This window comes from Cnephaeus nilssonii (genome assembly GCF_951640355.1).
Source record: "Cnephaeus nilssonii genome assembly, chromosome: 9".
Classification (NCBI taxonomy): Eukaryota; Metazoa; Chordata; class Mammalia; order Chiroptera; family Vespertilionidae; genus Cnephaeus; species Cnephaeus nilssonii.
Genome location: NC_137080.1, coordinates 17,980,877 through 18,261,352, shown reverse-complemented (window position 1 = coordinate 18,261,352; position 280,476 = coordinate 17,980,877). Strand labels below are relative to the sequence as shown.

At 39.1% G+C, this 280,476-nt stretch overlaps 4 protein-coding genes and 2 pseudogenes across 6 annotated transcripts; 5 read left to right on the top strand and 1 right to left on the bottom strand.

Moving 5' to 3' along the window:
* Positions 1–37,314: 37,314 nt before the first annotated feature.
* Positions 37,315–160,617, top strand: THEMIS (thymocyte selection associated; the record flags this gene model as incomplete). The annotated part of the gene is made up of 5 exons (XM_079781161.1): positions 37,315–37,405; positions 66,565–66,723; positions 83,802–84,260; positions 99,744–100,792; positions 160,456–160,617. 5 exons carry the CDS (start codon positions 37,315–37,317, stop codon positions 160,615–160,617), a joined length of 1,920 nt encoding a protein of 639 aa, XP_079637287.1.
* Positions 160,618–196,679: 36,062 nt separating this feature from the next.
* On the top strand, positions 196,680–207,825 carry LOC307105409 (protein LEG1 homolog; the record flags this gene model as incomplete). The annotated part of the gene is made up of 7 exons (XM_079781160.1): positions 196,680–196,995; positions 198,246–198,332; positions 201,104–201,288; positions 201,774–201,910; positions 204,719–204,793; positions 206,786–207,024; positions 207,722–207,825. 7 exons carry the CDS (start codon positions 196,680–196,682, stop codon positions 207,823–207,825), a joined length of 1,143 nt encoding a protein of 380 aa, XP_079637286.1.
* LOC307105439 (large ribosomal subunit protein eL19-like) lies at positions 199,864–200,529 on the top strand (annotated as a pseudogene). The gene has a single exon. The product of its transcript is annotated as a large ribosomal subunit protein eL19-like (transcript).
* Positions 207,826–215,753: 7,928 nt separating the features above from the next.
* LOC307105408 (protein LEG1 homolog) lies at positions 215,754–234,683 on the top strand (the record flags this gene model as incomplete). Its single annotated transcript, XM_079781159.1, has 9 exons — positions 215,754–215,894; positions 216,824–216,972; positions 218,633–218,816; positions 225,139–225,448; positions 228,386–228,472; positions 229,001–229,185; positions 230,327–230,427; positions 234,193–234,431; positions 234,583–234,683. 9 exons carry the CDS (start codon positions 215,754–215,756, stop codon positions 234,681–234,683), a joined length of 1,497 nt encoding a protein of 498 aa, XP_079637285.1.
* Positions 234,684–247,157: 12,474 nt separating this feature from the next.
* Positions 247,158–261,352, bottom strand: LOC307105407 (protein LEG1 homolog; the record flags this gene model as incomplete). The annotated part of the gene is made up of 6 exons (XM_079781158.1): positions 247,158–247,282; positions 252,680–252,918; positions 254,830–254,930; positions 256,164–256,348; positions 258,804–258,890; positions 261,052–261,352. The coding sequence occupies 6 exons, from the start codon at positions 261,350–261,352 to the stop codon at positions 247,158–247,160; spliced, it is 1,038 nt and encodes a 345-aa protein (XP_079637284.1).
* Positions 257,146–257,700, top strand: LOC307105366 (large ribosomal subunit protein uL6-like; annotated as a pseudogene). Its single transcript has one exon. The product of its transcript is annotated as a large ribosomal subunit protein uL6-like (transcript).
* Positions 261,353–280,476: the final 19,124 nt, after the last annotated feature.

Genomic DNA, 280,476 nt, shown 5'->3' with positions numbered 1-280,476 from the left:
TAACAGAGACCGACAGCCGAGAAGCATGTCCTTTACCCTAAGAATCCTGAGGTTGTACTAGAGTCTTAGGGTTGCTACAACAAATTGCCACAAACAGGGACTTACAACAGAAATGTGTGGTCTCGGTTCTCGAGGCCAGAAGTTCAAAATCAAGGTGTCATACGCTCTCTGACACCTCTAGGGAACCCTTCCTTGCTCCTGGTGGGTGGCCAGCGATCCTCGGCATTCCTGGTCTTGCAGCTGCTTTGCTCCAGTCGCTGCCTCCATCTTCACCTGGTTTTCCTCCCTTGTCTCTTTTCCTCTTATGGTACCCGTCGTAACAGATCAAGGGCTTGTCCTTATTTTCACTTAACTAATTTCATCTGCAATGATACTATTTCCAAATAAGTTCACATTCTGAGGTCATGGGGGTTAGGACTTCAATGTATTTTTTCCACACAGCAGTAGAAAGCTAGCCCTGTCAGCCAAATTATTCAAGGGTGAGGGTAGAATGAAGAGATTTTCAGCCCTAGGCAGTTTTGCTCGGTGGATAGTGTCGGCCTAGAGACTGAAGAGTCCCCGGTTCAATTCCAATCAAGGGCACATGCCTGGGTTGTGGGCTCATTCCCCAGTAAGGGGACATGCAGGAGGCAGCCGATCAATGATTCTCTCATCATTGATGTTTCTATCCCTTTCCCTTCCTCTCTGAAATCAATAAAAATATATTTTTTAAAAGAGATTTTCAGACATTTACAACCTGTGACAGCAATGTATACAGAGCTGCATCCCCACTGATTACTGCTAGAACATCTTTTCCCACACATTCATGCATTCTTAAGATACAGGTTTATTGGATTTTAAATGTTACATAAATGTTATACTGTGGGAATCCTGCTACTCCTTTCTGTTTTTCACTGACTATGTTTTTGAGTTTATTTACATTAGAAAGCTGATTCGCTTTTATTGTTCTTTTAAAAATATATTTTTATTGATTTTGGGGAGAGAGGAAGGGAAAGGGATAGAGAGACAGAAACATCGATGAGAGAGAATCATTGATTGGCTGCCTCCTGCCCAGCCTGCTGGGGATCAAGCCCACAACCCAGGCATGTGCCCTGACCAGGAATCAAACCAGTGACCGCTTAGTTCATGGGTTAACAACGCTCAAACACTGAGCCACACCAGTGAAGCTAGCTAGTTCATTTTTAAATTGCTCTGTGGTATTTTATTGTAGAGTTAAAAGCTAATTCATCAAAATTTTCTCTTGTGGATGAATGTATGCTATTCTCTATTTGCCTTTCTCTATTGGTCTCTTAAGAGCTACTCAGCCTTTCTCTGCTTGTCTGTGTGTCATGGGAGGCTCATACCTAGAGGCTGACTGCATCACCTGAAGTCTTGATCAGACCTAGAGTTGGGCTTCATCAAGACAGGACACCAATGGGAGAGGAGCTGGCAGGAGGGAAGGGAAGTGGCGCTCTTTGCTGGTGCACATTTTTGATACTGGCTGCATTTCTCCACCAACCTGACCTCATGACTTTAGCGCTCCAGATTCCGATAACACTGCTTCGTCCTCTTATGCCTTCAGGTCTAGGGATGACAATGAATTTTAGCTCTTGATACTTCCTGGGTGCTTTGCTAACTTTTACAATCCCCAAACCTCCTAGTTTCGTTGTAAATTAATTTTTTTAATTCTTCAATTTATCATTTGAAGATGTTGTCAATTTTTTGCCAAAATTTTAACTGATACAATAATTGATTCCAGAAGTGGCCCTAAAGACACAGTTCATCAGATTGGGTTATGGGATTGGGTCAGCCCGAGATTTGATGAATGCCAGAATAAACTCTTTGCCAGAGGAAAATGAGACCCATGTAATCAGAGGCAAGTAATAACTGATACCTTTTCTAAAACAAATCTGCCTCTGGCATATGATATACATCTACTGCCCTAGCAAATGCTTTCCTTTTAGTTTCCATCAGTAAATATAACCCGCAACATCTCATCCTTGCCCAGCATTCTGCAGTGCACCATTGCTATCTTTTATCCAAGTTATGTATGATCTCTGTCATGTTAAAGTCTAGACTGGAGCAGTGATCCTCAAAGTGTCATCTGTGAACTGGGTTTTGGTTCATGCTTCTTACTTGTCCCCCATGAATTAAGGATCTAGCACCAGAAGGTGAACTATGTCACTAAGTGCAATGTTTAATTGAGCTGATGATTTTTTTCTTAGCAGGACTTTTACTGAGGGAACAGTGTAGTGATTTACATTCTCTTGCAAGCTCTTTTACCTTATTGTTGGAGACAGGTACCTTGAATAGCTGGTATTCTTGTCTAGAGGAAACTTGATCATCTTGATATACAACAGAATATCATGTTGGGACATAATAATTTGACCCTGTCATCAAGAAGCAGCTCACAACCAGCTGCCTCAGGAAGACAAAGTATGAGTGAGGGGGGAAAAACAACATGAAAGTCCAGTGACTGCTGATATTATGAAGTTTCTAGTAGGACAATGGTGTGAAAATGTCAAACATTTCCTCTTACATGAGGGACAAGTTACCTCACTTTGCAAAGCCCATGGCAGAAAGAGCCCTCACACTTGGTGTATTTAAGGCCTTAGGTTTGGGTATACTGCTCTGGTCCACCTACCAGGTGGCCTGAAAGGTGTCCTGTTCCAAGAGGCATGTGGATCAAGAGGGGGTCTGCAGCAGATCTAGGCTGCTCTATAAGCTGATCTGCCACTGAGGCCTATGACTGAGTGGTACTTGGAAGAACTTATAGCAGAAAGGGATGAATATGTAGCAATAGTAATATCACAAGGCAGAGTCCTGAGGTTTGGGAGGAAAGCTATGTCCTTTTCCACCAACTACTATATTTGTGCTTTGGGTTTGCTACTTGGCCCCAGCAGAAAATGAACAGCCCAGCATAATATGGAACACCAAGTGACTATGAAAATGGACCCTAAGAATGGATACCATCAGAAATTGTGTGTTACCTGAACCAGGAAATTATGTAGTTGGATGTGTGTGGTCACATTCCATTATAAGATGTGATTGGTATGTGTAAGACTGAGACTGAGCAGAAGATGAAATCACAAATAGATCTCAGGCATGGTGGCTCAGTCTCCCCTGACAGCGGTTCCCACCCTTCACTTCCTCTCCTCTCACTCACACCTATAGTCTCATCAAGATGCCAAAATCATCTTGGTTTTATTAGTTAGGCACCAGATTGTCTGTTGGCATGATAGCACTCTTTCCACTCCAACAACTGCCTGTGGGACACATTCAGCCCACCACCTGTTCATACTGCTCCTGAGTTCAGAAGGTGTTTTATACTTGTAAATAATTGGGGGGAAATGTCAAAAGAAAAACAAGAGTTTGTAGCATATAAACATTATCTGAGATTCAAAATTCAGTGTCTCTGGTGCCTACCATGCCACAGTGACAAGGCCTAAAACATCAACTATCTGGACCTTCATAGAAAAACGTTTTCGACTCTGATCTAGAAGCCCAGGATCTATATTGCCCCAAATTCCTAGTAGATTAGCTTCCACTTTTGGCAGTACTCACAGAAGATTTAGAAGGAAGCACATAAGCAGAGGGTAGTATTCCTTTCCGGCTGTAAGGAAATTTCATGGACTTTGGCAAGCCACTAATAGGGGGTTTTGACAAAAACTTCTAGGCATCCTCTTGTCAATTAGCCACAAACACCAAACAGAGATCATAAAGGATGCCTGCATTTTATGATTTCCTGAATTCTGGTATTTAATCCCTTCTTCCTGGAAATACCTAACAGTGGGTATTTCTGACCTTCTACTCAAACCTTGCTTGAGTCAATATGAAAAACACTGAATAAGCGCAGCCGGCGTGGCTCAGTGGTTTAGCATCGGCCTATGAATCAGGAGGTCACAGTTCCATTCCTGGTCAGGGCACATGCCCGGGTTGCGGGCTCGATCCCCAGTGTGGGGCATGCAGGAGGCAGGTGACCAATGATTCACTGTCATCATTGATGTTTCTGTCTCTCTCTCCCTCTCTCTTCCTCTCTGAAATCAATATATATTGAGGAAAACAGGGTAAATGGCACATAACTACAACTACAACTGGAATTATGTGTTCTGTGAGAGTTTATAATAAAGGAATACTAACTATTCTAGGGAATCAGGAAATGTTTCCCTGAGGAAGTGAAGGCTGATCTTAGATCTGAAAAAAATAATTAACCAGGCAAAAGCCTGAAATTTTCAGGCTAGAGAAAGTATTACAGGAATAAGGACTGGTATACAAATAACGCTTTGTGAGGAAGAATATGGTGTAAGGAGAAAAATGCCAGTCCAGGGGGGACTTAGCAAGGTGCAAGATACAGCTGGACAAGGAGAGAGCCATGGGATGCAGGTCCTTCTAGGCTGTGGTAAGGATTAAGGTTTTTCTCCTTACCACAGACTAGAAACATTTTCATGACCTCTATTGGTCATGAGAACTTTATGAAAGAGATGACAGGAGATATGGGGCTTGATAATGGTTGGGAGAGTGGTAAGAGGATGGGCACTCCAAAAAAAGGGACAAGATATGTTAGCGTATATCAGCCAGTTTAGCTGGAGTAGAATATAGTGGAGATTAATTTAAAGACAAAGTGGCAGAGATTTAGACTTTATTTTGTTGTCAATGAAAAATTATCCAGGTAACCATAACTGCATTCTTCTGGAGATGTTTCTTGTGGTAAAAATAAACTGAAATATCAAATTTGAATTTAGGTTGAGAAATACTGTTGGCTTTTGTTAATGACTGTGTTTTGTGGTTCTTGAAATGAGACAAGGAGGCTTAAAGATGCAGGAAATTCGTGGCTTTGGTAAAGCGTTTGAGTTTTTTATATTAAAAGAAGCTGTTGCAGAGTTTTTCTTTAAGCCAGAACTGTAGAAGTAGAGGAAATGAATTATGGCACTTTTGAATATTAGGCTGTGACTTAGTTACCCAGCTTTTGCAATCTTATCTTATGAAGGAGGCATGGAAAAAAAGGACTCTAGTTGAAATTTCATACAGAGGCTTTCAATATACATGAAAAATTAATTTAAATCTATATTTAAAAGTACTATGCCTTGTCTTAGAAAGAGAAACATCAAGAAAACCATTTAGTATACATTTACAACAGCTGGGCAAGAAAAAAGACAAGTCATTTTAACAGAGTTAGGGAATGTTGCAGGTCAGTTTCCCTAAAAAGAGACCCTGAAGTGGAGATCAGCATGCAAACAGTTTATGGGGAAGTGATTTTGAGAACAATGCATATTGAGGAAAGCAGGATTGGGCAGCTGGAGAAGGTTAACCACAATGCAGTTACAGCAGAGCTGGGATGGTCCTTCAGAGTTGCAGGTTGCCCCAATTAAGGTAAAGAGGCCCGTCCTTGTTTCCCTGCATCGACCAATCAATCCTTGGCTGCAGGTTGCCCAGAGGGAAGGTGCACAACTTTGGATTGAGGAAGCTTCCATAAACCAAAGGTAATTCCTGGAGAAGGGCTCAGCTAAGAGCTGTCCATAATCAACACTTAGATCCGAGGAAGGATCTACGTGGTATAGCGCAGCTTTCATTACCAATGTCGCCATGTGTTTCTTGGATCCATTTGTGGTCCTCTTTCCTGATAGGGATGGAAAGAACTAACTTTCCAGATCAATGGCTACATACCACATTCCCAAGGCCATGTTAATTTGCTCTACTAAAAATAACATATATGATAATATAACTATAATTGAAGTTACTACTTAATTGAGTTATTGGTAACCACTGTTACCTAGAGAATCCACCAGGTTTTTCTAGGTGCCAGATTGGTGAATTCAATAGGGATATGATAAGGACAACCACTGCTGATTCCATAGGCGCTTAAAAGTGGCACTAAGGTCTGCTATTTCTCAAAATTGCAATATTTTCAACAATTTTTATTGAGAATAATTAACAAACCATATAATTTACTCATTTAAACTTCCCAGCTCAATAGTTTTAGTATTCTCACAGACTTGGGCAACATTGTTTTTATAATTTACTTCTTGTGAGAAAGTTTCAGGGGGATCCCCTTAGTTTTCTCTCAACAAAAGCTCTTACTTCACAGATCAAGGGACCAACATAGAGATTCTGCCAAATCACAGGATATCCATTTGAATTGGACATTTGGAATCTAGAGAAATGGATGTAGGGAGCTCACCATGAGTTGGATTGGGACCAGGACTATTTTGATCACCTGACCCTCATTAGCCACCAATCTATTGGGTGTAAAAAATGAGGATGCTTCCAATAGTCCTCTAAATGTTTGAATATTCCCCTTTTTAAAAATATATATATATATATATTTTATTGATTTTTTACAGAGAGGAAGGGAGAGGGATAGAGAGTTAGAAACATCGATGAGAGAGAAACATCGATCAGCTGCCTCTTGCACACCCCCGACTGGGGATATGCCCGCAACCAAGGTACATGGTTGACCGGAATCGAACCTGGGACCCTTGAGTCCACAGGCCGACGCTCTATCCACTGAGCCAAACCGGTTAGGGCTTCCTCTTTTTTTCAATATATAGTAACAAACGTCATGGTTCCCTTTGGGGAAGAACTGGGGGAATTATTATGCATATATCTGTTATCACGATACAGGTTCCTTTCTGATGGTTAACTATTAACCAGCCTCTCCCAGATCTAAGAACTAGCACAGGTCTGGAAATTGGGTAGTGAATCATGACTTGTTATTGGAGTTGCCTTCTGATAGTGAACCATTGATTTATTTTAGTTTCATAGATTGAATACCCATGTAGAAAGCCCATTTATCTTGATCTGGTAACACTATATTTTATTTTATTTTATTTTTAAATATATTTTAATTGATTTCAGAGAGGAAGGAAGAGGGAGAGAGAGATAGAAATATCAATGATGAGAGAGAATCACTGATCGCCTGCCTCCTGCATACCCACACTGGGGATTGAGCCTGCAACCCAAACCGGGCATGTGACCTGACCGAGACTCGAACTGTGAGTTCCTGTTTCATAGGTTGACACTCAACCACTGAGCTATGCCAGCCGAGAAACAGCATATTTTACTACCTTCCTTGTTCTCTGTGTGCCATTAGTTCCAACATGTCCTGCCATTAGCTCTAGTCTACAGAGGGCAGCCTCTAGTAATCTCGTAAAATGCCATTGCCCTGCTCCCAATCACATTCTTTAGTAAGTAAGGTGTCCTCTGAGACCTCAAATAGAATATGGTCATCTGGTGATTTTCTTGGATTTATGTAGACTCTAGTATGGATTTATGTAGACTCTAGTATCAACTCTAGTATGCCCATTTTTGAACCCTTTAATTCTTTTCTTTACTATTTGTCCTGACAGTCTTATATTTCCACTTCACCTAATATGGATAATCACTTTTCCAAGCATTTGGGACCCAATCTAGCAGTATAATAGCACCCTCTACCTAGTTCTTGCCAATATATTAAGTCCTGGAGTGACTTATAGTGGCCCTGTACTGATAAAAATGTCCTCATCCAACTTTGCATTCCATCCCCTTGTTACAGCACTCTCAAGATCCAGTCTCATATGCACTCTCACAACTCCTCTATGTACATATTGCTTAAGGCCTTCAGTGCCTTTAGTATCTAGTGGCTTTCTTCTCTTAACAGGCCTAGCACTTTGCTGACCTGGTTATACTATGACCCAATTCTAGCTGTTTTTCTCATAGCCAGGAGAGAAAGTGGGGCTGTATATTAAACAAGGAATTTATTGTTCTTAAGTCAGAAACATATGTTTTGTCTTCAAAGAAAAGGAGAATAATAATCATTAAGGAGAATAAGATATTTCTGAAGCCCAGGGGTTCAGAGCGTTCCAACGTATTTAGGATATGTTTGTATCCCAGATGTCCCCATTCAAGTCTCAGAGTCCTACTCCTTTTGAATCAGTGCCCTAATCTTGGCATATCAGGAATGCCAGGGTTAAAAATTCAACCTGTTCTGGAGCAGGTTCTCTTATAAGTAAGTCCTCAGTCTAATCCTTAGGATTTCTGCTCTCTAGATGTAGGAAATAAGAGTATATCTTGTCAGGGAAAGTCACTGATATTACTGCTCTACCTTATGTTGGTGACTAATCACCTTCAGCTTTTCACTGCTTTTTTTCAAAGTCTATTGTCCCAACAATAATCATTTGATAACATCATTCTTATAATTACTATTTCCCCAGTATATTCCACTTCACCAGTATCTCATCCCAGTACACCACTGGTCGGAATTCTAAGAATTGCACTGAAAGTGATGGGGTCCTTATTGCCATATGGCCAGTGGGGGATCTATCTCCAAAATCACATTTCTGAGTTTGCTTCTTAGGTGAACTCCCAGCATCAACATTCCAGTACCAACTTTCTTAAGTTGGATTCCCCAGGAAATAGATGCTAAGATTCTGGGATTTGCATGCAGGTTTATTGGAGACTTCCTTTCCTGGAGAACAACACAAGTCAGGGATGAAACAGGCAAATAGGATAGAGGTTGAAATTGAACTGTGATGAGTTGCAACAGAGGCCTCACCTAATCCCGTGGAGGTTTCAGAAACTGGGATAGCCCCTCAGGATTGGCTCCATTTAATCATGGGGACCTTTGACTACTCATTCAATTCAAACAGTCCTCAAGGAAGTGTTTCAATATTTAGTGAGGCTACTTCTTTCAGCCAAGGACAGATCCCGGATATCAACTTAATTGGGAGCCTTTGGTGGCAACACTCCTGGTGGCTGAAGGAATAAATGCATTCGATCTGAACACTTTTTAAAAAAATCTTTATTTTTGAAAGTATTACATATGTCCCCCCTTTTCTCCTATTGATCCCTTCTAGACTGCCCCCACCCCCTGTCCCATCTATTGTCTGTGTCCATGGTTTACGCATATATGAATACAAGTTCTTTGGTTTACTTCAACTGGAGTGTCACTACTAAACTGGTCAAATGTCTGAAACCAATATATATTTAGGTTTTAAAACCATGCAGAAATATATGAACATACTAGGGGCCCAGTGCACGAAATCATGCACCTTGAAAGGAACTGTGGGCCATGAGGCTGCGGTGGGCACAGGGGCAGGTCTCGGCCCATCCTCTGTGCCCACACCTGGGCCCTCTCCCCAGTTTCCAGTCTGCTGGCACCCCTGCTCCTGCTGCCACTGCTCCCAAGCACTGACGCGCTGGCCCCGCTCACACCTGCTGAGGGCATGGAGCGATTGGGGCCGGTGCCAGCAGCAGGTGCAAGCAGGGCTGGCGCCAGCAGCAGGTGCAAGCACTGGTGGGACCATGGTGTGTGGGAACAAAGAATTTTCAGTAACCACCAGAGGCTCACCCCGATGACAGCGACCGGCACCCCACTTTGGTCTGGCGCCCCTGCTCACCTGCTCCACCATCTCGCCGCAGCCAATGCCCACCATCTTCTGTGCTCTGCCGCCTGCTGCCGATGCTCACCATGTTCTGTGTGCACCCCCGGGTGATCAGTGCACGTCATAGTGACCAGTTGTTTGGTTGTTCAGTGGTTTGGTTCTTCCACCGTTCAGTCTATTTGCATATTAGGGTTTTATATATATAGATAATATTTGTATTACAAGAAATAAATGTAAAGATAAAAGAACAGAAAAACTAAACCTTTGGGGCACCTTTAATGATTAATATTTCCCCTCTAGCAAATTTGAATTCATGACCACTATACTACGTTTGAAGACCCAGAAGAGACAAGCACTGAGAATTTTATAATAATGCTATAAACAACTTTGCGCAGACAAAATTCTTCAAAACTGACACCTCTGGTATTAAGAGTTCTTGGTTCTTAAAGAAACACTGGAGAATAACTTTCTTAGAATTTCATAACTACTTTTAAAGAATTTTGACTAGCTCTGTTTTGCAATTTGAGGCATTATTTTTACATAAATATTAGAGGAAGCATAGATTGAATCCAGACTGGTTGGGTTCAAGTACTACCTGCCACCTCTTAGCTGGGTGGCAAATTAGTTTACTTGTTCTGTGACTCAGTTTCCTCATATGTAAAATATATGGGAATAATAACGAACTTACATCATGAATTGAAAAATTAGTTAAGTATTTTGTGCAGTGATTGGCATCAATCAGTGATCGTGGTTATTATTTTGTTATCTAAGAAGTTGTTTTACTATTTCTTCATACATAATTTTGATCATCTCTATGGCCTCTTAGCAGATTGTATATGCCACTATATCTTCTCTACTGTGTTGGTCGTGACTGCATATTTTAGATTTCACATATGGCTATTGGAGGAGATGCAAAATGGTTGAGAGAATGAATTCTGTGTCAAAAATAATTCACTTATGCCAAAACTAACACTACAAACACTGCAAACTTTTTATTTACTTATGTTTACTTCTTTGGTCCTGAAATGTTATCTTTGTTGGTTACCACGTATAGGCTGTCAATGTGCTACATTTTGTTCTATGGAGAACTTGTGCAGACTTTTGCCTTGCACTGCATGGTTTCCTAATACCAATAATGCCCTCTGTGGCTGACACGTGGCCATGCCCAACTTACATCCTATACACTGTCTCTCACTGCTGAGCTTTCCCTGCCCCAGCACTCTACCTGCATAAATGGGGATCTTCAGCATAGATTCATCCCAGCTCTGTCATGACAAACTCGTGGAAGTGATGGCTGTATTTGGCTTCCTGCCATTAGGAACTTCTTTGATTATCAATTTAATTTCAACGTTATACATGTGAGAGGCAGATATCTGATTCTATGTTCATGTATGTTCCTAAATTCCAAAGATACAGGTTAAGCTATTGAGAAGTCTCTCATTGCACCACACCTTGGTGCAGTGAGCTGAGGACAGTCTGTGGGTTTCTGATGTTCAGTAAGTATGGGAGTGAGATCATCATCTCTGGATAATTTCTTGGGCAGCATAGCTCTTGAGGGGGAAGGGTTGAGGGAAGGAAAAAGATGAGAAAAACCACAGCCCTTTCCCTCAATCTGATAATGAATATTCAAAAAGATAAGGACTTTACATCTACAATACTCTTTACAAATTCTTAGTCTTTCCTTTATATATTTTGACATGGATGATGGTTTGATGATGGTAGGATTGTTTGCTATACCTTCTAAAAAGTCCTACAGAGTTGTGCATATTGGTTCTTTTTAGACTGGGAGGTTCCTATCATGTATGGCTTATAATGTTGCTAATTTACTAAAAATTCTGAGATAAAAAAATTCCAATTTATCTGTAGGAAATGTTGCATAATTTGCTTAATCTCTTCGTTCTTTAGTATTCTCAATTGCAAAAGGGAAAAGACAATAATACCTACATATAGAGTTGTGAAAATTAAATAAGATAATCCATGTAATTCCCATAGCTATTTAGCATAGTTGTTAGTAATAGTAAGAATTCAATCAATGTTAACTACGATAATATAATATATTTATTTAACTATAAATAAATGTTGATGGAATGTATATTTACTCATTTATCTGGTGTAGGCACTTTGGAAGGTATAATGAATAAAACAGACAGTTCTCATGAAGCTTACATTTCAGTGAGGGGAGGCAAATAATAAACAACCGAGTAAGATATATAACAAGTCAGTCAAAGATTAGTGCTGTGAGGAGAAACAAACAGGGAGAACGGCTCGAGAGTTCGGAGAAGTGCTGCATTTTCAAATGATGGAAAGACTCACTGATGAGGTGACATTTGAGCAGAGATCTGAGGTAGGGAATATTATTCATCTTGTTAGTAGAAAAAGTGTTAATTAAATTTAGTATTACAATTTCCAAGAGTTTGGTATAATTTATAACTCAAACTGGTAACTACGTCTCAAACCCAATGAAGAAAAATTACCTTAAACTGAGTGGATTAATTCAATTTTTCAGAAGACAAATTTAAAATTATACTATTTATAAAAAATATGTATTGGTCCAGCCTGGAGAACTTCCTTTTTTTTTTTTTTTTTTTGCCTTTTAGCATGTCTTGTGATTTTGTTGTTGAAAGTCAGACATGTGGCAATAGGAACCGAGGTAAACAGGCCTTTATTGTGAGGTGCTATGTTAGTCTGGCTAGCAGCTGGGCTATGTGTAAAGCTTGTCATAGCAGTAGTGCCATCAGCTTCAGAATCCTCTAGTCTCCTTTTTGTCTCCTTATTGTCCTGGGAGCGTCCCTAAGAACTTCTTAGGTAGAGTCTGCACACTGCAGCTCTTTCAGTTGTAGTCTGTTATTATACTAGAGACCTATTAGCGTGGTAGGAAGTGGTGAAGGAGGGAAAGTGATCTATGATCTTATGATTAAAACTCAGCCACTTAGTAGGCCCGTGTCTTTTATAAGTGTTTTGACTTTCCTAAGGGCTTGTTTGCTTTCCTTCGCCCCTTAGGTGAGACAGGAAGTCTAAATGGAGCTGCAGTTGAGGAAGGTTAGAGTAAAGCCTTTTCCCTGGAGACGAGGCCTATGTTATGGAGAATGCTCTAGGTGTATTTCAAAATAGCTATCTGCCCTCCTGCCCCCACTTTGAAAGCCAGGAGGGGATATCTCTTAGCTCTCCATAGTAAAAACCAGGGGTTCCCAAGGTAAAACCCATGAAAGCATAGGGACAAGATATTATTTTTAAAAACAATTAATTTTTGAAGTATAGCTTACATACAGACATGCACCAATCAGAAGTGTGCAGCTTGATACATTTTCACCAAGAGAAAATACCCACATAACGAGAAACGTGATCAAGAAATAGGACATTGTCAGCATCCTAGAGCCCCACTCACAACCACTTTCAGCTACTATCCTTTCCAAGGTAACTGTTTTCCTAACTTCCCAAAGCATAGGCTAGTTTTGCCTGTATTTGAGCTTTATATAAATGAAATCAGACAGAAGGAATTCTTTTGTGTCTGGCTTTATTTTAATTAGCATGATGTTTGTAAGATTAAGCTGTGCTGTTACATGTAGAAGTAATGCATTCATCCTCATTATGAATGGTTGTTCATTGTGTAAATAGAACATCATTTATTTGTCCATTCTACTGTAATGAACATTTGAATTGTTTCCAGTTTTTCTCAATTAAGGACAGGACTGCTATGCACCAGCACACAAGTCTTTTCATGAGCATATGTATTAATTTCTGCTAAGTGTGTATCTAAGAATATATCTAATATATCCAATATACACGTTTGGTACTGAGTGCCAAACAGATTTGCAAAGTGGCTGTAACACCTCAAACTCTCCTGAACAGAATTTGAGTTTGAGTCACTACACATTCTCACCAATACTTGTTAGTATCAGTCTTTTTCAATTTAGCCTCTTTTTTTTTTGGTAGGTGTGATGTGGAAAAACCTGTTGATAAAATTTAAAACTTGCCCATTAATTATAAATATTGGCTGTTTGGCTGTCTGGAGCTCCAAGTTTTGTCTCTGTGGCACCTTGATATTTTCAGAATTTCTCTGCCTCTTTTCTACTGCCCCTGACTAAATGCCATGTCCAGATTTTGGTCTCTCACTGTGCTCCAAAAATTGTGGTGTGTGTGTGTGTGTGTGTGTGTTTTAAAACAACAATCATAGTTTTATTATCTTCTTACAGTGTCTGTAGGTAAAATTTTTGAAAAGGTCTCAGCTCAGGGTATTCCATGAAGTTGCAGTCAGAAGGTGATGTGGAGCCTAGCCTGTGTTGCTCAGTGGCTGAGCATCAACCTATGAGCCAGGAGGTCATGGTTCGATTCCCGGTCAGGACACATGCCTGGGTTGCAGGTGATCCCCAGTGTGGGCCGTGCAGGAGGCAGCGATCAATGATTCCCTCTCACCATTGATGTTTCAATCTCTCTCTCCCTCTCCTTTCCTCTCTGAAATCAATCAGTATACGTCTATAGAAGGTGATGTGGAGCTGGGACAGTGGAAGCTGGAATAGCTGGGTCCTGGCTGTTCATGTAATCTTGCAGCCTTTCTCCTCGTGTAGTCTTGAGTCTCTCTATATGAATTCTACAAGTCGTCTAATTTGGCCTTTCTTCCAGCATGGTAGCCTAAGGTCATTTGGGATTGCTTACATAGTGGTTAAATAACAGGGATCCCCAAGTTCTGTGTGCTTCAGCAGTTTCCCAAGGCCTTCAAAGTTTTATATCTAGGTATCCACACATATCACAGAAGTTGAAATAGAAGTCCAACTTGATGACTTCTTGCTTGTTTGTGAGAGGGAAAAATTGCAAGGGCTTCTCAGAAGGAAAAGGGTTTTTACCATTTTGTTTATGTGCTTTGTTTTTTCTTTTAGAAAGAAAATTCTACCCAACATAATCTCCGAGATTATATATCTTCCGTAGGAGAATCAATATGGAATAAGCTATTCTGAGATTTGTAGATTTCCAATTCTGAATAAAGTATCATGAATCACGCTTATAGCTTTCGGTATAAACCATTTTCAGAAGTGTTGAGGACAGCACTTAGAAACCACGGTATATATCACACACCCTGCATTGATCTACAATTTAGTAGAAAGGCAGATGGATAAATGTGTTGGCATCATTTTGCCATCCACAAACATGCCACTAATGTATTTCTGAAAGTGTTGAAAAGAGCAGTGCATACTATCATTTTATGAATTGCAAGTACTGTATTTGCATTGAGAAGTGGTAGAAGAAAAGAAGAAAATAAATAGCTGTAAACGCGATTTAACAGGAGAATATATATGGGTTTTTTTAAAAAGCAAAAACATTAAAAGAGTTAGTTGCTTTGGGGTCAAAACACTCAAAGAAATAGTGAGCTAGCAAAACAAAAATAAGAAGAATCATCAGGAGGAAGAAAATGTTGAAAAACAGATACAGAATTAGTTTTTGTTGTTCTAATTTTGCATTTTTTCAAATACATTCATTGGATTTGAAACAAATAAAGACTACTCAAAGGGTACAGAAATGTTCTATAATTTTTAAAAACAATCAAATGTCGCACACTGCTGTCATCAAAACTTTAAACCCAACCACATCCAGGAGCTACTAACAATTTAAAACAGGCTATACTGCATGAATGAAGAAATTAAAATATTCTATTTTTAGTTTCTAGAACAGAAGAAAAAATGGATTGGGTGCTGAGAAAGGAGATACAGGAATTGTGTCATTTTTTTCCTTGATCAAAATGGAAAATATCGGAGGTATTCATACCAATGATCTACAGGAGAATACATATTATTCTCTTCACTTTACCCCCAAGATGCACATCTCTTTCACCTTCACCCAAAGTACCTGTGCTCCTACAGAAAAGAAAAGAAAAAAAAAAATTCGATGCTACAACTGTAGTCCCTCATTATTTGCAGTGTCACTTTCCTAAGTTTCAATTACCAATGGTTAGCCAGGGTTTAAAAGTATTATTCTGGCCCTAGCCGGTTTTGCTCAGTGGATAGAACATCAGCCTGTGGACCAAAGAGTCCCAGGTTTAATCCAGTCAAGGGCACGTACCTTGGTTTCCGGCTCCCCCCCATCCAGGCCCTGGTCAGGGGATGTGTTTCTCTCACATCGATGTTGCTCTTTGTCTTTCCCTCTCTCTTCCACTCTCCCTAAAAATCAATGGAAAAATATCCTCAGGTGAGGGTTAACAAAATGTGTGTGTGTATGTATGTATGTGTGTATATATATATATATATATATATATATATATATATATATATTAATATGTGTATATATATATATTAGTCTGACTGGCGTGGCTCAGTGGTTGAGCAGCGACCCATGAACCAGGATGTCAAGGTTCGATTCCTGGGTGGCAGGCTCCACCCCCAGTGGGAGGGGGGTGTGTGTTCAGGAGGCAGCTGATCATTGATGTTTCTCTCTCTCCCTCTCCCTCCCTCTCTATATTTTAAAAATATTAAATGGGAAATTCCAGAAACAAACAATATATTTTTAAAATATTAAATGGGAAATTCCAGAAACAAACAATGTATAAGCTTTAAATTGCCTGTCCTCGTTCGGAGTAGTGGTGAAATCTCGCGAGTCCGCTCTGTTCTCGCGAGGACATGGATCGTGCCTCTGTGCGGTCCCGCCTCCCCTTGATCACATAGCGGCCTCCATCCTGGTTATCCAATCGCCCGGGTGCTTGTGCAGTAACCCTTATTTTACTTAATAATGGCCCCAAAGTGCAAGAGTAGTGAGGCTGGCAATTCCGGGATGCCGGAGAGAACCCGTAAAGGGCTTCCTTTAAGTACAAAGGTGAGTACAGTAAAATGAGATATTTTGAGAGAGAAAACATTCACATAACTTTTGTTACAGTATATTGTTTTAAGTGTTCTCTTTTACTAATAGTTATTGTTCTTCATTTCTTATGTGCCCAATTTATAAATTACACTTAACGCTTAACCATAGGTATGATATATGCAAAGAAAACTTAGTATATCTAGTGTTAACGAACCTTCCCAGGTTTCAGGCGTTCGGGCGGCTTTGAAATGTAACCTCCTAGAACAGCGGGGGATTACTGTATTTTCCTCTCTCTGCCTGTCTGCTTGGGTGAGGAGTATCCTAGTTTGAAGTGGTGGCCTAAAGGGCTAAGATCAAATAGATGTGGGCCCTCGCCAGGGAGGAATCCCTGTGTGTTTAGCGTGGGCCAGGTTTGCCAGACCTCAGAGCTAGTATTGGCCCCCAGTGCACACCCTGAGATTGGAGAACGAGCTGCACCCCTCCCTATTGTTATTATTATTATTATTATTTTTTTTTTTGGAGGTGCTCTGGCACCCTGCTGAACCATTAGGCCTGAGAATTGGTGTCAGAATTATAGGGAAGGCTGGATGAGTTCTAATATTTAGAATAGATGGGCCTCCAAATTGGGTGACTGGTCTTGCTCCCTCAGTATAGTGTCAGAGGAGTTCAAGGTCAAAACTATTTTGGGCTCCCAAGGCTATAGCTTCTTTTGTTGTAGTAAAGCACGGTCACTGCAAAATATAGTTTCTACAGTGAAAAATAGGTAAGAGTAACAATGAGCTTTTATTATATTATTGAACCGTAATTTGTGTAACAGACCTGGCATAGGTTATTAGCTCCATTTTACAGATGAGAAAATAGAGGTACTGAGGTGTTAAGTAAATTACACAAGAGCATTTAAGGCAGAATTGTCCACAGTAAATAAGTACGATCATTTATGGTCAAATGCTCAAAGATGTGGTTGGATTATTCTGCTACTGTTGTAACTGACGGCTGCTAAGTGCAGATTTTTGGCCGGGGCAGGCAGAATAACCCCCCTCTCCTGTGTTAAGAGCCCCCCATGCAAACGCTGGCCAGGGCTGTCAGGCTACAGTTCTTCAGATGAATTTACTTCCCCGGAGTGCTAGTCTGTTCTCTGTCAGATCTCCTTCCAGTTTTTCCAGCTCAAAGATCAAAAACATTATTTTGTCCTTTTTCTCCATTCCAACCCACCGCTTTTGTCTCTTGTGGTTATTTTATTTCATGGTTTCCATTGTCCTTCCCTGTGACTAAACCTTAGTCAGGGTTTCTCTTACTCTCTCCAAAAAGTTTCCTTAGTCTTATGATTTTCTCACTGAGTGGAATACTGAGGATGATGCAGTGTGCAAATAGGCATGACACGGTGATGATGATGATAATGAAGAAGATACTTTTCTGCTATAATACAGCTTTGATTGGAACTTTGGTCCATAGTATTTAACATTCCAGATAGGCTGGTATCATTTGATTCTGTCTGTTCAGAGCTTCTACATGAATAACTGAGTAATCACAATATTTACCTAAGGTTTGAACGAATGGATTTGATGTTTTTTTCTGGTTGTAGAAGAAGAAAAAAGTGTTAATTTCTAAGTTGCCAAACAGCTAAACAAAGTTTGTCCTGCTTCATATTTGCTGCACATGTTATTTGCTGAATATTTTCGCACCACACAAATCTTCTCTCTGAAAGACTTCCAAGAGCCTTTAATGGCTGTTTGCATTCTACAAACATTTTTTGAGCGCCCATATACGGTATATATATATAGTGTTGGGAGACACAAACAAGAGTGAGACAAAATTCCTTTTTCCAAGGAGCACTTTTGATCTGTTTGGGTAATAATCTGTGAGTCTAAGGGTGGGATATATCTAATACAAGAATATGTTTCTTCTCTCAACTAAATTTCATCTAACAAATAAAGACATAGTGGCAAAAGGGAAGATCTCTGAGTTTGAGTGGTTAGGGAAAAAAGCAAAAATGCTTTAGGTTTAACAGCTGAAAAGATCTAAGGACATTGTGATATAAAATAATTACAAGATACCCAGTTAAATTTGAATTTCAGATAAACAATATTTTTTATTTTTACTTTAAATCTGGCAATCCTAATAAAGTGAGAATGTGTGTTAATTCCTGTTTCTGATAAATGTTATTGTGTGTGTTTTTCCCCAAAAAACAAATGACATAGAAAAGGAATGAGGTTTTGAATCAACCAGACGTGGATTAAAGTGTGACTTTATTAGTTTCTTGCTAGGTGGCAGAGGGAAAGTAATTTGTCTCTGAACCTCAGTTTTCTCATAGAAATGGTAATAATTATGATCAAAGGTTAAGATCATTAATAATATATGAAAATAACAAGCATGTAGTAGGAACTGTATTGTTTTTACTTGCCAGTGGTAAGAATAAGAATAACAACAACAACCAACATTTATTCAACACTATGTGCTAAGGACTTTACATGAATTATCCCATTTCATCCTCACTACAACTTCTTGAGGTAAATAATTAAATTTAGTTTTACAGATGAGACAACTAATATCCAGAAAGTTGTACAGCTAGTATATGTTTGAAATGAAATTTGAACCCACTCTTAACCATTATGCCATAATGTTTTCCTGCTATATATTAGTTAGAAACAATGACTTTCGACAGACTAGTATGACTTGCAGTAACACAGCTACTTCATGGCTGTTGAATATCAAAACTGCTCAGAAGATCATTAGTATGAGAGGCAGAAGCACAACTATGGACTCCTCTCCTGCCAAAAGTCAGCAGATTAATTTGGAGTTATCGGTCTTTTCAGTTACATCTTGGGATGGAGGTGTTTACCACTGCTACTGCTGCTGGTAACAATAGTGATGACAATAACAATCATAATAATAATTAACAGTAACTGATTATAAATATATATACATATATTTATATTTATAATCAGTTATTGCAGACCAGATCATATTTTCAATATTTTAAGTGATAAAACTGTTTAATTTTTTACAAAATTTACAGGTAAAGAAATTGAGAGTCAGAGAATTTGTTATGCACACAGTCCAATTCACCTCTTACTTCAACAATGAACCTTTTATGAGACAGGATCCTACCCATAATTAATCCTTATTCCTCTGTGTTCCTATAGAATTAGTTGCTTTTTAGCTATTTATCATGTTAATTAAAACTATTTTCTACTTTTTTTTAAAGGAGGGGTTCTTGTTTTACTTTTCATGGCATCTTCCCAGCACTCAATGTTGGGTATGATTGTACAATTGTTTAATTCTATGTAACCATCTACTCTTAAACTTAGCTGCTTAAAATAAAAATATGTATTTTTATCTCTCCTGGGTGTTGACAAGCTCAGTTGGTTGGTTGTTTCTTACGGTCACTCATATGGCTGCAGTCAGACAACCTGTGACTGGAGTCATCAAAAAGCTTTCTCACTGGCATGTCTGTCACCAGGGCTAGTTGGACATCTCTCTTCACATGGCCTCTTCATGTGGCTACCAGAGGTTTTTCATACAATGGTAGACTCAGAGGTGTCAAACTTCTTGCATGGTGACACAATTCTGCCAGGACAAACATTTCAAGAAATAAGAAGTAGAATTTCCCAGTTTCTTAAGATCTGGCTCAAAATACAGAACAATATTAATTCTGGGTGATAAATTATTCTAATTAGCCAGAGGAGTTGCAGAGTCCACCTAGATTCATAAGAGGGGGAGAAGACCTAACCACTTCTGCCTGCCAGCCTGATCAACCTCTAACCACTCCCCTGCCAGCCTGATTGATGCCTAACTGCTCCCCTGCCAGCCTGTTTGCCCCTAACTGCCCTCCCCTGCAGGCCTGGTCCCCCCAACTGCTCTCCCCGGAAGGCCTGGGTCCCCCCCGCAACTGCCCTTCCCTGCAGGCCCAATCGCCCCCAACTTCCCTCCTCTGCTGGCCTGGTCACCCCTAACTGCCATCCCCTGCAGGCTTGATCGCCCACAACTGCCCTCCCTTGCAGGCCTGGTCCCTCCCAACTGCCCTCCCCTGCTGGCCATCTTGTGGCAGCCATCTTGTGTCCACATGGGGGCGGCCATCTTTGACCACATGGGGGCAGCCATCTTGTGTGTTGGAGTGATGGTCAATTTGCATATTACTCTTTAATTAGATAGAGTGATGTTTATCTACAAGCCACAACTTAGTCAGAGTGAGCATTTACAGAAACAGTGTCAAAAGAATGATGAGGTTGGTTACAATTTCCCACTGTTAACATTTCTTTTCATACTAATACACTGGAATGGAGGTATCTTGAAAATGTTAACAGACATAATGGCTCTTGGCATTGACTTTTGGTCAGATTGGCTTATTCTTTTCTGTTTTCATTCAAATGTTTTCTCTCTACTTAATAAGTTACTTTTGAAAAATCAAAGTCTTTGTCATTTTCCCCCATGCTTTTCTTATTCTTTTACATAAGAAAATTTAAATAATATGATGGTCTTATAATTTTATTTTTTGTTTCCTTAAATGCTAAATTTAATTCTAGTCCTCAATTTCCATTTTATTTTGGAGACTTCTATTTAGTAGATAGAATAATTCAATTATAATATCATCATAGCCCTTATAACCAGAAAAAAAACTTACTGATTCCTGATATCTTTATCAATTTATAGGACTTGAATACACATTTCTGTCTCAAACTTTTATCAGTTTCCATCTCAGAAAAATGGCTTCTTAAACTCACACAAATCATTTCAACCTTTCACTGCTTCCTGGAGAAGAGTAGAGGGAATTATGGGACATGAACAGGGACATAATGAGAGAGTAAAAACCACCAGGACTTTAAATGTTAAAATCAACAAAATATGCAAAATGCCTGGAGGCAGTGTAACATTACTGTCTCACAGAAGGCAGAAAATTGCTAGGAGAAATTTAAATGATGAGCTAGAGAATGTCAACTGCATTCAGAATGGAGCTTTGAATTTTTATAGGAATTGAATACACATTTCAGTCATTAAAATGAAATGCTTTGAAATTGTTTCAGATTGAACTTTACATAGGCTGAGGAAAAAATTGCAATTAAATATATTATGCCATGTTTTTAATTTATGAAATGAGACACAGGATTTTCTAAGAAAGGAAGTAAAATGAAATGTGTGGCTAGAGAACCCCTTCTATCCCTAGAGTGTCAAAGTTGAAGACCACAATTGCACCTACATATCCCCCCATTAAAACCCTGTGAGGAATGATGTCAGAATGACTTTCAGGGGCTTCTAGAGAATGAGTTATAAGCAGAAGCAAACAGAAATTTAATCCTTTTTGTAGTCATTTGTTTTGGAGTATTCCTTCGTAAATAGCAATCTTCCCTCTGTTTCGTTATACTCTCACTGTTGGGGTTATGGACTTTACTTGGTTACCACATTCTGCTTCCCTATTTCTAATATCGTTGTGTTTCTACTCTTCAAATACAAGTATCTGGGTTTCTAACCTAAATCCAATTTCTCTTTGCTCCTTTAATTGATGAAGTGGATGAGGCATCCTTGACCTTGAACAATAACTTTGAACCACTCAAACAGTTAATAAGAGCAGCCCCTACCCTTTCTGAGGAGTCTCATGAGACATTCACTCGGGAAATGGGCAAATGCACAAAATCTCCAAAGACAAGGGACTGCCAGATTTATCACCTCCTTTGCCCTGCAGATGGTAGGGACGGCCAAACTGAATGGTTCTCTGAGGACCACAGGTAATGCCAGGGATTCTTGACTATGCTAATATGACCTTTTATGTCCAACTATCCTCCTTCCACACCAGTTATTGAAAATTCCTCACAAATACTCCATCAGCATTGGTCTTCCCCCTTATCCCCTCAAACTCCATTTGCTGCCTTGGGTTGTCTTTAGATTCTTCTCACTATGTTTTCTCAATATTCTTGCCATGAGTACCTAAGCTAATGGTCCTCCTTCTGAAAGAACTTAGTCTTTTCTTTTCTCAGAGGCGCTGCCATTCTCTCAGGCCTCTGAGACCCAGTCTACCCACTTATCATTGCTTTTGCTCTCCTGGGGAGGATTAGGAAATTATATCTGGAGTAACTTAACAACATGGACATTTTCTTGATGTAGTAAGAAAAGCAGCAATAGATCTTCCAAAATGGTATTGCAACTCTGTGATGCTCTTCGGATGATCCAATTCTTTCCACAATTTCTTTTTTCAAATAAACTTTTTATTTTAAAAGAATTTCCAATTTATAGAAAATTTACAAAAATTATACAAAAAATTCTCACTTGTGCCCAATTTCCCATTATTAACATTTTACTTTGCTACATACACTTGTTACAATTAACAAATCAATATTGATACAATATTACTAACTAAATTTGGTATTGTTTTTAGATTTCCTTGGTTGTTTCCTAATGTTCTTTCAATGTGTTTTTTCAATTCCATCAAGGATACCATCCATATTAATTTATTTATGTCTTCTTAGGCTCCTCTTCACCACAGCAAATTCTCAGACTTGCTTGTTTGTAATGACCTTTACAGTTTTGAGGGGTACTGGTCAGCTATTATTTTAAAAGCCCCTCAATTATGATTTGTCTGGTTTTCTCATTATTAGGCTGGAGTTATGGGTTTTGAGGGGGGGGGGAACCTGTAAAGATGAAGTGCTATTCATATTACATTATATCAAGTTCCACACTATCAACATGACTTAGTGTGATGTTGACGTTTATTACCTAGTTAAGGTAGTGTTTGTTGTTGTTTTCTCACTTGTAAAGTTAACCTTTTGCCCATTTCCAAACTGTACCCTTTGAAAGGAAGTCATTAAACCATGTCATCAGTTTGGTTCAATTAAACTCTTATAAGTAAACTAGAGGCCTGGTGCACAAAATTTGTGCACTGGGGAGTAGGGGGCGTCCCTCAGCCCGGCCTGTGCCCTCTCGCAGTCTGGGACCCCTCACTCCTTATCGCCCGCCTGCTTGCTGCTCCCTACCGCTTGGCTTGTTGCTCCTTAGTGCTGCTGCAGAGGCTCCTGCCACCACTGCTGCACTCGCCAGCCATGATCCCGGCTTCTGGCTGAGCAGCGCTCTCCCTGTGGGAGCGCACTGACCCTGTGGGATCGGGCCTAAACCGGCTGTCGGACATCCCTCTTGCAATCCAGGACTGCTGTCTCCTAACTTCCCACCTACCTGCCTGCCTGATTACCCCTAACCACTCTGCCTGCCAGCCTTCTCGCCCCTAACTGCCCCCCCCAGCCTTCTCGCCCCCAACTGCCCCCCCTTGCCAGCCTGATTGCCCCCAATTGCCCCCCCCCCGCCGGCCTGATCGCCCCCAACTGGCCCCCCTGCTGGCCTGATCGCCCCCAACTGGCCCCCCTGCTGGCCTGATCACCCCCAACTGCCCTCCCCTCCTGGCTTGATCGCCCCTAACCGCCTCTGCCTCGGCCCTGCCACCATGGCTTTGTCCGGAAGGTCTCCTGGTCTAATTAGCATATCACCCTTTTATTAGTATAGATAACAATAGATTAGCATTTAAGACATCACTATGAACTCAGGTTTAGCTTAATATAAATACAGATATATATCTGTGTGTGTGTGTGTGTGTGTGTGTGTACTACTACACACACATGTGTTTCTTTGCTTAGTTAGCTGAGAAGGCCTAGAAGCGATGACACCCCAGTAGCAATAAATACACCTAGTACTCAGGTCTTGATTTCTAGCACCTTCCTATCTAATAAAGAGGGACTATGCTAATTGACTGTCACACCCTCACAAAGATGGCGGTGCCCACAGACACAAGATGGTGGCGCCCAGTTCCCTCAGCCCCGCCGGGGCGGCAGGCGTGCGGCACAGCCGGGCCCACCCCCAGGCAAGTCCAGCCGCTCTATGTGCCTGCCTCCAGAGTCACCTAGCCCCCCAGCCATTCAGAGCTGGCCCGAGGTGCAGGCAAGCCTCGGATGGCGGCTGCCTGGCCGCCCAAGGCTCAGTTAACCAGGGCTGGCTGAGGCTTGGGCTGCTGGCAGTGGCAGCAGCAGAGGTGTGATGGGGGCATTGCCTTCCCCTGATCGCCGGGTCGCCTCCCACCCCTGAGGGCTCCCAGACTGTGAGAGGGGGCAGGCCGGGCTGAGGGACCCCCCGCTCCAGTGTATGAATTTTCATCCATTGGGTCTCTTGTCCTTCAATAAAAGAGGCTAGGACTTTTTGGAGAAGGACTGATTTTAACACTGTGGCAGGAAACATGCAAGATGATCCTGGAGCCTTTATTTTCATTTGATTAGTTTTATCATTGGGCTTTTGCCTTTGGACATTTTCAGTGTCCTTGAATATAATCCTTTTCAAATGGTACAGGCTTCCTATGTATTAATTTCCAATCTGCCTCATTAGTTGAAAGCCACAACCACAGATCTCTTTACGATAATCTCTTTTCTCGCCTGGGTATACCTGAGCAGCTGCTGAGGGACGATGGCCTTAAGATTCTTAGAAACCCTACTATTTAACTGAAAGTCTTGCTCTAATGTCTTTTGAGGCCATTTTGTCTGAAATTTACCATGAGGCACTGCCTTAGGGCTTTTGGATAACACTATAGTCATGTTTTAGATTTGATCTTTGGCCTGAGACCTTTCTTATTTTGAGAGGCTTTTGTAAGCTGAAAAGACCATTTGGGGCCATTAGCATACTCTTAAATCCAATTCAAAACCTGAATAATTTGTCTTTTAGTTCATCTCTTCCCTCATTTAATAATTGGCAGCTAGAAGAAACCAGGCAGCACTCTCAACACTGGGCCTGGAAATCTCCTTAGCTAGATTTCTAAATTCATTGATTACATTTCCTATTTTCCAAGTTACCTCATATGACAGCTTCGCTCAACTTTCTGTCACTACATGAAAGGATTTCCTTTCCTTAACATTCTTACTAGAGGCCCAATGCATGAAATTCGTGCAAGAGTAGGCCTTCCTTCCCCCGGCTGCCTGCACCGGCTTCCCTCTGGCACCTGGGAGCCAGACTTCCCTCGCAGCCCCGGCTTCGTCTGGAAGGTTGTCTGGAAGGATGTCTGGTCTAATTAGCATATTATGCTTTTATTATTATTGATATGTCTCTCACACTCTTTTAAGCTTTCACAGATAGCCTTTTTTAGTTCTTTTAAGATTCTGCTAAATTCTTCTCCATGATCTTTAGACTTTTCTTAATAGTCTCTTCAATGCTCTGCCAACTTCTGCCTGATCCTAGGCCCAATATCACATTTTTGTTTTTGTTTTTTATTATGTCACCCCCTTTCAGTTACCAGTTCTGTTCCATTTCTTTCTTTTTATTTATTTATTTATTTATTTATTTTAAGTATAAATTTATTTATTTATATTGATTTCAGAGAGGAAGGGAGAGAGAGAGATAGAAACATCAATGATGATAAAGAATCATTTGTCAGCTGCCTCCTGATGCCCACACTGGGGATAAAGTGCAATCTGGGCATGTGCTCTGACCAGGAATTGAACCATGACCTCCTGGTTCGCTCAATCACTGAGCCACACAAGCCAGGTACATTTGATTGGTTTCAAGAAGGTCATAAACCCACAAAGATTCAAGGGGAGATAAGTTATACTGCATCTCTTGAAGGAGAAGGTAAAGAGTATAAACACAGTTTTATTTTGTATACTTGTAATTTGTACAAAATGCCTTTGCTTTTGCTATGCCAAGATATTGAAAACTTCTGCTTTCAAATAGCCAATTACGGCAGACCTAAGAGGAAAAAAAAAGTTTAGCACCCCCTGGGAAGCAAGCCCATCTACTACCTAGAAATAAAATTTAGAGTTAAATACTTGCTTTGTGTAATAAAATGTATGCAACATTAACCATTTTTTAGGTATGCAATTCACAATGTTGTGCATTAAGTGCATTCATAATGTTGTATAGCCACCACTACTCTTCAACAGAGATCATTGCTTTTGAAAGAGGATCAGGTTCAGAAGCAAGTTCATTGACAAGACAGAAACCACAGCTTCTACATAAAAACAGTGCTAAGATAGAGAGGATATTGGGGGCTGGTGACTTAGGCTGAGTGCAAGGGTTGGTGAGAGCTTCATCACATGTGCACGCACTGCATTGCTGAGAAACCCTGCTGTTAACAGCCAGGTGGCAGGTTCCAGGCTGTAGAGAAGAGTAGAAAAGGAGTAGAAAAATAAAGCAACTATGATTATATTTCCCTCTAATTTTTTATAACTCATTGTACTGGTTACTTAGAGTTAATGAGTGTACTAATTTTTAAAAATTAGAGAAAGTTGGCTTTGAATTTAACTTTTGGTTTTATATTTTCTTAGCAACTGTATTCACTAGAATGGGGGATATTTCATTTCTGACTCCCAGTAACTCAGACATTAGAAGAGGTAAGAAAAATGACAAACCAGTTTTCATTCTAGTATTATTATAGCTCTTTGCTGTCAGGAAAGCCAGGCTGTTTTGCTTCCCTCTATAGGAAATTGTCAGTTGATAGGCAAAACTTCAAGAATAATTAAAGAAATAGGATATGTACACTCTCCCATGGGAAAATCAATCTTTTGCAAATGTATTTAAATGAATTCAGTTTCCTTTCCTTTTAATAGTGCTTATCTGGGTGAAAACACTTATTTTAGATTTTATATGGCACCCAGAAAACTATGATGCCTCTTTAAAAATAAATTATAATGCAAAAGTCATAGAGGAAGCTTATTGAAAAGAAAAAAAAATCTCAGGAACATTCCCTGTGTATCTCCTACTGTCTCCTGTGTACTTAAAGCATGCCAGATAAATCTCAAAACACGTCCTGTTATCTGAGACTATCTTGAAATGTCTCAGTAAATGTTTAATGCATCCCTATCTCTTATTCAGCATGCCAGGACAAGAGACATTTGTTTTTGGCAGAAGTTGGCTTTGGCAAATGCCACAGGTTAATTCAGCAGGTGCTGTGGCACCTGTGTAAATTGAAGGTTCCACAGCTGCACAGAGATTTGACCTTTCTCTTTTGGAAATCAGACTTTGACACTTGGATCAGATCATCAATGAATCTGCTTACCTCACCTCTTCCTCCACAACAAACACTGAAAAATTGTTTTTATCAATATCCTTGCCTTGAGAATGCTCAAGGCTTTGGGATTCGTGTTTAGAATGGGATGGCAGAGGTGTCTGGAGAACTGCCATGGAAATATTGCTACTAATAGCTCTCGCACCATCAAAAGGTTTACCATGTCCTGGTGCACTAATGGGTGTCATGTGCCAACTCTCATGTCTGTCTCACAGCAATGCTCTGTGGTTGATAAAATTACTATCTTATTTTAAAGATGAGAAAGCTAAGGCTTTGAGAGTTTAAGTGACTTTCTTATGGCCTGCCTAGCGAGGTGCAGAATCAGGACTAAGTAACATCATGCTCTGTGACTCCATCTACTACACTATTTAGGAAAAGAAGCAGTCGGAAGGGCGGTTGGAAATATCTAGGCCTTCAAGCAACTATTCATCAACCTCATGTAATATGTACTCAGTTGATGCAATTTACCAATTAGTAAAACATGGGAGGAATTAGATTTGAATAGCTGATTTTAGTTGCTCAGAAGACAGAAAGTAAAGTGAAGTAGAAATTGCTCAAAACCAGAGGTCAGAAGATTTGGATTTCAATTTCACCTCTATTACAAACTAGCTAAATGAATGTGGAAGTGCTACTTGGACTCTTGAGGCTTGCAGAGAAAATAAAAATGAAAGATGAGGAGAGAACACTTTAAGTTCCAGATGTCTTCTTGATTTGTGGTTCTAGTTTATAACTGATCCCCAGCTGCAAGCTTGCCTTTAAACAATTCTGAAAACATATAATTATTTTACTCTTGAGATTAATCTAACTGGAATTAGCTGCTGTTACTTTCAGCTAATACTGTAGGAAATACCAAGTCTGGTCCAAACTGGGTTTAACCACATCAAGATTTAAGAGCTCCACCCCATTTGTAGACACACCAGGTTCACAAATAGATCATTCTGAAGACTCAATGTTTATATTTGCATTTACAAGGTTTATATTTACACTTACCTTTTTTTGCTGGTGGTGGGGGTGAGGGGTCCTTTATAGCTTCCTGCAGGAAGCTATAAAGGGAAGACCTGGGTTGTTCAATGCCCTTATATAGATGTTGATCCTTAGTATCAGTCTCTGTGGTTAGAGGTACAGCTCTTTGCAAGGTCGTTTTTCTTGTATAAGACTTCCAAGGGCCACAGTTATCACTGCTACTCTCAGGGTTTTCTGCTTTCAAGTAGCCAATTATGGAGACTTAGATCAAATAACAATTCCTTTAAAAAATATTACTGTTAACTGCAGAATAAGGTTGATAATCCTCCTCTCACCTTAAGATTAAATGCTAACCATGGGACATATGTTATACATGGGTTTATTTATTTATTCTGAATGGTGGGAGTCTGTGCTTTGGAACCTTCTGTGCCAGTTTGGGGTTAACAATGAGGCAATTTATACTGAATTAGGAACTAATCCAAGAAAATGGCTTCTAAGGTTAGTCCAGCTATGAACAATCTTAAAGACTGAGTCTTGAGAGGGGACCTTAACTAGAAAACGTAGTGATCAGGGTTCTCTCAGATACCAATGAGATAAGCTGACTCATGCTAATTTACACAGTGATAAATATATCACAGAAAAGATATATTTATTAGAAACATATCTTATATTATCCAAGGAAATGTTGAACTATTAGGCCTTTGGAATATGAAAACCAGGAAAAACAGGTTTTAGAAACAGGGGTTCATGGTTAGCTCCTTAAAAGTTCTCATTTTGAAGATAGTTAATTTATAATTTCCAGAATGTCTTTTAGTTCAAATTCTAAATTTTGAGGGAAGATAATTTGTTTTGTTCATCTTATTTTCAGTGTTGGTCCCTGTTCAATCAACTATGGTCCACAAAGTGATCAGAAAATCCAGATATGGCGGAGAGGGTATTCCCTGCTAATTGTGAGAGAAAGAAAAGTATGAGCAGGGGCGGGCAAATGGATCAACCGTATATTAAACAATTGAAGTACTTATAACTGCTGATTTGGGAGTTAATGTGAAAGACTAGGTACAGTGCCCATATATTCCAGGTCCTGCTGTCCTGGATCCTGTCCTGTTTTCAGCATGCTATCAATTCTATATACAGTTGGCCCTCTGAATCCACAGGTTGCACATCTGCAGAGTCAACCAAATATTTCATAGTCATTCTTAATTAAGAATTAGCATAATTATATTTCTAGTTGGAGATGGAAGAGTGAGGTCATTAAGGTACTACAAATAGGAATCATGCAATGCTGTGAACACTTATAGCAGGCATACTATGATTTTGTCTATAAAACACCAACTTCTCCTCCTTTGGGTTTTATAGTACATGATGAGGAAGGAGATTTTAAAAGCTTATAGTTTAAGAACTGTTACCCTAGTATAGACAGAGATGGTAGTGGCCTTCATACATAGGCACAGTAGGCATGGGGAGAGATAAGAGATGTCTCAGCAATAGACCCAGATTTCCTCAGTGATTATTTGGCAGAGGGGGCGATAGCAGAAGGAAAAGTGTGAGAAGACCCAGGATTCTGGCGTGGAGAGTTGTATGGAGGGTGGTGGTATTTACTGAGAAACAGATTATAGGAAGAGAGAAAGCAGAAAGAATGAAATACTGAACTTGAGGCAAGTTGAATTTAGCTTGAAAAGTATCCAAACAGTTTTAAACAACTCTGGATCTCAGAAGAGTCTGGACCAGAGAAACAGATTTAGAAGACATCACCATACAGGTACAGATCAGGGGTCAGAATGCACAGCCCTTTGATTTACTTATTTTTGGCCAGCATTTCTTTTCCCTGAGAATAAATGGTAACCATTTAATAAAGATTAGGTAAAAATTATATTTCACATAAAAGTTGTTATTTTCCCCCATGAGAATTAGTTGCAAAAGTATAAAGATGATTTCACATGAAAAACACCATTTTAATTTTTTTCTTGAAAATTTGAAAAACCAGCACCATTAGACTTATATTCTTTCCTGACAACAACTGGCTGGATATGCAACAACCTTGTTTCCTTGAACTCAACCCTTTTAGAGCTTATTATTGCTGTTTACATTACTTTTAAGGTAGAAATTATCTTTAGATACCCAAGACAAATGTTTTGAGTGAAAACACAATATTCAAAAGGTAGGAAATAAAGAGTTTTCAAATTTGACTGAGAAAGAGAAAGTAGAAAGATAGAATAAAAATTAGGGAAGCCAAGTAAAGATATTATTTCAAAGAAAAAGTGTGACCATGGATATAAAGGTAAGATAAGGAATAAAGATTGTCCACAGATATAATAAAGAGAATTAGGTCAATATGTGGTTTGAGTGAAAATGGTGCAAAGAAGATGCTAGAAGTGACAAAATTAAAAAGAAGTAATCTCTGTTTGAGGAAAAAAAATATTTCATTGACTAACAATATTCTAATTTTTTAAAGTAAAGCAAACGCAAGTACATTAAAAATACAAAGTTTGTTACCCATTCTAAATTTTGTTTTCTGCGATGCTTCCTTGCCATCTTCAATCTTTAACATTTTCTCCTGTCAACAATTTTTTTTGACAACATGCATTTTAGTGGCAGCATAATATACAATCATGTGAATAATTAATGTAACTAATCTTCATTTTTGTACTTTAGGTTCCTTTTCTTTTTTTGCCATTAAAGATAATAAATGCTTTAATTAAAGGTATCGATATATCTTTGTGTATCTGATTATGTTTAAAAGTAAAATTACTATATCAAATTCATTGTTAGTTAGATCACACCAGTTTGCAGTATATTGAGTGACTAAATACTGTACCCTCAACAGTATGGATTTTATGAACAAAACATTTGGTTGTTCTATCAGCTGTTGAGTATATGTGTAAATGTTTCTTACGCTGATAGTAAATTCTATGTCCTTTTTTTAATTTGGTTCATCTATGTTATTGGGTGCATACAGATTTAGAGCTGTCATAGCTTCCTTGTAAATTAATCACTTTTTCATTATTAAATATACCTTTTTATCTCTAATAATGCCTCTTGTATTTAAATCAACTTTATCTGATATTAGTATAGTTTCATGAACCTTCTTTTGCTTAATGTTTCCTTGGTGTATCTTTTTCCAACCTTTATTTTAATGTATTTTTGATTGATTTCAGAGAGGAAGGGAGAGGGAGAGACAGATAAAAATATCAATGATGAGAGAGAATCATTTTTCAGCTGCCTTCTGCAGGCCTCACACTGAGGATCAAGCTTGAAATCTGGGCATGTGCCCTGACTGGGAATCAAACTGAGACCTCCTGGTCAACGCTCAACTACTGAGCCATGCTGGGGGACTCTTTTTCCAACCTTTAACTTTTAGATTTCCTATGTACTTACAATTAAGGTGTACCTTTTTAAAGTAACATATATGTATACATATATTTTTTTATTTGTTTTTTGTTATTGCTGTTAATCCTTACCCGAGGATATTTTTCCATTAATTTTTAGAGAGAGTGGCAGAGAGAGGGAAAGACAGAGAGAAATATTGGTGTCAGAGAAACACATCGATTGGTTGCCTCCTGCACACCCCCAACCAGGGCCTGGGCCAAGGAGGAGCCTGCAATGGAGGTACGTGCCCTTGTATGGAATGAAATCTGGGACTCTTTGGTCCACAGGCTGATCGATGCTCTATCCACTGAGCCAAACTGGCTAGGGCTATACATATATATATATATATATATATATATATATATATATATATATATATATGTATGTATTTTTAAATGCAATTTGTCAATATTAGGTTATTGGACTATTATTTAAAATTTATTTGTATATTTATTTAATATAAATTAATTCAAAAAAGAATATATTTTTCTTTGTCTACCATCCTACTCTCTGCTACTATTTTTCTTTCCTTGTCTTTATTTTTGATTAATCTAAAAGTAATTTTATTATTTTACTAGAGGCCCGGTGCACGAAATTCTTGCATGGGGGGAGGGGTTTCCCTCAGCCCAGCCTGCACCCTCTCCTATCTGGGACCCCTTGGGGGATGTCCTGCAGGATTGGGCCTAAACCGGCAGTCGGACACCCCTCTCACAATTCGGGACTGCTGGCTCCTAACCACTCGCCTACCTGCCTGCCTGATTGCCGCTAACCACTCTGCCTGCCAGCCTGATCGCCCCCAACTGCCTTCCCCTGCGAGGCTGAGGAGACTGGGGACTCTGGCTGGATGAGGCAGGGCTGAGGGGACTGGGGGACTGAGGCTGGATGAGGCGGGGCTGAGGGGACTGGAGGACTGAGGCTGGATGAGGTGGGACTGAGGGGACTGGGCGCCACCATCTGTGGCTGTGGGTGCTGTCATCTTTGTGAGGGAATGATGGTCAATTAGCATATTCCCTCTTTATTAGATAGGATTTACTATATTTAGCAATTTGCAGGGAAATTATAGAATGCATTTTTATTTCAGTCTAATGTAAATGATTATTTGTATAGCTTCTCAAGGCTAGAACCATAGAATATTTTAATTTATTTACTAGCTTTTTCTTCTGCATTCATTATTGCATTTTCAGTATATTGTTTGAACTATATAGAATTTACATATATTTTAAACTCCTTAAATCATTGCAATTATTGTTTTGTACAGTCCATATTTATTCAATTTATCTTCCTCATTCCTCAGCATTGTTGTCTTTCTGTCTAGTACCACTTTCCTTTGGCCTGAAAAACATCCTTTTGAGGACAAATATCCTTAGTTTTTGTTTGTCAGAAAATATAGTTACTTTACCCTTCCTTTTATTGTGTGTTTTTTTTCTAAATGTAGAATTTTGAGTCAGTAGTTATTACATTTTAGCATTTTCATAATGCTAGTTCATTGTATTCTGGCTGGGTTATTTTTTTGTGTTTTTTTTTTGTTGTTGTTGTTGTTGTTGTTAATAAGTCAGCTATACGATAGTCTTATTTTCATTCTTTGAAGTTGATCTTTTCCCCCTCAGATTGAATTTGAGATCTTCTCTTTGACTTTGGTTCTTAAAAGTTTTAATATGATGTTACTTGGTATGTTTTACTTTGTATTTACCCTTCTTGATTTTCTTGGCAGTTGTTGAATCTATGGATTGATGTCTTTTTCAGCCATTCTCTCTTGAAATATTGGTTCCCCCTCTATTCTCTTTCTCCTTTTTTGTCAGGACTCAATGTACACATAAGCAAAGACCATTTCACTATGACTGAAATGTCCCTTATATTCTTTTCTTAATGCTGAGTACTTTTTATCTCTCTAGGTAGTAGATATTTTCTACTCTCCTATTTCCAGTTCAACAGTCCTCTCTTACTATATGGCCAAATCAGCTGTTAAATCCAATTATTAAAATTTTAATTTCAGTTGTATTTTTTCTTTTTTCTTCTTATTAAAATAACTAAATTATATTTTACATTCAATGTTATTTTATATTAGTTTAAGTTGTACATTGCAGTGGTCAGACAATCATATATTTTACAAAGTGAGTCCTCTGATATTTCCAGTACCCAATGGGCATCATGCATAGTTTTTAAAATATTAATGACTATATTCCTATGCTGTATTTTACATCCATGTGCCTATTTTGTAACTACCAATTAGTACTTATTAATCCCATAACCTTTTTTTATGCCACTCTCCTAAAAGCCCTCATCTCTGGCATCTATCAGTCTGTTACCTATATTTATAAGTCTGTTTTTATTTTATTTTGTTCTTTAGATTCCACATGTAAGTGATATCATATAGTATTTGATATCTGTTTTGTGTGTGTGTTTTCACTTAGCATAATACCCTCTAGGGCCATTCACCTTGCCACAAATGGTAAGATTTCATTTTTTTTAGAGGCCAAGTAATATTCCATTGTATATATGTACCACAGCTTTTTTATCCCCCGTCTACTGACGGGCACTGGGGTTGCTTCCATAGCTAGGCTATTGTAAATAATGCTGTAATGAATATAGACATGCATATACTCTTTCAAATTAGTGTGTTGGGTTTCTTTGCACATAAACCCTCAGTTTTATTTTCAATTGTATTTTTTAACTTGAGAATTTTGATTGGTACTTTTATAAATGGCAGTTCTCTTCTGAAATTCTCCTTCTAGTTTTGAGCATGTTAAATCTATTTTAAATTTCATGCCTAATAATTTCATATCTGATTTTTTTAAATTATTAAAGCCTAGACATTGTATTTAAAAAGGAATAGAAGTTCTGGTTGATTTTCCCCAAGGGCAGGATTTACTATTGCTATTGTCTGACAGCTAAAATGGAGCAAATCACCTTAATCCAATCAGGGATTGAGCTAATTTTAGTCTGGGGAAGGCTTGTCCTACTTATAGTCAATATTTTCTTTGAAAAAGTAGCCTTTAGGGGCCCCAACTGGAAGCAAGGTACATTTATCTGAGCTCCCTCCTCCTTGGCAGGCCCTACCTTCCCAGGAATAGGAGACTGTTGGAAAGCACTTCTTGCCCGGCCGTGTGGCTCTGTGGTTCAGGGCCAGCCTATGAACCAGGAGGTCATGTTTGATTCCCAGTCAAGGCACAGGCCCAGGTTGTGGGCTCTATCCCCAGTGTGGAGTCCTACTGATGACTTTCTAACTTGTGTCTAATACAATCAACCCTATTCTCCTTTTGAATGGGCAAAATTCTGAAAGGCGCTGAACAACACATTTTTCTGAGTTTTCCTGGATGCTTGATAGCCCCAAATTCTAATTTTTTATCTCTCTAGCTATGTGAAACTGCTAACAACTCAACTCGGCTTCTCTCCTCCTGAACCACCACTTTTGCTCTGCTTCTCAGCCTCTCTCTTGATGCCAATTACTAACCCATAAATGCCTTGACAGGAAAAGAAGTGCAGAACACTGGGTTTCCTCATTGTGTTTTCATACCTTTCAGCATACATATTAACCTCTCAAGTCCCAGCTGCCCTAATAATTCTCCTGTTCCTTAAAACAGACATTTTAAAAAGCATCCAATTTTCACATTGCCCTTGGTAGGAGCATTGGTTAAATTTACTGAATAAAATAGTCTTTCCTACTGATATGGAATTCTGCCTCTTTCAAACAGTGATTGTTTTATCCTCTGGTTTGTTTCTGAGCTCTTATTAGTCTATTATAACTGCAATCTGCTGTTTCAGTTATTGAACTTTAATTATTAATTTTACTACCTGGTGGTTCATTATTGCTATTCGTCAATTTTATCTTGGTGTTCCCATCAAGATTTCTTTGCCTCCAGGGTCAGAAGTGATTACGATCTGGACTTACATGGTAATGGCGGGGATACAGAGCAAGAACAGAGAGAGGGATATGGAGCGTTGCCATTGAGAGTGCCTGAGGCATGTGGAGGCTGGAGATGGCATATCTTGCCATGCAGCCTTCTGGCTTGGGAAACTAAGAGAATGGTAGTGTCGTTAGCTAATACTGGGAATATAAGAGAAGCAGATTGTAACAGAAAGGAAGGATCATCTGTTGAAAGAGCAAAAGGCTGGTGATATTTTAAAATGACTTATTTAGCTAATAGGATAGAAAGTTGACTTGGAAATATTAAGAAAAAAAAAGATCAAGTGAAGTCCCATTTGGATTTGATATCCAATCAAATTTGCTGTGGCACTGATTCTCACAGATGTGTGCTTTTTAAGGAGCAATGCACAGCAGCTTTTCCATATATTCAACCATGTGAAGTGTGCTGTTAGGCTGTAAGCAATGTTTGTAGTCAATTAAGGAGCCTGTGCTTAGAGAGGTGCAGAAGGCAAAGTAATCAATCTTGGGGGATTTGTGGGGCGGGGGGTGGGGGGGGGGAATTACAGTGAGGAAGTAGAAGCTACTGGTGAAAAAACAAGTGAAATGACCCCATAAATTCTAGTCTTGTAAAGAAAGAAATGAATCCAGGCAGATTATTGCAAGTATCAAATATGTTAATAAGAGCTGAAAGAGTTTTTTAAGCTCTATACCAAAGTAAGGTTGCATTTTATTGCTAGGTCACTTATGTGAACGATATGGTGGAGCTGTGATGAGCCCTGGCCCTCTCTATCTGGCTATGCTCTTTGCAGCCTAAAGCCAAGACAGTTTCTAGACAGGGAGCCTGTCTGGATGCAGTTTCTTGGCATTTTTCACTTGTATCTATACCAAGCAGCCTTCCTTTATGCACCTTTAAAGAGACTTAGGACATATCGCCTTGAGTTGTATACTGTAGCTTTAAAACATTGTTTCAGCTAATACAAAGAATAGAGAGGGGGGAGCGTTTCTAAGATTTGTTTTTACAAGGCTTCTCTTGCTCCCTCTGACTTTGGGAATTTTCCTGCCTAAATTTGAACCACAAGATCAGAATTGTGGAATTTTAGCTTTGAAAGAAATTGTACAATTTATTTGACTCCTTCTATGTTTTCTCCATTTAATAAATGAGACAAATAAGGAACAGCAAAGACAAGGCTGAAGTAATGTGTGAATCAGAAGCAGATCTAAACCCAGGAAACCCAGGTGTGCTAATGACGGATTTAGATACTTTCACTATAGTGTGGAGATTAGAAAATGCATATTAACTTTCCGAATTAATTTACTGTATCACTTTGCATATTGCTCCCCTGCCCGACTCTCCTTTAAGATTCAGCAAAAATTTTAATGTGGAAGAATAAAAAGTGGTTTCGATCCTCTCTCTCTAGAGTATCAGATTTCTGAAAATTGCTGACAAAAAGCACTTTCAGAACCAAATTTAATATAAAAGCACAGAGTATGCAAATAAGGCACAAAGCCAAACTTTAGAAATGAACTAAAAAGATAAAGAATTGACATGGTGCCTTGTTTAAGATGAGACTTTTAGTCCTGCATTCCTGTTCTTTCCTGGTCAACAAGCAACTCTGCCCCCGATCTGTAGATGCACACCTGGACTGGCAACAGACAATGAGCTACTTACCAAATCTCACTTTTTGGGCAATGTCTGTTTAGACGTGCTCACCCCACCCCCATCCTGTTCTACTGCGGTGTCAGAAGGAAATGAAGCCACAACTAGAACAAAAAGAGCTCTCACACCTTTCGTCTCCTTCCTCCCTCCTCACCACCCGCTCCACATAGAGATACTCCACCCCAGTTGGGCTCTATGTGACATTCCTGCCAGCCCGCCTGTGGGAGGAATGATGAGCAGGGCCTGCAATTACAGGCAAGTGACACCCAGAAGCCCCAAGCTTCCGTAAGTTCCAGGTCTCTACACGGCACAAGTCAGAGCAATGGCATTGTCACTGGAAGAATTTGTCCACTCCCTTGACCTCCGGACCCTTCCCAGGGTCCTAGAAATCCAGTCAGGCATCTACTTTGAAGGTAAGCACCCTCCAATCTCTTGGCTGGTGAGACATGCTTATATAGTATATACTCTTGGGAATTGGAGGGAGAAATTTTAATAGAACATATATGAGTTCCGTTAAAGGAAAAGAGATCGTGAAAGGGAGAACGTAATTAACTCACCAATGGTCAAGACCCAATGGTGTTGGAGAAGAGAGAAACTAGATAGATAGGACTATGGGGTGAAGAGGCGCAAGGAACTGAGTGAAGCTTCTTGAGCTTTTCGGAGGCCTCCAAATAGTTCAACATAAGTGGCTAATTATTTCTGCCTTTTCTTTGAAATTGGTTGTAATGAAAGAGTGAAAGGTATCCATATTTATGTTTCTAGAAAATAAAAAAATAAAATTTAGTTTTTCTAAAACAGAAGTAGCTATTAAAAGTGCATAGAAAGAAAAATTTACCAAACTCTTAACCACTTCTTAATGTTGCCTCTGTCAATGCTTCTTGCACTCTTTCTGTAGGGGCCTAATTCCTAAATCTTTGAATAATGACATTTTTATTTGAAGGTATAGAAAATAATGTTTTCTAACCTCAAGATAATTTTTAAGAATTTCTGTTCAAAAGCCAGAGTTCAATTGGGATTATTGATTAATAAGTTAATGTGTTTTGATGTAACTTACTATGTTAATTCAGCGAAAGAATGTTAAAGCCTAGCGATTCTATCTACCCTAGAATTTTTAAGCAGTTAGCTTGAATTCATGCAAGAAAAAGGGCATTTTCTAGGAAAATATATATTTCTTGTCATAACAGTGGTAGAATTAAGGCAGTAATGAAATTAAGTACAAAAAAACTACTGGGAAAATAGCTATAAGAAGTGTTGGTAGGCAAATCTTTCCTGTTCATAGACAAAATAATGTTTTAGATATTATAAAATAAAATAAGATTGACAAATGTCAGATCCAATACATACACATACACACACACACACACACACACACACACACACCTATTGGTGTAGGCTATCATGAGCTTAATACTGGGTTTTATTGAATTCATTTGTAAATTGATTATTTGAAATCAAGCCATATTTTCCCATGTATACAATATTATGAAATATATCCTTGTTCATAAGTCAGCCCCAAATATTTTTTGTTTGTTTGTTTCGTGATTTGAGGCTTTGCATAGAAAGTTGATCGTCATGTCTAAATTACAAAGATATGTTCCTATGTTATTTTATATTGCCTTTTCCACATTACATTTCACATTTAGTTTTTAATCCATTTGGAGGACACTTTGTTCTGAGGTGCAGAAGGATCCCATTTTAGTTTTTTCCATATAATAAACCTGACTTCCCAGTGCCATTTACTAAGCTAGCCATCCTCGCCTCATTGATTTGTGTTGCTGCTTTTAAGTTACTGGATTAATCTGTCTCTGAAATATCACTTCTATTGCAATCATCTATTTTTTTTCTGAATTATACCAAAATCATCCTATTTTTGTAACTATTGCTTTGAAATAAGTATTAAAATGTAACTTATGTATAAGACCAATCCCTGTTTTTGCTCCTTTTTTTCTAAATTGATTTAACTATTTATAGACTTTTCAAATATGTTTTTAAAGAAACCAATTACTTAAGAAATTCAACTAGAATTTGTATTGGACTAAACTGATTTTATAGATTAATTTAGGAAGAATTGACATTTTTATATTAAGTTTTACAAAAGAACAAAGTATGTCTCTCCATGTGTTCAGAACCTCTTCATGCTTTAATACTTTACTACTATGCTATATTTCAATTAAGAAAAAAATGCACACAGTATTCAGGTGAATTTTTACAAAGTATTCACATTTATGTAACCACCGCTCTGGTCAAGAAATAAAAAATTATAAGTATTCTAGAAAACTCACTTTGTGCCTTTAATCAATCATTATCAATCACCCTCCCCAAAGATAGTAATTATTATTTTGTTTAATTTCTTTATTGATTAAGGTGTTACATATGTGTACTTATTCCCCCATTACCCCTCCACCCCCTACTCATGCCCTCACCCCCTATTGTCTGTGTCCATTGGTTAGGCTTATATGCATGTTACAAGTCCTTTGGTTGATCTCTCCTTCAAGATAATTATTATTATTATGACTTTTGTTGATTTATAAACTTACAGCATGTATCCTTTTCTGATTGGCATATATGATCAGCATCATCTTTTAAAATTAATTTATGATATTCTATCTAGTTTATTCATTTCAATGTTTATACTATTCCATTTAGTGAATATACCACAATTTTCTATGCATTCTATTTATAATGGACATTTGAATTATTCCCAGTTTGGAGTTGTTACCAGTAATGTCATCATGAATATTTTTGTACATGTGTGTTCACATGTATATGTATTCAGTTGAAAATATAAATAAGTGAAATTGCCATGTCATGTTATGCGTATGTTCTGCTTTGGTGAAGAATGAAAACAAGTTTCCCTAGTAGTTATACCAATTTACATTCCCACCAGCAGTATATGAAAGATGCAGTTAATCTATGTCCCTGGCAACACTTGATGTTATCAATCTTCATAATTTTAGTTATTCTGGAGAACGTTAGTTGTAGTTTGCACCTCCCGGCGACTAATGAGATTGAGCACCTTTTCATATGTTTAAAGGCCTTTGGGAGATGTTGTTTTCTGAAAACATTGTTCATGTTTCTTGGCCATTTCTCTATTGGATTTTATAAACTCTTTTTTATCAGTGTTCACACACACAGTATTGCGATTCTTGACCCTTAGTTACCTGTTTTGCAAATGTCCATCTCACTCAATAGCTTACATTTTTAAATGGTGTCTTTTGATGGAAGTCTTAATTTCAGAGGTAGTATAATCGGTTTATAATTGCTTTCTTTTATATGTGTTGTCAAAGAAATTTTCATTACCCTAAGTTCATGAAGATATGTTCTTTCTCTTTTTAAGTTTCTACTTTTCTTTTCCAATTACAGTTTACATTCGATATTATTTTGTATTAGTTTCAGGTATACAGCACAGTGGTTAAAATAATATACATTATATAGTATCCCCCTCCCCCCAATATTTCAAGTACACACCTGGCACCATACTAGTTACAATATTGTTGACTACATTTCATGTCCTGTAATTTATATCCCATGACTATTTTGTGGCTACCAATTTGTGCTTCTCAATGCCTTCATCTTTTTCATCCAGTCCCCCAACCCTCCTCCCCTCTGGCAATCATCAGTCTGCTCTCTGTATCTATAAGTCTGTTTCTATTTTGCTTGTTCATTTATTTTGCTCTTTAGATTCCACATATAGGTATTTGTCTTTCTCTGTCTGACTTAATTCATTTGGCATTATAACCGCTAGGTCCATTCATGCTGTTGCAAATGGTAAGATTTCATACTTTCATTATGGCCAACTAATAATCTATTGTATATATGTACCCCCACTTTTTTTTATCCACTCGTCTTTTGATGGGCACTTGGATGACTTTCATAAATTAAGCTATTGTAAATAATGCTGCAATGAACATAGGGGTGCATATAGTCTTTCAAATTAGTGTTTTGGGGTTTCTTCAGATATATTCCAAGAAGTGGAATCACTGAGTCCTAAGGCAGTTCCATTTCTAATTCTTTGAGGAACGTCCATACTGTTATTCATAGTGGTTGCATCAATCTGCATTTCTATGGGCAATGCCCAAAGGTTCCCTTTTCTCCACATCCTCACCAACATTTGTCGTTTGTTGATTTATTATAACCATTCTGACAGGTGTGAGGTGTTATCTCATTGTGGTTTTAATTTGCATTTCTCTGATGACATTGAACATCTTTTCTTACTAGTATGTCTGTGCCATCTGTATGTCCTCTTTGGAGAAGTGTCTATTCCGGTCCTCTGCCCATGTGTTCATTGTATTAGTTTTTCGGTGTTGAGTGGTATGATTTCTTTATATATCTTGGATATTAGCCCTTTATCTGATATATCATTGGCAAATATTAAGTATGTTGCCTTTTCATTTTGTTGATGGTTTCCTTTGCTCTATAGTCCATGTGAGAAGAAATTCCAGTGTCTCAAAGACCAACATGGAAGGTCTGAATAGAGGAGAAGCCTGTCCACAAAGGCCTGCCTCTGCTGGAGGAGAACTAGGAGAAAGTGGGGTAGTTCGTTGATGAAAAGAAATGACTTAGAGCACTAGGTTGTAAAAGTGTCAAGGGCAAATGTTTGTTTTAAGCACATAGTTTTTGATGGATTATTAATTATGATTATAGCCCTGTATATTGAGGGCTTATTATGGACCAGGAACTATGCCAAGGCCTTTATATATAAATGTAGGCATATAAGCATACATTTGTATTATCCTATCTAATAAAAGAGTAATATGCAAATTAACCATCACTCCACGACAAAAATGGCGGCGCCCATAGACACAAGATGGCAGTGCCCAGTCCTCTCAGGCCTACAGGAGTCCCCCAGTCCCAGGGAAGGCTGCCGCTGAGAGCAGGCAGTGAGCAGCCCAGCCTGTTGGCCTAGGAGGCGGCTTTGCCCTCCGGCCAGATCCTCTCCTAGCCCTGAACCTGGCCGTGGGTCTGGGAGGCGCCCGCGCATGGCCACCTCCATCAGCTGCCCGCCGCGACCCGGGCCGTGTGTCTGGGAGGTGATCGCGCAAGGCCGCCTCCATCAGCTGCCTGCCTTGACCCGGGCTGTGGGTCTGGGAGGCGCCTGCCCTCAGCCGCCTCCATCAGCTGCCTGCCCCGACCTGGGCCATGTGTCTGGGAGGCACCCGCGCACGGCTGCCTCCATCAGCTGCCTGCCCCGACCCGGGTCATGGGTCTGGGAGGTGCCCGCGCACGGCCGCCTCGGTCAGCTGCCCGCCCCGACCCGGGCCGTGGGTCTGGGAGGCGCCTGCCCTCGGCCGCCTCCATCAGCTGCCCTCCGCGACCAGGGCGTGGGTCTGGGAGGCGCCCGCGCATGGCCGCCTGGATCCGCTGCCTGCCCGGACACAGGCCGTGGGTCTGGTCTGGACATTGCAGTTACATTGTGCAGCTGCCTGCCGAGGCCCGGACTGTGGGTCTTGGAGGCGACTGCACAAGGCCGGCGCGATCAGCTGCCCACAGCGGCCTGGGCATTGAGCCTACGAGGTGCCCGTGCAGGGCAGGAGCCATCTGCTGCCTGTCCCAGCCTGGGCTGTGGGCCTGGGAGACCCAGGAGCTGCCTATACACCTCCCTCCCCATCCCCCACCCTGTCCCCTCTGAGATCAGCTCCCATCTGCAGCTGGGGGGTGTAGGCCTGGGAGGCAGCCGTGCCCCCCAGAGCTATTCCCTCCAAGAGGCAGCCTGGGGTGTCAGGCTGCACCCCCATGGAGTGATCCCCCACACACACTATAGCCTTGGAACTTCCCTTGCTGCTAGCCGAGTGATTGGAGATGGGCAGTGATATCTGGGCAATGCTGCCCAGCAAACCTCTCCCATTGGGTAGAAAGTTCTGACCAGGTTAGGGAGGTAAATGGGTTTTGTTTAAAATCTTTAGGAACCACATGGAAATGTCTGAGGTAGGGTTTCACATTGGAAGTAACTTACAACTAATTTCTGAAGGCAAGCCTGGACATTGCAGTTACATTACTGGAGAGTACCCTGAGGTCCGGAGGTTGGCTCTTGCAGCGGCGGTGCAGAGTGCTCCCCACCCTGGTTCCTCAGCACCTTGGGCAGGGCTTGAGCCCACCCAGGAAGGCCTTTTCCCCTACAGTTTTCACCAAGGCAGGGAGGTTTTGTAGACATGAATAAGAAGTGCCCATGCACAAGTCCTGAAGATGCCGGGGCCGGCAGAAATGACAATCAAACTGGGAAAAGAGCAAAACCAGAAACACCACCAATCCCATCATAGATCATCTTTTTCTTCAGATGACTGTGTGTTTCCCTCTTCTTTGTCTTCTGGAAGTAAGACAGATTCAAGTACTGACAATTCTAGCAATGGAAAAGTTAAGAGAAAGAGAGGACAGAAAAGGAATAAAAGGAAAAAAGAAAGAAAGGACAAAAGTTGAAACATCAAGAAAAAGAAAGAAAGAAAAAAGGAAGAAACAACCACATCATATCACCTTTCTAAGGTCTCATGAAATTCCTGTTTAAGTTTATTTTATGACACTTTTAGTTTGGGTTTACATTTTTACTGGTTTGTGAAGACCACGGCAGGTACACTGTCCAATATGTTAAAGAAAAAAACCCTATCTACTAAAGAGGTAATATGGAGGGGAGAGCATTTGGGGGTGACCGGGCTGTCAGGGGAAGGCAGTTGGGGATGACTGGGCCGGCAGGGGAACAGTTAGGCATTGATCAGGCTGGCAGGACAGTGGTTAGGGGGTAATCAGGCTGGCAGGCAGAAGTGGTTAGGGGCAATCAGGCAGGCAAGCAGTTCGGAGCCAGCAATCCTGGATTGTGAGAGGGATGTCCGACTGCCCGTTTAGGCCCGATCCTACCAGTAGAATCGGGCAGTCGGACATCCCTTGAGGGATCCCAGATTAGAGAGGGTGCAGGCTGGGCTGAGGGACGCCCCACCCCCGTGCACGAATTTCGTGCACCGGGCCTCTAGTACTTATATAATGTGTATAGCTATAGATAAATATAGGTGAATATATCTAATATAACATATGTAACTAAATAACACTTTATATATGCTCATCTATATATAAATTTATTATTTCACATATATTTAATCTTCTTTAAATTACTTAACTTATTATATTCATAGAGAAATTTAATCCCTGGCAATATCTTGTGAGGTTATTATTATTTCCACTTTTTAGGTCACCTATTTGCCATATCACTTACCTATGTCCCATGTTTAAAACTTATAGTAAAGTTTATCTTTGCTCACCTGAAGGGTTTATAAAATTCTATAGTAAATCCTATCATTATAGACTCATCAATGTTTTTAAGAAATATTATATCAATTTACTGATGGTAATTTGACTATACAAATTGGGTTGCTAAAGTAAACATGAAAAAGAAATAACTAGTACTAGTTACACATTTTTTTTGTCTTTTAATAACATTACTGATTACAATTGCAATTTGACAAGTATGATATGGAAGTATTAACTTTGAAGCTGGTTGAATAAGTATATTGCATAATGATACTTAGTGAATTATGTATTATATGAACATGATTTTTAAGGATTTGTTGCATCTATGAAAGTTCATATGGCAACAAATAATGCCTATTTTGATGGCAACATAATTATTTTATGGCCAATTGAATTTAATTTTCTTCAGGATTAATTTAATCAGTTAGGAACATGGTAGTAAAATTAGGGCAATTTTAAAATTTACAACATTGTATTCAATGTATGTTTACTCATATTTTATAGGCTTTAAATATTAAGACAAAGCAAAAACATTTTTTTACTTTTTTATATATATTTACAATATTGATACTTGTTCATTATAGACTCAAGAGGAATGAAATTATGTAAAAGTCTAATGAAATATGACCTGTCACACTTTTTAAAAAGTAATTTCAGCTAAAAGAAAACAGAAGCAATATTTCTCTATGTGAACATATGTTTGTAAAGATTTATTAAAGATAAGCATTAATTTCTATAGCAGAATCTTTTACATGTTTATGACATGTTCTGTTGAGCTTCACAGATTGAAATTCAGGACAACTTAAGTTCACAGATGTTAAAATTTGAAAACTTTATATATAAGCTCTAAAATTAAGTAAAACTTGTTATATTCCTAGCTTAAAACTAATAATCCTACCTTATAAAAGAGAAACACGCAAATTGACCGCATCTTCGCTACACCCACAGCCAATCAGAGCGAACAAGATGGCGGTTAATTTGCATATGCGGGCGCTGAGCGGCCTGGGTCCAGAAAACATCCTCCGGACCCAGGCCGCTCCTAGCCTGTAGGCCTGTGCTTAGGTCCTGAGCGGCAGGGGTCCCAGAACACCCCCTGGCCACTTGAAGCCTATGGGTGTAGGCGCCAAGCTACCTGGCAGGGCGGGAACATCCCCACCCCCAGCGGCTTGCAAAGGCTCCCACCCGAAGCGGCGGTTTGGGGCCAAGTCCCCAGCCAGGCGCCCAGGACCAGGGGCTGCTGCTGGCCTCCTGGGTTTGCCGAGACCCTGGCGGCCACCGCTGCGTGCTGCCCAGGGTCCCTGCATGCCCCGAGCCTGAGGCCCATGGTCAGGCTGGCTCCTGGCTTTGGGGCGTTTGGAGACGGGGATGTTCCCGCCCCGCCCCAGAGGCTTTCCAAGCTCCAGCACCAAGTGGCAGATTGTGTCCACGCCCCCAGCCTAGCGCCCTCCACAGGGGGATGGCTGCTGGCCTCTGGGGTGTGCGGAGACCCTGGCAGCCACCACCAGATGGCAGGAACACGCCCCTAGCCCAGTGGACACAACCCAGGGGCTGCATGAGCTGCAGAGGATACAAATTTATTGATTTTTTTTACAGAGAAGAGGAGAGAGGGATAGACAGTCGGAAATATCAATGAGAGAGAAACATCCATTAGCTGCCTCCTGCACACTCCCCACTGGGGATATGCCTCCAACCAAGGTACATGCCCTTAACAGGAATCAAACCTGGGACCCTTCAGTCTGCAGGCCCACGGTCTATCCACTGAGCCAAACCAATTTGAGAGTAAATACCTTTTCTGACAGCGCATTGGCTAAGCTCCCTGTAGGCCACCACTTGCAGTGTTCTTGGTAATTTGGGTTATAAGAATCCAAGAAGGTGATCTAGGGTTTTTCCACCACACTCTTGAAGGAAAAAAGTGAAGGTCCCTTGAGGGGTCCCAGATTGGAGAGACTGCAGGCTGGGCTGAGGGACAACATCCTCCCTGCCCCCCTTCCCGCTGTGCATGAATTTCATGTACTGGGCCTCTAGTGTTTTATTAAATAAATCTAAATTTGCTCTGTGTCAGTGGCATATGGTTGGGCACTAAAATGACTATCAGAATAAAATCTGGAAAACTTAAATATCCATTTTAGAAATATATATTGGAATCATACTGATTTGGTAATATGTAAAAATTACACTCATGACTACATTTTAAGGCATAAACTTGTTTTAAATGATGTTGAATTTTTTTGAACCATTTATCTAAGACTTGTTACTTCAGCTAATGTATAATTTGACTCCTAGAATGCCTTTAGACCATACACTACAGATCAATAAGTTACTTTTTCAATGTAATTAAATACTATATTTTAGAAATAAGAATAAAAATAGTTCAAGTTTTAAAACATACGATCATTTTAAAAATTTAGAGCATTTTGTGTGTATTTGAATGAAATAGTTTGTTTCCCTAAAATTTAGTTCAAACAGGCCTTATTTTAGGAAAATGCCCGAAATAGGTACATTAAGAACAAGCAAAAAAAGTTTAACTAAGAGTAATTTCAGCTATATTATTTTCAAAAACTGTAGGAGACAATAACTGCCAGAAAAATTTTGTGTTATTTACTGCAGTGCAGATGTTCTATAATGGGGACATTTTTGTACAATGGAGTACATTATGTATTTCTATAGTAGAGGATTTACACTTAATCATTTCTAACTCATTTGATGTTAAGTACCAAACTTGACTATTCAATACAAAGTTAAAAAATGGAGGGCAGCATATTTTTTGCATATAATCATATAAACATAGATTATTCATATATCTTTTTCATTAAATAAGTATACAGAAAAGATGGAGCAAGAGTTTAAATTAAAATTCTATTTTTTATTGGCTGCTAGATTTCCAGTGCTGTGAAATAGACATTTTGGTTAGGGCACTTAATTACCTAAATTCATTTTAATAGATACAAATTATTGGTCACTTATTTAATATGGAACAGCATTTATTAAAGGAAAGAAAATTAAAACTTTTGCCTTACATATATTATTTATATGTTTGTATGTTATGATATTAATACATTTTGTTAGGCATAACTAAATGAGTAAGTCTTGAAAATAGAAATGAAAGTAACTTCAAATAATGTGTAAAAAGTATGAAAAATTATTTTAAGAAATGTATATCTTTGATGCAATATTCAAACTCTTGAATTGAAAAACATTACATTTTAATTGGGTCATCTACTTAATTTTATTCCTAATAGAATTTATAATCATTGCACTTTTTAAAAACTAAGATTCTAGCAAAAACCGTGAGTTGAAATTTACTTAAATGAAATATACATTTTTCACATGAAATAATACTTTGTAAATGGGAATAGACAGTCATACATTAACAAGATGTTGTTATTTTAAATAAAAATAATTTATTAGAAATTGAGGCAAGTTTTCTCTTAATTTATATAATGAAATTAACTCTCCAATATTCTGATTCTTATAGAGACAAATTAGATCTCAAGAGCTTTACTCTAAGTTAGAAAGGTTGGTTTTAATGAGTCAGCATTTGTATCAGTTAAGGGAAGAACACCTGCCCCATAAAAGTGTGAATTTGAAACCACAGACCAAATAACATTTTTTTTTTTACTTTTCTATTGTCATCAGAAAAAGCTTAAAGCACATTTAAAACAATTTTTTCCAGAACTCCTGAAATAAAATCATGTGTTTTGAATTAACTCTTTATTGACAGAAACCCCTTTGATTTTGAACATTAGTAACATAGTTATTAATTTAAATATGTTCCTATGTAAATAGAGTGTATGTATTTATTACAGTAATTTTAAATCAGCAATGATATAGCATGCTCAAAGAGTTTATAAAAACTTGACAATTATGAAAATGTTCCAATTTCTCCCCCCCACACACATAATTTGTCCATTGTTTTAAAAAGTAATTTTCTACATTTCTAGTCAATCTACTCATTTTAGAATGAGACAACATTCTAGATAAATAAAACTAACCTCATTTTATAGAGGCAGAGACCTATTTAAAATCATGTTTTTATGCAATTATTCGATTCACTGATTATTAATAAAGAGAACACTTACTTGTTCTAATAACAGAATCAAAAATTATCTTTCTTGATATTTAATATAAGGAAGTAGATAAAAAATACAATGAACAAATAAATTTCTGAGTATATCCATTTATTCTGCTAACAGTGAGTGGCTGCCTAATACCTGGCAGTATGCTGAATTTGCATCAACCAAGATCATTAAGTCAATAGGGCCTTCTCAAAGAAGTCAAGGCTTCATCATGAAGTCAGACATAACGCAAAGATGTCATGTCCTGCTCTACATAAACACGTTATGTACCCACTCCTGGATTGATATAGTTTTCGTCAACTATAAATTTTCAGATAATGTACCTAAGGGAACACTTTTTTTTTAATCAATACAGAAATAACATTATTTTGAAGAAGACTTTTTTTGGACATTTAATAAACTACTTCCTATTGTAACACATGCTTTAAAGCTTAAATGAGTGCTTTAAACTACAGAAGACCGAAGAATGAAATTTTAATTTCTGCGGTCTCTTACTTGGAACAATAAGCCATTCAGTAGCAAGTTCTCATTAAAAATTTGACAGTGAAATTAACAACGGATAGGTGCCATTCATCTGACAAGTGACCTGTAGTTTTGCTTTTTTTATTGTTGGGCTTCATGCTGGTTGCTTTTCTAAACAGGTTCCTTTGAAAAACAAAGCTGAGTTATTCAAGTCAGCACCATGTTTTTTAAAAAAACCACAGGCTTGCTGCACAGTAAAGCTCAGCAGCTCCTATTTATTAATGTAACCCATTGATGAACATTAATTTCATCCTACTTATTAAGAAAAGCTACAAAAAATCATGCCAAACTTTCTGGAGAAAATGACTTTTATTGCAAACTGACCAGAACTAATTAGGTCTTTCACCATTGTTATTTTTTGTTTGTTTGTTTGTTTGTTTGTTTTGGTAGACATTAATAGCCTTCATTCCGTGGAAGCACGTGATCTTATGGAATGAAAGAAAACCTTAGATCAAAAGTTGCCAGGTGTAAAACATTAATTTGTAAGCAGGCAGGAATAGTTATATGCCCTGGGTGTCAACTTGACTTCATCCCAGCTGTTTGTCTGTTTAGATGCTCTGACAGCACATTGCATGGGAGGCTCATTAGAGACTTCTGCAGTAATATCCCAGCAGCAGGATCCAGTTACCCTTCTAGTTAAACAACAAAATTGCTTTGAATCAGCAGCTGAACCAGGGCTGTAAAGCATGGGATTTGTATTGGACTCACTAGATTCTATACCTCTTTGCAAAAACAGGAGCACCTATGTAATATTTGGAACTAATCAACAAATCAACAACACCATTCACTTCACCAATGGAGTCGTCATATTAATATCCATTATGGTAATAACACTTTTGTGTTAATAGGAAATAAATGTAGGTGATAACTGTGGTAGTTGTTTTAAGAGTATATATGGACCAGCCAACATGGCGCAGTGGATAAACGTCAACCTATGAACCAGGAGGTTGCAGGTTGACTTCCCAGTCAGGGCACATGCCTGGGTTTCGATCCCCAGTGTGGGGTGTGCAGGAAGCAGCTCATCAATGATTCTCTTCATCATTGATATTTCTATCTCTCTCTCCCTTCCTCTTTGAAATCAATAAAAATATCCTATATAATAAAAGGCTAATATTCAAATTGTCCCTATGGGCGGGAGTTTGAGCAACCGTTAGATGTGTGCTGACCACTGGTGGAGAACATGGTGGGCGTCGGCGACGTGGCGCTGGCAGCGGGCGGCAGTGGAAATGAGAGCGGGACCGCAGCAGGATGGTGGAGCAGGTGAGCAGGCGATGCCAGGCCAAGGTGGGTGTGAAGGGAGGCCCCAGCCAACAGACAGGGAAGGAAGGCCCCAGCCAGTGGCAGGGGCAGGTGGCAGGCAGCCGTCAGCCGCTAGGGACCCTACCTGTGCATGAATTTCATGCACTGGGCCTCTAATCCTACCTAATAATAGACAAATATGCAAATTGGCCATGCCTCCGCTACACCCAAGCCACGCCCACCAGGTCAAGCCACGCCCACCAGCCAATCAGGGCGAGTATACAAATAAACCAAACCAAGATGGCTACAGCCACTGAGAACAAGGTTTCCCAGGCAACAGAGGGAAACAAGCTTTCCGCCTGCCCTTGACAGGCCTAAGCCTCCACTCAAGCTACAAAGTTTCAATTATAGAAGGTAAACAAATTCAAACAGAATGGCGGCAGCCACAGAGCTGGAGAGACCAGGCCAGGGTTGCCCGTGGTAACAGAGAAAGCAAAGCTTTCCGCACACCCTGGCCGGGCTCAGGCCTCTGCTTAAGGCTACAAAGTTTCAATTATAGAAGGTGAATTAACTCAAACAGAAATGGCTGCCGGTGGAGCATGCAGGAGGCTTGGCTCCGCTACAGGCTACAAAGTTTCAATTGTAGAAGATAAATAAATTCCAGATACCAGTGCCTCCGCTTGGGTCGCCAGGGGGCGTGGCTGGCCTGAAAACCACCACAGGCCCTTTGCTCAGGCTGCCCCATGCCCCAAGGGAACCCCCACCCTGATCTGGGACACCCTTCAGGGCAAACCAGCTGGCCCCCACTCCTGCACCAGGCCTCTATCCTATCTAATAAAAGAGTAATATACAGATTGATCATCACTCCAAAACACAATATGTCTGCCCCCATGTGGTCAAAGATCCTGCCCCCATGTGGACACAAGATGGCCACCACAAGATGGCCAGCAGGGGAGGGCAGTTGGGAGGCACCAGGCCTGCAAGGGAGGGAAGTTGGAGGCGATCAACCCTGCAGGGGAGGGCAGTTAGGGGTGACCAGGCTGGCAGAGGAGGGAAGTTGGGGGCAAACAAGCTGGCAGGGGAGCAATTAGGCATCAATCAGGCTGGCAGCAGAGTGGTTAGGGGGTGATCAGGCTGGCAGGCAGAAGCGGTTAGGGCAATCAGGAAGGCAGGCAGGCAAGCAGTTGGGAGCCAGCAGTCCTGGATTGTGAGAGGGATAACCACTGGGATCGGGCCTAAATGGGCAGTCGGACATCCCTCAAGGAGTCCCAGATTGGAGAGGGTACAGGCTGGGCTGAGGGACACCCCCCCCTTCCATGCACGAATTTCGTGCACCGGGCCTCTAGTATTTTAATAAAAGAGTATATACACACTTCTAAATAACCTTTTGTGTGTTAACTCGTCATCTGGGTTTATATTTCTGATTAGTGTACTGCAAATGTTGGCATTTTCTTCATCTCTTTCCCAGGGCTATATGTTAAAATAATTGAACAACCTACTTATGTATCTCACTGTCTGCTGAAGTATTTTAAGTAAATGACATGCATATTATAATATTAAACATTTATCTTCACATGTGTCACAGATGCTCTATTTTTCTCACTTTTAGTGGAGCTGATTTATCCATAGAGTTGCTTTTCTTTTGTTTTTACTCTTATAGTTTTAACTAATCCTAAATTTGTGTGATTTTCCAGGTTGATACATATTGTCCTGACTTCTCTACCTATTTAGTGATTTGTAAACAGTAGTTCTCAAAGCTAAGTAAACTTTGGAATCTACTGGGGAGCTTTAAAAAAATACCCATTCCTGGGTTGTACCCTGGTGAATCTGATTTAAAGTCTCTGGAGTATAGCCCAAGAATCTTTATTTTTAAATAGTGCCCAATTAATTCTGATGCAGGTTGTTGGCAAATCGTTGTTTAAGAGAAACTGGATAGGACCATCTCTGCTTCCGGGTGGCCAATTGATTTTAGAAACGATATATCAAGACCTGAGCATGGTGTTGTCTTCTCAATATTTCCACATCTGAGTAAGCCATCATTCCCTGGGTCTCTCACTGTAGCTTATGGCAGCACATTTTAATTCCCCTAGTGTCCTTTGTTACCCTGTAAACTGCTCTTAGAACTTTCTTAAAACAATAGCACTATACTGCCTTAGGTTTGAATCCACTTTCCTTAAATTCTCTCCAACCACTGACTTTTTATTTTGTAATCAGATCATCTTGGAAAAACACTTGATGTCAGATAATCCTTTAACACATGTTAATTTGTTTACATCTGAAAAGTGATGTTTGTACTTTCTGGAATGCCCTTTTCATTAATATTAATAACCAGCCATCCAGATTGACCCTGTTGGGCCACAATCACACATCAACTACTACATATGTAAGACATTATACTTTAAGTTGTTTGTCACCGACTTCATTAGCATGAGAGGACAATCAAGGTGATACAAGGATGCTAAAATTACCCAAGCTCTGAAGCACATTGAATAGCAAAACCTAGGCTCTCATCTAAGTTTCCATTTTTTCCTTCTAGTAGATAAAAAGAAATGCTGTTCAATATAGTAGCCACTAGCCTTATGTGGCTATTTAAATTAATTAAAATAAGTACATTTAGAATTGAGTTCCTCAGTTAAATTAGTTACATTTCAAATGTGTTTGTTAGGTCACATTTTAATTATAATTATAATATGTCCATCATTGCATAACATTCTAAAGGACATTGCTGCTCTGGAGTTTTTCTGGAAGTCCCAAAGTTGGAAAGTGGCTCACAGCTTCTCTGGTATCAGTATAATCCACTGCCTCTACCTCTGTCTCTGCTGTCCTGACTCTCCTAAGGACTTACTGCAGTGTGGTGGTTATGAATTTTCCTCAGGATGTTTCTACTTTACCTTGTCTGCAAATGTTGCTGTGTTTGTCTCTGACTTTCTCAGTATGTCACTAGTGTGGAAAATTGCACTGTAGCACATACACACTTATGTATTTAAATTAAATTTTTGTTTTGAGATGATTGCAGATTCACACAAAATTGTAAACAATAATACAAGGAGATACCATGTAGCTTTCACCCAGTTTGCCTCCGTCTGTAATTATGATTAATTTTCTCAATAGTTCTAGTACTGAACCAGTTATTCATTTTATATTTGGTGAGTTGTGATATATTGTGGGTGTTTTTTGTGGGTGTTTGTTGTTTTTTCTTGAAGGAATTGGTTCATTTCACTAAAATTGTGAAATTACATATTCATATCCTCTGGATTTTTCCCCTCTTATTGGTATTTTGTGTCTTTTTCTTCTTCAGAGTTGCTAGTGGCTTGTTAATTTCATTGATCTTTTCAAAGAATCTTCTCTTTGCTTCATTGGTTTTTCTCTTTTTTTCTGTTTTTCTTTTCAAGTACTTGAAAAGGGATCTTAAATTATTGATTTGAGACTTCTGCTCTTCTTTTTAAATGCAAACATTTAGTACTATACAGTTTCTCCTCAGTATTTTTGTATCTATGTTCTACAACTTTGATATATTGTTCTTTATTTTCATTCAGTTCATATATATCTCATTAAATTATATATATACACACACACACACACACACACACACATATATATATATATATATATATATATATATATATATATATACAATTTATTTTTTTGTAAATATATTTTATTGATTTTTTACAGAGAGGAGGGGAGAGGGATAGACAGTTAGAAACATCGATGAGAGAGAAACATCAATCAGCTGCCTCCTGCACACTCCCTATTGGGGATGAGCCCGCAACCAAGGTACATGCCCTTGACTGGAATCGAACCTGGGACCCTTCAGTCTGCAGGCCGACACTCTATCCACTGAGCCAAACCAGTTCAGGCTATAATTTATTCTTTAAGTTATCTTTCAACCACAGATTATTTGGTTTGGAGAATTTTGTTACCTTTATGGTAACAATTTTTAGTTTAATTCATTGTAGTCAGAGAATACTATGATTTAATTCTTCAAATCTGGTGAGGTTTGTTTTATGGCACAAGATATCTCAGTATATGTTCTGGTGAACACTTGTATATTTGTTGTTAGGTATAGTGTTCTATAAATGTAGATTAGATTTCACTGTTTAATGGTGTTATAGTTCTATATACTACAGTCTAGTATGTTTATCAGTTGAGAGATGAATGTTGACATCTTCAACTATGATTGTTAATTTATCTAATTCTTCTTTCAGTTATATCAGGTTTTGCTTTACATATTTTCTACCTCTTGTTTAGTAAATACACAGTTAGGATTATACCACATCTTCTTGGTAAATTTACCCTCTTATCATTATGTAAAGCATCTCTGTTTCTAGTAATTTTTTTTTTACTCTGAAGTTTACAGTATCTGACATTAATATAGCTACTCCTGCTTTCCTTTGATGAATATTTGTCTGATATAACTTTTTTCTATCCTATTCCTTTCAATCTTCCTTTGTTATTATATTGAAAGTGAGTTTTATGTAGATAGCATATGTTTGGTTCTTTTTTTTTTTTTAAATCCTCACCAGAAGATAGATTTTCCATTGATTTTAGAGAGAGTGGAAGGGAGGTGGGAAAGGGAAGGATAGAGGGAGCGGGAGATGGTGATGGGAGAGGGAAGAGGGGGGAGGGGAGAGGGGAGAGGGGAGAGGGGAGAGGGAAGAGGGGGGAGGGGAGAGGGGAGAGGGGAGAGGGGAGAGGGAAGAGGGGCGAGGGGAGAGGGGAGAGGGGAGAAGGGAGAGGGGAGAGGGGAGAGGGAAGAGGGGAGAGGGAAGAGGGGGGAGGGGAGAGGGAAGAGGGGCGAGGGGAGAGGGGAGAGGGGAGAAGGGAGAGGGGAGAGGGGAGAGGGAAGAGGGGAGAGGGAAGAGGGGGGAGGGGAGAGGGAAGAGGGGCGAGGGGAGAGGGGAGAGGGGAGAAGGGAGAGGGGAGAGGGGAGAGGGGAGAGGGGAGAGGGGAGAGGGGAGAGGGGAGAGGGGAGAGGGGAGAGGGGAGAGGGAGATGAGAGAGCCACATCAATTGGTTGTCTCCTACATGCAGCCCCACCTGGGGCCAGGGAAGCTGCAACCCATTAGACTATTTACACTGAATATTACTACTGGTATGTCAAGGCTTAAATCTGCCATTAAGTCTTTTGTTTTCTGCTTGGTTTTTGTTTTTTATTTCTCTGGGAGGGGGGGTGCATTGCCTCATTATTGCCAGGTGGGGTTAGAAGTCCAGGTTCCCCCTTCAGCCTTTGTTGACACCTAAAGGGGAGGGGATGCCCTGTTGATTAGAGCGTGAGTACTGGTTCCTCACTAGCCCTCCTTTCATACCAGCCTTGTTTGGAGGACAGGAGTGCCTCATTACTGGCCTTCACTAACACCTAGTGCTAAAAGTACTAATATTTTACTAGACATCCTCTGATTTCACCCCAGTGTGGGGAGGAGAAAAGGCACCTCAGTACTTCTGAGTAGGGGTAGAAGTCCAGACTCCTCACTGGGTTTTCCTGATGGGGGTGGGAGCTTATTACTGGCTTACAAAGATGCAAGTCTTGCCCTAGCCAGTTTGGCTCAGTGAATAGAGTAACAGCCTTCAGACTGAAGGGTCCCAGACTCCATTCCAGTCAAGGGCACATACTTTGGTTGCAAGCTTAATCCTTAGTGTGTGTAGGAGGCAACCAATCGATATGTCTTTCCCACATTGATCTCTCTCTCTCTCTCTCTCTCTCTCTCTCTCTCTCTCTCTCCCCGTCCCTCCCTCCCTCCCTCCCTCCCTCCCTCCCTCCCTCCCTCTCTTCCTCCCTCCCTCCCTCTCTCTCTCTCTCTCTCTCTCTCTTCCCAACTGCCTTCCACTCTCTATAAAATTTAAAGAGAAAATATTCTAAGATGAAAATTAACAAAAACAAAACAAAGCAAAAAACAATCAAACAAACAAAAAAACCAAAACACAAAAAATGCACGTCTCATCTCTCAACTCTACCTTTTCTGACACCACCCCAGCAAGGGGTGGGTGAGTATTTTATTACACACATCAAGGGTGGAATTCTAAGGGCTCTCACTCAGCCTTTCCTGGTGTGGGTGGTTGTGGAACCAGGTTTTTTTTTCTGTGGTTTTGGCTCAAGTAGAGTGATTACTGATAAAAAGTTTTCTGTCCTACTAGACCAGTGGTTCTCAACCTTTCTAATGCCGCGACCCTTTAATACAGTTCCTCATGTTGTGGAGACCCCCAACCATAAAATTATTTTCGTTGCTACTTCATAACTATAATTTTGCTACTGTTATGAATCATAATGTAAATATCTGTGTTTTCCGATGGTCTCAGGCGACCCTGCTAGCAGTTCTCAACCTGTTGGTTGCGACCCACAGGTTGAGAACCACTGCACAGATATTTATATTACGATTCATAACAGTAGCAAAATTACAGTTATGAAGTAGCAACGAAAATAATTTTATGGTTGGGGGTCACCACAGCATGAGGAACTGTATTAAAGGGTCGCAGCGTTAGAAAGGTTGAGAGACACTGTACTAGACTGTTCCTTTCCTGCTCCTTTGGCTAGAGAGAACAACATTTTAATAAGACTTCTCTGGAAGCTTGAGATTAATAGACTGGAACTCAATAAATATTTGTTAAATGGTTTAATAAATAAATATTATACAAAGGTACTATTCATGGGCACCAGAAGACCAGGTCCTTTCTCCTAATATCATGCAATTTTCTTTCATAGTAATTATCATTTTGTAATCACATATTGGTATGGTTTTTTTATTAATATCTTTTATTCCAATATATTAAAATTTTCATGAAGGTAAAATTATGTCAATAGACTTCTCATAGTTCTGTTGTTTGGCACAAAGTATATATTCAGTTAATTTGTTGAATAGATAAAAAATGAGTAAGTCAATAAACAAACAAATAAATAATGTGACTTTCAAGGCTTCTTTCTAGATGACTATAGAGCTGTATCCTTGCCTGGTATAATGGTTACTTCTCAGCTATCCTCCATATGAAAGAATGCAGCTGATCTTTTCTATTAGGGATGCTCCTGGACCACTCATCCTAACTCTTTAAATTATGTCAGACAAAGACACACAATAGAAATATTTGTTTGGCACGTGGAGTAAACAGACAAGGCAGCTTGCCACCATAGGTCACGGGCCAAGGCCAGAAGTCATCCCAGACCCACCTGAACTAATCACTTAAAGGAACGAGAAGTTAAATATGTTGACAAACTTATAACCCACATGTGGCTAATATTTATTAAGCCCTAAATACATGTCAGGTGCTGGTCTAATCACTTAAAATATGATTATTTTCTTTGATCCTCAAAATAACTATTTGAGGTAATATTACTATCCTCATTTTAAAGAAAAGGAATTACTATTTTACAAATAAAGTAATTGCCTGAGGTCACATCTATTAAATGTAAATCCTGAATTTGAACCTGACACTAGAGAAGGCATTCTTACCTGTGATTTATACTTCATTAAATGCCTAGGAATGAATGTAGAGAAGAAGTGTGTGTTTATGCATGTGCCTGTGTGTGCAGTATGTTTAACGGTTTTGTCTCTTCAATGGAGATAAAGATCAGCCCTGAAATCCCATCCTATGATCTCAACCTTAGCAACAGACCTCCTATCTTTGGTGTTTCAAATAAAATATATATATTTCCCCCATAAGAGAATGTAAGACTTATAGGCACAGTGTAACCTAATTTAAATCATGAAATATACATCCATTCCCTCAACTTTTGAATCAGTGTCTATTAGCTGCCCCTCTATGTCTGTTCTCTCTCTCTTCTGTAATAACAGGTGATCCAGCTGTGAACACAGCTGCCTAGCTAAAGATGATATCACACAGCTCTCTTAAAGCTTAATGTGAACACTTGATTAAGTTTTGGACAATGGGTCGTGAAAGTATTTGAAGTGGGAAATTTCTATTGCGTGCTGCTAAAACAAAAGGAGTGTTTCCTCCTCTTCTGCATCTCTCTTTCTTACTAGCTGAAATTCAGACGTGATGGTAGGAGTTGCAACAGCCACCCTAGAACATAAGACAAGGTCTCGTGTTGAAGAGGCCAGAATAGCAACATAGAAAAAAGCTGGCTGCTGTGAAGATTTCATATAAACTCTGACAAGCTACCACTGAGTTGTTACTTGAGAGAGAAATAAACGTATTTTTGTTTAAGCAACAATTGTTTTGGTATTTGTTTCAGCAGCTGAATTGGGGTTCTTGGGATGGGTTCACAACCATTCATTATTTTGTTTCTCAAAACAGAGAAAGAGTTGTGACTCAAACATACCAATTAATATTACAGAGACATTGCTTGGCTAAGCACAGCTGCATTCAACCCAATGGTTGTGTCTAAGTTTACCCAAGAACAACAATCCTATCTAATAAAGAGGGAATATGCTAATTGACTGCCACACCCCCACAAAGATGGCGGCATCCACAGCCGATAAGGAGGGAATATGCTAATTGACTGCCATGCCCTCAAAGATGGCGGCGCCCAGTCCCCTCAGCCCCGCCGGGGCAGCAGGCGTGCGGCGCGGCCCAGCCTCCCCTGTGCGCCTGCCTCCAGAGTCTCCCAGTCTCCTCAGCGCCCTAGCCGCCCAGGGCCGGCCCAAGGTGCAGGCAAACCTCGGATGGTGGCTGCTCAGCCACCCAGGGCCGTTCGAGGCTCAGGTAACCAGGGCCAGCCAAGCCTCGCGCTGCTGGCAGTGGCAGCAGCAGAGGTGTGATGGGGGCATCGCCTTCCCCTGATCACCAGGTCGCCTCCCACCCCGGAGGGCTCCCGGACTGTGAGAGGGGGCAGGCCAGGCTGAGGGACCCCCCCTCCAGTGCATGAATTTTCATGCACTGGGCCTCTAGTGGTTTATATAACTAAAAGAACTCTTCAAGTCCCTCATCCCACAAAATGAAAGAAACAGTATTTAGAAAGGAATAGTGAAATCTTTTTTCATTTAATACAGAAAACCTTTTTTTTAATTACCATCAGTTCTATCAATGATCACAAAAACGTAGGTAGGCTTAGCTATAATTCTTTGTGCCTGGTATTGATGGCCACTAGTTTACTTATTTTTAGATAGCTGCCCTGGAAAAAGAGTGATGGATTAAGAGAGTCTGTATTCTGCCAGATTTCTTTTAATTAAGACTTTTGGAGTAAATTAGCCCAATCTGAGGATTAAAATATTTAAAAATAAATATCAATCAAAGGGGCTTTAAAAATGCAAGATAAGTCATAGTGTAGGATTAGACGGGAAATAATTTATACCTGCCATGCCCTCTTCAACCAATGGATAGTCACCTGGAACTTTATGTTGAAGAGGATTAATAGGTCTCATCTGGATTCGGCTGGAAATGTCCATGGATGATTAGTGATGGGAAGGAAAAATGGTAGAATATACTCTCTGTCATGGAAAATAACTGATGCACTAGTTAGATAGAACTCATTGAATTCATTTCCTAGGGGATTCTACCTGTTTGTGGTTTGGACTTCAGTTTGTGTAGGTCTAACAATTCAAAGCATCCGGGGCCAATTAGGCTCAAGCACTGCCTCATACAACTTAGAAGAACAAAATGTACAAATCAGAATGCTAATGAAATAATTTGCAATTAGAACTATTACTGTCAAGTCGATTAAAATTCCTGTCTTTTAGCCAGGGCACCTAAGGTGCTGGTGACACTGAGATAGATGATTTAATAATATTGATTAAGACTTTGTGTATAAAGTTATAACTTTCCTTTTTTCAGAGTGTTCAAATGTTACTCTAATCTCTAACTCCCTCAAACTAGGTCCCATTTCCCTGCACTGACTGGGGTCATTCATTTGTAATGAATGCTTTAGGGAGGCCCTTCTCCAGCTATCGATGGTGAAGGTCCAGTTTATTTTCTTTTCCCAATCTATCACGAACTGGTACTTTATTAAAATACAATAAAAATAAAATTTTATAGCCCTAGCTGGTTTAGCTCAGTGGATAGAGCATCGGCCTGCGGACTAAAGGGTCCTGGGTTCGATTCCAGTCAAAGGCACACGCCCAGGTTGTGGGCTCGATCCCCAGTAGGGGGCATGCGGGAGGCCAATCAATGATTTTCTCTCATCATTGATGTTTCTATTGTTCTCTCCCTCTTCCTTCCTCTCTCAAATCAATAAAAATATATATTTTAAAAAACTTAAAATTTTATAAAAATTTAAAAATAAAGACATAAAAAACACAAACATTTTTATTATTTAATTCAGTGGGCATTAAACAACTTCAAAATTCCTATGAATTTCCAAGCCTTTACTCTCAATTTTTAAACTATATTTCATTTTATTTCCCTATCAATGTTCAGATATAACTCTCTGAGGTATATGCAATATCTAAGTAGTTGAATCTACCTCTAGTAAAGCTGAAAACTTATTGTTTCATGTTTGCTATTTTTTCCCTGCCTTCTAAAGAATAATCATACCTATTTATGAGGAGTAAAGATACAACTCTGCTAGCAACACCAATCCGATGTGGTTTTATAAACACTATAAAACAATAGCCAGCAAACTTTGCAAGTGTAATTTCTTAAGTCCTTCAAACTATCTCAGATTATTTCATTTCACCCTCAAGTGCAGCAGTATAAAAATGGTCACAATAGTTGCAAAGTGACAAACTTAAGCAGATATTCATATTGTAGAATTACCTACTCTAATGTTCCTTTTCTGGATAATTCATGGCCAACTACTCGCACATATGCTTGTACATTTGATACTAAATATGCCAAATGAAGATATAACCCATGCCAAAGCCTTGGGTTGACTGTGCTTTAAACTGCTGATGTAGAAAGACTACTACTATCCTACCTAATAAAATGGTAATATGTAAATTACCATCACTCCGCTACGCCCACGATTGGGCCAGTGGGAGGCGCAGGGGGCGGGACTCGGGGTGGCCGGGGTAGCTGATTGGGCCAGCGGGACGCTGAGCTCGCGTCGCCAGCGGCGTGAGCTCAGCGTCTGCGCCATGGCCGTGCTGCAGAACAGAAGGGGCCTCTGGGACAGCGAGTTCACGTCCTGCCCCGGGCCATCAAAAGCGGGGGAGCTGGGTGCCTGTCTGCTCCGGCACCAGGCCTTTCAGAGGCCTCCACCACGCCGGAGGCTTCCGAAAGGCCTGGTGCACCAGCAGACAGGCACCCAGCTCCCCCGCGATCAAAAGCGAAAGCGTGTAGGGGACCCTACACGTGCATGATTCAATCATGCACTGGGCCTCTAGTATTCAAAATAATTTACTGTGATTTTACAGTAAAGCTAAGATATAATTCAACATTCGCTAAGAATCTACTAAGTGACAAAAACCGGGTTACTAACAGTGTGAGTGAGGTCAAGTATAAATATAGCTAAGAGATATTGCTTCTCCAGGAACTCATAATAAAATCTAAAATATACATACTATCAATGGTTAGAAAATAATGCCCTACTAGCAGGCTGTGATCATAATCACCTAGGGTCTGTAATGGAGATACATGCAAAGTTCTATTAAAGCACAGAAGAGGGAATTAATTCTCACTCAGGTGTGGGGCTCAAGGAAGGCTTTGACGAGGAATATGCGCAGAATCTTTAGGATTGATTGATTGATTGATAAGCTGAACCTTTGGGATCAGTTTACAAGCTGATGAGGAGATAAAGAGACAAGTGGCCTGGTATGGCTGAGGAAGGGGTGGAGAGCTGTGGGAATGGGTGCATCTTGAGTTCTGGGAGGAACAAAACCAAACCTCTAAATAATGTGTTTCCTCTGCCCTGACTGCCATACAGTTTTAACTTTGTAGAGAAAACGGAAGAAAATCTATTGAACCAATTGTTTTGGCTCTTATTAGGTTATTACCGTATTGCTTATATGAATTGTCAAATAAGGATGAGCTCATAAAAGGATATTAATGTGTCATTTCTATTGAGCAAAGTAGCATTAGAGAAGGTGATTTCAAAAGCACAGGGCTCTTTCATTACAGCCTTCAGGGGCGATGTTTGATCACTGAAAACAGGCTGCTTTGTTCCAGCTTACTCTGATGTTTGGCATTATCCTGAATACATATGCTCTGACTTGGAAAGAATCATCTGTAAAGATTTAATAGATTTGCATATTCAAAGTGCATGTCCTCTTAAAATGAAATAAAAACAATTTTAATATCTATATCTATATCTATATATATATATATATATATATACATATATATATACATACAAACACTTAGTTCAGACACACATCTCAGCAAATTTTTAATAGGCATTTATACATATTATGTGTGCTTGTCCTGAGATTATGAAAGTTGGCTAATTTTTAAATTAACCATTTTATATTTTTACTGAGAAAAAATATATTTTAAGAGACATCGTATTGATGATATAGTATAAGACCCCCCTTTAAGTTTCAGGTATGTTCTTGTCACCTATCATGAACATAACTTTCTAGTGTTGGGCAAATTAGAAATTGCAAAGAATTAAAGATAAATATTAAAGATTATTATTTTCATGAGCTTCTATTTTTTTTTTTATGACTGAAAGAAGTGATTATTTTTCTAAAGGGAAGACATGCTTGGAAAGAGACCTAACAAGTCAGAAGATTTTTGTATGTTGTGTGTTGATAAAACTCACAGAATTTTCTCCTCACAGAATTCTCTGGCTTCTATTTCCTGTAAATTGTTATGTAATCCCACATAAATTCATATTTTAATTTTGAATTCCCATGGAGTCTTTGAAAAGGATGGCATTCCAAAACAGTCAGTTTGATATATATTAGATCTACAATTAGACATTCATTGCATTGAAGTTAAGATCAAAAGACTTCATCTAAAATGGAATAGGTTACATTATGTTCTATTTTATTTTTTTAAATATATTTTTATTGATTTCAGAGAGCAAGGGAGGGAGAGAGCAATAGAATCATCAAAGTTGAAAGAGAATCATTGATCGGCTGCCTCCTGCACACCCCCTACTGGGGATCAAGCCAGCAACCTGGGCATGTGCCCTTGACTGGAATCAAACCTGGGACCCTTCAGTCTGCTGGCTGACATTCTATCTACTGAGCCAAACCAGCTAGGGCACATTATGTTCTATTTTATGTGACAAGGGAAAGTCTTACCATATCACTTTCCTACTTAAAATCTTTTCCTTTTCTTTTTTCCATTTTCAATTTCCTTTACCTTAATGGCACTGAATGCTTCCTCTTACAGGGCATGTTCTTCCTTCCCTGGTTAGTTCTCCAACAATCTCAGAACAGAGACTATTTCAGTTATAAATTTGTTGCCTTGACCAGTGATTTCCAAGTGTTAATGTGCTTATGAATCACCTGAGGGTCTTGTTAAAAATGCAGGTTCTGATTCAGCAGGCTTGGGGTCTGACCAAGTATAACAAGTTCCCATGTGATGCCATAGACTAGATTTTGGAGAGCACGCACCTAGATACATATGACCTCTCATTAAATTGACATTAGTTCCTAGACCCTGATAACTGAAAATGTAGATTCTTTTATTTGAGATTGCTTCAGGTTTTTATTGGCCTTTTTGTTTACTGATTATTTCATAAAGATGCTGCATGAGCTAGACTCTCTCTTACTTCTCCAGTCTTCTTTCTTACCACTTCCCATTCTTTATATTTGAGACCTAACAAGCTACTTGAAATTTCAGAATGTATCATATTTCAGTACCCTTTCAAATACTATTTCCTCTGCCTGTCCTGATACCTTGTGAGGCTTTCTTTAAAACAGCCCAGCTGTTATCTCCTCCAGGAATCCTTCCCTAATCTCTTTCCCATGTAATTTCTTAATTAAATATCTCCAATATCCTCCCACAATGCCCTGAATTTTCTAAATTATATCTCTCTAATAATCTGTTGCAATATCTGCTTATTTGTTCCCTTCAAAACAGTGCTTCTGTGGGGGAGGAGAGAGTATGCATTTTATCTTAGATGCCTACTGTCAATCACAATGCCTAATGCATAGTAGGTTTTAATGAAATAAGTTGAATAAATGAAGAAGGGAAGTTGATGTGTTATAGTTATGCAGTAATATAATGCAATATTTTCTTTCATAAGGCTTAAAATTGAATTGGGAGTAATAAAAACTAAAGTCATAAAAAGTTAAGTACAGGATGAGATAATACTGAAGATGTAAAACGTTAGTATGTGATTAATTGCCAAATGAGGATCATAGAAATTAACTATTCTGAATTCATTGGAGGAAAATGTCACCGTGGATTTATTATTTTTAATATTCCATCTTGTTCTACAAAGGACTTGTGATGGCTGACAACACTATGTATTGGAGTTAATGAAAAGTATGAACATGTAGTTAAGGGAGGAGTATAAAAAATAGAGAAGTTAGGGAAACACATACTAAACTTGAGAATCAGATACACTAGCATGTCTGCAAAAGTAGTTCTTACTAAATAATGAACAGTAAGTTTGGTATGCTGGATTTTCATTTTGACTCTCTACTTGGGAGGTGACTTCTGTGTGGGCATCAGCCCCTCCCTTGTCCTCCGCCTTCTGACTGAATTTGGCCAGTGAGGTGACCTGGCAGAGGATCAAATGGAAGGAGAACAGTGAGATCAGGATTTTTATTTTCTTGTGTTGCCTAGAACTGACTGTGCCTCTGTGTAAATTGCCCCTTTATTAAAACCTTCATAAATTATTTTAATGGGAGTGTTGCTCCGATTTCTATTGAGATTCTGATACAATTGCAGAGTTGTTTAAAGCTAGATTGCATGTCAGTCTTAAATTTTATCATAACTGTTAATGCTATAAAAGTGTTTTAGGTGCCTGCTATGTAGCAGGCAAGATTCTAGGAGGAGGGGCTTCCATAGAGAAAAATTCAGAAGATAAAAACAAACCTAAAATGCTGTGTTTATACTATTTACATTTTAGTGTGATAAAAATGAAATAAATCATATTGGAGGTAAGGAAAAAATGATATGTTTTAAGCCCTACAGTTTGGTAATTTTTATTTACATCAACCTTTAATTTATTTACTGCTTAACTGTAAATTGATAATATCCCAGAGATGTAGTTTTTGGGTTGTTCTCTTTTTAGTAGGGGTAGATTATCCATAATATTTTTTTCTCTTCTGTTTTCTGATGCTCATCATTTGACTGCATGTTCTTCCTCCATGAGGAGATCTAAAAGGAAAATAAATGAGTGGAAAGCTTAGCTTTAGCATCCTATATAATAAAAGGGTAATGCCGGAGGCTAATTCCAGCATGTCATAAATGCAAGAAGTTTCATCAAAAGGTTGATGGGCTTCTATATTCAGCAGGGCTGAATACATGTTATTGCCTACTGGAATAGCTGAAAGCATTTCCCCAAACCTGAAGATCTGCATATATTATTGCCTGTTACCAGACAGCTGAGGGCATTTCAATTTACATGTTATTGCCTCCTGCTGGCCAAACAGCTGAACAGCCGAGGGCATTTTCCCAACCTGACAATGCCTACTGTATACTAAACCCTATCTTTGATATGTATATCTACTTTTCTATAGGGCAAAATGAGGGAATAAAAAGAGCCCTGGGTCCGGAGATAGAACTTAGATACTACAGCTAAGCTTCCTCTGGCTCCCCAAAATGCCTTCCAAATTCATATTTCTTCTCTAGCCTCTTTATTAATTTACACACAGCCCTTCTCCAGATTCCTGAACCCTTCTAGATGCTGGAAAACACCCCAGCAGGGTAATATGCAAATTGACCGAACAGAGGAACGACCGGTTGCTATGACATGCACTGACCACCAGGGGGGGCAGATGTTCAATGCAGGGGCTGCCCCCTGGTGGTCAGTGCGCGCTGCCTCCTTGGACTGTGAGAGGACACAGGCTGTGAGAGGGCTCCTGGACTGTGAGAGGATGCAGGCTGGGCTGAGGGACGCACCCCCCCCCCAAGTGCATGAATTTTGTGCACCAGGCTCCTAGTCTATGATAAAAAGTTTGTTAGGAAGGAGACTGAAATCCTGAACTAAAATGAAATTTTCCAGTTTATCTGGATTGGTCTGCTTGTCAAAAATCAAGAGATAAAAATGGGCATAAGTCTTATATTCATGATGATGAAGAGAACCAGGTCTAAGAAATAGATATGATGCTCTTGCTATAAAGCCCTGGTGTGCAGACCCTCTGTCTTTGGATCTTAGATCATATTATAACCTTGTTTGCAGTACTTATTTAGATCATTGTTGACTCAGATAAGCTTAATTCTGTGACCCTACAGAAACAGATCATAAATCCCAATAAAGACATGTTTGTAGTTTGACCTTGAAAAGATGAGCTAAAGGTGCTGAGGAAATCATAAATTCAATTTACAATAATAACAAAAATAAGATTTTACCTTGTCCAGTGGATAAAGTGAAAATCTAATATTTTTCCTGGTACATGTTGTACATTTTGCCAAGCTTGATTGAAGTCCTCTTTAGTAGGTAGCTAAGAGAGGAACTGCATAAAAACACGTGGTATAAGGCTTTTGACTCCTACCTTGTTCTTCAAGATTTAATTCTTTTTTAAGAGCTGCTTTCACTCTTCTTTTTTCAGGTTCTGTTTATGAAATGTTTGGAAATGAATGCTGTTTGTCAACAGGAGAGGTGATTAAAATTACTGGCCTCAAAATTAAGAAGATCATAGCTGAAATTTGTGAGCACATTGAAGGTAGTGAATCACCACAACCATTTGAATTGCCTATGAATTTTCCAGGTACAGTATATTGCAACCATTTCTCATTCGTAAAACTGCATTGCTAATAGATATATACATCTATACAATTGCAAACAATGAAAAAGTGGTAGTGTTTCTTGTTCACTCTAGGGCAGTGGGTGAAAGAATCATAATTCTTATAGTTCAATGATTTTAAGAACTAATATAAGGCAAATATTTTCTTACCATTTTAAATAAACATCCTTTACTTAGGACTAAATATTTTCTGTTGACAAATATTTGGTGATTTTCAACTATAAGCAACACTAGCTATACTACATAGATAAATTAAAGAATTCAAAGATATATTTTCATAAGTCATGTAGAACTAAATATACATGGGTGGGCACAAGTAGGTCTATAATTGTGAGTACGTGAAACAGTTTATTCTTGTATTATTATTTACTAATTATTATATTTCCCATATGAATAACTATAAACTTACTTTTGCCCACTGCTGTACATTAAACACATTGACCCACTTTATTCCCATTGCCATTATTCTAGCTCTCTGGATCACTGCTAAACTCCCCTGCTGATCTTACTGGCAAGTCTAGCTGCTTTTCTTTGTCTAGTTAATTCTACTCAGCCTTACAAAATTACTCCAAATATCATGTCTTCTGGAAGACTTTTTCTGACCATCTAACCTAAGCTAGAAATCCCTCTTCTATGTTCTCTTAGTATATTGGGCACCAGAGCATTCACCTTATTTTAAACATGGGTGGGCACAAGTAGGTCTATAATTGTGAGTACGTGAAACAGTTTATTCTTGTATTATTATTTACTAATTATTATATTTCCCATATGAATAACTATAAACTTACTTTTGCCCACTGCTGTACATTAAACACATTGACCCACTTTATTCCCATTGCCATTATTCTAGCTCTCTGGATCACTGCTAAACTCCCCTGCTGATCTTACTGGCAAGTCTAGCTGCTTTTCTTTGTCTAGTTAATTCTACTCAGCCTTACAAAATTACTCCAAATATCATGTCTTCTGGAAGACTTTTTCTGACCATCTAACCTAAGCTAGAAATCCCTCTTCTATGTTCTCTTAGTATATTGGGCACCAGAGCATTCACCTTATTTTAAATATTGATGACTTTCTCTTTTGTATTATTCTCTAGACCAAGGGTTGTCAAACCTTTTAAAAAGGGCCAGATAGTAAATTTTAGACTTTGCTGCCAGTTGGTCCCCATCACAACTACTACATTCTGATGTTGTAACATAAAAGAAGCTCTAGATACCAAACCAAAGAGCATGTTTCAACAAAAATGTCTTTATAAAAAGGTGGTCAGAAGAATTTGGCCTGTGAATCATAGTTTGCTGACCTCAGCTCTAAACTAAAATTCCTTCACAGATAAAATATTACATAAGGGACTTTGTCTTTCTAGAAATAAGCACATTTTCTGGCACAGAGAATGTGCTCAATAGTTGTATATTGAATGAATGATGAGTGGAAGAAAAAACTCTAATAAACATTTACAATATAATGTGATTCATGGTATAGTGGACGTATGTACAGGTTTTATGGGAGTCTTGATAAGTGACATTTAACACCAATTGATCATGTTTCAAAACGTGGATTTCTTAGTCATTATATTTGAATCTTAGCTCTGCCATTGTTAGTTGTGTAACCTTGTCAAGTTATGTAGCCTCCTTTTATGTAAAGTGATAATAATATTGCTACCTATCTCCTAGTGTGGTTAGGAGGGTTAAGTATTGAAATATATTTAAAGTGCTTAGAATGGTACTTATCACTTAGCAAGGGCTATAAAAAACATTAGCTTTTATTACAATTATTGACATTGTTATCATGAGTGGAGTCAGGCAAAGCTTTTTCAAGAATGTTGTACTTGAGCTGAGGTTTGAAGAATAAAAATGAGTTAACTGTATGAGGAGAGGATTCTTCTAAGTGCTCCAATATTCCAACCCTTTCAATTGAAACCTTTCTCTTGGAATGATTCTAATTATTCCTTCCTCAGCCTATCTTTCATATCAACGATTCTCAAACTTGGCTGCACATTGGAATTGCCAAGGGTACTTTAAAAAATGTTGATGCTCAGACAATTGCCTGAGATATTCTGGTTTATTTGGTCTGGGATAAAGTCTGGTCATCAAGGTTTTCTAAAGCTCCCAGAGTAGTGATCATGAGCAACCAAGTTTGAGAACCATTGCTTTAGAAGAAGCTTTTCCTAAGTACTCTAATTGATGTGTCAACTCTCCTTTTAAATCACTATAGGCTTTCATGCCTTAATCATTGCATTTAGAACGTTTTGTATATAATTGAAGTTATTTGTGTACTTGTCTTATAAGCACCATCTGCTTAATAGATCATAAGGTTTCTGGGGAAGGAATCTGAATCTCAATTATTGCTGTAATCCCCACAGTGTTTAGAAGATGTATATAATCAATATTTAGTAAGTCAAAAGTACTAGAATCTTCTGGTAGAAGGAATATTTCTTATTATAGTAGTTAAAACACGTAGCTTTTTGACTTATAGTTTAACTTGGGGAATTGCTGCTTAGAATATCCCATTGAGCTTTCAGTCAACATAATCATCTTGCATCAATTGAGCAATGATTTAACATTGTATGTACAATGCTAGTTTTATTGTAAGGATCAGGATTAAGTGAGTGGTGATGATCAGGAAATTGTTTCTACCTCTCTTAAAACAAATTATCCTTCTAGGTAATGATGAAAAGGATCCCTGATATAGAAATAATTCATCTATATCAGCACTAGATAAAAACCAAGGACACTAATATTTTTATAAATTTCAATAGAGAAATGTCTTTATTTATACTCTACTCAAAAGTTTCACTTTCAGCTTCCAGTTATATTATAAACTCAAAAAGTTCAATATATTTTTAAATAACATTTTTATGGGAATTTTCCCTAAATTTATTTTTTACTGATTCTTAATTTCATTCTATTGTGGTCAGAAGACATACTTTATTTAATTTCAGTTCTTGTAAATTTATTGAGATTTGTTTTATGGCCTAACATATGACCTAGCCTAAAAAATATCCCATGTGCACTTAAGAAGAATGTGGATTCTGCTATTGCTGGGTGGAGTGTTCTACAGATGTCTATTGGTTTATAGTATTGTCAAGTCTTCTGATTTTTTTTGTAAAATCTCTATCAAGATCTACCCATTATAGAAAGTGGAGTTTTGAAGTTTCAAACTATTATAATTGAATTACTAATATTTCTTTTCAAAACTGAAGCTCTAGTTTCATGTATTTGGAGGCTTTGATATAAGGTTGGTATGTGTTTTGTAATAGTTATTTGTACTTAATGGAGTGACCCTTTAATCCATTTTGAGTTAACTTTTGTGAAGTGTGTAAGATCTGTGTCTAGATGCCCTGGTCAGGGTGGGTGCGGGAGGCAATCAATCGATGTGTCTCTCTCACATCAATGTTTCTGTGTCTCCCTCCCTCCCTTTCACCCTCTCTAAAAAAAAAAAATAAATAAATGGAAAAATATCCTCAGGTGAGGATCAACAACAACAACAAATTTAGAAAAAAGAAATAAAAGAAATGTGATAGAGCTTTAGAGATGAACCATTCTTTACTATCCTACGCTGTACTTTTCCCATGTGATACACTCAAATGAGAATCTTGATAATGCACCAGACACCGTTCAAGGTGTTCCAGAGAAAGCACTGTGACAGGAGATGACAGCTCCAGCCATGGTATTGCCCCTGAAGACCTTCCAGTGGGACAAGATATGGGTGAGGAAGACAAGGATATTGATGATCTTGACCCTGTATAGGCCTCGGCTAGCGTGTTTGTGCCTTAGTTTTTAACAAAAAAAGTTTAAAAAGTAAATAAAAATTTAAATAGAAAAGCTTATGGAATAAGGCTATAAAGAAAAATATTTTTTAAAATATATTTTATTAATTTTTTTACAGAGAGGAAGGGAGAGGGAGAGTTAGAAACATTGATGAGAAACATCAATCAGCTGCCTCCTGCACACCCGCTACTGGGGATGTGCCCGCAACCAAGGTACATGCCCTTGACCAAAATCAAACCTGGGACCCTTGAGTCCACAGGCCGATGCTCTATCTACTGAGCCAAACTGGTTAGGACAAGAAAAATATTTTTGTCAGCTATGCAATGTGCTTGTGTTTTAAGCTAAGTATTACTATACAAGAGCCTAAAAGTTAAAAAATTAAAAGGATTATAAAATAATAAAAAGTTACAGTAAAGTAAGGTTGTTTATTATCGAAGAAAATTTTAAAAATAAATTTAACATAGCTTAAGTGTACAGTGTTTATAAAGTCTACAGTAATGTACAGTAATATTCTAGGCCTTCACATTCACTCATCACTCACTGAATCCCCCCGAGCAACTTTCAATCCTGTGAGCTCCATTCATGGTAAATGCCCTTTACAGGTGTACCATTTTTTTTGTCTTTTATACTGTATTTTTAATGTACCTTTTCTATGTTTAGGATATGTTTAGATACACAAAATTAGACTAATAGAATTATTTTTCAAGAAATTGTTTAACTAGAATTAATGAAACCTGATTTTTGTGCCTGGGTATCAAAATGCCTTATACATTAACATTTTTTTCAAAATAAATCTCCCTGTTGTTTTATTCAGGAAGCTATATACTTAATTGATAGAAAACATATAATATTGCATTCAATGGTCATTCAGTGGTTTATCTACTACTGAAATGACTACATTTTTTAGGATTAGCCATTTTATGATGGCATCTAATTTTTTAGAAGCTGACTAAAATATCAGCTTATAAATTCCTTTTAGAAATTACCTGTTAGCAAAATTGTTTTGCAAAACTATATTTAAAATATACTTAGTAGCTTTATAGTGCATAACCTTTTCAGCTCCTGTTTTTTGAATGACTTTTGTTAAAAGAAGCAAGATAAAAGGTGCAATTTGCTCCTGTTTTTCCATCTGGATGTTATGAAGACATGATTCAAAGAGACCCTAAATAGGCTCCCTGCCTTTTGGATAATTTGCTATTTAAGGAATAATGGGCTATTCTTCCAAATTTTCTGGGTCAACTTCTCATAAGGTATCTCTCCCCCACTGTGCTCACTTAAGCAAAATAAATTCAGCTATGTCTATTATACAAAATATTTTCCTAGACGGAAAGGAATATTCTGGATATACTACGCCAAAAACTGTGAAGCAATCTAAGTGCACAAAAAAGTTCAGGCTTTTATACTAATTTTCATTTCCATTTTTTTGGACTATTTTTTCTTCTGCTCTTTGGTACATGATCAGATTGTTTCTCTAAGTCCTTGTTCTTTGGGTAACTAAATTGAATAATATCAGGAAGACAAATAGACTTTGCAGGTCTAGGTTAAAGTGTTCTTTTCACCACCTATGTACATTTTAGCCTCATACCAAAATTAGGTCAAAAAGATCATCTTAAAATTGGCTTTTCCACACCTGGCACTATTCTATAAGTTTTCAAGGTATTAATATTTTATATACATCTTCTAAAAATCTAATCACATTTTGCTCTTACCAGCCCCCTTTCCTACGTACACAACTCCTCTAAAGTTTGTTATGGTGTTACCTCAATAGTATCACCATGGTGGAACCAGACTCTCCTTACAAAATTGTCTACTCAGATCTTTAGTTTCTTGATTCCTTTAACTGGACATTTGCAAAATACATTACTATATTTATACATAATTATATATTAGTTATTTAGAGATTCTGCCATTGGAACAAAATCCTTTTTTAATAGACTTTGTTTTTTAAGAGTTGTTTTATTTTCACAGTAAAATTTAGTGAAAAGTACAGAGGTCTCCTATATACCCTCTACCCCTACAAATGCATAGCCTCGACCATTATTATATCCCCCACCGGAGTGGTACACTGTTCTACCTGATGAACCTGTATTGATACATCATGGTTTACAGTGGTTCACTCTTGGTGTTGTATGGTCTATAGGTTTAGACAAATGTATAATGGCATGTATCTATCATATAGACTCACACAAAGTATTTTCGGTGCCCTAAAAATCCTCTGTGCTGTACCTGGTCATCCTTCTTCCCCCACAATCCCTGGTAACCACTGATTTTTTTATGGTTTCCATGGTTTTGCATTTTCCAAAATATAATTGAATAAAAAAGTAAGTAGCCTTTCCGATTGGCATCTTTTATTTGGTAATATGAATTGAAGGTTCTCCATGTTTTTAAATAGCTCATTAAATTGATAGCTCATTTCTTGATAGCACTGAATAATATTCCATTGTCTGGATATACCACATTTTATTTATCCACCTATTGAAAGACTTCTTGGTTGCTTTTAAATTTTGGCAATTATGAATAAAGCTGCTATACACATGCAGGTTTTAGTGTGGACATACGAAACACAATTTTTTAAAGTTATAAGATGTATTGATTTTTCTCAACTTTACAAATAACACACAATCTTGTAGAAAATTAGAAAATGGAAGAAAATGCTGAGAAATTAATTAAAGCTTCCTATAATCTCATCACCAAAGCTAGCTAGCATTAATATTTGTTACATTTCCTTCTATTGTTTTCTAGTACATGGCACACCCACACACAAATAGATATAATATAATGGGGACCAAGCTTATTCCTGAGGATTTGCCTATCTTATTAAAAATTCTTGAAAAGCAATTTTTATTTTCTATATAATAGGCCCTCATATGTATATATCATAATTTATTAAGTCCATTCTGAAATTATCATTTATGCAGTTTATACTATAATGAGCAGCTTTTAACTGAAGTTTAGTCTATATATCTCATTACTATAATAATCCCATGAACGTAACATTATAACTTCAGAAGTAAAAATGATTTTAAGGCTCTTAGCACATATTGCCAAATCACATTCCATAAACACTCTGCCAATTCACATTCCCATCAAGAACTAATGAGGGGGCTGACCTAACTGCTTTTTTGAAGCTATTACTTATTGTTTATCCCTCCTCTCTCCAATTTAAAAAATAAAGTTAGCAGCTTTATTGAGATGTAATTTGCATAGCATAAAATTCAGCTGTTTAAAGGATAAAATTCAAATTATTTTTATGAATCTTGTCTCAGTTTCATAGGCAACATGAATTTAAAAACCTTGGGAATCATAGAAAATGGCAGGTCTGACACAGCGTGGCAGGAGGTCACACTATGGGCAGGGCTCTGGGGTCGGGTATAGGCAACAAGAGCACAGGTCCAGTGAGTCAGACAAAGAAAGCATTTTTCTTGTATGGATCTTTATTTTCACTCTTGTATAACAGCACTCCATAATTTTGAGTAAATACATATGACAAGTAAAAAATAAATTTAAAGACTTTTAGAAATGAGCTGATAATCATTATTTGAAGTAAGAACATCCAGTAAAACCAATGGAAGCAAATGAAACAAAATTTTCAATTTGTTAGAATAAAGTTAGTTTTGTAAGAGGACAGGATAACAATATATGAAAAACATATATAAGTAAATACATACAGAGTATATACATAAAATCCTATCTAATCAAATAGTAATATGCAAATTGACCCTACCTCCGCTACACCCACCAGCCACGCCCATCAGCCAATCAGGAGCGAATAAGCAAATAAACCCAATCAAGATGGCTGCGGCCACAGAGAGGGGTTTCCCCGGCAATGGAGGAAGCCAAGCTTTCCGCCTGCCCTTGATGGCCCAGGCCTCCGCTTAAGGCTACAAAGTTTCAATTATAGGAGATAAATAAATCCCAACAGAAATGGCTGCCGCCACGGAGCGAGCAGAAGGCATGGCTCTGCTCCAGGCTACAAAGTTTCAATTGCAGAAGATAAATAAACCCCAGATACCAGGGCCTCTGCTTGGGTTGCCGGGTGGCATGGCCAGCCTGCAAACCACCACAAGCCCCTCGCCCAGGCCACCCCACGCCCCAAGGGAACCCCCACCCTGATCCAGGACACCCTTCAGGGTAAACCAGCCAGCCCCCAGTAGCAAAATTATAGTTATGAAGTAGCAACGAAAATAATTTTATGGTTGGGGCTCACCACAACATGAGGAACTGTATTAAAGGGTCGCAGCATTAGAAAGGTTGAGAACCACTGCACTAAGCAGACTCATCATCTCAAAGCTGCTCAGGAGCACTTGCTGACCAGGTCATGGCTATATGGAGTGCAGCAGCCTGCTTTCCAGAGCAAATCCAGCCAGCAGAGTGGTGGCCCAGCCAGTTAAAGAGCTGCCCACTATATAGGTGGGATTTCAAATTCATGTTATTCAAGTTAGTTTTTGTTGTTGTTGTTGCCTGCCTACTAATATGGAATCGAAAGGATATCTTTAGGAAGAAAATGTCCCTTTTTATTTGCTGGTGAATTTAGGGAAAAATGTTGATTTTCTTCATCATGCAAATCAAAATCTATTTAAATCCTAAGCTCTGATATTCATTTAAATACAGCTACACTGAAAAACTGTATCTCTTCCTAATTTTAATTTTATGTAAACTGATTTTTAATTGTTTTGTATAACCATGGGTAACAGGGTTTTTTTGAACAGTGCATAGTAAAAATCAGCAACTATGTCAGACAAAGTACAACATTAAAGGAAACGCTGCAGCATATGTGACAGTTATAGAAGGATTGCTGCTGTTTTCACCCTTCACACCAGGATAATTTTTTCAATATTTACCTCCCCTGTGTAGAGAGGGAAACATATGGGGCTTTACATAATCATAAGCATAAACAGGTGGCTACTTAGGTACATTTAATTTGCAGGCAACATCAATACCGAACAACGCAATCAGCGCCACATGGCTCCTGAACTCTTTCCACTAACATTCCATTAGCAAAATTATGATCATTAAAATAGAGGGAGGGTATGCTCCTCCCTGAATTGGCTTCAACTACCTTTCAGAGCCATGAATAAAACACATTTTCAAAAATGCCTTGGCATTTTGCTGTTACTTTTGTTCAAGGGAACTTCAGCAACTGTGTATAATGCATACCTTGTGAATAACTACAAGCAGCACAATATTTGCATTTTAAAAGTTCTTACATCTCCCTATAATCTGCTCATTATGGGCATAAAATTATGGTGGTTAAATTCTAAGCAATTTCTCAAAGCATAGGGTCAGGCAAACTCTTCAAAGCAACCTGGAAATATTTCCCCAAAGGCAGTCCACCTAAAGAGGTCACCTAGACTCACTTCCATGTTCAAACACTGGCAAAAATCTGTGGAAGATATTGTTGCTGGGATTTTTTGCTATACCTGTTTCAGATGATGAATTGTGGATTCTATAAAGTTTGTCCCATCTAATTTGGTCCAGGCTGGACTTTCTAGTTTGTACTCTTTGACCTTACAGGTACTAAACTCTCTGACTCAGAATTCCAGAGTAAAAAAAAAAATGAGAAGAAATAACTTTTTTGGGGGTACATGTTATATATTAAGTATTTTCTATGCATGTTGCATTTATTCTCATTTAATCATCACATTAATGTTTTGACACAGCTGATATATTTTTTTTCCATTTTATAGAAAAGGAAATTGTAGCCCTGAGAGTTTAAGTTCTCAAGTTTACACAGTGAAGAAAGGGGTGAAGCCAGAATTAAACCCAGGCTGTCTGAATCAACACTTATACTTTTTACCCCTTGACTTTCATGTTGGGATAGTTGTGTATCGCTGGCCCTGAAAATTCTATTGCCCAAAGTCACCAGGGCCAAGAGTAGCAAATCTATAGTATTTTGAAGATCCTCCTAACAAAGCCTAGTGAGAGATTTGGGGTGCCTGAAGTCTGTCAGAGTTCTTTCCAGGCCTGATGCCTCTATGTGTCTTTCCATAACCCAAGGGCAGTGCTCTGCAGAACTAGAGTCCAGGGAGCTGTGCTCCTGCCAAGGTTTATGGGAAGAGGAATTTCTCACATTCTCTGTCCTCATCCTAGGCTTATTATTCATTCTCCCTACTGGGCAGGAGAAAGCTTTAACGTGAACAAATACAGATGACAACTTTATAAGTAAGCTAGAGATTTAGGCAGAGATACCAAGTTATATCATTTGGTTTCAAGACCTAACATTACTAGTGTAAATTATTTTGTAAACATCCCAAATGTGTTAGATATTGCAGCATCACTCCTTTCAAGGAGTTTAGGTGTTATTTAAGAAAAGAGGTCTTTTTTTAATGCAATAATTGACACAGAGTTAAAAATAAAATGGTAGGTTTTATGATTATTCTTTTTACCTCCAGGTAAAAGAAGTATTAAAAACTCTTAAAGCTATTATAGACAATTCCTATTCCATTATAAATGTAAAGACATTGAAGCATAGAAATTCTACAGCCTCATTTTTTCTCATCTAACATTTTTTAAAAAATGGTCACCATCTTTGCTGTGTCTTTTTTCTCGTTCCCAACTTCTCAAATAATGGGGTCAGGCAAAATTTTCCTATGCAAAATTTTCTTATCATAAACTTTGACTTTCTTCATAGTCCTTCTTTCTGCTGTTGGAGACTCTTCTGTGAAGACCATTGGAATCACTCATTAGTTGATAATGTTCAATAATCCTAATATTGACTCTGAAAAATCTGGAGAATTTTCTCACAGTTTGAACATTATTATTATATTATTATATAATGTTTAATAACATTATTATATAAAATGTTACTAGATATTATTATATATCCTTCACTCAAGTTTTTTAGGTTTTTGCTTTGATAGGTTATTTTATGTACTCCATTTCCATCTGAAGTTGAATAGATATGCTTGAGCTAGAATTTCTAGTGAAAATAGTGGATTTGGGGTAGTCTTGAAGATTTTGTAGGTTATACTAACCTAAGAATTGTCTTGGGAACATAACAAAATTATAAAAAAGCCACAAGAAGCATGTGGAATGAGAAATCTATACAACAAGTATAAAATAACAAGGCTGTTTAGAAATTCAATTGCAGAACAAACATTTTAAGAGGTGGACGCACACACTCACAAAAATAAGTGAGACATACTTTGCTTTATTGGCAGAGAGACAAGACACATGACCAGAAATATGTAGCAGTCTGACTTATCTCCAAATCTTCTTCACATAGCTCAGTGCATTTGAAATTTTCAAGCATGCATCTCAAATATATGTGTACTGATTTAACACTGTGTGTGTACTTGACATACCTTTACCTGTATCTCAAGGGCAAGTTTCTTTATAATGAGAGTGGATAGGAATCCATAGCTTGATAAAATTGTGTTAAAGAAGCTTCAGCCACTTTAATTTTTTATTAGACTAGAGTGTCATTATTTTACCACACAATATGGCTGAAAAAAAGCTTGAGTGGGAGTTGAAATGTCAACTCTGCCATTTTTTGTTGTTCTTGTGGTTATATTAGTTTTAATTTTAATACATGGTTTTCTTCCAGGAAGTGTTTAAAGGCATTTATTCATTTTGTGAGAGTTACTCTATTTTAAAACTATGATAATACATTATAGAAATCCACTTAAATATGGCAGGTAACTGCAGCACACTGAAAACACTCAAACTGGTGTGTGCAGCAGTCAACCCCTTCGCCTTGTATAGTCCCCAGGCCTCCTCAGAGGCCTCACCTACACCTACCGGCATGTGGCCATCTGGCATGTGAACAGATAATGCCCATTGATGTCTTAAACATCAGTGAAGTTCACTTTCTTTTGTTGTTAGTTTTAAAAGTTCTCAGTCTTTCGGGACCCAAAAGCAGAGTTGACACCCACCTTGGACCATCCCTGTTAACTAATAAAATGTTAGATAAACAAAGTATGATTTCAGATAATAGTCAAAGGGTGAAATGTGTAGCTCTGTGATTAAGCCCTTGAGCTGTAGAGACAAAAAAGCATGGCAGTTTCTAATGATCCATGTGATGATAGAAAATGTATGGCCTCTCTTCAAACATTCATGTGCTTGTCAGTGAAATGTTTGTGTTTTATCTGTAGCTACCCCATATTGTTATTTTGAAAATTATATTTTGTCTTAAATGTGAATAATTTCCAGCACATTTTAAGAAGGTAATATTTTAATAATTCTAATGTTAATGATATGAAAGAAAGATGAGAATTACTAGGTGAAGTTCACTCTATGATACCTTGTTTTAGAGATGGAAGAAATATATTTGGTTGGAACTGGGAAAGCAAGCTAAAGATTAGACAAGAAAAAAAGATTCTAAACTCTTCACAATGATCTCATGATATGTATATTAGATAATATTGTGATAGAAAGTTGGAAAATTTAATTTTTAAAATTACTCCCTATTTGGAAATGAATTAATGAGACAGAAAGAGAATAAAATATTAAAAATATCTGAAGAGCACAAATTCTGCATAGTGAACCAGGAAATTATTCTTGCTCTTCTCATATTGAAGGGTCTGCAAAGGCTGACCCATGCGAAGGAAGGGCCAGCTCTAGAGATGTGTATGTGTATTTGGTGAACTGGAATAAACATGTTTTCAGTAAAAATGTCTTTGCAAGTAGTGTGATGAGGAGGCCTAGTATAGTGGCAAGAGCATAAAATTCTTATTTGAGATTCTAGAGCCATGACTATGAAAATCATGAGTACTTTCATATCCCTCAGTAATAATAATAGTTTTTCTGTCCTTAAATGATTATGGTGAGGATAAATGACACAAATGAAAAAAATCCTCCAAAAGTAAATGTCTAAACAAATTTCATTTGTTACTATTACTATAAATAACAATGATTGCAGATCATTAAGAATTACTTAAAAATATAAACTCCCTGAAAACCTAAGATTCGGAATCAAGATCTTACAAACTAAATTAAATTATTGACTAATTTTCAACAGATCAATTTATTGCAGTTTCTTGTTTCTTTTGTGACATGCTCTTTGTGAACAATGTATTATAATTTAAAAATAATAATATACATTTTAATAGGAGACAAATTTGGAAACAGAAATCTATTTTCTGTTTTTTAACTTATTTTATAAAGTTACACATTGGCTTATTTTGTAATCACTCTCATGAACATGCATCTCCTAAAATGTGGTTTTATTTTTTTCATTTGGAAGAATAACAAATCATTTTTTCCCTAGTGAACACTACTATACTCTTTGTGAAAAAGTTGGAGTAAATATTGGTCTAATTTAAACCTGATCAGGCCTATAGTGCTTTAGTTTACTGTAAAATAGAATTATATATATATATATATATATATATATATATATATATATATATATATATTTTGCTCTAATTTATATGGTATTAAGCGGCTATATATAAGGAGGGACTTTTGGATTGGCTATAATAGTATATGAAGAAATAAGTTAATCAAAATTTTTGTGTGCTCTGCCACTTAGTATGCTAAACTGGGTACTCAATCATTTTCTATGGGAAAACACAGATATATAAATGGATTTTTTTTTGCAATAGAGACATCCAACAAGACAGCTCTAAAGTGTGTGATTAACTTGAAATAATGGTAGGCCTTGGGGTTCCAGGCTTTTTCTATTTCATAACATTTTAGGTCTGTTATTACCTTAGGTGAACCCAATTCCCCAAGAAAGAAGATGCTAAATTCATTTTCTATGACTTATGTCATCAATATACCTAGGATAGAAAAAAACAACAACAGTGTGTCTCTAGTATTTATGAGATTCTAGGTGGCTATTTTTTCAAAAACGTATTTCACAAAAACTGCTGAAATTTCTACATCCTGATAATGATTGTGGACTCTTAGAAATAAATCTTCACACACAGACAAGTGAGATTAAATGTTGCGGGCATACACATGTGCTCATGTGCGTGTGCACACACACACACACACACACACAAATTCATTTACTGTGGAGAATTCAAGAATACTATTTTATAGATTTTTCCTGATACAAGACATAATAAAATAAGAAGTACCTTCAAAGTAAATGTGTGTGTTTTTTTGCCTTACAATCTTCAAGTACACCAGCAGTGGATGAACACTATTCAATTTCTAAAAATTTTCAGGACAGATTGTACATGCTACCTTACTCATTCCCACCAAGATTACATCACCCACACTTTTCCAAGAAGTTTATATCTAGAATTAACCAAAAACTTATTTTTTTGAGCAAAGATCAACTATAAAAATAACTGAACTCAAAGTTGTTTTTTTTTATAATAAATCTTTATTGTTCAGATTATTATAGGTGTTCCTCTCCCCCCCCCATTATTCCCCTCCACCTGATTCCCCACCCCACCCCATGCCCTTACCCCCCGCCACTGTCTTCATCCATAGGTGTAAGATTGTTGTCCAATCTCTTCCTGCACCCCTCAGACCCCCTTCCCCTTGAGAATTGTCCATCCCCTCTCTTTCTATGTCCCTGATTCTATTATATTCACCAGTCCATTCTGTTCTTCAGATTTTTTATTCACTTGATTTTTAGATTCACTTGTTGGTAGGTATGTATTTGATGTCTTTTTGTTGTTCATAATTTTTACCTTTACCTTTATTTTCTTCTTCCTCCTCTTAAAGAATACACTTCAGCATTTCATGTAATCCTGGTTTGGTGGTGATGAACTCCTTTAGCTTTTTCTTATCTGTGAAGCTCTTCGTCTGACCTTCAATTCTGAATGACAGCTTTGCTGGGTAGAGTAATCTTGGTTGTAGGTTCTTGCTGTTCATCACTTTGAATATTTCTTGCCACTCCCGTCTGGCCTGCATAGTTTCTGTTGAGAAATTAGCTGACAGTCATATGGGTACTCCCTTGTAGGTAACTAACTGTTTTTCTCTTGCTGCTTTCAAGATTCTCTCTTTGTCTTTTGCCCTTAATTTTAATTATGATGTGTCTTGGTGTGGTCCTCTTTGGATTCCTCTTGTTTGGGGTTCTGTGCGCTTCCTGAACTTATAAGTCTATTTCTTTCACCAGGTGGGGGAAGTTTTCTGTCATTATTTCTTCAAATAGGTTTTCAGTATCTTGCTCTCTCTCTTCCTCTGGCACCCCAAAAATTCGGATGTTGGTACGCTTAAAGCCATCCCAGAGGCTCCTTACGCTATCCTCACACTTTTGGATTCTTCTTACTTTCCGCCTCTCTGGTTGGGTGTTTTTTGCTTCCTCATATTCCAGATCTTTGGTTTGACTCTTCGGGTACGGTGATCTACAGTTGAGTTTCTGTATATTCTTTATTTCAGACAGTGGATGCTTAATTTCTGACTGGTCCTTTTCCATTTTTTTGGTATTCTCATTAAGGTCCTTGAAGGTCTCTTCAAGTTTCTCACTGGTTTTTAGAAGATTCTTGAGTAACCTTATAAATGTGGTTCTGAACACTGTGTCATCTAGTAGTTTACTTTCCTCCATCTCTCCTATTTGTGACATGCTTCGGTGTCTCTGCATTTTGGCTGCCTCCCTGTGTTGATGGAGTGGCTTTGTGTGGTCAGTGACCTATAGGGGCCGGTAGCTCAGCTTCCCCAATCACCCTAGGTGGTCGCTCTTGGTACACCCCTTTGTGGGCTGAGTGGAAAGTCTTGGTGTAGTTAAGCCTTGATTGCTGTTGGTACACTGGGAGGAATTGACCTCCAGGCCAATTGGCTGTGAGGACCCACTGTGTCTATAATGGAAGCACTGCTGCACTGGAGACACACTTGTGATACAGGGCTGGTTTCAGTGGGGCTTTGGTGCTCACTGAGTCCGCCTCCTGAATGTGTCACTTATGGATGTGAAGAGTTGAAATCTGGTGTCTCACACTGACCACTAGGCATACTGGCTTCTGGATCTCCAATGGGGTGCAGTTCAGCTGCTGTCTGAGGCTACCCTGCAGGAGCTACAGCGAGAACTGCCATCCTCTCCTCCCTGCTTAGAGCTTGGAGGCTTTGGAGCTGTCTGTACCAGGTTGCAAGTTTACTAGTTTAAACTGCAATAGAGAAGGCCATTCAGATGCGAAAGCCACTGCTAGGAGCTTGGGTGTGTTTGTAGATTGTGCGGGGCGGAGTCTCAGGGCGTCACTAGGCTAGGGCGTGGCAAACAGCGATGGCTGGCAGTGAGCCGCCTCCAACTGTGTCCCTGCAACTGTGTCCCCGCGTCTCGCGCCCCGGTGCAGCCAACAATTCTACCTCCACGCAGCTCTGCTAGTAAGCCACCCTCACTCTCCGACCCGATGGCAGACAGCCCCGTCTCTACCCAGAAACTGGATTTCAGAGAGATTGGGGGCTTGTCTCTCTTCGGATTGAAGAAAGCAATGCCCGCCTCCAGCTGGGCTCTGCCGCCAGCTCGTATCGCGTGTGCACTCCCCTGTACCTCAGTTTTTCAGCGTTTGTGTCCTGATTGCGCCCGTCTCTTTCGGTCTAGTTGTAGAGGTTCCGCTCAGCCAGCTTTACCGTGGTTCTAGGTGATAGGTGTTCTGTCTTTTAGTTGTAGTTTTGGAAATTGTTGTGGACGGCTGCAGCCCAGATGTTTATCTACGCTGCCATCTTGAATCTCTCCCTGGACTCAAAGTTTTTCACCCTTATTTTTATCGTCACTACCTGACTGCCAACACTTTTTCTTCTCTTTTTGCACATTTTTCTCCACCACAAGTTATGCATTTCAAACTGCTCCTGTACATATTCCCATGTTCTAAACTATGCCGACCTTCACAATGAAAAATATTTGACCATTTTAAAGTGTAAACTTCAGTGTCTTTAAGTACAATCACAATGTTGTACAATCATAACCAGTATCTAGTTCCAGGTATATTGCTTTTGTAATTATTAATTTACCATAAGAGTTTCCTTATAGAATCTCTTAATTCTGGTGTGTCTGGAGATTATAGTTATGGGAACATTGAGCTAATCCAATCCTCTCATTTAAAAAAAAATGTGATCTTGAAAGATTAAATGCTTTGTTCAATATCACACAATCAGTATCTCATCCAGATTTTCCATTTCCAAGAACAGGGCCTTTTCTCTGTCATGGTATTTTTTTCTTGTCTCCATTTATGTTGCCTAGGTCTGGTGATGCAGTAATCTACAGACAATACATTAAAAATTTTCCTAAAAGAATTCAGGAGTCAAAGAAGTATATCTAATCTTTAAAAAAAGATACATTACTTTTAAAAAGCTACATTATACTTGTTTTATAACATTCTTGCTGTGATTGTCATAGAGAACTTCCATTGTAAGAACTCTCTTTAATTCACACAATTCTGTTCTTAGGTCTTTTTAAGATTGTGGCTGATAAAACTCCATACCTTACTATGGATGAAATTATAAGGACCATCCATATTGGATCAAGTAGACTAGGGCATCCTTGCTTCTATCATCAGAAGGATATGAAACTAGAGAATCTCATCATAAAGCAAGGTGAGAAAATCATGCTCAACTCAGTTGAAGAAATCAATGGAGAAATAATGGTGAACTGTGGAGTGGTAAGAAATCATCAAAACCACTCATTTACTTTGCCTTTGTCACAAGAAGGAGAATTTTACGAGTGTGAAGATGAACGTATTTATACTCTAAAGGAGATCGTTGAATGGAAGATTCCAAAGAATAGAACACGAACTGTGAAACTTACAGATTTTTCAAATAAGTGGGACTTACCCAATCCATTCCCTGAAGGCTTTTATGGTGCTCTGATACTCAAGCCTGTTTATGAAATTCAAGGTGTGATGAAATGTAAGTATCCACTGAGAATGATGCTCTATGAGCAGGAGCATTGTGGGGTTTGGGAAAGGGAAAGGCTTTGGAGTAAAGAATGGAACTGTGTCCCTTACTCCTATTTTTGTGACAACCTTTATGTCAGCCACCATCACTGGTAATAAATCTTCCCTACTAGCTGTACATCCCTCTGACAAGGGAAATGATGTGATAAATTAATTTACACATAGGTGTGCTTTAATATATAATCTTCAGGGAATTGTTTGCATTTTAAAATAGGAATAGCTAGAGAGAGCATTGTTACCCTAAAGAAAGTAATATCTTGAATTTTCAGGATTAGATACATAGGGCAAGTCTTGAACTTTCAGTCAAAGGTCCTGAATTCTTAGTCAGAATCTATAACTTAATAGATGGTGACTTTGGGTGAGCCATTGAAAAACAAACAAACAAACAAACTGTCGATGCAAAAAGGATAATGATATCCCTTTGCCTGCCTTTTGGAGTAGTTCTGAGAATAAATTTAAGTTCTAGTCAGGTGCTTTGTATAATATCCTTGAGAACACAAAGTAGTATGTAAAAATATTTGGTCAACATGTACTCCTCTCTCCAATTATACATATCTCTTCTCCTGTTAATATTGTTGCCCACTTATACAATTATGAAAAAGTTGATGTGAAAGTTTGGGTAGGTTTTGGAACTACATGCTAAATTTTGTTATACATTATTATTTAACCAAAAATTGATTAACTCATTTGAAACAAAGGTACAGGTAAGGAATTCCACTCAAATAGTGATTAAAAGATTGAGGCCACAGCGTGATTATTTTTTAATATGAGGTTGCAAAAAATTTTAGTTCTCTGGTGTTTTGTTAGTTAACCCAAAATGTGCAATCAAAATTAATAATAGAGTTTTCCTCAATATTCATAAATAACGGATAAACTTTTCTCATTTTGAAAATTTGTTCCTTTTCTAAAACCATTGGTATCTCCTATCACACGGCTACAACTGAAGGCCAACCAAGAACCTAAGCATCTGAACAAGATGTTTACATTTCATAAATTTAGATTAGGGACCAATAAAGATTTCTCTGAGGAAATGGCATTAAAAAAATACAGGAAGGACGAATAGCCTAACAAGGAGGGAACAACTTTGGAGGAAGTGTTAGCCGCTTGTGGCAAAGCAGGTAAGCAAGTGATTGGAGCTGTCGTGCACCAGGTGTAAAGAAAGAGAGGAAGGAGAAGGCAGGTTGAGACAACTAGCAAATCATGCAAGACAGAGTGGAATGAATCATGGAGGGTTTTGAAATATATGCTAATGGGTTAGCAGTTCACAATTAATGAAGGTTTTTCAGCTGGGAGGAGCAGGAGCAGCAGAGAGCAGTGAGGCCATTAGGTTTGTGGCAGTGTTGGGGATTCGTACAATAGAATTTCAAAAGTACAGACAGAGAAAAGTAGTTGTTTTGACAGGCATTTAAGAAATACAACCAGCAGGATATAGAGAACTATTGGAAGGGGGTAAAAGACAACTTGAACCATTAAGACTTCTAGCCTCTGGATTGATATATTGGCTGGATGGTGGTGCAGTTTGTTAAATATAAACATTGACAGAAGAGAAGGGGATTTAAACTGAATTGTTTAGATGGGCTTAGATATGGTTTCCTGCTAACCAAGATCCCAGAAGAAATCCTTTGGTTGAAACAAAATCCTTCCAAAATGTTATGGCCCAATTTCCATTCTTTAATGACATGGAATGGAATCTTGACTAATTATTTTGAATCCTTAATTTCATGGGGATTATTTTAAACATTAGTTCTAAATTTCAGGACAGATGTTCTATGAGACTGCTTTGCATGTGTACTGACTGCAGAATATTCCCTGGCAATGGAGGAAGGGTGTCCAACACAAAATGCCCAGTTCTTAAAATGTTTGTTGTTGTAGGCATTTTTCTTCTAAATATAAAGTATAGACTATTTTGAAGATCAATTGTGCTCTTGTTTCACACCATTCTTTCTTAAATTGAAGATTCAAACATGCCTTGAAGTCAAGGGCATGTTGCTAAGTTGCTTTCCAAAGGCCTTCAGTATCGGGCACAGTTCGAACCCCTCTTGGCTGTAGCCTTTCCTTTCTAAAGTCACAAGAGAAAGAATAGGTCTGAGCCAGGGTTATCAACTTTTCAAGAAACTTTAGGGGAAGAGGCAAGAAGAAAAATATTGAGAACTATAGGAAGTTATGAAATATTGATACGCTGAAAAGAAAACATAGCAAGTAAGTAGAGAAAAGAGAGAATAAAGATATTCTACATTTGGTATTAGTTTTAAATATTGTATTATTGTGAAAATTTAGCTTCCATAAAAAAGAAAAGTAGCAAAAAGTGTTTAAATGAAGTATTTGTCTCAGAAATTCTTGGTTATAATCCTCATTACAGGCCTGAAACCCCTCTAATTCTCATGCATTTATTATTTTTTAATTATATCTTTTTGGAAAATAGATATAGATAATTGTCCAAAATCTCTACTTACTGGTCTCATATAAGTCATAATGAAATCTATTTCTACTTTTCTCAGGAAGGTATAATTCATATTAGTGTATAAGAAATGGAATGCATAATATTTGCAAATGAAAAATTGAGTCAGCTATTTAAATTTACTTCCAAAAATTAGAGTTCATTGTCATTAAAACTTTTTAATATTGTTATATTTTAAAGTGTAGATTGATAATTATTTCTTCCCTAACTGAAATTTTAAGAGTTGGAAAGCTGCATTTTCTTTTAGGAGAAAAACTCAATGCCTTCCGGAATTTGTGGGTACAGTTTATGCTCAGATATATGACATATTAATTCACATATGAGCAGAATACAGAAATCATACAAGCAGAAAGGTAATATCAGAAAGGCAGTATATGAATCTTGTTTAGTATGTGATAGATGGGTAGCAGAAATAAAGCATTGATCTTTTAGTATCCTGAAGGAAAGACTATCTCATTTTATTTTTTAAAATAAATCCAATCTTTATCAGAGTCAAAAAAAAAAGTTAGTGATAAAAGACTTATAACAAAGTTATCAGCAAACTTTGTGCCCTTGATCATTCCCTAATTTCCCACATATTCTGCTATTTCAATGAAACTCTTTTCAGCATTCGGTTTCTGTTTTCTTGTATTTGCATTTACATTTTGAAATAACACAGCGATTTTGCTATTTTTCAAGTCACTCACTTTAGACAGTAACTTGGTCTACTTGATATGATGATGAAGATTTAATTCTCTTATATTTCTACTTCCTCTTCTCCTACCCCATTCTCTGAGTATATGGTAAATTATGGTTAATGTGTGTTTTTTTATGGTAACAATTCACTGCTGAATCAAGTGCTGTGAAATGATTATAATTCCATTTTGCATAATTCTTTGGTTTTTCTCTAATGATGATCTTACTGTTTCATGCTTGTTTTTCTTCAAACCTAAATCTTAAAGTATTCTTTCTCTGTAAAAAAAGAAAGCCATTTAGTGCAATTTTCCACTGAGACCAAACTGTCATAGCTACCTTTTCTATTGTTTTCCCTGCAAGTATTCCTCCTGGAACCCTTCGTTCTCATGCTCTAATGTGAATTGGTTGCTTTCTAGACCTATTGCATAGGTGCTTGTCTTAGTTAGCTGGTGCAGCTATAACAAAGATACCATAGACGGGGTGGCTTACAAGCAATAGAAATTTATTTCTCACCATTTTGAAGGCTGGAAGTCTGAGATTAGGCTGCCCTCAAGGTCAAGTTCTGGTGAGGAACCTCTTCCACATTGCAGACTCCTGACTTCTCATTATGTCCTCACGTGGTGGAGAGCAGAGTGAGAAAGCAGGCTGTCTCATAAATCGTATAAGGTCACAAATCCCACTCATGAGGACTTCACTCTTATGACATATCTAATTTTCATCGCCTCCCAAAGGCCTGACCTAATACCATCACATTGGAGGGTAGGGTTTTTAGGGTTTCAAAATATAAATATTGGGAGACACAGACATTTAGTCCATAATAGTGCTATCCTGGGACTTACATTTTAAAAATCTTCTTCATGCTTCCCCTTTTACTTGCTTCAGTGTCTACTAGCAGTTTCTGAAATCAAATAATTGCTTTCTTGGTTTTCTTCCAGTTTTGAGGAGCCCATCCCCCACTTACTTCCTGAGATAAGATATTAGTTAATGAGACCGCCCGAATATTCAAAAAATCTTTATTCTCACGTAAGATTGATAGCTTGGCTACTTATAAAATTCCATGTTGAAATAATTTCTACTCAGAGTTTTGAAAGCTTTGCTGCCTCATGCTCTACCTTCTGATATTGCCTTTGAGAGATTATCCACCATATTCTGAAGCTGCACAGCAATGTCCTAGGTAGTGGGTCAGTCTGTGATTTCATTGTGATGGCAGTTTCAGTATGGAAATTTAGGGCCTTCATTTCTGGTATTATTTCTTTGATAATTCCCTTTTAACCATTTTTTTTCCCTCTTCTTTTTGTAACTTCTGATCTCTTGTTGAAGCTCCCATGTTGTTCTAGGATTTTTTTTCTCTACTTTATGTCTCTTTGTCTTTGGTTTCCCTTTGGGGAAAATTCTTTAACTACATTTCTAACCGTTTTAATGATTTTTTAACTTCAGCTATCATATTTCTAATTTTCAAGAGTTATTTCTTACATAACTTTTAAAATATTACTGTGTTCTTATTTTAAAGTATCAATAGTTTATCTCTCTGAGAATGTTTTTACAATTTTTTAAAAAGATTTCTACTGTTCCTTGCATTTTATCTGCCCTTTAAGGGCTTTAAAAAAAAACACAAAACTTTTGGTCTGTCGTTTGTGTTAAATGTTCTTTCTCAAATCTTAGAGATAATTTGTCATTTGTTTATATCTGCATGTGAGACTCTTTTTTAATGAACAAGTGAGGCACTATTTATACACAAGCTCTTTGCTTATGAATTTTAAATTTCATTTAGCCAGCTTGTTTTTTAAAATTTACCTTTATTGTTGGAAGCATTACATATGTCCCCCATTTTTCCTCATTGGCCTCTTCTAGCCTGCCCACATCCCCCACCCCAGGTCTTCACCACACTATTGTCTTTGTCCATGGGTTGATCTCTTCCCACCTACCATCCACCCCGTCTTCCCTCTGAAATTCAACAGTCTGTTCCATGTTTCTATGTCTCTGGATCTATAGCAATTCATTTGACTCCACATATGAGTGAGATCGTGTGATTCTTGTCTTTCTCTGACTGGCTTATTTGGCTTAGTATAATACTCTCTCACACGTTGCCTTTAACACTTGATTAAGATTGCCTCAGCAGATTTCCAACACTGCACTATGAATTCAGGTCCAATTGCAAAGGATAGGTCCTCATAAGCTGAGTTGATACTGAGAGTATTCCAGAATGAAATATTAACTCTCCAAGGAAACAGGCACAGCCCAACATTACCCAAGTTAAATGTAAGTCTTATTTCCTTTTTAAAAATAGTGTTTAGTGAGGTCCCCAAAATTCACACATAGCTGAAAGATTTGTTGCAGCGGGAAATGCAGAAAAATACCACATTATGATTAACATTAGCTCCAACTGCAAAGGGACTTTCCCTGAAAGAACAGGCAGAAAGACAAAGTTTAGTGAAATGACTCAGCAGCATAAAGAGGAAAACAGTGCAGCCTTTTTAGAGAAAATAGAAAGAACTTTTTTTTTCTTTTTTTTTTTTCTTCACAAGAGCTCCCTTTGGATAACCAGAAAACACCCAAGCAAGAGCAATTCATGTTCACCCAGAAAAAAACTCAGGAAGTCTAAATTAAGGTTGCAGGAGTATAAATTATTTTTACTTCAGTTTAGTTTGAAACTGAAAAGCTGTAATAAACACCTTCAGGAATGTCTCTAGTGCTTTGAATTGATGCCTTCTTATCTCTTTATCATTTTGAAGTCAAGTTAACTTTGCTCAGTATTTTTTTTTTTGTGTGTGTGTGTGTGTGTGTGTGTGTGTGTTTTGGTTGTTTGTTTTACTGGGGGGTAGTGTAGAGGAGGATTACATTTTCTAAAATAGCAAATGCTTGTTTAAAGAATATGTCACACACACACACACACACACACACACACACACACACACACACACCACTAGAATTATATATACCCAAATGTAAGCAGTGCTAACATAAAGCTGATAAATTGATAAAAGATTTACAATCTTTTATCTTATTTTTCTCCCCTTTTATTTTTAAGGTGTTTTATGAACATGACAATTTTTGTTTTACAAGAAAAACAAAACAAAAAAATGTTGATTTCTTTATCTTTCTCTTGGACACATACTTAGATATAATAAAATGTGTCATAAAAACTAGTTAATCCTATTCCAGTTTAAAAACTTAGAATATAATTACCAAATTCTAGGTAATTTTAAACAAATATAAATTTGTATTTTAGCTTTTGGTTATGGAGAACTTAAACCATGCATGAGTAAAGAAAATAGTATAAAAAACCAGGAAAGATTTTGTTTTACTGTATTAACAGACATGAGAGCAAAATATATAAAATTTGAAATGGATGAAAAACAATTGGGCAGTTTGAGTTGTCAGTACACTGGGTATATATGGGCTTCATTGTAGATAATAGACAAAGAAAAGCAAATGCTCAGATTTCAGCTTCTCTTCCCATTGTGCTGTCAATCTGCCAAATTCCTGATTTAATTTGGTCATTCTGAATCTCCAATAGTTTGATATAACTCCTGAAATAGTTATTCATCCTCTACCTGGTATTCAAGGGGTTGATTCATCTTCATAACCTTATTTTCAACAGGTCTCCTGTCCAGACCAAGTGCTCTACTTTAAAATCCCAGGACTGGATTTCATGTTAGTCACTGACTATACCCTATCTTGGCTTGTGATTTCTCCCCATCCTTATCGGCTCATATTAAAGCTGCATCTTTCATAAGATCTATCTTTATCTCCATCCCCAAACTAGATGTATTATTTCTTTCACTCTTTTTATTCCTACAGTGGATTTACTGAACCTTTTATAGGATTCCATTTTCTCTGCTCTCAGCCTATCAACTGTACTTAAAAAATAATTTTAGCCGAAACCGATTTGGCTCAGTGGATAGAGCGTCAGCCTGTGGACTGAAAGGTCCCAGGTTCAATTCCGGTCAAGGGCATGTACCTTGGTTGGGGGCACATCCCCAGTGGGGGGTGTGCAGGAGGCAACTGATCGATGTTTCTCTGTCATTGATTTCTAGCTCTCTATCCCTCTCCCTTCCTCTCTGTAAAAAAATCAATAAAATATTTTTAAAAATAAAAATAAAAAATAATTTTAGTGGTTGCAGTTTGCTATGTACATTTATAATCGAAGTCCACTTTCAAATACTATCTGTACTTCCTGTGTAATGCAGATACCTTAATAATAGAGTATTCCCAATTCCTCTCTCCTTTCCCTAACAACATTACTGTCATTCATTATGAGCTATATTACCTAATATATTATTGCTGTTATCAGTTATATCAATTAAAAATAGAAAAATAAAATATTTTATTTGCCTTCATTTAGTCCCTTTCTAACACTCTTGCTCTCTTTATGTAGATATGAGTTTCTGACCTATATCATTTTTCTTCTCTCTGAAGAAATTCCTTTACATATCTTGCAAAGCAGATCTACTCTCTTAATTTATGTTTATATTAGAAAGTTTTTATTTCTCCTTCATTTTTTAGGTGAGGTAAAGTTTTATCTTTATCCTATTAGGGTTTTATGCTGGGCCTGAAAATAAAATTGACGTTAGACAGATTAAGAGAAGAAACACATAAAAATTTATGTTTTAAGTGACAAATTTACCTAAGTTTTATGTGACACAGGAGCCCTTATCCTATCTAATAAAAGAGTAATATGCAAATTAACCATCACTCCGCTACACCCACAAGCCATGCCCACCAGCCAGGCCCACCAGCCAATCAGGAGTGAGTATGCAAATTAACCCAACCAAGATGGCTGCAGCCACAGAGAGAGCAGGAGGGAGGCTTGGGTTTCCCCGGCGATGGAGGAAGCCAAGCTTTCCGCACACCCTAGCTGGCCCAGGCCTCCGCTTTAAGGCTACAAAGTTTCAATTATAGAAGATAAATAAATCCCAACAAAAATGGCTGCCGCCTTGGAGCAAGCAGAAGGCTTGGCTCCTCTCCAGGCTACAAAGTTTCAGTTGTAGAAGATAAATAAATCCCAGATACCAGGGCTTCCACTTGTGTCGCTGGGGGACGTGGCCAGCCTGCAAACCACCACAAGCCCCTCGCCCAGGCCGCCCACGCCCCAAGGGAACCTCCACCCTGATCTTGGACATTCTTCAGGGCAAACCAGATGGTCCCCACCCGTGCACCAGGCCTCTATCCTATCTAATAAAAGAGTAATATGCAGATTGACCATCACTCCAACACACAAGATGGCTGCCCCCATGTGGTCAAAGATCCTGCCCCCTGTGGGCACAAGATGGCCACCACAAGATGGCCAGCAGGGGAGGGCAGTTGGGAGGGACAGGCCTGCAAGGGAGGGCAGTTGGGGGTGATCAAGCCTGCAGGGGAGGGCAGTTAGGGGTGACAGAGGAGTGAAGTTGGGGGCAAACAGGCTGGCAGGGGAGCAGTTAGGCATCAATCAGGCTGGCAGGGGAGTGGTTAGGGGGTGATCAGGCTGGCAGGCAGAAGCGATTAGGGGCAATCAGGAAGGCAGGCAGGCAAGCAGTTGGGAGCCAGCAGTCCTGGATTGTAAGAGGGATGTCCAACTGCCTGTTTAGGCCCAATCCCACCGGGATCGGGTCTAAATGGGCAGTCGGACATCCCTCAAGGTGTCCCAGATTGGAGAGAGTGCAGGCTGGCCTGAGGGACACCCCCCACCCGTGCACGAATTTCATGCACCGGGCCTCTAGTAAGGAAATAAAACCCCAAAGAAATGGTGAAATCTAAACAAAGAGGGGAAATTGTGGAAAAGTAACTAAACTATGTGGAGGTTGAAGGAAGGTGAGAATTATTTTAACAAGGTCTGTTTGTACAAAATTCTCTTGAATCTCCCTAGTTTATTTCTGGTAAAGAGAGGGCATCTTTCATATGGGAGCTTTTATCTCCTATTTCTAGAAGAAAAGGGGAGCTCAGAATGCTTTTCTTGCATCTGTACCTTTAGCTCAAAATAATCTTTATGCCAAAGTGGTATATTTTGGGGTGGCATATTTTGCCACCTTGACTTTTATAGGATAATCTCACTGGATACAAAATTCTCAGTTGGAGGTTTGTTTTTGTTTTTTCCTTTCAACACTTTAAATATAGCACATAGTGTTTTTCTCTTTTCATGACTTCTGAAGAAAAATCCAATGTAATTCTTATCCATCTTCCTGAATAGGTAATGTGGTTTATATATTTTTTTATTGTTTATGTTGTTTTTTTTCCTTCTGGCTTCTTCAAGTTTTCTCTTTTCTTTGATTTTCTGTAGTTTGAATATGATATGCTTAGATGTTGACTTTCTGCTTTGTCCTGCTTATTGTTCTCTAAGCTTCATTTGTTTTGGAAAATGTTCAACCACTATTACTTCAAATATTGCTTCTGTTCCTTTCTTCTTTTCCTTCAGGCATTCCCATTTCTTTCAAGTGTGTATGTTACACCTTTTGTAATTTTCCCACAGGTCTTGTATATTCTATTCCTTTTTTTTTTTTTTTTGCATTTAAATAGGGTCTTTATTTCTTTAAAAAACACTTAGAGAAAGATGATAGATGTTGCTTTTATCTTGAACATATAACTTAATCAGAACACAGCAGGAATAAATACATGAAAAGCCACAGAGATGGCCTGACACTTTTTCCTCTGCTACATCCACTAAATGGAGGTTTAATTAAAAATTACTATCTAGAACCCAAAACACATTCAACCCCATTCTCATACAAAGTGAGGCTTATACTTTAACTTTGCTAAGCAAATCTTTTTTTACATAACGCTAATCAAATGTCTATGAAGACAGAAAGACCATTATTGTCATTTCAAAATTATTCAGATGGTTGTTTCAAACATTTTACCCACTCAGGAAAGGATGTATCTTAAGATCTATTTTCTACAGCTCCTTTTCCCCCCACCCCACTTCCTTTTTGGGAGAAAGTAGAGTATAAAAGTTGCTTGATCCACAACTTAAGTACTGCAGTGAAGAAGTGTGGGATATTTTAAGGTGTAACATTTGCCTTTCAGCTTAAAACATGAAGTCTAGATGCAGCTACCACCACACAGCCCCAACAAAGAACAGGCCAAAATTCTCAAGAGTTGGAGTTGGTTATTTATTCTATTTTAACATTGAGATAGTTAAAGAACAGTGCTGGGCTGCTGAATTGTACACTTTAAAGTAGTTAATTGTATGGTGTGTAAATTTCACTTCATTTTTTTTTTTCAAGTACTGGGTGCTTTGAAAGCTTTAGAAATTATATAGAGGGAGGTGCTTTTGAGGGGTCCTTTGCAACAGAGCACAACAGTGGGTCTCAGTACCAAATAGAAGCTGGAACAACAAAACTGTTCTAGGTACAATATGTTCCAGGGCCAGTTTGGAACTTCCAGGAAACTTTAGAATAACTGTAACATGTGAATTGGGGCTAAGAAGAACGTCAGGTCAATAGCTACTTTAGAAAGTTTGAGCTGAAGAACATGGATTGGTTCAACAATTTCCAGTGACTTCATGGAACTTCTAGGTCCTTCAGTCATATTGTCAAGCCCCTTCGATTGCTTAGGCTTGCCCTCACTTTTAGGAGCCTAACAGTTGTAAACCAGATTTCTGTATAACTCATGGGAAGATGCTATAGAACTCTGTGGAACGGAACAGATTCTCCTTAATGAGTCCCGAATTCTCAAGAGTGATTCTTTAGGAAAAGCTCCTGATTAAATAAACTGTAGGCTGGCATGCCCAGCAATATAATACTGATGGCAACAAATCATAGGGGCAGTAAGGAGGTCCAAGGAGCAGTGGCTTCTTGCTCCATCAGCGTGGTTTTCCAAACATAGTATTCTTGAGCAATGACTTATACTTGGAAGCATTATCATTTTTAAATGTCATACTTGACACCCGAGTTGACATATACAAGTCCAGGGAGTTTCAAATCTTTTAGTATCAGGAAATTAAGAGTGCTTCCAAACTAGGCATATTTGCTATTAATCAAATAAAGAGGAAAAATGTGTTCCGTATCCCTTTATCTCCATCCCTGTTCTACTACATCTGCAGCAATTTTTCCTAAAGGTCACATCTAAGAGTACAACATATAAAGACCAAGAGTATATTAGACCAAGAGTATATAGTTTAACAACTTGCAGGTGTGTGTCTATTCACACAGCACATTCTCTTTTGGGGAAAACTGTTACAATATTTTTATAACCAGTTATGATAAATTTCTTAATTTCTCTCTGCTCTTCACCAACCTACTGCTTTTAATTCCAATTTGTTATATAAATGAAGCAGAATGACATAGTCCAACTAAGAAGAGAAACTTTTCCTATGTAGATGGAAAGCTATTTTCTTTCTAGTTTATATGTGAGCCTGGTAGAAACTAGTTCATACCTGTAATATGGGCTCAGCTGCCAAACTCATCATATGCCATACACACTCCTTTGGTCTCAATCCTTCACATTATACATAACATGCTCACCAATTCCTCACGCTTACTGGGCTTACCTCCACCTCTCCAATCTCATCTCTGGTTTTTCCCAGGCCTTCCCCTTCACTCTGCTTCCACATCCTCCTACCGTACTTTCAAAAAGGAGTATTTATGTCATTGTGCAAAGTTTTCCTTTGGATGATCAACTTATAGGAAATATGACCCAGGATTCCCAGGGCAATACCATACTTTCTACAATTCTTTCAGACAGTCTAACTTCCTAGTCTTAAGAAAAGACTGGAGGAAAAGCAGGTAAACATCATGGGTTAGGAATAAATACATGAAAAGCCACAGAGATGGCCTGACACTTTTTCCTCTGCTACATCCACTAAATGGAGAATTAATTAAAAATTACTATCTATAACCCAAAACACATTCAACCACATGCTCATACAAAGCAAGGCTTACACATTTTTCCAACCTTCAGCCCTAAAGTTAACATCTACCATCTTTCTCTGGTTCTCACTCATCATTCAGCAGAGTGGTCATCATACTAACCACAGACTCCTAACCACAATCTCTTTTTTATTTTGCTTTTCAGTTTTGGAAGTTTCTATTGACATACCTTGAAGCTTACTGATTTTTTTCCTTTGCTGTGTCCAGTCTACTCATGAAGCCATCGAAGTAATGTTTCATTACTGTCGCAGTGTTCTTAATTTCCCACATTTCCTTTTTTCCCTAGAGCTTCCATCTCTCTGCTTACATTACTCATCTTTTCTTGCATTTTTGTGCCCTTAAGATATTAATCATATTTTAAATTCTCAGTCTGATAATTTCCAAATCTCTGCCATATCTGTGTCTAGTTTTGATGTTTGCTTTGTCTCTTCAGACTACACTATTTGCCTTTTAACATACCTTGTAACTTGTTGAAAGCTAGACATGATCTAACAAGAAAAAAAAAGAAACTGAGGGCCCTGGCTGGTTTGTCTCAGTGGATAGACCAACAGCCTGGGGACTGAATGATCTCGTTTCAGTTCTGGTCAAGGGCACATGCCTGGGTTGCAGGCTCAATCCCCAGTGGGGATGTGCAGGAGGCAGCCAATCAATGATTCTCTCATCATTGATGTTTCTATCTCTCCCTCTCTCTTCCTCTCTAAAATCAATAAAAATATATTTTAAAAAAGAAAGAAACTGAGGTAAATAGACCTTTGGTGTGAGGTTTTACATTTATCTGCTAATAGTTACACTGTGTTTACTGTCTGCTATAGCTGGAAAGGGTATTGACTCTTATTCTGAATGAAAATGACTACCATTGTGTGCCCATAAACAGAAGAGAAACATGATAAATTTAACATTAAAGAAATATTTGGCTGGCTCATAAGGATTTGACTGTAAGAAAACTGTAGGAAGCTATTGCAATAAAGTAGGCAAGAGATAATGTAGCTTAGATCAGGGTAATCCTATGTAATGGTTGTTAAGGGTTAGAAAAAGAGAAAAGCTAAGTATATTTCTGAGATCTCTGGGATGAAATATGAGAATGAATCCTCAATAACAGATAGAAAAAGCAACAAATAGACTAGGTTTTGGTTGAGAAGGGCAGAATTTCAGTTTGAGCATGTTAATTTTGAGATATCTATTAGATATCCAGGTAGAGATCCCAAATAGATATCTGGAGAACAGGAGAAATACTTGGTTAAAGATAGTTTGGAGAGTTATCAGCATACAGATGGCACTTAAAGACATGAGAGTGCAAGATTACAGTGGGCGTTAGTGTAGATAGGGAAAGGAAGAGAACCAAGACACATGAAAAGGTATGTGAGGGGGCAGGGAAGAGTGGGTGGTGTGAAGAGAGAAGAAACCAGAAAATAAATTGAGAAGAATCATAAGTAAGATATGGAAATAAGTGAAGAAAATATAGCAAAGAGGAGCAAGTCAAATCTACCCTGTGAAGTGCTGCTGATATATCAAGTAGAATGAGATAGACTAGCATACCTTCAGTGGATTTGGTACAAAAGTATTGAAGACAGATTAGGAATTCAAAACACCAAAAACAAACAAACAAACAACAAACAACTTAACAGAGGTTAGATAGCCTGACCTGGAAGCTTTTTCTGGCAGTAATAACGTCCTCCTAAATTATTAAGACAATTCCTTGCCCTCAGTAGCCACTGTGTGCCCAGATATAGATTGGGATGAGCTCTCATTAGGGTGCCTATGTTGTGATGGATCAATTTAGCTGTTCCCTCAACTGAGAAGTGGCATGAGCCTGTGTACTGCTAGCTCTACAATTATTAAATCTAGCCCACTTTGATCTAAGCAACTAAGATTTTAGAGTATCTAGAATTACCTAGGGGTTCAAGGAAACCTGTAGCAACAATCTCAAAAGTTTGGGTATCCTAAACCTTATAAAATGAACTGATAAAGGTAATAAGTGTTCTTTTAGCCTGCCTCTCTCTCTCTCTCTCTCTCTCTCTCTCTCTCTCTCTCTCTCTCTCTCTCAGTGAATAATTTTTACAATATTTACCGACCTCCAGCCTACATACAAGCTTTGATTTTTTTTTCATTTTTCTATTTAAAGAAATAATACTTTTTCATTCTGTGTCTTCAATAACTTTGTACTCAGAATGTACAAGTAATATGATACAAAGTATAGAGTTATATCATTTTCAAAAGCTGCATACATAAAGTTAATAGTATAAAAATAATAATATAGGTAATATTTTATAAAAGGAAGTTCTGTCTTCTAAGCCTTCCAAATTATTCATTTTCAAAAGTATGCAAGGAAGAAAAAATATTGACAGAAAGGTGCATTGAGATATTGGGATGCAATGGTGGATCATGAAAACACTCTAAAACACTGTGTTAGGAAATTGTCAAAATATATAAATCATTATAAAATCCTGCTAATAATAGCGTATAACTTTATTTTCAATGCAAGATCATTTTTAAGCCTACTCTGTGAGGTAGTACATGGAGAGCAGATAATTTCAGGACAATATTTTAAGTGTCTCCATAGTCTCAAATAAAGAGTTCTGGGACTGTGGGCTCTTGAAAAAATATATAGAGATTCATTAGTCCTCAATGATACATCAGATAAAGAATGCATTGGTGGGGGATAAGGACACATATGTAATACTTTAATCAATAAAGAAAAAAGAATACATTGGTAAGCATCCCACTGGCATAGGTAGGGCTCCTGAGGGGCTCCTCTGATTATGACCCATCCTGTGTCACCCTTTCTGTCCAGGTGTTAATGTAGCACCAGCAGAAAAAGAAATAACTAAAAAGATTACATAATGATATCCATTTCCATATATTAATCTTAAGTACCTACATCCCATGATTTTGCAGTGTCGCTGTACTTCACATGATAACATTTTGTTTAAATAATATGTCTTGGGCCTTACGCAAGGTCCTATTTGAAGTACCAAACTTTCTTCTAAGATAATTTTACATATATTGTCTGGACTTTGAGAACATGATAAAATAATATGATAAACCTTTTGGAGAAAAATACACACATACACATTATCACACATGCACATATATCCATGTATGTTATGTGTGAAAAATTGTAAGGAAAAATGAGGAAATGATTAACACTAGAATCAGGAGAATGGTTACTCTTAGGCTGCAATAAGGAGGATGTGATTTTGGTGCAGTTCATAGGGCTCCAAGGTCCTGGTTAATGTCTATTTTTGAAGCTGAACAATGGGTTTATGGGTATCGGTTTTATATATGATTGATTTCATTTTAAATTTTGAAAAAAGAAAAGTCACATATAAGGAATGTTATATCATAAACATCTGAGTGTGTGTGTTTTTAATTAAATTTACCTATGGCACCTGGAGAGATCCTAATACCTCCTCACAGCAACATTTTGATGCACAAAATGTCATACTTTTTTTTTCAGTCCAAAAGAATATAGTCCGCATCCTCCCCAGTTTAGATGTTGAAGTCAAAGACATTACTGACAGTTATGACGCCAACTGGTTTCTTCAGCTGTTATCTACACAAGATCTTTCTGAAATGACCAGTAAAGAGTTCCCCATTGTGGCTGAGGTCATAGAAGCACCTCTAGGAAGCAAGCTCCTTGCAAGCATCTTACAGCCTGGGAAAACCATTGTGATTCACCAAAAGTATCAGGCATCGAGGATCTTAGCTTCAGAAATTAGAAGCCATTTTCCTAAAAGACACTTTTTAATCCCCACTAGCTATAAAGGCAAATTCAAGCGGCGACCTCGGGAATTCCCAACAGCTTATGACCTTGAGATAGCGAAGAGTGAAAAGGAACCTCTCCACGTGGTGGCCACCAAAGCCTTTCACCCCCCTCATGAGGAGTTGTCATCCGTATCCGTCGGGGACCAGTTTCTAGTGCATCACTCACAGACGACTGAAGTCCTCTCTGAGGGCATCAAAAAAGTGGTGAATGTTCTGGCCTGTGAAAAAATCCTCAAAAAATCCTATGAGGCAGCTCTGCTCCCTTTATACATGGAAGGAGGCTTTGTGGAGGTGATTCATGATAAGAAACAGTACCAGATTTCTGAGCTCTGTGCACAGTTCCACTTGCCCTTCAATGTGAAGGTATCTGTGAGGGATCTTTTCATTGAAGAAGACATTTTGGCTGCTACGCCAGGACTGCGGTTGGAGGAAGCTATTACAGACTCTTACCTACTCATAAGTGACTTTGCCAACCCCGCAGAATGTTGGGAAATTCCTGTCAGCCGCTCCAATATGACTGTTCAGTTAGTTAATAATTTGTCTCAGGATACGGGATCATCTCTAGTCAGGACTCTGATCGAAGAGATCACTGAAGAACAATATTACATGATGCGAAGATATGAAAGCTCCTTCTTGCACCCCCCACCTCGCCCTCCCAAACATCCCTCCGTGGAAGAAGCAAAGCCACCTCTGCTAAACATAGCAGAAGAAAGGACTGTGGGTCTGCCCAAGTCTCCCAAGGTAAGGATATGGTTTTGCAGTTTTTCTTCTTGAATGTTTTTCTGGGGGCAATTTATTTCAAGTCTTTTCTGAGTTTATTTTTTGCTTACTTTTCTTTCTTTCATGCCATATTTGAAATGAGCCGTTCTGATGCACAATAGATGAATGAACATCAACAGGGCATAAGCTGTTGCAGCATTTTGTATTTTGATGCTTAACCAGTAAATGTGGCAAGACGTTTATAATGAACTAGAAGTAGCAGGGATGACATTTGGATATGTTGACCCAAATTGCCATTTCGATGGGTTTTAGTAATTAGGAATGTTTTATACATTGCCTCAGAAGCAAATCTCTTTTATTTTGAAAGAGCTGTTCATTTTTTCTAGGTAGAGTTGTTTTAATACTTCATCTAGGAAATGAGTGCACAAAAAACTCTCTTCTTCGGGGGGTGGGGGGGTGGTTACCAGTAGCATACATCTATAACACATGTCTTCATTTTGTTTTAAGTGCAGAAAGATGTAAAAATATCTTGGCAGAACTATGTGCGAGCATATGAGCATCTGCCCACATTCTGCCTATCTGAGAATTGTAATCTTTAACAGTTCTGTTGAAAAACAAAATCAATAAAATTGCAGACAGTATGAGATCATTACAGAATCAACAACTCCATAACCACTCTAAAGACTTTGGGAGAGGAGGGGTTGCCGCTTCATTTCTACTTGGAACTTTTTGTCTTTTGAAAACTGCTGAGCTCCTGGAAAGCACTTGCCCTTACCCCATGAAGCTTAGGTCCTTTATCTGGCCAGCAGTGGCTCTATGGTGTGTGGAAGGAGCGCATTCTGGCCTGGCAGATGTTGTGCTAGCAGCTTGGGGAAACAAAGCTATTAGTAAAACAAAGAGCGATGCTGTGTTTACTCCCTATACTCAGGAATGCTAGCTGCCTCAGGCTTCAAGTATGTGGGTAAGGAACTACTTTTAATTCTGCATTTCAAAGATTGCATCCTATTGTATACTGGGGAAATTCAGTAAGGATCTTCAAACGCATCTTCCGAAGAAGATAAGACCAACCAAAATTTTCTTTCCCGAAAAACAATTTTGAAGCAGTCATTGTGAATTAAACAACTGTTCCCAAATTATGTTGTTGAATAACATGCATCTGTTAATGTGGAGGGTATCTGGCTTCTCCTGTTAAATATATTTTTATTACTGAACTGAATGAAATGCTGTTTTGTTTTGTAGTGGTAAGTAGAAGAATGCCTCCCACCCACAAGGTGTCCCTCCCTAAACCTTAAGAACCTTTGAATGTGTTACTTGGATGGCTAAATAGACTTTGCACATGTGCTTAAAATTAAGGACCATAAAATGAGGAGATTACTCTGGATTATCCTGGTATGTCCAAGTTAATCATGTGAGTTCTTAAGAGGACCTTTCCCAGTTGAGATCTGGATTGGAGAGATGTGACTACAGAGGAATCATCAGAGAAACGCAACATTGCTGACGTGGAAGGTGAGGGAAAGGAGCATTGAGCCAAGGAATGGTAGATGATATCTAGAGGCTAGAAAAGACAAAGAAACCTCTTACCTAGAGCTTCCAGACTAGAATTCAGCTATGCTGACACCTTGATTTTAGCCAATGAGACTCCTGTAAGATTTCTGACTTACAGAACTCTAAGATAATAAAGTTGTATTGTTTAAGGCACCAAGTTCATGTTATAGCAACAATAGAGAGTTAATATAGGACACAAAGTTGGGAGGAAGGTATAAGTAAAAACTTTAGATGGAAAAATCTATATTTGTTAGAACTAGTTGGGTACAACTAAGTTCCAGGGACAATTGGAAGCAGGATTTGAACACAGCCAGAGTGGAACTTACTTTTCATCACAAATTGGTTTATTTTCACAGGCTAGTTTTATTCATATGAGGCACACTACTGCTGGCAGTTCCTGCAACTTATAGTTTCATAACCAGGGAAGAATATAATCTCTTTGTTTGATTCCAACTTAAAAAGAGAAAGGCATTGTATCAAAGACTTTCTCACATAGACATAATCAATTATTAACTCCATTTCTAGTCGCTCTTCCCTCTATGGAGAATTGGATGGGCTGGGCTGAAAACTCCAAGCTTCTAATTATGGGTTGGTCTTTCTGATTATTAGCTCTCATCTAGGAGCCATCCAGGACCCCACCCAAAGCCTCCTCAATAGAACAAAAGGCCCTCCTATCACCCAGAAATCCCAACGGATTTAGAAGCCCTGTGTCAGGAACCAGAGTCAAAGATGAAACATTAGAATAAAGGATGCTCTTAAGGCTCTTATTACTTAGGAAATTACAACAAGCATTTCAGAGCTCTGCACCAAGTAGATACCAATACATAGAATTTCTATTATCTCACAGTTAGTAAAACAAGGCTATTTCAATCTTGGACTAAATTTATACATGTAGGATTCCAGGTCAACTTATTAATTCCTGTTTCTTCACTGGGCCAACCTTACATGGATTCGCGTGTCTAGTTCTGAATTCCACTTCTAAAGAATATTGATTAACTGAAATTTTTAGAGATGTTAAGAGTCAGTTGAAGATGTTAAAAGGTTGAAGAGCCATTTTTATCTGAGGACCTATTGAGGAAACTGAGGAATTGTCTAAACTTGAATGATTGGTACTCGATGACATTAGTTATTTTACACATTCAAAGAGATACTCGGTAGCAAATAGTACATTCTTATTTTTCATTACAAAAGTGGTTGAAAATCAGGAGAGGATAATTTTGGTGCAATGTGTTGGAACAAATTTATTTTCCCCAAAAATGTTATAGCAGAATCTAAGAAATCCTAAGTTCAGTGATGTTTTGGGAGATTCCTGCTTGGTTAAAAGTTTATCAGTCAATTGAGAAGGCTCTATAATTCTTTGTTTATGATTAGTTTCACTGAATTTAGTGTAGTAAATAAAGAACTATATTGTCCCTGAAATCACTTTAAAATGTCAAGGGTACTATAATTTATCTGTGTTTAGACCTCCTGACCTCCTCATTTTTAACAATTTTTCTTACCATGAAGATAAAAATCTGCTTACTAGATAATTTTTTGGAATATAAATGGGAGCTCTGAATAATATACTTAAAAAGTCTTGCAGCCAACTATTTCTTATTATCACAATGTCATTCTTCCATATATTTCTTTTATATTTCTTCTGATATCTACATTAAAGCTCTTTTATGTATGCTTTTGAAGTGGTTGGATAGAACTTCTTTTTAATATTCTAAAGCCAGGAAGCTGCCATTGAAAATAAGCCTCTAAGATTTTGGATTGTATGAGGAATATTGCTTTAAATTCAGAGAACAATTTGTAAGGGTTATTCAGAGTTTAAATATTAAACTCGCTTAACTCATTACCTTACTACATATGCAGATGCTTCATTATATAAGTTTACTTTTGCCTTCCCAGTGGATTAGTAACTTACTGAATCATTTCTTGCACTGTTAAATAACAGGGCCGATATATGGGCTGTCAAAGAGTAAGAAACCAAATGTACTCAGTCTTAGCCGAATTCACCTGCATCGGGCATCCATTGTCACTTATGAATCCTACAAGTTTATCTAAGAAGTTTAGAAATTAAAAATACATAAGAGCAAGTTATAAGAACTGGGGTAAATAGAAATAATTATTTTCCAAGGTCAGATTGTCAACTTTCCTCTAGTTTTAGCAATCCTATCTAATAAAGAGGGAATATGCTAATTGACCCTCACGCCACCACAAAGATGGTGGCGCCCACAGCCAATAAGGAGGGACTATGCTAATTGACTGCCCCACTCTCAAAGATGGCGCCCACAGCCAATAAGGAAGGAATATGCTAATTGATTGTCCCATCCTCAAAGATGGAGGCACCCACAGCCAATAAGGAGGAAATATGCTAATTGACTGTCACGCCCCCAAAGATGGCAGAGTCCACAGCCACAAGATGGTGGCACCCAGTCTCCTCAGCCCTGCTGGGGTGGCAGGCGCCCAGCCTCCAGAGTCCCCAAGTTCCCTCAGCCCCCCAGCCGCCTAGGGCCTGCCCAAGGCACAGGCAAGTCTCAGATGTCGGCTGCCCAGCCTCCCAGTGCCTGCCCAAGGTGTAGGCAAGCCTTGAATGGCAGCTGCCCAGCCGCCCAGGGCTGCCCGAGGCTCAGGTAACCAGGACCGGCTGAGGCTTGCGCTGCCGGCAGTGGCAGCAGCAGAGGTGTGATGATGTGTCGCCTTCCCCTGATTGCCAGGTCGCCTCCTGCTCTGAGGGCTCCTGGACTGTGAGAGGGGGCAGGCCGGGCTGAGGGACCCCCCCTCCAGTGCATGAGTTTTCATGCACTGGGCCTCTAGAACCTAAATAAGAGAAAATCGACTGTAGTAGAAATTTCAGAATTGTAATGTGGATACGTTCAGGGGCAGGTGAGAGGGGGAGATGGATATCAACAGAGATGATGGTGCATCTCAAGACCTATGACATTTTACACTGAAGGATCTTATTCTTGTTTTTAAAAAAATATGATAACTTGGAGAATAATGTATGGAGTCTAAACAAAGGGATGAGAATATATGAAGGACCTCTCAAAAAATTTTAGACTTATGACAATGTAAAAATAGTATCTTTAAGATTTGTACTTTTTGATTCTTAATCAGTTGAACACAATATTATAAAGTGACTACTAGTAAATAAATGAGGCTCGGACTAAATAGGAATCTTATAGGGTAGACTGTCCTTTTCTGAGAGTTTCTATGTCAGAAGTAGTTTCAGAGAGTGTGAAACAACATCCTCACTGGAGTTCTTGCCTGTCATAGATATATATGGCTATGCCTTCTGAGTGCCACACAGGAAAAATGTAACTTCTGTATTCTGATGAAAGAGCCTATAACCAGATAGAAAAACAAACCTTTGGTTGAAAGATGAGATATTCCTCTCCTTTGGAGACTGCAACCGGGACCAGAAATCTTGCATTTCACTAACACTGTTTGGCCATTTAATGCCCAAGTGTCCATTTTGCTGCCAGAATTTCTAGATTTCTGTTGGACAAGAACACCCATAGGAGACATTAAGACCAAGAGCAAGGGAGGTGGTAATGGCAAGGTACCGTGAATTGAGCAGAAAACAAACCGTGTCCTAGAATCGGAGTGAGGGCTGGAAAAGGCAGAAGGAAAGCAATAGTTTCTGGGAGCTGCAGAGAGAACACTTCACCAGCGACTGCTGGGTGCTAAGACTCACTTCTGATCTGGTGTGACAGTTAGAGTGGCTGAAAAGTGTTAAGCCCACGCTCCTGGGCTGCACTTAGACCTTTACAGCAGCGATTTTCAACCTTTTCATTTCATGGCACACATAAACTAATTACTAAAATTCTGCAGCACACCAAAAAATATATATTTTTGCGGATCTGACAAAAAAATAGGTATAATTTTGATTCATTCACACTGAACAGCTATTGTTGTGTTGGCTATTGTCAGTTTTTTAAATTGCCAACTTCAGGGAAAAGAGGTCAGTGCCTCCAACTAAATAATCAGGTATTACATGTTTTAAAAATTCTTGTAGCACACCACTTGCCTCTTGTGGCACACCTGTTAAAAATCACTGCTTTAGAGGATAATATTATATCCACTCATTTATTATCTATAAAATGTAGGCATGTCACACATAAATATGGTGTGATTTTATTATATTTTGTTAACCTGGTATAGTATAAAAACATGGGAGTATTTGGCTTTATAACCAACCATTATACTTCTGCAGACTGACATCTATCCACTATTGCTGCATACTTTTGGTCTAACATAGAATATATAAGTCTATTGCCCTGTGATTAGAAAAAAAAATTAATGTTTTAGCAATTTTCAAAGACCAAAAAAGGCTTTAAGTGGACATATGCTAAAAACTGGGGTCTAAATCTAATAAGAAAATAAGGGGAACTTACGATTTTTTTTTAATGTTGGAAGAATTTCAACTGTGAGACACAATCTCAGCGTATTTTCAGCAGATAGTTGAGCTGTTTTTAGGGCAAGATACATACAGATTCATACATCACTGTTTTTAGTTGCCTGAGGTTTATAGTCTAGTAAATGACATGAACCAGTAAATAGCCAAGTAGGAGGAAGTGAAAAGACGGGAGGAGAGAGCAAAGGATGAATAAATGAAGTGCTGGGATGAAAATTAGCCAAACCAGAGTTCCAACTGAAACCTTGCAGGTAGAAATCTGTGCCCATTGGAAAGTACAGAATATATATAAATTCTTTTTTGTGTTTCTGGATGTGGGAGAGTAATCATAACTTGTAAAATTTCACTCCAGGCATGACATGCAGTGCATTCATATTGCTAGCTGAAAAGGAATTGGTGAAAGTAAGACATCAGAACATTGCCTGATTTTAAGGGTATTTAGACCAAAAAATGAATAAGTTATCAAACTACTAATAAAGTACCCATCCCATTATCTCTAGAGAATTTATGTCCAAAGAACATTGTTTCTGTGGTGGGATAATTGAAGTACACTCCTACTTGGAAATGATTGGATAAACCAAAATTTTGGCCTTCTTTCAGGTTTCAACCAACTGACAATATTCTCACCAGAGAGTGAGGAAGGGCTGACGAAAATGTTATTTAATACTGTTCCTCACCTCCCTCTCCCATCTGTGGCGTCAAGAACTAAAATATCACCAATTATGAGATTATCATATTTTCAGTGTTAGTATTACTTTTCAGCTTCAAAAAAATATGAATTATCCCTGGCTGGTGTGGCTCAGTTCCTTGAGCATCATCCCATGCACCAAAGGTACGGGTTCAATTTCAGGTCAGGGCATATACCCATGTTACAGATTTGATTCCTAGTCTGATACGTACAGGAGGCAACAGAGAAGGCAGCTGATTGATGTTTCTCTCACACATTGATGCTTTTCTCTCTTTCCCTTTCTTTAAAAAAATCAACGAAAGCAATTTAATAAATAATATATATGAATTTAAAATATATATTTTCTCAACGGATTGGCAAAATGATTGTATAAAATTTAGAGTAAATCATTTCATGTTAGATTTCTGGCTTTTACAAAGGTTAGAACAGTTTTCACTTTCTTAAATGTCCATAACCTAGAAATCTCTGTTTAGAAATGACCAGTTATAACAGAAGATTCAGCAGTTTCGGATGGCCAAGCACAGTATGGTTAAAGTGAGGGCACTTGAATTGCCAACTTCCAATAATCCCCATAACAATTTTAATTCCTAGAACCATTGAGTTGGATGTGGGCTCACTAGATATTTAAGTGCTGTTCTTTGAGTTCACTATCTTCAGTTTTGTTTTACAAATTTTTACAAATCTGAAGATTAGTTGGAGAAATCTAGAGGAGGTAAGTTCCAGCTGGCTTTGTATTTCCCAAAACTGATTTGTCTGAGTTTTCCATTACTATGTTATCAGTTTTGAATTTATTTTAGAATAAAAACCTTGCCTAGAAGTAAATCGGTAAGACACAAGCTATATATTGGAACAAATAAGTTTTACTACAGCTATCCACTTTCTTGCAAGGCAACAATTACTTTTAACTCTTTTGGTGGTGTTTTCATTGATGTCAGATCTACAAACTTTTATGATTTACTTTCCAAACCAAATTTTCTGGGCAAATGTTAAAATGGAAAATGAGTATAAGATGGTTATGAAGGAATGCATAAGGATAGGCTACCAAAAATCAGTATTTTTTTTCAAATTTTGAAAAGCAGAAAATAAGAAAAAATTATCTTACCTTATAATAGAGAAACATGCAAATTGACCGCACCTCCGCTATGCCCCCGATTGGGCCAGCGGAGGCTGAGGGCGGGACTCCGGGTGGCCTGTCAACCGTTGATAAAATTAAGATGGCGGTGCCCAGTGGCCGCGCCCATGCCGCTGCTCCCCGGGGTGCCTGGGGCGATCGGCACCGGGGGGGGGGCGTGGCCGGGCCCATGGCGCCGCTCCCCGGGGTGCCTGGGGCGATCGGCACCCCGGGGGGGGCGTGGCCGGGCCCATGCCGCCGCTCCCCGGGGTGCCTGGGGCGATCGGCACCCCGGGGGGGGCGTGGCCGGGCCCATGCCGCCGCTCCCCGGGGTGCCTGGGGCGATCGGCACCCCGGGCCGCTCCCCGGGGTGCCTGGGGCGATCGGCACCCCGGGGGGGGCGTGGCCGGGCCCATGGCGCCGCTCCCCGGGGTGCCTGGGGCGATCGGCACCCCGGGGGGCGTGGCCGGGCCCATGCCGCCGCTCCCCGGGGTGCCTGGGGCGATCGGCACCCCGGGCCGCTCCCCGGGGTGCCTGGGGCGATCGGCACCCCGGGGGGGGCGTGGCCGGGCCCATGGCGCCGCTCCCCGGGGTGCCTGGGGCGATCGGCACGGGGGGGGTGGCGTGACCGGGCTGGGAGGTGCTGGGGACCCCATGCTACCATCCCCTCCCAGAGGCAGCCCGGGGTGTCCAGCTGGGAGGCGCCCGTGAACCCACACCGCCAACCCCTCCCAGAGGCAGCCCGGGGTGTCCGGCTGGGAGGCATCCGCGACCCCACACCGCCAACCCCTCCCAGAGGCAGCCCGGGGTGTCTGAATAGGAGGCGCCCGTGACCCCACGCCGCCATCCCCTCCCAGAGGCAGCCCGGGGTGTCTGGATAGGAGGCGCCCGTGACCCCACGCCGCCATCCCCTCCCAGAGGCAGCCCGGGGTGTCTGGATAGGAGGCGCCCGTGACCCCACGCCGCCATCCCCTCCCAGAGGCAGCCCGGGGTGTCCAGCTGGGAGGCGCCCGTGAACCCACACCGCCAACCCCTCCCAGAGGCAGCCCGGGGTGTCTGGATTGGAGGTGCCCGCGACCCCACACTGCCATCCCCTCCCAGAGGCAGCCCGGGGTGTCTGGATTGGAGGTGCCCGCGACCCCACACTGCCATCCCCTCCCAGAGGCAGCCCGGGGTGTCTGGATTGGAGGTGCCCGCGACCCCACACTGCCATCCCCTCCCAGAGGCAGCCCGGGGTGTCTGGATTGGAGGTGCCCACGACCCCACACTGCCATCCCCTCCCAGAGGCAGCCCGGGGTGTCTGGATAGGAGGCGCCCAGGACACCAAGCCGCCATCCCCTCCCAGAGACAGCCCGGGGTGTCTGGATAGGAGGCGCCCAGGACCCCACGCCGCCAACCCCTCCCAGAGGCAGCCCGGGGTGTCTGGATAGGAGGCGCCCAGGACCCCACACTGCCATCCCCTCCCAGAGGCAGCCCGGGGTGTCCGGCTGGGAGGCCCCCGTGACCCCACGCCGCCAACCCCCAGAGGCAGCCTGGGGTGTCTGGATGGGAGGCGCCCTCAACCCCACGCTGCCATCCCCTCCCAGAGGCAGCCTGGGGTGTCTGGATGGGAGGCACCCTCAACCCCACGCTGCCATCCCCTCCGAGAGGCGGCCGGGGGTGTCTGGATGGGAGGTGCCCGAGACCCCATGCCGCCAACCCCTCCCAGAGGCAGCCCTAGGTGTCTGGCTGGGAGGCACCCGCGCCCCCAGGGAGCGAGTCAAGTACTGATGATTCTACCAAAGGTAAAGTTTAGAGAAAGAGAGGATAGAAAAGGAATAGAAGGAGAAAAGTAAGAAAGGACAAAAGATGAAACATCAAGAAAAAGAAAGAGAAGAAAAAAAGGAAGAAACAACCACAGGATATCACCTTTCCAAGTCTCATGAAATTCCTGTTTAAGGAGTTTATTTTATGACTCTTTTAGTTTGGGTTTACATTTTTACTGTTTTGTCAAGACCACAGCAGGTACACTGTCCAATATGTTTTTTTTAAATAAATTTTATTGATTTTTTTACAGAGAGGAAGGGAAAAGGATAGAGGCTAGAAACATCTATGAGAGAGAAACATCGATCAGCTGCCTCCTGCAGTATGTGCCCCCAACCAAGGTACATGCCCTTGACTGGAATCAAACCCGGGACCCTGAGTCTGCAGGCCAACACTCCATCCACTGAGCCAAACCAGTTAGAGCTGTCCAATATGTTAAAGAAAAAACCCTATCTAATAAAGAGAGAATATGCAGGGGAGGGCATTTGGGGGTGACCGGGCTGTCAGGGGAGACCAGTTGGAGATGATCTGGCTGGCAGGGGAGCAGTTAGGCGTCGATCAGGCTGGCAGGGGAGTGGTTAGGGCAGTGATGGCGAACCTATGACACGTGTGTCAGCACTGACACGCGTAGCCATTTCTGATGACACGCGGCAGCATGCCGAGGATGAAACATTTGCTGCTCCTGAGGATGAAACATTTGCGACTAGAGTCTTGGAGTTAGTTTTTTCCTCAAAGTGACACACTACCCGAGTTATGCTCAGCTTTTTGGCGAAGTTTGACACACCAAGCTCAAAAGGTTGCCCATCACTGGGTTAGGGGGTGATCAGGCTGGCAGGCAGAAGTGGTTAAGGGCAATCAGGCAGGCAGGCGAGCAGTTGGGAGCCAGCAGTCCCAGATTGTGAAAGGGATGTCTGACTGCCTCTTTAGGCCCGATCCCTGTCGGGCCTAAAGAGGCAGTCAGACATCCCCCGAGGGGTCCCAGATTGGAGACTGTGCAGGTTGGGCTGAGGGACACCCTCCCCCAGTGCACGAATTTCGTGCACCGGGCCTCTAGTCTTAAAAATAAAAGAAAAAATGAACTTTGAACTTAACACTCTAAATGTCATAGAGATAGAAATGATTCAAACAAATGCATTATTTAAGGGCAAACTCTCAGCCAGCCTTTTATAGCACTAAACCTTTCTTTGTTATACCTCATTCATAATCTAACTTCAATAAGATTAACATGTCTTAGAAAGACTCTACCCACTACTTAATTATCAAGATGCACTTCTACTAGGACAAGTTGCTTTTAGTTATTTTGTAAGACAAGTTATTTGTTTAAGCATTTACCATGAACCAACTATATAGATAATTTTAAATCTGATGAGAAAAGAAAAAAAAATTAGAGAAAATCCTATTAGACTGAGGGCCATTGACCACAAAATTAGCCAAATAGAATAAATGTATATATTAAAGACCATAATAACTATATAATATATTGTTATTTATGTAGATACAAAGTTGAAAAGGATTGATGGCAAAATTATGGAATTGCACAATATGCAAAAACCAAGAAATATCTGTTCTCGTAGTGTAACAGATAAGAATGCAATTTTAATATGTGACATTATGCTTATTTATATCATAAAACATTATATACTGTTTGTTCTTAATGGAAGTTTGTTCCTTTTAAATGCTTTCCAACTCCTAACTAATGTTCAAAAAGTACACAATTGCCACTTAATGAAATAGGATAAAACACAAAGTTAAGTAAGGCCATTTTTATCAAAGGATGGGAAATGCCCTACCCAAGCTATTTTTCTCCTCATTGTCTCTGGTTCTAGCATCTCCCCTGAGCTGTAATCATTTCTATGTTTTAAATCATACTAGACTGTTTCCCAGCCATATTCTCTCACATGGTTGTCAGGCATCCTGTCTTCAAAAACTATCCAAAGGTCTGTGATCCAGACTGGTCTTCTTTTGTAATTAAAAAGCCACCAGCCCATTACTGACCACGTTGACTGCTTGTAACTGAAACCATGGAAAGGGAAACTGTGGTTAAGGGGTACCACATACTGTAAATGGTAAATAAAGTTTTGTGAGAGAAAAAAGATGAGACTGGAGAGTGTGTGAAAGGATAGGGGGAGAAAGTATGAAAGGAAAGGAGAAAGGAAGAGTATTTTATCTTATTTTTCTCTAAATAAATTCCTTAGCAGTCCATGTATTTTAAAAAGTCTACAAATGTCACAGTTTTAAGTAAGTTTTCCAGACTACTGGTTTTTAATACTTCTATGTGGAATATTCAATTTTTATGCAGCAAAACCTGTTAACCTTTTCATTTGTGCTTACTTTTATGGCTTTTAACCTTATCTCTATTCCATTGATTCAACAGGTTAATTCCATTCTAATATTTTAGAATTTGAATATATATATATATATATATATATATATATATATATATATATATATATATATATACTAGAGGCCCGGTGCATGAAATTCGTGCACGGGGGGAGGTTGTCCCTCAGCCCAGCCTGCACCCTCTCCAATCTGGGACCCCTCGAGGGATGTCCGACTGCCCGTTTAAGCCCGATCCCGGTAGCTCAAGGCTACAAAGTCGGACATCCTTCAAAGGGTCCCAGATTGGAGAGGGTAAAAATTAACCCACCAGCTTTGTTGGGTAAATTTGCATACTCACTCCTGATTGGCTGGTGGGTGTTGCAAAGGTATGGTCAATTAGCATATTACTCTTTTATTAGGTAGATGTCTCTTTATTTTTGTTTTATCTTCCTCTGAGGTAGAACAGACCTCAGTTTCTTAATATTCCCCATTCACTAAGAAGAATTTTCCATTTTGGAACAAGTAATTAAGTGATGTTGACCAGAGTTTCCTTGGAATTCCTTTGCTTTTGTGTGTGTGTGTGCACATATCTTATATCCTTTGTTACACCTGGGATATTCTGTAGAGAAAATACCACATATTGAATGAGTGTACAACTGTTCTCAAAAAAAAAGCATATAGGAAAAGCTTCTTGACATTAGTTTGACAACAATTTCTTGGGTATTATAACTAAGGCATGGCAACAGAAGAAAAACAGACAAGTGCCACTACATCAAACTAAAAAGCATCTTCACAGCAAAGGAACCAATCAACAGAATTTAAAAACAGTCCAAGAAATGGGGGAAATATTTGCCAACCATATATAGGATAAATGGTTAATTCCAGAAATCTGTAAGAAACTACTATAGCTCGATAGTAAAAAAATCAAATGACCTGATTAAAAAGTAGTCAATTTGAATAGGCATTTCTGGAAAGAAGGCATACAACTGACTAATATATATATAGGAAAAGGTGCTAATCATCATTTATCCTCATGGAAATGCCAGTCAAAATCACAAGATACCAGCCCACACCTGTTAGGATGACTATTTAAAAAAAAAAAAAAAGATAAGTGTTGAGGTTTTGCAGAAATTAGAATCCTTGTACAGCTACTATGGAAAACAGTATGGAAGTTTCTCAAAGAGTTAAAAATGGAACTACCAACAATCCCACTTCTGGGCATATATCCAAAATAATTGAAATCTGGATGTTGAAGGGATATCTGCACTCTCATGTATGTTGTTGCATTATTCTTTTTTTAAAATATATTTTTATTGATTTCAGAGAGAAAGAGAGAGAAACATCAATGATGAGAGAGGGTCATTGATGGGCTGCCTCCTGCACTCCCCCTACTGGAGACTGAGCCCGCAACCCAGGCATGTGCTCTTGACCAGAATCAAACCTAGGACCCTTCAGTCCACAGACTGACACTCTTATCCACTAAGCCAAACCAGCTAGGGCTGTTGTACCATTATTCTCAATGGCCAAAAAACCATCGATATTTCCATTAACAGATGAATGCATGTAGTAGAAATGAAAAATACCATGTCTGGTATTTCTGCTATGAGCATTTTGCCATAAATATCTTTGTTGCAAGCACTTTTGCCACAAATATTTTCACCACACAACTCATTGGCTAAAAGGCAGTTTTGCCATAAAAGATAAAAATAACTGGTTAATAGTTTGGCGTACACTTTGCAAACTTCACGTATTTAAGCGAGTTGTCAGTTTGATTTATTTTTTCCATTGACAAAGTTCTTGAAGAGGAACTTCTTTTATAAAAGAAAAACTTCTTTTATAATCAAAATCATTTTATTATAATTTATACATTATAAGTTTATAGGTTTTAAAAAGAATTATACCAACTTCAACTGAAAGGAACAGACCCGTCAAAACAAAAAGGCTTTGAACCACTAAACTTCCTACTAGCGGGAAGTAGGCTCAGAACACTGCTTGTGTAAATTTAGGCCTTTTCTTAAGAAAAAGATGACTCAGAGGGTAGTTTCAAGGGTTCAGAGTTTTGGGCCAGCAGCCAAGAACAACTCCCAGGGAACATATTTGAGTCCTACTCAACATGCTTCCTTTATTTATTTATTTTTAATTTCTTTATTGATTAAGGTATCACATATTTGTCCTCATCCCCCCCATTCCCATCCCACACCCCTCCCCACACATGCCCCCACCTCCCTGTTGTCCTTAACCGCTGGTTAGGCTCATATGCTTGCACACAAGTCCTTTGGTTGATCTCTCCCCTTTACCCCCACCCTTCCCTATCCTCCCTCTGAGGTCCGACAGTCTGATCCATGCCTCCTTGTTTCTGGGTCTGTTCTTGTTCATCAGTCTATGTTGTTCATTATTTCCCCTAGATGAGTGAGATCATGTGCTATTCCCTTTCTTATGAACAAAGGTAAGTGGCAACTTGTGCTCTTCTGGATCTGATTAATTTCAGACCAGTGACTTCTATGTTGCTTTCATTATTCCTGTTTATTAAAAAAAAGGGATATTTTAAAAATATTTTTATTGATTTCAGAGAGGGAAAGAGAGAGAGAGAGAATCATCAATGATGAGAGAGAATCATTGATTGGCTGCCTCCTGCACACCCCTGACTGGGGATTGAGCCTTGAAACCTGGGCATGTGCCCTGACCAAGAATCGAACTGTGATCTCCTGGTTCATAGGTCGATGCTCAATCACTGAGCCACACAGGCCGGTCTATTCCTGCTTTTTAATAGAAGTGTCTATTAGGGTGCTCCTGATCCTGTTACCCCATTGTGTGTTGGGTAAGTCAGGGCATATAGCTTATTTCTCTATTTCATGGTCTTCAGACCAAGAAGAGTTTCTCTCCAACTAACCTCAACTTCACCAAAGTGCCAGGCATGTAGTAAGCCATCTGCAGGCCCAGAAGACATCACATGGAACTCTAGCCTACATCATTCATAGGATGGTGAAGATCATAACATAATGTCACTTTAAACCAGTAACTTTTGGAGTGATTTGTTATGCAGAATAGATAACTGAGACACTCATATAAGAAAGACACTCTGTATAAGGACATAAGATTACATAGATTAAAAGATAATAGATTGGCTAATTGTAATTTTTCTCTCTTTGAACTCGAATTTGTCTTAACTTTCTCTGCAGTCAAATGCAAAGCCACCAATATTAGAGTCGTGTACAGTTGTTGCTATATTAATTATTATTCTTTAGGTTGTTTGGCTTCTTACCTAAGGTTGCTTTTAACAAAATTAAGTGACAGTTTAAGCCACTTACAGATCTTAGCAGGGAAGAAGATACCAGATGTCATGTTTGTGAGGAAAATATCTATAATCTTCCTGTTGATATTTTAAAAATCTTTCAAAATCCTTTAGTGGAAGTTTATATTTGTAACTATTTATCAGTAGCAGGAAAGAAGATAATTTTTTAAATACATAAAGTATTTTTAAGAGATCTCTGAGTATTTTTAACAGTGTGTTCATTTTAATGATACAAAATGGGATAAAGAGGCCCAAACATGTTCTAAAAATCTAATAAAATATAAAAATCTAATACTTCTTTTGGAAGTTTCTAGCATTAGAATTTGGCTTACTAGTCATGCAGAAATATATCAGGAGTATGTATGATGATCAGAAACAGCTATTCTTTTATAAGTTGGTACTCCAAAAACATTTTGTAGATCTCAATGGCTCTACATTAGCCGAATTATATGAGACCACTATAAAAAGCTACATTCTTTGCCATGTTCCCTGAGGAAGTGCATTTCAAGCTAATGTTCTATTCCCTTGTCAGCAAAAATCTTGAGATTACCTCTAGCTTTTTAATTATTTTTCTATCCTCAAAATCATTCAAAAAGTAACTTACAGGCTTTGGGTACTTAAGTTTGAATCAGCATATATTTATACACATGCAGACATTGAATTCTGGAACTTATCCAGTGCTATCAACTTGATTTAGCATAACTTCATTTTTATGCTAAGTAGATCATGACTGACAGAGCCAAGAGAAGTCTAATAAACAAGTTTTACTTCTTACAGAATAAGAATTTCTTGAAGACTGAGTCTCTCCCACACTTTTAGTGAACTGCCTAAATATAAGATTGGACTTCTAAATCATGCACTAGAACTTCTTGCAGTTTTAGACTTCTCTGGGAATGTAAATATCATAATGACATCAGATTTTAAAGATATTGCTATGTTGTTGTTTATGTGTGTGTGTTTTTTAAGGCCATAGGAATTAGAATCTGTTAGTAAGAATACTTAAGAGAAGACTGTGGTCTATGAAATGACAGAAACAGGAAATATTTGAGTGAATCTTGCTATATAAAAATGAAACATCACATCCAAGTTTTATTTTTCTAGAGAATAATTTCAAATGCCTAATCTTTAAGCAATTAAATTATTAAGAACATGCTTTATTAGCTCAGATATAAGGACTATTCCTTAAATATCCTCAGTGAGCAGATTAACACATTTTTTTCCTGAAAAGAATGAACAAATGATATAAATAGAAAATTTACAGAACTACAAATGACCAATAAATATGTGAAACACTTCTTAATCTCACTAAAAATCAATAATATGCAATATTCACCAGTAAGGGACAAAAGAGAAAAAACAAAGAAAGGTTAAGAAGTTAAATAATCAGAGTGTGAGGAAGCAGATTCTCTTATACACTTATACACTGTCTGAATGCTCTCTAACCTAGCAATCTCACTTATCACCACCTGTCTAAAAATTCTGCATGCATATAAGAAAAATCGTTGTTACTGTGTTTCAAATGAACACATGAAAGAACTATAGATGTCTATTAATAAAGGAATCAATCATTATACATACTAAGAATACCCATACTATTGGGATTTTTAAAAGAATGACACAGATGTAGATGTATTGAAAAATAAAAGTGTCCAAGATATATTATTAAGTGAAAAAAAGTAAGTTTTAAACAAAATACAGTTATTTTAAAAAATCACAAAACAAAACAGAATTATACATTTCTATATAATCATATATATATTCTGATGATACATATATGTAGTGTGATATATACATACCATGCTGATTTCAGTGACCCTGGACAAATAGTGAAGTAAGGTATATTTATATATGTTTTATAATTACAGAAAAGTCAAAAGAATGGGGGGAAATCCATGGTGCAACTTTTGGGTTTAAACCATGCTTAGGTGAATCATAAATAATTATAAACATACACAGTTCCAACTTTCAATGTGACATTAGTGATTGCTATGGAAATTAAAGGTAATTTTAAGGTCCTTTATCTAATGGAGCAGAAATGAACTCTTCTTAAGCCCAAAAAGTAAGTATGATTGGCAGTAGAGAGTAATGCGTGAGTGTATGGACTTAGTGACGGAGATGATATCGGCCTAGTAAGTTCCTGGGGGACATCAAAGAAGATATTGTTGAAACACTTTATACACTGCCAAGCACATAAATGCTCAAAAATTGGTACCTATTTTTTCACTTATTCATAATAAATAAAAATAGCCTAGAAGTTTAAAACACTTCTTTAAGTACCGATTAGGACAAAATGAAGGAAGCCAAGGAGCACTAACTCAAATGTTTTACCCAATTTAATAGGATCCCTAAAATTTTTAGTCTGTTTCTTTCCTCATTAAACCTTTCATTTGAAGTGTAACTTTAAGAAGTCAAATAATTCTCCCAAATGTAATTAATGTTTCTATCTCCCTACTGAGCCATAAGCTGACCAAAATTCAGAGAGCGACTTAATAAAGAAAAGTCTGCAAGATGAATTGGAAATGAATGTTGTATGATGTGTTTGAAACACTGTAATATTTACATTTTAGATTGAGCTCAACATTGTTCTGTTTTAAGGTTAAAAATTCTTTGGGATTACCTATCTGGTAAGCAAGAAAGATTCATTATGTGCCATAGGAGCTAAGACCAGGACTACCAAAAGGATTAGCAGCTGTTGATGGAAAGGAAAGCCAATATGATGAATAAAAGTGATACTTTTACATTCATCATTGAGCTATATGCAGGTAACTTTGTAGAACAAGCTGAGTAACTTAGAAACTTTTATTTAGAAACATTTTACTATTTATGAAACTGATAAACTTCTGATCTGAGTAATTGTCTGAATATGTAAATAACCTATAGTAATAAAAGAGTAATATGCTAATTAGGGCAGATGTCTTCCTGACGTCCATCTGGACATCCATCCAGACAAAGCCACAGTGGCTATGAGGCCTGGGGCTCAGGCCTGGCAGCCGCCGCAGCCAGCAGTGGCAGCAGCAGCAGGGTGATGGGGGCAGCACCTTCCCCTGATTAGCCCGGTTGCCTCCTGCAGAGGGAGGCCAGGCTGCAGCTTAGGGGAGCGGGCCTAAGCTGTCAGTAGGACATCCCCTGAGGGTACCTGGACTGTGAGAGGGGCCAGCCGGGCTGAGTGACAGCCCCCAAGTGCATGAATTTTCATGCACCAGGCCTCTAGTCTATACATATAAAAGCCTAAGTGATCATTAGGATCGAATGACTGGTTGACTGGTCACTATGACGCACACTGACCACCAGGAGCAGACACTCAATGCAGAAACACAGTGTGGCATTTAGGTTAGAAGGGATGGAAGATGAATCTCCCATCAGTGTGCTTCCACAGCAGGAGCAATGCTCAGCCAAAAGCCGGGCTTACGGCTGGCAAGCGCAGCTATGGTGGCGGGAGCCTCTCCCACCTCCGCAGTAGTGCTACCAGGCTGTGGCACGTGCAGCAGGGGCCAGGATGAGCGGCAGTGGAGCTGTGCTTGCCCTGGCTGGGGCTCCTCCCCAGCTGCCTGCCACTTCAGCACTGCTATATCCCTCAGGGATCGGGCCGAAACCCGGCAGTCCGACATCCCCCGAGGGGTACCAGATTGCAAGAGTGCACGGGCCAGGCTGAGGGACCCCACCCATGCACGAATCCATGCACCGGACCTCTAGTTCAGCTGATAATTGTGTTGTGTGATTTTAATATCTAAATTTTAAAAGTATAGTTAATACTGTTTGAAGATCTCTTTCACACATTGCCTTTCTTCTTTCACAAAGGAAAGTTCCCTCGTCTTTTTCTTTTTGGAGGAAGAGGCATACATGTTTTAAAAGGAAGCAGTAATTAGTATCCTCATTCTATTGTTTGCGCTGGAAAGTATGGTTTCTTTTTAGGTAAGCCAACCCTCCCTTTAGACTACAAAACTGATGATGAAGCAGAAATATTCACTCTTTGAAGTCAGAAGGAACAGCTTGCTGGGTTGACAGAGGCAAGTGGAGGAAAATGTGCATGGAGTTTTTAAAGAATCCAGAAACACAGCGTGGCATTTAAGTTAGAAGGGATGGAAGATGAATCTCTGGAATACAAATAATGTTAGTTAACATTTATTTTGCTCTGAAAACATACTTCTTTAATTAAATGAATGAAGCTTCATATTCCTCCACCAATTTATAACCTGTAGGAATAAAAAAACAACATTAAATAGCTTAGCTTAAAACTAAACAGATAATATTGTGTGTTTGTGCCTGTGTATGCTATTGTTCAGAGAAAAAGATTGGAAGAGGAAATGGAAAGATGTACTTATGAACACTTGGGGTGGGGGGTCTATTCTAAACCATTAATAAATACTTAGCAATTTTTATATTGGACTTATTGAACATATTTTACATTTTTTGCTTATCTGAAGAAGGGAATTATTTTTCTTTTCCTGAAGTAGAATGGGAGAAAGGCTAACTCTGTATCTAATAACCAATTATTTTATGAAAAAAAATCATTAAGTTAAACATTTTAAAAACAAAAGTTTCCAAATGCTACTAAGTTCATGTTACAGTCAATAAAACTGTTAATTACTGCATCCAGCAGACAAAAAAAAGCTCCAAGGGATGCATGAATTTCACATTGGGGATTCCCTGGTGCCCATCCCAAAGAAGTAAGCAATCAGTGGCAGAGCTAAGACTGCAATGGACAATGATTAAGAGTTTGTTAAAATTCTCATGGGCAGAAAATATTAAACAGTCATTTCAGATGTTATGAGAGCAGGTGTTTTGAATTTTGGTTGCTGAATTTTGATCTGTTTGCTTCTACATTCACCATTCAATAAAGCCTTGCTCTAGATTGATGATCAATAAGGATTTTTTAAAAGATTTTTTTTATTGCCTTCAGAGAGAGTAAGGGAGAGGTAGAGAGACAAACATCAATGATAAGAATTATCAATAGGCTGCCTCCTGCACACCTCCCACTGGGACTGAGCCTACAACCCGGGCATTGCCCTGACTGGGAATCAAACCATGACCTCCTGGTTCATGGGTGATGCTCAACCACTGAGCACATTGGCCGGACAGTAAGGATTTATATAAGAATAATTACAGATTTTTTCCAAGGATTACTGTAATGGTCAGCTAGCACATAAATATACGTAATACGATTCAATGTTGATTAAATTGCTTGAGTAATTCCTTACATTTGGCAGTACAACATTCTCTTCATTATTTTGCAAACAATAGATATAATAATTTGTAATTTATAGCTAAAATTGACTTTTATGCTTTGAAGCTAGAGAGCTATATAGTAAGCTTCCCCATCCATTTTTCCTAGTTAGACAATTCATCTCAATTTGGGCTTTTATTGTTCTCTCTTCATCATCTACTACACAGTTACAATCATGACATGATGAAACTTTGTTGCTTTGTGAAATAGTTCCCAGAAAATAGCCACTGATACTATTGGTAGGAAGTAAGGAGACCTAAGAAAGCAGTGATTCTTATCTCTTGAATAGTTTTGTACATGATTTTGGCCTTGTGTTTGTAGAACCATTGAGTCTGAAGAGACCACTTACATTTTTTTCCCATTCTGCATTATTGGATTTTTAAGGAAGAAATTATGTGATATAATAGTATCCTTGACTGCAAATTCTAGAAAGTCTCAGGGGGTATTCCTTGAGAAAGCAAGGGTCTCTTGTAACAGGATTAGATTAATAGGACACTTGTAGTTTACATGAAGCTTTGAAATTCACAGTTAATGAGGTTTCCCTGGTGGTGGCCAATACAAATGGAGATGTCAGAACAAAATGAAGCATTAACTCCTATTCTAGTTGGGGGGTCTAATTTTATTAAAATGTGGAAGAAGAAAAGAGAGAGGGAACAAAGCAAACAACATTTATATCAATCTCTTCAGGAAAAGCAGAATTGGAATGACTTTTGGAAATTTTAAGTAAGAAATTAAAAAATATAAATACTCAAAAATTGAATGAGAGAATGTGAAAAGACAATACACAAGCTGTTATTGAGTCATAATGTGATTACCAATGTCGCCATTGCCTTTCCAGTAAAGCCAGCAAGCAACACCCTTCCTTGGGGCCTGACCAAGTGCATTATTTTAGGATATGGGGGTCTTAAGTAGTCAAGGGCAGATAAGGGAAGGTGTTAGTGGCCTAGTGTCCCATTCAAGCCCTCTCTAAAACTATTCTATCTTTTTATACACTTAATAAGGAGTTTATTTTATATATTTTGCTGATCACAGAGTTCTCCTGCACACATCTACACTAATAAAAGAGAAACATGCAAATTGACCATACCCCCACTACGCCCACAAGCCACGCCCACCAGCCAATCAGGAGCAAGTATGCAAATTAACCCAACCAAGATGGCTGTGGCCACAGAGCAAGCAGGAGACTTGGGTTTCCCCAGCAATGGAGGAAGCCCAAGCTTCCCGCCCACTCTGGCCGACCCTGGTCTCCGCTCAAGGCTACAAAGTTTCAATTATAGAAAATAAATAAATCCCAACAAAAATGGTGCAGCAACAGAGCTGGAGAGAGCAGGAGGCTTGGGTTGCCCCTGGTAATGGAGGAAGCCAAGCTTCCTGGCCAACTCTGGTCTCCACTCAAGGCTACAAAGTTTCAATTATAGAAGATAAATAAATCCCAGATACCAGGGCCTCTGCTTGGGTCGCCGGGGGGCGTGGCTGGCCTGCAAACCACCACAGGCCCCTTTCCAAGGCCACCCCATGCCCCAAGGGAACACCCACCCTGATTTGGGACAACCTTCAAGGCAAACCAGCTGGCCCCCACCCATGCACCAGGCCTCTATCCTATCTAATAAAAGAGTAATATGCAAATTGACTGTCACTCCAACACACAAGGTGGCTGCCCCCATGTGGTCAAAGATAGCTGCCCCCATGTGGACACAAGATGGCCACCACACGATGACCAGCAGGGGAGGGCAGTTGGGAGGGACCAGGTCTGCTAGGGGGGCAGTTGTGGGTGATCAGGCCAGCAGGAGAGGGCAGTTGGGAGGGACCAGGCCTGCAGGGGAGGGCAGATGGGGGCAATCAAGCCTGCAGGGGAGGGCAATTAGGGGTGACCAGGCTGGCAGAAGAGGGAAGTTGGGGGTGACTGGGCCTGCAGTGAAGGGCAGTTGGGGGGGACCCAGGCCTTCAGGGGAGAGCAGTTAGGGGTGACCAGGCCTGCAGGGGAGGGCAGTTAGGGACAATCAGGCTGGCAGGGGAGCAGTTAGGCATCAATCAGGCTGGCAGAGGAGTGGTTAGGGGGTGATCAGGCTGGCAGGCAAGCAGTTGGGAGCCAGCAGTCCTGGATTGTGAGAGGGGTCCCAGATTGGAGAGGGTGCAGGCTGGGCTGAGGGACACACCCTCCCACGCACAATTTTCGTGCACCAGGCCTCTAGTACATTTTATAACCATTTTTACTTTTTAATGTTTGACTATTTCTTTAGTATTAATTCTGTCCCAAAATTAAAGGGAAGCTGCTGGAATAAAAAAGCCTCAAGTTTGCAAATTTTGACCAAATGAAAGGGAAAGACAAACTAATGTATGGCAAATAACCATGAGAATATATATTGCAAATGGCTTTATTATTGATTTAGCACCTTCCTTATAGGGGTTTTGTGAGTATTAAATGAGATAAAGCATGCATAATGCCATGTACCTAGTAAGCTCTCAGTAAGTGTAACCAATTGTAAGGGACTCTATCAGCCAACCTTAGGCTAGAGATGATGTTACACACTTTGCTGTGTCTTTCTAAACTGGTGATAGATATCTTGATGCTTTCATTTATCCTTCCTTAATTAAACCTAATTAAACCAGCTTTTAAAAATATATAAGATTTGTCTATCATAGTTTATCTCAGAATTATCTGTGTAATAGTGATATAATATGAGTTACAAGTGTGAGTGATATATGCAATTTTAAATTTACTAGTAATCATATAAAAAACACACACAACAACAACAAAAACCCAGGGTGACATTAATTTGATTTATATGTTTTATGCCCCTATTTACAAAATATTATTAATTTGATTGATTTACATGTAATCAAAATGAAATTATTGAGACCTTTTACATTCTTTATTTTCATTTTGAAAAATATAGTATGTCTATTACATTTACACACATATTAGTTCCAACTAGCTACACTTCAAACATTCAATAGCCACATGTGCCTAGTAGTTACATATTGGATATTGCAGATCTATATAAAGAGAGAATAAATTTAAGCTAAAGGAAGCTATCTCTAATTATGTATTTTCAATCACTTGCAAGTACATGAGGTAAATTTTTTATGGGTCTTAGCAGGTAGGGAGTGTAACAAAGCTAGGACAAATACTTTTTGCTTTTGTTTTTGTTTTAAAATCCCTTGTAATAATAACATTCTATTATGCAAAAGCCTAGTATTTCTCAGAAGCACCTGCCTCAGACAACCATCAATTCTTTTGGGTATTCAAAGTTAAATTTTGTTTTGGATCATATTAATTATCTAATCCAGTCACAATCACAACAGAGATCTTGATTTTGGTGATCCAATAAGGAAATGTATATGAAAGCATTCTGTAAATCATGAAATACTATATAATACATACTAAGGCTTAGGAATATTTTAATAATCTAGGAAGTTTATTGGTTCATGTCCTTAAACTAAAATAACAATGTTCTTCCTTTCCTTTATAATGGATTTTTCCTGTACAAGTTATTCATGGAAGTCAGGCAAAATTTTGTTTTTCTCAAATTCTTAATTCTCAAATTCATAAATTAATGAACAAAGCCAGTTTGGGACTGATTGAGAAGAGGGACACATTGAGAGTCAATATATGGATTCACTCTTCTCTCCACAAAGAAATTTTTAAGACCTAAATAGTAACTACTCCAACTTGGCCCCAGAACCTAGCTACTAGCATAGCTGAAGAAAACATGTAACAATAAGAAATAACCTATATTGTTGTAACTCACTAAAAATTGGTGATTGTTGATACCACAACTAACTATCTAACTAACTAACTAACTTAAGCTGACTAGTATAGTCTCTCTCTCTCTCTCTCTCTCTCTCTCTCTCTCTCTCTCTCTCTCTCTCTCTTCTTCCTTTTCTTCCTCTTCTTCTTCTTCTTCTTCTTCTTCTTCTTCTTCTTCTTCTTCTTCTTCTTCTTCTTCTTCTTCTTCTTCTTCTTCTTCTTCTCTAGCTGAATGACTGAAATTATTTCTTTACTTATTAAGTACCTAAATATATTAATGCCTTTAGAGTTGATCACATTTTAGTATATTTTTGTCTATTCAAGAATAAATTTATATATATATATTATCCAAGGCTTAGATACATCATTAGAAACTCTGACAATAATTGTAGAATCCAGTAACATATTACACCATACATTATGTCTAATATGGCCACTAGCCATGTGGTGCTATTTAAATTTCAATTAGCTGAAATTATAAAGATAGTTTCATAATTCAACTAGTCACAGTTCAGGTGCTCAATAGCCACGTGTGGCTAATGGCTAGTGTAATGGATAGCACAGATATAGAACACTTCTATCATCCCAGAAAGTGACATTGGAAAGCTCTGCTATGGAATAAGGAAGTGTTTTTTTTACTTGCAGTACAGATATTTTTGATATCCAAATTTTCCTTTCTGAAATAAGGTGGTGATCATTATTTTTTATGATACTATTTTTTATTGTTTTTGTCACAAAAACACAAATTTGCAGAAACATTTTAATGAGGGAAAAGTCATTATATATTGTCCACCTAGCAGAAAAAAAATTCAAGATTAATTGTAGTGGTATTTTCTATTAGGATATTTTTTAAAAATGGACTGATGAGCAGGCACTTTTTGGAGTTCAAAGTGACATTACTGCACCCACATAAAAGCTAAACAATGAACCACTCTGCTAAAACTCACTTTTGAGTTAATTTGATTAGCATATTAAAATATCAGAATATACACTATCACTCTAAGCTCTATTTCATTAGCTAAATAAATGAGCTGTCATACTAGTAAATAGTTAATAATTAGGGGAAGATACTAGAGGGTGCAACTGACTGACAGAGGAGACAGAAGAAAAAAACCAAAAGCTTCATTTACAAGTGCCAGAATGTCTTCTGACATGTTTTTTCTACACTTATCATTTTCATCTCTTTATTTTTATTATCATCGTATCAAAAGTAGCATTAGAGGCAATGGACATATACAGTAATAGTTTTTATCTTTTGTGCTGCTGCAAAAGTGACATTGATTAGTAACAACCTTAGGTTTGGTAAAATTTGTCTATGATTTTATAGTTGCATTTGTGTCATCAATATACAAGTTAATGAGATATTTGTCACTACCTTTTTAACCTGACAGCAGCTCTATACAATTATTCTTCCAAAGTCGTACAAATGAGAATCTGGTTGCATATTGATACTTTTAGATGTAGACTTTCAGAAAGTTAAGTTAAACAGGGATGAAATGAAATTCTTAACTTTTTAAAGACAATGATGATAACACCTTCAAAAAAAGGTGGGGGGGATTTTTTAATGATATACCTGGTTGTATTCTATGAATCCTTTTCTGTCTTTGAATGAGCTAGTGTTGGATATTTATTGCTAAAGTAAGATGAGAATGTTGCTGATTTTCTGCTTTTACTTTGTAGAGAATATTTATGCAAGATACAACTAAAAGTTACAGTAAGTTGACACCAAAGTTTAAAAAAATACACACACCTTTAAAAATATCTTATATGCCAGATGATGTCTTCCAGCATTCTATAAGGTGATGGAAAAAAATGTATGTTTTTGCCTTAGCTGGTTTGGCTCAGTGGATAGAGCATCAGCCTGTGGACTGAAGGGTCCCAAGTTCGATTCTGGTCAAGGGCACATGCATTGGTTGCAGGCCTCTCCCTGGCATGGGCCCTGGTCGGAGCTTGTGCAGGAGGCAACCAATCAATGTATTTCTCTCACATTGATATTTCTTTCTGTCTTTCCCTCTGTCTTCCAGTCTCTCTAAATATCAATGGGAAAATATCCTCAGGTGAGGATTTTTAAAGAACGTATGTTTTCATCCAAATGTGAAATGTTAAATATTTTGTGTTCTTTGACATCTCCATTGCTGTCATAGTAGAAATCCAAAATTTGCTTATACTGGGAAGCCAAACTAACCAGTCCCTCATAATCACATTTAATTTTATAAGTATTTAGGCCCCTTTTCTTTAGGGATTCAAAGCTTATCATGAGCTATAACCTCTAATTGTGTTGCCTGGGTCAGATTGGTGATGAGGATGGTAATGCCAGATACAGTTTAGGAGCATTATATGTTCCCGGAGATGTGTTCTGTAGATGCTGGCCGTTTTGGAGAAAAGATGCCTTGCATATGAGAGGAGCAATATTTTTCTTCAAAGAATGTGTTACCAAACTAACAAGCTGTCATAATTTTTTTAAGGATGGGTTTTTTGAAAAGAATGGATAAAATAGAGCTTTGAGATCATTCTTAACCTGCCTCCTTGAAAAAAATTTTCAATTAGTTTCAATAATTTTCTAGAAACATAACCCTACATACATATTTTATTATGAATATTACTAGAGGCCCGGTGCATGAAAATCGTGCATGGGGGGGGGGTGTCCCTCAGCCTGGCCTGCACCCTCTCCAATCCGGGACCCCTCAGGGGATGTCTGACTCCCTCTCACAATCTGGGACCACTGGCTCCTAACCACTCACCTGCCTGCCTGCTGGATTGCCCCTAATCCCTTTGACTGCCTGCCTGATCACCCCTAACCACCTCTGCCTGTCTGATCACCCCTAACTACCTCTGCCTGCCTGCCTGATGGCCCCAAACTGCTCCTCTACCAGCCTGATCGCCCCTAACTGCTCCCCTGCTGGCCTGATTGCCCCTAACCACCTCTGCCTCGCCCCGCACCCAGGACCCAGGATTCCCTCCTCCAGCCAGTCGCAGGCACCCAGGACCCAGGCAGGCTTCCTCCCAGGCCAGCCACAGTCGCAGGCATCTGGGACCATGGGACGGGTGGTTTGTCCCTCTCCTGGGCCGCAGACGCAGCCACTGGCGCCTGGGACTATGGGCGGGTTGCTTGTCCCTCTCCCGCCCGGGCCGCAGGTGTAGGCGCAGCCGTTGGCACCCGGGACTGTGGGGCATGCGGCTTGTCCCTCTCCCAGGGGGCAGGCGCAGCCGCTGGCACCTGGTACTATGGGGCAGGAGGCTTGTCCCTCTCCCGGCCGCAGCCCCAGCCACTGGCACCTGGTACTATGGGGCAGGAGGCTTGTCCCTCTCCCGGGCCACAGCCTGGCTGGTCCCCATTCCTCTCTTGCAAGCTCATTTGTGCCTGGCTGGTCCCCATTCCTCTCTCCCCAGTGTTGAGTGTCTGAGCAGTTACAGCGTGATGGCTTGAGGACGTGACTATGTGAGGGCATGATGACCATTTGCATATTAGCTCTTTATTATATAGGATGAACATTCCACAAACTATCAATAGATATAATTTATAAACATTTCACTAATTTGAATAGTTGCTGCCATTCACCATTCTTTCCTCATCTACTTTTATTGTCTGCCCTGTCATCCTTCCCAAATCCCTAAAGCTGTATTGTGAATGTCCAGAATGTATTGCTTCCTTCTTTCTTCCTAATATAGCCCTCCCCTTTTTGAAACCTTTGTCCCAAGCTCCAAGGTTATTTTACTATAGGTTTAATGTAACTTTCTTAATATTCATTATCAGTCTGGGAGATAGGCACATGACTCAAGGTTGGCGAATGAGGTTGAAGGGAGGAAATTACAGTCCTTAGTTGAGGAAGAGATTTTCCTGTCTCCCCGGGGATGTGAACTAAGGAACATTTTACTGACTGCTGCTGTTAGCTATCTTGTGACCATGAGAGCAGTTGGCCAGTGGACAGAACTGACATCCTAAGAACAGCACAGTGGAGAGAGAACAAGTGTCTGGGTCTATGACAGCATTATGTGGCCATAGAATCCTGAGTTGCAAATACATATACATTTCACCATGAGAATAATGTATTAAATATCAATTTGAAAATATTGTGTGTATTAAAGTTCATCTACATTAAAACAGCTGTCATGAGAATGTCCAGAAGCCTGCACACATGGTAGAAAAATTCTTCAACTCTTTTTACCCGCGTGTAGGAATACAATCCCTTTGTAGGTTAGGGAATGCTTGTATAATCTATGCTTCGTAAAACATTTAAATAATGTGAAGTGAGTACTGAGCAGTTTATCATATTTTAATTTTCCCATAAATTTCAAACAATGATTTAAAATTATATCTGTAATTAGCCAATCTTAGAATAAACAGATTTTTCCTGTGTCAAATCAAATAAGATCTAGTTTGACTATGTTTTGTGCCAATGTTACGGGACTCCAAACTCAAACTCTTATTAGGAGAACAGCTCTTGTATTAATGATATATTAACATCCTGGTTTAAAATTTGTGATCAGACACAAATGAAATGGTATCGATAATTACGGAGTTGTTTTGTGTTTTCTGTTTTAGATTGACCATACAAAATACAATTTAAAGTATATAAAAGTAAATACTTAAAATGTACATATGAAGAGACAAGTTTTCATGTAGGCCAACGCTATGACAAAAATGTATGCCTACCTCAAAAGAATGATATATAAGCCATAGTATTTCCTTGTTTTTCTCTCAGTTAAAGGTTAAAAAAAAATCAGCTAAAGGTAATTAGAATAGTATGAATTAGGATAGGACAATAGTAATTTTTTCTCCCTGTGAGGCTAGTTGTTTCATTACAACCCAGGTTCAATACAGTTGGCTGACTGACACCTGGACAGAAGTGTGGTAATACCCCCTTAATAACAATTATTATAATGAAGCCATTCTACACTTTTTCTATGTAGAACATTTCTCATAAGCATGTCCTAGTGCTCTAGGAGGTAGGGACCCTGTATCATAAAGAAATGAGCAGAGGTTAGGAATGACTCTGTATTAGTGTCTCAGGAATGATCAAGCAAAGTGCCTTTTTCTTAATAGTTTGACCTACTCAAAACTCCAAATCTATCCTACATTCTGTAAAACTCATGACATGGTGTTATAGTGGTCAGTGGAGCTGGCTGCAATTCTCCGTGATGTATTGTGCTCTAATAAACTCCCAGTTCAGCTACATGTTCAGCATAGAATAAGGCTTATTTTATAGCTCACACGTCATCTTCAGTCTAGTAAGGTCCAGGCACATTTAGCCCTATGGCCCGGTAATGATTCATCAGAGTCTTATAGAATAAGATTATTTAATTGGAGTCTTAACCTTTTTTTCACAGATTCTCTAAAGTGTCTATGGTTCTATCATAGTGCCTATTTCAGACTTACCTGTAGGTTTACTGCTTGCTATATGAAGGATGCCACTTCCTATGAAGGCATATGGCACATGAAGCAAAAATCCTAAGGGGGAATTGGAAATGTAATAGAGCCTTTTTATGAGCATGAATCATTCTTTTCTGTTTCAAATCTTCCTTCAAAATAAGCTACTAACGTGCAGTGCTTCATATCTAGTTTCATGAAGACTTTTCTTTCCCATTAACTTGACATTGAGAGATTCAATCCTGGGGTTTGAATAAATATGGAGCTCACTTGTTTTCCTTGCAGTTTATAATCCCCATATATCTTTATGCTCTTGTCAGATTTGCACAATGGAGACTAAAGAAGTTACACTGTGATGGGGCATAGACTAAATAATTATGTGCTTTTCCAGCTAAAAGAAGAACAGCTTTCACCCTGCAGTGAGCTCTAGATTCAGTGAGGCGTAATATCCTCAGGGCTGGATCAGGTTTTACATATGAGGAGATTTTTGCCAACGGCAATATGCTGGCATGTGAAATTGTTATAGAGGCCATACTCAAAGAATCATGGAAAGTTAAACTGAATGAGGCTTAGAGTTCATTTTATCCCACTCCTTCATTAACAGATATACTGGGAGCCCCTAACACATTGTCTAGTTAGGAGTGGAACTGAGAACGGACACTTATCGTCTCACAGCTTTCAATCCAGGGCTGCTTTTATTATGAAATAATTTGAGGTATGAATAATTTGAGGTGTGAATATTAAATTTTAACTCAGTAAAGCATCTGAATAGTACATTATGATATTAGTACAGGTTAAAATGGAAATTGAGTTTCTGAGAAATTGTGACTTTAACAAGATAACCTTATTTCTTGAATCTCATTTTGGTGCACCATTTATAACACCTCTATTTGACCATCAAATCTTGATATGTATGTTGGTAAAGCAGACTCTTCAAGTGAATAAATCCAAGTAAATGCAACCTACCTAAGAGAGACTATAGTCTACCAGCAGATCCAGCCAACCATTAGCCCCAACTCACAGCTTTGCTAATTGTAGGAAATACTTGCAGGAACACCGTCTCTTTTTGTATGTGCTCTCTTCATAATGTGGCATTTTTGTGAGATTGTTTTCAGTTTTTTAAGAGTTGAGTTGGTTTCCCTGGAATTTTATTTTCTTTATTTTTTTCTTCTTTTATAACTTGCTTGTTTTCTGTGCAAGTGTATAATAGTACGGATATGTGTATGTGTGTATACAAAGAAATGTCTAAGACACAATGCGAGGAAAGTGGGGGAACACATAATAAAGAAAAAATAAGATGGGGTTTTCATGTGTCTCTTCATTATCACTTGACCAGAGCATAAAAGATATTCAGTATGAATTATGAGCACTATGCTGTTTTGATGTTGATATTACTTATCCCTGTATGATCTAAAAATAACTTTAATGTGAATTATCTTTTGTGCAAAAAATGCTGTTTGTAGAAAAAAAATATTTTGAAAAAGAGATAAATAAGCAAAAACATAAACTTGCCTGTAATTCAATATGTAGCTAATTATCTTAATAATTCTGATAAATCTTTTTCTCTGTGTTCAATCTGATTTGTAATCAGCTCTTTTCAATTCATTTAATACAAAGCCAACATTTTTATACATAGTACTAGAGGCCCGGTGCACAAAATTCGTGCATGGGGGCGGGGGGGGGGGGTGTCCCTCAGCCCAGCCTGCACACTCTCCAATCTGGGACCCTTTGAGGGATGTCCAACTGCCCGTTTAGGCCCAATCCCACTGGTGGGATCGGGCCTAAACGGGCAGTTGGACATCCCTCTCACAATCCAGGACTGCTGGCTCCCAACTACTCACCTGCCTGCCTTCCTGATTGCCCCTAATCGCTTCTGCCTGCCAGCCTGATCACCCCCTAACCACTCCCCTGCCAGCCTGATTGATGCCTAACTGCTCCCCTGCCAGCCTGTTTGCCCCCCTAACTGCCTCCCCTGCAGGCTTGATCGCCCCCAACTGCCCTCCCTTGCAGGCCTGGTCCCTCCCAACTGCCCTCCCCTGCTGGCCATCTTGTGGCAGCCATCTTGTGTCCACATGGGGGCAGCCATCTTGTGTGTTGGAGTGATGGTCAATCTGCATATTACTCTTTTATTAGACAGGATAGAGGCCTGGTGCATGGGTGGGGGCCAGCTGGTTTGCCCTGAAGAATCAGATCAGGGTGGGGGTTCCTTTGGGGCGTGGGGCGGCCTGGGCGAGGGGCCTGTGTGGTTTGCAGGCCGGCCACACCCCCCGGCGACTCAAGCAGAGGCCCTGGTATCGGGGGTTTATTTATCTTCTACAATTAAAACTTTGTAGCCTGAAGTGGAGCCAAGCCTTCTGCTTGCTCCGTGGCGGCAGCCATTTCTGTTGTGATTTATTTATCTTCTATAATTGAAACTTTGTAGCCTTAAGTGGAGGCCTGGGCAGGCCTGGGTGTGCGGAAAGCTTGGCTTTCTCCATTGCCGGGACAACCCTAGACTCTCGCTCTTTCCAGCTCAGTGGCTGCCGCCATTTCTGTTTGGATTTATGTATCTTCTGTCATTGAAACTTTGTAGCCTTGAGTGGAGGCCTAGGCTGGCAAGGGCAGGCGGAAAGCTTGGCTTCCTCCATTGTCTGGGAAACCCAAGCCTCCCTCCTGCTCTCTGTGGCCATAGCCATCTTGGTTGGGTTTATTTGCATATTTGCTCCTGATTGGCTGGTGGGAATGGCTTGTGGGCGTGGCTTATGGGTGTAGTGGAGTGATGGTTAATTTGCATATTACTCTTTTATTAGATAGGATTATAATTTGTGGATATACTATAATTTATATAACCAGTATTATATTGTTGGTCATTTTTTATTTCCAATTTTATTGTATTTAAATATTTCAATAAGCAGTGCATTCTTGTTAAAATCTCTTAGCACATCTTTGATTTATTACATAATATAAAAACTAGAATTGACATTTCTAGATTATATTCCCAAATTTGTGATTGAATAATCTTACATCAGCCCTAAACGGTTTGGCTCAATGGATAGAGCGTCGGCCTGCGGACTGCAGGGTCCCATGTTCAATTCCGGTCAAGGGCATGTACCTTGGTTGCGGGCACCTCCCCAGTAGGGGGTGTGCAAGAGGCAGCTGATCAATGTTTCTCTCTCATTGATGTTTCTTTCTATCCCTCTCTCTTCCACTCTGTAAAAAAATGCAATAAAAATTTAATAATAATAATCTTACATCAGTTGAATTAAATTTTAAAAATACAATTAGTCAAATCTTTTTTGTGCACCTATTTTGTTCAAGCACTAGATACTATGGGAATATAATGAAGAGTAATATCTGTGCGGCAGATGGACATTTGTTTTCTAATTGTTCTTGTGTACCTTCTTCTTTGTAATATAGAAGCCTTGATTTTTAGGGTATGGCTACCAATGCAACACTATCTTTCCTAACCTCCCTTGCAGCTAGGTTGGCTATATGACAAAGTTATAACAAATTAAACATAAGCATGAAATGATATATGTGAATTCCAAGAAATATCTCAAAGGGAGGTTGAAGGTCAGACATTGCACTGAAGGTGATGGCTGGAGCCTCAGCAGCTATCTTGACATCTTGACCATGATAAGGAAGCAGAATTTTGAAGATGTTAGAGAGAGAGAGAAAAAAAAACAACCTAATGATATTTAATAAAATATTATTGCTTGGAAATAGAAGGGAATAAAATAATAACTTGTGAAAAATAGAGAAATAGCTGGATATCAACTGAGTTTGAAACAAATAGTTTCAATGTTTTAAGTATACAGATCAACATTAGGTATATTATGCTTTTAAACCCCATTCCAGTAATATGAACAATCTTTGAGAATTCTATCCATGTTTACAAATATAAGAGAATCTGTATAATCAAGAAGTTATTTTTTTCCTTCAAATAACATAGTTCAATATGTTGAATTGGAATTGGTTCCAAACCCACCCACAGAGTAAAACACTAATATATTATGTTTATACCACTAGATCAGCACTTATATAGTTTGATAGAGGAAATACATTATGTATTTCCTGTACTGTTATTTGCTTTTCTCTATAACATAAATGTATTTATGTGTTAAAGATTATATTTTTTAGATGGCTTTTAAAATCGCCTTGTGGATTAACCACAATATCTCTAGTTATTCTGCTTTACTTGGGACTTTGATTGTCATTTGAAATATTGTTTCTAATATTCTCTATAAAACATTTTATATTTGAAATGTGTTACTTAGGCAAATGTCCCACCAGTAGAATTATTGGTCAAGACTATAGTAACATTTTGCCCTAACTTGTTTGGCTCAGTGGATAGAGCGTCGGCCTGTGGACTGAAAGGTCCCAAGTTCGATTCCAGTCAAGGGCATGTACCTTGGTTGTGGGCACATCCCCGGTAGGGGGTGTGCAGGAGGCAGCTGATCGATGTTTCTCTCTCATCGATGTTTCTAGCTCTCTATCTCTCTCCCTTCCTCTCTGTAAAAAAATCAATAAAATATATTTTTTTAAAAAAAGACTATAGCAACATTTAAGTTCTTAAGATATATTTCCAAATTACTTTCCATAAGGGTTGGGAAATAATTTAAGCTCTCCTAATTAGATTGTGTGTGAATGCTATTTTGGTCACCTTGTTTGATTGCCTTGTGATGTTAGAGCATTCTGTTTTAACTAGAGGCCTGGTGCATGAATTTCATGCACAAGTAGGGTCCCTAGGCCTGGTTGGTGATCAGGGTCGATCAGGGCCTTCCAGCTGCTGGCTGAGACCTCCCTTCCCTGGCATCCAGCTGCTGGCCAGGGCCTCCCTTTCCCAGCTACTGACTGCTGGCCAGGGCCTTCCTTTGTTCTGCACTTCCCCTGGTGGTCAGCACACATCATAACGAGCGATCGGTCTCCCACTTGAACTCCCAGAGGGACAATTTGAATATTAGGCATTTATATATATAGATATCTCTAAAGCTCAGAAGCTATCAACATACATTGCATTGTGTTTCATTTCTCTTTTAGTGTTTTTCCTCTCTTTTTAATTGTATATTTAAAATAATATGAAGGATCTGGGGTAACATAAGAATTATAAAGGGGTTGGGAGAATTGAAGGAGGGAGAATGAGCAAGAAGAGACTACTAAAGAGAAACTTTATTTCCAGTGAAAATTTTCAGAGGATCAACCTTTCTTTAACCTCCTGAGTTAAGGGTCCAGACAATTCTGGAAAACCCAATAAAGACATTTTGCAGCTTCTGTAATTTATTGGAGAATAGTTGCCTGGAGCAGTCAATGAACCATCTGTTCTAGTAGCAACTTTGATCATTGTACCTGATATCAGTACAATGATCAGAAAGTTGGTCAATTTCAATGATTTAATAATGGTTTTATTTCCAGATCTCAGTTGTTTGTATATACTGTTTGTGTGTTTTTTCTGGTCCAAAAGAAATTTTTATAGGGTAACATATTATATTGTTGGGAGTAAAACCTACAGGCTATTGTTCTTTTACCTAAGGAAACATCTGTAGGCAGCAGGCATAAATCAGAAATAACTAGAATAATAGTGAAAAAACATAGACTTGTTTTTTTTACACATTATTTTAATAGAACGTACTCTAAATATAAGTTTTGCTTTGTGATGCACTGTGAACCTGAGAAATGTGAATTAAGATTTATGGAAAAAAGTTGATTTAATCATCATCTTCATTGTCACATATATGTCTAGTTCCCTAGGCACAATAATATGACTGTAGTTTTGTTTGACTTCAGTATCTGCCCACAAAGCTAATACCATAGCAACAAAGAAACCCTTGAATATCTTTCTTAAGAAACTCTACCTTAAGAAACGTTTTATACTCCATCCCCATTACAGTTAAGGGTGGAATAGTGCAGCCTCTGGACATTACAATTCTATCCTATTTTTTCAGGCATCTCATTCTTTAACTCCTCTTATGCTCCAAACATATTTCCAACATGAATTTCTTTCCTTTACTCCATTCACATCCATTATTTTCTATAGGTCAAGCAGACTTTTTCATTTAATTCGGCTTTGGGAAGGAGAAAAATTGAGGTTGACAACATTTTCTCAGGCCTAGACTTCATATCTGGAATGTTTGGTGCCCAAATGATTAGCAGTCAAGTGATAAATTTGAAATTAAGAGGCTCTAATGCAAAACTATCGTTGGGGCTGAGACATCATTATTTTAATCTGCAGAAGACAGTCACCCAGTGGTGCTTCTTGCCTTTCAGTCTTCCCTGGACCACTTGGCATGCTGAAGAATCAAGAGAATAGCCCACTTTCTCTCTATCCTTTCTTAATTCATCTTTACCCATGTTGTATAATATTTCTAAGAAAATTTGCTTTTTTTATATGATAATGATTTTAATGAATTATTTTTGTAAAGCACAGGAAGAAATATTCCTCATATCTTTTTTGAGGAAAAATATATATGACTAGAGGCCCAGTGCATGAATTCGTGCATGGGTGGGGTCCCTTAGCCTGGCCTATGATGGGGGCCAATGGGGGCTGGTCAGCAGGAAGTTGGCTGGCCATGGGAGGGACTGCGGGAAGTTGGCTGGCCACGGGAGGTTGGCTGTGGGAGCGCACTGACCACCAGGGGGTAGCTTCTGTGTTGAGCATCTGCCCTCTGGTGGTCAGAGTGCGTCATAGTAACTGGTCGACTGGTTGTTCGGTTGTTCAGTTGCTTAGGCTTATATATATATACTAGAGGCCCAGTGCATGAAGATTCATGCACTCGGGGGCATCCCTCAGCCCAACCACCCTCTCACAATCCGGGACCCCTCGGGTAGGGTCCCTAGGCCTGGCCTGAGATCAGGGCCTATCGGGGCTTTCCTTCCCAGGTCTACAGGAAGCTGGCCCCACTCCCGCCGCTGCCACTGCTTGCCATCTGTGCAGCCTCCCCTCCCCTGCCACCGGTGGCCTCCCTCTGCAGGCAACAGGCTGGGGTGCAATGGCTTTGCTGGCCTGGGCCTCCCTCTTTCTTTGCTGGGGGGTGGGGCCAGCCATGCAAGGTGCTGTCTGCCTACCTAATTGCCCCTAACCACTCGCCTACCTGCTTGATCACCCCTAACCACTGGTCTGCCTACCTGATCACCCCTATCCACTCTGCCTGCCTGCCTGATTGCCCCTAACAGCTTGCTTGGGGGCAGGGCCAGCCCAGTGAGGGTCTGTCTGCCTACCTGATCACCCCTACCGCTGGTCTGCCTACCTGATCTCCCCTAACCACTCGCCTGCCTACCTGATCACTCCTACCACTGGTCTGCCTACCTGATCACCCCTAACCCCTCTGCCTGCCTGCCTGATTGCCCCTAACCGCTTGCTTGGGGGCGGGGCCAGCACTGACTTCCAGTTGGTCAGCCTCTGGTTGTCGCAGGAGCTGACCGCCAGTTGCCTGCCATCCGTCACAGGCTTCCCGCTGGTGCCCAAGACTGGAAAAGCCTCTGGCAGGATGGTTTCCTGGTGGGTGTTGCTGGTGGGTGTGGCTGGTGGTGTAGCAAAGGTACGGTCAATTTGCATATTACTCTATTATTAGGTAGGATATATATATATATATATATATATATATATATATATATATATACTTACCATTTTAATCAACTTTTAAATGTACAGTTTAATGGCATTGAGTACATTTACGTTGTTGTTCAACCATCATCACCATCCATCTCTGAAACAGTGACCTCCCATTTCCCTTCCCTGTCAAACCCTGACAGCTACCATTCTACGTCTGTTTTTTTAATTTGGCTACTCTGGGTACCTTATATAAGTGAAATCATACAGTATTTGTCCTTTTGTATCTGAGTTATTTCACTTGGCATAGTGTCTGACTGTGTCAGAATTTTATTTATTTTTAAAGATGCGTAATATTCCACTGTATATATATTTCCCATTTTGTTTATTCATTCTTCTGTCCATGGGCACCTGGGTTGCTTCCACCTTTGGTTATTGTGAAAATAATGCTGCTATGAACAATTGTGTGCAACTATACTTTCAATTCTTTTGGATATATATTCAGAAATCGTGTCTCTAGATCACATGGTAATTCTATGTTAAATTTCTTCAGAAACTACCATACTGTTTTCCACAATGATCCACATGCTCTTTTCCCCATATATTTCTTATGATCCTCTTATCTGCTCTGCAAAGAACTTATTTATGTTATTTTCCTTTATTCTACAGCAACCAATTCTTTTGTCATTTTTCACTGGTGCCAGATTATTTGTTTGGGAATCCATTGGCATCTTATAGAAAATTATCAGGGTTCTGATGATTCCTCCTGTCTTTCATCTAGCCTTAGTAGCCTCATCCCATTCTCTTGGCCAGCCAGTAACTGTTATTCCCATTCTGCAGCTTAAGAAATTGATCAGATGAGGAGGTCGGTTATGAGAATGAGTCATTAGAGTAAAGGATTAACTGAAAAGCAGAGTAGCAATAAATGACTTCCATAGGTCACTTAGGGAATTGGGGAAGCTGGGCATCAAATTAAATATGTTGAACACTTTCTTCTGTGTCTCTTAATTTTTGTGTGCTTCAAGTCTTGAGAATTCATTCTAGAACCTTTGTATATCCTTAGCTGGCTATCCTCCTCTTTCACTTCATTTTGCATCTTTATTTGGTTATGGAGTAGAGTGCATAACATTTCTGGCAGATTCTTCCTCTACAATTCTAAATCTATAATACTGCAAATAAAATTTGATAAGCAGCAGCAAACAATGCTATTCTATGAGCCTTTTTCAAGATCAGAAGAAACACCAAAAGAAATAAAAATGATAATTATATTTAAATGAGGCGTAGATCATTATTTGAACCTTAAAAGTACTGAAAATGCAACAGAAAACTTAAGAGCAAAGTTTAAAAGAAATGGTAAGCTTACCCGTATTTTTTATAATTTATGTATTGTGGACTATTATCTTTTGCTGTGTCTGTTAATAATAACAATCATTATTAACCACATGTTTTTTGAGAAAGTGAAGTTGGATAATATCTTTGCAGACTTAAAACTGAATTTCTTACAGTATTTGTGGGGTTTTATTGGTTTCTAATAGATGGTATCTATAAAATTTAAGTACTTTTCAGAGTGGACGAGCAAACATGTGCAACTGTCTTTCTATATATATGATGAGGGGAAGAGAGAGATGGGCCTATTTTCAAACATAATTACAAAAGCAAAATATTTTTAAAGGCTTTGATTTTTAGTTAGAACACTTGCTGGTAATATAAAACATGTATCTTTTTATTTTACTATAATATATCCCTCATAAAATGCCTCCTAAATTCTTATTTCTTCTTTCTTGAAAAAGTATTGTAGTAAATGGTTTATAGTTTTGTCTTGGAGACCTAATAATAACTCACAAATGCTCTCCAGAGGTCTGCTGCTATGTCCATCACAGATTGCTTCAATAAATAAGTCCTCTCCTTCTCCACAACCATGTGTAACCACAGACTAGCTTTCTTTTCAGATAGCAAAGGAAAAATGGTCAAGATGTTTGTGCTCTTGTGTCTTTCAATAGCAACTCAGTGAAATGAGGCTGACCTTACATAGGGTCATTATTTTATTGACATTAGGAGATTTTAGGCCAATTAAGAGAAACTTTGGGGAGAATTAATTAGATTGAGTAGGCAATTGAGTTTGATTAAAATCACTTTATTAATCATTTTTGTTCTATTTCTTTTTCTATTACTGAACTATGGCTATAAACAGTTTGAATTTTATATCCAATAAAGATTGTTAACAATGTTCAAATCCACTAGAGCATTCCAATCTTCAGTAGTGTTTGTCTGACAAGATGTCTTATTAATCAGGGATCATAAACTGGTAACTTCAAGTCTGAAGTCAATCACAGATAAGATTCTTTCTTTTTTTTCTAAAATCACTGCTTCATGGGCTCTGAAGGTGTTTGAGTTTCCATATCTGATTTCATGGGTTTTTAAATTATTGTAGATGGCCTTTTAAACATTCTTGTGTATTTTTCAATTAAAGTTGACATACAATTTTATATTAGTTTAAGATATACAATATAGTGATTATATAGTTAGTAGAGGCCCAGTGCATGAATTTGTGCATGAGTGGGGTCCCTAGGCCTGGCTGGTGATCAGGGCCAATTGGGGCCATCTCGCCCAGTCCTGATCAGGGTCGATGGGGGCTGGCCAGCTGGGGAGGGACTGTGGGAGGGATCCAGGGTGTGTCTGGCCCTCTCACCCAGTCCTGATTGGGTGGACTCTAGCAACAAGCTAACCTATTGGTCAGAGCGTCTGCCCCCTGGTGGTCAGTGTGCATCATAGCAACTGGTCGAGCAGTCGGACACTTAGCATATTGCACTTTTATTATACAGGATATAAAATAATCACCTGATAAGTCTAGTACTGATATGATACCATATATACAATATTATTGACTATACTCTGTAGACTGTACTTTCCATTCCATGACTGTTTGTGTAACTGATAATTCGTATATTGTAATCTCTTCCCCTTTAGATGGTATTTGTGATAAAATATTTCCACCTACTTAAAAAAAAACAAAAAACACATAACTGCATAAAGCAGGAAAAAAGAAAACCCCAATTACTTTCCTGTTGCCAAAGCTCTAATTATTTTCCTATTTCTTCCTCTGGAGGAATCAGGGGACAATCTCTTCCTCAACATCCTATGATCCCTTCTCCACTATCTCTTTCTCCAGCCCTGCCCTCGCATGCCCATTCATACAGTCCGAAATGATCCTGGAGAAATTCAGCATGAGCCCTGGCCATTGATAGCACGCCTTACTTGAGAACCATCGCTGGCCTGCTCAGTACAAATGCACACCAGCTGAATGGGAGGCCTTCCGTGTTTTTAACCATCTGTAGAATGGAGTCTTAGAGTTTGAGAGTATAGGTAAAGTGGCAGATTGCAGAATCAAATAAAACCTCATTTTAGTTTATATGTTTGGAACAATTTTTTTAAAAATATATTTTATTGATTTTTTTACAGAGAGGAAGGGAGAGAGATAGAGAGTTAGAAACATCGATGAGAGAGAAACATCGATCAGCTGCCTCCTGCACACCCCCTACTGGGGATGTGCCTGCAACCAAGGTACATGCCCTTGACCGGAATCGAACCTGGGACCCTTGAGTCCGCAGACCGACGCTCTATCCACTGAGCCAAACCGGTTTCGGCTGGAACAATTTTTTAGGTTTCCAGCATTAAGTAGGCCTCCCAGGCTCCCCCTGTTTCACATGCCACCTCTTCCCTCCATTGCCTGGTTCTTCCTTTTTTCTTCACCCCTGCAGGTAAGTGGAATTAATTTTTATTTATTTTTTGTCCCACAGTTGTTCACACTCACTGTCTTCGTTCCTAGAAAGTGGAAATTGATTTTTCATCATGACCTTCATACCCACCTTTTGGATCACAGGCTTTTCTCTGGATAGCATGTGTTTGAGATCTCTGTCCCTAATTGCTCACAGCACTGGCCTAGCCAATCTGCAGGACCACAGTGCATCGACCAAATCTGTCTCCTGAGTTACCTTTTATCACTTCTGTCTCCCGCATCATTTTGTTCTCTGGGAGGTGTTGGTTTATTTGGAGATCACTTAGCAATAGCAATCTACCTGGGTAATATTTGTAAAGTTTCTATTTCAGGGCTATAGAAATGTCTGGGATAAAGTCTAACCAAGAAAATACTGTATTGGTGATAGGAACCCTGAACCCAGTTTGAATTCCATGTTCTCATAGGATTACTTATTTGCTCTCAGGTTGTGGTGGGCTGCATGTGGCCCCTAAAAAGATGTCTGCATCTCAAACACCTGATATGGCACCTATAGGGCAAAAGAATGACTATTTCCCTATAAGGTAATGATGTGATTAAGTTAAAGATCATGAGAGGAGGAGTTTATTCTGGATTAACTATAATGGCCCCTAAATGCCATTACTGTACACATATAAGAGAGAAAGTGAGGGAGTTTAGACACACATGGGAAAACAGAGAAAAAGGCATCATGCAGATGGAGGCGGAAATTGGAATGATGCAGCCACGAGGCAAGGAACACCAAGGAACTGTCAACAGCCACCAAAGGCTGGAAGAGGCAAAAAAAGTTCTCCCCTAGAGCCTCTGAAGGGAACATGGCCCGGCGGACAATTTGGTTTCAACTTCTGACCTCCAGAACTTTTGTAGAATGGATTTCTGCTGTGTTACGCTAACCAGTTTGTGGTAATGTGCTTCAGTAGTCCTAGGAAACTAATATAATAACACAGGTATTCCAGGGACTGCCAAGGAAGAGTGAATAGATGTATTTCCCAGGCATTTTGGGAATATTTTAGAAACAGCCTGGTCAGCAAAGCAACTAGGAGTTACTTAACTGATTAATTAATTCATCAAATATATATTGTGGGATCCCTGAAAATTAGAAAGGTGACCAAGTAGAAAGACTGCCATGAGCACACTATGTAGATTTGACAATAAGCAGTCAGGGCATACTCAGAGAATTACAGAGCAGAGCATAGAAGGAGAGGCATGAAATTGGGTTGAGAATATCTTAAAGGTCACAGAATTTAGTCTGGAATTTATCCTTTGGGCTATAGAATAAGAGTGATAGAGGAATTTTAAGTGGAGAAGTTAAATTGAACACTCTACTTTTATATGAAAAATGGATGACTCTTTGCTATTGAAATAGGACAGAACTTTTCAACTAGCATGGACAATACTACCAGCTCTCCTTGTGTGTTGTTTATCTAAATGATTTGGTCTCCAGTTCTTCATCCATAGAAAATTTTGCTTTTTTGTGCATGATTATATTCACATATGCTACATTATTGGGCAACTGTGTTACAGTCCCATTCTCTGTGAATGACTGTGAATTTAGTAATGGATAACGAGTATTTTTTTTAACTTAGATGTACACTGAATTCCAACACTTGTTTTATATTATGCATATGAAAAATAGTTTAAATTCTCTAGATTTGCAGCATACAGCAAGCATTGTGTGGAGTGGGGGTGAGGGATGAGGTTGAGAATCTAGGCCAGGGTTAAGTTGCTCATAGTTCTGTTCAATAGTTTGTGCTTTCCTCTGTTCAGTGTGAGTAATGTAGGGAAAAAATAATTTTCCTTTTACCCTTATGAGTTGTAGGCTGACACCCCTATAATTAAGCTCAGATTAATAGGAAAAAAAATTTTATTAACATGTAGAACCAAGTATATGCTGGAGATACCTAGGAAAACTGAGTAACCCAAAGAGGTAGCTTTAGAACTTGGACTTAAATCCCATCTTAATAGGGAAAGGGGTGGGAGATATAGGCCTCTTAGGGGAGCACACATGGTTTTAGGAAGGGCAGGATGAAGGGGTGACCTGTGAGAATGTTCGTAGCTTATTCCCTGTGTAAGGTATAGATAGCATCTAGTATTGTGAGATTTCCCGAATCGAAAAAGTATTCCACTAATACTGACCCATGTCAGGGATATACATTTGTTAGAAGTGCACAAATTAAAAATAGTTTGGAAAATGCATTGAGGTTTTCTAGCACTAGGGTGTGGAGGAATTCTCAATTGCTTATTATTCCTGAATGCAAATGTCACTGGTCGCTGAGATAATCCTTTCATTCTGGACTTAGTTTATGATATATTTGTGCACATACAGTTAGAGAGTTAACATTCTCAAACCTAACACATTAGCCAAAAGTATCTCAAGGACATATGTATAAGGAAGGTAAAAATTGAATGTATTTACATAGTTCCTTGCCAGGAAGATGAAAATGTTTGAAGTAAACATTCTAGGAGTTGAGATTAGATGGGAATACTAGAGATATGGGTGGCATGTGAAGATTTCTCACTCGGCTCTGCTTTAAGAAAAACAATGATCTGAAACATTTACTAGTGCAGCTACCAGCGTCTTGGAGTCCTGAACAGCAGGCAAAGGTGCCAACTGCCATCCTGAGACGCTCAACTTGAGCCTGCAGTTTATGTAAATAGCCTTTGTCTGGATGATAAATGGGTGACTTGAGAAAATAAAAACCTCTGCCCGTGGAAGTCTCTTTTCAAATGAGAGACGTTTAAATCCCAGAGCCAGGGCATCCTGGCAGATTTCCCATATTCAAAACCAGCACATAGATATAATGCCACTGCTTTGCCAGCCGCGAGGAGCTGGACTCTGGGAGGTAGCTGTGAAGAGCCAGGGAACACTGCCATCTGGTGGCAATATAAAAATCATTACTAAAATACAGTCACAACCTCCCCAGTACTTGAGAAAGTATTTGTTTACAACCTACTTATAAAGCAAGAGTGCCATGATATTTTAAATCAAACACCACCTGAACAGTGTTTTAATTAGTTACCATATTGTTATTATTGTTTTGCAAGTTCCTTCCTGTTTTTTGTTCTACTGTTTTGCTTTTCCTCTGATGTGTGAAAAAACCTCAAGGACAGGTGTATTGTTTTTATTCTATTTTGGTTCTTCAGTTTTCCCTACTCATTATTTTCTAGTTTTCAGAAACTAGCATAAACCCTCTAATTACCATAAGGACAATGTAATACTACATTCGGAGATCAAGATGAATATAGAGGAATGAATAAAATGGCAAATAATTAAAGTAATCTGAACATAGGTCTGAAAATGGTGAGCCTTTAGCCTAGACTCCAGTCTGGTTTGCCTTTGAGGATGTTGTTTAATCCTTTTGTACTTGAGTTTGGTTTATTACCATTGGCTCTCATAGTTTCTCTGTCTGCTGAGTTTCAACTTGGCAGGAATGACAGATTATGTCCTTGTGTAGAGATTTTAATGTAGTTAAAGTGTTTATATAATCCCAGGGCAGGATTTTGATGTTATAAAGATCATATCAATAAACACTCAGCTCTTAAATATCCCTCATCATCAATTTTACTCTTTTTTCACTGAATTTTTCTCTCCTAAAAGTAATGTGTGAGTTGAAGCATTTTCTGCAGAATTTCAAATGTTATGTATGTATGTGTGTGTGTGTGTTTGTGTGTATATGTCAACTCTACTTCATATGCAATATTCTCTCAGAATAAATTTAAGATCTCTCCATTTCAAACACCAAAAACAAAACGACATTTCTAAATTTTTGGTTATTAAGTGAAATGTCATATATAGGTGGAAAAGGCACCTGGATCCAAACATCCTTCTCTTCTCTCTTTATGCTCCTATAATTAACCAAGAGAAAATGCCATGATGGATGGTGAACTTGGCCACATTGGAGGATCTGGTGTGTGTTACTGTCTACCAACAAATCCTTCCAGGCCGGTCCAGATCTAAATGACTGGATTTGCTGATGAGTTCATTAACCGAGAATGTCTGTAGTTTGATGAATGCTTGGAGGCTTAATGCCCAAAAATCTTCAAGAAGAGCACATCCTAGCTAGCTGATTTCCCTGCAGTTCTTTCGGAGAAACATGGATCATCATTAAATAAATGTCTCCACATTCCACATCCTAGAGCAGGCGACACAGAGTTGCCCATGTGAGAAACAGCTTTCTCGCCTATGAATGCCTCACACCAGAGGAGCTGCCCTGCGACTGTCCTTTAGGGCTTTCAGAGGCTCCCAGTGTGCAGGGCAGATTGTTTCTGGTCTACAGCACAGGGCCTCTGGAGTGCTGCGTCACCTGTTCAGATGCCGGGCTGGTTCTTCGAGGTACCGCTCATGATCCTCAGTGTTGACTTTGAACACACCACGTCGTCTATGTTATTCATGTGCTCAGCCTTGTTGTTAGATTGCAACCTTACTTCCTGAGCTTCCCACTCCCCTCCCTGCAACACTGTCCAAACTACAGCTTCTGGAGCAGAGTGTTCCGGAGAAAATTGTATTTTCTCCTCCTCTGAGACCATAGGGGATCTATCTATGTCATCCTAGCTGAGTACTAACCACCAACCTTAACTTTAGGCAGAGGAGATGATTTAAGAAACTATAGACTCACATTGTACATATATTCTCTGTTTTTCTTAAAGCAGAGAATAACATATATTCTTCTTTGTTTTGCCTGTGAGTGGGCTTCCTTTTAGGTGTTCCACTTGTTTTCTTGAATTGATAGTTAAATCTTTTTTTAATATGTTTTTATTGATTTTAGCCCTATCCGGTTTGGCTCAGTGGATGGAGTATCGGCCTGCGGACTCAAGGGTCCCGGGTTTGATTCTGATCAAGGGCGTGTACCTTGGTTGCGGGCACATCCCCAGTAGGGGGTGTGCAGGAGGCAGCTGATTGATGTTTCTCTCTCATCAATGTTTCTAACTCTCTATCCCTCTCCCTCTCTGTAAAAAATCAATAAAATATATTTTTTAAAAATATATGTTTTTATTGATTTTAGAAAGAGAGGAAGGAGAGTGTGAGAGAGATAGAAACATTGATGAGAGAAAAATATCGATTGGCTATCTCCTGCACACCCCCCACTGGGGATTGAGCCTACAACCTGAGCATGTGCCCTGTCTAGGAATCAAACCAGTGACCCTTTGGTGCATGGGACGATGCTCAACCCACAGAGCCACACCAGCTGGGCAATAGTTAAATCTTGAAGCTTGATAGGTTTAGATTTGATTTTTTTTGGAAGACTACTCCATAAACAGTGATGTTTATTTTTTATCTTGACATACATAACATCTGTGGTTTTTTGTTGTTGTTGTTCTTGTTGTTGTTGGTTTGTTTTTAATAAAGTTAGCAGCTGTTGATGATCACTGTTAAATCATAGGGAAGTTTTGGCCACTGGATCCTGATTTTGCTTCCAGAGACTGCTAAGCCTGGGACCCTGCCTGGGACCCTGCTGAGAATACACAGTTAAAGTGTTTATACTAGTACTAGAAGCCCAGTGCAAGAAATTCGTGCATGGAGCGGGGGAGGGGGGGTCCCTCAGCCCAGCCTGCACCCTCTCCAATCTGGGATCCCTCTCACAATCCAGGACTGCTGGCTCCCAACTGCTCGCCTGCCTGCCTTCCTAATTGCCCCTAACCACTCCCCTGCCAGCCTGATTGATGCCTAACTGCTCCCCTGCCAGCCTGTTTCCCTCCTCTACCAGCCTGGTCACCCCTAATTGCCCTCCCCTGCAGGGTTGATCGCATCCAACTTCCCTCCCTTGCAGGCCTGGGTCCCTCTCAACTGCCCTCCCTTGCAGGCCTGGTGCCTCCCAACTGCCCTCCCCTGCTGGCCATTTGTGGTGGCAATCTTGTGTCCACATGGGGGCAGGATCTTTGACCACATGGGGCAGCCATATTGTGTGTTGGAGTGATGGTCAATCTGCATATTACTCTTTTATTAGATAGGATAGAGGCCTGGTGCATGGGTGGGGGCCAGCTGGTTTGCCCTGAGGGGTGTCCTGGATCAGGGTGGGGGTTCCCTCAGGGTGTGGTGCGGCCTGAGTGAGGGGCCTGTGGTGGTTTGCAGGCATTTCTGTTAATTCACCTTCTATAATTGAAACTTTGTAGCCTGGAGGCCTAGGCAGGCCAGGGCAGGTGGAAAGCTTGACTTCCTCCATCACGGGGGGCAACCCTGGCCTGCTCTCTCCAGCTCCATGGCTGCCGCCATTTCTGTTTGGATTTGTTTACCTTTTATAATTGAAACTTTGTAGCCTTGAGTGGAGGCTTAGGCCAGCAAGGACAGGCAGAAAGCTTGGCTTCCTCTGTTGCCTGGGAAACCCAAGCCTCCCTCCTGCTCTCTGTGGCTGTAGCCATCTTGGTTGGGTTTATTTGCATACTCACTCTGATTGGCTGGTGGGCGTGGCTGGTGGTGTAGCGAAGGCACGGTCGATTTGCATATTACTCTTTTATTAGGTAGGATAATCCCGGGGCTAGATTTCAAGAAGTTGCACTGTGCTGCAGATTTGATGAGCCTGGTCAAGGTGTTTGAAAATTGTATTTTCTAATTCAAACAAAACCAAATCTCACAAATATTTTTTAAAGTATTTTCAAAATTACTTAAAAATTTAAAAACTCAACCTGTTGATTAAAGATTATATTACTAAAGACACCATTAAGAGAGTGAAAAGGCAAGCCACAGGGCAGGGGAGACTATTTGAAAAAAACAGATAAGGGATACTGAAAAGATCTTGTATTCACAATATATAAAGAATTTTACCAATCAATAACAAAAATACAGACAGCACTATAGAGAAAATGGGCAAACACTTTAAAAACTATTCAAATTACTTCACAAAATAGATACTTCACAATTACCAATATAATATTGAAAAGCTATTTAATCACATTAGTTACCTGGGAAATACAAATTAAAACCACAGCAAGATAATATTATGGAATCACTAGAATGGTTAAATACTAATAAAAAGACTGACTGTACTAAATCTTAGCAACTTTGGTAAAGTTGGCCATACACATACCCTATGACCCAAAAATTACATGCCTACAGAAATATATGCATAAATACACTTGAAAGAAAAATGTATGTATGTGCACTAAGTGATGTGTATAGGAATATTCATAATAGATAAAAATTAGAAAAATCAAATATTCTTCAATAGCAGAGTAAATAAATAATTTTTTGTGTATTCATACAATGGAATATTATATAAAATTATGGTTAAAAAGAAAAAAAGCCAGATACAAGAGGGAATATACTCTATGATTCAACTGACAAAGGTTTCCAAACAAGAAAGAGAACTAATTATGATATTAGAAGTTAGAATAGCAGGTGGCTTTGGGGAAGAGAGATTGGAAATGTGACTGTGTTTAGCATGAGGAAGCTGCTGGGGGGGTATTAATATTCTATTTTCAGATCTGGGTAGTAGTTACATAGGTGCATTCAATTGTATCAAGTCATTGAGCTGTTCTTATTATTTGTGCATTTTTCTAAAAGCATTTCATACTTCAGTAAGTAAATTTATTAAAATATTATACTATTGATAAAAGCAAAGGACAACTGAGTGATATTTTAAAAAGTAGAACTGACAATTTTCACACTTCTAGTATTGCTCCATCAGCCATATTAGGAAGAGAGAGAGAAAAAAAGATAATGAATCATGTCCTTCAAGATGTCAGCCAAAAATTTGAAATTAGTAAGATTGAAATGAAGACTTACAAACACTCATAGAGAACTTTACCATATTTTTATGCTGTATTATCTGATATTAACAACTGGGAAAATGAAGTAACGGTGATTAATAATCTATTTTAAAGCTAAGCAACAAAAATATGAAAACGATTGTCTATAGTTTTTTAGTACTGCTTTTAAATATGTTATACTCAAGTCACTACTTCATTACTTTTAAAATTTACTAAAGTTAACATTAATGTTTTTGAGGTGTTTTTTCTTTTACAGTAATAAAAACACACACATATTACTGAGTAAACTGACTCTTCCTAAAAATGGACAAGTTAATACAAAGAAGTAATGTGCTGACAAATTAAAATCATTTCTTTTTATGAAAATACTCTTGGAAGTTGTTTTAAAATTGTAGATTTCAACACGCTAATATATGAAATAGCCATAGACACTTGGTAGGCACAAAATAAATGTTAGCTATTCTCATTATTTGAATGGACAAGTGACTCCAGTGAGAGAGATTTTCTATAAAGTTGTATAGAGTTCAGTTTTTTCTTGGCATATATGTTATTATATTTGTGAGATTGTGTTTTAATAATGAAACCCAAGAAAAAAGTTAATGCATTAAAGAAGCCATTATCCTCTTCTTTAATGACTTCTTTAGTGAAAGCATTGCTTTATGGATAAAGTGAATAAGTGCAACTACTCTATAACAGCTGCATTGTCTAGAATTTTAAAAAGTGATCCTCAAGGAAGCTTAGGGAGATGCATCTACATATGAAATATATTCCCAGTATTGTGATAGGCAAGTTACTGCAGCAAATAAATAGTTGCCAGAAGTTTACAAAGTTCTGCAGAATGTTTTGAATACTAGAGGCCTGGTGCATGAAATTCATGCATGGGGGTGTGTGTCCCTCAGCCCAGCTGCACCCTCTCCAATCTGGGACCCCTCGAGAGATATCCCACTGCCCGTTTAGGCCCTATCCTGGTAGGGTAGGGCCTAAACGGGCAGTCGGACATCCCTCTCACAATCTAGGACTGCTGGCTCCCAACTGCTCACCTGCCTGACTTCCTGATTGCCCCTAACCGCTTCTGCCTGCCAACCTGATCACCCCCTAACCACTCCCCTGCCAGCCTGATTGATGCCTAACTGTTCCCCTGCCAGCCTGATTGCCCCTAACTGCCCTTTCCTTCAGGCCCGGTCACCCCCAACTTTCCTCCTCTGCCGACCTGGTCACCCCTAACTGCCCTCTCCTGCAGGTCTGGTCCCTCCCAACTGCCCTCCCCTGCTGGCCATCTTGTGGTGGCCATCTTGTGTCCACATGGGGGCAATCATCTTAGACCACATGAGGGCAGCCATCTTGTGTGTTGGAGTGGTGGTCAATTTGCATATTACTCTTTTATTAAATAGGATGTTTCATTTATAGAAACAAAAGTATAAAACAAAAGTGCAGATTCCTCATGACACTTTGGAGATGGGAAGTGACTGTGGCTCTCTTTTGTACCACATAAAGATTTACTGATTATTTTATGACAAGTCATTTTTCAGAAAAATTAAAGATGTATTAATATTGATACTGATATTTATTTAATTTAAAAAGGTGAGTGTTCAAATGTGCCTACCTTGTCCATGATAAGTGCCTGTCAGTAGCCTGCTGCCTAGAGAAACATACACATAAACACTTGAGTTGGCCTCTTAAATTAAAAGGGGCAAAAATAATTACAATAAAAGAATCATTCTGTATAGAGCATATGAAAATGGATTGTTATGCAATAGCTATAATGTAATGTGATTTTTATTTCTGAAAAACAATTCAATGTATATAGTACAACCTATAAAACCTCTCATCTTGCAAACTTTAAACTCTAGGAAACACAATTTCTAACCATTCATAAAATCTTCCACAGAATTTCCGTGGGCTTTAAATGCAATAGTTAAAATATTAATTAATTAACTACTAAGTCAAATCTGTTTAGTATTTAAACATAGTTTGACATCAGGGAAGATAGGAATTTCCTAGCCAATTAAAATGTCTTTGCTAAATTAGTAGCCATTGTTGTATCATGACTGATAGCAATTAACAACATACTTTTATTTTTCCATTTGCATCCATGTGTCTTTGTGAAGCAGCATGTTTTAGTGGTGACAATTATTAAAGCTCAAAATATGAGTCAACTGAATTATGAAGCAAACAATTGGATTGCTGTATCACAAAGTGTTAAATCAAGATTTAAAAAGTAATGAAAACTATTCAATCTTTTTCCTCAATATTATTAATATGTAAAATAAAATTTTATTTAAAATATTTTTAATTTATTTTAATGTTTCTACTTCAAATTTGTTCAATAATGTGCATATCTTAGTAGAGTAAATGTACATATGTACGTATCACATTTGTGGTTCATGCTTAAAATTTTTATTGTTAAGGGGATACAATCAGAATAGTTTAGAGATCATTGGTTTAAAAGTTGGAAGGAAAGGAAAAAGATGGTAAAGAAGATTAGTGAAGGACAATTCAAGAGATAGAAAAAGGCCCGGCTGGCATGACTCATGGTTCAATTCCCGGTCAGGGCACATGCCCAGGTTGTGGGCTCAAGCCCGCGTGTGGTGGATGCAGGAGGCAGTCGATCAATGATTCTCTCTCATTATTGATGTTTCTATCTCTTTTTCCCCCTGCCTTCATCTCTGAAATCATTAAAAATATATTTTTAAAATGATAAAGATAGAAAAACAATGGTACAGTCTTACTAGAAACTGAGGAGAAAATTGTTATTTTTTTAAATGATGAAGTGGTTAACAGAGTTTTTTTGCAGTAGAAAGCTCAGGAACTATGAGGTCTGAGAAAAAGCCATGGGATTTATGACTGATGATTAGAAAGTTATTGTTGAAAATATTTTTAGTCAAGTGGAAGGAACAGAAACCAGATGCTATGCAGTAAATACCCCAATAATAAGGCAGTGGGAGGAAAGGAAAATGAGCAGGGAGAACAGATCACTCTTACTAAAGCTTAGCAGAAAATGAACAAGGCGAGGGAGAGGCAGAGTCAGAGACTGCACTAGGCATAGGCAGAACAATTGATTAAGTAAGTCAATAGGAAAGTGGGAGGGAAAGTATCACAGTCAAAGGAGGAGAGGGAGGATGGGACATTTTGTAAGATAGGTGAGAGATCAAGAAAAGACAAAGACAGCTGTGGAAATTGATTTCCTAAGGCCACACTATCAATGAACTAAGTTATTACATAACTTCCTAAAATTGAGGAATACTAGGTTGCAATTATCAGAGAGATAAAATAGAAAAATATTTGAAATATATTCTCTGAATCCCTCACAAGAAACTGAGGCAGAGATCCTCTGATAACTGAGCAAGATCGAGGACCTGGATGCCTCCAATCAACATGAATTTATGTCAGAGCCAAATTAGTAAAATTACAAGACTATTTTATTACTATTATTGTTTTTTACTATTGTTTATTACTATTATTTTACCAGCAGTGAAATAATATTCTTATTTTATTATTATTATTTACCTTACTTTTGGAAGGTGAGAAAACAGAAAGTGATTTTTAGGTACTGGCAAAGAAAGTAGAATGGAAAGTGAGGAAATTGTTAACAAGTTGGTTATAAGGACTCTGTAGGTAGAAAAAGAAGTGAGGAAAGGAAGGGCTGATAGGCAGAAAAGAATTGAAGACTGAGAGGGAAGAACAGTGTTAGTAAGTGTAAGCACAGAGGAAAGTCTTAGAATCCAAAATCTTGATGATAGAGACATTTTGAGGGACAATGAGATCCACATTCTGATTGTACTTACAGGAGCCTGAAAAAGAGTAGAAAAAAAAATGTTTGACTAGGTGTGAACCATAAGAGCCTCTGATGTCATGCTGGTAGAGGGATGACAAAGAGGAGGGCATGAGATGAGGAGGGCATTATGAGCAAATGCCCTCTGTGCAGGCGAGGATCCCGGAGATGACTGTAGGGTCATTCTGTAGAACTTTAGAGCCCCTGCTGGATGGTGGTGCCAGACAATGCTTCATAAAGTGGTAGGAGCAGAAACCAGATGCTATGCAGTGAATACCCCAATAGGATGGGTGTGCAGGAAGCAGTGAGAAAGGCAGCCTTCATGGGAGAGGGTTTCAAAAACATGTTGAGGTGAGGAGGTGGGAAGCAGCCTTCAATGACTACATCCTACGTTGGGCACTTGTTCACAATAGCATGAGCTTTTTAATTTTAGCAACACTTTGGTGGCAAGAACACCACTTAACATTTCACATAATATGAATGCTCGAAGAAATACTGAGATGAATCCTACTCATTAAAAATGGTTTCTAGCTCAAATAATAATATAGCAATGTTTCAAATCAGGTTGACAGGATGGATACCTTTCAAAGACTCATGTGAAAGTCTCTATGTTAATATCCAGTTTAAAATAATTTCAAATGTAATTTTTAAGGAACGAATTTAAAATATTTTTTCTAGATACAGAACTTTTATATGGTACACTGCAGTTCCCATCTGCCATCTGCAACAAGAGTTGCTCTGCTGAACACTTTCCAAATGCTATGCATATGTCCACTGATTCAAGACTAATTTCACCAAAAGCTAATCTAAACAGAAAATGTGTCTTATAGTTTATTCTACTGTAATTTCTATAATTTAAACTAAGATTAATTTTCCTGCCCTTTGGCCACAGATTGAACCTCACAAAAAGAGTTACAATTTTCCAATTAAAATAGGAACTATGGAAGTTATAACAATACCGTCCACGTGAATTAATCATTTTAAGATTTACAAGGGGGCAAAATAAAGTAAAAGAAGGTTTATTGATACACAAAGAGCTATTTAGTCTTCACAATACCAACACTGTAAGTGAACCAGTCTTGGTATTTTGAAGGGGATGCACTTGTTACAGCATCTTTAAAATAGCAACCCCTCTGCATGCTGGTCCATTATCTAGAGTGACAGCACTGACATCTTTGAGGGCAGCCAGACTGCCTGTTTACCTCCTCAAGAATAACAATGGTAGAGATTAGCTGTGCATTCTGACTGCATTTTAAAATACAAATATATTGGTTAAGCATTGGCTCAAGTGTCCATTTTATCTTTGGCTAAATTAATAGAGATTAGAGTAGCAAAAAGCAGATTGAATTGAGCTTGGCAAAATGTGTGAAGAGCTTCTCTACTATGAGTACTCTGAGACAAAATTCCTAAACTTGTTTTGTCAAACAAATTGTGTGATTATATTGAGTTCTTCCTGCATCCAGGAGCTGGAATATTATTTTTTCCTAAGAGGGTAGTCAAATCAACATCAAATGGTAGGACCTGTAGATGTTAAATTGTTTAGTTCCTAGTTGCAGTAGGAGAAACTGAGGAAGATGCAACTGAAATATTTGAGTACATTAAGCCTCTTCCCTTAGTACACAATATGTCCTTGAAACATATGTTTGAATATAAAGGTATAAAGTCCTCTCATAGTATATGAAGGATTTCTTTCCAAAAGAACATGATAAGATCGTTGATATATAATGCTTGTTAAGATCTCTAATCATAGTTCTAACAAGGATGTTTTTTCTTGGGCCTGGTCCTAGCAATTCCAGCAGATAGAGGAAATCTTTAAAGAATTGGACAGAAAGTTGTTCTCTTTTATCAGGACAATTTAGGAAGCAGACACAGGCATTTTCCTTCCTGTGGGTCAATTGCCTCTTCTCCAACCCAAGGGAATGGACAGGGCAGATAGAAAACCTCAATTCTTTTAAACATCTGAACTTCTGGTGGTACTTGGAGCAGGGAGAGGAGAGAGGGATTGTCCCATCTCTCAACTACAGTTGAGCCTAAGAGTGTCTAAATGTCAAACCACATGCATGCACCTGTAAATGCTATTGAGGCCCCCAATCAACTGCCAGCTCAAAACCCAGCCAGCATGATCCTCTTTGAAGAAGAAGGTGAATAGTGTTGGCTAAGAGGAGAAAGTGATTCCAGCAAGGAGTCTCACCAGGGAGGACCACAGTCTAAAGTTTTAGGAGAAGTGAGAGAGATAAAAATGTGCTTCTCAGGAGCCCATAATATAAGGCCTGCCAATCACAGGCTTGGGCAACCTCTCTGCAAACAACCTCAGACTGCAAGGGACAGGAACTATGCAATGACAGCTTGTCTTTAGGACTGGGTGGAACAATCGCAGCAACATGTCTTTTCAGTTGGTATAAAGAACATTCTGTGCAGAACAGACAGTTTATGAGTGTAGATGGATAATTGTATAAAAATTAGATAACCATCTGAAAGAGACGCCTGTTTTTTATGGATGATCAACTTTAGATTATTTTTTCATTTCACATTCTTGCTTGTTTAAACATTTTCTTCAGGAAAAACACAACAACATTTGCCTCTATTTATAATGCACAATGAGAATATTATGAGATTTTTTTAAACCCTTGATAATCTTATAAAGTATTTACAGTGATACAGCCATATAACAAACAAAAAGAGAACACACACACACACACACACACACACACACACTCACACACACACACACATTGGAAGACAGATTACATGGAGGGTTACATGGTCTCCTGGAATGATAATTTGATATGCATCGCAAACCTATATTCCTTATGGTTAGGTTTTAATCTTATTTCTTTATTTTAATATGTAGTTTCTGAATTTCTGTTTCTGTTGTTCTTGATTCAAGTAGAATTTAATTCTGAGGAAGAAAGTTACTGAGAAATTTCTTCCCAAACATCACTTGAATTTATTTTTCTTATAAAATAAAAAGCACAGGCATGAAAGGAGCAGTTGTTTATATAAGCAGAGAAGAGGTAGGTTTTTTTTAGTTTGTAAGGAGATTGAGTGATTTTTTACAAAGTATAAAGTGAAGTACATTATCTAGGATACTTCATGTTGTTTTAAATGTGAATGATATTTAGTCCCTGGGCCAAGATAGGCTGAATGTGGCTTTCTAATGAAAGGCAAGCTTTCTTTCCCCTTGGGGAGAAGGGTCACAAGTGGATATAATCATGCACTGGGAATCTCAATGAACGGTTTGAAAAACGATGATGTTTATCCAACAACATAGCTTTAGGTATGAGATGATCTGAAGAAATCTTTTAATTTTTTTTCATGGACATCTTATTTTATGGTAATATTTATTTGTTCCTTTCTTTGCTCATGAGAAAAATACTCAATACCTTGTAATTGAATCATTGTTTTCAGCAGGAACACTAAAAGCAGTACGCACACTACAAGCCAAGTAAAACACGAGAAATAATTCAACAGCTGCTTTATATTAACAGACAGGATTCTAATGACTCACTTCTAATGACAAGTTAAGTGGAAATTATACAAAATAAACAGGATTTATTTTTAAAGTACAACTATAGTGTGGTTACAAAGGCCTGATGCATGCCAGTTCAAATTTATTGGTGTTCTTCTTGATTCTTTGCACACATTTTATTTTTCTCATTTTCTTCTGTACCTGATCTTCAAGTTGAAGGCTTGACATCTTTAAAGCAGTGCCTGACATAGAATTTTATTTCTTTCATTATTGTCAGGCCACAATCTTGTGCCTCAGTAATATAGAGCAACTGTATATACATACTCATTTCTCAGGACCTCACTTTCCCTTATATAACCATTCTTTGATTTATAATTTCAATATATAGAGACTAATCTGACTTGAACCAGAGATGTATATGGAATATTATATGACTATAGTATTTGCAACAATTGTATCAAAGAGTTTTTTTTAAAAAAACATGATTTTTAATATATATTTTAATGACATATTTGAACTTCAATAAGTTCAAATATGTGTGCCTTTCTACTATATAATAAGGACTACTGTTAGTGACTGGATATCACTCTTAATATATGAACATGTGAATATGTAGTAACCATTGATAAACTAGACAAAGAAAAAGTTGTAAAACTTGAGTCTATATTATTCAAGCATTTCTCCATTTAGTTAATACTAGAGGCCAAGTGCACGAAATTTATGCACTGGATGGGGGGGGGGGCGTCCCTCAGCCCGGCCTGCGCCCTCTCACAGTCTGGAAGCACTTGGGGATGTCCAACTGCTGCGGAGGAGGGAGAGGCTCTCGCCACTGCTGCTGTGCTCACCAGCCGTGAACCTGACTTCTGGCTGAGCAGCGCTTCGAGCCTCTGTGGAAGCACACTGTCCACTAGGGGGCAGCTCCTAATTGAGTGTCTGCCCTCTGGTGGTCAGTGCACATCACAGCGACCAGTCGTTCCACCATTCGGTCGATTTGCATATTAGCTTTTTATTATATAGGATGTAGTTATTTGATACCTACTATATTTAAAACACTGAGATAAGGACTGAGAGAACATTGACTAGAACAGATGTAATCCTTATTCTAGTTGGTTTATATTTTAACCAGAGATATAGACATTAAACATTAATCCAGGTGTTATTTCATTGTATTTGTGAAAACTGCTTTGCAGCACAAGGACAAGGTGCTCAGAGACTAGAAAACAAAGGTTCTGGCTAAACTCTACATGGTAAGGGAAACCTTGAAGGAAGTCTTGAGTTTGTGATAATGTTCTAGGTAAATGGAATAGCCACGCCTTACATCAAGAAGGAAGAATGGTGGGATTGTAGAACTAAATAAAGGACATTAGAGTTGGAGTGCAGAGTGCTTATCATGTTATACAAGCTCTGCCTCATCTTGTTTCATAAATCTGGCCCCTCCCCTGAGTTATAACATATAGTTGGTAAATTAAGCCATATAATTGTTGGAATTTTTTAGAGATGGTTAATAAAAATAATTAGATCAATAACAAAACCTTGAGAAACACTTACCAGTCAATGGAAACCAAGAATGAGTAGTCAGAGTGGTAAGAGGGACACCAGAAACAGGAAAGGGAGTGACAAGACATGTTAAATGCTGCAGAGAGATAACATGGTAATATCTTGGACATCTGGTTTGAGAAGTAGGATCGATGCTGCATAGAGAAAGAAGGGAAAAGAGCCTAGAGGGCTGGTGGATGTAGAGAAGGCCTGGAAATAAATTTATAAACTCATGGTGAGTAATGGACTTATGTTTTTGTGGGCTGTGGAGGAGTCAAGTGTAAACAAGTGTAGTGGTTTGGTTGCAGGAAATACCAACACTCAAACTCTGACTTGAATTGTCACTGGAAGTGGCACCGGGATCCCTTCCTTTGTCATTAGAAAAGGAATTGGAGAATTATTTACCCATGATGTACCACACTGTATTTTAATTCTCTGCTTAAACAATTTAAGAAATTCTGTTTGAACGATTTAGAGCTTGAGGACTATGTGACTCCTATTTGTATGCTCACACTGCAGCCAGTATCTGGGATAATATAGATAAACTAGTAGCCTGTTGTGCGATATCGCGTGCAGTAGGCCGCCCACTGCTTCCACGGGAGCCGGCGGGAACCGCAGCGCGCCGCAGGGAGCCACGCTGCTTCCATGGGAGCCCCGGAGGGACCCGCGCCAATTCCGCGGGAGGCGGGCCTGCCATCTCCTCTCCGGGCCTGTGCTTGGCCGCCCTCCCCCTCCCCGGGCCGGGGGCCTCCAGCAGGGCTGAGAGGATGGTGCCACCATCTTGTGGCTATGGGCACTGCCATCTTTGTGATGGAGTGATGGTTAATTTGCATATTACCCTTTTATTAGATAGGATGGTTGTTGATGTACTCATTATCTGTTGCCACACAGTGCTGCCTACTCACCAGAAAGACTTAATGGCATACATCCAAAAACATTTATTTAGTTCATGGGGCTGTGGAGTTCAGCTGACCTAGGCCGGGTTTGCCCAAATGCCTGGGGCTCCTCTGGCTGTGATTGTCTCGTCTTGGATGACTGGTATAACCTGAATCTGCTCTCTGTCCTGGTCAGCATCCAGCAGGCTGGTCTAGGCATGTTCTTATAGCATATTGGAAGAATAAGAACGAGAAAAAAACAATTATGCAAACATCTTTCAAGTCTCTGTTTGTGTTAATGTGTCAATATTCTTCGGGTCCAGAAAAAGTCACATGGACAAGTCAAAAGTCAGAGTATGAGGGCACTGAAAAAATGACAAGGACAGGAATACATAGAATGGTAAAGAATTGGGGCCATAACGGTAACCACCCACCACAAATGAATATATGAATGATCGGATCATAGAAAAGTACCAAGAGCACTGGACTAAGGGTCAGGAGACATATCCCAAAAGCTCAGCACTGTTGATTTTGTTAATTTGGGTGAACCATGTAATTATGCTGGACCCTAATTTTCTTATTGGTCTTTTCCAATCTTTAAAGCCTTTGATTCAAGCTTTCAATAAAATTTTTAATGAATTTAATGCTATACACAATCTGTAGGAGGAACTTGAGAAAAGTCGTTCATTATGCCATCCTTTGGTGAATCAACATGGGCTATGTGGATAACCCAAAATGGGTAATTATGACTTTGTGAATCTTTGAGTATTTTGTAATCACATTCAAACTGAAAAACGTCTAGTTGGAATTTGAGTATGAAACGTAATGCTGAAAGTTCACTTTCTTTTTAGGTCTTTAATTTCGGTTCCTATTTGATGATTCCTTTGAAGCATACAACATACTAGTACAACATCAAACACTATATGCCATCTCATATGTGAGATGAGTTTTGGGGTTTATTGCTGTTACGCTTTAATAATTCATTGTTATGATGAATTATTATGCTTAAATTGACTGGAAGAACTTTGTCAAGTTTGCATAATACTGATACAAGTGTGATTTATTTTTAGGCAGATGTTATGATTTGTTTTATAGAAAGAATAACAATAATACAGAAGTGAAATCTCTTCATTATACAGTGTGCAATTATGCAATATATAATGAAATGCAGGATTATTTACTATGGGGATAAAAAGCTGAGAAAAAATAGTCTAAATGAAGAATATAAGATTCACAAGAAGAAGGTAATATATACAAATGACCTTTGGAAATGACTTTCCACGTCTGAGATGACTTCTTATTCTAGTCACTTAGAGTGCCACAAAACTTCCACACCTAGGTTACCAAAATATATGGATGAAAATGTAATTTGTAACTCCCTTTGACACATAGAATGTTCTGTTCCAGATATAAGAAATAACTTGCCATTTGATAAATGTTTACCCTTGTCATATCCCTGGGAAGCATTTATTTTGGACTGATAATTTACTTGTAAAATCAATCACTCTGGCCTCTCTCATTTCAGAGTCTCCATGTAGATATATCCAAGAAACTTCATTCCCATCAGGCTGGCCTGGATTCAAAAGTGCCAGTTGGTTGTCAAAATGCTTTGGCTGATCTGGAGAAAGAGAGAAGCAAGAGTGGAGCAACGGCAGTAGCAGGCACCGATGGAACCACAGGTCGTTAGCCACATGATGTGGGTTTTGACCACCTACATGACAAATGCACAATATACAGATTCTTACTACGATTTTTTTTTTGGAATATATAATTCAGTCATAGTGACTGTCTGACCTGCAAATCTCATTGGAATATAGTTTTAAGTGCAGCATAATATTGAACACTCACACTAATGCTAGGTCTCTTCATTGTTTTTTTATTAGATTTTTCTCACTTACATGGCCATGGAAGTACTTTATCCTAAGACTGCTTGTATTATCATGACATTTTTAAATTTTTGCTAGAATTAAGAAGGATTAATGTCTTGAGGTGAGGTTAACATAATTGCAATGTTTCCGTTTAAAGAAGTGTCAGCTAAGTAATCTAGTGCAGACTTGAAATATCACAGATTGGTTTCTAGAAAGGGTGATCTGATAGTTTTCACCTCTACTGAAAGCAAAACAGGAGCAAATGGACTTGTGGAGACGTTGATAGCATTTAATTAAGCCACCCAGACTAACTTCCGTATTGTGCAAACCTGAGATGAGTCAGCAAGGGAATTATTTTAGGCACACCAAAGCAGCTCAATATCTATTCCACGTTATCTTTGAAACTTTACACTGCAGTTTGTAAGAAAAATGAAACTGTAATTATTCTTAAGCATATGGTTTGTTTCTTCTCCCTCCTTATCTGGTTTTGTAGTGAGCGCTCTTTCTCCCTCCAAGGGCATGTAAAAGTCACACTACTAGATAAGAAGTCTCTGCAGTGTTGCTGCTGAAACTCTGTACAATCTGTTCTTTCATGTAGTTAGCTTACTGGCTTCTGACACTCCCATAAAAATACCCCATGGAGCTTTTCTTATTACCTTTTCATTGACTCCCTTCGGGTGATAAAAATGAAATTCTGTAAAGGGCTTTGAAAACCATGCATATTGCCATTCCTCCAAGTTTCCAATACTAACCAAGTACAACTAGACAAGAAACAGCTACTACGGTGAAAATTGCTGCAGTGTGTTGAGTCTCAAGCCATTATTCATTTATAGGAAACTATATTTTCCCCTTAAGATGATGGATCCTAAAAAGTACCAGATAACACATTCCTGGGATCAAAGCTTGTGTTTCAGTTATAGGAAAACTTGTCTGACCTATCACCGTGTGTGCACCTTCCTGGAATAGTGCATGGCAGCCCCAGCTCTGCAGCCTGCATGAATAGTTCAGAGTATATCACAGATCAGAGCAGCCCCTGCCTCAAACACACGGCCTCCAAGTGATGATTTAAGGAAAAATGTCCTTGAATTAAAGTATAGGTTCTAGGCAAGACTATCTAATTTTCTTCAAGAGAGTAAAATGAACCCTTCCTTAGGTGAGGTAATCTCAACATGCATTTTTCCCTCAGAAATTATTTAATATGCTCATCTGAGCAATATTTTCATTTGCTATCCCATTTGTCATCACAATACATTACAGAGCTGGTCTCCATTATGAACTAGAGTGGTGTGACAATTCCGTATGTGAAAACACAAAAGTTAAATAAAGCAGATATATTCTTCTTCAAATTTTATTTATCTTATGTAATACTAGAGGCCCGGTGCATGAAATTCATGCACGGGTAGGGTCCCTAGGCCTGGCTGGCGATCAGGGCCAATCAAGGCCTTCAGGCTGCTGGCCAGGGCCTTCCTTCCAGCTGCCAGCCAGGGCCTTCCTTCATTACATGCTGCCCCCTGGTGGTCAGTGCATGTCATAGTGAGCAATAGAACTCCCAGTCGAACTCCCACAAGGACACTCTGCATATTAGCCTTTTATGTATATAGATATATAGATAGTCTATGTGCTTGGTTTAAAATAGAAAGACTCATTGTCTCTCTACTGAGCATTTACCAGACTTGGAATGAATTCTCATCTCTGAACATTCACTACTGTGGAGTTCAGATGGGCAAATGGCATTCTTTCTGAGCTTTCCTCTCTTTTTACTACTTAGACACAAGTCAGTCATTTTCTAAACTCTCTCTGGTGAGAGTGCCAGTTTTAGAATCTTTGTAGCATATTACACACACACACACACACACTCACACACACACACACACACACACACACACTCACACACACACACACACATACACAAAGCCTTATTAGGACAGGGTTCCTGCTTCTGTAGTTTTACTCCTTCTGGACACCTAGAAAGATGTCCAAAAAGATGAAGTGGAACTACTTTGAATGTGTATCTAATAATTTCTCTAAAGGGAATTCCTTATTTTGGAATTGAATGTAAACACCTGGGAGTTTTACGGCGAATGTACATATGTCAACGAGAGTTCTGCTGTTGCAGCCAGGAGGACAGCAAAGTATATATACCTCAGTCAGCCCTATCCCCCTGTCACTAGGACCCTGATGGAAATGACTCCCCAGACCTGCTGGATGACCTTCTTCTGTGGGCCCTTCATTCACTCTGGTTGCTTGGCGATGCCCACGTTTTATTTTAGGAGCACTGTTATTAAGTCTGCAGGTTGTTTTGTTCATAAATTACTAAGAGAACAGTTCTCTGAAAGTAGGATGATTAAGTGGTTAACCTTTGGAGTCTGAACTCAGACTGCTGGGATTAAATCTTGTCTGTCCCACTCACTGGCTGTGTACCACAAGCAATTTGTTAGTGTCGCTATCTCTTTATTTGTAAAATTGGGTTAATAACAGTGCTACACCATAAGCTCTTTCAAAAGCTGCATTAGATAAAATAGGTTAAAGTTGGTATAGAACACCATAAGCTCCGATCAAATCCTAGCTATTTTAACTAACTTCAGCATCTTTATGAGTTGATGGCTAAGAAAAACTTTGCTTCCGGGCAGTACCTTCTGCAAGGTGCTGGTTAAGACCACTCCTGTGGCTCTTGCAGTCTTTCAGCTTCTATCTGTATTTTTTCCCTTTGAGAACCGTACCCCATTGGAAGTTTCATGGCCTCTATGGATCCTATGGGCATGAGACGGGATTAAATATCTTCTGGAGATGAGTCACTGATTCCTCTGAGTGAACAAGAAACACTGTAATTGTGCAGAGACCAGGAGGCCCCGAAACTTCCTAATGGAACCCTTTCCCATCTTACTTCTGCGGCAGGGAGAGCGGAGGCTTCACCTGTGCCATTCTTGGTGGGTGATGTGTGTTAAGTGCAGATGTTTGTTTTAAGCAATTTGTTGCATGGCCCGTTCCCAGGGTAAACTTGCGTGTGAAAGCTTATTGAGGAGGCCTCTCAGGAACAACACATAAGGCAGAGGAACTAAAGCAGGCCTGGGTAGAGGTAAAGTTAAAAGATAGTGAAGTCACACTCAAGACCTCAGCTGATCCCACTGGGAGCTTGGAACTGACATGGCTCTTCAGAGTTGTCCTGTGTTGGGGTCAGGGGGCCAGGCCTTTATAGCTCCTGAATCAGTCAGTCACTGGATGCAGATGCCCCTGAGGAAGGGGCATGGCTGTGGGCAAGGTGGCTTCCTTCAGCCATGAGCAGTCCTTTGGTATCAGAGGATCAGCAGTCAGTTGTGAGGAAGATGTGATTATTATGTAGGCCACTCACCAATGCAGTGCTTGCTTCTGGTGATCTGACTTGCTAAATAGGATGCTTAATCTTTTAAAATATGCCTATTTGGTTTTGCCCTACATAAATGTCCTCTACTGAACAAATTTTTATACTTTCCTAATCAACATTCTCTAATGGAACTTCCTTTCTTTTGAAGCTTCAACTATGTTCTTCTAATTATTCCTACATCTTTAAGCTAAACTCAAGACTCATCCTCCATAAATTAGACTTGCCAAGTAGTGAGAACCCTAGGTGAGAAAGTAGAACACAGCTACTCTAAGGTCTAGTCCCCAGCTCTGCACAAACTAGATGGGTGACCTTCCACAAAATATTTCACTTTTCTGAGTTACATTTTCCTCACCAAAAGAGGAGGTGTGCCAGGTCATTTTTATGCCCTGTCAGTTCTGAAAGTGTTGCTTGTGTGGCCTATTCTGATATCACAGAGTGATGCCACTGTTGCTCATCTCTAAGTAAGGCTCACATGGAGATGATCCCACATCTGTGAACACGCTTACTGTGGTAAATTAATCAGGTGAACGGAAAGGCGCTCCATGGAAAAACTTTTCACGGAGGTCAAGGAGGGAGCTAGAAATAAAGAATGGATCTATAGGAAAACAAAGAAGTCTTTATATTGAGTTCTGAATGAATCCTAATGCTAAACGTCAGGTTTTAGTTCTATGATGGGAAACAAAACACAAGGCAGTTCCCCATCGGGATTATTGTGAGAATTAGGCAAAGTGAGGGTTCTGTATTAAAGACCTTGACCGAACGATTGAATGTATGCTATAAAGAGGTCGTACTGTAGATATCATAAAATATAGTCTTGTCTCTCAATTTTAAGAAACACTTCAGCAATTAGTGTTATTCTGAGCAGTGTGTAATTTTAAGCACAATAATTTATTTTACTCCAGACCAGAAAACCTGTTATTTAACTTATTGGATCATTTCAAACCAGTAATCCAACAATCTGGTATATTTTTTATCCTTCCTTTTAACATCATGCCGTGTTTTCATAATATAAACAAAATAATGACGCCAGTAGAATTGCCCTTATATTTCCAGGGAATACTATCTAAGTTTTGGAACCGCTGACAGCCTGAAGTAAAATGTTATAAGATTGCTCTTCATTTTATAGCAACTTCTTTCCCTCTTCTCAGAAGGTTTAAACGTTTGAGAATATGCTGGAAGGAGAACCCGCAGTCATTTCACATTCTTTGAACAATTCTGAAATATCATTTCCTATTAGGCAGTTGTGTGCATACTGACAGCCTTGCCCCTCGTCTTCCCTGGAGATTAATTTATTTCCTGCAGTGCTTGCTCTTCATGGAAAATCTGACTCCTCAGCCTTCACCAGTGGGAGTTCTCATCAGCAGAATGTTAATTATGAAAGCAAAACCATATACCATATTGAAAGGGAAAAACAGTTCTCCGGGCAAAGGAAACTTTGTCTTTTCTTGTCTTGTCTATTGTTTTCACTCCAGTCTCTCCTCAATCTGTGGCTGGACAGAACATTAGCCATTGGGGAAGAGGTCTGTGAGATGGAGAGGAACAGAGGAAAATGTGCAGGCTTTGCATCCAGACAGACCCAAGACTGAGCTGTCACATTTCTCTGTGATTTCGTTTCCTGGTCTGTAAAATGAGGATAGAGATATTTGCCTCACATGAAATTGTGTAATGAGACTGGCATAGAGTAGACACTAAAAAATTATCATTATTACAGAGCTCCATCAACAACCTTTGTTTAGCACTTACTGTATATTAATTGTTATGGCATAATATTAACCGTGCATCATGTTGGTTTATGAAAGAACCTATTAGAGATTTGAGGAAATATATCTTTCAGGTCTTAAAAGATAGAAACGTTAGACTAAGACAGATTACTGAGATAGCCTATTTTGAAACCTGGTCTTACTCTTCATTTTCTGACTCTTCTCATCAACACTTTTACAGCTTTCATAATGCTTGCTAAGGACTTATGAACATACTATTTTTTCACCAATAAGTCCTTTAAAAAAAAACACACACAAACTCTTTGCTAATAGTTTTAGGTCTATTAGAACTTAAAAATGCCTTTGAGTTTATTCTTTAAAATTATTTTCTTTAAAATAAAAAATTGTCAGTTTCTCTGTGATTTTGTCTCAGAAATAAAACTTTGGTAAATTAAATCTTGAGACACAGAAGGCAATAGCCTGACAGCAAAGTGTAGATAAGGCTGAAAAATGCTTACCAGATGAAGAAACAAAATCAATTACTTTAAGGCCAGAAAGATCAGTTTCAGTGACATGATTGTGATTAATAATTTCATCTAAGTGAATTAACTTTTTACATATTTTCCCCTGTTATTTTATGATTTGAGGGTAACACTAGAAAGAGAGAACAACTGAAGCATTAGAAGAAGAGATGTTATGGTGCAAACTCATATAACAACTGAGACCTACTACAGGCTGCTACAAGTAGAGATGAGCCGTGTGTGTGATGTACAACTTATGATAAGGAGTATTCTTTCATATGAAAAAATGACATTTTTTCTTAAGATCAGTGATAGTATTTAACTTGGGTAGAACAATGGACTGGATATATATGATGAGCTTTGACTTTCATGGAGTGAAGTACAAATCATTGATTGATTCTTTTTTTTTTATTGATTAAGGTATTACATATGTGTCCTTATCACCCCATTGCCCCCTTTTTTTAATGATAATTGCATTTTTAAAATATGAAAGTTACTAAATAAGTTTTTGAGCCTCCCCCTCCATTTTACTCATGAATAATATTTAATCTTATTATTTTTAATTGCCCTTCCCCTTTTTCTCACCATTTTTGGGGGCAGGCAAAAATATTTTAGTTATTTTTCCAAACTAAATCTGGTTTTTATTTTATTCTGACCCATGAACTAAGCAAAACAAGAAGGAACAGATGACAGTAACTTTCAAAATTTATTCCAGTGTTTCTCTAAGTTCTTGAACATAAAGAAAGTCACATATGAGCATGTTAAAAATACTTATTCTTAGGATCTGCTCTCTACCAGTAGAGCAGGGTTGGCAAACTCTGGCAGTTGGTCTAACCTGTCCCATTGCCTGCTTTTATACAGCCCACAAAGAATTTTATTTTTTATTTTTAAGTGGTTGGAAAAAATTAAAGGAAAAAAATATTTTTGAACTGTCAAAATTTCATATGATTCAAATTTCAATGTCTCTATGAAATTTTATTGGAACACAGCCACACTCATTCAGTTAGCTATTGTCTATGGCTCTTTTCCTGCTCCTGCTCTATCAGCAGAGTTGAGTACTTTTGACAGAAACCAGATGCCAAGTCTCAAATATTTACTATTTGGCCCTTTAGAGTAAATGTTTGCTAATTTCTGCTCTAGAGAATCCAATTCAGAAGTTGTCAGGTAGGAACTTGGAATCTATTGCAACATGTTTCTCGGGTGATTGTGGTGTAGGGGGTCTCTGGACCACACTTTTTAAATAATGCAGTAGAAAACGTGTAAATGACTTTTCTTTTTTTCTCACTCATCACACCCACTACATCAACAAGCCCTATTGGCTTTATCTTCACACAGTATCTAGAATACAATCATTTTTAGCCTGGTCACTGTTGTCAACCTAGTTCAAGGCATCGTCATTTCTCACCTTGAGAACCTCACTAACCGATCTGCTTCTGCCCTTGCTTCCTGCTGTCCCCATTCTCAACACAGCAATCAGGGTAATTCTGTTAAAGCCTCAGTCCGGTCATGGACCTTCTTTCCTCACAATCCTGCAGGGCTCACTCCACTTCTTCCCCTTCTCACAATTGGCCTCCTAACTGTTCTTCGGAAACGCTAGGGGTCCTCCGGCCTCAATGCTTACATAGGCTGTTTCCTCTCTAATTGTCGTCATCTTCCCTCCAGAAATCAGCATGGCTCCCAGCTTTGCCTCTTTTAGGTCTTTCCTAAAAGAACACTGTTTCATAGCCATTACCTTCTTTATGATGCCTCCTGGAACCACCTCATTTAGGTTTGTAGTGTTCCTAGCTGGAACTGCCTATCTCCCCTTTGCCATCTAAAACTTTATTTCTTATTTTGATTATGGGTCGCCTTTCCTATGTGAAGGCATTATGACGGCAGAGACTTTTTATCCGTATTCTGTATCCTTAGGTTCTGGAAAATGGCATGGCTCGTCGTAGGCTCTCAATAAATATTTGAGTAAAGAAATGAACCCCAGACTCCCATTCTGTGGTTGAAATATAGTGTATGACACCTATCAAACAATTTCTGTGTGCAAAAACAGTTGCCAGTAGTTTAAGTGTCAGACCCATTTCTGAAAAATGGTGCAATATCATATAACCACTATAGATGAGAAGAGTAAAAGAGTTCAATCTCAAGCAATAACTTAATTATAAAACATGCTAAGAAACATAAAAGATGAATACAGATATGAAAATGGTACATGGGTGAAAATTCTCTTGGAAATATCCAGGAGGGATTCCATGAAACTACATTTCACAACCAAGCTGCCTATTAAAGATGCTTACTGGAGATTTTACTGTTCACCATCAAGTTGAGCAATTTGAGGAGATTAGCACTCAAAATTCCCAAAAGGGAAACAAGCAGGGTTTGACTGACCTGGGTTCAAATGAAGTCTTTAGGAAATATCAGTTTTATGAAAGAAGGTAAAGCACTTTTATATATACTTGAACTTGATTCCTTCAAAGTAAAAGAAAAGTTTTCTTGCACTTTAATCCTCTCAGTCAACAAATTAGCCATCTAATTTTATGTATATAAAGCTTTGATTTGTTGGTTGAACAGCAGGTTATTCCTACATAAATGTAGATTTTAACTATCACAGGACACTTTTGACTTTTGAAGGATAGTGTTTAGAGAGAAAAATAAAACTACATTCTATATCTATTCCTCAGTGGATGAAGTGTTTGGCTTGGTCTCCAAGGAGCTGAGTGTACATGATTCCACATCTCTCACTTAATTTGATCATTTAAGTAATTGTGAGTATTCAAACGTAATCAGTGAATATTGAATTAAATGTAAGAAACATCACCTCCATATTAAGTTTGTGACATTTTAAAAGGAATCGTTGGTGAATATCAAAAGAACTGAGGTTTTAAATCAATTTGAATTTTATAACCTAAATAATCATCAGAAAAATAAGTTCCTGCACATTTTGAGATTTCTTGAAAGTTAATGCCATAAAGAACACAGTTTCAATTCAATGTGACATCTGCTCTGTCAACCTTAGTGCCAGATGTTAGTTGGAGCATTCCTACACTGGGTGGAAGATTGGACTAGTTCAGGCAGAGAGAGGCCACTTATAAGGTCTCCACCAAAACTAAGGTTGTTTAAATCCTATTATTTTATGTCAAGATAATCTAATTATACTAATCCCATCTCCTCCTGTTTTTCTGCTTAACTATGTACTATCTTAAATAAGTTTATTGACAAGGGAGAGTGAGACTAATAACTGTCAAGATGACAAATTGAACTTTCAAACTATGGGCTTATAATAGTTTTATGTGAATATGAGATGGTAATAGCAAGTAATATTCCTGTAGCATTTTACATATTACAAAGTACTTGCAGGTCCATTATTTCATTTGCTATTTCTTCAACTCTGTGATTCAGTTATGATTATCAAAATTCATTCACTGATAAAGTAATGGAATTTAGAGATTCCTCAAGACACATAGCCAGTAAGTCTCAGAATAAGGAATCATACCTAGGTCTTTATTTTCTGTTTTCTATACTACAGTATATCTATTTCATTTGCCCTCAATCTCCATTTCCCCCAAGAAAAGCAGCACTGTGAGGGAGAAATACTGTTGTTATCTCTTTTTTACAAATAAAATCACGAAGATAGTAGGAGATAGGAGTGGGAATAAAATCTGGGCATACTGCCTAAAAACCCTATGTCCTTTCATCTATAATGTATATACTACTACAGAGTGTTGATTTATTGCTGCTGTGGTGTAAGGAAGACCAAAATATCCATGGGCAGCAGTTGGGGATAGTGGGTGATGAGGAGAGGGAAAGAAACCAAGGAGAGCACAGAATCCAGGCTGCCTCTCTCTCATCAGGCCACTGACTGCCCCTGCTCTGCCCCAGCCCTCAGCCCCTAGCCCCAGTGGACATTGAGAGGAGATGTTGACAGAGGAGAATAAATCAGGCTGCTAAGGGAATTAACGTGATGTGTGGAGAAATTCCACTTCTTTCTGCTTTGACACCTCCTTTCTTAAAACTTTCCCAATTAGCCTGTGAGCTACCCAGAGGTCACAAAACTGTATACATTGTCTTTCTATTTCACACATATAAAAATAACTGGCAGTTGGTGAGAATAAAATTCCTCACTGTAAAATATAAAACCCTTTACATTTATTAACTCATTCAATCTTTGTCAAAATAGGCACATAGGCATCATATATAAAACTAGGGGCCTGGTGCACGAAATTCATGCACTGGGGTTCGGGGGTCCCTCAGCCCAACCTGCCCCCTCTCACATACTGGGAGCCCTCAGGGGATGTCCTACTGACGGCTTAGGCCCACGCCCCACAGGTAGCGGGCCTAAGCTGCAATCTGGCCTCCCTTTATGGGAGGCAACCGGGCTGATCAGGGGAAGGCACCAGCTCCATCACCCCACTGCTGCAGCCACTGTCAGTCACCGCAGCCATCAAGGTGTTTTCATCAACATGGACTCCAGTCCCTTCACCAAGAAAAAAAGACAACTTTCTTTAGGCATTTTCAAGATGTGTCTTTCATAGGATATGGATTTCTTTATTTTTTATCCTCACCTGAGGATATGTTTCCATTGACTTTTAGAGAATGTGGAAGAGAAAGGGAAAGACAGAGAGAAACATCAAAGCAAAGTGAGAGGAACACTTTGATTGGTTGCCTCCTGCATGAGCCCTGGTCTGGGCCCCAGCCAGGGAGGAGCCTGCAACCTAGGTACATGCCCTTGATCAGAATCGAACCCAGACCCTGCTGTCTGCAGGCCGAGGCATTATCCACTGAGTCAAACCGGCTAGGGCAGGATATGACATTTCTTAGCCTTCCAGCAGCGAACCTTCATTTTTTTCTCAAGAAGTGTGGTGGAAAAACCCTAGATCACCTTTTTGGATTCTTATTACCCAAGTTACTAAGAATATTACCAGTGGCATACAGGAAGCTTAGCCAATGTACAGTCAGAAAAGGTGTTTCCTCTATAGTTCACACTAATGGAGGGCTGGGCCCTGCCCAGGCCTAAAGCCTCTGGCTGAAGCTTTAGGCCTGGGCAGGCCCCTCCAGCTCCCTCTGATCACCGGCTCAGCCCCTGCCCAGGCCTGCCCAGACCGAAAGCCTCTTGGGCAGGAGTGGACCCCCAGCTCCCTGCAATCAATCACAGGGGGTCCATTCCTGCCCAGGCCGAAAGCAGACCCCCAGCTTCCTGCCCAGGTGATCAATTGCAGGGGGTCCGCTGGTGCACCAGGCTGAAGCAACCCCCAGCTCCCTGTGATCGATTGCAGGGGTCTGCTTCGGCACCTGGACAAAAGACTCCGCCAGAAGCTTTCGGCCTGGTGCCGGAGCAGACACCAGCTCCCTGCAATCGATTGCAAGGGGTCTGCTCCAGCACCAGGCCAAAAGCCTCCGCCATCTTGGTTGGGTTAATGTGCATACTCACCCTGATTGGCTGATGGGTGTGGCTTGGGCGTAGCGAAGGTGCGGTCAATTTGCATATTACTCTTTTATTAGGTAGGATAAGCACTATTATACTTCCTCCCATTTATTAAAGACTAGAGGCCCAGTGCACAAAATTTGTGCCCTGTTGGGGGGGGTCCCCTCAGCCCAGCCTGCCCCCTCTTGAAGTCCGGGACCCCTCTGGGGATGTCCGCCTACCAGCTTAAGCCCAATTGATGTCACAGTCAGATATCCCTCTTGCAGTTTGGGGCTCTCTCAGTCCAGGACCTCTTGCTCCTTACCACCCGCCTGCAGCGGAGGTGGGAGAGGCTCCCGCCACCACCACTGCGCTCATCAGCTGTGAGCCTGGCTTCTGGCTGAGTGGCACTCCCCCTATGGGAGCACACTGCCCACCAGGGGGCAGCTCTTGCATTGAGCATATGCCCCCTGGTGGTCAGTGCATGTCATAGTGACCGATCGTTCTGATGTTCGGCTGATTTGCATATTAGACTTATATTATATAGGATGAGGAAATGAGGCACATAAAGGTTAGATGACATCCTTAAGGTTACAGAGTTAATATCTAGCAGAAAAAGAAGGAAGGAAAGGAGGGAGGGAGGGGAGGAGGGAGCTGGGAAAGAGACAGGAGCTGGGGAGAGAAAGGAAAGAAAGGAAGGGTGAAAGGAAGAGAGGAAAGAAAAGAAACAAAGAAGAAAGAAACAAAGGGGCCAAATATATGGTGACAGAAGATGATTTGACTTTGGGTGGTGGGCACGCAGTGCAATCTTACCTAATAATAGACAAACATGTAAATTGACTGTACCTCCTCTACGCCACCAGCCAATCAGGAGTGATATGCAAATTAACCCAACAAATATGGCAGTTAATTTGCATACGGGGGTGCCGAGTGATGGGGGCAGGATGCTTGCGTTGTTGCCATGGTGACGATGCAGGCGTTCTGCCTCACCCCTGGTCTCTCAGGGCCTCTGGGAAGCATGGGAAGGTGGGGCCGTAGTGGAAAGGGGCGGCTTTGAGGCCTGAGTGGAAAGGGGCTGGGCCGGAGTGGAAAGGTGGTGCCGGCAGCCAGGGAAAGGAAAGCCCATTCTAGCACGAATATTCATGCATCGGGCTTCTAGTATACAGATAATGTGTCATAGAAATGTATACTTGAAACCTATATTATCCTATTAACCAAATTCACTCCAATAAATTAACTTAAAATTTAAATAAATTAAAGGTACAATTAAAAAAAAAGGAAAGAAACAAAGGTAAGGAGAGAGGAAGGAAGGAAGATATGAATGGAAATAGGAAGGGAAGAAAGGAGGGAGAAAAAAAGAGAGGAAGGAAGGAGTGAGGAAGGAAAAGCTAATGAGCACTGGGGCAAGAGCCTCAGAGGAATCCTCTGGCTGTCCATGTGGCTAGCACCTAACAGATCACTAATGATAGGTACAGGAGAACTAAAGAGATGACTGGTTTTCTTTACCTCTTGACTGGTGCTAGTGCATGCTATTAGGGTTTTTAAACCTCCCACGCCCCCTGCTCCACCAATCCATACTGGAAAAGAATCAAGTGTCTTGCCTGCACACAGACAGATTTCCTATTTGCAATGTAGCTTTCTTTACTTGAGTATGGATATGATGCTGTGTTGAAGTCAAGTCTGTGTATATGTTAATCAGAAGCTTCAGATCATCCAGCTGATGCTTGAGACCTGTTGGCTTTTCTTCAGTTTAACGTTTGTAGGTAACCTCTCTCCTCTGTAGCCTTCAGAATGCCACCAGGTCTGGGCTCTTTTCTGCAGGCATCCCAGCAGGAGTGCTGGTCTGCAATCAGATACTCATTTTAGAGCACAATCAACATCAGGCTCTTTGTGAAGCTGTGTGATTGCTGGACAAGTTTCTCAACGTCACTGTGAATTCACTTTTTCCCCTTACATTTCCTATATAATAGAGTTTTTATGCGGAAGAACTAAAAATGCAAAGGAAAGCACTTTGTAAACTGAAAAACACTTTACAAATTCAAGGTATTATCTCCTAGCTCATAAAAATACTTACCTTGTATCTAAAGAGTTTACATTTCTTACTTTTTTTTTTACTCTTCTTATTTTTATCTCAGTTATTTCTTTAAAAGCATATATGCATGAGAGTGTCCTATAAGCAGTATTTGAAAGCAAGTAGTTTTCTTCCTGGCTATTTCGAATACATATTTCTGATAGACCCTTTCTATTTTTCCTTTACTTATAGAAATGTTCAAAAATGAAAAACATTAAAAATAACGAGATGTGACTGAAGCCACTTGGGTAGTGAACATAAATGTTACAATGGAAAAGTAAGCCTGGCCTTCTAGCTGAAAAACAGCGATTTCCCAACGGCCCCCACAAGAAACTCGATTGCCCAGTGCAAAGAAGAAAACAACTTTAAAAGTTACAGATAAAACAAAGAAGAAATCTATGTATAGATGTCGCATAGTCTACTCTGTTGTGCCAGAACCTTTAAGTATTGTTTCATTGTCACAAGGACATATTTATTTAATGTGCACATTTTGTGTGGTTCTTATTTTCACTAACAACTATTAAGCAATTGGAAAACGATTTTATATTTCAGTTTCAGAGCAAAACCAGTACAAAATAGGATGACAAGTCACCAAATATTTACTTTTCTTTTCACAAGTGGTTTTGCATTTTTTTGGTGTTCTCATCATTCGGTTAAAAATAACTTAAAGATATTATGGAGTGATTTAAAATACCCAGGTTTCGAATCGGACTCGCTTGAGGCTGTAAAAATGAATTTTACTTCCCATTTTTAGTTTGCTGTGGAAGTACCCTGTAAATAAGTGTGTGGAGGTTTAACAGCCCACGCCATCATGAGGCACAGTGGTTTTACCACAACTCCCTCCCCTGTTTCCTAACAACAAGAATTCATGACCACAATTTCACCAAAGTTCTGCTAATATGTCTTATTTTATGAACTATATGTTAGATAATCCTTTAGATGGATGTTTATTAGGATCCTGGGAAAACTATTTTATTTATGTATTATGTGTTAAGTATACAGGGACAATATTATTTTGCATCTAACAAAATAAAGAGACAGATAAGTTTTCTCATTGAAGTTATACAGGAATTTAATGTCAAGCTTTGACTATGTTCATAGATCATACTCTTTACAAAAGTTATTAGTTAATCTCCTATCTCCTAAATTTTTTTTTATGTATAGAAACAATTCATTGGTTTAGTACCAAAGAGTTTCTGATGACAACAAATCACTAGACAACTTTTCAACAAAAAAGAAAATTACGATTATAGACTTTTTACACAATGTTTATACAGTCATGCACCCCTTAACAATGTTTTGGACAATGATGGACCACATATACAATGGTGGTTCCATAGATTATAAAGAAGCTGAGAAATTCCTATTGCCTAGTGACATCATAGCCATCGTAACATGATACACAGAGATTGCAGAAATCAACAAAGCTGGGGACGAGATGGCAAACAACCTTAACCGAAGTGTGGATGAGGATGACTTTGAGGAACTCCTAGAGGTGGATCCTCAGCAATTGATTAATGAGAAGTTGTTGCAACTAGTACAGGAACACAGAGCTGAAGGTAGAGGGAAAATGCAGAAGAAAAAGAAGAACCCCTGGGGAAAGTCAGTGAAGGATTTGGCCGAAGCTTTTTCAGACCTCAAAAAACTTCTCAAAAAGTTTGAAAACATGGACCCTGATCCGGAAAGGTATTCATGGTACATTATCTATTTACAAGCAAATGTCTGATGGAAAAAAAGAAACAAACCAAGCAAGCCATCATGGACATATTTCTGAAAGGAGTGACACCTGCTCAAGAAGAGCCTCAAGCAGGCCCTTCAGAAGGTTTCGCAGAAGAAGGCATGGCGATCATGAGATGACAGTGCTGTGAGTGGTACTGTCCCTGAAGACCTGCCAGCGGGACAAGATGTGGAAACGGAAGGGCGCGATATTGATGGTCCTGACCCTGTGCAGGCCGGGGCTAATGTGTGTGTTTGTGCCTTAGTTTCTAACAAAAACATTGAAAAACTAAATACAAATTTTAAAAACAGAAAAAAGCTTTTAGAATAAGAGAATAAAGAAATAAAATGTTTGTGTACAGCAGTACAGTATGCTTACATTTTAAGCTTATTACAAAAGAATTGAAGAGTTTAAGAAATAAAAAGTATATAAGGTAAAAAAAACATTACAGTAAGATAAGGTTAATTCAGTATTGGAGAAAGAAAAATATTTTTACCAATTTAATATAGACTAAGAGCTGTACAGTGTTTCAGCAGTAATGTACAGTGCTGTCCTAGGCCTTCACAGTCACTCACCACTCACTCACTGACTCACCCAGAGCAACTTTTAGTCCTGCAAACTCTATGCATGGTAAGTGCCCTATACAGGTTTCCATTTTTAACCTTTTATACTGTATTTTTACTGTACTTTTCCTATTTAGAATATGTTTAAATATATAAATACTTACCATTGTGTTATAATTGCCTACATTATTCAGTCCAGTGATATGCTGTGCAGGCTTATAACCTAGGAGCAGTAGGCTATACCATGTAGCCTAGGTGTGTAGCAGGCTATACCATCCAGGTTTATGTAAGTGCACTCTACAATGTTTGCACAGTGTTGAAATTTCCTAATGATGCATTTCTCAGAATGTATTCCCATTAAGTGATGCATGACTGTTCTGATTCAGCCTACTTTCCCATAATTTTTTTTTCTTTTTAAGTGAAAATGAATCCTGATTTACAATATCCTAAAGATTGTTTATCAATTAGGTAATATCATTAGTTATCACAGTTTCTGAAAAGTTCTGGGATGACTTCACTGTTTTTTGTTTGTTTGTTTTTGCTTGTTTAGGCCTCTATGAATAATAACTTTTCAGTTTATGACCCCACATTTGATTATTGAAGTACACAGAGAATCTTTTCTCAAACCAACAACCTTGGCAAACTCATGCTATTTTTCAAATAGTAATGGATACTTAGTTGGGATTGTCTTTTTTTATATATGAGAACAATTAAATGTGTACATTTAGTAAGTACAATTCCTTAATTAGAAAAAGCAAGCGAAAGCACCTACTCCTCAGTTTAATTGTAAATAATCAAGGGCTTTCTGGTGGAAATTACATATAAAATTTCTAATTTAATATAAATCCTTCTCTGCTTGTTGTTGAAAAATGTAATAAAATTTATGCTCCTCCATGGAAGATTTGGAAAGGTTGAAAATAAATTTTCTAATTTCCATTTGTATGTGTGGATGTGTGTGTTCTCTGTCATGTTTAGCTGTGGAACATCTTCTAAAAACTAAGTTAAAATATTCCTTAACTAAAAGTAAAATCACTTTTAAACAGCATGGAGGGACCTGGAGTGTATTATGCTAAGTGAAATAAGCCAGTCAGAGAAAAATAAGTATCACAGGATCTCACTCATATGTGGAATCTTATGAACAAAATAAACTGATGAACAAAATAAATTCAGATACATAGAAGCATGGAATTTCAGAGGGAAGTTGGGGGTGCGGGGGTGGGTGGGAAGAGATTAACGGAGGAATTTGTATGCATATATGCACAGTCCATGGTCTTTTACAATAGTGTGGTACAGGCCTGGGAGAGGCAGATGGGGGTAGAGAAATGAGGGGGGGGAAAGGAGGGACATCTGTAATCCTATATAATAAAAGGGTAATATGCAAATCGACCCAACGGTGGAACTACCGGTCACTATGATGCATACTGACCAGCAGGGGGAAGGCGCTCAATGCAGGAGCTGCCCCCTGGTGGTCAGTGTGCTCCCACAAGCCTAAAGCTGTCAGTCGGACATCCCCCGAGGGCTCCCGAACTGCTAAAAGGAGCAGGCCAGGCTGAGGGACACTGCCCCCGCCCCAGTGCAAGATTGTCATGCACCAGGTCTCTAGTACTTTCAATAATAAAGATACATTTAAAAAACCACACAATTATTCACTAGTAAGGAGGAGGCTGCCGAAGGTAAAGAAGCCAGGAGGAGAGAGATCCTCTCCCTCCCCCACCAACCCCCAACCCACAAATTTCACAGCATGGTCAGGCTGCATAAATAGCTGCCACGACTGCCAGTTATGAATGCTCTATCAGTAAATAGTCAAGGGAAGGAGATAGAAATGGAGAAATGGGAAAACACACACACACACACACACATACTTCTTAAGATGTGTTGTTCTTATACCAGGGCTTTAATATAAAAAGTGTTTGTTTTATGTCCTGGCCAGTGTAGCTCAGTTAGTTGGGCATCATCCTGTGGACTAAAGCGTTGCTAGTTCAATTCTTGGTCAGGCCACATGCCCAGGTTACTGGCTAGATCCCCAGCTGGGGGCTGTGCAAGAGGCAGCCGATTGATGTCTTGCTCTTACATCAATGTTTCTCTCTCTCTCTCTCTCTCTCTAAATATCAAGAAAAAAAGTATTTTTTTAAAAGTGTCTCTTTTTAGATCAAAGTCAATATTAATGAGATTTCTATATATTTATGGAAAAGATTAAAATACAAATTACTTTTAAAAGGAGGAGGCATGTGACCTTGTGGCGAAGATGAGTCAGAATTAGGATCCAGACATATCTCAACAGGCTGCAATACAAAAACTGAATCTAATAAAATTAAAGTGTTTTGGGTTTTTTTGTCATCAAAATATTTTAACCATTTTACCACATCTTACTGCATCTACTTCTCCCACTGTGGGCCCAGCTTCAATCATCTCTTCTTGGGTTATTGTAGTCATCCAATAACTGTTCTCCCCATTCCTGCTTTTGCCACCGAACAACCTATTCTTATTGCAGTAGCCAGAATGACCTCATTAAACCATATTGCATTATTTAACGCCACATTTGCTTCCTACCTCCCTTAGAGTAAGAGCCAAAATTTCTAAAATGATCTATAAAACCACATAATTTATTCCTGTCATCTCTCTGGCCTCTTCTCCCGTCACTCACTGTGTACAATCCTGCTGGCCTCCCCATTGTTCATCAAACATGCCAGGACACTTGCTTTCTCCCAATCCAGAAATGTTTTTTGCTCATATACCTACCAGCTCACTCCCTCACCTCCCTCTGGTCTTATAAAAAATGCCTGCCCTAACCACACTACCTCAAACTGTAACCTCAACCCTATCTGCCTCTTCCTTTCTCCTTCCCCCATTTTATTTTTTCTCCCTAATAATTGATTCTATCCAACATACTATACATTTTCCTTAAATCTTTGAGGGTGGCACTAATTTCTGCCAATACACCTGGGATCTGATACTGTTTTAGACTTACTGCATGGGACAGAAGTAAGTAAAGGTAGTTTCAGCTCAGCCATTTCTACTATAATAGATAGCTCTTTCTCCACAGACAAAGGAATCATTTATATGGTTCCAAGAGACACTATGTATGTCTATTTTGATTATAACTTTAGAAATGAGGAAATAACCACCGGTAGGGTCTGTGGAACCAGTGGGCTCAGTAGGAGATGGACTTGGCCCAGAAGATTCTACTTAGATTTGACCTACTCTCAGAGGAGTTGCACTGTTTATGAAAGGATTAGTCTAAGCACTCTGGGCATCACTGTCACGATTGTTTATTATATATTCTATCATTAATGTATTGAAGCTGAGCTAAATAAAGAATGAGAGCTAGACAACACCTCCTTTAGATGACAAGCAAGGTACTTAAGCTGAGAGGCCCTAACCCCTGTGGCCCCCCTCTGATGGTGTGACTCACACTCTTAATATCTTCTAGTCATTGCTTGAGAACAGTGCAACGGTTGGGCACATGAGCACTGTACTGGGTGTCTGAAGGCTCCAGGAGTTTCTTGCTCTGCATAATGCTTGCTATCTGCTTTCTACCCCTATTCAAGCTAAATAAACTTGGTGCCAGGCAAGCTTATTGTGTCCTGTGTTTTTGATTGACAATCTGAAACTGGAACTCACTCTAGTGGTCTTGGCTTTGTCAGAATACAACAACAACAACAACAACAACAATAAAAACACATTAAAATATTAGAAACAGCCCAGCCTGTGTTGCTCAGTGGTTGAGCATCGACCTATGATCTAGGCGATCATGATTTGATCCCCAGTCAGGGCACATGCTCGGGTTGCAGGCTAAATCCCCAGTGAGAACATGCAGGAGGCAGCAGATCAATGTTTCTATCTCTCCATCCCTCTCCCTTCCTCTCTCTCTAAAATCAATAAAAACATATTAAAATATTAGAAACAAAAATTATGATAATAGTAAAGGTTAGGCACAACAGAAGAGAAAGTAAATGAGATGGTAGATCACCCAGAATGCAGTAAAGAAAGACAAGGCAATTACAAATGTAAAAAAGATGTTAAATGACATTGAGGTGAGTTTAAGAAGGTATAATATTCATTTAATTAGAATTAGAGCAGGAAAAATTAAGAATGGTGCAAGGCTAAGGTGAGGCAATATTCAAAGTTGTTATTTATAAACTTTCCAGAATTGATAAATGATACTAATTCTCAAAATTAGAAAGTACAGCATACTTCCTGAAAGATTTTTTAAAAGTAATTGTCTAAATCATCATGTCATAGTGAAATTTGAGGAAATAGATACAAAGATAAGACTGAGGCATCAAATAGCCAATAGTAGACTGCCAAATCCAGACCAGAAGCTGAAGCCAAAGTGCTAGGGGGTAAAACTCCCAAGAGCCATGAACCAAATTAAACAATTAAAAATAAAATACTTTTAAGATGAACAAAAACAGAGAGGATGTATAATCAGAGGATGAATTCTCAATGCAAGACTATATATACACAAATTACTTATATATGACAAACATATAGATCCAAAAAAAGAATTGTATCATTGTATCCAGAATATATAAATAACTCCAACAAATCATTAAATAAAATGCAGAAAACTTAATTTTAAGAAAGGATAAAGGACAAGCAGGCATTTCATAAACAAGGATAGTCAAATAGATAATGACCATATGTAAATGTGCTCAAAATCACAGCAGTCTTCAGGAAAATGCAAATTAAAGCCACAATGACATATACCATTTCAAATCCACCAGATGGCTAACAAAATTTTTTTAAATGACAAGAACAAGTTTTGAAGAAAGTGTGGCGCGATCCGAACTCACACATATTGCTGGTGGGAGTTTAAATTAATACATCTACTTTTGGAAACCGCACTACCTACGAAAGCTAAACATATACCTACCCTATGACCTAGGAACTCCACTCTGAAGTGCTAGTCCAACAAAATTGAGTGCATTCACCTACCAACAAGGCATACACTGTAATAGCCTTATTCATAATAGCTCCAAACGAAACTATCCATGCCTATGAACTGTAGAATAGGCAAATAAATTGTAGAGAACAAGATAGCAATATGAATATACTTCAAAACCATAATTTTGAAAGACAGAAGTCAGCCACAAAAGTAATATATGCTGTATGGTTCCATTTATATTAATTTTAAGAACAAGCAACACTGCTTTATGTTAATAGAAGAAAGTATCCTGTTTGCATTTGAGTTGGTAATGATGGGATGGGGTACAATCAAGCTTTCTGGAGTGCTGGCAACATTCTATCTCTTGGCATGTGACTGAATTCTAAGCAACAATGGAAATGAAGAGAGGAGGAGGGGTGGGAGCTGGGTGGAGGGGTTCAATGGGGGGGAAAAGGGAGGGCATTTGTAATACTTTCAACAATAATGATGTTTTTAAAAGAATAAAATAAATAATTTAAAATTTTTTTAAGGTGGGGGAGGACAGGAAATTTCCCCCCCCTACCCTTCTTAGTCCATATTGGCTGCACTAAGACTTAAATTGACATGAGACAGATTAAGAGGAGAAAAATCAAATTTAATTTTGTAAGTATGTACAGAGGTTTCATAGGTACAAGACCTTCCCTAATGGCCAAAGTAGGCAGCTTTTATTTTTTTTTAAGTATAATACTTTTATTTTACCTGGGATTACAAAAAGAAGTTCATATGATCTCTATTACAAAATTTGTCAGCAGGAAAAATACTTTGGGATAATAACTAGTCAATCACAATTATTGCCTGATATCTCCTGGAGTTTTAATGGGTAATCAAAGTAGGCAGCTTTTATACGTCTTAGATAATAAGCCATAAATTTGTGAGGAAGTCACAAGAGAATAGGCTTCAATTAATTAATGAAGAATCTAAACAGTTTATTGACACAGCCTTCCTTAAATACTGGTTTAACATCACCTCATATTGTTATATGGAAATCTCAAGAGGAGTTTCAAAATTCTGAAGATATAAGTTATAGAAACTAATGAATTTTAAGAACATAAGCCCTAGTGTATATATAGTATAGAAATAAAATTTGTTTTACTGATTGATTTTGAGAGAGAGAGAGGGAAACTTTAGATTTGTTGTCCACATATTTATGCATTCACTGGTTGATTCTTGTATGTGCCCTGACTGGGGATCAAACCCACAACCTTGGTGTGTCAGGACAATGCTCTAATCAACTGAACTACCCAGACAGGGTTAGAAATAAAATTTTTAACTGGGCATAAGGCCATCTAAGAAACAAGGACTACATTTCCCAGCCTCCCTTGTAGGAAGAAAAAAAAAAAGAAATAGAGGGTTGGACATGGGAATGACCACTAGATGTTGCTAGTTGTCTAGTTTATAAATCTAAGCGGTTGTGTTTCTCCAAAGCTTGCTTTTCTCTTCACCAATGTTTTCCAAACACCATACGTAATCTAATAATAACTTTCAGCAAAATTGGAGCTTATAAACAGCTAAAATTATTAACATCCAAGTTTTTTTTAACACTTTTAACTCTCTACTCAATCTCTTTTCTTTGTATACTAAAAGTAAGAGATAGTTTATACCCCTCAAATCTGGAATACAGTTATGATATCTAAAGAGTTATTCTTAATACTAGAGGCCCGGGGCACGAAATTCGTGCACAGGGGGCAGCGGGGAGTGTGTCCCTCAGCCTGGCCTGCACCCTCTCCAATCTGGGACCCCTCATGGGATAACCAGCAGTTGGACATCCCTCTCACAATTCAGAACTGCTGACTCCTAACCGCTCACCTGCCTGCCTGATTGCCCCTAACTGCTTCTGCCTACCAGCCTGATTGTCCCTAACTGCTCCCCTGCTGGCTTGATTGCCCCTAACTACCTCTGCCTCGGCCCACACCTGGTACCCAGGATTCCCTCCTCCAGCTGACCACAGGCACCCAGGATCCGGGCTTCCCTCCCTCTGGCCAGCCATAGGCGCCCAGGCTGGCTGCAGCCTTAGGGGATGGTGGACAGGGGGCTTCGTCTGTGCTGCAGCTGCAAGTGCTGGCGCCCAGGACTGCAGGGTGGGCGGCTTCTTTGTCTCCCAGGCCACAGCCAGCCACAGGTGCTGGTGCCTGGGACTACAGGGTGGGCGGATTCTCCATCTACCATGCTGTAGCCAGCTGCAGGTGCTGGCACCTGGACCGCAGGGTGGGCGGCTTCTCTGTCTCCCAGGCCACAGCCAGCCACAGGTACTGGTGCCCAGGACCGCAGGGTGGGCGGCTTCTCCATCTCCCAGGCTGCAGCCAGCCTCAGGTACTGGGGCCCGGTTTCTCCATCTCCCCCAGGACATGGGGCGGGTGGACATGGGGTGGGCAGCTTCTCCAGCTGGCTGTAGCCTGGGATCATAGGGCAAGCGGCTTCTTCGTCTCCCAGATCGCATCCACCCTCAGGTACTGGCACCCGGTTTCTTGTCTCCCCCAGGACGTGGGGAGGGCGGCTTCTCCAGCTGGCTGCGGCTTGGGATCACGGGGCAGATGGCTTCTTCATCTCCCAGGTCGCAGCCAGCCTCAGGCGCTGAGGCCGGGTTTCTCAGTCTCCCCCAGGAGGTGGGGCAGGCGGACCTGAGGTTTCTGCTGCTGGCTGCAGCCTGGGATCACAGGGCAGGCGGCTTCTTCATCTCCCGGGCTGCAGCCAGCCTCAGGCACTGGCACCTGGTTTCTTGTCTCCCCCAGGACGTGGGGTGAACCGCTTCTCCAGCTGGCTGAGGCCTGAGATCACGGGGCAGGCAGCTTCTTGGTCTCCGTGGCTGCAGCCAGCCTCAGGTGCTGGGGCCCGGTTTCTCCGTCTCCCCAGGGCATGGGGCGGGCGGACCTGAGGCTTCTGAGGCTGGCTGTAGCCTGGGATCATGGGGTGGGCAGCTTCTTCCTCTCCCGGCCACACCCAGCCTCAGACGCAGGGCCCGGTTTCTCCGTCTCCCCAGGATGTGGGGCAGGCTGACGTGAGGCAGGCGGACCTGAGGCTTCTGAGGCTGGCTGAGGCCTGGGATCATGGGGCAGGCGGCTTCTTGGTCTCCGTGGCTGCAGCCAGCCTCAGGCGCTGGGGCCCGGTTTCTCCGTCTCCCCAGGACGTTGGGCAGGCGGACCTGAGGCTTCTGAGGCTGGCTGCAGCCTGGGATCATGGGACGGGCAGCTTCTTGGTCTCTGTGGCTGCAGCCAGCCTCAGGCGCTGGCGCCTGACTTCTCCGACTCCCAGAGACCTGGAGAGGCTGGGGGGCGGGGCTGCCGCCATGTTTTCAGTTTAACTGCATACTCACTCAGATTGGATGGTGGGCGTGGCTGGGGCGTGGCTGGTAGGCGTGGCTTGTGAGTGTAGCGGAGTGATGATTTGCATATTACTCTATTATTAGATAGAAGATAATGTTTTAATGTATAGCCTGCCTCCTTTCATACCCATACTAATTAGGAAATTTTTCTGTAAGGACTACATATAACTCAATTATGTTATGACTTGATTCAACAGGGCACATCACATGTATTCTAGAACTACGCTGAGTCACGTTTAAACTTTTAATTATTGTGCTCGCTTTGGCAGCACATATACTAAAATTGGAACGATACAGAGATTAGCATGGCCCCTGCGCAAGGATGACATGCAAATTCGTGAAGCGTTCCATATTTAAAAAAATAAAAGAAAATAAAAAATAAACTTTTAATTATAGACTGCTTCTGTTTCTCCCTTTGTATATAACCGGGGCGTTGAGGAAGGGCTGGAACAGAACGCCAGGATTTGGGGGAAGAATATTTGGTCGTGTCTGAAACCTACTGAACTGGAGAGGCAAAGCTCTGGTAAGGCAGTTTTAATGTTTGCGTCAGGCCGGTTTCTGTGTTTAACTTTTTTTCTGATCAAGTGCAATGGAGGAAGCAAAAGTACTGAGCCTGGGAAGGGACTAGAAAGGCTTCATATTACCTCCAGGTCAATCAAAGGGCAGGATATCAGGGGCGGGCTTCAGGCCACACCAGGGCATCGCCTTCAGTGATGGGCAACCTTTTGAGCTTGGTGTGTCAAACTTCGCCAAAAAACTGAGCATAACTCGGGTAGTGTGTCACTTTGAGGAAAAAACTAACTCCAAGACTCTAGTCGCAAATGTTTCATCCTCAGGAGCAGCAAGTATTTCATCCTCGGCATGCGGCCGCGTGTCATCAGAAATGGCTACGCGAGTCAGTGCTGACACGCGTGTCATAGGTTCGCCATCACTGGTTAGTGCACACTAAATTTTATCTGAGTCCTTGACCCAAAGTGTCAGTTGGTCTAAAAATATCTCATTGTGTCAGGATCAACTGCATCAAAAAAGGGTAATTGAGATAAGTAAGAATTCAGGGTTGTAAGAGCAATGATACCTATTGGTACAATGTAAACTTTTCTATGTAAGACTGATGATTTTTGAAGTAATAAATAAATCATTTAGAAAAAACCTGCATCCAGATATTTATAGTAAAGCTTATATAGGAGCAGTGATTACCAGTAAGAATTCAATCAGAAACTCGGGATTGTTTATATAATTTTACCATACCTCTATTAGTAATCCTTCTATCTTAAAGCAAAATTGAATAGGTATCTATAATTTTAAATAAATAAGATAAACTTTAATAGATTAGACAACTATTAATTCAACTTTGGAAAGCATTAAGTTAAAAGGAATAAAATTGCCAACTAACTGAAATTGCAAACTAATTTTATAAACTCTAAAATATTAAAAAATATTCATTGATTTAATAATTAAAGAATTGGTTTGTTTAGTTAAATTTAATTAGTCATCATGGTAGAACAGTTTCCTTATGTTTATGTCTTAAAATAAAAGAACTTTTTTGTATCAATTACTGACTTAAATATGAGAAAAATAGAACTTGATATTCACACACAAAAAAATAATTTTTAAAAATTCATCTGAAGAAAACATTCATTATTTGGGGTTTAGTTGGATATTATGTTTCTAATTATTTTCATTGGTATTTCAGAATATTTTTTACTATAGATATACATGGCTAATTTATCATTTATGAGTATATTTTCATGCCTAAGACAGGAATCTAGGGTCTGAAATAGTTCATAAAAACCAAATTAATCTGAAAATGGAGTCTAGATGCTAAGTGTGAGCTAACTAACATTGTCTCCTCATTCTGTTATCTTGTGCTGTCCCACAGACCACTTCTTTTAAAGAAAAACAAGACGTATCCTAAAGGAAAACTTGATTCGTGGTATTGTTAAGACCTGGGATATAATTTAAAGACCACAGGGTGATGCTATTAATAAAAATAAACTGTATAGCAGTCAGTTTTTAGAAAAAGTGTTCTATTTGTTTGCTTTCTTTTGTTTTTGTAACATTTTATTCTCAGTTGAATAAATTCGTTGTAAGAAAGTTTTAATTTAGTCTTTAGTTATTCAAATAAGCCTAACAGTTTCCAACTATCAGCTGATAGGCACAAGCTATATCTCTAGATCCATGGAGAAGAGAGAGCTCAGAAAAGCCATCCACAAATTTGTTTAAGAATTTCTAAGCTTACCTCTACGTGCACTCACAAGGATCTGTTTCATATTAGCATATCAAAGCTATTGAGACCTGAGCCAATAAGTACATCCTTCTCCAGGTCCCAACTTGACTCCTGCGTAGGGCACATGGGGGACCAATCCAATAGCACTGAGGCACTGCAGAGGCTTGAACAAATGAACTGACATGGGAGCCACAGCCTGCAGAAGATGGGTAGTAAATCACAGCCTGAACTTTACCAGGTACGTTCTCTGCTAAAATAAAAATGTCAATATTCTTCACAGGATTTAAACAAAGCCCAGAGTCTTGTAACATAACAGTCAAGATGGTCAGGATACAGTCCAAAAGTATTCAGCATATAGAGACAGAAATGTCAACTTTCCTGGGAAAATACAAACAACAGATGCTTACAGTGAGATGACATAGATGCTGGAATTTTCTGGAGAAGAATTTAAAGCAGCTATCACATAATATAATAGCTCAAACATGAAATCATAAACATTTTTGAAACAAAGAAAAAAATCTTTAAAGTATTAACAAAATATAGGTGTGTGTATAAGTAGAAATTTTAGAATGGAAATATATCTATATATATAAAAGCTTAGGCGACCAGTTATGATGGAATGACCAGAACAACCAGTTGCTATGACGTGCACTGACTACCATGGGGCAGATGCTCAATGCAGGAGCTGACCCCAGCCTGCAGGCCCCGATCACTGATGGGGCCTGCTGGCCAACCTCCCAGTCTCTTCTCCTGGCCGGGAGGCCCGATTGCCCAATTGGGGCTGGGCCCCCGGGCTCGGACGGGGAACCAGGGGTGGGTGGCCGTGGATGCAGCCCCTTTCCCAGGGGGGCTGAGGGCTGGCTCCCTCCTTGGGGCCGGTGGCCAACCTCCCAGGTCCTTCCCCCCTGGTTCCTCCCCTGGCTGCCAGGCCCCGATTGGCCCGCTGCCCGCCCACCATGGTGGCGGTTGGCCCCTCCCCCTTGCCGGCAGGCCCCAATTGCCCGATAGGGGCCTGCCGCCCAACTTCCCGGTCCCTCCCTCTGGCTGGCAGGTCCCGATCAGGGCCGGGCCCCGGGCTGTGATGGGGTTCCGGGGGTGGGTGCATGCAGGTGGCAAGGGAAGGAGGAGGTGGGGAGGCAGGGAGGTGGGGAACCACGTGGTGGCAGTGTGTGGGTGGTGAGGGAAGGAGGAGGCAGGGAACCTGATCGGTCCTGATCGCTGGTCAGGCCTAGGTACCCCACCTGTGCACAAATTTTGTGCACTGGGCCTCTAGTAATAGAAATAAAACCCTTAATGGACAAATTCAGTCAGAATGAAATTGACAAAGGAAAGAAAGAGCAATAGAAATTATCCATATAAATAATAGAGAGAAAAGAGATTAAAATGCTATACATTTCTTCCAGAATATACAAGAGAGGTAAACACTTCCCAACCCATTTTATGAGTCCATGATTACCCTGATACAAAAATCAGACAGAGTAAAGCAAACAAACCCACAGACCAATATTCCTCATGAATTTGATACAATTATCCTAAAAAATATTGCCAAATCAAATTAAACAAAATATTAATTGAATAATACACCACTACAAAAGTAGGTTTATCTTGAGTATACAAAGCTGGTTCAATATTTAAAAATCAGTCAATGTAATTCACATTATCAACAATCCTATCTAATAAAAGAGAAACATACAAATTGACCATCACTCTGCTATGCCCACCAGCCAATCAGAGCAAGTATGCAAATTAACCCAACTAAGATGGCGGCGGCCACAGAGCTGGAGCAAGCAGGAGGCTTGGGTTTCCCTGGCAATGGAGGAAGCCAAGCTTCCTGCCCTCCCTGACTGGCCCTGGCCTCCACTCAAGGCTACAAAGTTTCAATTATAGAAGATAAATAAATTCCAGATACCTGCTTCCAGCTGGCCCTGGCCTCCGCTAGGGTCACCGGGGAGCGTGGCTGGCCTGCAAACCACCACAGACCCCTCGCCCAGACCACCCCACGCCCCAAGGGAACCCTCACCTGGAAGACCCTTCAGGGCAAACCAGCTGGCCCCCACCCGTGCACCAGGCCTCTATCCTATCTAATAAAAGAGTAAAAATATGCAAATTGACTGTCACTCCAATACACAAGATGGTTGCCCCCATGTGATCAAAGATGGATGCCCCCATGTGGACACAAGATGGCTGCCACAAGATGTCCAGCAGGGGAGGGTAGTTGGGAGGGACCAGGCCTGCAAAAGAGGGCAGTTGGGGCTGATCAAGCCTGCAGGGGAGGAAAGTTAGGGGTGACAAGGCGGCAGAGGAAGTAAGTTGGGGGCGACTGGGCCTGCAGGGAAGGGCAGTTGGGGGTGGGGACCCAGGCCTGCAGGGGAGAGCAGTTGAGGGGGGACCAGGCCTGTAGGGGAGGGAAGTTGGGGGGGGACCAGGCCTGCAGGGGAGGGCAGTTAGGGGTGACCAGGCCTGCAGGGGAGGGCAGTTAGGGGTGACCAGGCCTGCAGGGAAGGGCAGTTAGGGATGACCAGGCCTGAAGGGGAGGGCAACTGGGGGGGACCAGACCAGCAGGGGAGAGCAGTTAGGGGAGATAAGGCTGGCAGGGGAGGGCAGTTAGGGGTGACCAGGCCGGCAGGGAAGGGTAGTTAGGGGTGACCAGGCCAGCAGGGCAGGGCAGTTAGGGGCAATCAGGCTGGCAGGGGAGCAGTTAGGCATCAATCAGGCTGGCAGGGGAGTGGTTAGGGAGTGATCAGGCTGGCAGACAGAAGCGGTTAGGGGCAATCAGGAAGGCAGGCAGGTGAGCAGTTGGGAGTCAGCAGTCCTGGATTGTGAGAGGGATGTCTGACTGCCCTCGAGGGGTCCCAGATTGGAGAGGGTGCAGGCTGGGCTGAGGGAAACACACACCCCGTGCACGAATTTCATGCTCCGGGCCTCTAGTCTAAAAAGTAAAATCTATAAGATCATATCAAATATTGCCAAAACATGAAAAGAACCCAAATATCCTTCAGTGGGTGAGTGAATAAACAAATGGTGATAAATCCATACAATGGAATACAATTCTTCAAAGAAAGAAAGGAAGGAAGAAAGGAAGGAAAAAGGAAGGAAGGAAGAAATCACAAGAAAAACAACAGCACAACAAAACCTCCTGAAAGATCTATTGAACACACAACTTTGGTGAATCACAAAGGCTGAGTGAAAAAAAAGAGTATCAAAATATCACCACATGATACCATCTGTATGATGTTCTCAGAAAGATAAAACCTGACTGATGGAGGACAGATCCAGTGTTTGCCAGAGATCGAGACAGCGTGGTCATTACCCAGATACACCATGAGGAGTTTTGGATGTGAGGAAACTTTTGTGTCCTGACTGTATTGGTGTTTATATGAATGTATGCATGTCCTAAAATTTATAGAACTTTATACCAAAAGGAAAATAAGTCAATTTTACTATAGTATACAGAAAAGATTAAGCAAAATTCAGTAGTCTGAGTTGGTCTGTTTGCAAAATTGTTATTCTCTGAAACATTTGAGACCTTGCTTCCCAGTATATGTCATCAGTTTGGCTCAAATAAACTCTTTAAAACATTTTTAAATATGTATTCTGCAATTGTTAGACATGGTACTCAATCAATTTCAATTAAATAAAACTGATACAGTTGTTCAAATAGTCCTTATGTATCTGCTTTTGTTTGTTTGTTTACCTATTCTGCCCAGGATGGAGAGAAAAGTGTTAAAATAGCAAGCTATGAATTTGGATTTTTTCTGTTTTTACTATGATATACCATAAATGAGGGCTTAAATTCATCTTCTATAGTGCTGACTTATTGCCTTGAAATTTTATTGAGATTTTTTAGTTTTTTCAGAAAAATTCAAGAGTAGAATAGATTATTTGGGAGGTCAGCAAAGGCATAAAAAGAGTCAGAATTGGAGGTGATGATAAAATAAAGAGTGGTATAAGAAGGAAAATTTCTGGTTTCGTTTGGAGGTAACTAGAGAGTCCTCAGTCTATCCTGAAGGCCTTTTTTTTTTCCCCCTTTGAGGCCTTATATGACCAAAATATTGTCTGTTGATTTAGATTTGTAGACCTTTTGTATTAATTTTGATATATGTAATGTTCCCCCCAACAAATAGCCATTGTTACTCTAAATTAAAATAAATAAATTTTCATTTACCTATTATGTTTATGTCTCCATCTGTTTATATGCTTTGTACTTTTAGTGGACAGTACATAATCTAGGCCAAACCACAAAAGAAATAAAATAATGTGCATCAAGATATTGAACATCCAGGTGAACAAAAGCAAAAGCAAAACAAATACAAAGTATCTGCCAGATTATTAATTATCCTATACAAGGAACCAGTTTTATTAAAATGCTAGAGGCCTGGTGCACAAATTTGTGCACAGGTGGGGTCCCTTGACCTGGCCAGTGATTGAGGCCTATGGGGGGGGGGGGGGCAGCTGGCTCGGGGGAGGGACCGTGAGAGATTGGTTGGCAAGGGGTGGGAGGGGGGAAAGGAAGAAGCCGCTGGAGGTTAGCCAGCTGGCCCCCCCCATTGGGGCCAATCAGGGGGGCCAGCCAGGGGGGGGAGGGGCCATGGGAGCACACTGACCACCAGGGGGCAGCTCCTGCATTAAGCATCTGCCCCCTGGTGGTCTGTGCATGTCATAGTGACTAGTTGGCCAGTCATTCCAGTCGTTTGGTCGTAAAGGTCACTTAGGCTTTTATATATATAGATTTACCATAAAGTGCTCTTCTACACAAAAAAATCAAGTGAATTTATGCAAAACATATTTTGTTAAAAATTCAAAATAAGGCCCAAACTGCATAGCTCAGTGGTTGAGCATAGACCTAGGAACAGGAGGTCATGGTTCAATTCCTAGTCAGGGCACATGCCTAGGTTGTGGACTCTATCCCCAGTGTGGGGCATGCAAGAGGCAGCCGATCAATGATTGTTGTTTCTATCTCTCATCATTGTTGTTTCTAACTCTCTCTCCTCCCTTCCTCTCTGAAATAAATAAAAAAATAATTTTTAAAAATTCAAAATAAGTTCAGCAATTAAAGCTGAATGTAACCAGTCACAACACAGATCATTCTTGAGACAGACTCAGCAGGTACCAGATTTGAGTGATAAATGTAATTAGAAAAAGTTTAAACTCCTTTTACTTAATATCCAAGTCCTTGGGGGGTCTGACTCCTCTTAGCTCATAGTTCCTATATTTCAAATAGGGCTAAAGATACTTATTTCTATTTCTTAGACATATTGGAAATTTTTCTTCTTTCTTTCCTTTTTTCTTTTTTAAGAATCATATCAAACCCAGACCACTTTAATATAAAAAAAGTTATGATTTTCAGGAGTTGAAAATCATGGAAAATATAAGCTATATTTATAAATATATTCAAACTATAAATTAACAAGATGCTATAATTGAGATTAGAGAAGAGAGTTTGAAAAAAATAAATACTAATGAAATATGTCTTTTACCAGTAATATGTAAATGTTCAAACATACTATAACCATACTATTAACATAATTACACTGAGATGCTTTTGCCTATAAGTGAAATAATCTAAATTGGCAGTTTTAAATGTAGACTCATGTATCTTTTACTGGAGAGCTAAAAGAAATTTTTTTTTTTAAATCAATGGTTTTCCCATTAATGATTTCATTTTCCAACATGATAAACAACTCATCAGTATGATATTGTGATTTATAAGAAATATGTATTTGGGTATTCAGATGACCAAAATATATTTCTCATATGCACTGAGTGGCCAGATTATTATGATCTCTGAACATATAATAATCTGGCCACTCAGTGTATATCCTATATAATAAAAGGCTAATATGCAAATTGTCCCCTCGACCAGGAGTTCGACCAGCAGGCAGGCTGGCCAACTGCCCATGTCCCCACCCCCTGGCCAGGCTGGCCGGACCCCACCCATGCACGAATTCATGCACTGGGCCTCTAATATATATATGCGTTCAGAGATCATAATAATCTGGCCACTCGGTTTATATAGATAAGTCATCAAAGGGACAGAGATATGAGACCTTCTTTTCTTTGTGGTTGCTGGTTCACATTGTCCCCCAATACTAAATTCCATTAGTACCTCATCCTAGAGAAGAGTAGCTTCTTTTTAAAATATATATATTTTTATTGATTTCAGAGAAGAAGGGAGAAGGAGAGAGAGATAGAAACATCAAAGATGAAAGAGAATCATTGATTAGCTGCCTCTTGCATGCCCCACAGTGGGGATCAAGCCCACAAGCCAAGCATGTGCCCTGACCAGGAATCAAACAATGACCTCCTGGTTCATAGGTTGACACTCAACCACTGAAGTTGGTCAATTCCTCATGCAGTGGCTCCTCAAATAAATTGTCTTCCCAGCGTTTGGAGTTGTAGACACAGAAAGTTAATTTTGCTGTTGTGCTCAGCTAGGGTGAAACTTGGCACGTCTTAACCAAGTCCAAAAGGAACTCAACAAGGAATAGGCTATTTACAATAGAGAAGCCACCATGGCAGCACACTCATGCTCTCTGGATGTGGCATTTTTTCTCAGCAGAGAAATCCACTGAAGAAGCCAAATTTCTTAACATAGAATCAGGCCAAAAGGAGTCAAGTGTTTGGGCAAAAGGAGTAGCTTCTAAGTAAGGAATGAAGTCCTTGCAAAAGTATGTGGATCCAAAAAGGGAACTACTGCTGGAGTTCCCTTTCCTGCTATATTTTCCCTCAGTGTTCCCACAGTACCCAGGGCTTATAATACCATTCATCAGATAAATCAAGTCCTCTTATCTACTCACCAGTACTTCTACAACAGACTGAGCTTTAGGTAGTAGGGGTGAAAAAAATCTCTTTTCAGTTGGATGGTCCTACAGCCTTGATCATAGTAGCATTCAATAAATATCAGCTGGCTTATTGGAAAACTTAATAAATGGGAAGCATTTACAACGTGAAGTTGGTCAATTCCTCATGCAGAGGCTCCTCAAATAAATCGTCTTCCCAGGGTTCGGAGTTGTAGACACAGGAAGTTAATTTTGCTGTTGTGCTCAGCTAGGGTGAAACTTGGCAAGTCTTAACCAAGTCCAAAAGGAACTCAAACAGAGAATAGGCTATTTACAATAGAGAAGCCAACATGGCAGCACACTCATGCCCTCTGGATGTGGCATTTTTTCTCAGCAGAGGAATCGACTGAAGAAGCCAAATTTTTTAAAGAGCATAGAATCTGGCCAAAAGGAATCAAGTGTTTGGGCTTAGGGACTTAGGTTTTCTGATGCATCATCGGTTCCTTACAGATAGATTAAAGAAAGGACTGTCGCATTTCTCTTGTCCATTAAGAACAGGAGACACATTTATTTTCTTTTACAAAGAACTCTATGGATAGTTTCATCTTCTGTTAACACAATCCTTCACACCATTATAAACTTTACTAGTAGCCCATTGCAGGAAGATTCCTGCAATAGGGCTTCCTGCTACGCTCTCCCCCACCCTGCCTGCTTGCCTCCCTTCTCCCCCTCCCCCGCCTGCTTGCTTCCCTTCTCTGCCGGCCCCACCTGCTTGCCTCCCGCCTCCCCGCCCCGCCTGCTTGCTTCTCCTCAGCCTTGCTCCCTTCTGCAGCGCTTGGCTTCTTTCTACGCTGTCTTGATATGCAAATTAACTGCCATGTTGGTTGGGTTGATTTGCATACTCGCCCTGATTGGCTGGTAGGCATGGCTTGGGCGTAGCGAAGGTGCGGTCGATTTGCATATTACTCTTTTATTAGGTAGGATTTTTATTTTTGGTTTATCCTTGATACATCTATATTGTACACTTGTGAGGTGCTGGGACTTTTCATGTTTCAAGATGACCTCCCCAAATAAAGATCTAATGTGCATGGGTTGTTTATATCACTGATTCTATGCAATCACAGTTATTTGCTACATCATTAAAATTATTCAATCATTATCAATGTGTGAGGCACTCTACTAAGTGCTTTCAATTTCCTCAAAATTCTCTTAAGTGTTAGACCTAACATTATCAGCACAATCTGCTCAAGAAAACCTAGGTGAGCCTAATCCTGTGAACCTTTGGCTGAAGAAGACCTCAGGTTTGGGGTCATTCATAGGCTGGAGAAAGAAGAGCTGTTGTTGCATCATTTGGGTTTTGCGTGCTGATATTGTTTGTGAAGCAGCAGTTTATATAGTGTAACCATCCCAGTAAATTCGATATTAGGCATATTTTTGCTGTCTCATTGCCAGTATGCTTTTGAAAGTTTACTAATTGTCACTGGTCAGGTAACATTTTAGAAGCAGTGAGGCTTAGAATAATACATGTTTAAAGATGGAAAGAATATAGGCTGTCCTTGATCCCATTACACAAACAAGGGAGCTAAAGGTCATTGACTTGACCAGGTCACTGAGAGCAGAGGAAGAGGTTGTGGGGAGTATCCACGTCTCCTTCTTTGTAAAATTAACTTTACAGCCCTAGCTGGTTTGGATCAGAGGATAAAGTGTTGGCCTGTGAACTGAAGGGTCCTGGGTTCGATTCCTGTTAAGGGTACATGCCCAGGTTCAATCCCCAATACGAGGTGTGCAGGAGGCAGTCAACTACTGATTCTCTCTCGTCGTTAATGTTTCTCTCTCCCTCTCCCTTCCTCTTTGAAATCAGTAAAAATATGTTTTTAAAAGTTAACTACATTAAGCCATGTTATTATTTGTTTATATCCTTATTCATTCATTATATACATAAAACAAAATGTTGGCAGAAAATATGTATTTAGATTTAATTCAGTTAGAAATACAGGTATATGATTAACTTTTCTAAAATTAAAACAAAAGGCAACGAATCTCCCAAGATTAAAATCACTCAAGGTTACTTCATTGTTAAAATTGATATGAATTGTGGTCTGGTCATGTCCTAACGTAGCAACCTAATTTCTGGTGATTTGACACATAGGCCCTCATTTTCAGAACATTCTTTTTCTCATATGTTTATCTTAATATCTTTGCACATAGTATTTCATCTCTCCAAGTTTTAGGCCACTTGTTTGCATTTTTTATTCTTAGTTAACTTTTTTGTTTCAGATAAAACATCCAGTTTGAATTAATTTTCCTATTTCACCTTCCCCGGCTCCTAAACCAGAATTCTTAGCCTTTGTATATTGCTTTATTAGCATGTAAATCATTGTATATTATTAATTTGTTTGCAGGAATCTCTAAATTTTAGGACACTGTGGACAATTTTTTAGTTAATACTCTGGTAAATACCAAAGTGTTTATTAGTTGGTACACAATTAATATTTAGTATGTAAATGCCAATACATTGTAAACTGTGAAGTGCTATAAATGCAAATGTTATGCATTCAGAAAAGGAAAGAGGGTGACTCTGATGGCCAACGGTAGATAAGAGATGGGAAGTAGTTGTTTACTAGTGTATATGGAGAGCTACACTAGAAGGTGAACTAAAGGAAAATTTCTTTCCAGTGACACAAGTACATAGGAAGTAGATAGTGCCCACTGGTTCAGTCTCCTAAGTTATCTAATGAAAATGTTTATTGAAGTTGATTGACTTTTAGGTAATCTATACTAAAGATTTTCCCACTATTTCAGATTCTCAACACTAGATAGATCTACTAAACCTTCCTTCCTCTTGAAAAGGACTGTCATGCCCTGGCCGGTGTGGCTCAGTTGGTTGTGTCATTCCATGCACTGAAAAGTTGTTGGTTGGATTCCTGGTAAGGGCACATGCCTGGGTTTCGGGCTCGATCCCCAGTACAAGGCATGCAAGACTCAGGTGATCGGTTTCTCTCTTTCCTCTCTATCTAAAAATCAATTTAAAAATCGTAAAAAATTTAATTTAAAAAGGACCATTGTTGATATCTTAACATCTAGTGCCATTAATCAGTCCAATGATCATATCTACATTGACAGATGCCCATTTATTATCATCACATATCATTAGCTATGCAGGTGTTGGTTGGTTAGAGTATCATCTACTCAGAGATTCCCCATTTTCTAATTGGCAGAAAAATATCATCTGATCCTCATCAGCTCTATAAATATAGTTGGTCTCTACAAGCTGAGAATTAAGCTTAAGCACAAGAGCAGTGAGAAGATGTGGTCTTCTTTGATTACCCCCACTTTTCTATTCCTGAGTTTTTTTTCTGTGGAATTGGCCCCAAATCCAGAGTCAGCCACAGATGAAAATGACAGCTACCCCCCTTTTTGGGACCAGATTAATGGTGATATAGCAGAATTTCCAGTACAGAATAACAAAACAATCATTGATCCCAGCAAATATATTGATCGATTAAAAATGTATAAAATCCTTATTAAAAAATCAAACAAATATTTTGCTGGATTTGGAAACAACAAAACAGACAATGTACTGTGGGCACTCACCTTATATTATGGAAAGCTATATGAAACAGGTATGTACATTTTAATTCTTTCTAAGAAAGTTTGCTTTTTTTCCTTCTTCACTACTGACAGTGTCATTATAGTTAATATGCTTAAATGTAATTATTTGAATTTTCATGAAGTATATAGTCAATATAACCACATTTTTCTATTCAGACCTTCTTATCACCTAAGCAAATGATTTTTTATTAGTAAAATCATTTGGCATACTTATTCTTAACATTTTATAGACTTTTTTGGTAAAAATTACAGTTTTTAAAATTAATTTGTGAGAACTAGATAAGCATACTACTTGGAGAAGAAATCTTCCCCTCTAGTTTCTAAATCTTTAGTTTTTGAGATATCATCATCTTAAGGCCTGACAATCTTGTCAAAGAAACGTGGCATTATAAACCCCTTTATTTCATGAGGTGAGATTATTATAATATGAAAAGGCTTCTTTTAACTATGAAACAGGGTGAAGTTTCATACAAACTAAGGTACTTTTCCTTAAAAGCCTAATCTTTGCCTCATAAGTTGTTAGTGAAAAAAGTATCTAATATGTGGCTCTCAACATACATTCTACTTTCTACTCATTGTTAAATTCAGACAGAAGAAAGGAATGAAAACGGGAAAGAACTGGTCTAGTAACTAGACTACTCTCTTCTTGTACTGATACAATAGGATGGGGCATGGAGTAGAGATGAGATGCTTCAGCTTGGAAGTCTGGGTTTCTATCTAGAAAGCTCTTCTCTTTTCTTCTTCTTGTGTAGGTGAGTTTCTCTACTTGGCTTTACTGTTTCTAGTCCAATAATCAAATTCCTTGTTACCAAGGTTCCTTAATTGAACAAGTTTCCCATTTTCATGAAATTCTTTTCCAAGTGGTCTTCTTTGGTAGTGATTAGACTCCCAAGAAACTCAAGCTAACTATGGAATGAAGCGAGGATTAGAGCGTGGTGCTTTGGTATTGAAAAAGCTTTCCTGCACATGTGAATTACTGCAAGCAGCTCTTGTATTTCAGAGAAAACAAGTGACCAACAGACTTGAAACACTCTGCTGGTCTAGTGGTCTCTACAAGCTGACATCTCTAAGAAGCTTTCAGCTCTCAAAGTGAATGAAATGTGAAATGCTATGAATGGGCCATATTATTCACAGGAATAACCCTCTTTCTATTTTTATGGAGGGGAGTATTTGCCCCCTTTTCTCATGACTTTTATTAAAAGTTTAAACTTTCTTCCTAGAGTTATTTTTTATTTATTTACATATTCTGTTTACTCTGAAGATCGATTTTCAGAACCTCCCAATAGTTCAGTCTGTGCTTATGATGCTGGAGCTCCTGGCTGTATATCTATCAACAGTGGCTGGGGAGGTAAGTGTTATATTCACCCCATGCTTCTTTACTGAGCAGTGGCTGTAAGGCTTGCTCTCTATGCTTTTTTATGGGGTAGGATAAGTTGGAGTAAATCCTGAATTTTTTTGTAAAGATATACAAAATTTCTGTGCAATTTTTATGGGGGCTAATCAATTAAGAAAACAAATAAGAAAGGTAAGTCTTACACAATTTCTAAATTATGTATAAAATATTATTAATTTTAGATAAATACTGAAGGAGATCATCCTTAAAGGTACTCAGTGTTTCAGACATTCTGTTGTTTATTACACACACCACCAGCCCCTTCTCCAACTAGTTACTATTCCACACTTACTACTTTCTAGCATCTTACTTAAGCACCGTACTTTAGATAACATAGTTTAATTCAATCCTTACCATGATATTAATATCCTCATCCTATATAATAAAGACATAATATGCAAATTAACCCTCACGCCCTCACAAGATGGCTGCCTATGATTAGGCCAGCAGGGGGGTTAGTGAGGGACGACCAAATGACTGAACAAGTAGGCTGTATGGGGCAATCAGGCTGGCAGCGGGGGGTTAGTGAGGGATGACCAAATGACTGAACAGCAGGCTGTGTGGGGCGACCAGGCTGGTGGGGCGGGGGGGCCGTGAGGGGTGACCAGGCCAGTAGGGGGGGCAGTTAGGAGTTATCAGGCCAGCAGTGGGGGGCAGTTGGGGGCAACCAGGCTGGCATGGGGGCAAGTAAGAGGCGACCAGGCTGGCGGGTGGGGGGGGGAGTTAGGGGTGACCAGGCCACAGGGGTTGTGCAGCTGGGAGTGACCGGGCTGGCAGGGGGACAGTTGGGGGTGATTAGGCTGGCAGGGGGGCAGTGAGGAGCAACTAGGTCAGTGTGGGGGAGGTCAGTTAGGGGCGACCAGGCAGGCAGGCAGGCTTGGCTTCTCCGCTGTGGCTGCAGTGAAGGCCTGGGTCCCGGATGCCGAAGGAAAACCGGTGCTGGCAGCCAGGGGAAGGAAGACCTATTGCACGAATCCTTGTGCAGCAGGTCTCCAGTTAAAGCAATAAGGGTCATACTTGGTAATGAACAAAATTTTTTGTGGAAAGAGGTCACCTAGTTATCAAGTTTCAAATAATGAGAAAATGATAGGACCGGAGAACATTTCTTGAAATTCCTATTATGCATATCTCCTCCTGTGTGTTTTTATATCATTAGTTACCTTGGCCTGCTCCTTGACAACTAGATGAACAATCAAAATATTGATAGTTCTTTCTCTGATTGCCAAGAAGGAACACAGAAAATGCATTTCATGAACAGAAAGCATGGGTCCATGCCTGTGAGTACTGAAGCCAGGCTGAGGAGTAGGCCTAGGAATCATCCAGGACTGGTAGTTGCCAGAATCCTGGTAGACGAGATGAATACAGGAATTGAGAATTCAATAAATAGTCCAAAACAGAATATGCACAAGTACTATAGTGAGTGCTTGTTAAAAATGAGTTGGCATCAAGAATCAGAAGAAGAAAAGTTCTTTCCTTTCGCCGCTGCGGCAGCAGCCATGAGTATGCTCAGGCTTCAGAAGAGGCTTGCCTCCAGCGTCCTCCGCTGTGGCAAAAAGAAGGTCTGGTTGGACCGCAATGAGACCAGTGAAATCGCCAATGCCAACTCCCCGGCAGCAGATTCGGAAGCTGATCAAAGATGGGCTGAGCATCCGGAAGCCTGCGACTGTCCATTCCCGGGCTGGATGCCGGAAAAACAGCTTGGCCCGCAGGAAGGGCAGGCATACGGGCATAGGTAAGCGAAAGGGTACTGCCCATGCTCGAATGCCTGAGAAAGTCACCTGGGTGAGGAGGATGAGAATTCTTCGCCGGCTGCTCAGAAGATACCGGGAATCTAAGAAGATTGGCCGCCACATGTACCACAGCCTGGACCTCAAAGTGAAGGGTAACGTGTTCAAAAACAAGCGGATTCTCATGGAACACATCCACAAGCTGAAGGCAGACAAGGCTCGCAAGAAGCTTCTGGCTGACCAGGCCGAGGCCCGCAGGTCTAAGACCAAGGAAGCCCGCAAGCGCCGTGAAGGGCGGCTCCAGGCCAAGGAGGAGGAGATCGATCATCAGGACTCTGTCCAAGGAGGAAGAGACCAAGAAATAAAGCTTCCCCTCTCTTCCCTGTACATAGTGGCCTTGGCAATTACATGGTTCAGTCACTTAATAAAAGTAGCCTTCATCTACCTCTGCTTCTTCCAAAAAAAAAAAAAAAAGAATCAAAAGAAAGATAACAAATTGAAAATTAAGGAAATGTATTGGATATTGATGGGAAAGAGAGTCGGAAACATGATTCCCTAAACGGAGAGGATAAACAAGATAGTTCATTCAAAACCTCTTCTTCATTTTATGCAAAGAGTCTCCACAAGGAACATATTCGAGCATCATCTACATATATACCCAATCTGAGGTAAATGTTTTCTTCATCCATACCTTATATACTTTCTGTTTGAGGAACAAATAAATATAGAACATAAATAATTTGAACCCATGGTGACTCAGTTAGATCATGCACAGGTACCTGTACCCAGAGTGTTCCCCTGGTATGTATAACATTTTATGACTGTGATTAACCCAAAGCGTTCTTAGTCCTGTGCATTTCCTAGATTCAACAAGTTTAACATCATGGTTTGGGGGATAAACCAGCTAAATTATGTAGGCTAAACCATAGCAATTTTGCTCACTCCTGTTTTGAATAAACAGTTGATGATTCCAGACACTTTTCTTCTGCTTCATTACAGGCATTAACTTCTATGTGATTGTTCTGTATTTTCTTGCTGCAATTGAATCTGAGTTTCTGAAGGATTTACCATACCAGGTGGTGTTAGTATCTCGAGAAGAATACAGGTCTGACTTCTGTTATTCGATTGCAGAATGCCGTGCATCCTACCCACAAGCTATGGATGCAGTCAACAGGTTTTATCAGGTAAAAGAATGTGACTATATTTGTATGAGTAGGATCAATGAAGACACTGAGGTCTTCTATGAGATTTGTGGTTTAAAACTAGATTAAACTTTACATTTACAAGCAGATAAAACTGTAAGCATAGTTCTGTCCTTTCTCCTCTGGAATTTTTCCTATTAGCGTGCTGACATTATGCGAAGTTAATGATTAACATCAAATTAGTATACTGTCATTTACAAAAATTTATTTCAGTAAAATTGATAATTACCAAATTATGTTTATCTGTGCAAATAGATCAGCACACACCTGTTTGTAGAGCAAATACCTAAAGTTTAACATTTTCAAGTGTTAAAATTTATTTTAAAAATAAACCTATTTCTAGACAACCAGCTAGATGAATATTTCACAGTATTTTATTTTAGAAATTCGTGATGTTGATGATTAAATTTATTTTAATTTTATTTTGAAATAATCTACTTATGTAGACCATATTATTTATTCTCTAGTATTTGCTGTCCAGAGAGATCACTTTCATTATCAGAGATGTTCCTCATTACAACATAGATGAAGACACGGTGATCCTTTACATGTGGGAGGCCCATCAAGCAGGCATTGATATTGGAACATCGAAGTTCTCTGACGTGTAAGATATTTGCTCTATGTGATACAACTAAAGTTTCCCTTTCTTTCTGGCATTGTATAACATAATGTATAAATTTCTTTGTCTCAAGTATTCATTTCTCATCTTTTCCAAATGTCTCAGGAAATAGTTTTTCTATTTTTTATTTGCAATTCATGGAAGAATCATATAGTCAATCAGTGAAGATATTGAAATAAAGATGGCTGGTTGTGTCATATATTTTTTGACAGTTCAGTTTATAATAAAATAATTATTTTTATCTAATCAAGTTTTTTAATGGATGCAAGATGCAATTTATTTCTGTTCTTGGGTTCTATGTTTATATAAGGTAGCTATGCAAATACAGCGGTAAAGGATTCTGAGTCAGATTTCAACTTGCAGCACCACACCTCACCACCAAAAACAAAAATGGTTTGAAGTAAGTAGTATCTGTTCATTGCCTGGCACGTCTATGCAGTTCATCCAATCACCTGATACATATAATACTTTTTAAGTGATTTCTTAAAGGGATGATCATTTTTTTCTTTTCTTACAACTAAAAATGTATTGGAGTAAACTATGTGAAATTTACCCACTTAACATAAATCCCAGCAAATATAGGAAATGTCATTTAATAGTTGACAATGACTACAATGGGGTCTGCTGCTAATTATCAGTCAGCCTTATCTAGGTATTAATGAAATAAGAGCTTTCAAGAGAAGTCCAGGATCCTGGTCCTGGTGCTGTTCTTCTAGGCCTTTTGCCTCCATGGTCTTCCTTGACTGTCAGCTTCTGTGCTCCTGCCTGTCGCACTGTCCATGACTGCCTGATCCTGTCCAAGGCCTCCTGGTCATCTTATAAATGCCAGTTGCAGAGATTTAAATTATCTACATTCGGCAATTAAACATGAGATTTTTGTCTTAAAATTGCCTTCAACAAACTTCTTATCTTTATTCCCATAACAATACATTGATATGGGGACCTCCGAAAACCTTGGAGAGAGTATTCTTTTTAATTAAAAATATTGATTTTGTGAATGGGATGTATTTTGATTTAGATAATGATCTTGGCAAAATCTCATCACTTATAAAATACCGTTTTTCTATTTTCTTTGCCACTGCAGACTCTTTTTTTCCATTTCTCATCACTCTATGACTATTCCATTCTTTTAGTATTAAAAATTGTCCAGTTACAATAAAGGTTGACACCATACATTTTTAATGCTAATAGTGTTATGTTCATTACTTCAACATTTTCTTTAAAAAAAAAAAAAATTTCAGTGCTTCCTTGCTGGCTTTGCAGTTCACTAGCTGTGACCTAATTCCCTTTTTATTTTCTTAATATATTTTTATTGATTTCAGAGAGGAAGGATGAGGGAGAGAGGGATAGAAACATCAATGATGATAGAATCATTGATTGGCTGCCTCCTGCAAGCCCCGTATTGTGGAGCCCACAACCTGGGCATGTGCCCTAACCAGGAATTGAACCATGACCTCCTGGTTCATAGGTCAATGCTTAACCATTGAGCCATGCTGGCCAGGCTCATTCCTTTCTAATAATTGTTATAGTCACATTTCACTCCTTTGAGGAGTAGTAGCTAAATGTGGAAATAATTTTAAAATCCTAAAATACTAAATGTTAATTTCACCAGCAGAAAAAAAATGTTGGAAAATGGATTGGCATTTCATTAATTCATTGAATTTGGGAGGAAACTTTATACCTTTGCAATACTTTCACCCCATTTATTAGGTTGAACTGCACAAAGTAGCTAATATTCAAAGATTTAGAGAAACAGCTGTTTCACTTGATTAAAATTAATGTTTATATCTTTCTTTAGTATTTTTCAATGGTGATTTATGGTTTCCTGTGTCAACTTCTTTAACATCTTTCCTTGAAAACTACATGTTTGATGTTTTTATATTATTATTAATGCTATTGATTTTTCAACTTAATTTTTAATATATTTTTGTTGGTATATAAGCACAGGGATTTTAGTATAACTTTGTATCTAGATAGTTTGCTCTATTCACTTATTAATTCTCATAGGTAATGGGATGTTTTTTCTTCATATTATTTGTATAAATAGTTTACTGTGTAAATACTGAGAGTTATGTTTATGTGTTCCAAATCATGTAATTTATTAATTTCCTATTTATTTATTTATTTGATGAATGAGCTGAGTGATTCACTACTAAGAGTTGAAATTTTCTTGTCTTATTGCATTGCTGTACAATGTTGGATAAAAGTGGTGAAATCAGGTATAGGATTTTCATAGATAACCTTTGTTGGTAGGATTTGCCCTTCTATTCTTAGCTTTCAACATTTTCTTAATGAATGAATATTAAATATCAGCCAATTCTTACATTAATTTAGGAAAATAATTTGCTCTATTTTTGTGTTAATGTAAAAAAAATACATTGCTTGATTTTCATATGGCATATCAACCTTCTATCTCTGAAACAGACAAAGTTGGCCACCATGTGTTATCTTTTTTTTTTTCTTTCCAATTTTTTTATTAAGGTATTATATGTGTACATATCTTACCATTGCCCCCCCCACCCCACTCCCATATATGCCCTCACCCCCCAGAGTTTTGCGTCCATTGGTTATGCTTATATGCATGCATACAAGTCCTTTGATTGATCTCTTAACTCCCCCACCTCTCCCTAACCTTCCCCCTGTAATTTGACAGTCTGTTTGATGCTTTACTGTCTCTGTGTGTTATCTTTTTTTAATATGCATTACTACATTTGATAAACTAACATAATATTCAATTTTTTAATCTCAAGCAAAATTGACTTGCAATTTTCCATTCCTATTATTTCTTTTTAGTTTTGGCTATCAAGCATACAGTGGGATGGAGGGTGAGTTAGAAAGTGCCTTTCGGGAAGATTTAGTGAAAAATTGGTGTGATTTCTTTCCTATACATTTGTTAGATTTTACTAATTAAGCCACATATTTTGCAAGAACAAATTTTTGACTTTCAAAAAAATTTTAGGTTAATTTCCACTTCACTATTTTAACGTCTATATTTATTTTTTCTTTTTGCTAAATTATTTTTATTTACATCAAGATAAAAATGAAGATAACTTATATCCAGTAAGGACTATAGATTTATTTCTAAGTGTAGTTTTATCTATATACCATAAGATTTAATATTTCATCTTCTCATTACATCTAATAAATATTGCCTTATAATTTATTGTGACTTTTTTCTTCGACTAATTTTTAATGGGTTAATTTCCAAATATATAAAACTTTCTAGTTACTTTTTGTTATGAATTTTTTTTCAGTTTTATTTCAATCTATTGGAATGTGTTGAAACTTGCTTTGACCAAATTTATTTTTTTAAAAATATTGATTCTATCTTTTGTATAAATTATCTCTTTTAGAAAATTCCCTGAATATTAGGGAGAGAGATTGCTCTGGTCTCTATTACTCCTTTTTAATATGAATTTCAACATATGAATTTTCAGTCCATAATATCTTTTTACTTTGTTTTTAATCTCAAAACTTCTCAAAATTTCAGAATCAACCATGTATTTTCTTGCACAATTCTCAGAAGCTGCAATTAGAAAATAGCCTACTGACTATATTGGCTCATTTTACCCAGTCCCTGAGCTTCCTCTGTGGAAAACAACTGATGTTAAGAAAAGTGAATAGCATAGGAATTAGATAGTGAAGAAGTACAATGGCAAATCATGAAGAATAAATTGGATGAAAGTAAGAGAAGTATTAGTTAGTGCATTAAAATTTTTTAAATTATAATTTAAAATTTCTGTGGCTGTTGATGAGGTTCTCTAGCCAGGCACAATGTAGAAGGTATTATGGTAAGGTGACCAGATTTTAACATTGGTAAAGCGGGACACCATTGACCCGGTGGGGGGGGGGGGGCGGTTCTTGATTAAAAATTTGGTCTATATGGAGCAACAAAAATTTTCATAGAACGCAAAAATAGTATTGTAATATATTTTTTTTAAATTTCAACATAAGTACAATTTACAAATATAATAAATAAAAAATTATGTATAGTATTATTTTATTCTTTGGCATATTTCTCATTTGAGTGAATTTTTTGTAGTAGATTGCTGTCGTTGTTTAAAAGGTCATGAATTTGCCGTAACGTAAGTCGTAAGTGTCACTTTCAGGCCGGCGCTAGACTTTTTGCCGCCACTATAAAATATAAATAATATGAGTACTGTCTGCTGAATTCAAGAAAATTTATGTATTTATGAAATAAATAAATAAATTACTTACATAAATTATCTGAATAGCTGATTTGTAATGACATCACTTGTTTAACTAGCTTACTAGCACGCAGTACGATGTGTATCGTCTAAGAGACAGTTACAAAATGTTTTCGTCGTTGCCAATCCCAAAAAATGCCATTGTTCATTAAGTCCAAACAATGGTGGTCGAATTCTAACAACTGATCAACAATGCGAACTTTGATAAGCAGTTCTCGATAATCAGTTCTCAACAATTATTTGTTATTATTAAAGTTTAACATTATAAAAGTAACAAAAATAATATAAAACTCATATCCTGGCTAAATAGCCACATGGCCGCCGAAAACCGTATATTCCCTTGCCGTTCTCCCGCCGTTCCCTAGCTTGTCGTGCATTCTTTCCAAAAATCGGGACTTTTTTAAAACGCCGCAGGACGCGGGACAAATTGTTAAAAATCAGGACTGTCCCGCCAAAAGCGGGACGTCTGGTCACCTTATATTATGGGATTAATTATATTATACTGAAATTGTACAAATTGGTAGGTGAGCTATTCGATAAATTATATAACAATCCTAAGGAATATGAGAGAAAACACACATTTGAAGTTAAATTTGCATTTAAAATAAAATATTCTAAAACTCATGTTGCTAATAATATCTTCCTCTTTTAGGTCATTCTATTCTTCTGAAACTGAAAGAGACTTCAGCCTGGACTTTCTAGTTACCATAGAATTTTTGGAAGCAGCATTATATCGCCCGTACTTTGAAAGTTCAGCAGAAATATTAGTGGGTTTCCCTCATAGGCTACTCACAGATCAAGATCGTATAGTTCTCACAAGTAACTTCAGCATACGGGAAAAAGCCCTTTTGACTTTAGTAAAACTCACTTCGGAAATAAATAAACTCACAGGTATGATTCTGAGCTATAATATGCATGAAAAATAAATGAATCCAAGTCATATAAGAAGATGTAGACTTAGAGCTGTCTTTGTGGGTTTTGTATTTCTTTACCATTCAATATTCCCTTCTTTGGAAATAGGAACATATCAATGAATATTATACAGTTCAATTTCAACATTTTAGAATTAGTGTAGATTCTGTAGTTCTACTTCATCTGTTCATAAACAAACTTCAAAGTCCAGGAAGGCTGAGTTGCCAAATATCACTCAGCTTTTGTGTCATTTGAACAACAATTAGGTCTCTCCTCCCAGGAAAACATTCATTCCAATTAAAAAAAAAACAAACATCATAAGCAGGGATGGGAAGGGTGTTACTATGGGTCTTAAAAATTTTAGTTGAAGTAAAAGAACACTTAGTAGTTATCCTTGATTTATTCCATAAAATATTGTATCTAATGCATTGTTTGAGAATTCTTGAGTAAGTCTCGTCTTAAATAAGATAAATAGCTCTTCATTTGTGTTGTTAAACTATCAACACAATGCATTTTCTTATATTCTTTGACAAATGTAATTGTCAGGCAGAGCTACTAATATACTCCAAATCCTATAATTAGGAATTTTAATTTAATATATTTTGTTTTAGATGTTGAAATTGTATTCATACTCTTATTGACTGAAAATACACTTTTTTTTTTTCTATTTTCACAGGAGGTGCATTTTTTACAATCTGGAACAAGGTTATGAATTTAAAACCTGCACGGTCCGTGGCACGATTCCTCCTTAAGCGGCTACTCTTAATACCAATTTCTTAATAGCCTAAATTTATGCTATTATGTTGACCAATTTAATTACATATACAAAGCAATTAAATGTTAGAATTTAGATTTTATGAAAATGTCTCTGGTTCCTACTATCTCTGGTGCACCTTTGTATTTTTGAAGTTAATAACCAATGATCTACCCCATGCCACTCTCAGAAGTTCAGTTGATAGAACAAAACAGAAGCTCTAAACAAACCCCCTTTCCCAGTACTGGGAGCAAAAGTCTTATCAGATAAGAACAACTGACTAAGTCAGAAGGTTTATTGTAACAATTTACTGTAAACAAGCCCAGGTCCACTTTGGAAAATTCCCCGAATTACATTGTACCCCACCCCAGGCTATAGTTTTCCCTTTATAAGCTTGTAAGACTCTACATTCGGGGTTCAACTCCTCTGCTCCTGCGTGAGTCACGAGTTGAGCCCCAGCGCGCTGGAATAAAGGCCTCTTGCTGTTTGCATCAAGTGACGCCTCCTGTGGATGATTGGGGTTGCTGTCGATTCGTGGGACAGAGTGAGGGTCTCCTTTTGGGGGTCTTACATTTGGTGCGTTGGCCGGGAAATTGACGGCCCCCCCTCATCCGCGGAGTCGACCTTGGAGGTAAGAAGGGGTACCCCGAGATTGTCTGTCTTTGTCCTGTGCGAGATTGTCTGTCTTTGTCCTGTGTTTCGCCAGTTGGTCTGGTGTTGTGTGCGCGTGCACTTTTGGTTTGGCAGCCATTCGGTGACTCGTGAGAGTGGCCGAACAGTGGTCGGTAGACGTGCCTGGAGGACCACAGGTTGCAGCCCTGGGGGACGCCCCAAGGGTGGAGGAGAGCCAGGGACGCCTGGTAGTCTCCGTCTGGAGGGGCGTAAAAACCCCCGTTTGGAGGGGCGTAAAAACCCCCGTTTGGAGGGGAGTGGCTTCCCCTCAAAACTCTGGGACGAAGCGGGTCGCTCCCACTGGTTGGCACAGGGCCATCGTCCAGCTTTTCAGTGTCTTTGTCTGTTTGGTTTCTGTGTCTTTCTGTGGACTTCTGTGGACTTACTGGACGAACATTATGGGATAGACTCAGTCCACTCCAAGTGAGTGGAAAGGGGAGCTTAACCCCCCCCGCCCCCAGAGGCCATAGAGCTTCCTCAGGCAAATTAATCAGGTGACTGTTTAAACTCTGGTAAATATCTAATAGGAGTCAAAAACTCAGATTGTTTGGTATATAAATATAAATGTGAAAGTATTTGTTATCTCTTTCTGCTGTTTAATTTATTTAAAGATGGGGCGGACCTGCTATGGCGGAATACAAAGGTCTTTAGCAGCTGCTGAGACACCTTTTTCTCAGAGTCCTTTGTTCTCCGTCAGAGAGGGAATCAGCCCACTTAGATGATAAAAATTCCTCTGTTTGTATAAATAAAAGTTTCAGTTTGCTCTAATTTGTGAATTTACTGTATTAAATTGAATTTTAAAGTCCTAAGGTTGATTTAAAAGTATCCATTTATAACATTTCAAAGAACAAAAGAACTTTTATTTACAGCTTCCTTGTCTCTTTTGGTGCTGGGAGACTCCCAGCTAACAGCTTCACAGGGCGGAGAGATTTACAGGCTCTGTCCCTGCCTGTGACATCATAGTCCAACGTGAAACTAAGGCTGAAGTTACTATTAACTCTTTTTCTTTCAGGAGGCCATCCAGGCTTTCAGCTCACAAGAGATCTCCTCCTGCGAGAGGAGAGAGGGACCCCCCAGAAGGGGCTGGAGGCTCTCCCTCTCAACAGGTGTTTGTTTTGTGTTTTGTCATGTTGGTATCAGGACTGTTTGTTTTGTCTTTTTGTCTTATATTTTCTGAAATAATTGGGCCCTATATGTATATATTATTCGTTGAGTTTTGATTTGTCAAGGTTTTGTCAGTTTGTTATCAGTTTGTTAAAATCCTCTCAGAGGACATTGAGTGGTTCTTCCCTTCCTGTTTAACCTTTGACTGTGTAATTGGATTACTGAGCTTTTATCAAGGTTTTGCCTCTCTTGAAATAACACTCTATGTGTAACCTGTCCCTCCCCGACCAAGCATTTTTTCCCCCAGGTCAACGCCGGACTGTAGGATAACTTTCCCCTCACAGTCCCTGGAATATTAGTCTTGTTTCCTTTGTCCAATATGAGTGTCATTTCTGTTTTGCTGAAACATGAGTTGAGAATCCTGTCCTGGGATATGGGAAAGGGAAGCCCCCATCAGGGGACTTAGAGGCAGTGTTCCTGTTATCTGCTCAGATCACAAAACTATAAGAATACTTGTTCACTGAAATGGTATAAGTACAGACGTTTGTTTGATATTTTGTTTGTCTGCCTGGGTATAATTATTTGTTCATGTATGGAGGTCTGTGAGAAGAAAAAAGAAACATTTAATTTGTTTAGGGCTGAGTGCTCTGACACATAGCAAATCGCCCTGAGTGGCCACAGGGATTTCTTTTTTTCCAGGGGTGTTTGCTCTCTGTCAGAGGGGGAATCGGCCCGCCTAACAAAATTTCTGTCTATGTTTATTAATTTGAAGGTATAACATTGTAACAATTGTGGTCCAAGAGGTTAAAAGCAGGGACCAAATTTTAAAATTAACTATTTATAAGAAGGAAGCTTGAGCTGGCAAAGTCACCAAGTCTGCCCAGCAAGCTCAAAAACTAAATGAATCTTATTTCTGACACCTGCTGCCACCCAGTCTTAATCAGTGGTAGGGAAACGGTCTCAGAAGTGTTTGTCTCAATTGGCCATTTAACTTTGATGTGATTAATGATTACAGCACATTGTAAAATCTTTAGGAAAGAAAGGAAAATATTTTGTGGGCCACTTGGTCCTTGTGTGTGTGTCAACTCTTAAGTTGTAGTTTTAAAATCAGTAATTTTAATGGAAACACACTCAAACAGAGGGGCTTTTCAGAAAGGTCAGGGAGTCTGATTGCAGTGTAAGGGTCACTGGTTGCCCCCCCATGCCACCTTCATTGGCAGGAGGCAAGAGCTTTTCCCAATGGGAACAGAGAGTAGACTGCCAGATGAAAACGCCCAGGTGGGAGCATTCCTTCACCACCTGGGACCCGCGCCGTGCTCCCTGCCTCCGCCCACCCGGTGTCCATCCCCTCCAGGGGTTGTTTTGAGTAGCTGCTGGAGGCAGCAATGAAGAGGGAAATTCCCTTGTGACCCCCTGCGCCCCAATGAGACCCAAGAACCCAAGAACCCCTGACGACTCCTTGGACACTTTTCACCGTGTTCTGTTAGGGGCTTAAAGAAGGCACAGCTAGTAATTCCTCTTTTCAGGCTTATCAGAATCTGAGATCATTATCTGTAGGAAGAATGTGGCCATTTGGGACTCAAGCGGCTGGAGGCCTGGGAACAGGGTGATGGGCCTGCTCCCTCCTCCCTCTGCCTTTTTCTAAATATTTTAAAATAATAGAAGTTTTGAAAGTTAATTTGAAATTATGAAGCTTTTTGTAAAGGTTGTACATGTGATGAGAAAGGGGAACAGAGAAAGAAAGAAAAGGCCAGCAGCAAATAGGAAGGAATTAGTATGCTTATTGTAGGAAGCGAGGGCACTGCAAGAGAAAATGTCCTGGCAGGTTACTTAGAGAAGCAAAAGGGGAGACTCAGACTCCAAAGGTCTTTAACTTAGAGGAAGAGAACTGACAGGACTGGGGCTCCTTTCCATTGAGCCCCCAGGAGCCCAGGGTAACCTTACAAGTGGGGGGCAAACCTGTTAGTTTCCTGGTGGACACTGGGGCAGCCTATTCAGTCTTGACAGAGCCGATGGGACCCGTGACCTCTAAGAAGACATCAGTCCAGGGAGCCACCGGACAAATTTCCTGTTTTCCTTGGACATCAAAAAGGACTGTAGACCTCGAAAGGACACAGTAACGCATTCATTTATGATCATGTCAGAATGTCCATACCCCCTATGTAGACGTGACCTCCTACAGAAACTATTTGGATGTGCCACCATATCCTTTCAGGGGGACGGAGCGGGAATTCCTACGGGCAGTTGGATACTGCCACCTGTGGATATCGGGGCTCGCGGAGATTGCTAAACCTCTGTACTCAAGTACTAGGGGAATGCATCCACTGAACTGAACCCAAGTGGAACAACAGGCCTTTGAGAAGCTAAAGAAGGCTCTCGTCTCAGCACCTGCCCTAGCCTTGCCAGACGTCACGAAGCCCTTCCACCTCTACGTGAGTGAGGTAAGGGGCATTGCCAAAGGGGTTCTCACTCAGACTCTAGGTCCCTGGAAGAGACCTGTTGCTAAGAGGCTAGACCCCGTGGCAGCAGGGTGGCCAGCGTGCCTCCAGGCAGTGGCCACCACAGCATTGCTGGTGAAGGAGGCAGATAAGTAGACTCTGGGCCAGGAACTAGCCCTGACAACACCCCATGGTGTGGAGGCCCTCCTTCGAGGTGCTCCAGAGAGATGGATGTCAAACACCAGGATCACCCAGTGCCAAGCTCTTCTCCTAGACCAGCCCTGTGTCCGGTTCCATAAGACACTGGCCATCAACCCTGCCAGCCTGCTTCCAGATGATAATCCAGAGGAACCTATTCAGGACTGCACAGAGGTAACAGACGCAGTACGAACAGCTCGCCCAGACCTGACAGATGTCCCGCTATCATCACCAGACAAGGTACTGTTCACGGTTGGGAGCAGTTATGTTCAGGATGGCATCCGATATGCAGAGCAGCGGTAGTAGCCCTAGACCGCACCATTTGGGCGCAGTCCTTGAATAGAGGAACCATGGCACAAAAAGTCGAACTTTTGGCCTTAATCCAGGCCCTTCAATGGGGACACAGTGCCATCCACCGGGAAAGAGGGTTACCAACTACAGCGGGAACGGACATTAAAAATAAAGAAGAGATTTTAGCCTTATTAGAGGTCATCTGGCTCCCAAGGGCAGTTGCAATAGTGCACTGCAAAGGACATCAGAAAGGAGAGACAATTGAAGCCAGAGGAAATAGAGCCGCAGACCAAACTGCCAAGGAAGCCGCCCAAAAACCAATGGGGCCTTTACAAGTTTTAGTAACCCTGCCGTACCTGGACCTACGCAGACCCCCTCTTACACCAAACAAGAGGAAAAATTGGCAGAACAGAAGCAAGCCATCAAAGGACCAGATGGTTGGTGGATCCTACCAGATGACAGACTGTTGGTCCCAGAGGCTCTAGGTCGGACGTGAGTTGCCCAGTTACACCAGGCTACCCACTTGGCATCACCAAGACTTCTGAACTTCTGCGAGGCAGGTACTACCAAGCTTAGATAAGGTAATTAAAGGCATAGTCACTAGAAGTAGTGTCTGTGCACAGGTAAATGCTAAGCAAGGTAAGAGGGTCCCCCTGAGAATTCGGGCCCCATGGAAATTCCCCAGGAGAGCATTGGGAGGTGGATTTCACAGAGATTAAGCCACCAGCGTCAGGGTATAAATATCTGCTAGCTCTCATAGACACCCTCTTGGGTTGGGTTAAAGCATACCCCATTAGGACAGAAACTGCCTCTATAGTTGTCAAGAGATTACTCCAGGAGATTATACCTAGCTTCGGGCTGCCAGTAGTCATAGGATCAGATAACAGCCCCGCCTGCCTTTGTAGCCAAAGTATTTCTAAGTATAGCTCAAGCCTTAGGCCCAGAATCTGGACAGGCATGAGCAGGACTCTAAAAGTACTTTAACTAAATTTGTCCTAGAAACCGGTGAAAACTGGACCAACCTCCTGCCCTTCGCTATCTTATGGGCCAGGTGTACCCCCTACCAGAAGGGGTTCCCCCTTCGTTTGTGATCATGTATAGTAGACCTTCCCCTATCCTTCCCAGGGTCAGGGAGAAACTGAAAGCTGGAATTCATAACCATTCCATTCCTTAAGTCCTTACAGGCTCTATACCCAGAGAGCCACCCATAAGCTTGTTCGAGATGCACTGCCAGTGCCCACCGCGGACCCTGTACATCCCTTCCAGCCCGGGGACTCGGTGTAGGTAAAGAAGTTCACTGCCCAAGGACTCACCCCAACCTGAAAGGGATGCTACACTGTTATCCTGAGCATGCCCACGGCTGTTGAAGTGGACGGCACCCAGATCCGGCTACACCACTCCCAGCTCCTGCACCAGGAAACGGCCTGGATCCTGGCAACCAGCGGCCTCACCCGTGAGATCCCTAGCCTAGGCTCCACGCAGGCCAGGAGGAGACTCGACACCTGCAGGAGGGGAATTGGACTTCAGTGAGGACAGTACTGATAGGGACTGTGGTACTAGGGGCCTTGGTAACTGTAAGAACATTTTTCTAGCCAGTGAGAAAGTCCAGGGCTAAATAAGGCTAGATGTGCTAGGGGGTGGGAGAGCAGGAACAGAACAGAGAATGCCCTTAAAGGAAGTAATGAAGTATGGTAGCAACCATACTTAGGTAAAAACTGCTGTTTGAATTTTAACCCTGCTATTCTGGCTTCTGTACACACTTGCTTGCTTGGACAATAGGATGGTTTGAAAGTTGGTACAGCCGATCCCCTTGGTTTCATCAGGGAGAGAATAAGTACTGTACAGGTTCTAATGCTCAGGCAACAATACCAGTCCCTCTGCCACGGAGACAGCCTCGGAGAAGGGTATATAGAGACAGAAGTTCCATGATTAGAACTTACAAAAAAGCAAATGGGGGAATGATAGAACAAAACAGAAGCTCTAAACAAACCCCCTTTCCCAGTACTGGGAGCAAAAGTCTTAAACTGTTCCACAAACCCCCTTTTTCCAGTACTGGGAACAAAGACCTTAAACTGTTCCAGGAAACAGCTCTGAGCAACAGGTGCTAACAATTAAGAAAAATAAGAGGTAGGGTTATCAGATAAGAACAACTGACTAAGTCAGGAGGTCTATTGTAAAACTTACTGCAAACAAGCCCAGTTCCTTTTTAGAAATTCCCCGAATTACATTGTACCCCGCCCCAGGTTATAGTTTTCCCTTTATAAGCGTGTAAGATTCTACATTCAGGGTTCAACTCCTCTGCTCCTGCGTGAGTCACGAGTTGAGCCCCAGCGCGCTGGAATAAAAGCCTCTTGCTGTTTGCATCAAGTGACGCCTCCTGTGGATGATTGGGGTTGCCGTCGATTCGTGGGACAGAGTAAGGGTCTCCTTTTGGGGGTCTTACAGGATAAAGTCAAACGGTGGGAAACCCCTGGGATTGGATAAAAAGTAAAATGATGGACACATACTTAGGTGGGTACAGGAACAATTAACATGATAATGAAGGAATTTGAGGCATCTGTCCTGGCGACCACCACATTTGGTTGTGCCCCAGGGGCTCCAGCAAAAGAGGAAGTTACAAGTTACCCAGACATCTCACAGATATGTTATCTTAGAGGCAAAAAAAGGCAAATGGGCTCAGGAAAGATCTAAGTTGATCTTTGTCAGGGAAAATATCAGCCTAGGAATGACTGCCCACTATAACCTGTTTGTAGCTAAATATTTAATTTTCAGACCATCTTTTGTGGTTATTTTAGGTCTCTGAGTTTTCAAGACTGCCACACAGGCCTCCCCTGAGTTTGTCAGGTTAGCAGGTGGCTTCTTTCGTTCACACAATCATTGAGTAATAAATTTACCTAGTCATGTGAATAAAATCCCAGACTGGCAACCTTATGTTGCAAGGGAGTCACCCTAATTTCATTGGTAAGACATTTCTATCTCCACCCTATTATCATTAGGAAAAGGAATGCAAACTTTTGATTGGCTAGGTATAAACATATACTATGACTCCTGCCTCAATTTCCCAATAAAAGCCTTGCCATAATCTTAATCTCTGATTTTGTTACCATGACTTTCCACCTTTCTTGGGTCTCTGTAATAGTTGGTTGTATATCTGCTCCTTTGGTTGGAACAACCAGTAAGTCAGATTTACACCCCCCTCTGTGGAAAGAGATCCCAGGTAAGTTCAGTGACTACAGGGTAGACAATGAAAAATGGCTGGGTATATCTTAAGAGAATGGGGACCTATAAATCCTATGAGCCAAACAGCCAGGTATTTTGAAAAATCTGCACACAAAAATGACCAAGGTTTTTATGGGGATTGCCTCTTCAGCATGACTGGCTTAATCATTCAGGTAAGAAATAACTCTCTTTTTCATTTCATGAATTTTCAATATAATGTAAACTAAAAAAGATATTAGATTTCTAAAAATTGGTTATGGCTCTCTCTCTTCACCAACTCCATTTTCCTTTCTCTTCCTCCTCCTATGGCTCCCATTTTCATCCTCATTTTTCTGTACCAAACATTTATGAAATAACCCCTGTGTTCAGGATTTTATATCCAGCACTGGCCAATAGAACTCTCTTCCTTGATAAATATTATGTGCGGGAACTTTCTGGTAGGGTAACACCAGCCACATATAACTATTGAGCACATAAAATGGGGCTAGTGTGACTAAGGAATTGAGTTTTAAATATTATTTAATTTGAATTAATTTACATGGCTCAAGTGGCCAGTGACTACTCTCTGGAGAGCAATGTGCAGGACAGTGGGCATTCACTAAGGCAAAACACATGGTTCCAACCTCTAGAGACTGAAACCTGTTGTGTGATGTGTGTGTGTTTGATGTGTGATGTGTGTGTGTGACACCAAAAAACAGGGAGAAGGGCCCAGCCAGAGCAGAAATGCATCCAGTGTACTCAGGGGATAAATTGATTGCACTATTGGCTAAGAAGGCCACGTATTGGTGTTTGGAACAATAAGAATATAGAAATACTTTATTTCATGAAGAGATATGACGAAAAAAAAATTTGTTCAGGATGGTTACCAAGAACCAGTGTTAGACTAACTAAAGGAAGTAAATGGAATGGGTATGACCAGGCTGGACACCTTAGAACTAATCCAGGTGTTAGGTATAAACATTGATTAAAGAGTGGCAAAGCAAAAATTCTTTAAAGGAAAAAAAAAAGACAAAATTCTGGAATTGGCTATACAGGAGGGAAGAAGAGTTAAAGATGTCTGAAGGAGTGGTGAAACTGAAAAAATACCTTATTTTTCCAACAGAAAGAGGAAAGTTCACCAAGGCTCATGTTGCAGGCGATGAGCTCAGTCTCAGGCAGGTTCAGTTGTGATGACTTGAAATCACAGATGGAGAAGCTCTGTAGGGATTTGACAAAAACAGAACTGGAGCTCTGTGAAGCTTCAGGTGTTAGGTACTAACAGCACCTGGGTGTTGGCAACACAAGGCCATCCTTAGGGTCCAATCAATGAGTCATGTTAAAAGGAGAGAATCTTGCCTGGCTGGTGTTTCTCAATGGTTAGCATTGATCTGTAATCCAGGAGGTCACAGGTCAGGTGGGGCACATGCTCCAATTGCAGCTCCATCCCCAGTGGGGGGGCTCTCTTTCCCTCTCCCTTCCTCTCTGAAGTCAATAAAAATATATTTTAAAATAATAAAATAAAAAGAATAATGAATTTGAGAAATTTATATCCATTAACAAAACCACCCAGATCTTTACTCTTGCCCACTTGAGGGTAAGCAGATCAAAAAGAGCAAGTGAGGGACTAAAACAAGAAGGTAAGAGAGAAACAAAATAGGTTCATATTATCTTTACCCCCCTCTCTTCCTGTAAATTTGCTGACACAAGGAGCTAAAAATGGCCGTCTTATAGTCTCAACTTTCAACTTAAAGGAACTATTATTGTTTCCCCTAGAAAAAATATTCTTCCTTTGAAATTAAGATCATGAGCTGAGAACAGCCCAAAGTCGCAGGCACAACAAGCAAAAGTTTATTAGTGAATCATTAGAAATAATAGTGAGGACTGACACTTTGATTTTCACTCCTTGATTTTGGAAACCGTAAGTCAGGTCTATAGAAGAAATAGCACCATGGATTAGTCTTTGATAACTAGCATATACCAAATCTGGAGGCCATTGCCCCAGCCACACAAGTATGGTAACTGATTCTTCAAAGATCATTCCAGCTACTTCAGAATGATGGGACATGGTCAGACCAGAGAATTCCACTGCATGAGCCTATTTCTGCTCTGTACTTTGTTTTTCTTTTTAAAAATATATTTATAGTAATTTCAGAGATGAAGACAGAGAGAGAGATAGAAATATCAACGATGAGAGAGAATCATTGATCGGCTGCCATACGGGGAACTGAGCCCGCAACCCAGGTATGCTCCCTGACTGGGAATCTGACTGTGACCTCCTGGTTCATAGGTCGATGCTCAACGACTGAGCCATGCTGGCCAGACTCAACTGTGTTCTTTCAAGAAGTGCCAATATATCATGCAGAAGTATCTGTAAATTAAACTCAATTTATTATTATTATTATTATTATTATTATTATTATTACTATTTTGGCCAACACAATAGTCTCTTTTTATTTTTAAATTTATTTTATTTTATTTTATTGTTTAAGTTATTACAAATAGTAATACATATGTCTCCTTTTTTTTTTTTCCCCCACTGACCTCCCCCGGCCTCCCCTAGGGGTGGCATTCAGACAACTGGTCATATGGAATTGCCCATGAAGCCAGAAATAAGGCATGGATGGAAAAAGCTGAAGGCATATGGGTCATGGGAATCTGAGCCACTCTGTCAGGCAGCTTACTTGTGTTTACAGGGCCTGTTCAAAATCATCCTTTTATATTCTACTTCAATTTAGTGATGGGCTTGGTGGTCAGATTACACCCTTTCATGTTGGGCAATTCAGGTTGCATGGTAACTTGTTAGATCATGGTCAGGCATGTTAAAACCAGTAACAACGGAGAAATTGTTCCTCAAAAGGAAAGCCATTATTTGCAGAGGATTCTAGAGCTTGAATACAAAATCCTAATTGTCTGGACTGCAATTCAAACATAGGGGCCCACCGAAGGCTCCATATAGCATCCCTGTCTTACACGGATACTTCCAGCGCCATTGCGCTGTTGGGTCATATGGTTCAAGTGACAGAGCAGATTTCATGGCAACCAGACTAGTGGCAGAGAGTCCTGTTGTGCTGGGTCTCACTAAAATGAGCAGCTTTTCTGGCCTCCACTTCATACGGGTCTGTTCAAATGAGGCACCCATGGCCTCAGACTTCAGAGGCCACCAAAGCCATGGGCTTATTTCTCAGCAATCGTTGCAAAACCCAAGATGAAATGTAGATACATTACATCCCAGAAGGCTGGAGATGGAGGTGTAATTTTAGGAAACAGTCTGGATACTGTGAGGTCAAAGATGGCTGTATATATACAATACTCTATTGTGTATTTGTTTCTCATAAAAGTACAGGGTAGCAATTCTGAAACTGTTATAATTGCATGTATCCCAGGTTGAACAAAAAAGCAGTATCTGTAGATAATAAGAGCCTGGATCACCACCGCCAGTGAAAAGATACAAGTATAAGAGTGGGGTCAGGGCAAGTATAGCATGAACCATTGGTTATGATTGACTGAGACCAGCCCTCTTCATATACTTGTCCTCCCCTAAAACATCTCCCAGTGCACAAGCTAGCTATGAAACAATAACAGGGACTTACTCTATAAAAATGCTTTTATCAGGCAGGGTGGATCACATCTGTTTAGATCTCTTATTGCAAATAAACATAGAATTTATGGATTAATGATGTTGAGCTGGTGATGGGAATTAATCTCATAGGCACTTTTAAAACCTGTATTAGTAACAGAACATAAAACTGGGAATCCTAAGAGTGAAATCACTGCCTTTGAGGACAGTGTATTTGCATATGCTACTCAGAACATGTCTTTTAAACCAAATGCAAATTGCACATTCGTGCAGGAGAAAAAGACGATTAGGATGCAGTGTCTGACGCCTTCTCTCCCTCCAAAATCAATTCTGTGTATGTCTGCTTCTTGCTTGTATCCTAAAAAGTATTAATAAGCTTCAGATTGGGAAAATTTTCAGATTCATATGAATCCATTTTGACAGTTATATTCTTTGTTTTAACATATTCATGATAAGAGAAATACAAATTAAATACATACTGGCATGCCATTCCTCTACTCAGAAATTAGCAAAAATCAACAACTTTAAACCTTTATTACCCCACAGAGGAAACTGGCCATCCTATGTAATAAAACGCTAATATGCAAATTGTCCCCTCAACTGGGAGCTCGGCTGGAAGTTTGACCAGAGGGTGGGGCCGGCTGTGGCCCCTCCCCCTGGCCAGCTCGACCTGATTGCCCCATTAGGGCAGGCCAGCCAGACCCCACCCATGCACGAATTTATGCACCTGGCCTCTAGTATAAAATAAAATAACATATATGTATTCTCACTTTTTAATAAAACTTATTATTTTGCAATAATTATCTATTTATAGGAAAGTGCAAGAAAATATACAGGGAGGTATCAGGCACCCTTCACCTAAACTCCCTCAATGTGAACATTTTATATTATCAAACAAAAGTCTTAATATTGGTTCAAGCCATACAGCTTATTCAGATTTTACCAGTTATACCTATACTCATTTGTGTGCCCATACATGTATATGTGTATCTCTATGCAAAATCATCACAAGTGTAGCATTTTGTAATCATTATCACAATCAAGATAATGAATTATACTATCACACAAGACTTCCTCATTCTACCTTTTTATATTTACACTAGAGGCCGGGTGCACGAAATTCGTGCACAGAGGGGGGTTGTCCCTCAGCCCAGCCTGTACCCTCTCCAATATGGGACCCTTTGAGGGATGTCCGACTGCCTATTTAGGCCCGATCACGGTGGGATCGGGCCTAAACGGGCAGTTGGACATCCCTCTCACAATCCAGGACTGCTGGCTCCCAACTGCTTGCCTGCCTGCCTTCCTGATTGCCCCTAACCGCTTCTGCCTGCCAGCCTGATCACCCCCTAACCACTCTGCTGCCAGCCTGTTTGCCCCCAACTTCCCTCCTCTGCCGGCCTGGTCACCCCTAACTGCCCTCTCCTGTAGGGTTGATCACCTCCAACTGCCCTCCCTTGCAGGCCTGGTCCCTCACAACTGCCCTCCCTTGCAGGCCGGGTGCCTCCCAACTGTCCTCTCCTGCTGGCCATCTTGTGGTGGCCATCTTGTGTCCACATGGGGGCAGGATCTTTGACCACATGGGGGCAGCTATATTGTTTGTTGCAGTGATGATCAATCTGCATATTACTCTTTTATTAGATAGGATAGAGGCCTGGTACAGGGGTGGGGGCCAGCTGGTTTGCCCTGAAGGGTGTCCCTGATCAGGGTAGGGTTCCCTTGGGGCGTGGGGCGGCCTGAGCGAGGGGCCTGTGGTGGTTTGCAGGCCGGCCACGCCCCCTGGCAACCCAAGCGGAGGCCCTGGTATCTGGAATTTATTTTCCTTCTACAATTGAAACTTTGTAGCCTGGAGCGGCGCCAAGACTGGGGCTCCCTCCGCGGCCGGCAGCCATTTCTGTTGGGGTTATAATTGAAACTTTGTAGCCTTAAGCGGGTGGGCCCGGCCAGGGTGTGCTGAAAGCTTTGCTTCCCCTGTTGCCGGGGGCAACGCTGGCCTGCTCTCTCAAGCTCCATTCTGCCACCATTTGTTTGAATTTGTTTACCTTCTATAATTGAAACTTTGTAGCTTGAGTGGAGGCTTAAGCCTGGCAAGGGCAGGCAGAAAGCTTGGCTTCCTCTGTTACCTAGGAAACCTTGCTCTCTGTGGCTGTAACCATCTTGGTTTGGGTTAATTTGCATACTCGCTCTGATTGGATAGTGGGTGTGGCTTGTGGGCGTGGCTTGTGGGTGTGTTGGAGGTATGGTCAATTTGCATATTTGTCTATTATTAGATAGGATTTAGCCCATCCCTTCCCCACCCTGACCTTTAGAAATGACTAATCTGTTCTTCACTTCTAAAAATAAAGGTCTTCACTTTTAAAAGAAATTGCCCAATTATTTTCTAGAGTGTTGTACCACTTTACATTCCCACCAGCAACATACAAATGAACATACTTGCTAGCATTTGTGCTATAAGTACTTTTTATTTTAATCATTCTTATAGGCATGCAGTGATGTCTCATTGTGGTTTTAATTTGCATTTCTTCAATGGCTAAAAGATGCTAACTAAACATTTTTTCACGTACTTACTTGACATCTATATATCTTCGGCAAAATGGCTGTTCATGTCTTGACCAATTTTCTAATTTGATTACTTTCTGTTGAGTTTTGAGAATTCTTTATATAGTCTACACATAAGTCCTTTGTTGGATATGTGGTTTGTAAATACTTTTGCTTAGTCTGTAGCTTATCTTTTCCTCCTCATAATAGACCTTTTCATAGAGGGAAATTTAAAGATTTTTTTTTTCTGAGTCCCATGAACCAGTTTTCCTTTTATGGCTTATCTTTTCATCCTCTTAACACTGTTTTTCAGACAGCAAATTTTTGAAATTTTGCCGAGTCCAATTTATCAAATTATTTCTTATTAACTTTTACTTTTAAGTGCTCTGGGATTCAAGTCTAAGAATTATTTGCCTAATCATAGGTGTCAAAATTTTTTTATCCTGTTTTCTCTAGGAGTTTTATAGTTTTGTGTATTAAATTTATGTTCCTGATCTACTTTTAGTTAATTTTTGTATAAGGTGAGTGAATTACTCTGAGGTTTATTTGTTTGCCTGTGGATGTCCAATTGCTCCAGCATCACTTAATCAAAAATCTATCTCTCCTTTATTAAATTGCCTTTGCATCTCTGTCAAAAATTATTATACTTGTGTAGATTTGTTTCATTTTCCTGTTCTGTTTCATAATCTTTGTGCCTAGTCCTCCAACAGTGCCACATTGTCTTAATTTCTGTGGCTATGTACTAGTATGCAGCCAGGGAAAATGACTCCTCCCGCTGTGTTCCTACAGTTCAAAATAGTTTTGAGATAATACAGGATGTTTCTCTGTCCATATAAGTTTTAGAGTAAAATTCTTTATATTTAGGGGAAATAGACCTTGTTGAGCTACTGATAAGAATTAGGTGGAACCTATATATAAATGTAGGGAGTATTCATATCTCTACTATATTAAACTACAAGCCCGGTACATGAAATTTGTGTACTGGGGGCGGGGGGGGGTGGTCCCCCAGCCTGACCTGTGCCCTCTCACAGTGTGGGAGTCCCGTGATCAATCACCCCAAAGAGGTAGGTCCCGCCCACCCACCCGGGGCTCCTCAATGGATTGCCCCAAAGAGGTAGGCCAGAGCCAGGGGTCCTGCCCCTGCACCGTGTGGAGCTGCGGGACCTCCTGCCTCACCACGCGGACCTGCAGGAACTGCCTCTGCGCCGCACACGCAGGGTCAAGCCCCTGCCCACCAGTGTACGCCTTGCTGTGCACGCAGCCCCGCCCATCCGAGTGTGCCTGATGTGCACGCAGTCTCTTGTGATAGCTCATTACGGCATGAAGGCGTCACAGCGTGAGGGCATCACGACCACATAGGCTTTTATTCTATAGGATTATCCAAACTATGAGTATGGTATGTCTCTACAAGCAATTAGGTCTTCTTTGATTTATTTCATCACACAAATTCCTTACATGTTTTCTTAGATTTTAACAAATATTTAATTTTCTTTGGAGTTATTGCAAATGGCACTTTAAAAAATCCTGTTCCCATACCTGGCTGGTGTGGCTCAGTGGTGAGCACTGATCTATGAATCCAGAGGTCACAGTTCAATTTTTAGTCAGGCCATATGCCCGGGTTATAGGCTCAATCCCCAGTTGGGGCTTGCAGGAAGCAGCTGGTCAATGATTCTCTCTCATCATTGATGTTTCTATCTCTCTCTCCTCTTTTCCTCTATGAAATCAATAAAAATATATATTTTTTAAAAAGAAAATTACCTACAATACAAGGTGAAAAAACAAAAACCAATAGCATGTTTATATACTAACAAGTGGAAATAGGATTTTAATACATATATATATTTATTATTATTATTGATTTAAGAGAAGATGGGAGAGGGAGAGAGAGATAGAAGCATCAATGATGAGAGACAATCATTGATAGGCTGCTTCCTGCATGCCCCACACTGGGGATGACCACCTGGTTCATAGGTAGATGCTCAACCACTGAGCCATGCTGGCTGGGCTGTAAGTAATTTTCTTGTTGTCCTTCTGTTACTGATATCCAGCTTGATTTCACTGTGGTCAGAGAACATCCGCCAGGTGCTTGGCCAGAGAGAGCAGCTTTTCTTGTGACTGTTGTGCATTCCTGTTGGGCAGTTGCAGGTTGCTGGACTCTCTGGCTCCGTGCTGCTTGGACCAGTTCCACAGGTTTTGACCTGCGTTGTGCAGGTGCCACTGGCAGCTGTATTTCAGTTTATCCTGTACCTCTTACCTACTGCCTTGGGCTTCAACTGCTCTGCTGCTCCCTGGGACACCTGTAAGAACCTGATTTGTACAACCAGAATGGCAGGAGAGTTCCTACCCTTTGAGTCATCTTACTCAGTGGATGATTACACAAAATTCCACTCACTTTTTTCTTTCAAGGCCACTGGGCCTTTCATAATAATGGTCTTCATTAGTCCCAAGACAACATTAAGCACCCATATCTTTAGTGGAGGCAAGCCAGCCATCTCTTCCTGTATTAGCTTATCCTCCTTTCCTTACTTTCTCCCTCCTTTTTTTTCTTCTTTCTGTAACCCCAAATAAACTACCTTTGCCTCAGATCCTACTAATGTGGAATTTGGGTTAACAGATCGGACATACAAGTCTGGGCTTGCACATTACTGACATGTATAAAAAAATCTGGTGAAGTAAAAATATCACTAAAATATGTTTTAAATTCTATCTAAAATTATTTACTTTATACTTTTATGTTGCTAAATGCCATCCAATAGAGATGAATTTAGATCAACAGCTATCTTTGAAAATACAATACCTCTTGCTCGGCCTATGTGACTCAGTGGTTGAGCATCAACCCATGAACCAGAAGGTCAGGGTTGAATTGCCAGTTAGGGCACATGCCAGGGTTGTGGACTCGATCCCCATTGTGGGGTGTGCAGGAGGCAGCTGATCAAAGATTCTCTCATCATTAATGTTTCTATCTCTCTCCCTCTCCCTTCCTTTCTCTGAAATAAATAAAAACATATATTTTTAAAAATACAATTCCTCTGGAGAGGACATACAATTCATTATCATAGATAATATGAAAGACAGAAGACCAGACAAAAATAAATTTAGGAAGAAACCAAGCATTACTAAAAAGTCTAAAGACTGATATATAATCAACATTATTTACTTGGGAGATCATTAACAAGATAGGTACCTCATTATCTTTATTTCTCTCCACCCTATCATTTTCAGTAAAGATAAAGAGTTTTTATTGGCAGATGTGCAAAAAAAAAAAAAAAATCATATGACTTCCTCCTCCAATTCCATTAACTTCTTGTCATAATTTTAATCTCCAGGTTAAACACCAGGACTTCCCATTTTCCTGGGCTTGTGTAGTGATTGGTTGTAATTTTGATTCTTTTGCAGTAGTATCCAGTTTCTCAGATGCATATCCCCCTCTGTGGAATGATTGTCCTGATCAGCTTAGTGATTATAAGATAGAAAATGGAAAGTACATCATTAATTTCTGGCATTACCTTGAAAGACAAGGAACATATAAAATCCTATTGAATGAAACAGCCAAGTATTTTGAAAAATTTGCACCAGAAAATGAACAAAATATTTTATGGGGATTACCTATACATCATGGATGGCAATATCATACAGGTAAGAATGACTCTCTTTTTCATTACAATGACCCTTTGACTTAACTGAAAATTAAATAGGAAGCATTACCTTGTATATATAACACCACTTTTGTGAAAATTATTTTTCTTTTTCCTCTTCCCACTCCTTTTCCAACTATTTCCCCCCACTCCTCCCCATCTACTTTTCTCCTCATTCTTTCCTAAACTAATTTTATCAAGCATTTATGGAATGCCCCAGTTTGCATGGTGTTTCTACTCAGAACTGTGTGCAATAATGAAAAATTTATCTTTGCACTGTCCAGTAGGGGAACAGGAGACCTACTGTGCTTATGTGTTATTATATATGGCTAATGGGCACTTGAGATGTATAATGCTCAATTCTCAATTTTATTTAAATTAATTTAAATTTAAATAGTTACAAATGGCTACTGGATTCTTCATTCACTGAGACACCGCATATTAGACCTAGTTCATTCCATATCAACAACTATTAATTGAGATGCTACTAGGTGCCAAGCCTAGTTCTAAGTCCTGGGGAGTATACCCATGAACAAAGGAGTTAAAGCAATATACATTAAATACACAAGGTTACATAAAATTAATTTCTATTACCTACCGTTCTAAATGTGATTAAGTAATCATGTAGACTGGAGTGACAAAGCATAAAAATCCTTTGCAGGAAAACCTTTCTCTCATATGTTTTCTCCCTGAAAATTATATCTCCATTCAGAAATGAAAGTGAAGATTTGTATTGTAACAAAAATATCATAAATTCCAAACTCTCTTATTCTGGCTAACAATGGCATTCAAGAAATAAGGGACCTTCGCCATCAGCTTCCAGATAATTGTACTGAAAGAAAAGAATCAGCCCTAACCGGTGTGGCTCAGTGGATAGAGCATCGGCCTGCGGACTGAGGGGTCCCAGGTTCGATTCCTGGTCAAGGGCATGTACCTTGGTTGCGGGCACATCCCCAGTGGGGGGTGTGCAGGAGGCAGCTGATCGATGTTTCTCTCTCATCGATGTTTCTAACTCTCGATCCCTCTCCCTTTCTCTCTGTAAAAAATCAATAAAATATATATATATATAGAAAGAAAAGAATCAATGAGAGAATGGGTAGTTTTGTGGAAAAGATAGGAGATGAGACTCTGCAAGGTCTGATCTGTGATAGCATCCTGAGCTGGCATTACAAGCAAGTTCGTCAGGGGGATCTCCTAATACCCAGTATAAGTCCTATTCCTAGGCAGTCCTTAGCATGGAGAAGAAAAATATCTGAACTCCTGGGACATGGTTGAGGAAGATCCCAAACATCCTGTATAATAAAAGACTAATATGCAAATTGTCCCCTCAGGTGATCATTCAACCAGGAAACAGGGAGTTTGACCTCTCGCTATGATATGTGCTGACCACCAGGGGGCAGTGCAGAACATGGCGGGCATCGGAGATGCTGCGCTGGCAGCTGGTGGCAGTGGAGGCGCTGCTGGCCCCAATGGGCCCCAAGGAGAGTGGGAACACGGTGGGATGGTGGAGCAGGTGAGGGGGTGGCCCCAGGCCATGGCAAGGTGCCAGGCAGGGCTACAGGGCTGTGAGGCTGGGAGCGTGAGCTGGAACATGATCTCTGCAGGCCACCCTGAGGGACCCCACCTGTGCACGAATTCATGCACTGGGCCTCTAGTAAGTTTCATAAAGTTTTCTACCCTGGATTCACTAATGAACAAATGGCAAGGTCAAATGTTGGATTGGACACCTTGCAAAATTTTATTTTTACTCAAGAACATAATAAATGGGATTCTTCTCTTTTTTAGTGGTTGATTTTACTTAGTATTTAATTGAAGTAAACTACATGACATAACTAGAGAAAATCAAAATAGGATTACATTTTTAAAAAATAACCATAAAAGTATTTCAAGCTAAGGACCATCAACAATGACCAGAAAGAAAATATATTCTCATCTTTAAAGAACTATTTTTACCCTCTGTCCACTCTTTCTCTGCCTCCCTACTCTCCCCACTAACTCGTCACCCACCTCAATACCTAACTTTACAGGCAACCACGGGTTTTCTGTCTCTAACAGAAGATTAGGGAGCATTATCTAGAATTTTCATATAAACTATTGTATACTCTTTTTTGGTCTGGTTTACTTCAGTTGTCATGATGCTTTTGAGATTTATTCATTTGCTTGCATATGTCGGTATTTATTCATTTTTATTGCTTAGCAGAAATTTTGCCTAGAAAAATGTTGGAATTGGGAAGAGAATATTGGGAGTCTAAGACAAGATAAAGAAGTGCCATGAGAGAGGAAAAGATGGGGGAAAAGGGAGGGCTGTGGAAAGTGTACAGAAATTTATGTTAGATTCCATGCCTCCACTCAAAGGACTTAAAACACAGGAAGGAAAATTAGAAATGATACAACCCAAGGACAATAAAAGGCCTGTGAATAAAAACATACTAGATAAAAATGAGAGTGTTGTGAGCTAGAAATAGAATAAGATTTGAATTGAATCTTGAAAAAAAGGTGGAATGTTGTTGGATTTTTTTTTAAGTAATCTATAAAGAAAAAAATAGAATGAACTAAAGGATAAAGCTTGGAATTAGTGTAGCATATGGGAGAGAAAAGGAGAGGGAGAGAAGGAAATGCTGGGATTACAGTAGATACGTAAACTTTTGCTAGAGAAATAATATAATTGGAAAGTGGGGTAAGTTGATAGTAGAAATTTAGGTTTGAATAATAACAAAAATAGAGTTAATTTTATTCTTGAAAAAAAAATGTGAATGACAAAAAAAAACACTTTTTGGTAAAGGCTACTGAGGATGATGTATGGGAAGATAAGAAAAAATTCCTCAGAGAACATAATGACCAGAGGCAAGCATGTTTTTTTTTTTGTTTGTTTGTTTTGTTTTTAACCTACAGTTTAGAAATGGTCCAGTAAACCTAACTCTGGATTCCCTCTTTTCAGGCAGATTAGCTGACCCCACCAGAAAAACAGACTGTGGCCATAAGTCTGGGGATCATCTGTGCATCTCTGTAGACAGTTGGTGGGCCGGTGAGTATAACGTAAAAGTCAAATCACAAATTGATGACCTTTCCACAAAGAATCAATTTAACGCTGAATCCCAAATAGAGGAACCAAAACTAAAACCAGTATTACTGCTTTTAGAAAACAAATCAATTCAGCCCTAGCTGGTTTGGCTCAGTGGATAGAGTGTTAACCTGTGGACTAAAGCATCCTGGGTTTGATTCCCATCAAGGGCATGTACCTTGGTTGCAGGCTTGATCCCCAACCCTGGTAGGGGCACATTAAGTCCATTATTATCTCTTTATGTTTTAAAACAATAAACCTACAGCATAAATCCATTCTGCTTTAGGAGAGCAGGATTCTTAAGAGAAGCACATTCAAGTTGCATATGAGAATAAGGGAAATTTCTGATAGTTTCTGAAGTGCCCAGAACTACTGCTTAAGGTTTACTACGTTTCCCAATGTGTGGGTTTACCTTCATGATAGATTTCTTTACTTCAAAAGCAACCTCTTTTGTATGCTAATAATATTAATCATAACTTTTTGTTTACACAGACCTTAATTTTTATCTCTCTGCAATGCCCTTCCTTGCTGCAGTTGATTCTGGCATAATGGGGATACCATCAGACAAAATCACATTGCTTCCACCGTACAAGGATCAGATGAGTTTTTGTTTTAATGTTTCTAGCTGTCATTCATCCTTTCCAGAAGCAATGAAAAAGTGGAATGAATTTTACCAGGTTTTGTGTGTGGTTTTTGTTTTGTTTTTTAGTAATTTAATTAATATTCTTTGGGGGTGGCCAGATAATTTTTGAATAATATATTCAATGTAGAGTTTTTTTAGGCATTGAACAAGTTCTTAAGGAATTAAGTTCTTAATATTAAAATATTTATTATGATGACAGAAATATTAATGAGTTGATTACTGAATGACATCATATCACAATTAGCACCTTCATTACCCATTGAATATTGAGGCTGCCCTATCCACTTTCTCACACCAAATGAATTATATGCAAACACATGAGAATTATGATTTAATAGAGATAAAGTGTTCTCTTTTATCACAATTTCAGGGCTGACTGAGCAAAAACCTATATAGAAATACAAATATAATATAGGTTGTGGTGAATTTGATCAGATTATTTCAACTCTCTTTATAAACAAATATAACTTGACTGAAACAATCATTTGACAATCAGAATAGAATATTGATATCTAAAATAAAGTGCCAGGGATGAAGAGTAAATGACCAAAACAAACAAGTTTCCCGCTACAGATCTTTATATTTCATATGATTAGACAAAATACTCTTACTCCTTCCATTTACCCCATTTCTGACTCTAAGACAGTGATGGCGAACCTATGACACGCGTGTCAGCACTGACACGCGTAGCCATTTTTGATGACACGCTGCCGCATGCCGAGGATGAAACATTTGCTGCTCCTGAGGATGAAACATTTGCGAAATAATGTTTTTTCCTCAAAGTGACACACTACCCGAGTTATGCTCAGTTTTTTGGCGAAGTTTGACACACCAAGCTCAAAAGGTTGCCCATCACTGCTTTAAGACTTTGTGGAAAGTTCATTATATGGCCAGAGAACAAGTAAATAAAATACTAAAGCTCTGGTTCTGAACAGCATAAGATCCTAAAACACATGGTTTATTCCTTTCAAATGGTTTCAGCATCACTAGTAATTAATATAACTAATATTAAGTTTTTAGGGACTGTTAAGCATTGAACCTTTCATACCTTAACTTTTAGGGGGAAAAAACCCTCATTTAGATGTTGAAAAATTATATTTGTAAGTAGAATTGATTTTCAGGAAGAGAGACAGTTATCATTGCTTAAATAATATAACCCTGTTCTTCTTGGACAGCATTTAAAGTCCGATTCTAGTAGTTTTGATGACCTGCTGAAGTACTTATGGGCTGCACATGTCTCATCCTTGGAGGTTGCTCATAAACATTTTCACAACAGGTAAGAATGGATCTAAAAGTTATTTTGTTTTCGCAGGTAACAACATTTCCATCTTACATTGCCTTTTTCATTGAAGTGTTTTTTCAATCAACCTGTTTACCAATATGTCAACCATGGGAGGTATTGTAGATAAAGAGAAAACTAACTGACAAGAGAATGTTTTACTGGATAAGGTAAAAAGTGTTTTACAAGTAGGAAGGAAAATATGAAAAAAAGCAGATTTGTATTATAAAGTATAACAAAATAAAAAGCAATAAATCAAAATCAAACCAGAAGTCCAAGAAGACAAACAAACAAAAGGTTGTTTTGCCCAAACCGGTATTCCTAAACCAGAGAATGTAATGACAAATAAGTATATGATGTCTGCATCATTTTATCAGAGAAAATAACTGGGTTAACACATATTTGGAAGGAACTATCCAAGAGGCATATTGGTTATCATGCTGTGTAGCTAAAATAATGTTAAAAGTCTCCCAATTTTATAGCAAATGAGATTGAATGAGGCAGCATGACTTGGTCTGGGAGTGAATGACACTATATTTGGGGTAGTACCAGCCACCCAGAGTGAGATGTGGTGTAGAAAGAAGGAAAGGATGGGCGACTGGTTTAAAAACCACATGTAAGCACAGGTACACATGCTTGAGGCCTTCTTGTTAACCACCTAATTTTATCTTGCCCACTGACCACATATTCAATTAAGATAAACAATAACAGATTTAGGAGTCATATTGTTTTGTATATATTTGTTCTTCATATTACTTTAAAGCTGATTTTCATATTGGTCCACAGAAAAGTTCATACTCTTGGCATTCTGTGAAATGAATTGGAATTGTAGCCATCATCCCAACTTTTTGGTTGTGACTCAACTGCTTGGCTATTTCTATGACTGCCAATGAAATCTGAGGTTATTGGTCAAGCAAGTAGAGCGGGGGTTGCAACCTCAAGATCATAATTGAGATCAAGTGATTATAATTTATAGAAAACTAGAGGCCTGATGCACCAAGATTTGTGCAATAATGGGCCTTCCTTCCCCTGGCTATGGGCACCACCTTCGCTCTGGTCAGAGACGCCTTTCTGCCTTCCCACACTGCCCAGAGGCCTGGAGCTGCTGAGGTGGTGCAGGATGCCTGTGTCGTTGCCATGACGATGACACAAGCATCCCGCCCTGCCCCTGGCCACTTGGCACCTGCATATGCAAATTAACCCACCTCCTTTCTTGGGTTAATTTGCATACTCACTCCTGATTGGCTGGTGGGTGTCATGACAGTATGGTCAATTTGCATCTTTTATTAGTGTAGATAGTATATAAAATGATGTTTTTTGCAAACTTTCCCAATCACATGCAAAATGAAATTCTTCTAGAAAATTGCATTTTTAATATCAACTCTCAGAGGATAATGAGAGCACCCCTCAATATCTGAAATAAAATAACAAAGTTGAATTTACTCCAATTCTAGGAAGGGAAAACTACGTCTGTCAGGCCCAGTATCACTAAGCAGAACACTTTTCTCATCTAGTTTTGGGTTATTAGGAGATGCAGAGTTCAGGGATTCATGGATTTTAAGTGAGTTGAGTTACCAGTATGAGAATACTCAGGTAAGATAGCTATCAATTTTCATTAGAAACATGTTTATACAATGGGCCCCAGTTTCTAATGGCCAGTTCCTAAAGGACTGACTTTTGAAAGATGACACTGATTGGAGGCTTGCCAAACTCTGTTTCCCAAACCATTTCCCTGAGGCAAGTTTTTGTTGATGGATTGAGGAAGTCTAAAAATGTTTTGATGACCACTTGTTACTTTGTCTTCTCCTAGAGATGAGAAAACTTGTTTTTATTCTTGAAAGTGTGGTAGCACTTCAAGTGGTTAAAATTTAAGGATATTTCAGATTTTGTTTATGATCAAATTTCTATTATGTGCTTATTTTGTTTTTTATGCTCATTGCATTTATTCCAAACTACTGAATGTGACTAATTTGGAAATATTTGACTAATTTTTCAATAGATCAAATTTATAAATAACCTGAGGCAAAATAATATCCTTATGAATTGTTTGATGAGTAAGTTTAAATGTGAATGTGCCTGTTTTCTTCACACACCACCTCAGGGGAAAACAAACAAGCAAACACCTCTTGTTGATCTTAGTAGAAACATAAGTACAGAAGTTAATTCTTTTTTTACTAACATGTTTACTTCATTCCCTGAACTTCTGACTTTTTTACATGGCTGTCTACATAGATGTCAACCTAGACCTATATGAATATTTTTTAATAGCTGCATAACAGAATCCGAACTATGGATTTTCTTCTCATCTCTCAGTCAATTCTTACAACAATAAATTTTATAGATAGTATCTCTTCTGAAGTTTACACAGATTGGTAGTGTCAGGAAGATTTATGTCACGGGTTGTCTAACTCCAAAGACTAAGCTAAATGATGTATCCTGCAAACTGATATTCAAAGATCCATACACAGAAATCCTCAACCCTCAACACAATACTGGCAAACAGGATTCAGCCACATTAAAAAAAAAAAAGAAGAAGGATTATAAACCATGACCACGTGGGATTTATACCAGGAATGCAAGCACTGGAGATACTACAACAGTCAATCTCATAACCCAGATGGCTGTTAAGTGACTAACCTGTACAGAGATAAACAGCAGAGAAATGCTGCACAAAAGAATGATTCACAATCCCAGGATGGAGTGGAACAGGGAGAGATTTCATCACGCTACTCAGAACAGCACACAGTTTAAAACTTAACCATCGTTTATTTCTTGAATTTTCCATTTAATATTTTTGGACCAAAGGTAATGAAAACTGTGGATAGTGAAACTTCAGATATGGGGGGACTACTGTACACATCATCAGGAAAAAAAAAATACCAAGCTACCTAAAACACAAAAAAAAATAGTCTGTAAGCTATTTTATTGTTTAGTGGTTACCTGAAATGGAAATCACATGTTCCTTTAGAAATATCAAAATTCAGCAGAAATTTTGCTAATCTTCTTTGACTGTATCTTTACAGCCTATCTAATAAAGAGGGAATATGCTAATTGACTCTCACACTGTCACAAAGATGGTGGCAGCCATGGCCAATAAGGAGGTAATATGTTAATTGACTGTCACTCCCTCAAAGATGGTGGCCCCCACAGCCAATATGGCAGCGCCTGACTACAGAGTTCCCCAGTCCCCTCAGCTCCCCAGCCACCCATGGCTGGCCTGAGGCACAGGCAAGCCTCAGATGTCGGCTGCCCAGCCACCCAGGGTCACCTGAGGCTCAGGTAACCAAGGCTGGTTGAGGCACTGCCAGTAGAGGCAGCAGCAGAGGTGTGATGGGGCGTCACCTTCCCTTGGTCGCTGGGTCGCCTCCCACTCCTGAGGGCTCCCGGACTGTGAGAGGGGGCAGGCTGGGCTGAGGGACCCCCCCTCCAGTGCATGAATTTTCATGCACCCTGCCTCTAGTTTTAAAATAATGAGACTTGGTCACATTTCAGCTTATGCAAATGGAGCAGGATTTATGAAAAGGGAAAAGCATTCTACTAAAACCATTTTCTGGGATGGTAATTTCCAGATTTAAAATTCTAATGAAATCTTTCAAATTTTCAAATCTAAGAGCTAAAATCAACTGCCAGTTTCTACAATCCACATTATAAAAAGTGGTAGGATGTAGTTTTGAACAAAATATCTGTTTTGAAAATTGAGTTTGCAAAATTCTGAGTTGACTAATTATAAATGGGAACTTCCCTCCACTCCTTGCCTTGTAGGTTAAGGTATTATTCTAAACCAGAAGCAGATTTTGGAAGAAATTGGGCTTTGTTTGTGGATTATTTAGCTCCACCCCTCTTTCCTACAACTTTGGTTAGAACTTATGAATTCCATAAAGGTCTGCCCCCACGAATACTTCTTAGTGGTGATCGAGCCCTCTTCATCAGTGACTTTACTGGCTTTCAGAAAAGTGTCCTGCTTGCTCTAAATCTTTTGCACATTGTGCATAAGTATACAGGTAAGTAACACTTTAATTTTTGGAAATTCTTATTGTGTTGATTTCAGAAGTAATGAAAAACCATTAGAATCATTGTTATAAATCATTACAACAGAATGTCTAAAGAAATAAATTTTATCTTAACTCATAAATATCTTTACTATTTTTTTAGGAACACTGTCTTTTATTGTATGGAAAACTTTAATGATGTCAAAAATTGCAAGAGAACTGTTTCTAGACATTTTGGAACTCATCCTTCACTATTTTGATTAAGTACTTCTGGAAATATGTAATAAAATAAAAATCTATAAGAATAATTCCTCGAGGAAAAATGTTCTCAACAATTAGTCTTGCATATTTGCATAATTTTGTCTTGCCTATGCCTATATTTTAATTAATGTTGCTGTTAATTTGTTTTTAATAATTATTGAATTAGCAATAATAATAAAATGTTTACTGTTCAATGAAAATTTGGTTGAGCCCTGGCTGGTTTGGCTCAGTGGATAGAGCGTTGGCCCAAGGACTGAGGGGTCCTGAATTCGATTCTGGTCAAGGGCTCATGCCCGGGTTACAGGTTTGATCCCCAGTGGAGAGCATGTAGGAGGCAGCCAATCAATGATTCTCTTTCAAAATTGATGTTTCTATCTCTCTCTCCTTTCCCTTCAATAAAAAAATAAAAATAAGAAGAATCTCGGGCTATCTTTAAAAAAAAAAAAGAAAGAAAATTTGGTTGAGTAGCTGAATAAATGCCAATAAATTAATAAATATCATAAAACCTGATTTGAATTTTGGATGTTATTCTACCTAAATTAATTTCATGAAATTTGAAGGAATAGATTTTCATGGCCAATAGTAAGAGGCAGAAATTTTTAAATAAAAATTGAGATCATGAATTTTGATTTCTAAGGCACTTAAAAATTAACTATTAATTTAGAACGTATTTCTTAATCGAAGATGTTTTGGAAGGCTTTTAGTTTTCTCAAAGTTAGAAAAAGTTATTCTCTAAACATTTTTTTTAGTCCATGCTTTTTAAAAAATATTTCAGGACCATACAGGGCAAAAATTCTCACTTTTAACAAGAGACAGTGTGTACTGACAAGAAGGTGGCTTTCCCTCCTGCTGTCCTCATGGTGACTTCCTTCCACGGCTTTTATGAAGCTTGTTTAGACGGCTTTACATAGGGCCTCAATTATAGGCAAAATGTATCCACTAATGAACCATTTGGAAAAACAAAATGAAAAAATGTAAGGCAAACGTTAGCTATTGTGGTAAAGTAATAAGGGCACCAATATGCAAAAGACGAATTTGCATCTAAGCCCTTTTATTTTTCCAGCCAATGTTAGCTGGTTAATCCTCAGCAATTTATCAGATTCCCTTGTATCTCAGTATACTTCTTACCAATGAAAAGACTGTAACAAAATGAAGATAATTGGGAGTCACAAGATTTTGGTTATAAAAATTAATTAGTTCGATAACCTGAAGGTGGTGGACATCCAGTATAATGTGTTCAAAATGGTACTTGTGGCACAGAGTACACGTTTGATGAACAATACACCAATAAGATAACTCGCTATATCAAAACTCAATCATGACTATAGCATAAACTCCAGGAAGCCCAAACCATGATAGGTAAATGTTGACAGAAAACAGGTTGCCTCTGGATTAGAAAACAGACCATTTATCACTCATCTATCATCTATGACCTGAGGTGCACAGGGTGATGCAGTGAAGGCCAGGTGATCACCTTGGCATGCAGTGGGATTACACCACGGGAAAGGAATCCTGACATGATGAGACTCGGAATGCATTTAGAGCAGCTGGCATGCCAGCCCATTTGCTAGACTCACACATGCAAGAGAGAAAAAGAAACCTCAGCTTTACTTTAAAGGGAAGGTGGGGGTGGGTGGGGAGGGTGAGGTGCAAGAAGGTAAATTCTCCGACTACACACTCAAAATACTTCCTTTCATTAGAGATTAATTTTTTACAGTAGTCCTTTGTTCAGCATCTCAGAGACAGGCAGCTGTTCCATCGTGCTCACCGTGGCAGGCCAGTGCTGAGGCAATACCAGAAATGAGGCCACTGCTCAATTACTCTCTGTCAAATCAGTTCTGAAGCTTGGGGATGATTTTCAGAGTTTCCCGGCACCGCAGTGTGATTCTAACAAACACACAGCACGTGCAAAAAGGGAAGAGCTTGGCCTGCGTGAGCCTATAGCCTGTGTATTCCCGATTATGGCCCCAAAGGGCAGGTCATAGTGCAGGGGTTCTGAATCGACACCTGTGCATCACTCCTGCATCCTCTTGGCCTGTACCCTGACGGCAGCCCCTGCAGCTCGGACCAGTTCCACACAGGCTTTGACCTGCTTTATACAGGTGCAACCGGCAGCTGTATTTCAGTTCCTCCTTGCACCTCTTACTGCCCTTGGCTTCTATGCCTCTGCTGCTACCTAAGATACCTGTAAGAACCTGTTTGGTACTCAGACTTGTTCAACCAGAATGGCAGGAGAGTTTCTACCCATTGGATCACCCCTGTAATAAAAAATTATACCCAGGATCTAGTTTACAGAGGTATGACTGACTGAAGACGTGGGCAGGCCAATGTCATTGAATGAATTGATTACTTAATGTTTTCTGAGAGACGGCCACACGCCAATGCCACACAGAGATCAGGGGAGCAGATGACAGGAGTGAGGAGAAAGCATAGATCTTCATTGAGGTTTCCTAGGAAAAGCAACACAGGACAGCACAAACAGCCTAAGACTGGCTTTGGGCATGTTGGGTCACAGCCCCTCTGCTAGGGGCTGAGCCTCCATGGACGCCGGGAATTGGAAGAAGACATGAGCAGCTGCAGGCATATAGGAGAGACCTTATTACAGACCAAGTAGTCATTACAGACACAGGAGCCATCAGACAAAGCAGTTCTTGCTAACACAGTAGCAAACACAAAGTAGCTACGCACTGGCTGGTCAGCAACACATTTTTATACCAACTCAGACAAAAGAGGCTTCTTGGCTAACAGCGTTTGGGTTATAGAAAAGTACGCTTGCACAGTGCATACAGTAAAACTGCCATGTCATTGCCTTTGCACATGCGTATCACACATGGGCTTTGAACATCCGGCATGGTCTGGTCAGGGCAATAGGGCTGGTCTCTAGCTGACTGGTATCCAGCTCTGGAATGATTTAGGTTAGGTGAATTGTTGGCTTGATGTGTGAAAGATAAGAAAGTGGATGGGGGCACAGCCTTGGAGATGTTAATCTGTATGTAAAAGGAAGATTTTAGCTGAGCTGTCCACTACCTCCGGCAATTAGCTAGCCTGAGAGGGGAAGTTCTCTCTTGGTCTGTAAAGCCCCCAAGAGATGTGAAACCACTAAAATATACACAAAATACATTTTTTAAAAACATAATTAATACACCTTGAGCAATGGATAATGAGAGCACATGGATAAATGCTTCTCACTTCCATGGCTCAAGGCTCAAAGTGCCAAGATCCTCTCATAACGTTCTAGCCACCCCTAAGCTGACTTTTTCTGAAGGTCCCTGAATGATTTGTAAAACTATCCCTTGCCCCTGCCAAGAGCAGGGTAAGTATGCCTTAACATGAAGAATTAGTGAGGAATAGTGTTCACCCCATTCTAAAGTTCAAGGCTATGGAACATGTTCATAAGATGACCAAGAATCCCGAATTCTGTTTGGGTACAGAAGGGCTCACCAGCACACTTTCCCCAATCAGAAGAGTATGACCAAATGCCACTCTTCCGGGTTCCCCCAGATCTTGAGCCCTGAGTGTGTGTATGAATGTTGATCTCTGATGAATGCCAGGCAATTTCTCGGTCGTCACCAAATTTCTTTTGAAGGAGGGAATGAGGTAGAGATGAAGATATTTCAGGAGCTGCTGCTTTGTGTATTCCAAGGAAACATTTTTTAGAGGATTTATTAAGGTAATACATTTTGAAATAACTGGAAGGATGCCAGCTGATTCTGTAATACTACAGATATATTTAATAAGATATTGTCATCCACACATTTATACCAAATCCAGTTTTCCAGAGCTGTCCACCTGCTCTCTATCTATGAAATGGACTCTATTTTGCTCGGTAGTTCAGTTTGTTCATTAAAATGCGCATATGCGTGAAATAGGGAGGGATTGAAGCAAAAAAGAAAAAAAGAGAGAGAGAACTCATGGACATGACAGCAGTGTGGTGACTGTTGAAGGTGAAAGAGGGCATAGAGGGGATAAATGATGATGGAAAAATAAAATTAAATAAATTCAACTTTCCTTTCACACAAAATTTATATTCAAAAGTTATCGAATTTTAAATCTTACCACTAAATCAATTACATTCATTAGCTTTTATTTTACTTATGCAAAAAAAAAAATAACCCAAACAAATTAAAAAAAAAAACACACCTGTTTTCATACTGGCATTTAATACAGAAATTGTTAATTAAAGTAATTTTAAAAACTAGAGTGGCACCTGGGAAGGATTAAATATGTTGACACATCATGGAGTTTTGTTACTCAGGGAAATAGAAATTCATGTACAAGTTACCTACTGTCTTATGGTTTTTCCCTTGCTAATAATATTAAGATTTGAAAAATCTCATCAAATAACTGGAGATTTCTGAATATTAGTCAGATTCTAGGTCTCTGGAGCATAACATGATGAATTCTCCAAATATGTGTAAAAGATCTTGGTACATGCCTAGTGCTCCAGGGACACATTTATTGATCATGTGCACCATGAAATTTTACTTCTGCAGTAGAAATGCAAGTTTATACTAAAATTCACAAAATAATGTTGAACAAAAGATTCAAAGTCAACTGGCCAGTTTTTTTATGTAAAGCTTTCAGGTCTCCTTACATTAAAAGTTATGCTGTGCTCTCCCGGTGTGGCTCAGTAGTTGAACATCAACCTATGAACCCAGTCAGGCCACATGCCCAGGTTGCGGGCTTGATCTCCAGTGGGGGGCATGCAGGAGGCAGCCAATCAATGATTTTTTCTCATCATTGATGTTTCTGTCTCCCTCTCCCTTCCTCTCTGAAATCAATTTTTAAAAAATTTATGCTGTGCTATGTGGAGTCCTGCTGTTGTAAATCACAGCTTTATAAAAGGGAACAGCATGGTTGCATTGTGTCCTAATGGCTGGTGGAACTGGAGTGGGGGTGTGGATTCAGAACCAGACTGATGGGCCAGCTCTGCGCCCTGTGGCTCCCTCCCCAGCCCAGCAGCTGCAGTGCAGGCCTCGGGGAAAAGCGCACAGGTCCTCAGGTAAAGGCCTCTAGCGTTTACTTAACTTCCACCTCATTCATAGTAGCAACTGTTTGTTCCCCAGAAAAAAAGGCTCACATACCAGACTCACATGCAAACCTCAACATCTAGCTCAATCCATACTGTTTCTGAGAGCAAATGATTATTTTTCAGGAGGCGAATTTATTCCACATTTTTTAAATTTCAGCTTTTGCTAATGTCAGCACTAGGAAGCCAGTTTCTTCACCATCAATTGGAATGAACCTTCAAATGTATACAATTCTCTTACTAGGCCCATGAACTACGTAAATAGGAGGTTATAAATGTATTGCCAATTTATGATGTTATTTAAAGATCATTATGGAAAAATAAAATGTCCTTAAGTTTTACAGTGAAATATGTACAATGATGAAATTCTCCAGATCACCACTAGATGGTATATAAAACCTATTAAATATAGTACATTACCCTGTCATTGCTGCTCTCTGTTTCAGGTTTTTCCCAAATGGCATCTTAACGATTGCAAGTCTAATTATAATGAATTAATATTAATATTACAATTAATACTCATTTAATGACTTCCATAGACCCGGATCCAAAAATACTATACTAGCTGAGTGACCTTAGAGAAGTCATTTATTCTCCCTGTACCTCAGCTTCCTTATCTCTGAAATGGAAATAGTTAAGTGCCTACCTAGCTCATACGAGTTGTAACAATTCAGTGAGTAAATAGGTGTATGCATTTAGAGAAGTCTTTGACACTTTATAGGTTGGCTATTATTATTTGCCAGACACTCACTCTACATGACACCTCTATATAAAGTCTGTATATGCATGTATGTCTTCTAAATTTTAACTTTCCCAAGTTCAGAACTGAGACTTGAACTAAGATCTCTGCTAGTCCATACTATGATACCATATGGCCTTTTGGTGTGCTGTGCTGGGGTTCTTTACACATGCAATCCCTATTAACCACTCAGTCATTAACATTTCTTGAGTGCCTACCATGTACCAGCAATTATGGGAGATTCTGGGCATGTTTCTACCCTCTATGGAGACAGGCAGATTCAGCCAGCAAGAAAAAGGGGTGAAACTGAATAACTGTTAGGCAGCAACTATTGATGCTGCACATTCCTCCAACAATAGTTTTGTTTTGTTTTAATATGGATGCTGCCTTAAATTTAAAAAAAAAAAAAAACACAACAAGAGTGAATTACTAATATGGAATGCCCCAAATTCAAGCACATAGAAGACCAATTTTAGAGAAATAGTAAGGCCTTTTTCCCTTTGAAATCTTTTCTGACACAGAGTGTTTTCACATGGTTCATTTGCTGGCACCTCTGAGTCAACATCCTCCTTCTTGGAACTGACCTTTTCTCCTCTCTGGTCACATGTTTTGAACGGGAACTCTTATGTTATTTCAGATCTAATCCCCAAAGCCCCACACTTCCTGTGATGTTGATGAGTCCAGGATGCAATCATGTCATGGTGACTTCTTACTGGGTCAATCATGTCATGGTGACCTCTTGGCTTTGGCTGAATACACCAAGGGTGAGCCTCGGCCATGAACAGACTGACTCTGAATCCCTCCCCGGGTTGTTATTTTATTTCCCAACTAGAATCCGCAAAGGCCAGCCAGTGCCTCCCTGGTAGTGGGAGCAGCAAGGTGTGGGTTGCGGGTGCTGGGCAAGTAGCATGGGAAGCTGGCCTCCTCAGGTAGGAGAAATGAAGCTGAAAGGCAGAGGAGCAGAGATAAAGGACTGAGATAGAGAGGCCTGATCGTGGTCCTGTCTCCGGATCCAGCTGTTCCTGGAGCCTGTGAGAGCCCTGCCCTCCCAGAAGTTGACTAGTCACATTTCTTTAATCACACTTGACAACAAGGTATCCTCCAGTAAATACTCCTTTTTGCCCCAGATAGTTTGATTTGAGTTCTCATCACTTTGACCAAAGGAACTCTTACTAATCCAGGTGGTCACTCATTCTATCCACTCCAAAGTATAACCCAGCACTTTAAGTCCTTACCCATAATCTGTCCAGGTTTAATTCTCACAGTAGGTGGGTATAACACCAAAAGAGAAAAAAAAAAGAAACAAGGAGCCCAAAAGGTAAATATGGAGTTAATATGTAAAACGCTGATGGTTAATTAGGACTAAGAAGTATCTTGAAGGAACACACCTTCCCAGAAATGCCAAGTGCTCTGTAAATGTATGTTACCTCTGAAAGCCACCGCTTCAGTCCTACTACACGTTTGGAGGGCTCAGCTCTTCCAGACTTTCTGCTACTGGGGGTTCCAATAGTTTTGCAGTGTAGGTGAGTGGTATGACTCTACTTCATTAATTGATAAAGGTTTTGATTGCAATCTCTATAAGCTAATTGAGTAACTTTTTTTTCCCTCCAGTTATTTATACCCTCAGAAACACAAGACTAAAGCAAATTCAGGACACCTGTTTCTAGGGCAGATACCTAAAGAAGTTAATCCCTTCAAAAAATATATATATATATATTTTGTGCCTCACACTCTAGATCTCATTCTCACTCCCCTCCTTGTCTCAATGAAAAAATGTAAGATCCTGAGATTCCACTATGCCAATGTGACAGTTACGAAAGCCGAGCCCTGAATTGCAGATGTAGCTAGGGGTATAGGGTCAGCTAAAATCTGACAACTCATTTATTAGTTTTGTGACTCCTTTAGACACAGAATGGACAGACCCTAAATTAATTTGGAGCAGCACACAATCACTTCTCTGCTATGTAGTATACAGTTCAAATTATGACTTTCTTACACATTTCCATTTTTTGCGCATTTTGTTCAAATTATGGCTTTCTTACACACTTACATATTTTCCATTTCTCAAAAGGTCATAGTATTAAGAGTGTCTATGAAGTTCCACTTCCCTTACTATGGTAAATACAGCCAATTCACTTTTGTGAATTTTAAATAAAATAAAAATAAATTATTTGCTCTTTGTCAATAATATATGTTAGAAATCTTTTCTTCTGTGTAAGTTGCATTTTAACTTTATTTTGCTGGTCTTGTCATGCAAACATTTTCAATTGTTAGGTTGACAAATCATTTCTTTTTTTATTGCATTCAGACAATAAAATTAAAAAGCCTATGACTCCACCAAAGTTTAAGAGGTTTTTCACCCAATTTTTCCTCTTGCATATCTATGGTTTAATTTCTTTATATCTAGAGGCCTGATGCATGAAATCGTGCAAGGGGCTTGGCCCTGGCAGCCGCTGCTTCATCCTGAAGGTCGTCCAGAAGGTTGTCCAGTCTAATTAGCATATTAGCTTTTGTTATTATAGACTAGAGGCCCGGTGCATGAAATTAGTGCATGGGGGCGTTCCTCAGCCCGGCCTGCACCCTCTCAACCCGGGACCTTTTGGGGGATGTCTGACTGCTGGTTTAGGCCCGATTTTGTCCTGCACCGTCTCCAATATGGGACTCCTCAGGGGATGTCCTATGCCTGTGGGATTGGGCCTAAATTGGCAGTTGGACATTCTTCTTGCAATCCGGGACTGCTGGCTCCTAACCACTCACCTGCCTGCCTGCCTGATCGCCCCTAACCCCTCTGCCTGCCTCCTGATTGCCCCTAACCCCTCTGCCTGTCTCCTGATCACCTCTAACCACTCTGCCCTGCCAGCCTGATTGCCCCTAACCACTCTCCCCTGCCTTCTGATTGCCCCTAACTGCTCTCCCCTACCAGCCTGATCACCCCTAAACACCTCTACCTTGGCCCCCACCACTGTGGCTTTGTCTGGAAGAATGTCCAGAAGACGTCTGGTCTAATTAGCATATTACCCTTTTATTAGTATAGATTGCTAATTCCTTCAGAGTTTGTTTTGTGTGGTGTGTGAGAAATTAACTTATCTTTTAATCTTTTTCCAACTGGCTATTTAATTTTTCTTATTTTAACTTTTTCCTACAGCATTTATTAACAAGTCACTCTCTATTCTAGAGACATGGGATTCCATGTTTGTCATGTACTATGTTTCCATATGTATTTGGTCTAGGTATGAACTTCCTATACCATTCTTCAGATCTATCTGAGCTGTTATCTGCTCATGGTTATGTTAATCAACCTTTTAAAATTTCATTTGAGTTTACCCTCCCTTAGGCAACACAGCTTTTCATTTCTGAGATGATTTTGTGTGGGTTTTTTTTCATCTATTTCTTGAGTTTTATTAACTATTTTTTGTTTTTTTCATCTATTTCTTTCTTGAGTTTTATTAACTTTTTTTTCAGTTCTCCATTTTTTAAAAATTCATCTCTATTCTTCATTTTTTAATATTTAATTCCAGTTGGTTTTTATATCCTCAAAGTCTTGTTTGAGAATACTTAACTCTGTTTAGAGTGAAGGCTTACAGTTTTCTTTTGCTTCATGATGATTTTCCTGCTAGTGTCCACCCTCCTCGGTCTACCTGACAGGTTTTCTTGGTCGACCTTGCTTTCCGGTTTTGGGGCCTGGGGACAACTCCCCCAAGATATTTCACAACAGCATTCAGAATATGTCAAACTAGAATGATTTGGGATGTGCAGGAGTGGGAGCAGTGCTCTGACTCCCTACGATAGGTGCTCTCCCTGCTCCTAAGGGTCTGAGAGATGACCTTGTCACAAGTTATAAAATCCAGAGTTAAAAAGCCTGAAGGTAGAAGAGGGTGGGGGTAAGGGGGAGAGATCAACCAAAGGACTTGTATGCATGCATATAAGCCTAACCAATGGACACAGACACCAGGGAGGTGAGGGCATGAGTGGGGGGGTGGGGGGCAATGGGGTCATAGGACACATATGTAATACCTTAACCAATAAAGAAAAGAAAAGAGACGTGCTGTATAGATATATGGTAAATCTGTTTTCCTCACCCATATATTTGTTAAATCATATAAAACATTTTATGTATGGAACATTTATTATTAAGTACTCTAATATTATTAAAAATTATAAGTAATAAAAAATTACACCAAAGATTTTCCATAGTAAACAAAAATAATTTTTTACAAAATAAAAATGGCCAAAACTTGTAAAATCTGGGAATGAACTTTAACAAAATATTGTTCAATTAAGAGTTTATGTTCAAAACTAAAAAGATACAAAAAGAAAATAAATAAGTAAACAAAATAAGTAAGTAAATAAATAAATGATGTAAAACATTAAAAAAAAAGCCTGTAAAAATAAACCTTGTAACATCATCGCTAATTTGCTACCTAACTTTCTTTGTCCGGTCAATTTCTCACAAATGTATTGTTTCTTTGTCTAAAAAGTATAAAAAGGGTACTTAGTTTGATCATTTCTTTGAGCCTTATTTTATGATCTGAGTATCATTTCACATTCTGATTCTTCTGTGTGCACAGATTAAATTGACTTTTTCCCCTCCTGCCAATCTAGTCTTGTGTCAATTTTATTATTTAATTACCAGTCCAGCTTGTAAGAAATAAGGTGGTGGTGGTGGTGGGGGGAGGTGGATACAGAATGGGATCAAAATCTGTATTGTCCCGGGTCCGGGTGAGGCCGTGGGCCCCTGGATCCGGGTGAGCCTGGGTCCCGGGTCCGGGTGAGGCCGTGGGCCCCTGGATCCGGGTGAGCCTGGGTCCCGGGTCCGGGTGAGGCCGTGGGCCCCTGGATCCGGGTGAGCCTGGGTCCCGGGTCCGGGTGAGGCCGTGGGCCCCTGGATCCGGGTGAGCCTGGGTCCCGGGTCCGGGTGAGGCCGTGGGCCCCTGGATCCGGGTGAAGCCGTGCCCCTGGGTCCGGCCGAGACCAAACCAGAGGGAGTCGGACCTGCATTACCACCATTTGTCCACCATCCAGAGCTGAGGGGTCAGTGCCGACATGTACTCATAAGGAACTGGTGGACATTGATATTGGGTCTCAAAAGAACTGTTGGTCCAGAAAGAAACTCACTACAGACTGATTCATTTGCCTGTCAGCATAACTATTATTGCTCGTCGCACATTCAATTCTTATAAGTATATCTCTAGTGACACATGATTTCGCTCATCTAGGGGAAATGATGAACAACATGGACTGATGAACAAGAACAGAACCAGAAACAAGGAGGCATCGATCGGACTATCGGGCCTCAGAGGGAGGATAGGGGAGGGTGGGGGGAGAAGGGAGAGATCAACCAAAGGTCTTGTGTGCATGCATAAGAGCCTAACCAATGGTTAAGTTCAACAGGGGGTTGGGGCATCCATGGGGAGGGGTGTGGGATGGGAGTGGGGGGATGAGGACAAATATGTGACACCTTAATCAATAAAGAAATTAAAAAAAAAAATCTGTATTACGTGCCTCCCTTCTCACTACTGCATTTGACTAGCCAAAAAAAAAAAAAAAAATCTGTATTACGGAGGCACTGCTATTTGTTGATTTTTCCCTTTTTACTGAGAGCGGTTTTGCCTACTTAGTATCATTTGTCTTCAAGTAGTTTAAGGATTTGGTTTTGTATACTGGTAGACATGCTATAGATGTGTAATTATTTCACATCATTTGGGGAAGCTGTTTACCCCAGTGCCTCTGTTATATACAGCTAACAGAAAATCTTCCATGTGTTTTTGGATTAAATAAAAATGTATTCATGGTCTTGGCTCATCAAAGATGTTTTTACTGCCCAAACAATACAACACATGTCATCCATCTCTCAGCACAATTATTATAACAACTGCTAACTTTTGTAAATGCATCTTATTCATTGGGAAGAGTCTTAGCCACTTGATAAGTATGTTTTTATTTTACTTGATAATCTTCATTTTAACAATAACTGATCTACAAAAATTGCCCAAGTTCACATGGGGAAACAATAGACCTGGAATTTAAACTATGCCTTTCCTATTCCAGTGGCCATATTATTCAAACCAGTTTATCTAATTTATCAGTTAGTGGGTAGAATTAGTCTGATAAAGCCTGGGAAATCTTCATATGAAAGCTTCATGTCAGCTTTGGACCTAACCACTTCCGGCCAGTGCATTCTCTCCTTAAACGTTCATTATCACATGTGGACCATGAAGAGGAAACTTAGTATACAATTGCTATAAATTTGTGATCAGTGAAAACACACAAAATGACAACTTAGGTATTCTACTGGTCAGTTCAGTTTTATGAGTTTTAAAATTTTAATAGACAAGATTTTTCAAATGTTCTGGATTTGGTTATAAATCAGCAAGATATTAACCTAAATTTCATAAAATTAGGTTATATAAGTTAACAACAAAAGAGCCAGGTGAGTTTAATGTCTGTTTATTAATTTCTCAATGATTTACAAGAGTTTAATATAATCTTCTTTAAATGCTAAACATTATATATTGGTGAATTAAAAGTTAAGAATTATTAATTAACAAAATAATAATAACATTAATTTGAATGTAAAATTAGGTATGCATGGACAAAATTCTAACAAATAAGCATAATTAAAAAACAACAGAGTCAAGAAAACTATCCTGGTTATGATCGTGTTAAATTTTGAAATTGCTATTGCCCAACAAATTAGAAACTTTTATTGTTAACTCATTATTTCCAGAAATGTTGGATTAAAGGTTTTAAGAATTATTTCTGAAAGCTCTAGAATGAGTTTCCTTGCACGTTCTGTCTTCATTAAAATTTTCCATACAGTCAAAGAGAATGACCCTGAAAAAGATATAAAATTTTTACATGTAAGTTTAAGTCCAATTATTGAAATGCTTATTTTAAATAAAATTATATGTGTTTTACATACAAATATTATATGTTCATTACATGATAATTTTACACATATATTTTTAAAATTAACTAACCAGCTCTTCATATAAAAATCAATAAGAAAAATTAAGTAACTCCATAGAAAACTGGATAAAATACAAAGACTATAAATTCATATAATAGTGAAGCAACATTTTCTACATAACAAACTAACATAAATTATAAAAATTGTTATTTGGCAGTGGGTTGGAGAAAAACAAGAACCTTAATTCATAGTTTTATGACAAAAATGTAAAGTCTTAAAAACTTTTTTGAGTACCATTTGGCAATATATGGCCCATCAATTTTAATTAATTTCCTTTCTAAAAATTTATTGGTAAGATAATAAATTGTGCCCAAAAAGTATGTATAAAATGCCATTGTTGTTTTATTGCCAATAGCTTATAACATAAAATAATCTCCACAGGTATAATTTATTAAATAAAACACTATATATCCTTTAAAGAAAATAGTTGGATTAACACCTTCTGATACAGGTAAAGCTCCAAGAAAAATTTTCAGTTGAAAAAATATAGTGAAGAGCAGTGAGTGTGATTTCATTTGTACAAACAGCACAGGTTTTATTTATTCATTTATTTGCACTGTTCGATATATAAAAAAATCCTAGAAATTTGCACCAAAAACTATTTTAAAATATAGGTGAAAGACTAAGAGATATGATTGAGGAGAGATGATGAAGAGAATTTTTATTTTCATTTCATGTGTTTATACACTTAGTCTTTTAAATGTTGAATATATACTTAGATGTACTTTTAAAAATAAGTAAAAGGTATAGCAATTAAAATGTGTTTTAAGAAAATAGTAAAATAGAGTTTTTAAAATGATGATTGAAACTAAAACATACAGTATTTCAGGTTAGATCTATTAATATACAAAAAGCAGCAGTTTGGAAGTATCTTCCTAGACTCTGGGGATGGGAGGGTAATGCTTAATTTCCATTTAACTTTCATAAACATCCTTTACTCTTCTCCATGTAGTTGTAGCATATTACCTGATTGGTGGGTGGGAGCATTTGATTTCATGTTTCTCAGTTGGCTAATCTATTTAATGTCCTAAGACCTGAGATAGCACTTTTTCTCTTCTTTGTATCTAGACTAGTGAGGAAATTAGGGAAGTTTGAAATTTTTAGATTTGGTAACATTGAATTATCAGGTCTCGCCTTGATACATCCAACAAGAGCAAAGTGTTAATACCAGATTCCAAACTATCCTAGAGCATAGATTTCTGTATGCGGGATGATTTGTTAAGGGGAAAGAGCACAGGCTTTAAAATAATACTTCCAGGAGGCAAACTTACTGGGTCATTTACCATCTGGGGAATTACTTAAACTTACAAAGCCCATGTTTTTTTATCAGTGAAATATGCAACCATAACTGGAGCAAGAAACTCCAATTGCATAAAGCTCCTAAAATATTTGAGTATATTTGTTACTCTAAGTAATGAAAATAAGATTTCAAATCATATATTTAATGTACTTGTGTTTACTATGTTTTTATATCTTTCAGATTTTTTATTTTGTTTTGTTTGTTTTAAAAATATCAATTTTTTAAATTGTTTTAAGCTTGGTTCACTGAATAAGAGCATATCTGGAAAATTGGGATACTATGGTTATTCAAACATACAATTATAGATTCACTCTACTCAGAAATCCTACAGTTGAGGAAATGGAACAGAGAGCTTCATCCATGATTAGTAAGACTGGATGGTGGGAGCTTACATAAGTCCATTTGCTAGTTTCCCCATTAATCATAGCAGGATTTATTTTGATGTTCTTTATTTCATTCTAAATTTAAGAGCCATGTATAAGGACAGAATATGGGTTATAGATTTAAAAACATGGGCTTGAGGTAGTCTGGTGGCTTCATGGTCAATAAGGACAAATCATGAGTGGAAGGATCAAAATGTGTAACATGGAGCCCTTGCCAATTTGGCTCAGTGGATAGAGCTTCGGCCCATGGACTAAAGGGTCCTGGGTTCAATTCTGATCAAGGGCATATGCCCAGGTTGCAGGTTTAAGCCCTAGTGGGGGGCATGCAGGAGGCAACCAATTGATGATTCTCTCTCATCATTGATGTTTCTATCTCCTCTCTCCCTCTCCATTCCTCTCTGAAATAAATAAAAATACATATATTTTAAAAATGTGTAACATGGATACCCATAGGAAAGCATAACCTTCTTTGAAAGTGTATATATATGCCTAATGTGCAAATTGTCCCCTCAGGAGTTCAACTGGGAGTCAGGGAGTTTGATCACCCGCTATGACATGCAGTGACCACCAGGGGGTGGCGCGGAATGAATAAAGGCCCCGGCCAGCAGCCATAAGGTAAGGCGACCAGACTTCCTGCTTTTGGCTGGACAGTCCCGATTTTTAACAATTTGTCCCACGTCCCGCGGCGTTTTAAAAAAGTCCCGATTTTTGGAAAGAATGCACGACAAGCTAGGGAACGGCGGGAGAACGGCAAGGGAATATACGGTTTTCGGCGGCCATGTGGCTATTTAGCCAGGATATGAGTTTTATATTATTTTTGTTAATTTTATAATGTTAAACTTTAATAATAACAAAAAATTGTTGAGAACTGATTATCGAGAACTGCTTATCAAAGTTCGCATTATTGATCAGTTGTTAGAATTCGACCACCATTGTTTGGACGTAATGAACAATGGCATTTTTTGGGATTGGCAACGATGAAAACATTTTGTAACTGTCTCTCAGACGATACACATCGTACTGCGTGCTAGTAAGCTAGTTAAACAAGTGATGTCACTACAAATCAGCTATTCAGATAATTTAGGTAAGTAATTTATTTATTTATTTCATAAATACATAAATTTTCTTGAATTTAGCAGACAGTACTCGTATTATTTATATTTTATAGTGGCGGCCTTGAAAGTGACACTTACGACTTACGTTACGGCAAATTCAGAGGAAAAATAATACAAGTTAGTATTGTTATTATTTAGAAAGAAATATAGGATTAAAATTAAAATAATTTTTAAAATATAGTTACTTTATAACAATCAAATTAATTTAATTTATAAACTAACAATAAAATATGTTCATGTAATTATGTACCTACTTACTGTGGGGGTTTTTTTAATATATATTTTATTGATTTTTTTACAGAGGGGAAGAGAGAGGGATAGAGAACTAGAAACATCGATCAACTGCCTCTTGCACACCCCCTACTGGGGATGTGCCCACAACCAAGGTACATGCCCTTGACTGGAATTGAACCTGGGACCCTTGAATTGAACCTGGGACCCTTGAGTCCACAGGCCGACACTCTATCCACTGAGCCAAACCGGTTTCAGTTACTTACTGTGTTTTTAAGCAATATGTATATAATAATTTATAATATAATTTTAAATTATTTTTTTTAGATTTTTAACATAATGAGTAAGAAAAGAGGATGCAAATTCAACGATGATCTAAGAAGTGAAATAGATTAAAACATAAAATGATTGCATATTGTGCAGAGAGCACGAACGCAAATTTTGGAGGAAAAGCAAGAAGAGGTACAAATAATATTTTTTATAAATTAAACAAAAACCTTAATCAAAACATTATTGGTGTTGGTTGTGCAGCGCACATAATACATAACGCCATTCAAACAGCTGCTGACTTGTTGCCCATAGATGTGGAAAATATTGTTATTAAAATATATTCTTATTTCTATATATACACTGTGCGCGTTGAAATGCTTAAAGAATTTTGTGAAACTGTGGAAGTCAAATATCAGAAAATACTTGGATACAGTAAAACGTTCTGGTTAGCTCTTTTGCCAGCTGTCGAAAGAATTTTGAAAATATACGATCCTTTGAAATCCTACTTTCTATCACAGGATAAATGTCCTAGAATTTTAGAAGAGTTTTTTGAAAAAGAATCTTCAAAAATTTGGCTAGAGTTTGTACACAATCAAGCAGCTCTTTTTCAAAATGCTATAAAACTTATTGAAGGTGACAAAATTTCGGTAATCGAAGTAGCAAATGAAGTTAATTTAAAATTTCAGTGTCAAGAGCGGTTAGAAAATAATTTTCTTCTGTTAACTATCCGTAATAGTATAAGCCAGCTAGAAGAACAAGGTGCAATAAATCATGCAGATATCATGAATCACGTCAAAAAGTTCTATAGTAACTGCATAGATTATTTAGAAGAGTGGACGGTACATTACAATGATATTGAACATTTTCATTGGGTTACATTAAAACAAGAACTTAATTGGAATGATGTGCAAAAATCATTCGATCATATTACTCAAAATTTCCCATATAGTATTATTTCCGAAAATGATCTTTTTAATGAGGTATCATTATTAAAAAATATATATTGATAAGGAAAAGGTTAAATCTTGGGCATCAGCAAAAATCACAATAGAGAACAAATGGTTAGAAATATTTCATCATTTTGAAACAAACCATGTTCCATACAATAATGCACTAAAAATTGTGGAATACGCGCTGTCCTTACCAGGAACTAATGCTGCGACTGAACGCGTTTTTTCTACGGTAAATAAAGTGTGGACATCAGAAAAATCATAATTAAGTGTTGAGACTTTGAAAGCCATTTTATGTGTGAAATATAATTTAACAAATTCTTGTGAAAAATTTCATGACCTTTTAAACAACGACAGCAATCTACTAAAAAAAATTCACTCAAATGAGAAATATGCCAAAGAATAAAATAACACTATACATAATTTTTTTATTTATTATATTTGTAAATTGTACTTATGTTGAAATTTTAAAAAATATATTACAATACTATTTTTGCGTTCTATGAAAATTTTTGTTGCTCCATATAGACCAAATTTTTAATCAAGAACCCCCCCCCCCCCGCCCCCCCAACCCGGTCAATGATGTCTCGCTTTACCAATGTTAAATCTGGTCACCTTACCGTAAGGCCCTGATTGGCCCTGATCACTGGCCAGGTCTAGGGACCCTACCTGTGCACTAATTTTGTGCACTGGGCCTCTAGTGTGATATAATCATTATTTGTTCCTTTACAACTCATTGTTACATTGATTTTGTTTAAGGTATTTTTTAATATATTTTTATTGATTTCAGAGAGGAGAGGAGAGGGAGAGAGAGATAGAAACATCAATAATGAAAGAGAATCATTAATCAGCTGCCTCCTACACACACCATACTGGGAATCAAGCCCACAATCTGGGCATATTGCCCTTGACCAGAATCAAACCCAGGACCTTTCAGTCCACAGGCCTATACTGTATCCACTGAATCAACCTGGCTAGGGCTTGTTTAAGGTATTTTTAATAAGGCCCTTACCTGTATCATTATCCACTTCACGAAGAAGATGTAAACCAAGCAGGACTATGTTTTGAAGTTCAGTAAAGTCACTAATGTTGGGAGCTCTGTCCCCATTGACAAGCATTCGTGGCGGCAGACTCTTCTGGAATTCATATGTTCTAATCATAGTTGTAGGAAACCTGGCTGCAGCTATATATCCCACACCCACATACCAACTTTTTCCAAAATCTACTTCTGGTTTAGAATAGTCTTGTAACCTAAAAGACAAGTGGACACATGTATAGTTATAATTAGTCTACTAAGAATTTCAGACTCAGTGTTTTCTAGGAAAAAATTCATCTTCTGTCAACAAACGAAGAATGTAGATCTTAGTTTAGAATGTGATGGCCTGAGTGTTTTTTTATTGTGTGGGGTTTTTTTTTTTAACCCTCACCCAAGGATATTTTTCCATTGCTTTTTATAGAGTGGAAGGGAAGGGGAGAAATAGAGAGAAACATCGATGTGAGAGAGACACATCAATTGGTTGCCTCCCACATGTGGGATTGAGCTTACAACCGAGTTACTTGACTGAAATCAAACCCGGGACTCTTCAGTTCATGAGCCTACCCTCTGGTAAACCAGCTAGGGCCTGAGTTCTTACCACTGAAAATACAAATATAGATAGTTAAAATTTTAAATTTGTGAAGGAGTTTCCAATCAGGTTTTTATATTTTATTTTGAGTTTTATCACTTTTAAAAATATACCTTATCTTTGCATATCCTATATAATAAAGAGGAAATATGCAAATTAACCTTCATACCCTCACAAGATGGCTGCCTACAACCAGGCCGGCAAGTGGGTTAGTGAGAGACAACCAAAAGACTGAACAGCAAGCTGTGTGGGGCAACCAGGCCAGCAGGGAGGGGGCAGTTGGAGGTGACCTGGCCGGCAGCAGGAGGAAATTAGGGGCAACCAGGCTGGCATGCAGAGGCAGTGAGGGGCAATCAGGCCAGCAGGGGGAGGCAGTTAGGGGCGACCAGGCAGGAAACAGGTGAGTGATTAGGAGCCAGTGGTCCAGGATTATGAGAGGGATGTCCCGGATTAGAGAGAAGTGCAGGCTGGGCTGAGGAGATCCCCACTCCGTGCACAAATTCCATGCACCACCCCTCTATAACTAGATATTATACAATGACTAAGTAATACTCTTTAGAAATGGGCAGATAAAAATCAAAGATTCCAAGGTAACATATTTGTGAGATTCATGCATCCTTTGTGACTATTGATTTCCTGAAGTTAGGAGGTCCCCAAAATATTATGCATTCCAGGGAAATATGTGTGTGCTTTTCTTGTCCAATTTTCTAAATACATGGGCTTTTCCTACAGGATGCAGTCTTCTGGGAAACCAAACTCTCTCACATATTTGGGGGACAAATTATCACAGTGGTGAGGTTAAGGGTGTAGGAAATCATTTTATAACTCTATAATTCATTGTTCTTATTCTCATCAGCCATCTAAGCATGCTGAAGAGCTTGCAATTTTTTTAACAGACTCATTCTTCTTGAAATGTTGTCTGCTTCCTGCTGTGCTACATTTTCTTTCAAGTGTGCTAACCCTGATACTGGTTTTTCATATATATATATATATATATATATATATATATATATATATATATATGCCTAATATGCAAATTGTCCCCTCAGGAGACCACGAGACCAGGAGTTTGATCACTTGCTATAATGTGTGCTGACTACCAGGGGGCAGCATGGAATGAAGGAAGGCCCAGGCCAGCAGCCAGAAGGCCCTGATCAGCCCTGATTGCCAGCCAGGCCTAGGGACCCTACCCATGCACAAATTTCATGCACTGAGCCTCTAGTCAAATTATATGTCTTCAATCAAAATAATGAATAAAATGTCTTTTTCTTAAATAGAGAGAAATTGGTTGTAAGTTCTATGTGTTGGTTTTTTGATATGAGATATTTCTTCTCAAAATTGTGCCCTTTCTTCATAAAACACTTTTTGAGCCTGACCATACTAAAATATATATACCTCATCATTCAATACCCTGATTTTTAGATATGTTATTTAATAGGAAGATTGAAAGTTATGTTATAAGAAGAATATAAACACATAAATAAACCCCCAAATTATTTGCCATATTAAAGAAAAATTATTTGGGATCCAATCTTACCTATCTTCAAATATTTTGTAAGCATCTTCCAAAGATGTTGTATGTGCAGCCCATAAATACTTCAGTAAGTCCTCAAAGCTACTAGAAGGTAACTGCAAATGCTATTGTAAAGAGGAGAAATTGATTCATATTTGGGAAAATATAACAATTTATTTCCCTACAATTTCATCTTGTTCAAATTTACAATTTAACAATAGTCTACATCAAAGGAGAATTTTGATTCTAACAATTACAGTATTTTCCGGCGTATAAGACGACTGGGTATATAAGATTTTCCTGGGTTAAAAAGTCATCTTATACGCTGGAAAATATGGTAATTTGTGTAAGCCATCAGTGACTAACACCCTGGAAAGACTATAACAATTACCTATTATTTGTAGCAATATTAAATGCATTTATAAGAAATCAAGTGCAAATATTTTCTTAGCAATCAATACTGTATTTTTATTATATTTTTCTCTGCTACCATAGTTGAAATTATAACAAAAGTTTAAGATTAAGAAAAAGAAAATATTATTATATTTAATTTAAACTTATCTAAAATAATGAACTAAAGCCCTAACCGGTTTGGCTTAGAGCATCAGCCTGTGGACTGAAGGGTCCCAGGTTCAATTCCGGTCAAGGGCATGTACCTTGGTTGCGGGCACATTCCCAGTAGGGAGTGTGCAGGAGGCAGCTGATCAATGTTTCTCTCTCATCGATGTTTCTAACTCTCTGTCCCTCTCCCTTCCTCTCTGTAGAAGGTCAATAAAATATATTTTAAAAATAAAAATAATAAAATAAAATAAAATAATGAACTAAAACTGCAGAGCTAGAAAATCAATGTTTTCAGCACTGATCTTAGTCCATGTCTATGCTTCACCAATGTATTTTATATTGCTCATTGAATATTTTATTTTAATTGCCCCATAATTCTTAGTTCTACCTATATATGGTCATTTATTAATGCAGTTTAAATAAGTTGACTGCTTAAAAAACAACTCTATAATCATATTTCTCTCAAGAGTTATTCCATGGTTGACCTAAAGGTTCAATTAACCAGAATAATTTCATTCAGTGTTATATCCTGGGTGGTCTCACATTTACCTATATTTTTTAGGGTGAGATGAGAGGATAGACTTTGTGTTAATGCTTTATTGATTCAGAGGATGTTAATGGCATGTAATGTCCTGCTGCAATGTAATAATATTAATATAACTTGCATAAAAATTTACATTGTAATACTGATAAAAATATTGTATAATGCACACAAAAACCTAAACCAAGCATTTTACAAAAATAATACCTTATTTTACCAACTCTTAAGAGAATAAATTAAAAGTATAAAATGGAACCTGGTAGAAGACATTCCACTTTCTCATTGTCTTAGGGAAGGATAACTGACAAGTAGCAACATTAAGACAAAATTTTGTTTGATCCTTGGGTGGTGGCAAAAGTATGACTTGGTCTGATGATATCCCCATTATGTCAGAGCCAACCGCAGCCAGGAAGGGTAATACACTGAGAAAGTAATTCATGTCTGTAAGAGCAAAATACCTATTATCACCACAAGCACTAACAAATGTGATCAGGGATATTTTTAAGTAAATCTGTAAACCATTAAGCAAAAACTCACAGATCCAGCAATATATTAAAACAGTCAGTGGAAGAAATTGAAATTCTCCATAGGAATTATATATCTAACTTTAATATGCTTCTGTTAATATCTCTACAATCATAAATATAAGTTAAAGTAGTTGACTATAATGTTTTAAAACAAAACATCATTTTAACAGATTTGGTAATATTTTCTTTTCAAAGCAATAAATATATAAGGAAGATAGGTATCTACTTGTGCACAGAATAATATAACACTTTTAACCGAGGTTTTGCCATAAAATGTGACTTCTTTCTAAAATATTTTAACGTGGTTATAGTATTGATATTTTGTATTTTATTTAAGCAAATTCAATGAGCAACCATGACATTACAAAGTCCTTACATTACATTCGGTCTTTAAAGTAAAAATGTTGGATTAAGGGTTGACAATAGATCTTTGGATAATTAAATTGACAATGAATTAAGTTGTTTTTCTCTCTGCATTTAACCTACTTCAGCAGATTCAGATATTATAATATAGTTGGCTGTAAATTCTATACTGATTTCCACTGGTGATGCAGAAAATTTTTCATCATACATATCCATTTGTGAATGCAGTCCCACACCCCCTATAGCAGGCTGATACTTCAAACTACTAAGTAAATCTGAAAATTAAAAAAACAAACAAACAAACAAAAAAACTTGATTCTAGCTCTTTTCGTCACATCTACTGAGAGGATGAAAACCATTGTCAGTCATCAGACTGTCGACATTCCAAAAACTGTCGACATCACTCTGAAGGAAAGCACAGTTATTTTTATCAAGGCCCCAGAGGCACTTCAATCACATCACTGTAGATAGGTCTCAGTCTCCTTGGAAAGAAAAAGAAGTGGCTCCGAGTTGACAAACAGTGTTGAAATAGAAAGGGACAGGCTGCGGTCATGTACAGAACATGATCAAGGGCGTGTCTCTGTGCTTCCATTACAAGGCGAGGTCTGTGTACGCTCACTTCCCCCATGAACACCATTAATCCATAATAGTTTCCTGGTTGAAATCAGAAATTTCTTGGATGAAAAAGACATTTGCAGAGTTCAGATGAGGCCAGGCGTGTCTTGCTTAGTATCTCAAGCCCAGAAAGATGAGTTAATTCTTGAAGGAAACAACATTGAACTTTAATCAAATTCAGCTGCTGTGATTCAGCAAGCCACAACAGTTAAAAACAAGGATATCAGAAACATGTTGGATAGTGCCTATGTTTCTGAAAAAGGACCAGTTCAGCAGGCTGATGATTAAGATCTTAGTTTTCCAGCTACAGCAACAGCAAGATTCGGATGATTCCTCAGACTTAATGTGATATTTTAAAGATGCAATAGCCCTAGCTGGTTTGGTTCAGTGGATAGAGCCTTGGCCTGCGGACTGAAGGATCCCAGGTTCGATTCCAGCCAAAGACACGTGCCTGGGTTGCGGGCTCAATCCCCAGTAGGGGGTGTGCAGGAGGCAGACAATCAATGATTCTCTCTCATCATTGATGTTTCCATCTCTCTATCCCTCTCCCTCTCTAAAATCAATAAAAATATATTTTTTAAAAAGATGCAATAAAAGCCATGTATTGACTGGCACAGGTGTAGGGTGTGGTAAGAGGGTAAGAGGACGGGGAGGCAGAGTGGGGTGGGGACTTGATTCTAGACCTGTGGCCTTGATTCTATGTGGGTCTTTGAGAAGACCCAATCCATGTCATTTTTGAAAAATATGTAAAGGTTTATATGCTCTGTGTCACTCCAGGAAAGTGAACTTTAGTGAGATCTTGTTTCTAATTATTGAGAAATACCTGTAAGAAATTGTGTGCAAACTAGTTGTGTGCAAACTAATTGCAAAACACAAAATAAAACTGAAGAATTAGAAAATGCCTTCTGATTATTTTTGTATTAAATAGCTGACTGAAGGCTTAGATTCCTGCTTGATAAAATGATTTATGGTAGACAAATCTTTGTTTATGGGTTTAAAAGCTACACACACTTGCTCTGAGCAAAATAAGAAAAGGGATCATTTTCTTGTCCTCTCATTTCCCTGTCGCTACCGGGACCTCCCACCTAACTGGCAATGCTGGTCTGTCAGGCAATCATCCTTTGAAGTTCCTTTTCTCGGTCCTGTGAAAAGCAGAATATGTCCTAAGGAATCATAACTTGTGGCTGTTACATCCTAGAATGTGGCATACAGGCCACAGGACACATGATGAAGTAGATTTATTTTAAAAAGGAATAGTAATGTTTTTGTTTTTTCTCTGTCCCTAGAATTTTATGTTGAATACATAGTTGTTATTTTTGTGTGGTTTTTTTTTTTGGGGGGGGGGTCAGGAGCTGGGGCTGTTACCTATTTTGCTATTTAAATGAACTTACCAGCCCACCAACTGTCCTCAGAGATGCACAAACCATCGCCAGAATCATAGCCACAGTCTGTCCTCTGGCTGGGATCCGCTAATCTGCCTGGCAGAGAGAAGATACACAAATTATTTATTAGGCACATTTTTAAACTGTTTATAATTATCACTTAATTAGGTGCGCTTTTTTTTGGTAAAGATACACATTTATCTTTTTAATTAATTATTTTTGTTTTTCAATTACAGTTGATAGTATTATACTAGTTTCAGTTGTATAATATAGTGGTTATACATTTAGATAACTTAAGAAGTGATCCCCCCATATAAGTCCAGTATCCAGCTGACACTGTACATAGTTATTACATTACTGACTACATATTCCCTATGCTGTACTTTACTTTCCCATGACTATTTTATAACTGCCAATTTGTACTTCATTTTTTTGTTGTTAATCCCTCACCCAAGGATATTTTTCCATCAATATTTTTTTTAGAGTAAAAGGAAGTGGGGGAGAGAGAGAGAGAGAAATCAATGTGAGAGAGACACATCGATAGGTTGCCTCCTGCACATGCCCAACCCAGGCCAGAGATTGAACCTGCAACCCAGTTACATGCCCCAGACCATCGATCTAATTTGAGACCCTTTGATGTTTGGGCTAATATTCTAACCACTGAGCACCACCGGCCAGGGCCAATTTGTATTTCTTAATCTCTTCACCCACTACACCCACCCCTCAAACACCCTTCTATCTGGCAGCCATCTGACTGTTTCAACATGTATCTTCTGATGACTAGTATTCTTCTTCCTATCACTCTTTATCCTTCATTTCTCTTCTCTGAACCAATTTCTCTTATTACTACAATTTTGTACTTTTGAATTACCTGTCTTGAATATTATTTACTTTTGTAATGATTCTCTCTTCTAGTTCCTTCTCTTCTTCCTTTCAAAATGAGGGTGGTAATAGGCACACAGATTAAAAGAGACCTACAGGCAAACCAAATCCCTGCTCTGTCATTTACTCAGTTCAACTTTGCTAAATAACTTCCCACTTATGCCTCAGTTATAAAATGGGAATGATAATATTACTAATGACTCCACGCTCTTCCCTGTTTTGCACTTTTAGCTTTTATCCAAAAGTTATTATGTATTTGTTCTCTGTTTAACTTTTCCTACCTTTCCTGTTCCAATGGTGTTGTAATGTCTTTGATGGCATGGAAAGTGTCTGAAATATTATTTCCACACACACATCCCACTTGGCTCTTAGAAAATGCTGGGCACATATAAGCCTATCACTAGGTGAGTTTAGTCAAGCTTGGTCCTAATGTGTGAATGTAATGCAAGAGTAAGAAAGGCTTTAATCTACCAGCCCACTCAGCCTCCTACTACCACAGGTTTGCAGTCCCCTGAGACTGACATGCCTCCCATAGTGAACTCTATGTTCATGATGTCTCCTGGACCATGGTCTTCTTGATTCTAAGGGAAAGCCAGATAAATAGAAGTAGATTTGAGTCTCAACATATACCTTGACTAAGATGGGTGGCCTGCCAACCTCAGTAGCTCCTGCATGTGACCCACATGACACAGATAAACTACTAACTCCCTATATTTTTTCCCATAAGAACTGAACTAATTTCCTTACTGGTAGTGTTGTCAGTATGGAGTAGGCAAGAGGCACCACTGTTTTTCATGAGCTCTTCTGTCAGCCAAAACAAAAATATTCTTTAATTTATGAATCTTTCACACAAACATATCTTCTAGCTGAACATTGAATGTACTTCATTTTCAAAAGGAATAAATAATTTGCAGAAAAACATCCCTTATGCACAAGGTGCCACTATTTGCCATCATTCCCAAAGGTAACATAATTAGAACTCTAAGGAATTCAAATTAATTTCATACCACCTCTGTTTTTAATGTATCACCTCTTGACTGTTTTGCTCATCTCACCATTTAGAATGGAGTCTGGCATCTAGTAGAAGTTCAATAAATAGTTTCAGAATGCTCAATAGGTTAGAAATAAAGTCTTTTTTCTCTTTGGCAACTACACTGTATGCCTATTGGAGTTTCTACTAAAAATAGGCAACACATGAAAGAAGGACTTATGGAGGAGAAGAAGAAGGGGAAAAAATAGTGGTTATGTGGGGGAAGGAGGGAAAATAAAATAATCAATTTGAAAAACAGCATATGACATATATAGAGTCCCATTTCCCAATTACTATGTGGTTATATGGGTAGATCATTAGATTGAAAACAAGAATCATTCTTACCTGAAGTATATTGCCAGCCATGCTGTAGAGGCAGTCCCCATAATATATTTTGTTCATTTTCTGGTGCAAATTTTTCAAAATAACTGGCTGTCTGGCTCAGTAGAATTTTATACATCCCCAATCTCTCAGGATATACCCAGGGATTAATAATGTACTTTCCATTTTTCACCCTATAGTCACTGAACTGACCAGGACTCTCCTTCCATAGGGGAGGATACAGATCTGAGAGATTGGATGCTTCTGCTAATGAAACAGAAAAGTAGCCAGTTAGTAAGCAGGCCCAAAGAGAAGGGAAAGCCATTATGCCAAAGCTGGAGACTGAGACTGTGGCAGGCCTTTTATTGGCAAATGGAGGAAGAAGTCATGGTATTCATTGGCTTGCATGCCAATATAGAAACACTGTTCTTTTCACTGTGAACAATACAGTATAGAGTGCCTTTCCAATTAAAATAGGATACCTTACTTGTTAAATAATGTTAATAATGTAGTTTGTGGTTTACATAACATTGTTTTAAAGCTATTGAAAATTTTAATCTTGATTGAGTAAATATTTTAAACACTTTTAGAAAACAGCTATCATATTTTCATTTTATTTTTATGCCTATTAAATTAAGTACGCTCATTCAGATATATATCTACCTTATTCATTTAGATTTAAAGATATGGCCATTTACTTTGCAGAAAAGAATTTACATAGCAGGCCTGCAGCTGTTATCATTTAAAAAAAACAACCAACTACCTGCAAGGTTGGTCCTTAACCAGCATTTTTGTCCTTGGCTCTCAAAGTTCCTAATCAACTGTTAAGTGACAAAGGTGACTATAAAGCCGCATCCATTTGTGGCTAGAGTTCAGGATCTGGAAAAGGGGCCAACGCACAAATGAATGCACTAGACAAGAAATAAGAATTTAGAAGGCATGGGGGCTAGGCGAAAACCTTTCTATAGTGGAGAGGCTCCCTGAAGCCCTGGCTCTGTTAGCTTTTATTCAATTTTAGAATACACATCTTGTCCTCAGTTAGGCAGGCAATTTAGTAACAGACAGACTATCTTAAAGGTCAGTAAATATTAGTAAAGATTTATTTTGAGACTATTAAGTCAGAAAATTGCTTGAGCCACCATTATCTCAACAGAACAATTGGTGCATAGCTTTAGCCCTTGCTAAAGGTCAAGGTCCATCAGCCTTCCAAGTTCCTGGTTGCACTTTCATGATAGTGTTAACAATGGATAGCTTCCAACATCTCCCCATTTTGTTTTCTTAATAAATCTTGAAAAGTGTATGCCACCTGAAGGGCTTGAGTCCTTTTAAGACTCTTCATTTCACATCTTCAGACTAGAAATAAACATATAAGAACAAGAATGAGACAGGCAATAGTGGTTATGCTAAGAGGGAAATATAAGGAGATCTAGTGAAAGGGATTAAATTCTTTCATGTCCTTTTAAAATTGCTGCCAGGCATCTAAAGAATTAGTTTGTAAGTTTGCCTGGGATAATTGTACAATATGCTGCTGTAATTCTAAAATATCAAGGGTTCTGTTACCTTTACCCCAAGCACTAAGAAGGTGATTTTTTATTAATTCCCAAGGGTATAAGGTACTATTATAGGGAACAGGGGTAACACAAATCTGGGAAAAACTATAATGACACTGAAAGGATATTCTTTGCTCTAAGCTGTGGATTTTATCACCCATCCACAAAACTGTAGACTTTAGTACTGATAATTCTATCTCAAACTGGCTGTCAATTCTTTTTTGTATAGACAAGGTCTTAGTTACATTTTCCTTAACTTGTTGTACAAACTGAGAAGTTTGAACAGTTTGTACCATGCATGAAGCAGCAATTCCCACAGAAGTAAGTAATATTACGAGGGTAAAGAGTCCTGCTATTAACATTCCAAGAAATCTTTTTTGCCATTTTAAGATTTTTACCAGGTCATGTAACAGTTGGTAGGTTTGATGATATTCCCAAGGCTCAGTTAGGTTAATAGGAACCCAAACAAAAGCAGGTTGTTTTAAAATCATGAGGGAATCTTTTTGGAATGTAGAATTAATACAATGGGATAGTGTGCAGCCTGTGCATGATGCCTCATACAGATAGTTTGTTACGTTAAGGCACATCTGGATGGGGCCTGAGAGGAGTACAAAAGGACCAAATACACAGGCAGTGGCAGACACTGTCTTATTGGGAGTTCCCCATAAGCTAAGAATGGAATTATCTAAGCTATAGTTAAAACTATACCATTTTATAGGTGCAAGTGCAGCAGCTAATTTCCATTGCATATTGTGTAGGGGCCAATTATCATGTTGTAATTGAGATCCAACAAATGCTTCTCCATACCATGAAATGGAGTGATTAGCTTCAACATATAGATAGGATGCGGTCCCCTTCCATGTTAAGGTGTGATTGTTACTATTCGCAGAACCGTAGGGGCTCCAATCCACAAAGAAAAAGCTGTTATTAAGTTTGCTGCTGGTGGGGTGGTCACTATAACAGTCTTGCCAATTAATTTCTTCTTCGGTGGGGTGCCATTCATTAGACTTTTTACATAATGGCTTAGTGGGGGGATGTCTTAGTAACGTTACATTTTCTGTACCTCTCCTAGGAGCAAGGAGTGATAGTAGATGTATTTGAGCTTTTGCTTCCCCTTCCTTTGGTGTCCATGCTAACCAGAAACCTCTCTTTAATTCTACACACAAAGGAGCAGTAGTTGGATTCTGTGTCATACCAAAGGGAAGCTGGGTGGTGATACCTGTGTAATTATACTTTGCCCATATACTTTCTTATCCCACCTGTGGTCCTCCTGGATGACCAAGGTGCTTGGTATTATTGGTGACTACACTAGGCAGGGGATCAGTCCAAGTAAGGGGTCTTACCCATGGAGGGTCAGAAACACAAGTTCAATATACTTCCTCATATGCCCCTGGTAGTATTACCGCACAACTGATGACTGCTAGCATGGCAAGAAAGACGTTCTCAGGTGTTCTTGGAGTTTTGGTCTCCTCGAAAATTCACTCAGCTTTCTGGACCATCTTATTCACTATCCCCCAGGTCATCTCCGGACTGTTTGTCATACATCTGGTTCTCCTCCCACTCCTTATCTTCAGTGTGTTGCTTGGGGCTACTGCTATCTGTGGCTGGAATAGTCGAGCAGGTACAGGGTGCAGTTCCAGGTGCAAGGTCTTCATTAATCTGGTCAGTTCCTCCCTCAGATTCATGTTGAAATTTAGTATTTCTTGCAGGAATCCACATGGGCTTGGAGACGTTTTCTGGAGATACACAAGCATATCCTTGACCAAATGCTAACAAGGGGTAGGGGCTCTTCCATAAACCAGACTCGGGATTTTTCCACTTAACCAGACCATTTTCCTTTGGCTTATTCTGACACCAATATAATTTCATGGGTGCCTTGCCATCAGCATCACAAGTGAAAAAATTTAAAGTAATTAAGGCTTGATGTATTTTATTTACAGGAGATTTCTCCACTATTCCCCCTTTTTGTTTTTCAAGTTGGGATTTTAGCCACTGATGTTGGCATTTTATGATTTGACTGTCTCGTAATTTGTTGAATTTTCTACTTTTCACAAAATTGCTGGAAATGACAGCTTGTGTCACTGAGTTATTTTAATTGACTAATAAATTTGTCATTTCTACCATAGAGATTTTTAGATAAGGTCTTAACTAATTAATGTCCTTTAATGGTTTCTAAAAAGTCATTGAAGGTTTTAAGGCAATTCTTTTTGTATTTCTACTTTTTAAGGCCTAATACATTGACTTTTAATCACAGTTCCTAAATATTTGAAAGGAGTTTCCCTCTGTATTTCCTTCCAGAGTAATTTCTAAGCCACATTTAGGGAGTTTCTTTTAAAAACTTTTACTTTTAAACAGAGCAACAACCTTGGTTGCTTTTCAGATGCTGGCCAATACTGCAATGCATACATTTCAAGTAAAAGTAACTCTCTTTTTACTTATCGTGTCTCATTAATGGTGAGATTTAATGCTTGAATAATAACTTTTAGTTTACTTTGTAAATAGTAGTAGAAGAGATTTTAAAATTTCTCCTTTGTATTAAGCTTAAAATTTACTTTTGAACAGCATTCTTTTTGGCTAGGGCTCATTTGCATATGTGTGCAAATTTTACTTTGGACTTTACTAGAATCAATTGGTCATAAAATATTGGCTTCTCATATAAATGAGTTTATATGAGACCTTGATTACATTATGAAAAGCTAATGAAGCATTCAGCAACCTTGTCCTGCCAAGCTTAGAGGTTGAAACTTTATAACATTTAAAATATATGTATATAAATAGAACACAGTCATTAATTTTTATTTGATAAAGCTTCCCACGTGATGGCACGGGAAAATGCTTCATGAACATTTGGTTAAACTGTAAAATGTTTGTACCTTTCTATAAAGCAAGTCAGATTCCTGGGCTGAAGAAACTCCAAGGAGGCTAGTTGCTAGGGAGAGGAAGCTGAGCATTGCTATGAGAAGTCATTACCAGCACCCACGGTGACCATTTCTGGGCTGGGCTGGGCTGTGGGCTGCATTTTGAACCATGGGGTCTTGGTGGCAGTGGCTGCGATTTGGTGGGGTATTGCTCCAAGGTGGTGGCAGGGCCTGTGTCCCACTTGGGGGAAGCTAAGTGTTGCTTTGTCGGTGCCAGGTTCACGGGGACATTTGTTTTTAAATGGCCAGTGTGTGTCATGGCAGCTCCTGCATTGAGCATCTGCCCCCTGGTGGTCAGTGCGTGTCATAGACACTTAGCTTTTTATATATATAGATAGATAGGCATCTGAATCACCAGGAAAGGTGTTTTTGCACAGCCCCCTGAGTTGGAGGGAGAGGGCTGCCTCCTTCTTGATTCTTGTCAGTTTTGTAGGAAAGAGTTAATATGATTGACACCAGACAGTGGCATTGGAATGAAGTGAACTCATTAAAGAAGTAAAGCAAGTAAATTTATTAAAGAATCAAGGCAAGAAAATCTGTCAAAATGCATCTGGCTTATGAAGCACAGAAGGGCATCCCAGAAAATCTGAGAATGAGTCTAGTGGGGGTTTGAGGAGTTTTATACTTTTTGTCTGTAGGTTTCAAATTTTGTCTGCTGAAGATCTTGGTACAGGTTAACTCTCAAGGCCTTCCTTTTACTTTGTTATGGCTGTCCTAGAACTTAGGAGAAGCACCTGGTGATGTTATCTTGAGAAGCCCCAAGACTACTGACTTCTCTGTTTAATGTGTGAGATACAAACTTTCCCTCTCCTCCTCCCCTAAAACAGCTGACTTCTTTGTTTAGTGGGTAAGAAAAACTCTCTCTTCTTTCCTCCCCTTTCTGTTTCAGCAGTTCTGGGGTGATTTAAGCTGTGTATCCTCTGGTTAGGGAGGAGGGACATTAACCATTTGTTCTCAAGCATCCTAGGTTGGGGAAGATAAGGGCTTGTTATTTACAATCTGGCTGTAAACTGCCCAAACTGTTTGGTCTTATTTAATTTCCTTGTCTCAGTTTCCACTTGCTTAGGAATTTTCCTAGCTTCTTACTATCTTGTTACAATAGTTTATACATTGTTGCTGAAATTACATATATAATCTTGTTCATTGACAACTTTTTCCATTAGAGTCTTTAACATATTAATTTAGATTAGCAATTTTCAACCGTTTTCATCTCATGGCACACATAAACTAATTACTAAAATTCTGCAGCACACTAAAAATAGATTTTTTGGCCTATCTGTTAAAAATAAAAAATGTAGGTATAATTTTGACTCATTCATGCTGGATGGCTATTGTTGTGTTGGCTGTTGCCATTTTTTTTTATTTGACAATCTAAGAGAAGTCTGTGCCCCTGACGAAATAGTCAGGTATTGCATGTTTTAAAAATTCTTGTAGCACACTGGTTGAAAATCGCTGATCTGGATGTTTAAATTCTATTTGAGATGGTTTCAACACCTGTAACGTATCTGAGTGTGGTGCTAATTTCTTTGCAGCTTGGAAGTACATTAATTTCCTTGACTTTTTATATGGCCCAACATTTTTGGAACACGCAACATATTTAGATATTAATAAATATTTCTCCACCATTTTACAAAGACAGATTATATTGGATTCTGAACTAGAAATGTGGGTTCACTCAGGCATACCTTTCCTTCTGTTAGGCCTTTGGGTAGATGTAGGGGGAGTGGAGGGAGGGGGAGTTGCCAGTCTAGTTGAGCAGGATGTGAAATTTGTTTTGTTGTTATAGCTACACTCCGTGAACCACAGGCTTCAAATGTTTCTATTGGCAGTTTGTGTTCTATACTGGGGGTTGGTTTGCCAGAGGATTTCTAGTAAAACTATCTGCTCTGCCTTCAGCTCTAGACTTTCCCTCTCTGCTGTGCTGTTCTTCCAGGGGAGTCAGCCTCATTAGCTCTCCCTGCATATTTCACACTTAATTTTACTTGACACCTATTGGCCTTGTGGGGGTGGGAGTCACAGAGAGTATTTTCATAAGAAGACTTATGGGGGGTGAGGGCATGTATGGGTGTGGGGTGGGGGAGCAATGGTAAGATATGTACACATATAATACCTCAATAAAAATAAAAATAAAAAGAAGAAGACTTACACAGCATGTCAGTTGGGGCAACGCAGTCTCATTTAGCCACATCCCTCTAATCCGACTGCACAGACCACGGTTTTACCTAAAAATGTGGACTTGCCCCAGAGGAAATGAGTGGCAGTGTTCAGATGCTGCCACCATGTGGTAGAAGAGAACGGACACTGGTCCCTGCTGAAAGAGAGGACAAATGCAAAGAGGCCAGTAATTGTAAATTTTGGGGATGTTTCCCATCCTCCTAACTAAAACACCTAATCATTAAATAATTACTAGTGTTTTGGGTTTGTTCATCTTTAAGGACTATTAAAACAAATAGTGACTTTTATATGCAAAGTTATTTCCATTAACAATTTGCTAATTAGGCTATTTGGTGGTGGTGGTGGGGGGGATGTAAAGAATAAAAATACTATTTAGAAAGTAGCAAAATAAGCCAGCCAGATAAAGATAAGTATCACATGATCTCACTCATATGTAGAATCTAATGAACAAAATAAACTGATGAACAAAATAGATCCAGAGACATAGAAGCATGGAACAGACTGACGAATCTCAGAGGAATGTGGGGGTGGGGAGGAGGGGGGAGAGAAATTAACTGGGAACTTATATGCATATATGCATAGCCTATGGACATAGACAATAGTGTGGTGAAGGCTTGGGAGGGGTGGGTTCAGGGAGGAGGGGATCAATGGGAAAACAACAACAACAACAACAAAACACAAAGGGAACTTCTGTAATACTTTCAACAATAAAGATAAATTTTTAAAAATTAGAAAATATATAATTAAATGTTTGATAATCTAACCCTCATTAACTTCTTTTCTTATTTATTTATTCATTCATTTAGGCCAGTGGTCCTAATGATGATAAACCAACAATTTAACAATTGAGTTGCAAAATTTGGGTAGAAATTCTTTGTATTCTTTCAGATACATACTTAGGTTTCTTTTACCAACATGGAATTGTATTATGCAGTTTTCAACTTATATTTGTTTAGTGTAATTTAATCATGTATATTTATCAGAGATGTTTATAAATTTTAAGAAATGCCTGTACTTATAAACTTACTTTGTTCTTTCTAAGGTTGATATAATACTGCATTGTAAGTACGTATCACCAGCCTCATAGCACGGTGTCGTTGTGTGCCACTCACAGAAGTTTGCTGGCTAGGAAACAACACAGAAATCAGTGAGAGCAATAGAGCAATAAGTTACTGTTGTCATTCAGTTACTTGCCACTATAAGCAGCAGACCCTAAAAACATGAACTCAACAGGCCCTGTAATGAACACTTCAGACCCTTTGTTGATCTAAACCAGTAATTCTCAAGTAGGGGCAATTTTGTCCACCAGGATACAACTAGCAATGTCTGGAGTCATCTTTGCTTGTCAAACCCAGAAGAGAGGGTGCTACTGACATCTAGTGGGCAGGCTAAGGGATGCTGCTAAGTATCCTACAATGCACATGACAGTCCCCCCAGTAAAGAACTGTGTGGCCTGAAATGTCAGTTGTGCCAAGGTTGAGAAACTGATCTAGATGAAGGAAAGCTAACAGGTTCACTCAACAGAATGTCTTATTAAATAAATGTCAAAGACCCTCCATTATTGAAATGAACACCGGGTTTTTTGTTTGTTTTTGCTTGCTCAGGTGTAAAAAGGTAGCCCATTGAAGAAACTTCCCTGAGTGGCCCTCTGAAGTAAAGAAACCTTTCTTTGACAGAAAAGGAAACTGTATTGTGGTTTAGACCAGTGGTCAGCAAATCGCGGCTTGTGAGCCACATGCGGCTTGTGAGCCGTGGTTTGCCTCTTTGTTGACTAATGAGTTTGCTGACCACTGGTTTAGACTAATTAAAGGATTGAATCTTGGGCCCTGCAAAGTGTAGAAATAGTATAGAAACCTGTACTTAACTTGTTAAAGGGGTCTCCCATTAAGTCCAGTAATATGTCACTGGGTTTCAATATGCTCGAGTTTTTAGTTGTTGAGCATCTTTGGCTAATCTACACTAATAAAAGAGTAAGATGAAAATTGACCATACCTTCGCGATGCCCACCAGCAATCAGGAGTGAGTATGCAAATTAACCCAACAAAGATGATGGGCTAATTTGCATACGCAGGCGCCCAGCGGCCAGGGGCGGGGCAGGATGCTTGCATCATCGCCATGGTGACGACACAGGCCTTCCGCACTGCCCTGGCCACTCAGGGCCTTTGGGCAGCGTGGGAAGGCAGAAATTCGGCTCCAGCTCTAGCAAAGGCGGTGCTGGCAGCCAGGGGAAGGAAGGCCCGTTCTTGCATGAATCTTCATGCATCGGGCCTCTAGTGCATCAATAAAATTACATACTTGTTCACCAACAGAGTGACCAACCCAGTGAGGCAACTTACCAGCAAGAGGTACACAATTGCCTTCTTGGGGGAAAATCCCATCAGCCTGAGAAGTTACTAAGTTGGTAAATCATACCAACCATGGCCTGTGTCATTGAAGACTAAGTTTTGAAACTTTTTAGAATTTTAAAATGTTGAATTACTTCAATTTGAAGCTATAGCAGAGAAAGCTAACATTTCAGACTTATTTTTTTTTAATTACCTTAGTTATAGATGAACTTCAGTACTATTGAAAGCATGGATGTGGTATAAATGTTCAAGCTGTTTAGGGCAGAGGTATGTCAAAGCAAATATTCAGCCCCTGAAAAATAGCATAGGCCCCTGAAATTATCACATTTTTAACATAGAGTCACAATAAGGAGTGCCTGTGAGATTATAGCATAGAGAATAAAAGAAGACTATGGCTAGATTTACAATTAGTTTGACAGATCAGCCCGAGTTGACCTTAGAAATCATCCAACTAGATCATGGAAATCAGGGAACTAGCTGAGTAAAATAAAAAAATAAAAACAGGAGAGAGCCTGAGCATGAGGTTCTGAGAGAAAGAACAGGCTAGTTTATGAACCAAAGTGCTATTTTCCATTGAAGGAATAAAATGAAACCATAATGTGTCTCAAGATATCTGGATACAAGAATGAATGTGGGTGCAGTGGTTGTAGGTTAGCGGCAGCATTCAAATTCATATTGAATTTTGTATTAAATTTAAAAGCATATAAACAACTGAAAAAAAAGAGCTTCTTGGTATTATGTGGTATCCCTTTGCTGCAAGAAACTAATTTTTTAATCAAAAATTATAGAAATTTTTTATGTCCCTATCATACACAGGGGCAAATTTTCTACATGTCAAAACAAAAATCAATCATAAGCTTTTACAGATAAAATTTGTCTTCCTCATTTCTCAACCTCCCATGATTTCCAGTGAATGAAGCAGATCACCACCCTGCCAAACACATGACATTTCACTGTGAAGACACACAGAGACCCAGGACTGTGAAACATAGATCAGAGTAGTAATCTTTTGATTTATGCACAAACTTACAGTGGCCCTCCTCAAAAAATACTTGTTTTCCAGAGAGAATAATAACAGAGTTGGGTTTTTTTCCTAATTATTATGCAGTATTTATCTAAAATTCAACCTTGTTCCTTAAGAAAGTTCTTGGCCAACATTAAAATAAAGTAAAAGAATTCATGGAATAATTTGAATAAAAAACACTCTTTCATTACATGTGCTTAGTTTTCACTTCTTTTGGAAAGAGACAACTTCTTCATTTTTATATTTTCACTTTGAAGCCACTTTTCTTAATCCAAGATTAACTAACTTAAGCAGGATAACCATTTTAAGGGCGCTACCATCCCCCATCTTTGAGTTATCCTGCAGGGGTCCTGGGGAAAGAGGCCTACTCTTTTTGTCTCATCTGGTTTCCCTCATAAACCAACTCAGCAAAGCCTGGGGTCCTGTCAGCATGAGCGATGTCCCAATCAACCTCTCCTTTTATTATTATTTTTTTAACCTCTCCTTTTAAAGATTGGCCTCAGGTAGAGTCATGGAAGTATTTGTGCTTTTAAACCTTAGCTCAGTTGAGAGGCAAAGCCAGGCACCAACAGCTCCACTCCGCTAGAGCTTAGGGGAGGACTCTGTCACTGTGGTGAAGGTAGCAGATATACCTTAGCCCTTAAACACACCTGCTTAGATCCTTTCTAGCCACACCTGAGCCGACTTGTCTCTCAGTGTCACTAAATAATTTGCAAAACTGTTTCTGGCCACTGCCAAAAGCAGGCTAAGTTATGTCATGCCATGAAGAATTGATGAATAAGAGTGTTCATTGCTTAAAAGATGGCCAGGAATCATGTCATGCTTGGATACAGAAGGACTCACCAGCACACTTTCCACAATCAGAAGAATATGACCAAATGCCACTCTTTCAGGCTCTCCAAGATCTTGAGCCCTGGTTGTGTAGTTGATGCTTGATTCTCGATGAATCCCAGGTTCATCAAGCATTTCTCTACAAGGAAGGATGATGTAGAGGGGGGAGGGAGGGCGATATTGCAGGCGCTACTGCTTTCTATATCCCTTGTGAAACATTTTTAAAATCGTGGTTAACGTAATACATTTTTAAATGACTACTAAGAAACCAGATGGTTTCAAGAATATTCCAGATATATTTAGTAAAATATATTACACACACACACACACACAACTACAGCTTTTAAAAAACACCTTTGCTTCCACACTAATGAGATTTACATTCAAAATGTATCTAATTTTAAATCTCACCATTCAATCCATTGCATTCATCAGCCCTTCGGTTACCAAAAATTGTTCCCATGCTGGCAACTAATGCAAGATTTAAAAATTAAATGAATTAACCAGCTGGAAAAGCAGCTCTTTTTTTTTTTAATGTGGGAGAAGAGTAGAATAATATTTCCACACATCATGAAATCCTGTTATCTCAAGGGGAAAAAATATCACGTTCAAGTTACCTACTTTCTGGTGAAATTTTCCCCTTGGATCATATCAAGATTTAAATGACCTCATCAAAAACTGGAGTTATTTATATAGTAAATTCTCTATAGATATGTAAATCTCTTGTTACACCTCTAGTGGTCCAGGGACACATTTATTGATCGCATGCACTATGAAATATCTCTTCTGCAATAGAAATGTAAATGTATACTAAAATTCATCAAATGATGTTGAACTAAATACAGTCTTAAAAGCATTCAGTCAAGAGATCAATGTTTTTATATAAGGATACCAGGTTTTCCTTACCTTAAAACTGTGCTGTAATATAGGGATCATAAGTGTTTGAATCATATTATTTTAAATCACACATTTATTAAAGAGAACAGCGTGGCTGGCTGCATTGTGTCCTAATGGCTGGTGGACTGGAGTGGGCATGTGGATTCAGACCCAGGCTGAGCGGCCAGCTCTGCGCCCTGTGGCTACCTCTCCAGGCCAGCAGCTGCAGTGCAGGCCTCTGGGTTAAGCATGCACATCCTCAGGAAAGGCCTCGAGCGCTTATGTAACTTTCACCTCACTGGTAGTAGCAACTCTTTGCTCCCCAGAAAGACCACAAGTCTTACCAGACTGTCTGTTGCAAACCTTGAAATTTGGTTCATTTTATACTGCATTTGAGAATAAATGGCTATTTTCTGCAAAAGAATATATCATAAATTTTTTAAATTTCAAAATTATTGTCAATATCAGCCGGTTTCTTGAATATCAATTGGAATGATTCTTTAAATGTGTGGTTTTCTCTTACTGGGCCCATAAACCATGTAAATTTATTTTAAATATATCTCCCTAGGGTCCCTTTTTAAAGACTACATTAAACAAAGTAAAATTTCCTCGGTTATTACAGAGTGAAATAAGAGTAAAGGTGAAATTCTTTAGATCACCACTAGATGGTACTATAAAACCTATCAAATATATTCTATCCCTTTTGTTTCTGGTGCTTTCTGTTTCAAGATCTTCCCAGGTGTTTTTAAATGATTACACGTTTAATTATAACTAATTTTATTTAATGGCTTCTATAAACACCAATCACAATGTATTGTACTAGATGAATGACCTTGGACAAGTTAGTTATCCTCCCTGTGCAGCAGTTTTCACATCTGTGAAATGAGAAGACCCTTGGTCCTCATGCAGGATATCATACCATGGCCTCTTGGCCTTGGCTGAACACACCAAGGGTGAGCCTCTGTCCTGGAGAGACGGATTCAGAACCCTTTCTTCGTTTTTCTTTTTCAACTAAAATTAGAAGCGGTCAGCCCATGCCTCTCTGGTAGTGGGAGCAGCAAGGTGTGGGCTGCAGGTGCTGGGCAAGTAGGACAGGAAGCTGGCCTCCTCCGGTGAAATCTAGAAACAGCCCATGCCCATAAGTAGATGAGTGGATAAAAAAGCTGTGGTACATTTACACCATGGAATACGATGCAGCAGCAAAAAAGAAGGACCTCTTACTCCTGGAGATAACCTGGAGGGACCTGGAAAGTATTATGCTAAGTGAAATAAGCCAGTCAGAAAAAGACAAGTATCACATGATCTCACTCATATGTGGAATCTAAAGAACAAAGTAAACTGATGAACAAAATAGATCTAGAGACATAGAAACATGGAACAGATTGACGAATCTCAGAGAGAAGACAAGGGTGGGGCAGTGGGGCTCAGGGGGAGGGAAAAACCAAAGAACTTATTTGCACCTATGCACAACCCATGGACACAGACAGTAGTGTGGTGAAGGCCTGGGGCAGTGGGCGGGGCAGACTAGAAGATGTCAATGGGGAATAAAAAGGGGATCTCTGTAATACTCTCAACAATAAAGATAAATTTAAAAAACAAAAGCAGAGCAGAGATAAAAGGCCAACCTAGAGACTGACAGTGCCCCCACTTCCAGCTATTCCTAGAGCCTGTGTCAGCTCAGTCCTCCCAGAGGATGATCAGTCATATTACTTTAATCACATTTGACAACAAAGTATGCTCCAATAAATACTCTTTTTTTTGCCCCAGCTAGTTTGATTCAGGTTTCTATCTTTTTAACCAAAGGAACTAATCCAAGTGGTCATTCATCCTATCCATTCAAAAGTGTAGCCCAGGTCTGTTTGATGTGGCTCAGTTCATTAGTGTGATGGTCCCATGTCCCATGTGGTTCAGGGTTCGGGCTCTGGAAGAGGGGTTGCACGCAAATGAAAGAGGCGAGACAAGAAATAATAATTTGGAAATATTAGGGGACCAAGCGGGAGCCCAACTCAAGAGGAAGGACTCCTCTTGTGCTCAGGCCTTGCCATCCTTTTATTCAGTTTGGGATACACCTATAGCCCTTAGGCAGGCAATTTCCAGTAACAGACAGACTATCTTATCAGTAAGGATTTACATGACTGCCTGGTGGGGAAGTTGCTTCAGCTACCATTGTCTCGACTAAACAGTGGGTGCATAGCTCTGACGTTTGCCAGGGCTCAAGGGTCACCAGCCTTCCGGGATCCCTGTCCACACTACTCTGATAGTGAAGACAATAGGCGGTTTCCCACACGTTGGAGCATCATCCCCTACACTGAAAGGCCATAGGTTAGATTCCTGGTTAGGACACATACCTAGGTTGTGGGTTCAATCCCCAGTTGGGGTGCATAAGACAGGCAAACCAATCATTGTTTTGCTCTCCTCTCTCTCTCCCTTCCTCTCTCTAAAATCAATAAATATATCTTCAGATGAGGATTTTTTAAAAGTGTAGCCCAGCAGTCTAAGTCTTCACCCCATAATCTCAAGTGTAACTCCCATTGTATTAAAAATTCTGAAAGAGGAAAAAAATGCAAAGAGAGCCAAAAGCAAAAATTAGGGGAATTTCAAATTAGGAGAATTCAAGCTTCTGACCAATTAGGACTAAGTACTAGTAGTATCTTGAAGGGACACAACTCCCTAGAAATGCCAAGCACTTTGCAAATGGATGTTATCTTACAACCATCACTTCAGTACCATTATTTGGATGGCTCAACCCTCTCAAAATTCTGCTACTGGGGATTTCAGTGGTTTTGGAAGGTAAGTGAGTGGTATGACTTTATTTCATTAACATGTAATGGTCTTGATTCCTTCTTTATAAACTAATGGGATAAACATGTATTTCTCTGGTACTTATATTCTCAGAAATTCAGCATAAAGGAAATAGCAGAAAATACTAGGGTTCTAGTGAAAAACATCAAAGCAATAAACCAATTTGAATCTCTCTCCCACTCTCTCTTCCCTCCCTCCCTTTCCTTTTCTCTCTCCCTTTTCCTCTCGCTATCTCTGTCTCAGTGGGATAATGTAGGATCCTGAAATCCATATGTCAATGTGCTATGAAAGCAGAATCCTAAAATGGGGACACTACTAGGGAGTTAGGGTCAGAGAGAACTTGGTCACTTGTCTACTACTTCTGTGACTATTTTAAACCCAGCAGGAATATACCCTAAATGAGTACAGAGCAGTCAAGAATCACTCTTCTGCTGATTACTATACAGGTCAAATTATAGCTGTTTGATATGTGAAGGAACAATATAAAATACAAAAGGTAAAACATGGTTTGAAAAGGCCTTTTTTATAACTGTAAATATTTCATTTTCATTCATCCTTCTCTCCATCATTGCAATAATGAACAAAAGAAACTATCAACAAACCATAGCCCTTCCCCCATCTTTTCTAAACAAGCTTAACTTCTCACCTTTAGCCTTTATAGGAGTGACCCAATAGTGTCCAGTTCTCTAAGATCACAGTATTTGAAATGTCAGTTGCCTCCACCAATGATACTTAATTCAACCAATTCACTTTTTGTCCCATTTGAATTGATTACTTTTTCTCCATTTCCATTACATTCATGTAAATAGGATAAGTAAGTAGCCCATACTAGACTTTTCTATTCTACAGGTTCCTTTACAGGTGACCTTATGATATTTTTGCTGCTCCACAGAATGCCAAGAGTCACTGGTTTCTGTTTCTCCATCTAAGATTTTCCACCACTTAAGGACTTCAACTTCTCCCCCATGTTGTAGAAACTGCATCCCTTCAACATTTCTGCATAACATTACACTGTTTCTCAAAATGATTGTACCAGTTTATAATACTACCAGCCACAGGCAAGACTTTCTGTTGCTCCATATCCATTTCAATATGTAATTTTTATCCAACTTCTAAACTTCTAATATTTAAAAAATAAGGTGGGTATGCTATGGTAGTCCAAGTATGTTTAATTAGATTTCCTTTTTTATTTTTTTCTAATAAGGTTGAGTATATTTTCTATACTTATGGGATCATTTAAGTTTGTTCTTCTAAAAACATCAGCTTTTCTCTGTCACTAAAAGTCTACCAATCAATCCAATCCCTACACTGACCAGCCTCTATGTGCCTAACTCCCTCCTGGAGATAATGAGGGAAATAGGAGTATTACTTAAAGATATTTACCATCTGGGTGAACAATTACAAAATAATCTAAGACTAACCAAGTGTTTCTTTTCTGTTTGTTTGTTTTTGTTTTTTAATCTTTATTGAGATTATTACAGGTGTCCGTTTCCCACCCTCCCCCCATTGCCTCCCTCCAGCTGGTTCCCACTCCACCCCAGGCCTTTGCCACCATATTGTCTGTGTCTGTCCATAGGTAATTCATATATGCATTCAAGATCTTTGTTTAATCTCTTCCTGCCCCCCACCCACCTTCCCTCTGAGAATCATCAGTCTGTACCATTTCCATGCCTCTGATTCTATTTTATTCACCAATTTATTCTGTTCATTAGATTTCTTATTCATTTATTTTTATTTTTTATTTTTTTATTTTTATTTATTTTTTATTTTTATTTTTAGATTCAACTGTTAATAGGTATGTATTTGTGGCCATTTTGTTGTTCATATTCTCTATCTTTTCCTTTTTCTTCTTCTTCCTCTTCTTAAAGAATGCCCTTTAACATTTCATATAATATTGGTTTGTTGGTGATGAACTCCTTTAGCTTTTTCTTGTCTCTGAAGCTCTTTATCTGACCTTCAATTCTAAATGATAGCTTTGCTGGGTAGAGTAATGTTGGTTGTAGGTCCTTGCTATTTATCACTTCGAATATTTCTTGCCACTCCCTTCTGGTCTGCATAGTTTCTGTTGAGAAATCAGCTGACAGTCATACGAGCATTCCGTTTTAGGCAACTAACTGCTTTTCTCTTACTGCTTTTAAGATTCTCTTTTTGTCTTTAGCCCTTGGCATTTTAATTATGATGTGTCTCGGTGTGGTCCTCTTTGGATTCCTTTTGTTTGGGGTTCTCTGCACTTCCTGGACTTGTAAGTCTATTTCTTGCACCAGGTAGGGGAAGTTTTCTGTCATTATTTCTTCAAATAGGTTTTCAATATCTTGCTCTCTCTCTTCTTCTGGCACCTCCATAATATGAATGTTGGTACTCTTAAAATTGTCCCAGAGGCTCCTTACACTATCTTCACATTTTTGGATTCTTATTTCTTTTTGCTCTTCTTGTTGGCTGTTTTTTGCTTCCTCATATTTCAAATTGTTGACTTGATTCTCAGAATCCTCTACTCTACTGTTGAATCCTTGTATATTATTCTTTATTTCAGTCAGTGTATGCTTAATTTCTGACTGGTCATTTTCCATGTGTTTGGCATTCTCACTAAGATCCTTGAAAGTCTCACTAAGTCCCATGGAGGTTTCTAGAAGATTCTTGAGTAACCTTATAACTATGGTTTTGAACTCTATAGCCAGTAGTTTGCTTTCTTCCATTTCTTTCACTTGTGACATGTTTCTTTGTCTCCGCATTTTGGCTGCTTCCCTGTGTTTGTTTCCATGTATTGGGTAAAGCTGCTATGTCTCCTTAAGTTGATAGAGTGGCCTTTTGTAGTAGGTGTCCTATAGGCCCAGTGGCTCAGCCTCCTCAATCACCTGAGCTGGGAACTCTAGGTGCACCCTTCTATGGGCTGTGAGCACAGTCTTATTGTAGTTGAGAGTTGATTGCTGTTGGTATCCCTGTGAGGAACTGACCTCCAGGCCACTTGGCTGTGGGACCAGCTATGACTACAGTAGGAGAGCTGCTATGCAGGAGATACTCCTATGAAGCAGGACTTGCTTCAGTGGGGCTATGGTGCTCACTGAGTCTGCCCCTTGAGTGTGTCGCTTATGGATATGTAGAGCTGTAATCTGGTATGGTCTCACACTGACCACTGGCTACACTGGCTCTTGGGTCTCCAGGGAGCTGCAAAGTCAGCCACTGCCTGTGGCCACCCAGCAGGAGCTATGAGAGGTCTGCAGATTCCTTTTCTTTGTATCGGGTTTGGAGGTGCCCAGACTGGGCCCAGCTATGAAGCAAGGCAGGTTGGTGCTGGTGCCTGGTCTGGTTTGGGATTGATAGGTTTGGGATTCCCTGACCCAGCTGCAGCTTATTTGAGATTTTCAAGGACAGGCCATTCATATGAAAAAGCTGCTTCAGGCAGCTTGGGTGGGGTTGTAAATTGGATGAGGTGGGGTCTTAGGGAATCACCAGGGCAGAGCAAACAGAAATGGCTGTTAGCCCTGAGACTGGGGAGGTCCCAGCATGGGGACAATAATCCCTGCCAGTACCTCCTCTCAGAGAAAGACACCCCCAAGTTTCTGCTCTGATGCCAGACAAATGTGTCCTCCAGAGCCTCACCCTGGTACTGGAACTCAGAGGAAGCAGGACCTTGTAAGTACGGTTCATTATGCTGGCCTTTCAAGAGGAACAGCTGGGTCTCCAGCAGCCTCTGTGTCACTGAGCTCTAATCTGCACTGGTTTTTACAGCCCATAGTTATGGGGACATCTTTTCCCAGCTCTGGGACCCTTGGCTGGGGGGCTGGTGTGGGGCTGGGACCTCTTCTCCTCCAGGTGGTCTCCGCAGAGACGATCTCCCTCTTGATTAAAAAAGTGGCCCATGTGGGTGCCAGACCAGCCTGTTCCGCTCCTCCGCACCTCCTACCAGTCTCCGTGTGCTTTCTTCTTTACTTCTCTCGTTGTAGGACTTCCATTCAGCCAGCTTCTGGTGGTTCTGGATGATGGTTGTTCTGTATTTTAGTTGTAATTTTGATGTAGCTGTGGGAGGTGGTGATTACAGGCATTTATCTATGCCACCATCTTGGTTCCCTCTAACCAAGTGTTTCAAATAGTGTAACAATATTTATTAGTTCTATAGAAATTCAGAAATGGTAGAATTGGGTGCAAGCTAATGTAATACAATTCCTAAAATATGAATCATTACAATAATAGCTAACATTTATTGACAGCTTATAATGCCAGGCACATAGTAATTATCACATTACTTGCTATGATGAGTGCATGTCTCATGCACCGTAGAATTACCTTCACCATTTTATAATAATAATCACATAAATTAGGTACTATAAATAAAAAGAATTCAACAATATATGTTAAATATATAAAAAAATAAATGAGGGGGGAGTGGGGAGAGATCAACCAAAGGTCTTGTGTGCATGCATATGAGCCTAACCAATGGTTAAGTTCAACAGGGGGTTGGGGCATCCATGGGGAGGGGTGTGGGATGGGAATGGGGGGATGAGGACAAATATGTGACACCTTAATCAATAAAGAAATTAAAAAAAATAATTAAAAAAAATAAATGATTGAGACAAAAAAAACTGTGTCTCAAAATGTTTAAAAATTTGCCTAAATTTATATGGTAGAAGGATTAGAAACTTAGGATAAGGCTTAGAGTATAAGTAGCTTTTGGACATGAAAAGAAAGGCATGCCAAATACAAAACAAAACAAACAAACAAAAACAAAACAAACAAAACAAAAAACAGCAAGAGGAAAGTATATAAGCAGAATGAGATCCACTTGCTTATGGGGAAAGAAACAATAAGTCTAACTAGGACAGGGAGTATGTGTGGTGAAGTATTAGGGAGTACATTTTGGGGAACAGTGCAGTTTCTTGAAGTCTAGGAAGAGTTTGAAAATAATGTAGTAACTATAAGCAGAGTGACATGAA